The 288,358-nt window shown below is 45.8% G+C and overlaps 4 protein-coding genes across 4 annotated transcripts in view; 1 reads left to right on the forward strand and 3 right to left on the reverse strand.

The window, feature by feature from the left end:
- The first annotated feature begins 36,080 nt into the window (after positions 1-36,080).
- Positions 36,081-117,884, forward strand: LOC126547029 (nose resistant to fluoxetine protein 6-like). The gene is made up of 14 exons (XM_050194849.3): positions 36,081-37,569; positions 84,869-85,077; positions 94,702-94,825; positions 96,056-96,143; positions 98,676-98,779; positions 99,497-99,679; positions 101,227-101,422; positions 105,535-105,700; positions 108,662-108,741; positions 110,812-110,934; positions 111,091-111,211; positions 111,776-111,968; positions 112,524-112,666; positions 113,080-117,884. The coding sequence occupies exons 1-14, from the start codon at positions 36,090-36,092 to the stop codon at positions 113,359-113,361; spliced, it is 3,492 nt and encodes a 1,163-aa protein (XP_050050806.2). The 5' UTR covers positions 36,081-36,089; the 3' UTR covers positions 113,362-117,884.
- A 1,317-nt stretch (positions 117,885-119,201) lies between these two features.
- On the reverse strand, positions 119,202-200,003 carry LOC126547030 (nose resistant to fluoxetine protein 6-like). Its single transcript, XM_055062616.2, has 14 exons — positions 199,697-200,003; positions 152,813-152,997; positions 151,799-151,925; positions 150,754-150,880; positions 145,663-145,943; positions 144,345-144,438; positions 144,159-144,260; positions 142,395-142,560; positions 139,213-139,292; positions 139,002-139,124; positions 133,640-133,760; positions 128,952-129,138; positions 123,966-124,108; positions 119,202-119,420 (listed from the first exon to the last, which is right to left on the reverse strand). The coding sequence occupies exons 1-14, from the start codon at positions 200,001-200,003 to the stop codon at positions 119,214-119,216; spliced, it is 2,250 nt and encodes a 749-aa protein (XP_054918591.1). The 3' UTR covers positions 119,202-119,213.
- LOC129380858 (dnaJ homolog subfamily B member 6-like) lies at positions 126,180-127,556 on the reverse strand. Its single transcript, XM_055063014.1, has one exon. It carries the CDS (start codon positions 127,490-127,492, stop codon positions 126,437-126,439), a length of 1,056 nt encoding a protein of 351 aa, XP_054918989.1. The 5' UTR covers positions 127,493-127,556; the 3' UTR covers positions 126,180-126,436.
- Positions 200,004-279,297: 79,294 nt separating the features above from the next.
- LOC126547031 (dopamine beta-hydroxylase-like) overlaps positions 279,298-288,358 on the reverse strand; it is a 56,494-nt gene continuing 47,433 nt past the window's right edge. Inside the window, exons 11-12 of the mRNA XM_050194851.3 lie at positions 284,398-284,551; positions 279,298-280,457 (exon numbers count right to left, since the gene is read on the reverse strand). Coding sequence (XP_050050808.1) covers positions 280,353-280,457; positions 284,398-284,551 — 259 coding nt within the window. The 3' untranslated portion in view covers positions 279,298-280,352. The remainder of the gene's footprint in view (positions 280,458-284,397; positions 284,552-288,358) is intronic.

The raw sequence follows: 288,358 nt of genomic DNA on the forward strand, positions 1-288,358 counted from the left end.
TCACGCATATCCGCGCATAAACGCCACCCCCAGCCTACTTCTGTGCAGAACGCTGGTGCAGCTGCGATGAATTTTTGGTGGTAGCCTAAATTGCATGGTAAGCTCCAATCTTTGGAGTTGTCAGTGGCGATTTTCTGGAATGTTTTCCGTTAAATCATTCTCAATTGCCCTGTGCTCGATGCGAAATCTGAAGCGACATTGCGCAGTAGCAGCACAGATGCTAAACACGTTTCTACTTTTACGAACTTGACCGACTGGACGACCAACCGCTATCCGAAAAAAGAATTCTAAAACATCGAAAGGACCTACCTTCACAGAAGAAGGCCGTGCAAGCGCTTTTGCGCTTCTTGCGATCTACCGGCCTGTGTGAACGACTTTAATTGGAACGCCTTTTGTGTGTGTGTCTCCATGTGTGCGTGTTCCCCTCCCTTTTTTTTATTATTTTTTTTTTTCGTTTTCCTCTCTGTCATCTGTCTAACCCCTATCCCCCATCCCCAGTGTAGGGTAGCAAACCGGAGACTCATATCTGGTTAACCTCCCTGCCTTTCCTCTTCATTCTCTCTCTCTCTCTCTTACGTGAATATATATTTGGATCCTGTCACCTTGCACTAGTCCTTACGGCATAAAGAAGGAAAGCGACAGAAAAGAATTCTCTACGAAGCAATTTGAGTAAAATGGCAGCAACAAGAGTTATGCACACCTTACACGAAATTGGCAGCGTGGTGACGCTTCATGCGCTTACTATCGTTGCGTGGGCGAGAGATACTCGTGTGGCAACCAGGTTAAGTACGACGTGCGCCTCGTGGTTTTCTTCTCCTATAGCTGGGCTCTGAAACTCCTTCTGCCGATGACGGAGTTAGTTTGTTTTTGAGTCTGTCCGTTGCCTCTCGTCGTTGGAAGTGCGTGGATGGTATACGGGAAGGCCGGCCTAGCGCTGCACACTCAACGCATGCGTATGCTCTGCTGATATCGAGAGGTGCTGTAGTCTACTTTTCCTCCCTCTCGTTTGCTAATATGCTAGATGTGCACGCCAGAAAGCCGGCAAAGGTTGATCCCGTCTTCTACGACCCGAATAATAATTGAGTAGGCTAGGGGAAGGGGGTGGGGGGAGGTAGATACCAGAAAATAGCGGACAGGAGTGTGTCTGTGCGTGTTTATGAACTGAGCATCATTTTCGCAGAGGGCGGCGAGCGTGCATTGATAACACAGGCGAGACGTGTGCACAGTATATATATACTATACGGGGCGTCCCAGCTAACTTTAGCCAGAGCTTAAAAATATGCAAATGCCACGTAGCTGGACAGAACAAAAGTAATGTCACCCACCGTGGTTGCTCAGTGGCTATGGTGTTGGGCTGCTGAGCACGAGGTTGCGGGATCGAATCCCGGCCATGGCGACCGCATTTAGATGGTTGGGCGAAATGCGACAACACCCGTGTGCTTAGATTTAGGTGCACGTTAAAGATCCCCAGGTGGTCGAAATTTCCGGAGTCCTCCACATACGGCGTGTATCATAATCGGAAAGTGGTTTTGGCATGTAGAACCCCATAATTTATTTAAACAAAAGTAAAGTTTGCCGTCGCTTGGAGATACTCGAACTATTTTTTCTCATTCCGCCTAATTAGATAATTAGGTGAAAGGTGTCAAGGAGAAAATTGCAGAGTGACATGAAAAACTCCCGATAGAGCTTTCTGTGGCTCAATACGTGCTACATAAAAATGATTTTGCGAGCGTGAAAGAAGCCCGCAATTATGCAAGCAAAATTGCCGCGCGACTGGCCGCTCGAGGCACTTCGCGTGGATTCGCGAGGTCCTTTCACGCTCGGAAAAACACTCCTATGTAGCACTTATTGAGCGACAGAAAGCTCTATCGGGAGTTTTTCATGTCAGTCTGCAATTTTCTCCTTGAAACCTTTCACAGATCTATAATATTTTAGAAGCTGATTAATTAATTAAGAATAAATATGTAATTAGGCGGCATGAAAAAACTAATTTGAGTATCTCCAAGTGATGGCAAACAACATTACCTTTCTTCTGTGCAGCTACATGGCATTAGCATATTTTTAAAGTCTGGCTAAAATTATCTGGGACACCCTGTATGCAATAAAAAGCCCTCAAACATTACATTTATCATTTTGCTCTTCTGTGGCTGCCTTGGCCAAGAAAACAATATGTCGCACTTATTATTTAACCCTGTAACGCCCAAACACTGTTCCACATCAACACAAATTTGAACCAACTGTTGACATTTATTTTTGGCCACGGAGCGTACATTTGCAGAAAAAAAGCTAAATAGATGTTTTCAGGGAAAACTGAATTACTGTACAAATAATTAATTAGTAACAAATTTGTTAAACTATCGACAGCTGAAATCTTACTCTAGCATATATCAGTAACGCAGCTATGGGCTTTTGAATTAACTTTCCCGCTCTTCGATTAGCATTTTGCAGTATGAGACTCAGCAGGGCATATATGACGTATTGGGCATTGCAGGGTTAAGCCCATTACCACGAGAAGCGGGGCGATATTCAGCCCGTCACGTCGGCAGCAGCCAGACCGATCGAACCCGATGACGAGCGCGATATGCGTGCACGCGTGCGCCTTCTCTCGCGCTAAGTAATATCGAGGTTCCTATCACTAAGCATTATGCAGGGACCTTGAGCAGTTTCTGCGTACCGCCTCTTCCGTACAGGCACCTCGTAGAGGCGTACCATACCGAGCACACGCCGTTCCCAGACTTCAAGAGCTCTCGGAGCGCAAACGTCGGTCGTTGCCCGCGCCTTCGCAGCAGCCTGGTCGAAACAACATGTCGAGAAGCCTTTTCTTTATGCGCATTACATGCACAATGCCCGAGATGAAGCACTCGCGGAGAATAAATGTGCCTGCCCGTAAACAACAGGTGAACCACCCTTGATGCACAATGTTTCTCTGAATTATGCGTAGGAAATCTGCCATATGTACGCACATATCTGTGATAAGATTTATGGAGCTATTCTCGCGCATAACTGCTACCTTCACTGCGCTCTACTTTTTTTACCACGATAACACCGACGTGGATCTTTGCGAACTACCGTTTCGTACTTGAAGACAAGAAATGAGCGCTACGAAGACGCGGACTAAGAGAAGAACGTGTATACGACGGACAGGCGCCTGTCCGTCGCACATGTTTTTCTCTTAGTCCGCGTCTTTGTAGCGCTCATTTCTTTTGTTCAAGTATGTTAAAGCAACTCGCCCAGATCAAGCTTCTGCTACCTCTTCGCGTACGAAAGACCTATCGGATCGGTGCCCATGGAGCTTATTATGTATGCACGAATTCGCTAATGCAGGAGCAGTCTGCAACTCGCAAAATTACCTCGTATGGCGGAATATGTTTTCGCGAGATTGTTAAAAATATGCGTCATAAAATCGCTTCTCATATACAGCGCCAGGTCTCACTTCTTATTTATTAAGTATTGCCGCATAGCATAATTTATTTTGTAAGGCTTCTTGAAGCCATTGCTAAAAACAAACTAAAAACAAACTAAAAACAAACACAAGACCGGACGCCACGGGCGTCCGTCCTTGCATTTTTTGTGTTAATCATTACTTGCGCTAAAATGGCTTCATGAAGTATCAACCAAGTACCCAAGGAAAAATTGAGCTTGTGGTGTGTATGCATTCAAGGACCGTTTTGTGCTATCTGTCATTATATAAATAGTGGTCATATCTTGATGTGGCCCTGTAGTGAATGCCGGTTTGAAGACGAAGACTTGCGTGTTCTCATTGTACACGCTGGCTAAGTGTATATTGAGTCGGGAGCATCGAAACAGGTACAGTAGGAGCATATTACATCCAGTGGAACGTGCGGTCAGTTCCAGGTACTATCAGAATAAAATCAAACGCAAACGTATCTAAAAGGATCAATATGAGTTGCTTTATTTCCAAGGATCCCTTCACTTGTAACACTGGCCTGATTGACGCTCCAAGGTATATACTTAGGACTATACACCCGGCTTATAAATCGGCTACAATGCGATTACACGTAACGCACCCATGCAAACACTGTTAAAAGAGGTTGTGATGAGCATTTTATTTTCTGTTCGCGTTTAAATGTATGCTGATGCTACCAGTGGCAGCCGGTGTAAGGGCCACGCCATCCCTCGATCAGCTTCATAAAGATAGCTTCTTTCACGCTATAGTATAGGTGACGGGAAGGGGGAAACAGACACACGGCGCGTGACCCGCCGTGGTTGCTCAGTGGCTATGGCGTTGGGCTGCTGAGCACGAGGTCGCGGGATCGAATCCCAGCCACGGCGGCCGCATTTCGATGGGGGCGAAACGCAAAAACACCCGTGTGCTTAGATTTAGGTGCACGTTAAAGAACCCCAGGTGGTCGAAATTTCCGGAGTACTCCACTACGGCGTGCCTCATAATCAGAAAGTGGTTTTGGCACGTAAAACCCCATAATTTAATTTAATTTTAACACACGGTGGGTGGGACACGAGCGCGCGATTTCTGCAGGGGTAAATCGGACGGAATGTCTACGGCCACAGTGTTTGAGGGTCAAATATTGGGGCAGGGAGGGGATGGAGGGAGGGTCCTGGCAGGGTGAAGTGTACCTTCTAGTCAAGAGCAACGCTGAGCGGGTTGTGCATTGCCTCGAATCCAGGGTACCAGTATTTGCTCGCATGGGGTTTTAGTTGCGAAACGTGTCCGTCCGTATAAGCGGACATAGCAGTAACCCACTGCGACGCAGCTCTTTTATTCGCCGCATTAAATAACGCGCGCTTCGCAAGTAAAAAAAAAGTGCAGCAATTTCTAGAAACGCTCGATCACGTTTTTGTTTTGAGCACGCACCCAGGCCCCGGCAGCGCCCTTAGCTTGTGCAGGAACAAAAGCACCAGCCCCTAATCTCCAGCAGCAGCGGCCTTCTCCCCTCCCTGGAGCTGTGGGCTCGGCCCTACCGAATCGGTGTATCACAACGAACCACGCTCCACGAGGCAGCGCACTTAATGGTTCATTAGTGTCGTATGAACAGCTACAGACACATAGCATTGAATTCTCGCGCAGCGAGCGTGTCCTCCCTCTGGGCTCTTGTTTACCGTTACATATACAGGAACGGCGGCGGCGCCGCCAAATGTACGCCCGCCCGCCGGGACAAGTTTTTATCCAGCCTGGCGGCCGCAAGTGCTCAAAAGCGACGTAGCCGCGCGCGCCATGGGCGAGCCGAGAAGGGAGCGGGCGTTCGCCTTGATACGGGACCCACGCGCGCCGCGCTCGCGTCTCTCGCTTCCAGGTGAAGGACACCCTGGGAGTGGCCGCCATCGGCCTCTTCCTGTCGCTACCAGTGCACCTGCGTTACGAAGAGCCCTCCCAGAGGCAGCCTCGCACTTCTCTGGGCTGACGCTCGTGGCGCCACCTCCTCAGGGGTGCGCCGACCATTGGTCTGCGAACCCGCCGTCGTCTTGCCTCAACCGCACGGCTTTTTAGCGGCTGACGATCGCTTCATCTGGAAGCGGGAATGGCTCAACTTTTCTTGTTTCTTTTCCTTGCTTTGTCTCGTTCTAAGTAGCATCAAGAGGCTATCCAAGGCGACCGACACGCGAAAACAAATTGCGCCAGTGGGTAAAGGAACGGTTGAACTTTGACTCCACCGCATGACCTTGCTTCAGAGAATTCAGGTTTTTTTCCTTCATCGTTCTTTATTTCTTTACGTCGGTGCTGCGCGGAATAAGACCGCTGTTCTTCCCCTTGCGCAGGCAGATTGAGCAAACGGTGGTGCGTCTAGCTGAAACGCTCACGCAGACACCGTTTACTGCCCAAAACAACGCTGCATCCAAATGAAGCGCCGAGTCGTCGATCACCCAGCTTTATTTGCCCTGCCAAGGCCGTCCACTGGTGTGGTGGTCATCGCGTAGTGTGAGCAACTCTTCCAGTAACGAAGCTGGCAGCACTGGCAGGCTAAATATGCCACTCGTTGTGACGCAATTCAGGTATACTTGCTTCATATGCAGATCAGTGTAGCGAACAAATATGAAAAATCGCAGAAGCGCGCGCTACGGAGGCTAGCCGCGAGCGTCGCGCGGGTATGGCGAACAGGAGTCTTAGTCGTATACGCGGAAGAAATACAGACAGATTGAACATTATTTTTGAAAAGATCTTATCCGGGTTTTTGGTCTCCTCATTAAGGTCTGGATTTCGGATGAGCTCGACCACAAACGCATTCTTTTCAGTAAGAAATGAGGGGTATCCCCTCACGCACGGTGTGGTTTCGCGGCGCAATAGTAACTACATGGCTACAGGCAATAAGCCTCACGTTATGGGGACCCCTTTGAAACACAGCTTGACTAGTAGAGGCCATGCAGAATTATTAAATTGGAGCGCTATCCGTGTGTGTACACACCAAACTGGTTTTATGCACGCACGCAAACGCACGCGCGCACACGCGCACAATGCATGGCTCGGCGGCCGCGTGAAAGGGGTGAGGCATCGGTATTGGCGTTGGTCACCGCGAATGGCATACTGGCTATACTCGCGGACAACTTTCGGTGACTATCAAAGGAAAACTACGGGCGCGTGGCTGCTGCACATGTGTTACTGCGTCAAGTAGTGCGGCAGCGTTTGACAGTGCTTTTGGTTGCTCGGAACAGACGCTGAGTCGATGGAGCTCCCAAGTGCGACGTTTTCGCGTTTCCCCAGACGCGGAAGGGAAAAGCCACAATAATAAGTAAACCTTTACGCTCGGCGGTGTGTTCTGACTTAGATAACTGTCACTAATAGGGAGTTTATGTTTTCTCTTCCCCATCCTAAACTGCCGTGGATTAAAACGCGGGACTCTTTGCAAGGAGCGCTCTCACTCGTGCGCGCGTTGCCTCCGTAGCTTTCCCTTCATAGCCACGGAAAGTTGTTTTGCGTGTCAGCGCGAAGCCAATGCAGTGCGCAGCGGCATTGAGGAGGAGGAGAAAGGCATTGAGCAGCGTTAATTCTTTCCAGTAACGCCTGGGACCGCTGGTGTCGCGGCACGCGGACGCGGTCATGCGGCTATTTTTTTATATTTCGCGCGTTTCCTTTACAACGCGGACAAAATAATTACGCGAGACATAGTGCACTGAAAACGACTATATCGGATGTATTAAAACGCAATTATTACTCGTATATCAAAGTACGCCTCTTCAATAAAGATTAATTAAATAGTTCGTTAATTAATATAATATAATTAGGGAAAGTTCAGTTATGAAAAAAAAATCCTCCTGGTGCGGTTCGTCACTGCTGACAGAATACCATTGGCTGCGTCCTCGTGTATCCAATATTTTATTTTTAAGAGCTTGGCCAACGTTAGCTGGGACAGCCCGTACACTCGACGCTTTTCCTAGTTTCCAGGTGAGTAAAGCTTCCCTTGCACCTCCTGAACGGTAAAGGAAAGAGAGCCTCGAAAAATAACACTCGTGCAAACCGAGGAAATGGACACGGGACGACGCAAGTTTTTTTGCCGCTGAAACGAGGAACTGAATAAATGTGTCTCGGCAGCCGCAACCACTCTTTCCGGTGGAACTATTTCTGTGAAGCGTCCCCCGTACGGCAAGAGCGCGCCGGCTCGTGACGAGCATATTTTCTGCGTTACACGAATTAAGCAGACGATTTTAGGGAAACACATACAAGGCAAACAGTTAGTAGCTAAAAAAATACAGGTCCCTTTGTCTCAACTGTAGGCATCTCTCTCTCTCTCTCTACGCGCACGCATCTCTCAAACTTCGCACTGCGGCATGCGCGCACGCACGCCCCTGCAAGTTGCGTAAGGAGGGAATTATTCTGAGGGCGAACTTTTAACACTTTTCACAAAGAGCAAAGGCACCGTTCAGCGAATCGCCATAACGGAACATTATTTCACTATAGAAAAGTTGCTTGCCTCCATTACAAATATCTGCTCTCAAAGCTTTAGCCTTCTTTAAATGAAAGCGATATTTTATATGTGTATTATTTCCTAACATGCCCTTGTTTCTTCGTTATTGTGTGTTCTTATTGTGTTTGAAGTTTTAGATGCATTTAATGTGAATTTTTCAGATTGTGTTCATGTCAAGAACCGACTCAACTTCGCATGGCGATGCTTTCGGTGTCTTTGGCTGATGTTACGATTTGTTTGCGTGTGCGTGTGCGTTTGATGCGGCTGATTTCCTTGGTTCTACGAGCTTTATTGTTTTTTTGTTACTCCCTCGTGAAGCGGTGAAGGCACTTTTGTGCTTCTTAAGGACGACGGGCTTGTGCGACCAACTGTGACTATTAATGCAATTTCTGTAAGGCCACACACGTCAGCGAACTCACTGCGATTTCCTTCTTTCCTTCCCTCCTCTCTCTCCCTGTTATCTTTGTTTTCCCCTGTCCCTTTCCCCCGGTGTAGGGTAGCCAACCGGACATGATTCTGGTTAACCTCCCTGCCTTCTTCTCATCTCATTCCCTCCCCCCCTCGTGAAGTTCTGCTGTTCGTGCTATATTGACCTGATTGACTTTTGTACCTTCTCAGAAACTGCAGAACGCGCTGTTTGGCTTACGTGTTTTCCTTTTCTCGATATTCAATCGACTGTTCACCCATGTTTGCGAAAATTGCGTCGTTACCAAAGTATACTCTCATATCACCTAATGTAAACATACTTTACTCATTCAATATTTTGTTGCTTGTGGAGAAGCCGGTAACAATACAGTTGCCAACATTTCCTACTTCATCCAAATTCTCAAAGCAAAAAAAAAAAAGAAAGAAACAAAAAGCAATGGCAGTTTCATCAATGGATTTCGCTTCCCGTGCGTTATCACGTCGCATTTAAGTGGATGCTTTCGCAAACACAAGACGAGTAATCTTACAGCGACAGCAACTCAGAGCTGTAAAATGGGTTTGCTGCGTCCGTACTTTCTGTTACGCCTACGACTAAACGTCGTTGCGATCGTGTTGCCAATACGCTATTTGCACGATTCGCACAGCCTCATCCTCGACGTAAGGCGAAAGGAACAAAGCCGCCACAGGGATTCAAACTGAAGTCACTACAGCAATGTACAGTTGGGTTCTGAACGCGCTCCGCCGGCCGCTATTGTACATCTTCGGCATTGGGTCATTTGTGCGGGGATTGGCGCACCACACGGACTCTGAGGGCGGTGGCGTCTGTGCATGCATCTCGGAGGCTGCGACAGGCAATACAAAAGCGGAAGAGGACGGCAGGTTCAGCCCAAAGTGTAAATATTTAAAAACAAGAAGGTACGCATTGCGTTGAGAGATCAGCACGACTTTGCAGGTTTCTTCTGTGCCTTTCGTACGTATCAGTATGCGTCCAACTCGACGCGAAAATCCCACACGCGCCAGAGCCGACAACAATAAATATTTACCAAACTCCTTAAATTCAACAGAATCTGGGAGATAATTAAGCGGACCACTGTAAAATATTACATTGAGGCAGCTATGTATATAAAAAATGTTACAGAAAACATCGATGATTATTGTCAATGTAAGCGAATAGCACGAACGAACGAAGGATCGAAGAATCGAACGAGATAGAGAGTGCGAGAAAGAACGAACGGTTTCCTTGCCAAGTCCGTCCATGCACCGACCAATGACTAACCACAAAAATGGCCAAAGGAGCCAAAGGAAGCTATTCGCTGTAAAGGTCCTGCCCACATTTTCGGAGGGTGCGGAGGGTGCGGAATTCCGCTTTCGCTACATTTTTTTATAACAATTAAATGACCTTGACAGTATTGTCTAAGGTATAAGATGGTCATCTAAGAAAGCCGAAAACGAAGAAAAGCCTCCCAATAATGCGCGTGACCATTTATATAGGCACAATATATCACACAGCCTCAAGAAGCTTACCCAGAGATATAGTGTGAATGTACCTTTTTTTTTTTTCTGCTCCGGCATTATGCCGTTCATCAAACATATGCCGCATGATGGTTCAACGCGAAAAAAGTTGACTGATCAAATAACCACGATATAGATTACATCGAATGCAAGAGAGGCGTAGGTATGCGAACTTCCTGACAGTAGAGGAAAGGTGTAAAGTCGCTTGCAGTATAAGCTGAAACACGGTGCCCGAAGTTGAAGGGGCCTATCGACTGCACGCCAGCGCTGACATGCGAAAAATTGGCTTAATTCATAAGTACCACTCATGGGAATGGTGTTTAGTTCCCCAATTTTTCGTATGTCGGCGCTGGCGCGCGGCCTTCCAGGGGCCCCTTCAACCTCGGGCAACGCGCTGAAGCTCATACTGCAAGCGAATGTACATTGGCGAATACAGGCCGGTGTCGTAACGAAACAGTCTGTGAGCATAAATTGAATCTGATGAATTCGTCGGGTGAGAATTTAACCTATCATAACGTGAGGTGTAAATGTACTCAACGTTCAACTTCTAAGTAATTTCTAAGATAAACTGCAGAGTAAGGGTGTGCGAACATTTGAAATTTTCGAATAACCAATCGAATATTTTCCTATGAGATTCGGTTTTCAAGTCACTATTTATAAATGTAAATATATATTAATAGATTTCGAATGCCTCAAATCACCAATTGCTCGCAATTAAACATACAATTAGGGCAAACGTATGATAATTTCAATCCCAATGGCCAGATGCAGTATATAGATAGATGTAAACCGCCAAAAATTACGTCATAGACTACTCTACGCGGTTGCATAGCGGCTCTGGCGTTGCGCTGCCAAGCACGAGGTCATGGGATCAAGTCCCGGCCATGGCGGCCGCATATGGATGGCGGTGCAATGCAAAAAAAACGCCCGTTTACCGTGCATTGCGTGTTGTTAAGAACGGCCCACTGAGGTGCAAGTTTTGCCAGCCAGTTGCGACAGCGGCGTCAACTTTTCTTGGAAAGCCACCGTCATCCTCTAGCCAAACGGCGTCACTAAATCTACTGTGTACCAAGGACAATGCGCCACGTCCGCCACTCTGCGTCGCGGAATTGCCGAGATGAGTTCAACGAACCAGGCCTTATGACTGAAAACGCCACCGCCGAACTGGTCTGCCGCGAGCGGGGGAGTCGCCGAGGGAACGTATTTGGCGGCAACGTCCCACGCGCCTTTCAAGACGCAAGACAATGGAGAACCGGCGGCCGCGCTGCGGGGGTCAGCTCGGGGAATAAGATGCGCCTTTCCGGACGTAAGCCCCGAGTTCTGCGAAGACCGTCTGACGTCGGTGGGGACCGTGAACCTGTGCGGAAGTGTGTGTGTGTAAGCCCTCCCGCAGAGATGCGGCTCGTCTACGGTGCCTGGTCGAACGTTTCCCTCACCTTGGGATCGAGGGAGGACCGAGTGTTTATAAGCCGCTGTTGTGCGTCTGCTCAGTGTACTCTCTCTCGCAGTCATGCTAGACTGATGAACTGCAACGTCCTTATGTAGATACTGTAAATAAACCCATATTCCTCGTTCTCGATGAGAAGCAGTCCTTCCCTTCAACAACGTCCTCAGCGTGGATAAGTTGGACGACGGCATGGGCCAGCTACCATCTAATTCATGCCCGACTCCAATCTTGACAACGGGTTACGAGCGGTGGGATTGACCTCCCAATCCTCACAGTGTGCGTTAAAGAAACCCTGGTGGTCAAAATCAATCCGGAGTCCTCTCACCACAGCGTGCCTCAAAATCGAGATCGCGGTTTTGGCACGTAACACCCAATTTATTTTTATCTATTTTTTTTAATGTTCACTTTGAAAGCTTGTGCCATTTGAGGCTTATTTTGTCCCTAAGCAATAATCGTCATCTGCCTTGCTTGCGTTTCCTCGTTTTAACGCTCAGCGCTCACTCATATCCGGCCAAGAACGCCGCGTCAAGCTGATACGCACATGCCGTTCGTGACCTGAAGCTATACCGGATGCGCTGCGCTAAAGAAAGGTAATGCACGTTAAGATAGACGACAATTATAATCTGGGGACATGAGAAGCCCCCAATGGGTTTGAATTCTTTATTAGCATTCAATGTACCAATGACGACAACAAGTGACGGGGATATTGCGAGTGCGCATAAATCCGGACGTTGCTTTAAGTAAATAAAATATCCGCAGCGTTTGTTCGCGCCGAGGTTGAGTTACTTCGACGGCCGGAGATCACAGACGCTGATACGGTGAACGTGAGTTCAATGCTTCGATTTCGGAGCACGTGTATTGTTTTTTCACCATGACTCGGTTCGCTTCACTGATTGACACGTGGATATCTACATCATTTCTTGCATCATCGCGCGAATTTCGAATAACAAAGGTCAGGGTGCGCCGCGTCGTGGCTGAGCGGCCAACCTCCGCTCTAAGGTTCCTGATTCTTCGGTACGAGTTTGAAGCAGCGCACCATCCTGTGTGTGTGTGTGTGTGCGCGCGCGTGCGTGCGTGTGTTTTCTTTTTACTTATTTTTTTTTCTTTTTGTGAAGAGCAGTTACGAGGTAAGAAATGGGCCGATCGTGTTCGTTTGTTCTTCGCGTTTTGGTTCAGGCAGGCTGCACGACGAAACGTGAGATAAGAAAGATAGCCCTGAAACGATATCATAAAAAGACATCGGAACAAGTGTAGGTGAGACCTTGCGGTTTCAAGAGGAACGCTCTAACCAGTACGTAATGGCCACTTCGTGCACGCGAGCAGCTATTAGAATATTTTAATGTAAAATACTAGGGCTGTGCGAGTATTCAATATTTTCAAATATCGAATCGAATACTCACTATTTGAAAATATGAATACGTCTTTAATCCTTATCGAATACTTTACGTCGTCGACTGTACACGATGAAACATGTGATTCAAGCAAGAATCTGATATTTTTTTATCCCTATTCATAATGGAAAACGTACCAGAGCACGCTGCGTCGTCACTTAGTCAGCCAGACTTTACCGGCGAAACGCAACCACTCGCAAAAAAATTGTTGTTTAGACATGCCATTCGGTAGTGCGTGATCTTTACTACTATGTAAAGATGCAGCACTTACTTATGTCTTGTCATCCGATTATAACAGAATATGCTTCATTGCAGTGTATGAATAGATGGATGGATGTTTTGAGCGTCCCCTTTGGAACGGGGCGGTGGGTTGCGCCACCAAGCTCTTGATATTATACTGCCTAATGTCCTACCTAGATTTAAAAAAGAAAGAAAAAAGAAAAAAAAAAACACGATGAATTCCGACAACCAATTTTTCTGATCCCCTATTGCGATCTTTGCTTTTGTACGTCTCCGTTTTTTGTCGTTTCCCTACTTCCACCAATCTTTCAACCGCCTCTATTGCTGACATGTTACTTTACTATTGCTGAACCCAAGGGCTTCAAGGAGGCCAGCAGTGCCTAAATCGACTGCTGCGCAGACGTCTTCACATTCTAATAAAACTTGCTGCATTGTTTCCCTAGCTTTACCGCAGCAAGCACATGCTTCTTCTTCTTTGTTCTTATATCTCGCTTTATAGGTGCGTGTTTTAAGGCATCCTGATCTCGCTTCGAAAAGTAATAAGGTTTCCTTTGAGTTATCATAAATTGTTTCTTTCCTGATTTCCTTTTTCGTTCTTAAGTAGTTACTCATGGCAGGTTTATTTTCCACTGCCGCCACCCATGAAATTATTTCAGCCTCTCTGACTTTCCGCTTGACGTTCTTTGTTACTGTGTTGCCCACCCTACAGACCGCATACTTGCTGGTAAGCTTCCCTAGTTCTTTTCCTCCACTGTGAATCAATGTTTTTCCTGTACAGATACCTCATACTCTCCCATCCCACTAACTTTCTTCCATATTCCTCAGTAGTTCTTCATAATAAATTTTACTGTGAGCTTCCCTCACTTTAAAACTAGTCTAGCCCATATCACCTGCCTAAGGTATTTTATACTATAAGGGCGCCACCTTCGGCTAGAATTTGAACTATAGAAAAGGAGCTTTTCCTTTTTATCACTCTACCGTCGCAGCAGACGACACGCATGTCTGGTCGCGACGGTATACACAGATATAAATTTGTCCACAAGGTTACCATTATAAACATTATATTATAATGCATGACCGCGTGTTCTCCTTAGAGCCCTGAGTCTGTGAACAATCTGCTTAGTTGTTAATAATGCTCCAGTTGTAGACCACACATTATAAAGCATGCTTTATAACGTGTAGTGCAATTACAGAAGTTTTCTATTGTTGTGAATACAAGGATGTTAAAATTGCTTGTTATTAGTGATGAGAAAACTGTCCATTATTCGCAAACTTTACGAAAAAAATCGCTATTCGATTCGCTTATGACCCTACTGGATTCATATTTGATTCCTTTCTGTCACTATTTGATTCATATTCCAATCAGTCTCAAAAACTACTATTCACGCACTCATGTAAAGTGCCGTTACCTATGCAACGTGTCGCTGACTGCGTGCATGTGCCAGATTTACCGCACACGCGCAATCGGAGAAATGCCATGGCGCTACCATGAGACGACAATGCTACGCTAAATCGTCAAAATACTTGCGTCGCCAAATTCTCCCTCTTGCATCGAAAAATGTAAAGGAACCTGTACTAGTATGAAAAAGTTTGGTTTATTTATTACCTGCCGGAAGCGAGAAGAATGGTTCAAGAACTTCTAGACTGATTGCGGGCGAGCCTCGTAGAGCTGTCTTATAGTGTCATAGAGTTTTTCAGATGGCACAGGAGTTCTCTCGAAGTTAATCAATGGTATGTAAGTGTTTTCAAGATCACGTGGTATTCTGTAAACATATCTGAGAATGGGGCTCATAACTTGCTGTTGGCAGTAACTGAGTGAATGGAATGAAGGAGTAGAGGTGGGTGAGTCTGAATATACATCCATCTTTTAGCGTAGGCGGGATAAAATAAGAAGCAGAAACCACACTAGGTGGCCACAGTAGATTAGCGCGAAGTCCTGCCTATCCCCGCTCTCGCGTTCCCATTTTCTTTCTTTTTCTTTTCTGGCAAATTTGCTCCAAGCTGAATAAAAGAGGCAGCAAAATCTGCGGTGCCTTTCTTCTTTCTCCTTTTTTTTTTGCACGTCTCCATGCTTTCTTTGTTTCAGCTCTGAAAACATGACCTTTAAAGATAAAAAGCAGATTGAAGACGACTAACCCAAGAGAGGAGAGCAGAAAGCAATAGGCAACTTGCTTTGAAGAAAACCGTTCTCAAGCAACCAGGAACCACAGGCAAAAAAGTAAACAAAATTCACCGACGATTATGATACTATCTAATGCGAAATTGGAGCGCAGCTGTATACGTAAAAGAAGTATACGTCAATATTTTGTATTATGATTATATAGGCACAAAATTTATATTAGAGAGAGAACGCTGTGGGAGTAGCGCGGCTGGCGCGAACAGTCTGTCTCGGGCGGCACGTTGCGAACGGAGAGAAGTGTAGCGCGACTGCCTCGCTAATCGGGAGATCGCGAGAGGCAGCCGTGGGTGACGCGTGGGCGTGATTCTAGGCAGCCGCTGCAGACAGACCTCTGTTCATGCAGCACTTTTTTTTTTCATATATGGTATGGGTGGATGCACTCACCGCTGCCTCTATGGCGTCATCGGCAAACAGACGATGGCGCGCTACTCTGGCACCATTTCGTAGTGGTCGTCGCCTCAGAGCCCGTCTTGCGCGGCGCTACACTTTTCTTCTTCCGCTTTTGCATACCCTCCTCCTCCGCTTTCCGCCTCATGGTTGTGTTGCACCCTCCTCCTCCACTTTCCTCCTCGCGTTCTCTTCGCTACCGCTGTCTTTTATTCCCCACTGCTCTCCGAGTTCGCTCTTTCTTCCTTCGCTGTGCTCGTTCGCTCGGTTACGCTGAGGACGCCGATGGACGCCGACGCTCAACGCAGGAACGGGCGCCTAAGAGCTGCGCTCTAAAAAAAAAGTGGCAGTGTTACAGCGCTTTTGCGACGCCATGGTCTACTGGTACCTTGAAATTTATAGAAATGGAGCACTCTTAATGCGTGCATTGAGGCATCTGTCTTGCACGGTGTTGCAGAAACTCACGCAACGATATGATCAAACGCTCAGTCGAAGGGCGTGCCATTTGCCAGCTTGGAGGACCGCTAACGGCAGTGATCGATCACGGAGTTGATGTGGACAGCAGCCGTCAAGTGTGCCCTCCGGTATTCGCGAGGAAAAGTGGGTAGCGCCGTCAAAACAGGTTGCGACTAGGCTGAGACGGCACGCGTTCGGCGACCGGCTGACAGCAATGCCGGGGAACTCTTAAGTATATCATTGCCAGCCCGGAGCCCGTCCTCTGACAGCTGTCGTCGCTTGCTGCCAATGATGGAGATGAAAAGTGAAAGAAGCTCGCTGTCTTTAAAGCAATTTGCGGTGAATGGTGAAATCTTTAATTTCCCTTTAGTTTGTTGCTCATATGAAATTGCTAGCCACAAGCGGATGGCTCCATACGCTAGAGAAATAAAATCCGGGTAAATGCTAGAGGACACAGAGGCAACACTGAACAAAATAGTACAGGTTGGCGGTCCAAAGGAGGTGCCAACGTTGGGATAAGCAGTGTTCGTCGGTTACGCCTGTATAGCAACCCATAAGAGCGACGTCCAGAGGTACTTATATTGCATGCACTCGAATAGGCTGGTGTCAAAATTATTTGCGTTTTCAAGTGCTCACAATTAATTAATCGCGTGTGACGTCAATTGTAATAGTAGACGCACTATAATATCACGAGCGACCAAATGCAGATGACAAGTATCGGCGTTTCTAGTAAGAACAGACACCGTCTACCAGGTATATCCGGTCGCACACCGGCCATGTGCAGGAGGTATAGTGAGCGCGAATTGTCACAGTACAGATACACAGTTCAAGTTTGTCATCCACCTATCTTTCGCCTAATGCGTACATCGAACCGTTTACAGCCGCTTCTAATCTCTGCCAAGGCGAAAAGCAGCCCTCGTTTGACATGGTACAGGCGTCGCTCAAAGAGGCATGAGTAAACAGTATGAAGCGGGGCTGTTAGATTAGGTAGTCCGGATTAGCATATAAGGCACGTAACGCTTCGGAAATTGCAAGTTTATTATAATATTGTAAACGTAGGCATGACATGGCAATAAGAGCGTAAAAATAGAAGGCACATGGTGACTTCATATTTTTACGCACCAGGTCTCTCTGACGGCAGTGGTTTCTTGTGACCATGACTACCGAAGTGGTTACCACTAAATAAACAAAAACTTACTTCGTTTGCAGTCAATAAAAATTTATTATTAAATTTAATATGGCATCTTTTGTGGAGTATACCTGCATTAGAGGCCAAAAAACTACAGAAATTGTACGAGAGTGTTGATGCAAGTGATGTCATCAGGGGCGAAACTTGGGCGCGAGATTTAAAAGAAGAGTTTGGCATTCGTTTTCTCCACAAATAATATGCAACGTTTTATTTTTTTTTTTTTTGTTTTGTTTCTTTTCACCGAATACCACAGATGACCGAAACGCCAATATGCCGCCTACTGTTTCCGCACTCACGAGTGTGATGGAGGCTGCACAACATGGCGGTTGCAATCCTGTATGTCACATGTCACAACTATCTAGTAGTGTAGACAATGGTGGCCACCGATATTGCGAAAGCGCACGGTAACGTCAATTACGAGGTGACTGCATGAAACATGTAAACATTGGACTAAGAAAGGGCGAAGTGTGATGCGAAAGGCGGGGAGGTTAACCGAAAAAACAAATATCCGGCCTGCTACCCACTGCTGCCATAACTTTTTGAAGCGTGCCGCTAAAGTGAGACGAAAAAGTCGCTAAATGTCCGCTAAATTTTGCTCCATATTACCTAAATATTTTGAGCAAATTTTGGGTAACGTAGGCATTTTGTAACACGATAATATAGGCCAGCATGGCTTAAATCATTTACCGAAACCTATTTATTTATTTATTTAGTTATTTATTTATTTATTTATTTATTTAACCATACTGCAGGCCAATTATTTGGCCCTAGCAGGCGGGGCATTTTCGGAATGACAGACAATAAATAAACTCGCAAACAGCAAAAGGGGCAAAAGCAACAACGCTAACACAATGGAGAATCAATTTTCAACAAAACAAAAAGAACCAAAACAGACAGAACAGAACTAAACCAGCAGCAAATACGTACATTTATACAATTGCAAGTATCTATTGCTCACAAAAGAAACGTTCCAGTTCTGCCGAAAAGTATTCGGCCTTGATAACAGTTGGCGGCAACTCTTTCCACTCTTTCAATGTTCTAGGGAAAAAACTGTATTTGTAGAAATTAGTTTTCGCAAAAATAGGCCTCAGTGAATGTTCCGCTGTGTGCCTTGTTTTCCTGGTAGCAGCAGGTTGAGCATAAGTTGGTTCAGATAGGGCGATATTTCCGGACATGAAATTGTAAAGTAACAAAAGTCGGTTTATTTTTCTACGTATCTCCAATGTTGTAATCTTATTACGTTTCATCAGTGACGATAGTGAATCCGTCCTTCTATATTTTGCGGATAATACCGCACAGCCTTTCTTTGAGCACCCTGAAGTTTTATTATATCTTTCTTAACATATTGGTCCCACAGCGCAGACGCGTACTCTAACTTCGACCTAACACATGCGTTATAAGCTAGAAGCCGAACACTTACAGGAGCATTTCTGAGTTTCCTCTTAAGAAAACATAGCTTTTGAAAAGCTGACACACAGATATTTGAAATGTGCACACCCCATGTAAGATTACTGGTAAGAGTTACCCCTAGGTACTTATATTTATCAACCTCCTTTATAGTGCTGCCGTTAATGTGGTAAGTGAAGATACTCGGACATTTTTTCTTTGTTACACATAGAAGAACAGTTTTTTTCCTGTTCAGTTCCATGCCCCAGTTCTCGCACCAGTCGTGAATTGCCAGAACAGTTGCTTGTAAAGAGGCGTGATCATTTGCATTCGAGATTGTTTTAAAAACCACACAATCATCAGCAAATAATCTGATTGAGACATCATTTGGTATTACCTCCGTTAAATTATTTATATAAATTAAAAACAACAATGGCCCTAACACACTCCCCTGTGGAACCCCCAAGGTAACTGGCAGCACACTGGAAGAAAAATTCTGCACTTGTACAAACTGTTGCCTATGATTAAGGTACGCGGAAATCCACCTAACAACAAAGAGTGGAAGTCCAATTCTCTCCAACTTACACAATAATTTAACTTGCGGTACCTTGTCAAATGCCTTGCAAAAGTCCATAAACAATATATCTATTTGGCCAGTCATGTCAAGAACACAAAACAAATTATGCAATGTCGATACCAGCTGTGTAATTGTAGACATACCCTTTCTAAACCCGCGCTGATGAACCGATAAAAGTTTGTTTGGAGAGGAAGTCTTGTATGTGCTTAGCAATCACATGCTCTAACATCTTACAGCATTGACTGGTCATTGAAACAGCGCGGTAGTTAGAAGGCAGAAGACAACTGCCCTTTTTGTGTATGGGAACTACACGCGCCAGATGCCAATCATCAGGTATTTCGCCCATTTCCAGTGAAAAGTTAAAGAGCTCTGTTAGGTACCGAGAAATTTGCTCGGCATATCTCTTTAGCAATATGTTCGGGAGACCGTCCGGCCCAGTAGCTTTACGCGTATCAACATTTAAAATCAACGCCACAACCCCTTCACGCGTTACCCGAATGTCCTGCGGGAGGTCCGATGCGGTGGTTCGTGGCTCATTTTCTTCATACTCAGAAAATACACTTTGAAAGTACTCGTTAAAGGTCTCCGCTATGCTAAGAGGATCTGTCAGAAGGACACCATCGACATTCAATTTGGACACTTGGACTTTTGTGCTCCCCAAGTAGCGCCATAACTTAGAAGGATCGTTTTTAATGAACTCCGCAAGGCTGTTGTTAAAAAAAAATATTTATAGCTTGCCCAACTTTCCATAGCAAATCGTCTTTAAGGAGTCTGAACTGCTCGGATTTTGTTTTACGTTTCTTCCTCCATCGTTTTATTTTTCTTTTATTCTGAATTATTTCTCTGGTGATCCATGGGTTTAATTAATCTACGCTGACGGAACGTTTTAGTGGCAAAAATTTCGATACAGTGGTTAATAACATTACGAAATTGCTTCCATGCTGCCTCTATATTACTTATAGGACCGCGTAGATGAGTATCAAAATAGTGTATTATGGCCACGTCATCCGCCCGAGCAAAGTCCTTGATAACTTTTATCACAGAAGCATTTGTTTGCCTATCAGTGTCTTTAATCCATGAGTAGAAAATTAATTTGTGATCTGAAATACCCTCCTCAACTAGCAGAGTGCCTCCACCGAAAATGTCACTGATAAGCAAAAGATCTAGGACTGCATTTCTTCTTGTGTTTATTTTCTCGACTTGCTCGAGGTTAAGGGAAAGCATGTGCATACGTATGCGCACGGTCTACGTGGGCGAGGAATAAACAGTGAAGTTACCACCAACATGTATTGGCCTTTTAGTTTAATGTGGTACTTGCATTGCAGCAAACGATCGGTTGCAGCTGAAATCAGGAATTTACCTTAAAGCTGTGTGGTTCCAAATGCAACACCATTGAAATGAAAATAATAGGAAAGGAAAATTCTGCGACATGCACTTGGCCGCATGTTAACTCGGCAATGACAATGACGGGACCTTTTTGCAAGTCAAATGCTACACTTTCGCCACTTGGTGTACCTGAAGGCTTTTCGCAGTACTGATTTGTCTAAAACTCATGCGATAATAAAGCATGCAGTGTGATCAGGCTCTTGTGAGCGAGCCCAGCCACTCACATGTATACGTCTTGCTACAGCCGATCAAGGTTAACATTTGCCTGCTGCATTCTAAATCTCGCAATAAAACTTGTGAATGTCCACAAATTGAACATATTTAGTGACACTTCAGAACCGGGAGCATTAATACTCATTCAAATTGCTTTCGCAAATGCTAAGAAAATAAAAATTAAAGAAACATGTTTTTTTGTGAGCGCACTGTGAATCCTGTGAAGGCAACCATGGCTTCATCCTGGCCACAGAGCCTACGCGTCATACAGCCAATTATGGCGGCTCAGATGTAGTTTTTGGATACTGAAGTGTGTTCTTCTAGAAGGCTACTTTTGAAGAAATTTTCGTAACTTACAAGTTGCTTAAATGCCGCCAATTGTTGTGTCAAGACACTAAAAAAAAAAGTCGCCGGTCCCTAAATTGATAAATTTGTGCCTAAACAGACAATAAAGTCGCTAAATTATGTTAAAAACTGTTTTGCTAAATTACGTTTTCTTCCATATTCGTTCAATATTAAGTCATTAATTTCACAAGTCTTAAACTTAGAGAACATGCATTAGAAAGTTGTAGAGCGTTCTAGGAAACGTCCGATTAAGTGGTATTTAAAATCCTAAGTATTATGCAACAATTTTATCCGCCCTATACAGAAATCGTGCGAACTATGAAAAGAACTCACGCCGACTGCCCGCTTGCGTACCACGATCGCAGTTCCCTCAATCGAGCCGCGCATAAACGAACAGTGTTTTAAACGCTTGTTTGCTGCACCAGACTTGTACTCATTACAGAAAAAATGCAACCGACTACATATACAATTACTTCATTCGTAAATGCAATTATTTACAGTTACCAATTACTGCCCCACGACAATAACTGCGTAACTACTAAATCTAACCTTTACTAACAATGCACAAATAGAGCAAATAGAACGAGCTTCCGAGGCTATTTCAGGGCGCCCTCTGCAGCCACTCACAGGTTGCTTGTGTTCATTAACAATAGCTTTTCAAAACAATTGCTTTCCAAAATTTTCGTCAGTAATCTCGTTTTCCTGCGAAGACATCGGCAGCGACACTTAAAAAAATATCTCGATAAGCGCGCTGGAGAGCAGGTAGGCGTAACGTACGAACACCTCGCTCACAAGAGCGTGCTTACTCAATGCCGCGATGTTATCCTTTCAGTCCTCTATGAGGCACTGCACTTCACTGATGTTGGAGCTTGGAGAAGGCGCTGCTGGTAGCGCCAATGAAAAACATCGTACGCACTTGATTGCCTGGCAGCATCGTGCCAAGTGGTCATCAATATCGAGCTCAAGCAGCACTGGTTCAATTCATTGGCCAACATTTGGTGGAGCGTTAATATGCGAGTAATCACCCGCCGTGGTGGCGCAGTGGCCTTGATGTTGTGCTGCTAAGCCCGAAGGCACGGAATCAAATCACCGGCCGCGACTGTGTAAAAACATCCGTGTGCCATGCATTGGGTGAACGTTAAAAAACCCAGGTGGTCGAAATTAATCCAGAGTCCTCCACTACGGTGTGCTTCATAATCATATCAAACCCCAGAATTAAAATTTTACAATATACGAAACGAAACACTGAGCGTCTGGCTTTGCCTGTCTGAACGCGCACATCCACGAGGCTGCTGCATGGCACGATGGCGGCCGTCCTACTGTGCTTCTTGCCAAATTCAAGTGCTCTAAGCTTCGTCGCTTGTCGCAGCTTGTTTCGCCAATAAAGTAACTAGTTACAAGTAATATGTTATAGGAAATAGTAATTGAAATAGAGCTAACGGTTATCAAGTAAAAAGAAATGTCATTGATAAATTACAAAACTACCGAATCTGTGACTGATTACAAGTAATTAATTACATGTAATGACCCGTTGTGGTTAGTTAGTGGCTTTGGCATGGCGCTGCTAAGCACTAGGTCGTGCCGTGGCTGCCACATTTAGATGGGAGCGAAATGCAAAAACATCCGTGTACCGTGCATTGGGTGCACATTAAAGAACGCCAAGTGGTATGAATTAATCAGGATTCCCCACTATAGCGTGCCTCATAATCATATCATGGTTTTGGAACGTAAAACCCCAGAATTTTTTCTTCTTTAATTAGATGTAATTTCTTACACGTACGTACAAGTCTGACTGCCCCTGAGAAAGCGAGAGGATGGCGAAGATTTCGGGTTCGTAAATTCTGGTGATCGCTACCACAAACGAAGACTCCTCTTGCTTTCGACAGTGCACCTAAGACCATTTCTTGGCGTGAATTCCGAAGCTCCCCTTGGTCTCTGCCCTTTCCCTTTCCCAGCGGCAGCGTGCTAGGCGCTAGGTTAAAAGCGCCGTTTCACGTGTAGCCGCTTTGAGAGCCTAGCACATAGTTTCTACTTTACATGAAATTTTTTCCAATACTTTGAGCCTTTCTGTATGACACAGAAAAACAATGACTGCTCGACAGATAGGCAGTGAAATGCTGAAGAACAGGGCGTTTCTTTGAACCTTCGACAAGGTTTTCGCTTATTTCAAGAATCGCGAAATTACTTAAATAATCTTGACTTATTATGCAATTAAGAAGAATGCTATAGATTGGTTGAGTTTCTTTATAAGATGACCACTAACATGCTTTTAGTCGCGTCCTTCTATGGTAGGCTCGAATATTTTAAGAGCTCTGTATCTTTACCGATGACATCTGCATAGAGGCTGTTGATGCTAGGGTGGCGTTCAGGGCATGGAATCCACCAAGCTCATCGACTACGACGTCAAGTTGTAGAACATGAAGGAAAAAGAGTTTATTCAGCTTGGTTACGTGGCTCCAGTGCGGAAGCCCACTACATGCAGGAGCAAGTTAACGTCTCAGTTCACATCAGGACCCTCTGTTCGCACTCTCGAAAAGTATCTTTTAATCCCGTCATCTTCCCTAGGCGAGACGACTAGGGCAAATGAAGGCTGTCCAGCAGCAAATAACCATCGTCGACTCCGTTGCGATACCACGCCAATGCTATCCATAACCCGCAGTAACTCCGCCTCGAAGAAACTGGTTTGGAATTTGTGGAAGAAAGAAATCATCCGGCGACACCTCGTTCGTTCGTCGTGGCCCGCCCCGTTCTTCGCTCAGTCTGCAAGGTGAAGGGCGGGCTGATGGCCTTTGGTGGAATCCTGCAACAGCCGGTTTACACGCTGTCTTTCTTCTTTGCTCAGTCGGCCAGGGAAAGGACGGCTGAGGTCTTTTTCGTGAAACCCTGTTACAGCTGGTTTACAAGCTGTCTTGACGGCTGGATAAGTTCCGAGGGATGGGTGGTGATTTGACTCGTCTAGTTAACTGCGCCTATCCATTCGTTATCGTGGTTCCCTCCAATTCATCCTTTTCTCTGGTTTCCAGGTAATGGTAGGGTGAGCGCTTTTAGTCGTTGTCCACGCCGCGCTGACGACTGGTTAGGAGGTGCAGTGATTTGACATGTGGCAAACGTTCACTTAACACCCTTGGTGGTGTTGAGACGTAACAAGGCTTCCGGAGTCACGCTACCACAAACACGTGCAAGACTGCAGCGAGCTGTGTCGCAATACCTGGGTTGCCAAGGACTGCAACTGGGCGCAGATAAGTGCACTGCGATGGCGTTCCCATGGGAGCTCGTGTGTTGCTATCGAATTACCATCAATGGCAATGTCATTTCATATGTTACCCACCACATTTACCTCGGCGGTGTCATTGACCGCGGAATATCATGGTAGAAGCATGTCGCAACGTTAAAGAAAAACTTGGCTGGACTTACTAAACTTTTTCGCTTTCTAGCCCGTATGAAGCGAGGCTCGTCTGAGCATTCGCTACTCCGGCAGTATCAGGCTCTTTTCATCGGATACATTCGGTACAGACGGTCAGTTATTTCAAGTACGAGACCGTCATTCATGCGTACGTTGGAAAGTGCCCAGGGACAGCTGCTGAGAATATGCCCGGGTTTCTGCGTGGTATTTCAACTTATGGTGCAATAGAGAAAGCTCGCATTACCTCCGTGATGATGCGAAGCTCCTTCAAGTGTTCCTGCGGGTGCTGAGGCGTCACCGACGCCACCCCTTACCGAAACTTCGCAACAAGCGGCCGGACTCCCCTTTTTGGAGAGCCAAGAATCCACAATACCGTACTACTTTGCCCCCGCTGATCGTCCAGATTTTCCCCCATGGGTGATGTCCAAAATACGAGTACGACTCTCAATTCCCGGTATTTCTAAAAAGTTCTCGATACCTACCGTGGACCTTAGACAACTCACACTTGAATATATGGCGAAAGAATATGGCTTGTTGGATAATTTGTATACAGACGGAATGGTATCGTCGTCAGCGTCAGCTGTGACTTTCGTCGTGCCTGCACATGGGGCCATTCTGCGGCTTCGTCTGCGTAACAAGACAACATCAACATCCATGGAAATATAGTGCCATCTATATTTTGCGACGGCCACCTCAAGTATGGACATTATTCAGTGACGCGAAATCAGCTCTGCAGCGACTTAGAGTTGTAATCAAAGAAAGCTCCTACAGAGTGTTGCCTCTTCACACTGTCGAGCTGCGCACCCTAGCGAAATAGAACGGCCCCTACATTACGTTTCATTGAATTCCCACTCACTGTGGTGTATATGGCAATAAACTGACCGATGGTGAAGCGAAGAAGGCCCTTGAAGACTCAGAGACACTGCTTACAATTCCATTTTCAAGAGCGGACGCCAACTGCTTTCTCTCAAGTATTATCCAAAAAGCGATGGAAAAGCACAGGGACCATGCCACAGACGACTGAGGATATTGGAACCTGGCATAAAATTTAGGCTACCGCCGAAAATTCAGCGCAGCTGTGCCAGCCTAAGTGTGTGCACAGGCTTAGGCTGGGGGTGTTGTTTACGCGTGGGTACGCTTAATGTGTACGCTTAATGCATACACCATATAACTTAGTGCATACACTTAATTCGAGACACCGAGTCTCCAGACTGTGAGATGTGTCATGTGCATGGACTATGGTACACGTGTTGCGTGACTGCCCTCAGTACGTTGAAGAGCGACAGAAATCGATTGATGATCTTGCGCGCCTCGACAGCCAGTCGTTGTCAGAGGTCGTTATATTGGCCCTTTGGCGTGACCGCAAATCTTGTTTTCAGGCCTTACTTAACTTTTTAAAAAAGTACACGTCTAGACGCTAGACGTTGAGTAGACTAGCTTGTTATATGTTTTGCATCTTCATTCTGTCGTCATCGGCACCTCCATCATGTTCCTCTTTCATTCTCTCTTCCCCTCTCCCCCACGCGCAATGTAGCTGGCTAGAGGAATGTACCTCACGCCGACCTCGCAGTATTTCGCACCACCAAACTTCTGTGTCTCTTTCGGCTAAAGTTACTCGGGAGCCGCATATATAAATATTATTGGCACAGCAGCCTTGACTCTACTGAAATACAAAGTTAGCTTGCCCAATTTAGAATTAAGGTGTAAAATGTTAAGGCTCTGTCTGTATCACAAGTTTTACGGCACGTCAGTTGTTGACAGCGTTTCTTCTCCTACAAATCACGAACAAATTGTGCATTCTTCGCCTGGTCTTCGAAGATCACACTTTCGATCTTGTGTTCCAACACCCTGCCCGGAGAAGATGTGCACCACTTCAACTCCGCGGCTAACTTCAAGAATGCAATTTAAGGCATATTCCTTCATTTATTTAGACTGTACATTCGTCAAAGCGTAATCAGAGGCATGTACTAATACAACAATGCACTATAGTTATTTCATGATTAATTAATTAATTAATTACGTCTGAAATTTCTGCAGTCAATTGCACACGTGTAGGTCTAATAACTCTTAATGAGCATATTCTTAAATTTGATCGATTGTACCTACTATGGCTGAGTGCTCTCTCAAACGCCGTCTGGACAAACGTACTACAAAGCAATGCGTGCGTCTGAACGCCGAGCGAGAGGCTAAATTTAGCTCCGATTGCGTCACGCGCGGCGCGCAAATGGTGCCATCTGTACCGGCGACACATGAACGACCGAGTAAAGGGCCGTTTATAGTCCGACGTAACGCTCGCGCGCGCGCACGCTACGTCACGCCGGCGAAAACGACCTCTCCATAGTCGGGCGCACCGGCGCACCGGCGCAGCCAACGTAACCGGCGGCTTCCGACGCGCCCCGACGGGCCCGGCGCTGATATGGCTCCTGAGACATTCGCGCGTCGGAGTCGGCGGAACTCTCGCACCACAATGCATTGCGCGCGAAGAAAAAGGCGCCAACACAACTCCGCAGACGGCTTTTACGGACGGCGCGCGACTTGGCGAACGTTCTGCGCATGCTCCGAAGTTAGCAGCCGGCGGCGCGCGCGTTGAAGTATAGAGGGGATGGCATTTCGGCTGGCGCAGCGCAACCGACGTAGCGTGACTGACCGCCAACGACGCTCGCCCGCGCGCCGATAACGTCGGACTATAAACGTGCCTTTAAGGAGAATTTAAGACCCACGACCTTCGGTGGGAGTCAAACCCTCAACCTTTGATGGGAGTCGAACCCTCCACTTGTGGTGGAAATCAAAACAAGACTTGGAGATATGGGCGAACCGGCCGTATCTCCAAGTTGGATTCCAATTGGCATCGTGGAGGTCTAGAGTCGAACTCACTACCTTTGGTGTTAAGGCGAAGTGAACTAAAGCACAGTTAATTAAGTTACTCGAACCCACAACCTTTGGTGGGAGTCAAACCCACTTGGAGATATGGGCGAATTGGCGGTACCTCCAAGTAGGATTCCAATTGACATGGTGAAGGTCGAGAGTCGAACCCCCGACCTTTTGTGTTAATTAAGGCGAAGTGAATTAAGGCACAGTTAATTAAATCACTCGAATCCACGGCCTTTCGTGGCAGTCGAATCCACTTGGAGATATCGGCGAATTGGCGGTACCTCCAAGTTCGATTCCAATTGACATGGTGAAGGTCGAGAGTCGAACCCCCTACTTCTTGCGTTAATTAAGGCGAAGTGAATTAAGGCACAGTTAATTAAGTCACTCGAATCCACGGCCTTTGGTTTCAGTCGAACACACTTTAGTATTTACAGTGCTAAAAAGCGGGCACGTCCTGTGCTACCGGGGCTTAGCGGAGAGGCGAGAAGTAGGAGTCGGATTCCTGATCAATAAGAATATAGCTGGTAACGTACAGGAATTCTATAGCATTAACGAGGGGGTGGCAGGTCTTGTTGTGAACCTTAATGAGAGGTACAAATTGAAAGTCGTACAGATGTACGCCCCTACATCCAGTCATGACGACCAGGAAATCGAAAGCTTCTATGAAGACGTGGAATCAGCGATGGGTAAGGTCAAAACAAAATACACTGTACTGATGGGCGACTCCAATGCCAAGGTAGGCAAGAAGCAGGCTGGAGACAAGGCAGGGGGGGAATATGGCATAGGCACTAGGATTAGCAGGGGAGAGTTATTAGTAGACTTTGCCGAACAGAATAAGATGCGGATAATGAATACCTTCTTTCCGCAAGCGGGATAGCCGAAAGTGGACGCGGAGGAGCCCGAATGACGAGACTAGAAATGAAATAGACTTTATACTCTGCGCTAACCCTGGTACCATACAAGATGTGGACGGGCTCGTCAAGGTGCGCTGCAGTGACCGTAGGATGGTAAGAACTCGATTTAGCCTAGACTAGAGTAGGGAACGGAAGAAACTGGTACATAAGAAGCCGATCAATGAGTTAGCGGTAAGAGGGAAAATAGAGGAATTCCGGATCAAGCTACAGAACCGGTATTCGGCTTTAACACGGGAAGAGGACCTTAGTGTTGAAGCAATGAACGACAATCTTATGGGCATCATTAAGGAGTCTGCAATATAAGTCGGTGGCAACTCCGTTAGACAGGATACCAGTAAGCTATCGCAGGAGACTAAAGATCTGATCAAGAAACGCCAATGTATGAAAGCCTCTAACCCTACAGCTAGAATAGAACTGGCAGAACTTTCGAAGTTAATCAACAAGCGTAAGACAGCTGACATAAGGAAGTATAATATGGATAGAATTGAACATGCTCTCAGGAACGGAGGAAGCCTAAAAGCAGTAAAAAAGAAACTAGGAATAGGCAAGAATCAGATGTATGCGTTAAGAGACAAAGCCGGAAATATCATTACTAATATGGATGAGATCGTTCAAGTGGCTAAGGAGTTCTATAGAGATTTATACAGTACCGGTGGCACCCACGACGATAATGGAAGAGAGAATAGTCTAGAGGAATTTGAAATCCCACATGTAACGCCGGAAGAAGTAAAGAAAGCCTTGGGAGCTATGCAAAGGGGGAAGGCAGCTGGGGAAGATCAGGTAACAGCAGATTTGTTGAAGGATGGTGGGCCGATTGTTCTAGAAAAACTGGCCACCCTGTATACGCAATGCCTCATGACTTCGAGCGTACCGGAATCTTGGAAAAAAACGCTAACATAATCCTAATCCATAAGAAAGGGGACGCCAAGGACTTGAAAAATTATAGGTCGATCAGCTTACTGTCCGTTGCCTACAAAATATTTACTAAGGTAATTGCAAATAGAATCAGGAACACGTTCGTCAACCAAAGGACCAGGCAGGATTCCGTAAAGGCTACTCAACAATGGACCATATTCACACTATCAATCAGGTGATAGAAAAATGTGCGGAATATAACCAATCCTTATATATAGCTTTCATTGATTACGAGAGGGCGTTTGATTCAGTCGAAACCTCAGCAGTCATGGAGGCATTGCGGAATCAGGGTTTAGGCGAGCCGTATGTAAAAATACTGAAAGATGTCTATAGCGGCTCCGCGGCCACCGTAGTCGTCCATAAAGAAAGCAACAAAATCCCAATAAAGAAGGGCGTCAGGCAGGGAGATACGATCTCTCCAATGCTATCCAGAGCGTGTTTACAGGAGGTATTCAGAGGCCTGGATTGGGAAGAATTGGGGATAAGAGTTGATGGAGAATACCTTAGTAACTTGCGATTCGCTGATGATATTGTCTTGCTTAGTAACTCAGGGGACCAAATGCAATGCATGCTCACTGACCTGGAGAGGCAAAGCCGAAGGGTGGGTCTAAAAATTAAGCTGCAGAAAACTAAAGTTTTGTTTAAGAGTCTCGAAAGAGAACAGCAGTTTACGATAAGTAGTGAGGCACTGGAAGTGGTAAGGGAATACATCTACTTAGGACAGGTGGTGACTGTGGATCCGGATCATGAGACTGAAATAATCAGAAGAATAAGAATGGGCTGGGGTGCGTTTGGCAGGCATTCTCAGATAATGAACAGCAGGTTGCCATTATCCCTCAAGAGAAAAGTATATAACAGCTGTGTCTTACCAGTACTCACGCACGGGGCAGAAACCTGGAGGCTTACGTAAAGGGTTCTGCTTAAATTGAGGACGACACAACGAGCTATGGAAAGAAGAATGATAGGTGTAACGTTAAGGATAAGAAATGTGCAGATTGGGTGAGGGAACAAACGCGAGTTAATGATATCTTAGTTGAAATCAAGAAAAAGAAATGGGCATGGGCAGGACATGTAATGAGGAGGAAAGATAACCGATGGTCATTAAGGGTTACGGACAGGATTCCAAGGGAAGGGAAGCGTAGCAGAGGGGGGCAGAAAGTTAGGTGGGCGGATGAGATTAAGAAGTTTGCAGGGACAACGTGGCCACAATTAGTACATGACCGGGGTAGTTGGAGAAGTATGGGAGAGGCCTTTGCCCTGCAGTGGGCGTAACCAGGCTGATGATGATGATGATGATTATGATGATGATGATGAACACACTTGGAGATATCAGTGAACCGGCGGTATCTCCAAGTTGGATTCCAATTGACATCGCGAAGGTCTTGAGTCGGACCAACTACCTTTGGTGTTAATTAAAGCGAAGTGAATTAAGGCACACTTCATTAAGGCACTCGGACCCACGACCTTTGGTGGGAGTCAAACCCACTTCCAGATATGGGCGAGTGGGCGGTACCTCCAAGCTGGACTCCAACTGACGTCGTGAAGGTCTAGAGTCGAACCAACTACCTTTGGTGTTAAAGAGAAGTGAATCAAGGCACTAGAACCCACGACCTTCGGTGGGAGTGGAGCCCACTTGGAGATATGGCCGAATTGGCGGTACCTCCAAGTTGGATCCCAATTGACATCGTGAAGGCCGAGCGTCGCACCTACTACCGTTGGTGTTAATTAAGGCGAACAGAATTAAATCACAGTTAATTAAGGTACTCGAACCCACGACCTTTGGTGTTAATTAGGACAAAGTTTTTTGAGGTACAGTTAATTAAGGTAGAGTTGGTTAAGGCACTCGAACCCACGATATTTGGTGGGAGAAAACAAATAATACGAAGCAACAATGCAATGGAATGAAAATGTCAAGTAATGTAATTAATGTCTCGTGAGCGGGCAGGCTTTCGCCTTCATCCTCCTTAGCGCATGCTAAAATGACTGTCATCTTTTTTCCCTCTAAATAACGATACCTAATTAAGGAACGGGGACCATACGGTTGCAAAGATACACACGCTTTTCGTGGAGTAGTTTGCTCTAGAGGAACGAGATGGCGCTTTCGACAGAGCGCCGCACGTTGCCTCAAGCCAAAGCGCACGAATGCCAAACCATTATCGCTTCCGCCCTGTTACTGTAGGATCAGCTGTCGGGGAAACACAACTGAGTGATCGCTAACTGACTGTGCTCCATTCATGGACCTAAATGTGGACGGTAAAGGAAAAGCATGTGGAGTTGTCATCTGGCAAAAATAATGACTGGCATATCAAGGAATGGAATAATATGTTTGACCAAGTCCAAGGAATATGTGAATCTGCAAGACATATCGACTTGAAATGAATATTGAAGATGACACCGGTTTAGAGATATGCGCCGTGGAGCTTGCAGTAAAAATGCACTGTTGTTCCACTTATTTCATTGAAGCACGAAAGTAACTGGAACGCCAATGCATTTTGTTGGGATATTCGAAAATGAATGTATCGAAACTGGTGTAGTCCTGAGCATTTGTTCCGAGTGGACACGCCTTGTGAACTCACCGGCTACAACTCGTACATTGATATATATGGGCTGTAATGTGATTAATTAAAAAGTGCATTAGCGTCATTACATTAATTGTTCAGTTAAGCTGCGACAGGAAGGAGCCCGCTGTCACAGCGCGCTGGCTGCAAACTGCTGGGTGACGTAAGCAGAATGTCGCTTCGATGTGCTCGGCAGCAGCCTTCTAGTCTACTTTTCGCGCGCTCTGATTCTCCGTGCCTTAGTTCCGCGAGTAATTGCATTTTTCCAGATCCAAAAGTTGATATCGCTTGTACGGAGAGCTCGCTTTAATTTCCCAATTACGATGAGTTCGCTGAAACTTATCGTTTGAAAGTTAATTAATGGACTTGTTTTTAAATAGCGACTAATGACCCCGTATCGCCCGCCGTCACCCCGTGGTCACCACCACTGACGGCATGTCTCCGAAGGAACCAGCGTTTTATTTCAAAACAGACATTTGTAAATATTCCTTAAAATCTTCGTAGAAACACCAGGTATAGGATTATTACAGGGCATTATTGTCCAGCAATATTCCTATACCAAATCATCCTATAGTCAAATCGTAAGAAACCAACAAACAATGACACCAAGGACAGCATAGGGGAGATTATTTGTATTTAATTGAAATAAAGAAATGATAAAGTAATGGAAATGAAAGTGGATGAAAAATAACTTGCCGCAGGTGGGGAATGATCCCGTGCCATCGCATTACGCGTGCGATGCTCTACCAATTAAACAACCTCGGCTCCGTTTTTCCGTCTACATTCTTGGGTATTTATATATATATATTTTACTACTACAACTAACCCTGGGAGTGTTAGCCAGCACCACTTGACCGCTTTCTGTGCAGGTGCTGCTGGAACACCGCCCCCATCGCCCGTCGGCCCATAAAGCGGTGAAGGCGCTTTTGTGCTTCTCAAGGACGACGGGCTTGTGCGACCATCTGTGACTTTTAATGCAATTTCTGTTGGACCACACACGTCAGCGAATTCACCACAATTTCCTTCTTTCCTTCCCTCCTCTCTCTCTCCTTGTTATCTTTGTTTCCCCTTTCCCATTCCCCCGGCGTATAGGGTAGCCAACCGGACGTTATTCTGGGTAACCTCCCTGCCCTCTACTTATCTCTTTCCTTCCTTGGCGGCGGATGTGTAACATCGTTTATGCCGCAGTCGTCACGAGTACGTGATCTTTTTAGGTGAAGGCAACTGGTCAATAGACCCACATATGCTATTTGAGGGCATCAATGCTGCCAGATTCGAGACCCTCGTTATGCAATAAACGAGAATAAAGGGGGTTAATCGAGGGCCCGATGTTTATTGATCTTAAGGAGCCAGCAAGCATTACACTAAGGAAAACATAAGCGAAATTACTTGTAGTTACTAATTGCACTAGAGAAATGATAAATTAATGGAAATGAAAGTGGATGAAAAAACAACTTGCTGCAGGTGGGGAACGATCCCACGTATGCATATATATATATATATACATATAAATCCTGTTACCCTGTTACTTAGTTCAAGGATTTCAAAAGTTAGCGAACAGCACTAGCCTCGCTAAGGTAACTTCCCTTTGCTCGCTCTGTATGTAGGCTACCGCGAGAAGACTTACCTGAAGATCCGCGTGCCTATTTCCGTTTTTTCAAGGGCGCTGACTCGCGAGAGCTGCGCCGCCTTTGCCCGACACTTGCGTGCATGTGGGATTTGTGAGAGAGAAATCTGAAATCTGGGGACTGCGCCTAGGCACTAAGGAGGGCACGGCTTGCTCCTTCGTCCCTAGCCGATGGTAATGTGCACTACTCAAGAACCGGAGCTTAACTTCCACCCAAACGGGATCACAGCGGCCGACACAGAGTCCGTAATGGCGAAGCATACAACAAATCCGCAGTAACGACGTGTCATTATTCATTGGTCTGCGGCCGCTATAGCGGCATCTACCTACCTAACCGACTATGTAAATCCCGACTCCGTAAACGTCAAATTTACGTGCCTTCTTCGCAGCACTAGTAGTGGCTTTCACGCCTGTGTGACCACATGATATCACAGAATTAACATGCAGGAAACAGCGCCACAACTCGGAACGTAGCGTCGCGTGAAAGCGCGAGACAGAAACCGAAACTATGCTACCCGCCCAAAGTAGTCTTTTCCTACGGCATTCTATAGTGCTAACTGGGAATTTTATTTTTTGCAGGAGCTTCTAGGAGTTCGCAAACTATGCAGTTCCCAAAATTTTATTTTCGCGAACGGACGCTTTTCCGGCTAATTTTGCTACCTTCCTTTCTTGCGTGTTGCTCACTACGGCGTGTACATCTCACAACGGGTAGTAGAATACTCTCATTTTTTCACATTTTGCCTCTGACGGGGTCTGTTATCTTTGGTTCAAAGAAAGAAGTGGGGAGATTGGCCGCCATCTAGTCATATGTATTATGTGTGTAACGCTATCTACCGTGCCGGCTTCCCTGCCGAACAACTTGGTATGTGCGCCATAAGCGTGAATTAAAGTACAAAACAAGCATGACTGTATAACAGCGAATACGCTTACTCTCTCCTTCCAGCATTCCGATGAAAGAGATAGAGAGCGAGGAACTTTAATGAGAGAAAGGTGGAGGCCTGAGCGATTCCTGCTACCCCATGATCGGGAAGGGGTTTGGACGAATGACCGAGGCCGGGCAGGAAGGTATGACGAAGGTGATGATGATAGCTGCTGTACAGTCTACGGCCATGCTCTTCGGACATTACCGTAACTAAGTCTGCTCACGAATCGCAGGGACACGCCAGTTCTGACAGCTATTGGCGACCACTCGACTGAAGGAGCATGGACGGTGCACCCCGACACCAATTTTGCCGTTGTTGGAGCTTTAATAGTGAACGCGACGCGACCGTTCTTTCTAGATTATTAAGTGGATCTGCGCAAGTGCTTGGCGGTGTACTGGGCATGGGGCGGCCTTCATCACAAGTCCGCGGGACACTCAGCACATTCCGGAGCTGGTTCGGTTTTGACCGGTGTGTAGCCTTAGATGGAATGACGGGACCCACACTCCGATGTACCACAAGTGAAATTCGCAAACAAACCTTTTCTCCCTCTGCCGTTCTCGTATGGCGCCTCACGTACACCGGTTGTTCGCCTGAGGCGTGAGACGTAACGCGCTGTACTTATGTTTGCATGACTACCCATTCGATTCTCGCGCTTTCGAAAGTGTCCAGTCAGCACAAGGTAAAATCGAGTGACAAGGTCTTGGATAATATCTTTATTATCTGTCCTCCAAAAGGCGCGCTGCGGAATTAAGAAGTACGAATTATCTGTAAACAGAGGTATAGAAGGTGTCTTACGTCGCTACGCACCGTACGCGGGAGCCGTTATAATAGCACGGAAAACCGGGACCGTTCTAGCAGATCTGGTAATCAGACCTTCATCCGAGGCGAGCACGGCAGCTGCACGTTTCGTCTCCCGGGGCGGCGCAGATCGAGACACCCGCGTCGCGAACTGAAGGCTGTCGCCTTTTGTTCTCTTGATCCCAACAGACCGCACTCTCCCGAGGCGTCAGCATACCGGCTGTTGACACAAGTCTTGCCCACGCGCCGACGAAATGCTCGACATTTTCGAAACTGTGCCGCCTACATCTCGCAACAAGAGGAAAGGGCCGCCGTGATGCTGAGGCCAGAGAGAGCAAGCGGGAATGAAAGAAAAATGTATAACGGGTGGCACTGCGAGAAAAACAAGAGCGGGCCTGAGTTTCTTTCTGAGCAAGGGAAACATGACTTCATGTCGGCGGCTCACTGAAAGCAGCAGAAGCTCGGGTCACGAATTAACACGGGCTGCACTCGCTGTCGACGCTCTGTCACGAGAGCCCATCGCAAGCGCGTGCGCCTCGCGACCGCGAAACGGGCGCTTTCCCGCTAGAACACCGGGCGACCCGAAGCTCCCCGAGGTGCGCAGCAAAAAACCGCGGCGTGTCACTTCAGGCATTCTCGGAAGCGTGGCGGCTCGTGAGACAGCGCGTTGACCCGCGTCTCAAATCGCCCCGTCATGCCCTTGCAAGACGAACAGCAGCAGCGCTTTGACTCGTTCAACGACACACACAGCGGAGTCCCCTCCTCGCTCCTTTCCACTTAGAGAAGAAGAGAGGTGTCTCTGCGGCGACGAGAGAAAGTCGTTCCCTCTTTTTTCTTAATCGCGCCCGGGCATCTCAGTCATCCGGTGCGAAATCGAGCAGCAAGAAGGCGAAAGGAGGAGGGAGGGAGAAAGCGGCCTTACGGAATTTAGGCCGACTCTCCCCGCGGGGGTAACGGCGGCCAGCCTTGCCTAGGCTGCCTACCAGCGGCGCGCCACGAAAACCGATGCAGACCGGCGTCAATTGCAAACGCTGAGCAGGCTCCGCCGCGTAGTGCACGCTCTTCCGTCATGGGATGGCCGTCGGCCGCGATGCTGCTACTCGTCGTTGCTCTCCTCTGCGTCGCCGCTCGGGGCCCGCTGGCGGCCGAGGCTGCTGCCACCAAGCAGCCCGCCAAGTTTGAGAGCACGCGCACCACCACGGCACTGCCGGCTTCGACCGCCGCAAAGCTGCGGGCAGCCCCGACGGACGATGACGGAAAGAACGACGTCCAGGACAGGCCGGTCACCAGTGGCGTCGAGCTCGAGGATTACGACGACGCCGCCGACGAGCTGCCCAGCACCGACTTGAAAGCACCGACCGGCGGCTCTACGACACCGGCGGAGGGAAGCAATGACGATGACGAAGACGACGACTATGATTCCACGGACGACTTCGAAGACGCTGAAGCAGGCCCAACGGAACTGAGCGAGCCGACGACAGTTCCCACGCCGATCACCGCCAAGGCAGCGAGTGCCACCGCTGCGGCAGAAGAAAACGCTGTGACCAAAAGTAGTGGGGAGCCAATGCCGCAAGCTACTGCTAATTTGACAAACGTTAGCGTGGTGCCAACTACTCAGGCGTCTACCACGCACGCTTCAGCGTCTTCTGTGCCGCCCACGTTGACAACTGCTGCCGCTGCTACAAGTACCACCCCTAAAGTCACCACAACAACAGTACCTTCCGTGACGTCCACTGTGTCATTCACTTCTACAGAAGGCGGCACAACGCTGACAGCTGATGCGACTACCGACGTCGAGAGTACGACATCACTCGCGGACTCTACTACCTCCGTGAGAAGCACTACTGAAAATCCCGACGTTACGACGGCGGTCAAAGACGGTTCCGATGTCACAGTGAAGTCAGAAATCGAACCCGAATTCAGCGGAGACAACCAAATCGCAGCTTACCAGGGAGCGGCATCTTCGCTCTCCGTGACAGCTGTCGAATCGACTACTTCCTCAACCACCACAACGGAGTCTTCAACTACAGAATCCACTACAACGGAATCAACTACGACGGAGTCGACAACCACGGAGTCCACCACTACCGAATCTACGACTACAGAATTGACTACACAATCGACGACAACGCAGTCCACGACCGCGGAAGACACAACAGAAACAACAACTACAGAAACATCGACGACTGAGTCTTCGACCACTTCTGACGAGGACTCGACGAATGCCGAAAGTACCGTGGAGTCTGATTCCACGACTTCAAGCGAAATTACGACGACGTTAAGCGGAGCCGAAGGTTCGGCAGCAAGCGGTATGAGAGAAATGGAAGACTTGGATGCGGCTGGCGATACGACGACTCAGATGACACCAGAGATCACCACGGTCAGGGATTACGAGCCTGATTTGAACGCCGTTATTAACCAGTTCATGACACAGATCCTGCCCTTAACAACGCGGTTTCTTTCCGACACCAACGTTTCCGCTGACTGCGTCAACCACTTGTGGAAAGTGTACCAGGGATTTCGTCGGCAAGACGCTTGGGCGCTCAGGTGTAAGTACCGCCCTTTTTTTTCTTTTGCTGTTTGAAGCGAGGTGTGACTAATAACCCCACTTGTGCGTTTTCAACGGCTTTGAGCGCGGTTACGGTATACGGATTTGCTACAAATATGGCTGGTCCTACGCCAGTTGGTGCGCATGTTTTAGGAATTTGGGAATGTGCTATGGTCGGTATATGAGATTCTATGACCACTGCGTAAGTATGAAAAGAATTAGTTCTCTGTTTGGTTTGCTGAACCCAACGAACGGAGTGTTTGGGACTAGTCTTTCCTGAAGAGGTGCTCTTGCAGCCCTGTGTAATGAACACTGGCTGGAAAGAACTGGAGGCAGTGCCCTTGCTGAACTGACCCAGCTGAGCGGCGTACCTCTGTTCTATCGGTTGAAAATTCTCACAAGTACGCGTATATAGGCCGTTCCGTTTACGTTCTCATTGTGACCGAGAAATTCCGTCGCTACAGCATTGGTCCAAGAGGTGAAAGGCTGAATGTTAAAATTACTGACCTTGTCAGCCCTTCGCTTCTTTGTGTTTCATTGCACGCTTGTGTATACTCTCACGGGCACGGCTAGCGCACGACATTCGGTTTTCGCAACCCTGAGCCCATTTGGATCTGCTCAAAGCGAGTGCGCAATAACACTGCAGCGATATGCTGCAACGCTTTTCCGTCACGGAAGACTGCCATGCAATGGCAGCCTTTCGTGTTCACACATCCAAATCCCGCAGCTATCAAGATCATTGATTCGTACTCACATAGCAGTTCGTACACTATACTATAGTGCACAACGGATGCTGTCGGTGCTGGCCAGTCATGAAAGCGAGTGACATATAAGGGAAGGCAGCCAGCCAATGCATAGTGCTCCTGACGAAGACAACACCGTTGATTTCAACCGAATGATTTATTTCAGTAAGCATCACTTGGAAATTGAGTATGGTCTCTAGAGATGTAAACACTTGCCTTTCTGCCTTTAGCAAATTAATTAATCTACTCAGGAACTAAGTAGTCAAACCTAGAGTGTTAGTCAAGTTACTTCCAAATAGCGGCTTTAACACTGATGGCGGCTAATACTAGCATGGTGCTTGGAGATTATTCATGCCGTTGAACGTCACCCAACCGACTTGTGGGCTATAAGTGACGCCCGATTAAGGTTGACCACATGTGATTCCTTAGCATGCATCTAAACAAACGTACACTAACGTTGTCTTTTACCGCCCCCCCCCCTTTTTTTTCTCCCTCCGCTTCCCCATTTTCGCTTTTTTTTTTTACTATTTCTGCAATGAGACCTTGCCGCTATAACTGTGCGATCCCGCGAACTCGTGCTGAGCAACAGAACGCCATAAGGCTAATGACACAATGCAACAGGCCAATGACACGCCTGTCTTGAACGACTATTCAATCCAACGCAAGCTTCAGCTCTGTCCCCTTATTCCGCTTTAATAACCCTTCTGATCATAACTTTACGCTTCGCTCTAGCGGTGGCCGATTTGTCCGGACGAACGAACTCTTATGCACGCCCTTTAGCGTAACAGTAGAACCTACGTCTGAGACCACGGCCCGTTATCGTGCAAGCTCGTTATGCAGATGTATGCAGCACCGCATGCGATTATCGCATAGCATGCACACGATCAGGCTGTGTACTTGCCAACCGTGACAAACATAAGGCCGAATTGCCTCACACCGCTGATTGGGAGGCAAGAAACTCAGGATATAATCATTTTAGCAGTCTTCTACTGTGCAACTAGCTCTCGGTGCCTTGAGCGATGTTTTGGCTATTATTCGCTCGTCCCCCTTACTCCAAGACCTTTTCACAGGAGCAATTTGTGACTGAAGGGTGGTTCTATACAGCACAGGCTAGCTCTCGTAGTTTATCAGTTCGCTGACAAATCGTACTAATCGTACACTTTGTTTAGTAGGCGTATCTTTTGTTCGTCCGCGTGTTCAATCGACTATATCACTAAATTTGACATTGCAACATGCCGCAGCTATGCGGTTGTATGGCATCTGTGTGAAACTTCTTTGTTCACAAAGGACTTGTCTGTGCTGGCTCGCGAGATGTAGACAACAAAAGCGTGCACCGATAACGCTTTCCGTACAATGCCACACAAGGCGGAGAAAAAAAGAATCAACAATAGAGAGAAGGAAATGAGCAAGAATTCCGCCAGTGAGGCGCGTGTTTTATTCATGCGTCGCCGGTAACTGGCCATCAGCCAGGAGAGATGGCGTCCTTGTGCAGCTGTGCCAGCGGAAGGGCAAGCCGTGCGTCGGCACAGGGGCTCGCCGATCGCTTCCAATAACGCCTGTGCGGACCTGCTCGGCAGTGCACTGCGCCCATTGGCACGCAATGCGCCGTCGTGTCGAAACTGCGTCCGACCTCCGGAGGTCGCTCGGCGTTTCGGAGGATCGGTGAATCACGACCGACGCACGTACAAGAACTGCGCGCCGTTTTTTTTTTTTTTTCCCCCGCTATCCTGCCTTCACGACGAGGACAACGTATTCTAGTGTAACTTAGCGCGCAATTTGCGTGACCATCATTTGTCAACGCCCGGATGCGTGTTTTCCTTAGTTTTTTTTTTCCTTGTTTTTTTTTTTTAGAAGGACAAGCAGTATACTTATTGCGTCACTAACAAGCTGCGAACGTCGCCGAACGCTTAGTATTCTGGCGAATTGAATAATTAAATAAAATGTGGCTAACAATGCTGAGGCTGCTGTTCGAGGAAAGGTGATGGACGTCACTTGATTAGGACACGTGTGTCAACTGCGATATCTCAGTAATAGCGGTAACGTGGTGCTTGAATGGCAGTCCGCGGTGGTGCGGTTCATAATTCATCGTTCAGCTTTGGGCCAACACTTGCTTAGTCTCTTTCTGGCACACGAAATCGTGTCACCCCGCATCCATCAGCGTGCGTACAGAGCTACCTGGAAACGCGAGCACAAATCTCCGCGATTCCTTGCGAGCTATTCTGGGTATTTCCGGCAGCGTTACCGTTGCTGCATAAATGCTTGCGGAAACCCTCCTCCGCGCGACGAGTCTCTTTACTAACGCAACGTGGTCACACCATGCCCAGTGTTTACACTTTTTCTTGAATTTCTACTCTCGCTCTCTTTCTCCCTCTTGCTGGGTAAATGTTCTCTAAAGTGACAATGACAGATATTTCGCAATTTACCTTCCCCTTCAAATTCATCAGCAGATACGCAAGGTTAATCTAAAATACGCTCTCTCTCTCCCTCTTGCTGGGTAAATGTTCTCTAAAGTGACAATGATAGTAATTTCACAATTTACCTTCCCCTTCAAATTCATCAGCACATACACAAGGTTAATCTAAAATAGGGGCATTGTAAAGCGTTTGGCGAACGTGCGCAGGGCAGAATTTCCGAAGAGCGATGTCACTGAAGCATGAGTCTCGAGGATTAAGGAAGTGTCTGTGTGAATGATGCACACGCACTTAGGAAACATCACCGCAAACGCGTTCACATTCACCTCGATTCTCCTGGTTTATTCATATTGCGTGCATACCCCTGAAATAAACATAGCAAAATTTTGACACATATTTCAGATGACACAGGCCTTTAAGAGCAACGATCGTGCAGTCTGAGTGGCATAAACTAACTCAACGTTGTTTGCAATCAGCTTGCGCCCTTCAGGTCACATCTTGCAGTATATAGATACATGGTTAAACAATCAGGACTGCTTAACTCACTTTTTAATTGACATTTGGTCTTACGATGCTATCAACGTGCCGTTTATTTTCTCGTTCTAAAAGCAATAACAAGACATCATAAAGTCAGTCACTTTTATTTCCAAGATCAGGCAAACACGATACTCATGTTGATAGGCATATCGGCGAAAAGCCACAAAATGTTTGACCAAGGTCTACACGCCGTTCACAGGCACAAGTACAGCTCGATGTGGAAATAACAGTTATTCAAAGAAGTCTATATTCGCATCCTTATTTACAAAATGAGTTGAGTGCTGTTGTACCTTTCATTTAGTTTTATTTTGCATCTATAAGAGACAATCATTGACGCTGTAACTCCCCGTAAAGTGCGGTGTGCGTGCTTGGACAGCAGCTAAAGCTCTCGAGCAAATACAGCGAGCGGGATTCTCTCGTACAGCTACACGCCGAAGCAACAGACAAAACTTCGATTACAAAAATTAAATTATGGGGTTTTACTTGCCAAATCCACTTTCTAATTATGAGGCACGCCGTAGTGTGGGACTCCGGAAATTTCGACCACCTGGGGTTCTTTAACGTGGACCTAAATCTAAGTACACGGGTGTTTTCGCCCCATCGAAATGCGGCCGCCGTGGCCGGGATTCGATCCCGCGACCTCCAGCTCAGCAGCCCAACACCATAGCCACTGAGCAACCACGGCGGGTAAAACTTCGATTACATTAGCCAGCGGCGGTACCGATCAACAAATCGCCACACGCGGCCGTTCGTGATAGCAACTCTCCCTCGTGGGATGCTTATCGGTATCACGAACCGGTGCGTGCGATCCCGAATTGCAGCGTCACGATAGGGTAGTGGCTGACAAGAATGCGTCCTAGAATGTGGCTACCAACCAACATAATCGACATCCTGCCATTTCGATGTGGCAACCTTCTCAAGACAGAAGTTGGGTTGGTTCTATTGCAGCACGTTTGAAGGGCACTGCGGCTAGCGAAATCCAACGGGTCGTTGTGTAATTACTCGCTTTTGCACGCTGTCTTTAAGCTCCCAATGAGAAGCCGCACGAAAGGTAGCGCGACGCAAAGTGACTTTGACACACACGCGCACGCACACACAAACACACACACACACACGCATATATATAAATATATATATATATATATATATATATATATACGAGAAGAAGGGGGTCAACCGAGGGGCCCGATTTTATTAGTCATAGCATGAGAAGCCAACAAACACTGACACCAAGGACAACATAGGGGAAATTACTTGTGTAATTACTTACATTCATTACTTACTTACATTAATTACTTACAGTTACTTACAAGTAATTTCCCCCATGTTGTCCTTGGTGTCAGTGTTGGCTTCTCATGATATGACTACATATATATATATATATATATATATATATATATATATATATATATATATATATATATATAATGTGGTAGTTCTTGCTACCTTCTTCCAATAAAAGAAAATTCTGGCAGTTCCTTTGCACCCCATTGAACATTCGTGGAGAACCCGTTTAAAAAATTATGGGGTTTTGAGTGCCAAAACCAATTTCTGCTTATGGGGCCCGCCATAGTGGAGGACTCCGGAAATTTCGACCACCTGGGGTTCTTTAACGTGCACCTAAATCTAAGTACACGGGTATTTTTGCCCACATCGATATGCGGCTGCCGTGGCCGGTATCCGATCCCGCGACCTCGTCCTCAGCAGCCCGGCACCATAGCGACTGAGCAACCACGACGGGTAGGGGAGACGTTTAGCATAAATGGCCGCGTTCCGAAGCAGGAGCTTGAGGCACCAACTTTTCTCGCTTTACGTTACGACGTCTTACGATGTCTTCGTGCCAATGACTGCTCTCTATAAAACAGGGAGTTCCTGGTGAAAAGTGCCTGCCGCGTAGCCGAAATGAAGCCGAAATGAAGCAAGCCTCTGCCCACCACCGCCACTAGTGTCAAACGCGTGCTACTGAGGCAGTGTACAGATGGGAGTCGAACGTGCGCTAACCGTGCACTGTAACCGCTCATCCGTGGTGCAACATTCGCGCTTGGCAATTTGCGCTGCGTTTCTTTCGCCACACAGGCTCTCGAAGTCTGGGCGTGTATTTCGGAGCCCACATCAGGTAGTGAACTGAAGCGAATGAAAGCGAAAAAAAAAAAACACGTACAAAACAAAGGCGCGTAACACATGACGGGCGCAGTCCTGCGGCTGTCCAGTTTTACGCGTCCCTTACTTGTGTACGTGCATGTTGCGCGCTGCTCGGCCTATACTTTAGAAATGAACCGACTAGCCTGGAGCAAAGTGTTGGGGCAAAAGCAACTCATTTGTCATTCATATAGCGTCGTCTTCGTCCGCTGTAGTATTGCCTGCTATGAATTCCTAAATGCTTTCACAGTCTCAACCACTCTCGGAGCCTGCGCGGTGCGCAACACCCCGCGCAAATTACCTAGCGCCAACGCTGCGCGACGCGTGTAATCTCTTTTGCCTGTGTAATGCATGCATGCAATGTTAACTCGCTGCAATAAATACGATGCATGAAAAAAAATATATATATATATATCAGGAGGTGTGCTTTCCGAGTGACAACCATTATTAAAGGAACACCGTTTTGCCAAGGCATCACCTGTTAACTTCGTAGCAATATATATATATATATATATATATATATATATATATATATATATATATATATATATATATATATATATATATATATATATATATAGCGCAGTGGCAAACGTGTGCAGCTCCTGATCTCGCGTTGCCTCGAGGGCATGAGTTCGAGCTCCAAAGTGGACGTGGTGAGCGCGTTTTGTGTTTGTCTGCCATACAGTGAGGGTAAGGATGAGGGGGTGGCGTGATGGACGGCCCCACAAGCGAAGTTTCGAGCACTTTCAGCTGCAGTAATGTGCACTAATTACATTTGTACTACCCAATTACTTGCAAATTCACCGGAGTGGGTACCTGCCACGTAAGTGTCTGCTATACTTCAGAGGATGGCAGTGGCCGATGTAGGAGCTTGCTGTTGTCGCAAAAACTTAGTTCGCAGCCCGAGAAATTGCTAACGGGGAGCTGAAATTATTTTTTTTTCTTCAGAACTCGTCACGTGGCAAAGGTATAGACGGCATCGATGACACGGGGAATGTCGTCGCCCTGTTTCGTGTTCCCCCCTGTCGTCTCTGTCATTGCAGTGGAACTTTCAAAACATGCTTTCGGGAATCATTGCACGCATATTGAAGCAGCCCTAAAATGTAGCTTTGAGAAGAGCACCCATCTTTTCTTTCGACGTCCTTCCTTTGTTACCAAGCCCTCGCTTAGTTAGCTATATATATATATATATATATATATATATATATATATATATATATATATATATATATATATATATATATATATATATATATATATATAAGAACGTAAATATTAACTTGGTCTTCTAGAAGTATAATTATCGGACCAAGCTTAACTAAGTGTTTAATCCAAATTTAAGTGAACTACAACATGTCGCCAGGCTGCGGCGTGCTAATGACTCTAAGTAAGGAAGGCGTTGAAGGTAATGTTCTGCGTCGTGTGTAGGTCTGTGGCTGCCTTCGAGTTTCTTGTTATTTTTTCTAATATAGAATGAACGCTGAGTAGAGTATCGTAGTAGTACCAAAAAAAGAAGAAAAAAAGAGATAGGTACCACCCAACTGTTCGCTGTTCGAGGTGTGCCTCAACGACCCCCAGGCATTTTCGCTGTAATTGAGCATTAAGAAGATTTACCGGGTCACCACCCTGATGCAGGCCTGAAGCCATCGGACAGAAACCACCTTGAAGGGCGCGTAATTAGCAGGTTGTGTCTCTAAAGTGTATCATCGGTCATGATAATGCGGGGTACGGAGCATGTTTTTCAGCTGTTTCGTAGCCTGGATCGAGTGATAGCGCGTGCGCGCGATATGAGAGTCGGCAGGAAGGCCGTGTAAGAAGTTATCTGGAACAAGAAGATCTAAGCGGGCGTGAGCTTTTTTGCTGTATCACCGTTAAAATATAAGAGTACGTTTAGTACCTGGTGTGTGTCCCTGTTCATTTCTTACCAGTTCGCCCTTAACATTATGGAAAAACGCTCTGTAGCCCTCACTGATTGCAACGTCAAAGTCGCACCAAAAGCCCATTCTGGAGCCTTCTTTTTTTTCAGACATCTTATCAATTTCCAACTTTGTATAGTATTAAACTGTACAAGCGGATTTGACAGAGGCCACGTGTTTGATGCAAGTTTGAACTATAGAACATTACCAGAGATGAGTTTGACCATGCCACTGATACATTTCGTTTGTTCCGATAAGGAATATTATCCGGCGCGCCCAGCATTTCTCGTGTCCAGCATACTTCGCTCGAGCATTACCTTTCTTCTCTTCTACAGCCCTACTTAGTATATTTGCCATTTTATTCCGTTCCCGCGTCCTTAACGCCCTTTTTCACATTGCTCCAATTGGCATGCTCCTCTACATACAGTGCTTGAGCAATGTCGCTGTAAAATATGAAAAACAATAATAATAATGCCCATGTTAATCCTTCTGTAGACGAAACGATCCTTTACCTCCTGAACGTGCTGACATGCCGGTCGATCTGTCTTTTTTTTTTTTTTTCGTGAATCTTCGAGCCGTGGCACCTCAACTGTGATTAAGATCTTCCGTTTTAGCAAAAGAGATAGTGATACCATTTCTGTATCGGAGAGCACATTTATTTATTTATTTATTTATTTCCAATGCCTCAAGGGTCCCTATAAAGGGGTGTCACATTACCGGTGGGCTTCAGGCCATATCATGATGATAACAAATACTTGAAACAAGGTGAGTGAAAGAGGGCCACTGTTGCAGGGGGCAATTCATTCCCGTCCCTTGATGTCTTGGCAAAGAATGACGCCAAGTGTGCAGATGTTCGGGTGGAAAAAGGATAGACAGCACATTGATGGCTGATGCGGGCTGACGTACGAAGAGCCGGTGAAATGACAGAATAGTCTAGATGGGAATAGTGAAACTTGTGGAAAAGGCAAAGTCTAACTACTTTACGGCGAGATGACAGGGTAATGACGTTGGCGTCAGATTTTCGCTGAGTTATGCTTCAGTTATAACTGCAATAGTTAAAGATATATCTCATGACGTGGTTTTGAACAAATTTCTGTTGTCGGTAATCTAGTGTCTGTCTCTTCCATTGAAGATAGCACTGATGTCATTATTACTATTATTATTATTATTATTATTATTATTATTATTATTATTATTATTATTATTATTATTATTATTATTATTATTATTATTATTACATTGACGAGATAGCATGTTCTGAGAGGAAGAGTGTAATGATATCTGGAGACGTTAGCCAAGCGGCAGGTCTGGCATGCTACTCCGGGTGAGATGATGAGGGATGAAAGAAAGGCAGTGACATAAAAACAACCACACACACACACACTAACACACATTCTGATTATGTTGTATGTGGTCCATAAAATCCCTGTACGCACGTGGTCCCTAGGCATCAGGTATTACGCCCTTGCAGTCGGTAGCCGCCATTCGAAATCTCAAGCTTATAGCGATATGTGCTTTCGCACAGTGGCGGCGAGTGAGCGTAGGTTTCTCGTTATGATAAAAGCGTGCCTTAGTGCGTTGGGGCAGGGCCGGAATGTACGTGAACGCGAGCCGGAAAAAAAAGAAAATCAAGCAGGAAAAGAAGAAAAGGAACTGAGTGCGGTTCAAGGCTCGCGCGGTCGTGCTGGAACCGTCGTTTGTTGCGCAATGACCAATTAAACGGCCTCCGCTGGTCTAACTGCGCCCGCGGGACTTCGGCAGTCATTAGAAAGTGTGTGGCGAGGACAGTGCGCGGAGATATAAAAGAGAGAGAGAGAGAGAGATAGAGCAGAAAACTAAACAACGGTAGGCCTCGTGGGATAAACGAAATCAGCCGCTGGATCTAGGGCAGATTACCGTCTCGGCGATTGAATGGGCCAAAGGCACGGCGCGCAGCTCGGCCGCTCCGCGTTAAAGTTTACGTATACACGCGGAGTCGGAGGTGTACGGACGAGAACGGAAAAAAAAGGAAACATACAAGACGGACAAACAACGAAGAAAGCGAAAGAAATGGCTCGGCCCCGAGCCGCGGTAGATCGCATGAATCAGCAGGCAGCGCCATCGCTCGAGGGCCGCGTGGCATTTCGTGCGCCTTCGGCTCCACGCCGGCCGGCTGGCCGCCCGCGAGAGTCGTGTCCTACGTCACAACAAAAATGAGTGGCGAGAATTTTAAGCGAGACACGCGCTTCTTTCTTTCTTTTTTTTTTTCGCTCACGTTTCAAGTGGATGTGAGTAATGAACGCGTCAAGTTTTAAGCTATAGCCTCAACGCGCCAGTCCATATTGTTCGCATTTTCCGGTATGCATGCGCGCCATCGGGCTCGAGAAGGAAATAACGTTTTATGTCTTACGCGCGTCCAAGGTCAGAGATGCTAATCAACGTTTTTCTCTCTGTAACTCTTACTAACCTGCAACTTCGTGGACTACAGCTAGATGTGCGCGGCTGGAAGAGCGGTTCGAACTATTAGCGAAGCTAACGACACCGGTGCGCGCTATAGGGCACCAACGACGCGCAAGTTGTTGGACAATGAACTATAGAGACTCCGGTAGCGGGGCTCGTAATTTGCGCTTTCGCTTATCGGTGAACTGAGGGGGACAGTGTGTAAAGCTGCGCATGCGGACGGTTAGCCCCGCGCAGAAACGCACGTTGGCCTGCCGTAATTAAGGCCTCGCTTTTGCATGTTTAGATCCCGCTACGACGCCAAGGTCGCAAGGAACTTTTCCAGAATATGAGTATGTGCGTTATCCGTCGTTTATGCATGTATATCATGAAATGAAACCTTCCGCCTTCTCTTACGACCACGTAAGCCCGAAGAGCCATCCGTATCATTTAAAATCATTCATCCAGATTGATTGATTGATTGATTGATTGATTGATTGATTGATTGATTGATTGATTGATTGATTGATTGATTCGTCCGTCCCTCCGTCCGTCCGTCCATCCATCCATCCATCCACCTATCCGGGGAATTTTCCCATTCATCCACTAATCCCGCCTGCGTTTCAGAATAGCCCTAAAGGGACTCTGAACGGGAAAAACTTGATTTCAACTCGAAGTGAGGCGCACGCTTTATCCAGGATGCCCCCCACCCACTTAAGAAATAGAGAAAAAAAAAATATCTAACCAAGGCGTGTTTTACCCTTTTTCAAGTTCCTGAGGGGAACAGGGTGTTTGCTGCCGCATTCTTCTATAGGGTCGCCTACCTAAAACAGCTGCCAACAACGCAGGATGGGAGAGATGCCAGCCCACGGGGAACTGTTAAAAACACAACCGCACAACATGCAGAAACGCTTCCGGGGTCAAAGCAAACAAAGACGCAAGTGTCTGTTAGTTCTATTGCTTCCTTCGCCAGAAGACGAAAGTCGACTCCATAAACGTTTGCTGCAGACGCACACAGCGAAGCTGACGCTTGGCCTAAAAATGTTGAAACCCAATTCGTGTCACCCCACAGCCAGTCCACTGCACGCTTCTTCTTCTTTTTTTTTTTTACTTCAAGCTTCCGATTACATGCCCCACGGCAGTATTCGTTACATACAAATGTATGCGACCGCGTGCTCTGAGCGCTTTCTGTAAATAAAATTCCTCCTTCACGCTTGTTTTAGGCCCATTTAATGCTCACAAAAATTACAACACACGAGAACTCTCACATTCCACCCCAATTGGGCTACTTCGTGTTCATCAGTGGAACCCCCGTAACGATTGAGTCACCGGCCTCACTGAACAGAATAAAATAAAATCTTTGTTCACTCTGTAGCTTAGATCTAGATTGACTGACTCATGTGGTTCAACGTCCCAAAGCGACACTGGTGCTATGGGAGACACTGTAGTGGAGGGCAGATGATTAACATAGACCTGATATACCTGATGATATTCGAAAATATTCTGCTCCAACTATTCCGACGCCCTGTATCCGAGCCGGAACAAGACCTCTTTCCTGATTGGGTACAGTGCCTGAAATAATAATAATAATAATAATAATAATAATAATAATAATAATAATAATAATAATAATAATAATAATAATAATAATAATAATAATAATAATAATAATAATAATAATATAGCAGAACCTATTTACAGTGAACTGTATACGGTGGGATCATCTTGAAGTTTTACAAAATTTTCAAAAATTGAGTGTTGTAAATAACATATTTCTAGTCGTTGAGCCAGATTATTCAGAAAGGCGGACATTACTTGTGAAAGAAATCGAAATACATATTAAACTAATAAACAAGAAAATTACTGATTAGGTCTCTAATTCATTACATTACAACACATATTGCAATTTACGAATTGAAGCCAGTGAGTTTGCAAGGCGTATTCACTTGGAATGAATTTGCAGAGTGACACCAGTTTGGAGATATGCGCCCTTAAACTCGTCGTAAAAGTGCACTCTTCTTCCACTTATTTATTTTTTTTTAACAAAACGCTGTTTTATGCATCGAAGTACAAATCTGGAGTGCCTATGTATTTCGTCCCGCACTTTCGGAAATAATTTATCGAAACTGGTGTAGTAGTGGAAATTCAAATGGATGTTTCTCGCAAGATCATCGGCTACAATTCGTAAACTGCATGATGTGCCGTAAAGTACTTAATTAAGAAGTTCGTTAGTGAATTTATATTAGTTAGTTATGTGTGTGTTTTGATTCCTCGCGCTATTAATGTCCGCCTCTTCGAATAGTCCAGGTCAAGGGGAAGAATTATATCTGCCTTAAGCAGTTTTTAAAAATTTCGTAAAACTTAAAAATGATCACCCCGTATGTTGAACTAGCGGTTATAGTGATGAGAAACGCCGGTCTCGATTACACTTCCATGGGCGTCCATGTATGTTTTTCACGAATCCAGGGAAGACTGCTACAGGGAAAAAAAAACGGATTTATAAAATATAAAAAAGCATCTCTTTAGTTTATCCGGAAAGACATGAATAGTCGCGCCATTGAAGGAAACGAAATTAACAAGAAGAAGAAAAAAAAACAAAGGAAAATAATGCACGAACAATAGCTATGACTTCTTGACGACGACAGCTTTCCTATCAAGGTGCACTTGTCAAGCAAGGGCAGCGTCTGCAAGTGTAGAGATAGCAGCCACTCACTTCCCTCTGCGCGGTAACAAGTCTCGTGCAGCCTTGTGCAACACAAACCGTTTCTTTCAGGCTGTACGCTGCTTACGTACTATAAAATTAATAAATTAATTAAATCGCGGGGTTTTGCGTGCCGAAACCGCTGTCTGATTATGAGGCACGCCGTAGTGGAGGACTCTGGATTAATCTTTACCCCCATGGTTCTCGAACGTGCACATAATTTTAAGTACACTAGCGTATTTTTGTTCTTGTTTTTCTTTTTTTTTCTTGCATTTCGCCTTATCGAAATGCGGCCGCCGCGACCTGCAGAATCCGGGAGCGCAATGGCACAGCTGGCTACCGCCAGTTGGTCATACATACTATAGCATCAACGTCGGATGATGGCTTTTAGCCCAGCTGACCATCCAGTCAGTGCCAGGTCAATAGACTAATTGATTGATCGATTAATTGATTGTGCCAGCCGACTGTCCATCAAAGTGAAAGTGGAAGTTCTGTGTCTTGTCAAGGAAGGAGCAACTGGTTTGCGAAGTCCACGCTCAGGCGACTAAACGCATGGACAAAGCCAGAAATGCGTAATCTATGTTTCATTATAAAACAAGTTTGCGCTCTTTTGAACTGGAATCAAGCAAACGTCCTTTAAAATATTTTCACATAGTTACAGAAAGGCAAAACTGTGAACTACGGCTGTGCAGTCATAGAAAAGATACTGATGTTGTGAATATTTTTTCTGGTCCCGAGGACTTCACTATAACGCGTTCTACTTGGGAGGTACCCTGCACTGCATTTATCTCCGCGAACAACCTGTTCTAATCGGTTTAGTTTCGAGCGAGGAAAGAGTTTTTGACCGCCGAGGAAAGGGCAGTCAGAGAGAACGTTCTCCATTGCTTCGCTGCAACCTTAAGTGTTGCAGCCAACGTTGTCACTCAATCCGATAAGGAATTAATAAGCACTGTAGATAGCGATGCCCATGTTACAAATACCATCTGCACAGTAAAGCAGCTTCGCAGCGCGAGAGTCCGGATGGCAGTTGAAGTCGCGATAAAAGGGTCGCGTGAGTATAAGTACAAGAAAATCTCGATGAACCCCATAGTTGCAACGTTACACGCAAAGCGAGTAGCGGAAGCTCACTTTCAGCCCCACCGGCCCCATTTCAGATCCATGTCTTAGGCAGGTATAATGCAATGATCGTATTCCTATTCTTCTTTTTTTTTTTACCCCGTCTCGCGTTTCCTAAGCGGTCCAAATGATGCTGCGTTTTCCTTTCGCTATTCTAAGGCGGCCTTAAAATTGAGAAACATGGTAATTTTTGAGTTTTGATTTACTTAGAACACCACTGTTCGCCGAATAATAAAAAGAAAAGCCCAAATATGATGCCAAAGAACGGCTAGGTTAGGTCGACTACTGGCGATTGTGCGCACAAGCAGCTCGCGGTTGTATCATAGGAACACGCTGTGCGGTCTCACGCAAGTGGTCTCACGCACAGGGAGGACCTGTCTGCGAGTACTGCCTGAATAACCACCAATGGCCCCCTCAACGCCGTGCCGTGAGTCACGCGAATAGTCGGGCGCCCGGAGTCATTTATTCTTCATGCACCGCCATGTGTGGACGCGTTAAAGGCACCGCGGTGCCCCGCTGTCTTCATTCTGCTTCTGTACTGTTGCACAAAAGTATACGACCGCGGTGTAACACAACGAGTAAGGCTGTGAGGCGTCCAGGGTTGTCGCTGCCAGTGAGTGATCCAAAGTTACCGCAGCCGGCTTTCTTAGCAGGCTGCGCTGAAGGCAGGTGGCTTGTCGGCCGCGTACGTCTTTGTGCATACAGTATACAGGGTGTCCCAGCTAACTTTAAGCCAGAGCTTAAAATACGCGAATGCCACGTAGCTGGAGAGAACCGAGGTAATCTTGCTTGCCGTCGCTCGTTGATACCCAGATTAATTTTTTTAAATTCTACTTAATTGCATAATTAACCTAACTAATTAATAAACTCCTCAAATATTGTAATTAGATGAAAAGTGTCAATGAGAAAATCGTAGAGCGACATCAGGAACTCCCGATACAGCTTTCTGTTTCTCAATACCTGCTACATAAAAGTGTTTTTCCGAGCGTGAAAGAAGCCCGCGAATACAGGCAAAGTGCCTCGAGCGGCCAGTCGCGCGGCAATTTTGCGTGCATTTGCGGGCTTCTTTCACGCTCGGAAAAACACTTATGCAGCACGTATTGAGCAACAGAAAGCTGTGTCAGGAATTTTTCATGTAGCTCTACAATTTTCTCATTGACAATTTTCATCTAATTACAATATTTATGAAGTTCATTAATTAGGACTAATTATGCAATTAGGCGGAATAAAGCAAGTTATTTCAGTATGCCCAAGTGACGGCAAGCAACATTACCTTGGACCTGTCGAGCTACGAGGAATTGGCATAGCTTTAAAATCAGGCTAAAGTTAGCTGGGACACCCTGCATGTGCTATATACGGCATCTAACCCGGCCACCTACTAAGCACTTCACACACGCAACAAACCGAGAGTAGTCCAGTTTTGTATGCGCCTGACGCTTACCATGAGTTTTCGACTCACTTCCGAGATCGGAACAGACACCTCGTGGTTGTAGAGACTGGCTGCGCTCATTTTTTTTCTCTCTCTCTATGTATGCATTTAGCCATATATACTTTAGTGGTCTTCATTTTCGTCGGACATAAAGATAGTCTCGTTCTTGTCTCTGTCCGTGCTCTTGATAAACGGCCGATTTCTACGATCTCAAGGGACACGCTCGCTTGCGACGCCTGACAGCGCCAAGAAGGGGAGAGGCTTCAACACCACCCTCTCCTCCCATCCGGGATCTGGAACAGATAGGGCCGTTAGCAACTACTAGGTGGCCCAAAAAGCTCAGCGGCGGTCGCGCGTGTCTGACTCGACCGGCGCTCGAAGGGGCGGCGAAAAAAGAACAGTAATAATAATAATAAAACAATCGTTTCGACACCCACCAGCAATGCCGCAGTGCGTGTATAACGCGCGCACGAAAAGCTCGTTCGACCGTCAAACATTTCGCTCTCGGCGGCTCGGGAAGCTCGCGCTCGTTACGTAACGGCGGCGCTGGCGGGCGCGACGCCACGTCTGTCCTCGTGTAGGACACAGAAGCCCTCCCGAATGGTCTGCGCCTCCGAATGTCCGGACACGTTTTGCACCGCGCGGCCAAAAGCAGGAGCTTCCCGACAGCGCGCGGCACGATATTTCTAGGAAGCCCAGCGTGCCGGAGATGCTGTCTGCCCCTCGGCCGTGTGGGGTGAACCGCATGCGCCCGAGCCGACCTCACGTATGCATGCCGCGTGCCGTGGAGAAACGTTCGGCACGCCCAATCAGAGTTGAGGAAATAGATTTTTCGGGGTGTGCAGTTTTGTTAGAAGCAGGTCTAATTTGTCGTTCCCTGTGATACGACACAAAGCGACTTGGCGTCTACTGTTTTAAACTTGGGCCCCTGATCGATCGCGCGATTCGTGGGGCTTTATTGCCAAAGCAACACTGGGGCTATGTCAGACGCCGTACTGAGGGGCTCTTGATTAACGTTGAACGCCTGGGGTTCTTTAATGCGCACCTGAATCGAAGTACACGAGCAACATTTCTTTATTTTATTTTCGTTTCACCCCCACCCCCCACCCCCTTCCCTCCCGTCTAAATATGACCGCCGCGACTTCGCGCATTGCTCAAGCGCAGAATTGCATGGCCACTGAGTTATCGCATCAGCTAAACTTGGGCAACCGTAAGTACTGGCAAACGCATTTAAGCACACTCATGGCACATCATGCAGCGACATATCAAATAGCCATTTTGTATGACCCCGTACGGGAGCACGTCCGCATGTGATTCGCGTCATAAAACAGGCCTCGTTGCATCTAACATTATGAACTCCCTCTTCACTGGCCCAGCAGTCTACTCTCCAGCACTAATTCTTCATTCCGAGAGGAAATACAAAATTATTCGTAGAAGCAATTATGAGTTTTCCCGTTTGATTCCAGGCTTAATAATTACGACTCTCAGTTATTCTTCAATAAGAGAACTTCTGATTGAATTTCTTTATCTGCATGCTTTTTCTAAAACGTTGTGCACTGGCGTACACTTTGAACTGCTCAGGTACTCCCGCGTTCTTTCGCTCTTGCTTGTGCCTCTACATCTGAGTCAACCGGGGTGGGATTTTTGCACATCCCCACGGTGTCACGGTCCTTATGATCGCATTCCTGGCCGAACGCGTGCTCGTCCCTCCGTTTATTTAGCTGCGCGCTTAGCTAGCGCTCCTCTAAAGTTCCTCTTATTTCCTTAGCTGTCAGTGGCGTGGCACGCAACCGTTTGTCGCCACGGAAGCTAAAGGCCACCACGTCTGTGGTTCTATTCCGGGCGGATTCGTGCGCGATGCAACGCACGAATCCGAATCTTCTCAGCGATATTGCAATTCCTGCTTGCATAATAATAGATGGCGTAGACACTCAGCTTTCCGCCTTGCACTTCCGCGTATTCCTAAACACGACACGTTTTTGTATGCGTGGTGAAAGCCCAAGCTCACGCATGGCGTACTGAAATTTAATCACGTGACGTCACGCGTGGGTGTGCATAACTTACGCAGCAGATAATAAAGGGGACAAAAAGGCGATAGACGGAAATAATATCCAATACGAATTTTTTTTTTTTTGGGGGGGGGGGGGGTCGCACATCTCACATATTCATGTTTGCGGAAGTCAAAGACAGCATTCAGAAAAATATTAGCATTAAAAATAGAACAAATAATAAAAAAGACATACTATAGCGCGCAGAACGAACGAAACGCACAAGGCTCATAACCTATACCGACGTAGCCCATAGCAATAAAGAGAGAGAGAATCTATTTAATTAAATATTGAGACCTATGTCCGGTAGCTCACCTGGCCCGTTACTGCAGGAGAATTCCATGGCTTATGAAGTTAAAACACACAAAACACACCATATACTCGCACAATACAATGTGACGCCACCGGCCGCCTTTCGACGGGGGCGAAATGCGAAAAAACCCGTGTACTTAGATTTAGGTGCGCGTTAAAGGACCCCAGGTATCCAAATTTCTGGAGTTCCTCACTACGGCGTGCCTCATAATCAGATGGTGGTTTTGGCATTTAAAAACCCCACAATCTTTTTTTAAACAGTCACGTGCGTACGCTTACAAAAAAAAAAAAACCAAGCCTAATGTCCAATAATCCCATATGAACATAGGGGGGTTCCATATAAAAAAACTTATGTTCTCATTTTGGCATAAAAGTTACAAACAGAGATAAGGTGCCTGAGAAACGCTGGCTTACGTTTCGATGGGTGGGCCTATCTTTGTCAAAGGCAGATATTTCGGCATACAAGCTGTCCCAGCTAACGTTCGCCAAGCTCTTAAAAATAAAGTATAGAATATACGGAGACGCAAGCAATCGCATTTTGTCAGCAGTGCCGTACCGCGTCAGGAGGTCTTTTTTTTTCATAATTGAACTATGGATAATTAGATCAGGTTGATTAACGAACTTTTTAATTACTACTGAATTGAGGGCGCGAATTTCGATAGAACAGTAATAAGTGTGTTTTGAAACACCCGAATCAGTTGTTTTCAGGGTGCGATGTCTCGCGTGATGTTTTCTTTTTTTTTCGGCGTTATCAAAAAAACGCGCGAAATATGAAATAGCCGCATGACTCAGCCGCAGTCCGCGCGCCCCGACCCCAGCGGTCCCAGGCGTTACTCTCAAAAGAACTAACTCCGCTCAAATAACGCTTTATGCTCAAATCCTTTCTCCTCCTCCCCCTCAATGCCGCTGCGCACTGCACTGGCTTCGCGCTTCACGCGGGAAAATGGCTGCTCGCAGTTCGCGGTGAACAAGGCGGACACCGATGCCTCGCCACTTTCACGTTGCCGCCGAGCCAGGCAGGTTGTCGCCGAACGGCCAACTACTACAGATGTTTGAGGCGCGCGTGCTGTCACGTGACAGCTTTGTGGCGTCTGAAGATTTAGAGGCTGTGGCGAAGCGCTCGGGAAGGCGGGAGAGGAGGATGGCAGCCGCCTTTTGTGTATAGCCAGCTATGCTATATTTCTACAGGTGTGCTGGTTAACGGCTCTGTGCTGTACTGAATGACGCGATGAAATAACACGCACTGCCTAAACGTCTTCACTGCAGCAAGTATACGTCTTCAGGCACATACTTTCTTTAATTAAGCCAACATATATATATATATATATATATATATATATATACGCAGCCATCATCGCCCTTCTGCCTTTGCGCGCTCTTACGATATTAGACAGTTTTAGTTACACGTATGTAGAGGCTTCACGTACGCAAACGTGAAAAGCCTGCGTACCTTACGTGCACGCCATCTGAAACGCTTTTAGCTACACGTACGCCAAGAGGGACCCCGTAGCTACGTCTATCGGGAAATGTGGACACGGCGGTAGCCAATTGAATCCTGTCGCCGTGTTTCGATGCAAGCCGTCTGCGCGCGCGCGCGGCCCGCTATCGCTTGTTTGTGATCTCGCGGAACTCCCGCGCGAAGCTGTCTACGTGCGCAAGAAACGCACGCAAAGAATTGAATCTCACGTACGTCCGTGAGACGCGCGCGCGCCCGCTACGTTTTACGCATGCGCACTGCTGACACGTAGAAGCTCTACGTACGCAAAGCTTCTACGTACGTGTAACTAAAACTGTCTATTATTCCCTCGCGTCCGACGTCGAAAACGCTCACGTCTCTCAGGCGTGCCGTTATGCAGCAGCGGCTCGCGACATTCCTGCCACAGGTCATGTCACCAGAGCGAGCCGCACGGGACACAGCCGTCGCGCACCTGGATCGCCGGTCAAGAAACGCCGGTGACACACTCTGCCTGCCCACATGGCGCCCACAGAAAGCACGGCCGGCGACTGACTCCCGCTTGTCGCTGGTGCTCATCCGCTGCTCCCACGTGTGAGACGCCCCCAGAGGCGGAACCACGTCGTGTTCCTGTCTCCCGGAAGCGGGTGACGTAGGCTCAATGCAGCGAAACGTGAACCGCCCAGTGATCGGGTAGTCGAGTCTGATGGGAAGGGAACGACTCGCTGGCGAACAGAGCGCAGTGGTCGTCAAGCGCTCCTTTCTCGAGAGGTTAATCGCCATCTAAGAGCGGACTATTTATACCCTTTTTACACGTCGATTAACTAAACGCTTCCAAGCCTGGATACCTTCCTATAACCTACCGCTATCTGCGGTGTCACCGCACAAGTTCCTGACGTCATCCCTATTGCCTAGTATGAAGATTTTTGTTCTCTCCTTAATAGAAAAAAAAATCACTCTGCTTTCGCGAAAGAAAGTGCCAGAAGCGAGTACACTGCGTAAGTAACACCTGTTTTGTCAGTGGCCAGAAAATTGTGAGCCGCTCTTCTTTCTTTCTTTTTTAATTGCTTGGCGATAGCCGGCCGTCTTCGTTAATGATAACTTCGCTATTACGATTGGTCCACCATGCCTTTTCTTATTGCAAGTACTCTAGCGTTACAAACACGGCAGAAGTTTATAGCACGATGAACTATTGAAGGGGACAGCAGTGGTCGAAGAAGGGTTGTCTCACGCTGGAGTCAACGTTCCGATGAGGGTACACTTGTCTTTGTCCTGACAAAGACAAGTCCCTTTGTCGAGGCGTTGGCTCAAAGGCTGATGTTTAAGGTGTTCGGCTATTGTTGGTCACTTCTAGCCTACTAAGTGTTTGGTGGACATATACGGCCCCAGATTCAGAGATACTTTGGAGATCAAGTTCAGTGAGATATGTGTGCGACCACTTGCTCAACACGTTGCGTTTAAATACGACGACGGCCACCAGTTTCTCTCTCATGGATATCTGTAATTGATAGGCTTTTCATTTTCTAAAATATAAGAAGTGCTAACGCAACCTAAGGTAAACATGTGAACGATACCAATGGGTCACCGTAAGATGTAGACCTTACATCGATCAACAAAGGGCGAACAAAGGAAGGTGTAACCCGGAGCCAACGTTTGCACAAGAAGGGTTCTCTTCTGCGTGACGAACACAAGCAAATACAAGTGCTATTGTAGAAAGGTTGGCTGGGAAATGAGGCTTCCCTTGTTCACCCACTTTTGATTAATTAATGTGTATATAACACATATTTGAGATATAATACATTAATGCCTTGTGGAACTCCGGAGGCGTGCTGTAACCATTTGCGACCGCATGTTTTTCTGTTCGCTTGTTTTTTGTTGTTGTTGCTTTTTTTTTCTTATAGAAAGAAACAGGGGAGTGGTTGTCGCCGTTTGTTGGCGATGACTGCCTCTTTTCGCTTGACTGATAATATAGTGTAAAAACAAAGTAAATATAAATGCTTGCATTAGGTAATGCTTCAAGAAAAAAAAAGCCGGAAAAGAAAACAAACGTCTAACTCACTAACAGTGGGACTAACAAAAACGAAGCCTGCGGATGTCTTGTGTACACATGCTTTAAATGTATGAATGAGACAACTACTCACGACGCATCAAGGCTACGGTCACGCTTGGGTACACCGTGTTTACCATTTAGCTCGACTCCAGTGCAACGCACTGAGTAAAATGCTACTGGCCTCAATTATAGTGCCCGCATTTTACAGTCGCGTTAAGAAACGAGCTAATAGTCCGTAAGTTACAACAGCGTAGCTGTCTATGGCTAGGATCCCGGGATTTCATCGTGGCGTACCGTCGATAGAAAACTATCATCATCTATCGCTTATACCCCCAAATTCCATGGCTCATACCCCCGTAAGGCAGAAGCTATACAAGCACTCAACCAAGTGAAGCCAACCTTCCATACATTCTTTGGAATCACGCATGAACCATACAGAACAGCATACGTTTCAATAAAAAAACACGCTCAAAACAAGCATTGAACCACATAGTTGATGATAAGGCGCTCCTGCGCCTACATGCACTGCGAAGCACGTAGCGCGCCCCGAATACGTTTTCCGGTAAAGATTACTGTTGCGCAAGCTGCCGTGGCGACGACAGCTTGACTGCAGCATACGAAGCAGGAATTGACGTAACGACACTTTCGTACGCAAAAGAAGAACCCGCCTGGAAACTGATTTATGTTATGACAGTGCTATGGGAAGGCCACGTATGGTGGAGCACTCTTGAAGACCAGCGCGCATACGAGGCGCGGCGAATTTCTCTTCTCCCTGGTGCACTCTTTGTAGCTGCACGAAGTGGCGGTGCAAGCCAAGTCGCAGGCCGTTCAGATGTCTTAGTCTAATAATTAGGCAAAGTACATCCGAATGTCTCCACGTGAATAATTTCAACCTACGTTGCAAAGGGTACCGGTTATATTTGTCGTTTACAGCTTTGCTGTCCGACCACCTTCACAGCGTGGATTGGAGACCATTTCTTCAGCTCCAAATTAAAGTTAGCTCTCATTCTGAAGCCACAAATTGATGAGAAGAATCCAGCGTCATCTACAAAAAAAAAAAAAAAGATAACAGAGACCAAGAGAAACGCGGGACAGGGGCCTAATGCGTCTGCACACGCTAGGTGTCCAATTTTTTTTTTTTTTTTGTCATTAGTTCAACGCATCGCGTCTAGTCAAATAACAAGTTCCTCTGGAACTGAACTACAGTCAATATCAATGTTTCGGCTTAGCGAGAGGCAGCTGGAACAGGCCGAGCCAACATAGTCTGCAAAACAATTTCTTCTCCCTGGGTTCCGGCTGTTTTATGGAGCGTTGCTACGAAACTGCAAGCCGCGACGAAAGTATATCGAGCCTGAATTCACGCAGTGGCTTCGAAGCCGCACCATGTATCAAAGTCGGTCACAGCATCCGCGCGGCTGCGCTCGCTGGCTTTGATACAGAGGCTTTGATTATTACGTAGACGCGTACGCAAGTGCCCGCGTTGTCAAAAGAAGCCCATTTGTCAAAGGCCCGTTTCGGAGGGCACGACTTAGACTGCGCGTGGCGCCGCGGCACAGTTACTGTACAGCCGCCTCTGAATGTAGTCTAGGCATGATTCCCTTCCGATTTCTGCCCGTTCCATTTCGACCACCTGCTCGCTGTCGTCGTTGTCGCCGAGTCGTCACACTATTTATACACCATAGTATGCGTATATTTAAGCTGTGGCTTCCGGGCGGCCTCGCAAGGCCCATGCGATCCGCTCTCGTTTTCTGCTGCGGTCGCCGCCCCATCTCCGCCCACTCGTATAAAATCTCTTCCAGCATCTTCGACGCGTTGTCTGCCAGCCGCTCCCCCTCACCAAAACCCTCGATATACACGAGGCGGAAGGCACGGGACGCATCTCGAAGATCTTTTCTTCTAATTCTCTCTTTATCTGGCGAGTGTGCGTGAGCAAGAGGTATAAACCGGGTTCCCCGAAAAAAACAAAAAAAAACAGCTTGAAAGCGACGGCGGTGGCGGCGCTCCGTTTATCGGAGACGGCGGGACTAAAGAGATGGAGCGTCCACCTTGTTTTCCGTTCTGCCGCTGCTCTCTTTCAAACCTCGTTTCGCCGTCCTCCTCAAGCATTCGCGACGACATTTCACGCGGCTTGCGCCCGTGGAATCTCTTTGCCGACCGGCCAGAAAGCAAGCCGCGCAGTGGTTGCGCAGCGTCGCGTGAGCCCGCACCAGGAGGGGTGGGCTACGTAAGCCTGCAGTCATTCATCCCCCATCGTCGACCCGCGCACCGGTGTTGCTTTCTCGCGCCGCCTTTGTTTGATTGTTTTTTTTTTCTTTCTTTTTTTTCCCCTTCGATGGTGCGAGCCGCGCATGGCGAGAACAAATTATGGCTGCACGAATCTTTTCCACCCGGCCGCTACTCTTTTCTCCTTGTTTCCCGTCTCCACTCTCCTCGTGTATTCACGTTCACTCGCAACGAGGCCGGCCCTTGCCAGCGGCCGCACTTGGCCGAGGCGAAATCATCGTCGTCTGATTTTCGGCAGAGCGCGCGCCCTCACCCAGGGTGGGCGCGCGTCTCGTGCGCTCGCTTGCGCGAGCCCCTGTGCCTCGCGCGGAGAGCACGTCTGAAAACTCAGGCGCTTGACGTAACGGCGTCAGATGTTTGGCCCCGCGCGTGTCACTTCCGCGCGGGCTCTTTGGCGAGTCGTGCTTCTCTTATACATTGCGTGGGCCGTTACTGTTGTTTCTTTACTCTCTCTCTACGCCTTTCTTCTGTGCCTTATTCTATACTTCTTTTGATGGCTGCGGCCTCTTCTTTTCACTGAGAAAAATAAACGGATTAAACTTCCGCGCTTCACCCGTGCGCTGCCTACCCGTTGCAGTTCCAGTTGCACATAGCATAATTCTAGTCCTTGAGCTATATTGTTTGAGAGGCGGAGATTACTTTTTGAAAAATCGAAACATATATCTAATTGACAAAAATTCACTAATTAACTTCCTAATTAATTACATTACGCCACACATTGCAATTTACGAATTGTAGCCGGTGAGTTTGTCAGGCGCATCCACTTTGAATGAATTTCCAGAATGACACCAGTTTGGAGATATGCGCCATCAAATTCGCCGCAAGAATGCACTGGTGGTCCACTTACTTTTTTAGCAAAACGCACTTTGATGCATTCAAGCAGAAAAATAACTGGTACGCCCATGCACTTAGTTCTACACTGTGGGAAATAATATTTCGAAATCGGCACCGTCCTGGATATTTCAAGTGGATGCATCTCCCAAACTAACCGGCTACACTTCGTAAATGGCAATGTGTGCTGTAAAGGAATTAACTAACAAAGTGAATTCGTCAGTTTTCGTTAATTAGTTCGATGTCGGTTTCAACTTCTCGTGCTAGTAATGTCCGCCTCTTCAAGTAATCCATCTCAACGACAAAAATTATGCTATCTGCCACAGGCGATTTTTAAAAACTGCGTAAATCTAAAGAAAAAATTATGACCCTGTATGCACTTGAGACAGGTCACAAAGAAAGGAAAACGTGAATTAAGTCGCGAAGTCGTGAAGTCAAGTCACAAAAGATACGGGAAGGGAGGCACACGAAGGAACGTCAAATCAGGTCAGAGAAAGCGTATAATGCAAGCTTACAACAGATCACGCCAACTTTAGCCAATATTTACCAAAAATATTGCTCACTTTCAGAAATCTCTGAGGGCCAGTAGCATTCGCCTGCGTGATGCGCCCTGCTGGTAATGGATCCAAAATCTTGTAGGGCCTTGATAGCCTCGAACCCAGTGCCCTTAGATCCGATAAAAAACAATGTTCTTTCAGCGTGAGTTCTCGTTCGGAACTAATCTTATCGAATCGAATTTTCCATCCAAAGCAGGATCACACTTCGGCTTACAAATCTGCGAAGCCGTGTGACGGATATCAGTCACTTGTGGAGTGGCTTCCAGACTTTTGACAAAGACTGTAGTTCTTCGGTGGAAGCTAGGTTACTTCATTGCGCGTACATTGCGCCTTCATCGCCGCCATAGCAGCTCCGTGTCACGAAAGCGGCATTGCCTGCGCTCAAGAAACTCCGGCTGTGCAGCGCACCCACCTCAGCGCAATGTGTGGCGACGCGGAAGAGAATGGAGTTGTATCACCGCGCTTTCGTCTTTTTGTGAACGAGAGAAATGGAAGAAAAAAAAAATGACTGAGCGAAAGAAAACGAGAAGACGTGATGCGCGTGTGAAAAACCGAAGCTCGCGGTTTAGTGACTTTTAGTGTGTCTCGGTTTCGCCATGCCTCTCGCTTTCACAAACCGCTGGTGCTCCTGCGGCAATCCCGACTTGCGCCGTGCATTATTCCCCGACTGCCACCATTTCCGCGTCCCGCATACAGGCTGCCACGCAATTGTGCCAAGTTGGCAACGATGACTGAGAGGAAGAGGCGGCGACGTCTCGCTGGATCGCAGAGCGCTTCGGCGTGCGAACGTATAGATGGTGCGAACGGCCGGGGTGCAGCCTTATCAGCGCGCCTGCTCTGTATCACGCGCGCATTCGCTACACCGTTCGTCGGCCGTGCACATGTCTAGTTTGGTCTGGGGAGACCAAAGGCCCCTCCGTGCTTCTTCTCTGTAAACGCGGCCGGCTGATTGGATATGCGAACCACGACCTCACTGCGTTGACGAACAAAAGCGGACTAATACGCTCACGCGCACTGGCCTAGTACCGGGACTAAGGAAGAAGCTTTATCTCTCTTTTCGTTTTCCTTTTGTCGCATTGCCTTACCAACTTAATATTGCTACTCTTCATAATTTCCTGTGCATGTGTAATAAAGGCCGAAAACAGAATTTATGTCCGTGCGCTTCCTGCGCACTTTCAGATATCATCTAATTAGGAAGTTCGGCGAGCGTGCCATTAACACGCCAGGCTTAACGTGGAAGGCTTGGCACGGTTTCACACGCATTACCCCCAAGAACCTATATATTACATGGCAGCAGTGAAAGGAACAGGTTGGTAGTACTTCACAAAATAGCACATCTTTATCTTTATTTTTTATTTTCGTTCGTGCCGGGACTGCAACTCCAGCTGTATAGTAGTAGTACCCACCTCAGAACGATAACGATAACATTGGAAGATAACTGAAAAACATGAAATGGGGTGTGGGAGAGGAAGTCATAAGTAAGCGGCTCTGTTAATCAGTTCCACATATTAGTCTGCTTCGTAAACATAGGTATATACACATTATTCAACGAGCAAGTTGCGTTGGAGCAGACCTGCCGAAATAATCGCTAGAGAATTAAGTTAGCTCCTCTAGGGAGCGCGAGCAGACCTATGGAGAGGTCTATTATTCTGTCATTGAAAACATTTAAAAAAACATTCGTAGAACATTTATCTCTGTTCTCTGGCCTTGCATAGTCAAGTAACGCCGTCCGTTCGCTGCGGCGTCCATCAGTTTCTCGCGCTGGCGACTCCCTCCCCTCCAGGTGACAACGAGGCGACTCTGCGGCCACACGCCCTCTTTGTCGACCGCCGACAAGGTGTCGCTCGCGCGCCTCGTTTATGGGCGAGCTGGCCCATTGTTTTTGACGCATACATGACGATGCACGTCGGGAAGTGACCGTTCCTCGGAGCACGCGCTGACACAGGCGGGTAACCTTCGTGCGCAGGATTTACTGCGCGCGGCGACGGACGCGCGCAGTCGCCCGCCCATGGGCAGGCACGAGCAGCTCGGCTGCCGCCGGCGATCCCACGCGCCACGCCCAACAAGGAGCGCGAGCCGCGTGGCCGGGCTCGGGGGCAAAAACGAGACGCCGGCTCGAGATCGCTGGCCGAGATCAGAAGAAGCGCGCTCGCACGCGGGCGGCCGCTAACGAGCCGGCGCTCGTGAGTGAAGTTCTCGCCCTGAATGAACCCTGTCTCGCACTGTGCGCCTGCGTACCACGATCGTGAAAAAAGCTCGCAGCGCAGTTCGTGGCGGTCGTGATCGGCATCGGCGAAAAGTATCGGCGCGTATTCTGGAGTACGACTAGATGGCGGCGCTGGTGGCGTCACGGTCGTCGGACGGAGCTCGCTCGCGCGAAATTGGTGTGTGTGCTCGTGACGCTACAGTTACTGCGTGTGACTGATAACGGTTGGCCAGTGCGTATACTAGTGGCCGCCCTTTGAGTACGTTTCAGTCGCCATATCGAGAACGAGAATCGTTTTCGCGTAGCACAATGTATACACGATCGGGGTTACGCGGGTTCCCGGGTACGTTCGCGGTAAATTAGGCGAAGGCGAACCACGGGAGAGCACCGCTAGAGCAATGTAAAGAATGAATGTGTACAGAACGCGGGAACGAGCGTGAACCAAAATGAGACCACCAGGATTAATTATGTGATAACCGGTGTCGATTTGGTTGTTTTTAATGTATGTGTCTGCCTGATCGAGTGGAAGACATTTCGGTTATCGCGTATCACTCAACCAAGCCGCTCGCTAGCGTAACCGCCTCCGGTACATACATGCATACGCGCTCTGGGTGACACTGTAGTAGTCCCAAGCCGACGACGCAGTTGCAGGTGCGGTTGTACCTGGAGTGCACCAGCAAGCTCGTTATGTCTTATCAGTGCAGTGCTCTTCATTTGTCTTGCCGTTCTTTCGCAAAACATTTGGACCCGTATTCGCAAAACTTGTCTTACGTAAGAGCGTTTCCTGATTGGACGGCCTTTGTGCAACCACCACTGGAGGCTCAGATCGACATCGAAGCGACGAGGACCAATCGCGGCCCCTAATTACGTAAGAGAAGTTTGGTAAACACAAGACCTCTCCTTCAATTTTCTCTCACTCTCTCTTTTTTCCCCTCGTTTTTCTTTTTTGATGTTCGGCTAGATGTTCCGTATAAAACGGCTGTTTCAACAGTTACGGTAAACGTTAGGCTACACGATCGGAAGAGAAATTGAAAGGACAGGCTTTTGTACGCGATTACATAACGCTTGCATATCGACCGCGTACTTTAACGAACGTGCCGGCGACTGCCGATTAACGACGCTGTCTTTATAAATTAGCGATGTCATTCTCAATGCCACCTGACAGCAATCCATCCAAGGCAGCGGCCAATCACTAACCACTCGCACGTAACAAAAACAAGGTCCGTATTTTGTAACGTTCCATTTCAGTTTTCCATTCTTCTTTACGTCGCGCCAAGTTGCCTATCGCAACGATAACGGCGGTGCTGCGGCGTGTGAACCAATGACTAAGGACAAAAAGAATGCCAGATAAAATGAATCGTTATAAAATGCGTCGTCAGGGCTGCGAATCCGCCCACAATGGCTGCAAGCAACTTTTTTTCTTCTTTATTTTCTTGTTAGCAATAACATCACCAATTATATTTTTTTTACTCATCGATTAAAGGAATAAGTTTTTTTTTATGGACTTTGTACATCTAATGAAATGTTGATTCTTTTTTTCTATCGTACTTCTCTGCACCTTATCTCGATCACACTTTAATTGAAGATCAGCCTCTTTCTCTACTTTTTTTTTTCTCGTCTTCTGTTTGTGAATAAATATCGGGCACTTTAGGGTGGCCGTCGCCCTTACCATTCCTTATCATCCGGCGCACTCAGTGCTTTGCTGTACGAACAATGACGGCGGCGCGGCCGTGTCCAAGCCAATGAAGAGGGACGAAAATAATCGAAAATGAAACGATTATGCGGTGATATAGAGAGGGCGTTGTTGTTGTTGTAGCGGTTGAAAAGGTTTCTTGAAATTAACATGCAATGCGTCAGTGGCGTAGCTTCGTCGCCCAGCGGTGGTAGAGCTCCTTAGTCCGGAGTCCCTGTGGCCGCGACTGTCCGACGTACCCACCATACCAGCTCTAGCTGGTCTCGCAGGTTTGAGCTGTCCAGTGCCGCCTCTCCCTGGCCTATGGTTGGTGAAGAAAAGGCAGAGACGATAACCAGGTTGCACCTGGTTTGCCACATTCCACTGACATAATGGGGAAGTGGGAAGAGAAAAAGAGGGGAGATGGGGAGAAGAAGGGGGAGAATAGAGCTGATGCGCACAGAACAGCGTTCGTTGCGCATTCAAAGACGCTCGTACATGCGAACTGTTTATTTTATAAGCGCAACAGCTGTTCTAGGGACTCATTTTGGCGGATGACGATCGAGTCGAGAGCCATGATACTTTAGCTTCTGTGAGCTCACTATCATCCAATCGGGCCAAGGTGGCACGCAGGGAGCGTACGTCCTTGGTCATCGCTGAGGTCTCCAAGATATAGGCTGTCATTTCTCTAGTTAAGCGATGCTCCATTATACGACCAAGTGGGTACGCCGTGCTTCAAATTGTGTTGGGTTAGCTTGTAGGAAAACAGTGCTGGTGTCACTTCACCTTCCATTGACACAAGAACGGGAAATAAGGAGCCGCAAGCTGCAATTCCTAACGGGGCTTTTTGACATCTTTAGGATGTCGTATTTTCTTAGAGAGCAAATGCGACGAACTAGGTAAGTTTTTCATTCTTATTATTCTTTTCATTCTGATTTCCACGGTGTTCGAAAATTCAAGTTCAAGAAGTATAGCCTTGAGGTGTCGCCGGTGAATTGTAATTTGTCCACGCTAACAGTATAAAAAAAAGGCGCCTACTTTCGGCCAGGCAGCCTGCACTTGGATGGTCCAAGAAGCGTACCGCCACAGATTAGAGGTACATAAAGATGCGAGCTCCTTCAAGTGACTGTCCTGACAGAGTTCCTCGTTGTTCTCGAAAAAAAAATAGAAAAAGAAACGCTTTTTGGTTATAATAAAAACCGGCAGTTCTACTACGCTAAGCAGTTATGAGCTAAACATTGGGATATCTATGTAACATAACGCTGAAACAAAGCAACAAGTTTTATTTTTTTTTAGTTTCAACTAAGAACCTTATGGCTGCGGCACAGGTGACATCGCCTATCCCATAACCACATTTATTTTTCTTTATTTCTTTATGGCATGAAAATACTGCCACCAAAGTAGGGAATACGTTGTTTGCTTTATATTTGGAACATACAGACACAAAAACGCGCACTATATTGAATAGCCGAAAGAAAAAAAAAATCAAAGCACGGGCAAACAAACACCAGAGTCCAGAGGCGGAAGCCACTTAGGAACAGGATCGAAGGTGGTAACCACGCTACGCACTTGAGCAGCTTCCCGGAAGACAGACAACCGCATGGCGTTGCCAGTAAGAATAAGTTCCCTTGTAACCTAACAAAGTTACTCTCCTAGTTAACGAATGTTTCCAAGGGGTACCGATAAACGTACCATTAGAAAATATATCCCTCATCTTGTGGTTTAAAATAAATCTGAAGTTTCACCAAATTTGCAGAGCGTAGATGCAGATCCGTGTGTGGTAATGGCACATACCCACTTTGAGAAACTGGCCAAGGGTCGGATAGCCCAAACTAATATTATCAGTAAGAAATTTAAGCAAATTAAAACAAAAGTGAAAATAGGTAGGTTGAAATAAACCTAGACAGAGATTGTCGAGTATGTACTAATTCAAATGAAAGAGTACGTGAAAAACGTACGCGAATAATAAACATATAGCGCCTCATCGCCTACTTCTATAGCGCAAACAAGTCACTGCGTTATAAACTTACACTTCTATTTCACAACATAAATTTTACAGGCTGCATTAAAGGTGGTATCGAAAAGAAAATGAAATTCTTTCTTCCGTGATTTAAATTAAACATGAAAAGTACCCCAGGGCAGACTTAGCAGTTAACGCATCGCCTAATAATCGTCTCTTATTCAATCAAGGTTGTCATTATATTCAAGTTTGCGTACGTGACAGCCGTCAGCAAGGTGGCCTACATTCCACCATGTTGATCGTTTTGAGCCAATCAGAGAGGCCGTATCAGCCGTGTGAGTCAATCATTACTGACAAGGCGGCGATATTGACAACATGGCAGAATTTGACAGTTATATACCACCGGAAACGTGTTTAGACAGCTTTTTCTTCAGCGCCCGCTTCCGAATAGGTCGTTGCTCGTAAATATAGCACCTCTAGCTGTGCAACGAAAATGGCTGATGCGGTATGCGACGCGGCATGCGTGGCGATGACACACGATTTCTCTCTAAAGCCCAGTATTGCATTATAAATCAGAATGCTTATTATTTTCCACCCTTTTTTACCTCCATTGGCTGGCATGACGCCATGGAAGTATTCACTGCCGCCAGTATAGGCCACTCCCTGTGGCGTGTGATAAGAAATTAATAGAATTGAAGGAAAATAATTCTCACCTAATACGGCCCCTGCCTTCTATCAAGGCGTTCTCGATGTTAAGTAGAGAGAGAGAGAGAGAGAGAGGTGAAAGTGTATTTGAACCACTTAAACCACTCATTCACCAGGCACGCTACTTTTTGTCCACCAAAGAAGTTGACGTATCGTTGATGAGTCCATAAACGAGAACTGCAAATTCAATCCGATTTCACTGATAAGTAAATTAATACAGAAACAGTTATATAGATAAAAGGATCTCAGAGTAATAACTGCAGGCGGGGACTCCTTGGCAGCGCACGCCGGAATGGCAACGCACGCTGCGAGGCGCGATCACTGCCTTCTGCCCACGCGAAAGCGCATGCTGAGAGGCGTGCTTTTCTCAAACCGGCAGTCAACCAGTGCGGCACAAGCGTATTCCGCAGCACCCCGCTTCATGATACTAGAGGGGGCAGACGGTGTCGGCATGTAAAAACCATCATCGTCATCACCATCATCATTTATGCCTACTGCAAGACGAACGCCTCTACCAGCGGTCACCGATTACGCCTGTCCTGTGTCAGCCGACTCCATCACAATTAAGCCTACAAATTTCCCGATTTCATCACATCGCGTAATGTAAAGGTGCTGTACGTAAGGTGTGAACTTGTACCTTAAGACCGAAATCTTTTTAGGTCTTGTAAGCTATTTTTTGTTCGTTGCTATTAACAATCACTGTAAGTCTATTCTACGCAGGCGTGATAGTTGCGTCGCTGGTGTTGCAGATTTGGGCCCGATACCAGCTCGCGTTTTCTTTATATACACACGATTGTCAAAAGATGTTGGCGCATGTTTAGTGGCACCTGCCATTGACTATTATTTTTTACATAATATGAATGAATAAAAAACATGCATGACTGCATAGCTTTTTTTTTTTAGTTCACTTACTCACATGTGTACAATGTTCGGGGCGCGTGAAACAATTGAATCATAAAACAAAATAATGGCAACAGGAATAAGAAAAAAAAGGAACAGTCCTTTTAAGAGACATATTCCACGTAGACGAAGACCTCGTGCCTGGCGCTCTTTGCCATATCAGTCAGTCAGTCAGTCAGTCAGTCAGTCAGTCAGTCAGTCAGTCAGTCAGTCAGTCAGTCAGTCAGTCAGTCAGTCAGTCAGTCAGTCAGTCAGTCAGTCGATTCGATCGATCGATCGATCGATCGATCGATCGATGAATCAATCAATCAATCAATCAATCAATCAATCAATCAATCAATCAATCAATCAATCAATCAATCAATCAATCAATCAATCAATCAATCAATCAATCAATCAATCAAACTTTAGTTTCAAGAAAAGAACAAATGATACAAAAATATTTCGACCGATAGCCTAACATGGCTAGTGGCCGGTTCAATGCAATATACAATAAAACATGCGCAGGTCAGTTAAGAGAGGGAAAACACAAACAAAAATTACAGGGTCTCTCAAGATCTCTTTAAGAGGTAAACGGCGAAAGCCTACTCTTCCTCATCTTATCATTCCCCTCTTTCTCTTTGGCTCTTCTCTTTCTCTTCGTTCTTTTAGTCATTACTGCTCACTACTAAGCATTTTTAGTTATTTGTAATCAGTTGTGGTCATTACAAACCCTCGTTTGACATGTTGGTCATATTATAATCATTAGTAGTCATTACAAGTAATTTCAGTCATTATTAGTCATTACTGGTCATTACTAAGCATTTTAGTCATTTCTAATGAATTGTAGTCATTACAATTTGTTGTCTGACATGTTGGTCATGTCGTAGTCATTAGTAGTTATTACAAGTCATTTCAGTCATTATTAGTCATCACTGGTCATTACTAAGCATTTTTAGTTATTTCTAATCAATTCTAGTCGTTACAAGTTGTCGTTAGACTATTGGTCATTTTATAGTCATTACTAGCCATTACAAGTCATTTCAGTGATTATTAATCATCACTGCTCACTAGTAAGCATTTTTAGTCATTTGTAATCAATTGTGCTCTTTAGAAGCCGTCGTTAGACATATTGGTCATTTCGTAGTCATTAGTAGTCATTTTAGTCATTACTACTCATTACTAGACATTTCTAGCCATTTCTAATCAATTGCGGTCATTACAAGCCGTCGTTAGACATATTGGTCATCTTGGACTCATTCGTAGTCATTACAAGTCATTAGTAGTCATTATTAGTCGCTACTAGTCCTTATTAACCTCTACCAATCTCTATTATAACGGTATCATTCACTGACTTTCACTATCGATCATTCATTATTTTCTCTGTCTTTAATCTGTCTTCATATGGCGTGATGACGCTTCGGCGGACACTCCGGCGGTCAGGTCTGCTGACACAAACTTTACCATGAGACTAGAAACGCTTTCGCCTTAAAAGCATATATACATACAACTCTATATGCATATACGTATACACTTGTAATAAATACACACATGCATATGTTAACATAAAATGGACGTAAACTCGAACTATATCTCCCAACATACGAGTTCACAGGTATTGGATAGACAGAAAAAGCTACTTGCATGCTAGTCCGAAATTTCGTGCAGTTTTTATCTCAAAGGTGACCATGTTCCAAATTTTAGTTTCATTATATTCACTTAATGAATTTATCCCTTGCGCCAACAAACACTACGCATCAATCAAATCACGAAGCCTCATAAAAGTCGCAATCCGCAAGTGTCCATGACGCGCGTTCATCAGCGCAGGCTCGCTAACTCTAGGCCAGATAAACTGTGTCGTACACCGCTCTCCCTGTCTCCCCGTCTCGCCCGTATCGCCCGCACTCGCTCACTTCCAATAAAACGACCGCATTTTTACGCTTCGGCAAAGAGCGAAAATTACGGTGGAATTTGGCACCTCACTTTTACTAGGTGTGCCTTTGCTTTCTTTCTTTATATATGTATATATATTTTTTTGCCCCCTGAGGAATGAGACAGACTCAATGAGTAGGCCAGATCATATCTGGAAGACATGCGTAATAGACGACGTCTACCGTGGTAGAACTAGCGGCTCCTTGGGAATGTGCGTCTTTGTTGTTGCGTGCACAGGAGCGAGTATAACCCGAAGGCGTGTTATCAGTAGCGTAGCGAAAGGATTTAGCTCTCGGCTGAAAGACAGTGCGGGTGAGATTGCTGACCGCGCCAAGGTATTGGGCGAAAGTCTTGAGACAAGCCTAAACATTTTCGGAAGCTTTGATTTAGCCACGTCATTCCTTGGACATTTGATCTAGCCACGTCATTCTCACATAAAAACAACTAATGATTTCGTTATCACTCCTGATGTTAAAAGGCTTCGAAATATTATCGTAGTTGAAGCCGAAGTAGTCAAGTAGTAGGGCCGCTGCGCCTACAAATTTCGCCTCAATAACCAACCGCCTTCAAACACGTCCCCATGCAGCCTTTGTAGATAATGTAGCCAGCCCAACCGCGCATATTACTGGAGTGTATATATTTTTTTTATCCTTTGTTCTTGATGTGATCTGATGCGGTGGAGAAGGGTGGCGAAATATTTGAAGGCCTTACGAGCCACTGTTCCAAAGCTGGTAGCAATTGATAGCAAATAACATATGCGTTGATGGTACAGCACTCGAAAAGCGTAGAGTCTCTCTCTCTCATCATTCCTTGTCGGTGAAGCAGCTCACTGACCAGGATAAAGCTGCGAGGACAAAGAATACGCTATACTCGCTGTTCGTGTATTCATCTGTCTCTCCGATTTTGCCTGGTCAGTGCGCTGCTTCACCCACGCGGAGTGATGATTAGTCATCAACTCGCCCAACTTTCCACATTACTGAACTCTCTCTCTCGCTCTCTCTAGAGACTTTTTCTTCCTCCCTCAGTCACCTGACGGTGAGATATGTCTGACCTTGCACCGTCTGGCAGACACGCCCCTCTCGGCGTTGCCTTACACGGAAGGTCGACTTTGTTATCTCAGTGACCCTCGCGTGACACTTTGCCTTCGACTACATTCTGCGTTGTCTGCTGAATTTCTATCGAAGACGCAGCGACATTTCCAGCCCCTTAGATGTAACGGAATGACAGCAAGGAAAATCTTTGCAACTGTACCTGCGAATTGGTCTGCAAAGATCGCGATTCAAATTTAGTGACCGGCATTGCTCGCAAGAACCCGTTGCGCAGTCATATATTTGCATACATCTAGGAAAGCAAGAAGGGAACTTTGGACCATTCTTTATCGGAAGGCAGAATTCTCTTGTCCCGAGAACAGCACCAAATTACTAATGGTATATTTGAGTGGTATTTTCTGAATGCTTTATTATTGATAGTAAGGCGGCACAAGACAGATGTAAAGTTCTGTTACGAGAACAAGTGGGTGAAACAGCTGTAATTGGCTTTTATTACTACTTTTTGTGCCCGCTTGTTCTGGCAGTAAAGTTTATAACTGCTGCGGCATCACAAGGCTTTTTGAAATGATGGTAAGATAAATCTTGCAATATGCTCGAACGAAACGTCTGAAGTTATAGAAGTCTAACAACATATGCGGCAATTTATTTTTGATTTCGTCCATCTTTACATTCAAATACGTTGAAGGGCTTCTTCGAGCGAGCACTATTCAACACTTAGCCGGGTTTGTTTTGGCAATCTGCAAACACTACAGCTGCCATAAGCTACGGCGGTGACGCAATTCCGCAACAACTTTCGATATTTAATTGTGCATGCTGTGACGTATGCAGCAGTTACGTCGACTTAGTATACAAAACCAAAGAATAATCAGTGTCTATGGTGTGAAGTCAAAGTCGACGGAGTAATGCTTCTCTTTTCTTTTTATTAAGTTTTACGTGCCAAAACTACTTTCTGATTATGAGGCTCGCCGTAGCGGGGGACTCCGGAAATTTGGTCCACGTGGGATTCCTTAACGTGCACCTAAATCTAAGCACACGGGTGTTTTCACATTCGGAAGAAGGAATGCGGTGTAAGCATACTTTCCGCAGAAAGATCACGAGAAAAACAACATGGTCTGTTCGCGTTATCCTCCTATTTTTCTTGCTGCAGATAGACTCGTGTCTTCCCTCCGCACCTGTACGGTGGCAAACTGGACAAAGTCTAGTTAACATCCCTGCCTTTCCTTCCTCCCCCCTCTCTCTCTAAGCATCGTATCAGGCCAGTTTTGACATTAATTATAACGCTGGCAAAATCAAAACACTCAAGTGTTCCGCATGCGCTTCATTTAAATTTACACTGCGTGATTCTGCGGGCGTTTCAATTCTTCGCTGATGGAGAGAGTGTCCGCATCACTCGCTTCGTGTACGGGGAAAAAAAAACATGAAAATAATAGAAGCACTGACTAGAGTAGAGTGACAGTTGGCAACCGACTTAGGAGATTGTTTTTGTTTGTTTGTTTTTTCATCATTACATTTCCCTCTCACTGTCTGGTTCGTACCACCCGACACAAAGCAGCGAAATCTTTTTTTTTTCTCGCTCTGTGAAGTGAGCTAACAACTGCGATCGCATTCCTCGAGCACCTTTCCTCTCTCCACCTTTCGTTTCCGGGCACACTTCAATTATCGGCAAAACTATTACAGGATGGAGGCCGACGGGCGTCCCCACCCTGCCAGCATTTTTCGCGTGCGTCTTGACGCGCCATTGTGCCCCGGATCGACGAGGCAGTCGCGAGACTGCGTGCGCGTGCAGCCGGCTTACTGCAGTGAGCCGCTCGTTTCTGTTTCTCGCAAGTTGCCAGGAGCCCCACACGCGCCGTCGTCCGCCGAATCGGGCTGGATTGTGCGACGCCTCCGGAATGATCAAGTAGCAGGGAAATGGGGCTTGGTCCGCACGGGCGCGAACGCGTGCGTGTGTGTGTGTGCGTGTCTCAACGCGTTGCGTTCGAAGGGTTAGGCGGGGACTAATTGCCGCAGTCCATATATGCGCGAGTGTTTGAGTGCAACCCTGCTTCTGTCATGGACGGCCATCGAAACGACGAAGGGCTGTGGTCGAATGACCCCAGCAGCTTAATTCCCCCTAAACACACACACACCCACACACGCCGTGTAAGGTGTTACATGTAACGAATCAACGTGCGAAGCACGAATGCGGTCAGACCTCGTTACATTGAAAATCTAGAGAGTGAAACAAAAAAGGTTACGCTCAAAAGGTGCTGGTGGCAATGTTGATTACCGGTAATCAGCTATTTATGCATGCGCAATAAGGTATGTTAGCTTGTAAGAATACGCCGACAATAATGTTCCGAGTAAAGCGTCGGCAATGCCGATAAGCGCGAACGCCGTGACGACGCGCGCGCGCTGCGATTCGTGCACTTCTCGGAAGTGTACCGACAGACGAGTGCACCTTGTAGGGCACACGAAGGCATGCTCGCGGGGACCAGACTGTGCTCTACACAGCAGTCGTTTTATCACAATGTTGCGAAATGCTCTGCGGCAGGAAATTACCAAAACGCTTCGCTACGGTATCCGCGGTCGGAAGCATTCATGGCTTAACGGGAAAAATAAATCAAAGAAAGCCAGATTTGTGCTCTCGTTTTTTAAAAAAAAATTTTTTCGCCGTTGCGTTCGTCTGCTCTTCTTCCTTAACGTATATAATATATAACCTCAGCACCAGGTTAGCATAAGAAATCTCATGGTGAGAATATTAATAACTACCTCGTGACATTTATAATAGACACACCGCGAGGTTATGCAAGCAGCAGGCAGATTATGAGATAGCACTCGGCAATATGAATGAGGTAATGTCGCCAGTTGGTACTGTGCGACAGTGACAGACCAACCTAACGCTGCTCAAAGCACATCAGGGTGGTGGCCATAGTGGTAGGCAGTTAGGGCCTGGATAATGCAAGGAAATTGTCAGTGGTTCGAGCGGCGGTCAGCCTACGTTATCACCATGATCGGCTGGTCTCGAGCAGTGGGTGATAAGAGAGGAATGAGAATCGAGCGAAAGGAATCGCTATATTAGATTGGTTACTTTGGTTTTTGTTGGTTATTGGTTCAGACCCCACAAGCAATCGAAAATGTAGTTGTCGATTTTTACCATTTCCTTATTTCCTGTTTTCCTTCTCCCATGTGTGCGCTAACATTTCATCGCATTTAAAACCTGGCTGTTATCGCGACTAAATGCTCTGGAAAACGACCGCTCCTAACATCGACGGAAAATAATTGAAAGAACCTGTAAAGCTAGCGCAATGAAATTTGGACAGGATATTGGAATTTTGAGGACACGGCTTCGAGGGGGGAGGGGGCGTAATTAGATGTGTCTGAAGTAATTGGTAGCATCCCGCAAATTAGAAACTTTTTTTGTTAACGCTTGGGACCTCTATAAGCGTTTATACTCCAGGTACCCTCCTCCGGCTCTCGCTTGCCTCTCCCAGCTCGACGTTCTCCGACTCAGTCTCGCCGATTTAACGTACAGGCACATACGGGGCACTTACACTTGAGCGTTAAAAACTGAGAGGCCCTACCCAGTCCGTGTGCTAGAAGAAAAGTGTGGAGGAAGTCACGTAGTATTTTACGGGATCAGCCCACGTCTTCTGACTCTGCCGCTACTCATTGCTCTTCCCGATCGGCGGCGAGCGTCAAACCGCAACAAATAGCTCTGAAACTCATTCGCTTCGCGACAACAAAATCTTGCCTGTCGCCTGTTCTTGCGGCACGCGTTCTATCGCTTGCGGAATGCCGCGCGCGTATTTCCTGCTCGTGCAGACGCACCTTTAGTGTTCGATACACGCAGGTGTCTGGGCTCATGACCGATTTTGACGGCTCAGTTTCTGAATTCTTGCATTATCTTTAATTTACCGCAATAATTTTTAAGAAGATAGGGAGACATAAACGGTCGCTCATTTTCTGCTGCTTTGCGTTGCTTGATATAGTTACGGAAGGATGAAAGAAGGGAGAGGAAGAAGAAGATCGCGAGACGCTCGCTGCTGTGTTTTGTTGGTGGTCAGCCATCTTAACTACTCTGACTCATCTTGTATATATATTGTAAATACAGTCTTTCTATACTCTCAACACCACCGTAACATGTTGGTGGAGGTGCGGTGGAGGTGCGGTGGAGGTGCGCAACAGACGTCGCCAATTTTCTCCTCCACGACGTCATTCTCCAGCACGGCTCCCCTCGACAGTTACTTACAGACCGCGGCCGCTCGTTCTTGTCTCGAGTTGTCGACGATCTCCTCCACTCTTGTGCCACTGAGCACAAGCTGTCCACCGCCTGCCACCCACAAACGAACGGTCTCACGGAACGTCTCAACCGAACAATCACAGGGATGCTGTCGATGTACGTCTCCAATTATCACCGCGACAAGGACGCCACGCTGGCCTACGTGACGTTCGCGTATAACTCGTCCCGACATGACACCGCAGGATATTCACCCTTTTATTTTTTGTGTAGTCGCGACCCCACATTGCCGTTTGACGCCATCCTCCCTTCTGTGCCACGTGTTGCAACTGAGTAAGCTCGTGAAGTCATCGATCGCGCTCACATAGCACGTCAAGTCGCCCGATCTCGTTTATTAGCCTCGCAGCATATACAAAGAGTGTTTTGACCGGTGTCACCGCGATGTTAAGTTCGTGCCAGGTGCTTGGGTGCTCCTTTGGTCACCATGTCATCAGGTTGGCCTCTCCCAGAAGCTTCTCTCTCGCTACTCAGGGTCAAGCTTATTTTAATAATTATGGGGTTTTACGTGCCAAAACCACTTTCTGATTATGAGGTACGCCGTAATGGAGGACTCCGGAAATTTCGACCACTTGAGGTTCTTTAACGTGCACCTAAATCTAAGTACACGGGTGTTTTCGCATTTCGCCCCCATCGAAATGCGGCAGCCGGGGCAGCGATTCGATCCCGCCACCTCGTGCTCAGCAGCCCAACACGATAGGGCCAAGCTTATAAATTCCTGCGTCAAGTTAACGACGTAAATTACGAGATTTCGCCGCTACAGTTTGATGCATCCTCAAGTCCGACGCCTGTTGACGTCGTGCGCGTTTCGCGGCTGAAGCCATACTTCGCTTGCAATTCTTCGCCTACCATGAGCCGAGACGGCGATTCACCACCTGGGGGTCCTGTTACGGAAGGATGAAAGAAGAGAGAGGAAGAAGAAGATCGCGAGACGCTAGCTGCTGCGTGTTGTTGGTGGTCAGCCATCTTAACTACTCGACTCATCTTGTATATATATTGTAAATACAGTCTTTCTATACTCCCAACATCCCCGTAACAATATAATCGTCAGACTCAATGCGCTATTCGGTCTGGATCGTTCAATCGTTCGACATGTCCACCAAAGCTGGAACGTGGTGGCCTACACGTGAAGACGCCCGAGCGGATGCACTGTCAACCTTCATTTCTATCGTCGGCGCGCTCATGCATTTGTAAAATGGGGAACTACTTTTGGTTGCGCAGTCAATTTCCTCTGCCTGCATGATGTCAAGACGGGGAAAACGTCGCCTGCAACCACAGACCCAATGTTATGTTAAAATTTCTTAATTCATCTAGGCTTGTGAGAGCGTCGTCATCAGATTTACCAACCAATTGGTACAGCCCTCCACAGGAAGAGTCCGTGTGGTTGGGGAAGGGCCGACTTTTCAAAGCGCTATGGACGGCCTACGAAGATAAACAATCGAAAATGGCAGTTTCCGCTGTGAATCGCCTGCTGTCGCAGTAAAATAGTTAAAGGGGCCCTGAAACGCTTTTCTAGTTAATGATAGAATCCGCTCACTGTTAAAGTACGTCGTCCTGCGAATCTCACGCCGCACAATTTTTTTCGAATGCTTCAGCTATAAGTGGAGTTATAGCAGCGATACCCGGCTTTCTCTCTCTTTTCGTCTCCACTAGCGTGCTGGAAGTTACACAGTGGAGAAGCCAAGAGGGTAAAGCCCTGAGCATAAGTTGAGTGTCGCGGAGGCGAAATGGCTCGTCGCAGCACCCCGTGGCGGCCGCGGTAGTTTACTAACGTCTGCTGTCGGGCTTGTTGGTACATGGCTTTTAGAAATGGTTTCAGGCGCAAAAAGTAGGACGTGGACAACAGAATGACAGACACGGACAGGCCTTAACATGCACCTAACCTAAGTAAATGGGTGTTTTCGCATTTCGCCTCCATCGAAATGCGGCCGCCGTGCCCGGGATGCACCCGTGCGTTACTGTGCCGCTCAAGCTGCACAACAACGTGTGCAGAAGCGAACACACGTGCACTGCAACAATGTGTACAACGTGCATGTGTACGCTGCTCTGAGTGCTATACGCTGCTTAATTGTATTCAGTGCAATTCACTTTTTTATATATATTTCGTTACCTGACATTTATAGAGAAATATACACAACACGGCAATGTAAAGAGCACACGACTGTAATAACCAATGCGCGTGTTCTTTTAAACTCGGCTGTCACGAATGTACATCTGAGGTATGGCCTATTTGCCGTCTTCTTACAACGCGAATAGGTTCAGCATTCCGTAAATAAATCCGAGGACACCTAAGCCATTCTTATGAGTTGTTAACCCGAAAGCATTAATGTCCAATTGAACGCCGGTGAGCGGTCCTTCGAGTTATGAACTGCCCTCGGGCAAGCGAGCGTGTTGAGACGCTTGGTGCGTTTTGATTTGGCCTTGCCGAGGCGCACTTAGCTAGAACACAGGCGAAAGCGTGCGCATGCAAGGAACACGGGGATAACACAGGCTTCCGAGAGCGAGAGCGAGGGTGACGTGGCGTCGCGGCGATGCCCTCTCCCCTTACGCAACTGGCGCGCTATCGGCGCAGGCGCCCGCTCAGCTCCGTTGAGGCGCGCTCGTGCCGTGACGTCGCGGCCAATGGGGAACTAGGCGCCGTTTCCTTCCTACAGATAGCATACGCCGACATTTTCGCATCAGTGGGCCTAGTGACGATTTCGCATTTAAAAAAAAAAACGAGAAACTTTTATACATGGTTGTCTTCGTGCTCACGTTGAAATACTGCCGCCTATATGTGAAGTGGAAAGAAATTCGCCTGTTTTACTTCGTGAGCAAACAGCCTCGCAGTCAGTGAGAACTAATTCACATGACTAAGTTTGCTTCCGTCATTGCGGCTGTACTGACGCTATGTGTAGCTGTCGTATGTATTGCGTACGAGGTCATGCTAGCAAAATCCAGCATTTGCTTGAAAGAACGAAACATGACAACACTCTAGTAATGCTTGGGGGACTGCTTTCATTTTTTAAGTTTTTATTATTTTGCGCGATGGCTGGGACGGCACTTCTTTCGTTAAACTTAAGAGCACTCACGCATTAGAAGTTAAATTAGTAATCGGAGCTTTCTGTGATCTGCATGCATTTAGACATTTTTGACACAGTTACTCGACAGGGCAAAAAAACTTTTTTTGCCCTATTGAGTAACTGTGTCAGAAATGTCTAAATGCATGAAGATCACAGAAAGCTCCGATTAAAAAAGGTATTGACGCTGCGAAAATCCCCTCATGCACACAAAACCTGATTACAAAAAAGTGTACCTCTCATAGCCTGCAGCACTTGTAAATCACCGCAGTACACTAAGATGTCGCCGTATATAAGGTTTAAGTAATATAACTTTATTATGCAAGCAATGATAAAAAGTTTACAAACGTGCGAGATAAATCGGACAGAACTGTAGCTGGGAAAAGTTTAGCAATATATTGCCCTTTATAAGTGCCGTCTTTCGAATTTCGCTCAACTGCAGCCATTCCTACAAGTACGCACAGACGCAAGATTAGTTCACCGTATTTCAATGTTTGTTTTTATTTACCAGATTAATTGCGGATTGCTTGCGAACGGTTTTGTTTCAAAACTAAAGCGTGTCCTGGCCGAAGGCAAGACCCGTTTATTCTGCGCGGAGCGGAAATCATCAAGGAAAAAAGCCGATTGAATATCATTCACCGTACGCAAGTAGTCCAGCCGCTGCGGGAACGAAGAAGCTTATTCCGAGCCTCGGTCCGGAGACACTCATAAAAGTGGCTGATTAGAACAACGGGACGAAGAAACCGGAAATGACGGCTTCGGTTGCGCGCTGCCACAAATATGTCGTTTATTCGCGATCAGGATCGCTTTATCTGCGATGTCTGTTACGCGAAGAGGAAAAGTCCCCCACGGAACTACTTGACACGTTTTATCACGGAAAGAGACCAAAATGTTTCCGCACCGTCGGTCGTACAGCTTTTTTTTTTTCTTCTTGAATGAAAACGGATGCGTCTCGCTTTCTGCTTAGAACTGGCTTTATTCTAGTGAACGTAGCGAAGAGCCCGAGGCTAGCAATTATAATCTACAGACGGAGAAGGCGCTAATTCGTAAGTGAACTGACGTCGTCGACTTCGCAATTTGTAACTACCACCTCCGGTATATAGATGCCGTGACAGAAAGCCTGATGGAGCCGGGGCAGGAAGCACTCAATACGCTACACAAAGTCACTGCCCCAAAACGTTACAGCGGTCACGAAATGTTATTTCAATGGCCTCCAAGGCTCTGCGCTTTGTTTAGAAATCAAGCCAGTAAAAGAACAAAATTGCTCGTGAACATGGCGACCAGCGCATTATTCTGCCTTTGGCCACTATGTATGAAGCATCCTGCGGAAGATATATCCGTTAAGGTCGTTGCTGAAATTGTCACCTGACAGGGCGACAACGTCTGCCCTCAATACTGTGGAGCCTGGTCTGAACTTCGGTGTGCATAGAGTGCATATGTGAACTTGCCGACAACTCTGAAAACCTATTCTCATCACTTTTGATGCGAAATTTACGTTGCCTCGTACGAGGCGTTCACTCTGCGATGGGTACAGGTAAGCACGTAGGTTCCTGCCTCTCTTCCTTTCGGTCCTCTTCAATCAATCAAAGAGAAAAGAACTACATTTTCGATGGTTAGAACCAGGGTGCCCCATCACAAAACCTGATGCTATACCCATTAGGCCACAGACGAATGCTTGTTCCACGCGTGCTCACGCCGACTCGCACTTGGAGGCGAGCGACGCGTGTGGCAGGTCGCACAGCAACAATTTCCTTAAGAAAGCGAGACCACGTGCTACCTTACCATTGTCCTTCGCGTGCGTCACGTCGCATAGCAACAAGTTGCTTTTAAATGGGAGAGCGCGCCAGTTTTCCCCATATTGTACTGTCTTTGAGATCGGCCCTTGTCGTCAGAAACAGGTTGCAACGTTTCTTCGCCAGAGCGCAATAAATCAGTGGTCATCACGTCACCGTCACCGCCATACTATCGTGGTCGCCTAGCTGTTGTCGTCAGACACTCGCGTCACACACAATCGCTCGCTTTACGCAAACATCTGGAAATGGTTTGCAGAAGGTCAAACGATGCTACATAGCCAGTTACAAAATTCTTCGCCTAACACAGGTTACCGCAGTGCCTGGGATCTGCATAATGTTTTTTTTTTCATTAGTATAGTATACATGAATAATTTCGTTTTAAAAAATACGGTCTGTAGGCTCTCCATCTGACCCGAGTAACGAATCATATAAAGACAAAGCGCATGATGCATTGGAATATCACAATACTACGCACAACGAAAGCCAATCGCTGCGTGACCATAGCTGAGCGCACTGAATAGCCGTCCCTTGTGTCTTGGCGATATCAGCGCTTTTAACCTACAATCTTCCCACTGGCGTTGTCGAAGAGCATACATGCCCTCCCGCACTACTTTTCGGGCTTCTGCATTTTAAGGCTCGGCCAATCAACGTGAAGGCCCTAGCTGCGGTTCTCCATCGTCCACTCCGAGGGCGGGCGTCTTTTTTCCACAGCGCACCTTGCCGCACTGATAATAGCGAAAGCCGGCATGAAGTGTATACATATATATATATATATATATATATATATATATATATATATATATATATATATATATATATATATATATATATATATACATCATAAGAAGCCAAGAAACAATGACACTAAGGACAACTAAGGGAAAAGTAGATGTACTTACTAATTGGATTAAAGAAATGATGAATTAATGGCAATGAAAGTGGATGAAAGCACAACTTGCCGCAGGTGGGGAACGATCGCAAGAGTAATGCGAAGTGGGATCGTTCCCCACAAGCGGCAAGTTGTGCTTTCATCCACTTTCATTGCCATTAATTTATCATTTCTTTAATTCACTTAGTAAGTACATGTACTTTTCCCTTAGTTGTCCTTAGTGTGATTGTTTGTTGGGCTTCATATGATAGGAGTAATAAAAAGCGTTCCCTTCGGTTAGCCCCCTTTTTTCTTCTTCATTTTATATATATATATATATATATACCTGTCTTTGGCCTCCCGCCCAGTACCCCGCAGTGGCCAAACTCTTTTCTTTCTGTTGCGCATCGTTATGGGCAGTCCGAGAAATCTACTTAGCCGGGGACGTATACGTTCAGTCCATTCGAAACGTATAACTGTTGATCGTGGCACAGAAAGCGGGCGTAGCGTTATAGTAGTTATAGCGCGCTCGGTTTGAGGACGATAAGGACTTGAAGGACTTTGAAGGATAAGGAAGCATAAGGACCACCGTGCACTTTTTTATGTTGTATGAAAACCGTTCGCAATTCCTGCGAATGGACGGACGCGTACAGCCCATTCCGTATAGATTATATAACTGCTCGTCTCAGTAAAAGGGGCTAATCTGTTCGGTGCACTAGGACAGATGACGGAAGACGTAACAACAAACGCGGAGAAGCAGCATGCGCCTGTGTATACCTCTATATGCCCATACCTCTTTCCCACTGTCATTGTTTTTCGCACTGTTTCATCCGCCCTGATATCTGACCAAATAGTCCAAGGTTCCACCGTGGTAACACGCTGCGGCCCAGTGCTTGCGCATAAATTAAGCAAGTAATTAAGTATTCTGTTTGGCCAATGTGGCTTGCGAGAGAGTGTATATGGCTTCAAATACGTTGCAGTTCTGGGATATCGCGTGCCAAAACCACAATATGCATGATTATCAGGCCAGCCGTAGTGTGGAACTTTGCATTAACTTTGACCACCTGGAGTTCTTTAACACGCATACAACTCCAAGCAGACGAGCGTTTATGCATATCGCCCTCATCGAAATGCTGCCGCCGCGGCCGGCATCGCACCAGCTATGTACCTCGAGTTCAACAGCGCAATTCTATAGCTACTAAGCTATTGCGGTGGGTCTCTAAATAGCTGCGTCTCGCAATAGCCAGGAGGTAAACTGGTCTTTGCGCATTTGGAAAAAGTTAAATGCAAAACATAGGACCACAAAGACGAAGTGGACGGGACGAGCGTCTTGACATTGGCGCTTATTGGCTTTGACAGGGGCGTTCCCGCTTTGACATTGTCGTGTAAGATTTGTAAAATAGACAAATCAGTATTTTAGCTCGCAAGGACATTCCTTTCGCAAAGGCGCAACGTGATTCTACACTCCGTTTCGCAGTAATAAGGCACTGGCGTGGAACCTACAAGGCCTGCTCTGGATCTGGAGACTGTGCTCGAGGCTGAACAGGCGATGCTTAGACGAGGAGTTCCAGAAGCGTAGTGGAGGGACAGTGACATTTCTGATTGGATGCCCTGAGCTGTATAGTTTTTATTTGAGGGCCACAATCTTGTGATACAAAGCGTATAGTATCACTTTAACTTTGTACTTTCTTCGACGTTTTCGACGTTCAGTGGATGCCATGTTTTTTTTTCTTCTTTCACTCGTGCTCCAGTCTATATCGCTCACCCTGCCAGCGGCACGCCAAATGGCGGCCGCTGAGGCGGAGGTTTGAAACCGGGGCATTGTGCAGAACCTCCCGGAGGTGGGCTGCTCTATATAGCGCCGATTCACGTGTAAAATTATGTCTTGTGGCCGCGGTCTGTGCTACTGTAGGCCCTGGAGATTGAGCAATGTTGTTTCTTTTTGTCGTCGCAGTGATCACCTCATCGGGACTGATCCCAGCGAACCTCTTCGAGGGCTCCCTGAGTAACCTGGGCAGCTACGAGCAGTGTCTGCGCACCAAGTCGGTGGGCAGCGAGGGCGAACTGGAGATTCAGGGACGATACTGCTCGCTCTTCTTCCGGCCGCCGCCACTCTACTACAACCGCACCACCGAGCAGTTCAAGGCCATCGGGGAAATGCAGGTATGCGACCGTGGATACGTAGCGAGCATGCAGCATTCCCGTGCAGAGAACGGGAACGCTCTCGCTATGGGAAGGTTCACGCGACTCAGATAGCGGTATCCCGCACACTGCCGTAAAGAAGGCTGTTAGTTGTTATAAAAGCACGTTGGAGAAACGAGAAAAAATTAAAGGGGCAACAGGTTAATTCAAGCTTTCAAGGCAATAACACCGACCGTGGAAAAAAACATAAGGCAGCGCAGACATTCGGTTTTCTTGAGAAATAACAAAAACAAAGAGACAGAAATGACCAATGCAAGCGTTTCTTAAAGCTGCACAACGTATCGCTGTTGCACAAACAATAAAAACTCAAAGCGGAAAGTCAGACGTGCCGATTGTTCGCATTCAAGAAAAAACGAAAACAAGAACTTGGTAAACATACCTGATGTAAAATGAAATCGTAGCAATAGGAATATAATTCTTTATTCAGGCGCTAGAAGATCAGTACTATAGTTTTCAACCACTGTGTGTTTTACGTGCAGCATGGTTGCCGCTACGAGGATCGGAGTGTCGTGTGAGTGCGAGCACCTGCATGTTCACAGACGCAGATGCATTGTTCTTTTGACGCGTATTCATTGCTATAGAGTCATTTGAGACTTCCGGGAGAGGCCTTGTCATGTATATTGGAGTTGTCCGGCAGTTAATCAGAAGGGAGTGGCCTTTAGCAGTCAAATAGCGGAAACACCGTACCACTTAGTGCTGGCGGCAGATATATCAGGAATCTTCGCAGTTGCCAAGAAGAACACGCTATAGGGGCAATTTGGCATAGTGAGCACGACATTCTTGGCGTGGTACTCTGCTCTCTAAAATTGGAATGTATTTAACTGTCCCGACGCAAAGCAGTTAGGTGTGTTAGGTGTAAAAAAGTTACGTTTGTTTAATATGGGAAGGAGTCGCCACCGAACGCGTCTAGCCATTTTTATATGTGTACTGAATTCCGTGCGTTGTGCTAAGATGTATTATGCATTATTCGACATTCCACATTTGCACTGGGGAATAATCAAATGAGTACGTTTAAGTAAACAAACAGCCCTGTGTGCCCACATCGAGCATATTGGAAACGGAAACCGTGCGAGCTGCGCACCTCAGACACGTTGCATAGCTCCTTGTGTATGAGTGTGTAGAGGTTATCATGAGAAAGTCGGGTGCGCAAACCAATGCTGTTTCGGGCGGTTTCATCGCCTTGTGGACATTTCAGTTGAACTATCACGTTAGCCTACATGACAATATACTTGCATATATTGAACCTACTAGTCAGCGATGGCATTCGCGACTCCTGTATGCAGTTCTACGCTCCGTTACGTCTTGCACGACACATATACACACGGCTGCTAGCAACAATCCCAGGGCCACACCGTGAAGGGCTAGATTCGCGTCTACACGTTTGTCGGCGGCATTTCGTATTTCCTTGTTCCAACGGTAAACGTTGCCCCATGCAGGATCGATCTATTCCAGCCAAACGTTCCTCGTGAAAAAAAAAAAAAAAAAAAACACACACACACACATCAATGGGAGGGGCGTGGTTGTTGGATTGTCATCTGCATAAGTTCAGCTGCCACTAATCTGGACCCCTATTTGGGAAATTTCTTTTCAGAGCGCTTCCTCAGTGGCCGGCACTCGGGCACTCGCCACTAATGACAGCGATCGGTGCGATAGCGAGACGGTCGTCGCGGCGATGCGATTCGCAGGCGGTACTTCTCGCTCATATTTCATAGTGAAAGCCTCCGCTTTGGTAGCATTGGTGCCATGTTAGCGTACAAGATCACCCGGCAAAACAAAGAAAAAAAAATTCGTGGAGCTATTCGTAATCGTGTTGCTATGTTCTCCTGCTAGGTGGGCGTAAGTGGACATTTCACAAGTCAGTGTCGAAGCAGACGCTACCGTACAATGTCTTACGAGTTTGTTGTTGCAGTTGCTCCATCTGCTGCTGCGGCACTCTTGCGAAATCATGACGTTTGTGAATGTAACAGACAGTGAATTTCGTTTAGATTTTTATTCCTCTTTGCAAAAACGGCCACAGAAAGGTTTGCAATGCTTCAAACGATGTTTATGGAGGAAGCATTCAGACGTACGCGAGTTTTTGAGTGGTGTGAGCGCTACCAAGAGAAGAAATGAAAGATAAAAAACCAAGCACCTTCATTTCGACACACCTTCGACCAGCCATACCTACTAGATTTTTGAAGAGGTTCAGCAACAACAACAACAAAAGAAAAAAAAAAACGAGTGTCGTTGCTACACAATTCCAAAGGTTTCAGAAGGTGTTGGTGGGAGTTGGAGCTCTTGTGAGTGAATATTGAATAGGGACTTGGGCATCAGACGCTTTGACGTGAAGATTGTTTCGAGCCTGCTCTTAGAGGTTCAAAGAAAAAAGAGCGCTTGTTTCATTTTGTGCCCGCATTTGTAAAATTAAATCAAAAGTGACGCAAACTTTATTTCGGTGATTACCACGGGTGGTGAAAGCTGGTGTTATGGATATGACCCCAAAACCAAGCAAGTTTTGTGCCAACTGAATACAACGTCTCCTTCAGCAAAATCGAAAGAAAAAGAATGCAGCAGATCCAACGAGTTGGAATCTATATATAGCGATGCTTTGTGTGAGTGCACAAAGCGTGGAAACACGAGTACATGAACGCACACACGCACACGCTCTGAGAAGCGCGGGCGCACACAAATTATGCCGAGCCTTTTGTTTGTTAAGCGGAGTTGCTCACAGCAAGCGAGTACGACGGACGCCTTGAACGCCTCATGGTTTCAGAGGCAGCATATGCATACGCAGGTAGCGCAACTCGAATCTTATCCCCAAGAAGCGTTTATTTCCTTGTTACCGTGCAGCCGCCGATGCGCAAAAATGAGCTTTCTCATTTTTTTTCCCACCGCACTGCCGGCACCATCGCTGCCTTAGGGTGCCTCGATGTCAGCGCCACCTCCCGCCGTACAGGTTGGTGACACCTTTTGGCCAGGCCCATGCCGCACCACCGTCATATTGTGTCGGAGCTGTTAAAGCGGCCATACATTCGCATGCATTAGTCAGTGCGCGCTCTCATATTGCCTGCTGTTTGTAATTTCTACAGCGCTGGGGACATGTTCACTAACTTTTCGGGCTCGTGACGTAAGATGAAAACTGCGTGACACACTCTTAAACAAAATTACACCCCTTTGAGTCATATCTTGCCACATAACCATAACCGTCATCTATCTTGTCCGTATTTCCTTTCTTTAACGCTGCGAGCCCGGTACTTCCAAGTCACTAACGGCATGCGCCTTATGCATGACAGAGCATTCTCGACAGGAAAGTAACGAGCGCAGCGTTTTCAAGAATGGAAACGCAAGCAAGACAGATCACGATTATTGTTGTATGGCAAGATACGACCCAATGGCTGTAATTTTGTTTGAGTGCAGTTTTATAGTTGAAAAGACTCCGCCACGCCCGTTTGCTGCACACCTATGTGCATTAGCTAAACGGAAAAACGTCCACCTATGGCTTAATTTTCCCGCGACCGAGAACGCAGGAAAAAGTCTGCAGGAACTTTGTTCTGCTAAGTCAATATACTTATATTTGTGTGTTCGTGTCAAACAGTCTTCAGGAAATTTTCCGAAACACTAGGCGTTTACCCTTGTAGTCATTTCATAAGGGCAATGAGAAGCCTGTTCGAACCCTAATTGTAATTTTTTCAGCAGTCGCATGTACTGAGCATAGAAATGTTAGGAAAAATGTTCTTGGGAGTTTTTTCATGTTCCGGCTCAGTATTTATACTTGCATGGGCTGATTGGACCAGTCAGATATAACGAGAAGGATGGTGTATGGAAGTAAAACCGCCGCAGGTATAATACTGATCGGTTTTCACTTTTGTAAGAGGCATATAACATGAAAGATTGCCGCCCGACTGGCCACTCGAGGCACCTTGCCTGTATTCGCGAGCTTCTTTCACGCTCAGAAAAACACTTTCGTAGCACGTATTGAGCAACAGAAGGCTCTATCGGGACTTTTTCATCTTGCTCTACAATTTTGTCATTGGCCCTTTTCATCTAATTACAATACTTGACAAGTTGATTAATTAAGGCTAATTATGTAATTAGGCGGAATGGTAAAAATAATCTGAGTACCTCCAAGCGACGGCAAACAACATTACCTAGGTTTTTCCCCAGCTACATGGCTTTTGCATATTGTTAAATGTTAGTGCATGATAGTTGGGACACCTTGTATATACAGGGTGTTTCACGTAACTTGAACCAAGCATTTAAATAAAAGTAGTTAACCGCAACTGAATGAAACCAATGACATGGTTTGCCGTCATGTGTTCTTATATTGCGCTTAATTAGGTAATTAACTAAGATCAGTTATGCAAAATTTTTATATCCCCTTTAGGGTCATGTGCGTTTCGTTACTTTGTAGAGTGCACTTCAAAACGACCGATCCAATTTTTTGTGCCAACGTACATGCTGCGTGGTGATCTTTTTCGGCGTTCACAGAAAACCCGCGAAATATGAAATAAAACCACGTGACTGCGCTCGTGCGCTATCGTATTGCAGCGCACTCAACCGTGGGTCGAGCCCGTCGCTTATGAGGGACGACGGCGCTTCCTCTCCGTGTGCCACCATAGGTGCCACCGTCAAAGATGCTGACGCACCGTGAAGCCGATGCCTGGAGCCGCGGCCGCTCACTTCGCCACGGTCCGCGCGCATGGTTTTTGCGAACGTTCTTTTGCGTAAGGCGGAAGACGTAAGTTCGGCGCCTACCTGCGGTGGTTAATCTTTTCGTCCACTTTGATTTTCTTTTTCCATATTATTCCTACATTTCAATTTTAAAAAGCAGTGAAATTCCCCTATTCCTTTCCCGCTTAATTGCCTGCTTACTTCACATGGACGGCACTCACGTAAGAAAAGTTTTATGGACATATGGACCCGGGCCTTTGTGTATGATAAAGAGTAAGCTGCAACACTGGCATGATTGGACAGCTGTTGTTCAATTAGACTATAGACAAAGTGCGTTACAAGAATTGTACAGTCCGGAAAATGTCAGGATCTTTCTAGACAAACAGTGCGTATAGTCGTTCATTGGAGGATGTGCAGGGAGTATTATGGTTTCGCTTCCAAGGCTTCTGCATCTGCCGCCATAGGACAGTGGCCGAGATCGGAGACAGCGCTCGTTGTTACTGTGCGGCAAGAGTTCTGAGTCTAACAAAAAAGTTGCCGTATATGGTGTATGGAATGCGATGGCAGTACGAGAAACGACGTTGTTAGTTAAGAGTATATAAGAGAACCACAGAGCAACAGAAACAATGCGTCAGATGCTACGTTACCTTGGTTATAAGGCTCAAAGGCACAGCTTTTTGTGAAACACGTTTGTTGAGTAACTTTAATAACACCACTTAATTTTTTATGAATGCGAACTTTCTCCGTTTTGGACGTTTCAATGAGCGCCTTTTTCGTCCCTGCATATATCGTGATACTTAGCACATCTACTGATACGTTCTACATCTACTGATACGTTTTACTTGGCTTTCACTTAAATTGGAAATCAGTGATGTCGTATACGAGCTATTGTTCCTTCTTCTTCTTGTTCTTCTTTGCGCAGAATTGTCGATATTTTGAGTAATGAATTAAAGGACCGATAAGCAAGTTTTTCAGCTTAGACGATACCGCCAATTCTTAATGGCTAATAAAAAATAAATAAGTATTCAGAGTTAAAGTGCTCCAGCTTCGAAAAGACATTCCACTGAAAGTAAAAATGATCTGCTTTGGAAAACCTATCTGCTCTGAACGTAAACAGACAACGTTTAGTACTTGTTCAACGCCGTGGTACTGCGCTCGTAGAAAACTATAAATTCATATTATTAATATCTTCAGCGCTTTTAAGGAAGGGGAGCAAGTCAACAGGACATAAGGAAGGTAGATCAAAATTATCAGTGTTCCTTCTGTCCTCCTCACTCACAAAATAGAATTTCTTTTTTTCTTCTCACGAGAAAGTACCCATAATGATGCCTATGCCACAGTGCACAGCTGCCAGTGGTGTAGCCAATCCCGTCGGCTGTGGTCAGAAGAGCGGGGTTGTGGAATGATGGAGTGTTCTCTAAAAAACTAAATCTTATCTTAAAAATTGTCTTCGTTGTTTTCTTCCGTTCTTGTAGTGCTTCGAATTTTCCCGTCTTCATGAACGTGCCCCATCGCGTTTGCTCTCCAAGCTTTTTTCACTCGTGTCGATAGTTACGAGCAAATTACACTTCCATTTTTCACCTGGGGGCTATAATGCCTGTTCGCGTAGTAAATGTGTCTCTAACGATAGACGCAGAAGCAATGCGTGCCTTTCGTTTTCTAACTTGGCCCAGTTCTTTAGTGTCAGCGATTGCCCCCGGAAAATTGTGCGCAGGAAGAAAGCAAGGGCGTAGCGACGGTTGACCAAGGTCTCGGCGGTTTGCACTGCGACGACGTTGCCGCGAAACGACGCTCCGAACACGTCGCGCAAACTGATCAACTGCGTGGCTCTTATTAACTAGGCCTTCAGTGGTTTGATGCGGACGTGGAACCCGAGACAAAAGCTATTGCGTTGCTTCGCAGCGATAGAGATGATAAGGAAACCTCGCTGCACTGGGCCGCATGCCTGTAGCGGTGACCCCCGGAACTGATATTAGAGGTTGCAAACGTGGGACGATAAATTATGTAAGCTTCTCTTCTCCCGTTTTCTTTTTATACAGCCTCGGGCGGTGCAGGTGCAGGGCCGATACTGCGTTTTTTTTTATCGCTACGTTTTCTTTGTGCCCATAAAATTTATTTTACGGAGTTGGTCATTTCTTTTTGTCTCCAACGTATTTTTAATCGTCTTTGATAGTCTATGCGTGTCGTTGAGTAGTAATGCTTCCTATATTCTGTTGCACAACTTGTTCAGTTTCGTTCACTGTGTTAATTTTATCGCCCCTCCTCCTTGGGCTTCGGACTGTAATATGTCCTAAATAAATAAATAAAAATAAAGAACAAACGCACCTCATATGCATCATATCACGTTTCAGCGCTTTGTTACTTGGTATATAGTGCACCGCGCAGCTTATTTATTACATTGTGTATTTATTCTATGCTCTCCTGTATATATATATATCTGGCCATATCGGGGCCTCTCCTCGTGCTAGATTTTTCTGAACATGTAACCATTTTTTTCATCATATCTTTTACTCCATTACTGCTGCGCGGAAACTAGTTGCCATCACCATTTTAAGGTGAATAGATCTCATTTTTTTAACTCTCCCATTTCATTAAAGAAGACAAACCCATATACGTCACAGCATATGGGTAGCCGGCACCTTCAAGAGGTGTAAACATTCCTTTTCATGCGTTAATTAACCCTTGTCTGGCATGAGCAACCTTTAGTCATACTGGGAAAAAGAATGATTCATTCCGTCCTGTAAACGAAAGAATTCTTCGTGTAGGAGGAGAACAACAGAGGGACTGGACTGGAAAATTTTATTCTGATCCTGCGGGAAGTGCTTAGCGTGTAACGGGCGTCTCCCACGTAGGGACTGACAGGGAGTACCTGGCGGCCGCTTCGCGGGCCTGCTGGACGGCCCATTGCTGGTCGGCGAGTAGTGAGCTTCTGAGCGACTTATCCCACTTGTCCAAGGTAGAGTCGGGAAGAGCGTTTCTGCACTCCCAGAGCGTGTGTGCGAGTGTCGCCGTGTCTCCGCACGAGGGGCACGTGTCACTGGGGTACGCGTCGGGATAGAAAACGTGTAATTTGGCAGGGTTTGGGTACGTGTGCGTCTGTAGTAAGAGTAGTATTAGCGCCTGCGGCCTGTTAAGTTTGGGGTGTGATGGCAGAAAGATGCGGCGCCCCAGGTAAAAGAGTTTTGTAATTTCGCTGTACGTAATGAGCGCGTCCCGATTGTCCTCCAGCTCGACGAGATGGCGTTGCCTGGGGACGGCGCGCTCGCTAGCCGCGCACGATGCGTCGTGGGCGATCTCGTTGAGGTTGGGCGGGGCGCCCGGCACCCGACTGAGATGGGCGGGAAAACAGACGACAGTGTGGTGCTTGAGGGTGCTCGGATCCGCGCTACGGAGGATGCGGTCGGAGACGACGCCACTTTCGAAGGCGTTGATGGTCGGTCTGGAGTCGATGTAGATCACTTCCCGTTTGCCCTCGAGCACGGCCAGTGCTATGGCTACTTGCTCCGCGACCTCGGGGTCCCGGGTAAGGACCGCAGCGGAGTTGAGGGTCCGCTGCGTGGATGAGACCGCGACCGCGGCGAAGGCTCGGTTCTTGCGGTAGGCGGCGACGTCCACGAACGTGACGTCGTCCGCTTTCATCTCTATGCGCTGGAGAAGGGCGGTCGCCCGGGCAAGGCGGCTGCCTCTGTTGTGGTCGGGATGTACGTTTCGCGGAATAGGAGCGATCGTGATGAAGTATCGGATCTCGCGGGGAACCGGCGTCAACTTCGCAGGATCCCTTGTCGTCGAGGAGAAGAAGACGAGCTCGCGCAGAATGTCGCGGCCCGCCTTGGTGGTCGTGAGTCGGCTCACCTGCGTCGCTCCTGAGCTTCGGCGATCTCTTCTAGCATGTTGTGAACACTGAGCTCAATGAGTTTCTTCACGGAAGTGGTGATCGGAAGGCCGAGGGCCCGTTTCACTACCTTAGAATGAGGGTGTTGAGTTTATTGCGCTCAGCGCGTAGCCAATTGTGCATAGGACAGCGAAATAAATAACTAGAAATAATTTAGAGATTTACACTGCACGGAACGGGATGCTCCAAAGCTGCTAATGCTGCTCAATAAATTATCCCCCAATATCGGCGAGACTCAGCAGATATGGCTTCGCGCTCTGGACCACAAGCTCGCGTTATCGATTCCCCATCGCTTTATCCGAATTACGATGTGGACAGAATGGGACAACTGATGTGCACTGAGATTAACGTTCACATGGGTAAATCCTAATTTCTGAACAATAATTTGGAGCCGTATACAACAGCTCCCCTCGTGCTTACCTGCATGTTTAGGCCTCTATCGTCGGTTAATCGATTCATGAATCGGTCGACCAATCAGTCAGACATACGCAATACAGCAGCTAATTCTCAGATGATAAAACAAATATCTGCACTAAAGTATTTGTAAGTACTGTAGTTCTAGACCAGCTTTTCAAAAAAGCCACTAATAGCGCGACGTTGTAGTCTGCCAGCGAGTCAGGAAATCTAGGTTAAGCTTCAGACAGGCAAAAACCCCATGCTCATATTGTGCGATGAGCACAACTGTCGTTACCTTAGTGATCTCCCTGTGCAGCACTGCTCTTGATTTTAGTTATGTCGGAAGCCTGCTTTTCGCTTAGTGCGCGCTCTGCCTGTGACCTGCACTGCATGCACCAGAAGCAAATGTAGTAGTCAATATGAAACTGTATGCATTATCTTGATTTACGTAAAGCAGCCCATGTGGATTTATCCTTTTTTTTCTTGCTGATAATAAGCTGAATTTTATAAACAGCCATTTTCAACTGCTGAAAAGGAGAACTCCCTATGAACGACAACCGAGGCCCTACCTTATCACTCTTTCTGTAGACTTTTATTTTTCAGCTGCTTTTAAGGTGCCCGTTTTCTCATTATTCCTTGAATTGCAGGGACGGCGAAGCGTGTTGAAATGGGAGAAAGGCGAACGCGGCTACGTCAGCTCTGACGTGCGAGTCGGCCTCTGTATTCCATCCGGCTGCACCGCTCATGACGTCACGCATCTGGCGAACCTCAGTGAGCATTATTTCGTTTACCAACCATTTTCTTACACTGCAACTCTGCGCAGCTGTAGGGTGAGCAAGCAAGCCAGCAAGCAAGCCAGCAAGCAAGCCAGCAATTGAGTGAAAAAAGAGAAAAAAGAAAAGAAAGAGAACAGCCCTGTGATCGCTCTTATTTTACTCTGTTTTTCTTCCATGATCCATCAGTCCTTCTTCCCTGAGACGAATGTATAGCCGATAGTAAAAGTACGCCTGGCAATACTGGCGAAATTTATTTTCCTCAGGACGATAATTACGTGCATAATGATATTTATTCGCCCCTTACATATTTCGTGCACGCTGCACGAAATATATAAGGATGCGGTTAGATGCGAAAGGACGCATAATGTTTGTTCGAGTACAGCAAGTTCTCCTTCGTCCTCACAGCTTCAATCAAATGAAGCTGAGAAGACCTTGAGAAAAAGAAAAAAAAGCGGGGAAAGCGGGAATACGGCGTTTTTCCTTCTCTTTCTTTTTTTTTTAATGTAATAGAACCCTAAACCAAAATTCTTGCACTGGTATGCTTTTTTTTTTTCAGTATTAGTGTGTTTTGAGCCTTTTCAATATATTTTTTTCAATGCTGGAGCTACAGTTTTAATTAATTGCGCGATTTTGCAGGGAAATAGAACACTATAGCCTATTTACTTTTATTTTCGAATCGCCTGCGTGGCGTTATTCAATATTGCGGTGAAATTGTAATGGCCTGTACCGATCAAATACTAAAGCTTCGTGCTTTTATTCGCTGTGCTTTTCAAGACTAGCATAGTTTTCTCCAATCGGGCCATATTTCTCTGGAAACAAGCAGAAGTGTCTACCGTTTGTTGGCGAGGGCGTAATACGGTAACTCTATAACTCCAGAGAACATTGTAATTTCCTCGGATACTCTCGGCTTCGAGTTAGCGTGTTTTATGACTGCGCCGTACGCGATGTTTCATTTTTTGACAGTAAAAGAAGTCCTGTAATATCCTACGTGATATCAAATAAAATTTATGCTTTAATTTCGAAAGCAACATTTTAAATGCGAACAGAGCAGCAACCAGTCAAAAGGCAAGAAGACTGGACGAGCAGTGGTTTTCAGTCCTGCGCTTGTACCTCCTGTTTTTGGTGTGGTTGTTTCTTTGCCAATTATACACCAAGTGGCCCTGCAAGAAGTGCTGCTGAATTTCTAATGTATTCCACCATTACCTTTTTTTTTTTCGCGTTCCAGTCGTCCAAGAATACGGTGCCCGGGCTGTCGTCAAGCACTGCAGAGTCGAGGAGCCATTTACAATGTCAGACCTCCAGATCGGAATTCTGTAAGTTGTCGGTCCAAACGCCTGTTTCGTGTGCAGTGGCATATCGAGGCCAGGGAAAGATAACCTGACTAAAGGCTACACGTAGCTTTTTGTTCATTAAAAGTGAACTTTCGTGGCCGGGATAAAGTAACGGTTCTATTCCAATGATACTCCTTTTCCCACGTAGTGAGTGGTCCGGGCGGCGCTCCGCCAACGTTATCAACAGCGTAAGTTGGTCGTAAACTATGCATGATAAGAAAAGAATAGAACAGAGCGAAATGAATCCCTATATTATATTGGCGTCCCCGCAACGGTTTTTTCTATTATGCTATTTCTGGCGTCGAGCCCTACGAGCACACTCGATGCATACTTCGTACCTTATTTTATAAAAGATAATTTTGCTCCCGTCCTATTTATTTCTTATCATCTCTTCACACGAGTGGCCGGTGCTAGCAATAGCGTAGGTTTGGCTTCGAGCCAGACAAGGACGGAGGGTGAAAAGAACGCAATACGACGAGAATCCTTACAAAGAACTGCCCTGGGACTCTGCAAGGACAACTCGCTTCAGCGAGAGCAACGCTAGCAATTATTACGTAGGCGTGCTCAACTAAGCCACGCTTCTTTATTGTGTCCTTTTTCGCCTATAGGCTTTTGCACGTTATGCTTCTCCCGTGCAAGGAAGCCGGACAGTGGCACCCTTTAGTCTTCAGCAACACGACAGAAGAGACAGATTGTAAAAGACACAAGCAGATACGAGAGGAAAAAAATCGCGTTCCCTTTGACTTTAGGTCAGCGTTATTTGAACAGCAAAATTTTACAATGACACTGTAACATCAGGGCCTGTGCTTAGACAACTTTACTTAAGCATTAGCTGCCCGTGATTGACTATCGCAGCGTCCATGGTTTCGCCGGCTTACTAATGGAACGGTGGTCAATGAGGAACCACCAATAAGCAAAAGTTTTCTGGGTACGCCTCCTCCCCCTCCCCCCTTCTTTTTGTACATGTGCGCGCGCACCGTATGCAACAGCGGAGGTTATTGTATGCCTCCATCCGATCACTAACATCGCATTTGCTTGGAGCGCTCCTTACGTAGCAAGACTTTTGTGAAGTAAACGAGAACAGACGAAGGGGTGACACGTTTTTCTTTTTTTTTTTTTTTTTCAGCGAGGGGAATATGTAGGCCTGAAGTCCGAGAGCAGGAAAACATTTTCCGTAGAACGTATGACACTGACATCTTTGGCATTAAGTGCTAGAGTATTTCCGTACTAATTAGGACGAACTAGGAGAGAACACCAGCGCGTATTAATAAACGCCGACAGCTCTTTTTACTTGACGTTGTTCTTGTTACAGCTGTTCGCTCCTGGCACTGACGCGACGTGTTATCTCTCGAAGTGTGGCACCATGTAATTATATGTCCAAACGTGACCGCTTACTGAAGCAACACTTCCTCATTTACTGCTTCACAGCCTTCTCATACTGTAGTCGATGTTACGACATTGACGCCCCTAGCCTTGAAGCGTCCTTCGATGTCGGCTTCCGCAGATATAAAGATCTCACTTCTCTGCTGATGGCAGTAAGAAGTAAAAAAAAAATATATCAGGGAAACCAAGAGCCGAACTATTCCGAGTGTTGACTGACGTAGAGAATGTGTAGCTCAAACCACAACTTATAGTGTATTTGCTCTGTTCTGACTATGCATGCCACAGCGCCCGCACCTTTTCTATCAAGCATGTCGACTGTGATTTTGTGTGTGTTTCTGTATGTTTTCTTGGCATGAAAAAGAACATTCGTTGCCAAATAACGAACCTCCAAGAAAGGTATTTGGTTTGGTTTGAGTGTTTCTGCTAATTAAAATAAAACGGATGCGACGTAGCTATACATACTAAACAAACAAACAAAAACTACTAAGCAGGCGATTCATAGGCGTCAGCCTTCACACCAGTGCTGCTGTCCATTGGAAATTTTTTTAACCTCCCATACTTTTCATGCAATTCTATCTTTAATGTTATAGTAGATCTTGAATGCATTACAATATGAACTTTAATAAAATTAGCATTTCCACGATCTTAGAATGCCCGTGTACAATTGTCATGCAACAATTTAGGCTTACAATATATGCTTGTCGCTAATCTTCCTCCGAAGCCTGAATTCTGCTTCGAGAAAGACTGTAAAAAAATAAGAAGAACCGGGAATTTCTTTTCTTCACTCAAGTATGCGCCGACGCATAAGGCAACTGACAACCGAAGGAATGCTAGATAATTGTCCTGAATTCGTAGGCTACACAAGGTACTGTGAGGATCGTATAACGATATTGTTTTTCTAAATCCATCTAGCGACGTTGTCAGTGACTAGCAAGCGTACCTAGCGAAAGCTGTGTCTAGTAATTTAGTTTAAATCCAAGACAGAAACGCTACAAGATCCTTCTGATAATCCTGAGCCCTACTAACAAGAAAGAGGAAAAGCAAATACTTTAAGATTTATGCAGGATGCTTTGTTTTGTCGTGTAGTGCATTCGAACGAGGAGACTTTCTAAAGTACAATCGTTCCCGTAGGTGTGCTCTGGGTGGCTCGGTGGGGCTCGTGCTCCTCGCAACCCTGGTGGAAATCTGTCTCTTTTGCTGCTCAAACCACAAAGTATCGGACCCGAAATATGACGGTAAGCATCACGGATAGCATCTCAGCGTGTGAATTAATTTTCACGCCACTGTGTATTGATTTGATACGCACCATTAAAGGACGCAGTGCTAGCTCAAAGCGAAACTGCGTGGTCAAGTTCGCCATTAAACCACACGCGCCAGGGTTGATGGTTATTCAGGTGTGCTCCTGAGCATATGACGCAAGCAAATGACATATCTTAAAACGCTTGCATGGCAAATGGTCATTGCCCCTTGCTTAGTAAGCTTTGATAGGCTTTGATGACATTTTATTGAAAGTGACCGAGTGTTCTTGCACATGCACGGATCATTTCAGTGGAACTTTTCTCCCCTTGCTGTAAGACTTTCAACCTTTATAGCGCCGTAATGTGCAGAAAGTGTTCCTTTATCTTGTGGTGCGCTGAGTGATGTGATGCGCTGACAACCACAGAAGGACACACCAGAGAAGACCAGCGGAGTGACCTCTGCTCCGTCACTCCGTAGTTCACCGACGCGTGCTATTCCGCGCTGTGATCTTTTCTTTGCACCGCTGCCTTTGGGATTCCCGTGGCCGACATTACAAATAGCAGCTCCGCCCTAAGCGTCCCGAGCCGCGAATGCCTCGCTGTCTAACGCTCTGGTCCTCAGTATGAGACGAGTAACTTAATAAACGCGCGTGCCTTATTGATACCCGCGTTTCCCCTTTGACTTTTCTGACGCCTCTTTCAAATGACGTCCAGTGGTTCCGGTGAAGGTGGTCAAGTGCTTCTCTCTGGTGCACAACACGAGGCGCCTCATCAGCACCCACTTCGACACCAACTGCCCCCGCAAGCCGGTGCGCTTTGTCTACGGCGTCAAGGTCTTCATGATGCTCTGGATCATTCTCGGGCACAGCTACTACACCTCCAACTTCCAGACACTCCGTGAGCACACGCTATGCACACATCTTTCCGATAAGTGCTCCTCGGCTGTCGTTGTAAATGCACCTTGGACTGTTGTGAGCAGCTCGCCGTGGCGGCCGGCCGAGTGCTGCCTGTGGCGTTGCGCTGCCGAACACGAGATCGCAGGATCAAGTCCCGTGCAGTACCGTGCATTGGGTGCACGTTAAAGAACCCCAGGTGGTCAAAATTAATTCTGAGCCACCAACTACTGTGCGTCTCATAATCAGATCGTGGTTTTGGCACGTAAACCCCAGCATTCAATTTTTGTTGTGATCTCCCACTATCATCTGCCAAAGAAGAAAGAAAAAAAAACACACCAGAAGCGCCAGTAGCGAACACGCTTTCCCCCCGTACGGAAGGGATGTCATGGTGGCGCAGGCTCGAGCCCGGCCTGAGCAAAGAATTAATTTACTTCTTCTATTTTTTTACATATTGAGGATTGTAAGATCTGTTGTCAGTTCCGGCGCAACACCTGTGAAGTATCGCTCTTTCCATAAGGGACAAATTCCTCCAGTCGTGTTGAGATGAAGTTGTTACAGACGCGCGCTATTGAGCATGTATATGGCAGTGTCGATTCAGTCGGTAAAACAAAAATTATAGAATAACGGAACGGTAACCTAAGTAACGCCCATTCGTCGTCACGACTTGTAATCGCGTTGTGCCGGCAGTGTTCTCATGTCACTTGGCATTAATTACCACGCGCATCAACGAGTAAACTGATGAAAGCGAAGTTCGGCAATACACTGATTTGCGTAAAAGTAACAAGTGTAATTACCTTTGGTGGCCCTACAGCACCGTGATTTCTGGGAGCATACGATAGGTGCGCATGCATTATGCTCTACTAGCGTTCTTCGATCAGTAAATGAGCACTTCTTGCTTTTAAGAACTTTTTCAACAACAAGATTCAAACACGCGACATATCACTGCAGTGTTTCTCAGTGAAAAGTCGTTTTTTTTTATTAACTGCAATTACGTAATGCGATCAGTGAAGGAAAGGCTGACACTTTTTTTTTCCTTACCCACATATTATGGAAGCGCAATTAATTAATAAGTTACTTGCGTGCTATTCAGTGTGGTAATGCGTGGTACGCGCATCACTCTGCAGTTTCTGGCCCGTATGAAGGAAAAAAAAAAGCTTCTCTTGCGTAAAAGCATTGTATCATTAGTCTGCGCACGGGCGCCGTCAATTCATGATACCAATCGACGTTGTAATGACACGATTGCCGCGGCGATGGCTAATCACGGACGACACTCACGTACAAGAGGAATCATGTGAATGTTGCCCTCTGTATTTACGTTCGCTATTAAGCCTTCGGTTCAGTGCCATCATTGTAATGTGATGGCTCCTCCTGTAGTATGTCAGCAGAGCAAAGTGGAGAAGGCGTTCACGTAAGGACTGACGAAATTATTTTCTCACTGAGTAGCTCGTCCCGAAAGTCGAACAGTAGTTGTGCGGTTCATGAGACAGAGCTGTAGTGACCACTCTTTAGCTACGAAGTGGTCTCTCTCGTTTTCTCTTCTGCAACCAGACTCCGGCTACCGGATCATGGACCTGTACAGTATGGTGCACGCGCAGCTGCTGGGCAGCGCCTTCTACGCCGTTTCCACCTTCTTCTTCATGAGCGGCTTCGTGTTGGCCTACTTCATGCGGCAGAGCAAGGACGAAACCATCATGCGGCCCTTCCTCGCGCTCTACGTGTTCGCCGTAGTGCGACGGTATCTAAAGTGAGCACACCTCTTCTTCCTTGTACCTATCTCGCTTGCTTTTCTTTGCGTGTATTCTAAACAAAGCAGTAGAACTTGGTATACGCAGCAGCTTCTCTCGTCTGCTTGTCGTTTGCGCGAGGCGTTCTGATTTAAGTCAGTCCCTTATAATTCGGAGCCCACGCAAATAACTTCCAGACAACCACGGAGAGTTCAAGCGCATTGAATTGCAAATGCCACCTATTCAAGAAATGTCTTCTTTTTAGCCTCGCGCAGTGAAGAGACATATTCCAAGGAGTAAGAATAGGTTTGAATGTGAAAAACAAATGAACTTGTTTGGAGGCTTGTTTGGCGTATATGTCACGTGTTCTTTCTTTTTTTTATGTTCTGTGGCTGTTTTTTTGTTGGGCAAAAGGTAACTGTCGCTCCCAAGTCAACTCAATCCTCACGTAGCTTTGACGAGGTGGGTAACAAAACGACTCAATACTTTTTTTTTCAGGGTATCTACGTAGATGATATGTACACGTACATACCGGTAACAAAGGTACTTGCGACAGATTGTGCTACTTTGCAAGTGAAAAAAAAGAAGGGCTTCATCAAACCTTGTCGCAGGTGAAGTCATACTGAAAAATTGATAGCATTAAGTGCCTATTCTCCACTGGAGACAAAATTATTTGTTTCAAAGATACGTTATTATGTTCTTGCGTATTAACAAATAATTCCGCCCTGGAGCTTTCATTCTCCGCCGTAAGATGGTCAGAAGCGACGTTTCGAAATGGGTTATGCAGGTGCGGGCAGTTGAGGATGATGAAGTAAGTGCTTTCTCCTACCACCATGGTGGTAATGAAGTTGCCTTCTCTGCTCAAATATCTATAGCAGGAAGCGAATGGGAAGTAGCAGAGAAAGCGACGTTTCCGTTACTGCATTTGACATCCCAAACAATTGGCGCTTTCTTGTATTCTTGAAATGCAGTATGCGCCGCGCGAAAGGCTGCCCTGCTACGGACAAATTAAATTCAAAATAAGCGTTAAAGTTCCTCGGGGCAGTTGCGACTATGTCGTAATTTTGTAGCGAAATTATCAGTTACCTATTTCTTGGGGTTTCATTGATAAAAAAATTCAGCAGCGTTTGTTGCGTGGCTCGTAATGTGCATGTTGCAGCAATATCAACTAATGGGAAGTGGTAGCGAGTGCAACATTGCCGCGTGTGTTGTATTGTTGCATGAGATCCCTGAATGTAAGTGTCAAGCAGGAGGCACACGGTACGAGGACTCGTTCGATACCATGTGCGATGAGTTTCAATGCTCGGTACCTGTAAAAGCCTGGTTGGTTCGACAGGTCGGACATAGGATCGCACTCGTAATAGTACTATGTGTCGCCCGCTTAAGCCATGCGCGAAAATTCTGCTGTGTATGCTAAAATCACTCTCTTCATTTGATCGAGTTTTATAACAAAATTCTCTTTAAGTGCGTACAACAATTTGCATTTAATTGCGACGCAACGTCGGCTGTCAGATTCCTACTTGGGAATAATCAAACAGGCAGTTACTACGTATTTGAGCTGTATGCGTATAAAGTGTGTTCGGCTGTAGGACCTTCGGCAGTCTTTAACCGGAAGTATCAGCAGTGGCGATTGCAGCAGTGAGATTTTTAAAATCTACCTGCTGTACTTGCTTTGTATTCGCGTCCACAGAAGCCAGCGAATGCAGACACAAACCGTTGTTCTGTCTATGGGGCATCTACTTGTGTAGTTCAAGCACAGCAGAGACGGTAGAAATGTCCCGCGCATCAGGTTCACTTTGACTCATTTTGTCTTAGAAAGTGTAATCACCATAGGAGTAATACTGGTGCTTTCTACAACACTGTGTGGAAGAGGCAGTGTAGAAGAGGCGAGGAATTCGATGCATCAGAACCTCAACAGTTTGTCATACGTGAAGCAGCGCCCATGCAATGGTAGTGAGCGAATTTCTCTATGTCGAAAGTCCGGAAGCGTCCAACATTACGGCAGATGCACGCGGATCACGGAGCTAGCTTTTGTTAGTCTAGTTGCATAGTGCATCGACATCACTTCCGCGTGCACCACCAACTGCAGCGCCTGAAATGTGAGAGCCAGACGCTTACATGTTCCCTTTAACAGTGGAACTACCTGTACATTCACTGCAGTTGTACTACACAAAAGATCTATTATTTCATATTGAAGGCGTCCAGGGAGCCTTCAATGTCACTTTTCCAACTTTGACTATTACAATAATCAGTAGCTGTGCAATTAGACGCCAGAAGATAGCCGGCACAGAGTATCACGCTGTTTCAACTACTTATGTTTGTCCTATCTGCTCGATGGCAATAAAAAAATAATATGCTTTGAAATTCGAGACGTTCGCTTTCAGATCTCACTGCTTTTAGTCTTCAATGTTTTGCTTGCTCTCTGCGGTGCTGACGAAGGCGAGACAGACAGCGCTTTCGTCTGCAGCGTAGCCTTATACATGTCTTACCGCCATCCATACACTGTACCGATGCAAAGTGCCAGCCGGTATACATGCTTTAGTGTGGCAGCCATGCATGGGCAGTAACTAACGTCCGCCGTGTGCGTGTACTACCTTCCATCACGCTTTTTACGGCGATAGACCATGTGTTCTCGTCGAGACCGACGTTTTACTACCCCGCTCACATCAAAAGCGAAGAGCGGCGCACGGCAGGACCGGTTGCCGTCGGTGCACTGGTGCGCTTTGTTCGTTGACTGAAAAGCGGAAGCAGTGCAGCGCGTGACTGACGTGCTGCACTGTATTACTGTTTAGTTGCGCCGGCAAGCAGCGCCCTTATGGAGAGCAAGCCGGTTCATGCACGACCAAACGCCAATCACTCCTTTCATGCTCAATTGATTTGCACTCGGCGCTGCGTGAAAGAAAAAAAGAAATAGTATCGGTCCTGCCCAATCGCTCAAATGGTAGGAACGCTTCTGCTACGATGAATTATCACATCGCTGCGGCGAACGAATTGTTCGCTCACATAAGAATCGCGTGAGCAGCTTGATCGCTGGCAGGCACGTCGCTTGCACCCTACCATACTTGCGCACAGACGGGACGCCGGGTCGCGAAGGGGCTCACGATAGCCGCATGCCCTGGTGTGCACGACGCAGTAAACTGGGCTACGGGCCGTTTAAAATGAAAACAGGCGTGCGCAGTTGCCCGCGCGCTTGAAACAACTGTGCTTAGACAACATCTTCTTTTTTCTTTTTCTCGAACATTATAGAGGCTTGATTTCTGCGCGGACGGCGCCGTGGATGTCCTGGTTTTGGTTCGCGTCTGGTGCTAGCATTTCGCAGTTTGTATCTGTTGCACAAGATCGCTGTAGCGCTTGCGGTTTGCGCTTTCTCGACTACAGCACAGACTTACACGCACTTAACACGGAAACATTTGAACCAGTCTTTTTTTTTTCTACTAGAAATATTATAAAGAAACAGAAACGCCTGTGGTTGTTAGCGTGCACGCAATGCAACGCAGACGGGTGTATTCCACCCCCCTCGGAATGCGGCCGCCGCGGCCGCGACCGATCCCGCGACCTCGTGCTGAGCAGCGCAGCGCCATAGCTACTGTGCTACCGCGTGGGTGATGAGACAGAACAATTTGAGATTTGAGATGGAGGATATTTCTAGAGCTAGTTGGAGCAAGTAGAGATATTTATTTTCATGCGCATAAAAGCTTTGCATCTGTATGGCTCTAACGGCTGAGGGTATGATAATAATAATAAAAAAAACGGTGACGACCTTCAAGGACTGGATCCGATCGTTGCCTAATGCTAAAGAGACACTTAGCTCGCTATGGAGCTTCCCATGTGCGGCTTCGATATGCCGTGAGCCATACTTCGTTATATCTTGTTTCCCCTTACCCACTACCCCAAATAACGTATATGACAGGCACTTGCGTTTTACCGCTTGACAATGTATCCATATTTGACATGGTTCAGACTCATAAGCGGAGTTTTTAGCAAGTGCATATTAATTGTATACACCGCGAGGCCATATTGCACTCTCAACTAGTTAACCGTAAAAGGCGTACAGAGCCATTTGAAACTGTTCACATTTCAATTTATGCTGGTAGTACGCATGCAAAACTTGTTGACCTTTGGCCTTTCTCAGGCTGACGATTCCGGCGATGGTGGTGGTGCTATGCTTCTTCCTGTTCCCGCTGTTCATATCGGGACCTCAAGACCAGGACCTGATGGGCCAGGAGCAAGAGGGCTGCAACGAAAACTGGTGGACTATCATGGCCCAGATAGTCAACTTTGTACCCAGTGAAAAAAGGGTACGCCTCCACCGGCATCGTGGGAATTTTTTATGGTCCGCTGCTAGCAATTGTCTTGTCTAACAGCGAATATCCTTCATAAGAAGCGAGAACTTCTCGCATTTCTGCGTGTCTGTTCCTTCTTCTTCTGGTAACACGTGTTTCATAAGGCGTGATGTCCATAGACTTGTGGGGGGGGGGGGGGGGGGATGCTGCAAGTGTCTACCAAGTGGACATGTCCTATTCGTCTGGTGCTGAAGTGTTGATTGGCTGAGAGCGCCTGTATCCTTCTGACGCGCACCCCAGCCCAGCCACTGCAAGTGTCCGCTAGGTGGACACTTACAGAATACTCCCTACTCCCCCCGCCCCAGTACCCCAGATGATCTGCAGCATCATATAGTCGCGCATATCAGTCCGAGTTGGGGTAAAGCCCCATTAATTGCGTATCCTCGCGACGCAGCCTCATCGTGAGATATACTGGAGTTCTTTTTATGAGTGCGATATTAAGTTTTTTCAAGTACACTTTCCCCTCATTGCACCCCCCCTCCCACCCGCATTCCGTGTTTTAAAGAGCAGTAAGCTTCAGTTATCAACAAGAATTTCTCTTATTTAACTAAAGCCAACTAAAACGCGTGCACCGTAACACTCGTGCACAGTGGCACCATCTACAATAGTTTTCAAGGCACCCTGATCCTACGAATGCTCCTTTTTTTGCTAGCGCATGGTGTTCCCTGTACGAATGTAGTGACACGTCATCCTGTCGGACCAAGTTAACTTGATAGCAAGAAGAAGGACCTCCTATTAACTTCCCCGACTTTGCTGGGACCAGGAGGGTGAAGTTTTTATGCCTTTTTATTAATTTGTTTTATATTTTTCGCACTCACGGGAAAGTTGTTCCTGAATTATTCAAAACATGCTACATACGTTTCAGGCAGTCTATGCCAAAGGTTCTAATGCGACTCCGCGAATGACTGCAACCATTTATGAGCTGTGTACAGAAAGTAAGTAGTGTTTTGTTCGTATGCTGCTAGAGTGCCGTAAATGGTGCGTGAGACCTACTACACAGCCCAGAAATGGTGTCCTAGCCAATTCTCGTATCTGTGTTTTATTTTTCAGCGCGGTAGTACAGTCAATGAGTCTATATATTGAGCAAACTGGACGGTTCCTTAACAACAGGCGTAGGGAGGATTGTGCAGCTGTAAAAACGCAGATGGCAGGGGTTCATCTAGCTGATCATTGTCCAAGATGCGGGGCAACACCATATGTTGCAGCAACAGGCGTTTTTGAGAGGTATCCGCAAGAGACTCAAAGATTCATGAGGTGTACTGCTTTGTACGAGAACGAGACAACTGCGTGAGCATGCCATTTGTGTCCTTGTCACAAACAGAAATAGAATTTTCAGAGCCTTCTTACCAGGGCGCATGTGGGACGTGTCTGCGCTGTACTTATTGGTAGTTTGCATGTATATATATATATATATATATATATATATATATATATATATATATATATATATATATATATATATATACGAATGCTCCTTTTCTTGCTAGCGCATGGGTGCGAACTTCTTGCTGGCGCAAGAAGTGCCGGTAATCACGCGCTTCTAGTATCGCGTTCCATTCGCTGGGCACTGTTCGTTGGCCGCAAACCGCCAGCATAACATTTGTTTCTTTCGCGACAGAGTGGAATAAATCGTCAATAAATTCGATGGCGATCGGGCTTGACTTCCGAAAATGCCCGGTGTGACAACCTTATAGATTCGCGTATAAGATAGAATTCTCACAGGGGGAAAGGGGTCACCCCAACCCTTTTCCCTTTGTCGAGCTCTTCTTTTCCCTCTTCTTTAAAAAGGTCACGTGGGCCCTTTTTAGCGAAGTCTGACAACGACGGTACAAGGTCCGCATAAACAGCTTCGATGTAAAAGACTTCCGTGGCCGGTACACCGACGTCACCACTGCAGTGGACGCCCTGACGAGTTTCTTTACTGACAATATATTCAGTGACCAGCCGAGAAACCTTTGGCAGCAATACTGACAAAAGTGGTTTTGCTGCCTTCATTCTTTGCATTATTTTTCCAGACTGTCTATAAAAAAAACGCATGATGAAAAAAAAAAGGCTTCCGCCAAGGTTTCAACTGAGTAAAAGCGCCTGCTGCCACGGGACGACCCTGACATGAAAGCGAATTATCAGAGGAAGTGATGGCGATCTGACTTGAAGCTCACTGTCGCGGATTATAGGGGCGATTTGATGTGAAGGACGGTGTCGCAATCATCATATCTCATTGGCTATACTGTACCACTTTATCTCCTCTCTCGAAGCAACGCCATATAAACCTCCAATATTCCCTCTTATAGAGTATCTTTGCAAGGGTAAAGCGATCTCGTTTTCAGGAAAAAAAGAGAGATCAAACGCCGCGACAAAGCAATACGGCCCATATAATTCTTGTATCACACCTTTCAGTCAAGATTGGTTGATTCCCACCAGCTGCAAGGACACCGCAACACCTTTATTCTTTCCCTGCTGCAAATGTCTTCTATGCACCTGTGTGGTAGCAGATTATACAGGGTGTCCCAGCTAACTTTAGTCAGAGCGTAAAAATATGCAAATGCCACGTATATGGCTGGACAGAACCAACGTAATGTTTGCCGTTGCTTGGAGATACTCAATTTTTTTCATTCCGTCTAATTAGATAATTATTCTTAATTAATTAATCAACTTATATATCAAATATATATATATATATATATATATATATATATATATATATATATATATATATATATATATATATATATATATATATATATATATGTATATATATATGTATATATCACGTTTTCTTTTCCTGTTGTTTTGAGACGACCACTAGGATAACAACGTGCAGAAATCCGTGAGCTGTACAAACTTTTTACCGTCTTTGGTTCTTGTACATGTCTAGTTACAGAGGTTCACTAGTCTTCCGTCTCTGTCTTTGCGCAGTGTATGCAGCAGTACTGGTACATCAGCAGCGACATGCAGATATTCCTCGTCGCTGTACCAATGTCCATCATATTTGTGAGGTACGTGCATTTCAATGATATGAAAACTATGCTAACCTTTGCGATTCCACCGTCGAAACCAGAGCGCCCTTTGCCCTGTCTGTGGAAATAAGGCACAAATGATGCACGTCATGTAATTAAGTTGCAAACCAATATACCCCAAAGGAACAGCTGTTCGGGAATTTCATTCTTTCCTAGTATGTCTAGTTGCTGGTACTGTTGGTTATTTATATTAATCGTCCTTATCTTATTATCATGTGCTTGCTTGCTCACATAACAGCTATAGGCGGCCCAACAATAGACAAAAATGATGATAAAGATACGTACACAAAGGTAAGACTGACACGGACAAGAAACAAGTGTAGGCGAGTGACTCGTGCACCCAAGACAACTCGGCGTGCGCTTTTGGTATTCTGGCGTCAACAATGAAGTATTTTCAGTGACTCCAATGCAGCTCTACATTGCTTGCATTCCACCTTACGACGGGGACCCTAGGAGCGAATAGTTATAGAAACTCGATAGATCATCATCCCCTGTAATGACAACGACAACACGTCCCGTTTCAGTTGCTCAGAAGGCACCGCGGCATGATGGGCGACGAGCATGCCGATGAAGTTGCTCGACCTTCGCATGAAGAGGGCGCGCAGGAACCCATCCGGCTGTCAAGAGCTTCGCGTACTTGCTTGCGAATGGTGTCACACAGTCCTTATAGAGCACACCAAGTTTCCAGCACAGACGTCTGCAATGCTTGGACCCCTTCTTTCGTCTTCGTCCTCCATCTCGACTATCCCGACCATAGACAACAGTACTTTACTTTGCCAACTGTGGCTTGACGTCGCTTTCACCAAATTGTTTGCTTTCCGCATTGGGAGGGACGATATTGCTGCTTGTGGCTACTGCGGTAGCGAGGAGAAGCTATCGAACACGTTCTTTGCCATTGGCATTGCTGTAGCGCACAGAGGCAGCCGCTCGCGACCGTGTTGGCCCGTCTCGACGACCGGCCGCTTTTGGTGCAGACAATCTTGGATTGACGGCCTACACGGTCATCACACCAGGGGTGGCATTCTCGGATGATCACTTTCGGCGATACTATCACTTTCGGGTAAAGTGGTACATGGCGCTTGGATGATTGGAGAGGTTTTGTTCAACCAGCCAATCAGCACGCACTGAAAGTGATATCTCCGAAAGTCACCGTCCTAGAATACGTCCCCAGAAGCCAGTGTTGAGATGTTTACCTTCGAGTGGCCTATTATATAGGCTCTGACACTGCCAGGCGTTCCCTATATCCTATATTTTTATTTTGTGCGTTTGCGTTCTTTCACTGCTATTATTTCCCTCTATCTCCCCACCCCCACCCTTCTTTTTTTTGCTTTCTCCCAGTGTAGGGTAGGAAACCAGAATATTTCCTTCCGGTCAACCTCCCTACCTGTCCCATATCATTTGACTCTCAATAATACAACGCATATTTAAGCTTTGTCGTTCTAGTGCACTAACAACCACAGAACTGTGCGCGATTTATAGCGGGCGGTGAGCCGCCAGATGGATGTGTCGTGCACATGCTCATCTACAGTGTGCATTTGAGGTGCTCGAGAGCGTCAATGCAAACAGTGCAAATGCTACGTCACCTGCAACGTCACCGATTATGGAACGTGACTTCGGCAAATCTTCAAAGACAGAACCCGCAATGCCACCACTGGGAGTGCGCCGCTCAACTACAAAGAGGAAGCGAGAAAACAAAAAAAAACAAAAAGAAGAAAACAGGGCGAGGGGTTAATAAGGAGAATGTGACACGGTTCCCCGGGTCCGGTATGGGAGAAGACAGGAAAGAAATGTCGCTAGCAAGCGAAAGCCTAGGCAAAGGGAGAGCATCTATGTGGGCAGTGAAGCTAGCCTCGGGGCTGCGCGGAATAATAAAAAATATTTCAAAAATTCTTGCAGTAGAACGCCCCCATAAAGGTGCTTTACAACTTTCAACGTACAACCAAAATTTCTTATGGGGGGCCTGGTGAAGAGCACTTTGAGGACCCACCTTTCTTTTATGCATGCTACGGAAGCGTTGTGACTGCAATAACGTCTGTGCAATGATTGCAGGAGCCCGGCATGCGGCTTCTCCTTGGCGTTGCTGCTCAGCGTTCTGGCATCTGTGGCGGCTGGTCTCGTAACGTATATGAAAGACCTGAAACCATCTATCGCGTTCACAATCGATGACTTCAGGTAAAGCCGCGTTGCTTCTAGCCGTTTTTAGAACTCGTTTGTGCATGTTCGTTTCCTTGTTCCGATGCCCACTCCGCCTAGGAACGTTAGCTTGCATTCACCACGCACTTTTCTTTTGCTTTCTCCTGCCCCCGGATCTTCACCCTCGTGCCACAGCCGCAATCTGGAGACTGCCGAATTTGTCCACGAGCTTCCTTACTCGAACTTGGCCACCTACTTTATGGGAATACTCTCCGGTTACTGCGCTGCCACTTGGAGTAAAGCGTGCATAAACAAGGTAAATCTTGTGTAGGCTTCTCTAGTTAGCCTAAATAAGCTCGTTCGGAAAAACTAAAGTTTTAATTGATTCTATATCTCAGAATTTCCGAACGGATAAATAGTAACGGGTGGATTATTATCGAGTGAGTGTTAGCTCATGCTCGTTGAAGCAAAATATACTCGTAGGTATTTGCATGCGTCGCATAATAAACGCGCTGCATACGAGACTTCAAATAAGCTAAAGTGATACCGGTTCGCCGCTAAACCAATAGCCGTTTCCTTCAAATATATTTCGTCTCGTGTGACATAAACTCGTCAATGCCGGCTAATTAACCTGTGTTAGGGTCACTCGAATATGTAACTCGACCATTCACTCCATACGTGGTGCCACTAATTCGGCGTCCGTGCAGCTTCCCACGTACCCCTTTTACGTTTCATATAAAGTGTGCTCAATGCACGGTAACAGCGATGTCGCGAAAATCCGAAGCTCTGCTTCTGGGCGTCTGCGGCGACCGCCTCGCATTTCGTATACATATAACGACGTGTCTCTGAACGAGCCGCCGCCTCCGACTGGTATCCTCAGGTGCTGCAGGCCTTCCTGTGGATCTTAGCGCTGTGCCTGAATGTGTTCCTGGTGTTTGTTCCGTACGCGTGGAACCGATGCGAGACGGACGACCTGAAGCAGCTGTACGCGGCCTTCTACGGCGGCAGCTACCGCTACCTCTGGGGCCTCTCCTGGTGCTGGATCGCCTACGCATGCGCCACCGGAAGAGGAGGTAATGCCGGCCACCGGCGCTGAATCCTTTGTGCGTCCGGGACGCAGTTGACAGAAGCGGAAGCAGCTGAAAGCGATGCCGGGCTCATTTGAGCCCCCTTGTAACGATAATTTTCAAGGGCCAAGCACTAGCAAACTGCGGTCGCTTGCGCCAGCCGATCACCCTGTTTCTTACTTCCTACTGTGAAGAAGCTAAGTTTGTAAACAGATGAAAAGAAAAAAAAAAGAAGGGGGACGGGGGGACGGGGGGGAAGCTCCGCGCTCTCGGACCAAATTTTTTGTCTCCACCGTGCCTAGACTTCGTTCTATCTCCTCCTCCTCATGTGTTTCTCCTCCTGCTTTTTTCACTTTATGAACAGCAGTTAAACAGCATTTATCTGCTGTTCATAAATTCTAGACTAATTGCAGGCAAGCTTCACGCTGTGCTGTAGTGAAGCAGCGTTAGTATCAACGTGGGCGGTTGCGCACCAAAGCAGTTCATTACGATTGCGTTAAGGAAACGTACAGACATGGTACATAAATCATAGCAACACACTAAATGATTGACGACTCGCAGGGATCCTCTCCAGATTCCTATCCTGGAATCCCTTCGTGGTCCTGGGAAGGCTGACGTTCGGCGTGTATTTAGTACAATACGTCGTCTTCATCGCCAGGCAAGGAGTCAGCACAAACACCTTGCAAGTCAACGAATTTCTACAGGTAAGTTGTATCTAACAATCCAACTAGACATCTTCAGTTGAGCCTGAATGCTGTCTCAAGGAACAGTGCTGTATAACCACGCTTTGTCCTGGTAACAGCGCGGTCGGTGTTTCTCTCAATCAGTTTTCTTTTTCTACTAAGTTCTGGCAACCTTTTTGACTCGCATTCCTCAGGGGGAAAAAGAAGGAAGGGGGATTATGTTCAGAAGCTGTCCATATTCGAAGCCACTGCTGTTGCGTAATCATCCTGCGCCAAGCAAAAAAGGCTGCTTTGCGGTTCGTCGACCAGCTATTTAGTGTGTTATTGCAAGCTTCAGTAACAAAATAGACTTTTGTTTTAGACACACGCAGGCGCTGACTTACCAAAATTGCTTTTTGGCTTTCGAGCGAGTGACGTGATCCCCGTGTGCGCAGGTCAAGGACTCCTTGGGCGTGGCCGTGATCAGCTACTTCTTCGCCTACCTCCTGCACGTGGTGTACGAGGCGCCCGTGGCCGGCGTCACACGGATGATCTTCCAGTTCCACAAAATCCGCAAGCCGGGAGGAGGCTCCAAGAAGCGGCCGCAGCAGCCGCAACCCGAGTCTCCGCCTCCAGCCGCCACCACATCCGAGCCGACCTCGAACGGATCGGCGGCTGCGCCCATGGCCAACAACGACTCGAGCCACATCCCGGCCACCATTCCTGAAGAGCCTTAGTCCTGAGCTCCGAACGCGTGGCCAATCCAGGGACGTACGGCTGTGTTACAAGCATCGGCGTGGAGAAAGGAGGAGGAGAAACTACAGGGCGTAATATAAATTCATGAGCCCTTTAAACGAGGCATTTAGGTGCGAGATCAACAAAAGCAGCGACACTGCCTCGAAGGGAAATCAACTTTGTTTTTTGTTGTTGTTGTTTGTTTTCAAACTGACGTCTTCCGCCTCTAGAGAAAAAGAACTGAGGCTCCAACTCCGCTTTGGCGTCACGTTAACGGAATACTCAGCGAACACGTGAAGCAGAGAGAACAGGATCTGACTTAGTGGCAGTGCTACTACTTTGCTGATCTGAACCCCGTCGTGGCATCATCAACCGTTATTGAGAACAAGACCCTGGATGGTACCGCGACCCCTCGTGATGCCGTGGGAGTTAGCACGCATAGCTTTCGTCTGAAGAGCTCTCGCATACTGCGTTTATTTCTATGCGCCAATAGGGAGGAAATAATGTTGAGCTGCCTGCTACGATCAGTTCTACAAATCATCTCGACGTACGGCCTCTAGCGTACTGTGGGGCCTCGGGAAGGCTGTGCCAAACGGTAATGCCACTTGGAGCGCCAAAAAGTTTGCGTCGACGCGAAAGAACGTAGAGCTCCTCGACCACTGTGCTTTCTCCCATGCCGGATGCTAAGCACGAACACTCGTACGGCCCGCGACGGAAGTCGTGAAAGTCATAGTTCATTCCCAGATTGCCTCTCTCCCTCTGTCTCTCTTTCTTTGTATGTGTGTGTGTGAGATGTGTCTTTCAGGCGCGTTGGTGCCTTGTTTTCGCGAGTCAACAAACGATTATGAGGTTCAGCTGGACTTGTTTTGAACGGGTTCGAGGTCAACAGTTCCCGATGACATGTGCAGGATGTCTTGAGGGACGAATGTATTAAAGAATTGTTCGCTGCAGGTTATTGTTGCTCAAACATGCCCAATGCTTATGCTATTTCTGTTTTCTGCGCTTTTTCTGCCTGAAAATGAGCGAAGAAGGTATTTTGGATTCCAGTCAAATAGTTGGAATGTCCACGTACCAAGCACCACTAGAAGATACAGTTTTCCATGTCCCAAGGCCACTCCATAAAAATTATTTTAAAAATAGTTCGAAAATACTTTATGAGAAAAGAAGAATGCATTTACAGGACTCTGGTAAAATTGTTGGGCACAACCGCGTGGGGTTTCTTTTTTTATTTATTTATTTTTTTTTCGTGTCCGAGGCAAGAGAAAACGCAAAGGAGGATTCCTGTCCTTTGCTTTTTTTCACCTCACCGCTCCAGGCCACGAGTGTTTTGTTTCATTGCTGTGTCTACAGTCATCAGTAAAACAAGCGTGTCCTGGTCACATCATTGTGGAGAGTCCCCGCACAGTGTTTCTTGCGCAAGAAAAGTGGCGCCGTAGTGCTGTAGCCACCAACAGAATGCTGGGAAGACTAACATCTTTCTTTTACGGAGATCTAGGAGACCTTAAAGGTGCACCCGAGAACCAATATTCCGTGTTCACAAAGGCTTAGTGAGCACTAAAAAGAGTGTAAGAGCTATTTTGTTATAGAATTGTCAATTATATTGAGTGGAATGCGCAGTTACTTGGGCTAGGGTGTACATTTACATTAAAGGTTGACGTTAACGCCGGCGGGGTGGCTAAATTTGGAAGAAAGAGGACAACGGACAATGCTTACTTATTGTCACTTCCAGTCGAAAGTCTCATTTTCTTTTTAATTATTATTTTACCGTTCGATGCAAGCCCTAATGTAAAATTTATTACAGTGGAATCAATACATTCCGGGCAAGCAGAATGTGATGTTGGGCTAGTTGGTTCATGCTTGAAATGCGGTTCTGGCGCAGCAAAACTAAGCGGACAGAAGAAGGGAAAAAATGGCGCTCTTTCTGTGCCTTCTTTCCGCTTAGTTTTACTGCGCCAGAACTAGATTTCTTCCGAGGAAGCTCATTCCGAGAACACCTTATTTTTCCAGCCAAGGTACACGTACACTAGGACCCTCATCCACGCTAAGCTGTCCGCGTCATGGCACTCGAACGACGGGTATACCCAGCATGTTGATCTCGCAAAGGAGCTTGTACCACACTCTCCCTTCGTGTAATAAGGAACACTGCTGGTGTCGGGAAGGTACGCTGCTTTTCGGTATCACTCGGCCGGTGGTGGTGTGACCGTGCGTGCATGGTCACATGGCACCATACTGCATGCGCGTGACAGACTCTTTGTCGTGGTTCACTCCAGAGAGAACACCAGCGATTTAACGTTCTTGGAAACTTCAAAATTTGGCAATAGCCGCTCGTTCGTATAGGGTTTTCCTTCGCAGAGCTGTTGCAGAAAAACGATGCTTCACAAAAGCCCGACAGTGACCAGTCATAGACAAGCCTTATGATGTTGAGTGGTGCCTGTGTGATGCGATGCATTTTCTGCAAAATCCCTCCTTGCTTATAGTAAAATTAAAATAAGTTTAAGGGTACTCGCTACCATTATGGCGGCTATCGCTACTTCTATTCACTTCGCATTATTTTTAAAGAAGGCAACTAAGTCATAGGTAAAATATTAATCAAAAATTTTCAGGCCACTGCGCCGTGAGGGTACTTGTCAATCATTGTAATTGGGAGGACCACGAACTTCGATGCTGAAAGCCACAGAGCTTGACGGGGACCTTGCTTATTGATTTCCTCCGCTTCGGTGTGCCAGGTATGCTACAAGAGCTCTGCAACAGGACCCGGCTACACATATTTTACTTGCGGAGGGACTTGAAGACTTTCGACTGAGACAGTATACATGTGCTTACAGAGGACCTTGGGTCACAGAAGCGCCCGTGCGCCTGAGTTTCTTCCTGATCTGGGAGCTCAGCTATGGAGTTTGAGATGCAGTGTGCGCGTTCAATACACGACTGCCCGAGCAGGTAATCTGAGCACGCAGAGAATGCATGCTTGGATTATCAAAAGGAAGAAAAAAGTACAACAGCTTTACCGCGTTTTTTGGGCCGCCAGATTTTTGTGAGACGTTGCCCCGCTCACTATGACAGCAACGGTGACACGAAGCACAATAGCACCGTGTCGCCGTCGCATAGTAAAGCAGTTCTCTCTAGCTGTCCCTACATTTGTAGCACCACCGTGTGGATGGTTCTCAAAATTATACGGCACGGTGCCTTACGTGTAATACATGATCGTGCAGAGCGACCACCTTTGCACACGTTGACGTTTCTTGATGGTCGTTGACGGGCGATGATACCGTTTGCTATGGTTGAAGTGAGCCTGAAAGAATTCCCTCGGAGCAGACACACCGTTGTGTCACGGAGGGCTGGCTATGGTCTCTCGTCAACGATTCCTTGCTTGGGATGACCTGTCTTGTCAACACTTATGCCATTGTGCAATGCAAATCTGAAAACTGCTCTTGTCTGTCGCTTGTTGTCCCCAAATGCTTTCAGAGTGAAGTTTTGTGTTTTTGGATTACAAGGGGGGTGCGATGTGAATCATGCAAACTAAGAAATTCGATATAGTAAAACTGCTCCATATAAGAGTATTACTTCACACTTCTTACTGTTCAATACCAAGACTAGCCCTAATAATAATTCAGCCGATTAGTGATAATTTTCATTGTCACAAATTATCCCACTTGGGGACGTAATTGAACTTCTGCGTGATGTCGTGCATCGCGATTTGCCCCCAAGTAACAGGATTCAAAAGAGACGTGTTGTAAACAGATGTTCTGCCCTAGCGACACGAGTGAAAAAGAAAAAAGAAACACCATCCTGTTCAGGCGTCCAGGCTATGGACAAGATGAATGACTGCAAAGGTCAAGCTGTTTCTTCTCAAACATCTACACATTTACACCCTGTACACACACCGTTATTCACGCATGAAGGCACTGCCTTCAAGACCGTTTGTAAGCTCACGAGCCACATGTTGTCAAGCGTATACACCCACGATTAACCTGCGTGTTAATCAGTCATTATTTAATTCGAAATGTGCCTAAAAGGAACGAGAGTTTTAATGAAAGCATCATCATTGCACGGCCATTTTTACGATGTTGAATACATATTCGTAACAAAGAGCGTATAATCGTTTACATACGGCATGCGACAGTGGTTTGACTATACTTATCAATGCACCTATACAAGAGCCCATCACTCGACGCCACGAGCACTTTCACCTAGACTAGGCACGCAAATAATTGTTCACACTGACAGGTGGGGAAAGCAACATTATCTTTGCTGCTTTTTTTTTCGTTCTTCCGTTTATCGTGCTTTTTTGTTGTTGTTATTCTTCGCGACTACGGGACAAGAGTCTTTTGCTCAGGCTCTATTGCACTCTATTTATGGCCTTCACTTCTTTCCGTGTCTTTGTTGATATATTTGATGCTTACGCGGTTTCCTGTATTGTTTTATATTGTCCCACAAACCGCGAAACTGTTTAGAAAACCTTTCATGTGAAATCTTGTACGTTTGATATTTTTTAGACCATGGAAAAATAAATCGTTTCACCTTTAAACTAGGCTGTTCCGCCTTGCTAGAATTTGAGGTCTCATATTTTTTTCTCTCTTGTCTCTAACTCGAAGCTGACCAGTTTAAATGCTTGCTTTCGATTGTCACGATGTTCTTATTAGAACGTATCCGCAAGCGTTGACAACATTGTGCGTGTTTACAAATGTGCGCAAGCCCTTCCTACCATTGCAATTACGTACACCGAACCCTTTCACACGAGCTACTTAACTTTGTAGGTCTTCAGGCCCGATGCATATATCTAAATAAAACAGCGCAACGTCGTTCTATGTCGCTGCATGCGCACGTATTGGGACGATGACGTTGTGGTGGTGAGCTCGAGGTATTCCTATAATGTGAGAGCAGTAAACGAGTATGCTAAGTTGTGCCGGCAACGAAAGTTGCCAACATTTCCAATATTAAAGTCTCACTCAATCAATCCCTTTCGTGCCATCATTAAACACAGTCTCCACTAGCGCATACACATGATCAATAGCCATATAAAGTAAAACCAACATTCTCTCATCTGACATTATGTGAGCTTCATCATTTTACGCTAATACTTCAAAAGAAACATGCTTCAAAAACACCTTGCAAGTTGGGAGAAGCTCAAGGGAGGCAAATACGAACGTAGGAAGCTCAAATGGAGTTAATTCCTTAATTACCGTACATTTTTTTGCGTTTTCGGCCGTGAATTAATTATGTCCTTGATGATATATCTATGACTTGATATCCCGGCTAACGTCTTAATGTAGTCCACGAAGACCATGAAGAGAAAAGTATGTAGCATTCCGCAAATTTCTCAATTACCTGATTTATCAATATAGATGTGAGCCCAGTTTTGCATATCCCTTTCAACTTTAGCGGTAAGTTGGAAGGATCCCGATATCCTTCCAACTCTCCGCTACAGTTTAAGCCACGATGCATTGCGTGTAAATGGCCGCAAGTTTTTCGAGTACAATGTACCGCCAACATTTATCATGCACGCTACTTGGCCGCAGTGGCTCCATGGGCGGAAGGTTGTTTGCAGTAGCTGAAACAAAAAAACAATTTACTTTCACGACGGCGCCACGCGCACCGTAGATTCGCGTTAGAGCTCTCTACAACTCAGATATTTCACAAAACCATGACTATAGAGATGATCGCATGCGATTCATTTCGGGAATCTGTAGCACGACTGGCCGAAAGTCAATGCAGCACGACCTTTGTTGGGGAGAAGCGCTCGATGACCGTCGATTTCGATGCACCTTGACTCCGTGAACATACACTGACAGCGCTCGTGTGACACGAGTGAGTAAGACAGTGAAACAGTCACAGTTGCGTTTTAAAAAAAGTTGTATTAGAGCTTGCTCTGTTGCTCGCACGTGGCGGCACAGCTCGAGGTGACGCCTGCTTTCTTCTGTGCGTCACCCGCGGCGGCGCGGCCGTCGTCTGCCCGCCGGCCGAGCAGCATCTTCTCGAGGTTCGCCACGGGCGCTTCGGCTGCCAAGTAGAGCACGTAGGCCCAGAGGTAGCTGATCGCAGACACGCCCAGGAAGTCCTTGAACTGAAAGCGATACGGCCTCGTCGATACGTGTCACAGTATACACTTCCCGCGTACACACCGGCGCTAAGTGTGCAAGGCAGTAAAGGCGGCGAGGAGGTGGAATACGTTGCGCTTTGCCGCAGAGAGTCGGACCCACTTTACCTTTCGGCGTATGCTATTTCTCCCAGTTTATTTCATTCCTGCTCTCGCGTCCTGGAGGCCACGGATTAGGAATATATCGTAACTTCCCTTTCACGCGTCTCTCTCGTTCGGTAGATTTCTTCTTATAACGAAAGCAGCGCCACTTCGGCAAAGTGGATTACGTGTCCCATTTTTCCTGGCTTTGTTGTTTTCGTCTTAGCGTTCGCTCACCAAGCGTGGGTATATAAAGCAGGAGTGGCACGGATATAGCGCCCGCGTTATTCGCCCTCCACGGTCCCGCGATAGTCATCGCCACATGACAGAGTTGCGCGGCGGAAGGGTGGTGTTCTTTTAATCCTCGCTAGCTGTCGGTCCTTATCGCTATATTTTTTTCTTTAATCCTGACTGAGCTTGCGAGGAAGGACCTTGGAAGCTTTGCCGGCTGTTTTCTTGCTTGAGTGGAGAAAAGCGTGCCCGGGGACGACGCAGCACCGAGTGCGGCTGTGAACAAGGCAATTAGACATACTTCGCAATCGCGCCGATGCTATCGAGACGTATAGATGCTCGATAGTACCCGTTTGTATTTCCCTATCGGCAAATTTTTCACGCTTCTAGTTTTTTTTTTTTTCACGCTTGTAGTTCAAGAGAGCTCTCCAACACCTCCAGCGTTTGCAGTCTATCCGTTGTTCCTCTTAAACATTTTCACAAGATTACGTAAGGAAAATCTGGCGCTGGAATCAAGGGTAGTGCATTTATTTTTCTATTTAGCGTCGATGTAACATATTGCAACGTTTTTTGCTGCTATTAAAGGCTTCTAATTCATTTGGTCACATAATTTCCAGTGTATGAAGAAATAACGACACTCAAGCGCATCTTTATGACTAGATAATAGTCGTCAATTGTGCAGCCACACCCAACAGACAACTTGCTGCTGGCTGCTGTCTGGCCTATAGTAGACAACTTCAGTCACATGGTATACGCAAACGGGCATGAACAGATAACTTCGGCACTGGGTATGCGCAGTGGGCATGTGCCACTGGGTATTGCCGGTTCTTGACAAATCGCCCAGAATGAATGTGCCACGGTGACACAAGAGATATGAAGCCTGAAAGCGTATTTAGATACGTGTCCGTGCTTCTCTCTGCATATATACTATCATCAACGTTCTTTCCACGACAAGCACCAGACATCGCCTTCGTCTTCGCCCGACGCAGACATCGAACAGCCTCACAGGCGACGAGGCTATGCTCCTGCCATCCGCTGCTGCCTGGCCCACTCGAGCTTCGCGTCATTTAGATTGCAACATTGCGTTGGATATGCATGTTTATTAAATGGCTTGGCCCGTGTGTTAAGCTGGGACAACACATATCATATGTCGCCCTATATTATGTAATGTTTTTGAGAAACCGCCGAACATACCCTGAGTAAAACTGTCTTTTGAGCACGAGGTACCGTTTTATATTTGATTATATGAAATGAAGCGCTAATACGTACACCGGTCTATAGGACATGCAGTCGCGAAAGTCACAGCAATCACAGGAAATGCGTACAGCCCTGGTTACGTCTGTATAGAGTTTACTAAAAAAATTATTAGACGGTATACTGGCCCTGCGACCGCTCAATTATTATGGAAACGGTGAATAGTGCATGTTTTTGTCTAATCTTCGTTCTCGAGGCTTCAGATGTTGTCGTGGTTTTATTTTTTCCCCGCTTCATATTTCGAAAATTTCAAGCTATTGTAATTTTTCAAACAGATTAAGGCACTAAGTAACTGCGCACATGCATACCAGGGACGTCCCGAAAGTAAGTTTCGTCATCTTTTTTTAAAGAGAACATGGTACACCAGGGGAAAGAAACAATCGCCATAACAATCTATGTGCGTTGCTGGTTCAACGACGGAAGGAGCGTCAGCGGAGGAGGAATGAAGTCGAGTACAAATCACGATGGCAGACAGACATGTTCTGACAACATGGTCGCCAATGGAGGTGCATGCTGGGGTGCGATCGGAGATCGTTGTTCGCCGCGTTCGTTCGCTTACCGGCGTGCGTGATTGGCCTACTCCGCGCCGACGTCGCCAGCCGCGGGGCGCGGCCATGTTTTTGGTGACGTCAAAATGGCAACACGCTCCTGTCAATCATCTTGCCACCGAGCACGTCGTCTGCTATAGGCGCTGAACGCGATGGGAGTTGGGAAGTTTGGAGCGATCATCGCTTATTACGAGACCGGCTTCGCATGGCGCGTCTGGTGGATTGGATTGCATCCGAACGGCGGCTTCGGCAGCTGAATAGCACGTTCGGATCCAATCCATAGTTTATTTCGGGAAAAATGGCGCTTGCGTTGGGAACTTAGGTTGTTGCGCTGGCGTTGCTCGAGGAGGAAGGAGAGCGGGTGGTGGTGCAAAACGCGCTTGAAGAAATCGCCGAAAGCGAATTCCGGCGTCGCTTTCGTTTCTCGGCAGAAATAGTGCGTTGGTTGTACAGCGAAATCGGCCCCATCATTGATGCCAGCGAGCCACTGGAATGTTGTTGCTGCCTCTTGAAAAGTGCGCCACTGTGCCCGTCGTTTCTTTTCTTCTCTTTTTTTTTTTTACTTCTCGCTGTGCGGGAAACAACCTAGGAACGACGCAGAGAAACTAATAGTTATAAATTGCAGTAGTCACACGTACTACTATTTGAAAGCATGATTGAGCTTGAGAAGAAAAAGATAAATTTTTTAGATAAAGATTTCATTTGTTGGAAGACGAGAAACATTTCGTTTTGTAATATACTGTCTGAAAGCAGACGACAAACGAGGGAAGCAAACTTCCGTGGAGTTCACCGCTTGCCGATTGATTGCTCTCTCCGCCCTGTTCTCAAAAATTTTGCATACTGCCACTTTGTGACGTTGCAGCAACCGAACAGAACGCGTATCGAACAAAGATCTCCGATCGCGCCCCTGTTATCCGGTATGAATGGGCACTTGTTCCCTGTATTGAAAGCCGCACTCTCGGGACGTCACTTCCAAAACAATGCTGAGGTGGAGCAGGGTGTGCGACAATTCCTTGCATCGCAGGGCACCGAGTTTTTACCAGAGTGGTTTCTTCGAAGCGATCGCACGCTACAACAAATGTCTCAATGTCAGTGGCGACTATGGGGAAAAATAGTGCGAGGTGTATAGTTCATGATGCCATGGTGTATTTTCATTTTCAGTAAAGTTACCGTGTGAAAATAAATGACGAAACTTAGTTTCGGAACATCCCTCCTGTAATCATTGCGAATTGTTGAACCTATGACGCGACCTTCTGCCTATAATGATCAATTGGCGTAGTCGCAAAGCCGTTTGAAGCCAGAAGAACGAAAGCCAAATCCATGTACTACCCATCAGTGACATGCTGCTGGCTTAACCGCAATACTTGCGGCTCCCATAGACACCAGCGCCAGAGTCCCATCTATCAATTTTTGTAGTAACCTCTATTATGAGAGCGAGGAAGCACTGTGAAGCGACTTGCTTTATCTAGGGAGCTCACGCTGCAGTATGCGTTTGCGCCACCAGCGGATGACACAATGAGTCCAGACAGAGTAGCGTCTTCTGATTCTGAGCATGCGCTACCAAGCGCCGACTACAGTTGTTCCAACGTGTCGTTGTTCATTGATTTCGGCATCTCGAGACTTTCAGTGCCCCGCTCTATACGTCAAGAAGGCCTTCTCTGTCGCCAGGCAGCGAAATGAATTCTGTTATCGTATGACCAATCGTTTGATCACCGCTCCAGCAGTTATCGTTTAGACTAGCACATTTGGCAACATGTGCTAAGAAACAAAAGTCCCTCTTGAGCCAACAGCACCTTCGCACTGAACTACTTGCTCTGGCGCGTTCCGAACGGCGCACCAGGTTAGACGAGATGCGTATACCAACCAGAGTTTATCCTAGTTCACTCCATAACGAGATGCGAGGTGCTCCTATTGAGGCGTGCACGAATACCCTCTCTGCCGACTCCCTAAATTCAACGTTACACACAATGTAACGATGGGTTTCTCCCTTGCATGGCGTGCGCTTACTTCCGCGACAAACCCCACGTTCTGCGTGATTGCCCGGGTGGCCACGCAGCCAGGCGCGGGATCGCAGTCAAATATCTACTGCACGTAGACATGCGATCCTGGGGGAATGACTGGTGACCCGCAGACATCACGAGGGCATTGCTCGAAGACCTTAAAGTTCTAGGCTTGGCTGACGACCAGACCTCCCTTCTCTCCACGGGCACGGAAAGCGGGTTTCGCAGTAAATAAAGGTGTTCTCTCTCTCTTTTTCTGCGATAGAAGGCGCCAGTGCTTACAAAAGTGCACTGCTCCGGTAGTATATGGACAGCCATGATGGAACGATAATAATAGCAAAACAAAATAAATTATGTGGTCGTTTAGCAGCCACGGCCATGTAAGTTTGTCAACGTACCTGTAGGAATTCGTGGAGCTGCATGGGCACAGTGATCACGCCCACGCGCGCCAAGTAGACGAGGTAGTGGATGAGGTAGACGGAGTAAGTCAGTCGGCTGGGCACGACGAATCCTCGCCACGACAAGAACGTGTTCACCGGGCCTGCGCAATAGGAGGCTGTTGAGGGCTGCTTCCGTTAGCGAGCATCGTCTGCGATCTCCGGTTAATCGTTTCCCTACGTTGCAGAAAAGCTAGCACTTTTTTCGCCATGGCATTATTCGTCACCATGGCCACCCCATAGCATCGTTCTTTTTGCGTGTGATAATTCCGAACTTACTGCTATATAAACCTTTCCAGTGGCTCTTGATATGTCCGCGGTCTGAGGCGTTTCTTGCACGCCGCGCGAGGTTACGCTAATCTCATCCTTAACGCTGGATCCACGCGACAGACCAAATCACTAGTTTGTCCTCCAGGTGCAGGGCAGACGTCTCGACGCCATCCTCGCAGGTCCCACGGGAGTGCCGGCGACGATGGAATGAGATACCCTAAGCAGCAGGCGCGAACCCCGGCAGGCCAGTGGATGCCAAAGACCAATTAACGCCGATGACACACTCACGAGAACACGAACGCCGAGGTGTTTGGTATATGACCCCCGAACTGAAATTTGTCAGCCAAAAAAAGCCCAGACGCGATATACGTAAAATGTCCGTCTATTTGGGTCCCTCCTAACCGTTTTCTAATTTTCATGAAACTGGTCAAACGCGACATGAGAAACAAAAACATATGGATCGCTGGCTAAGATAAACGCGTGAAGAGGTATATTCCAGTGATGTATACGCAAGGTAACCTTTATTATGCAAGGTGCCCCACGTAACTTGTGCCAAAATTTAAAAAATATGCAAATGCCACGTAGGTAATGTTTGCTGTCGCTTGGGTCAAGTCAGGCTAGTTTTTTGTACTTCGTCTAATTACACAAGTAGTTATTAAATAACTAACTTCTAAAGTATTATATTTACGGTAAAAGTTTCAATGATAAAATTGAAGACCGTCCTGAAAAATTCCCGATCCAGACTTCTGTTGCTCAACACATACTACGTAAAAGTTTTTTTTTCTAAGCATGAAATAATCCCACGTAATCCCGCGAAAGGTGCCGCACGACTAGTCGCGCGGCACCTTTTTGTTGTTTTTCGGGCTTCTTTCAGGCTTGAAAAAAACCTATGCAGCACGTCTTGAGCGACATAAAGCTGGATCGGGAATTTTTCAATATAGTCTACAATTTCATTATTGACAGCGAAGCTGACTTGACAAGTTAATTGATACTCGACAAGGGAGTTAACAATAATTAAGTAATGAGGCGAACTAAGAAATATAGTCTAACTTGCTCCAAGCGACACTGAACAACATTACCTTAGTTCTGTCCAGCTACGTGCGTGGTACTCACACATTTTTAAATTTCGGCATAAGTTACGTAGTATACGCCCTGCTTTATTCTTGGTATTTACATTTCAAAGCATATTCAGGGCTTAGATCCAGGCTGTCGATCCAGTCGTTATTTCGGTCCGTCGTGTGAATGTGTGCCTGCAGACGCGCGATACTGCCGGCACGTGATCAGTGGGACCTCCGGTCAGTCTGTCATGTGGATCCAGCTTAAGCAACCCTGCTGCAACCGCGAATCATGTGCGCAAGACGACCGCACACCGAAAACACACGTTGATCCGTCGTATGCCTAAAATACGACAGCTGCTACGTTTATGGGTGCAAAGGTTTTGCCAGCCCTCAACGACGGGAGTGTGCCGATCCACGAAGCGATGCCAAGTGCCAAACCATCAGGATAAGCAGCCAGGCAACGTCGGCATGGAGAACTGTACGCGACGTTTTGGGTACGTAGTTCATCGAGCATGAACCCCTAGGCCATAAATGAAATCGAGTAGGCACAATATGCAAACACAAAACGAATAACCCTTTAACAGGACTGCGATTTCAGCATGCGCTGTCGCCACGCGCGCGATCAAAAATAATGCATTTTCCACGCGACAGCCACACACCACAAGATAGAATAAACATTACGACATGGACAATCCTTTTAAGTGAGCTTGCAGTATTTACCAGTTCGAAGGGCGAATAATAGGCGCAGGAAATACGGGACTAGGACGCAGTGACACAAAGAAAAGCGTTTGGTATTGTGAGAAAGTATATTCACGTTCAACACCAACCTGAGGTTGATTGCGTTTATTTGAGGTTTTATTCTATTATCGGTCGCGTACCAACATTACATACTCTGAAACAATAGCTAATTAACATATAGCTATTCGATGAGCACGTTTTCAAACGGGAGTAAATGTATCCAAAGCTTCACTGCGGCGCTACACTATACACGTCGCAACTGAACTAAAGGCGCATGATGGGAACCTTCGATCTCACACGTCCGTAAGAACGCCAGCGGCGTTATTCCTGGGTACGCCTTACAATCTCACGGGGTCAATGTGATGGCTACTTGGGCGCCTTTCCTTTCGGCGGTGCGGCAGGTGCCGACGGGCCAGCCGCACCATCGGCGGATTCCTTCTTGGCGGGCTTGGAGCTCTTGAAGGCGTCCTTGGGCCCACCTGTGGACTTGGAGCGAGCGCGGCTTTTCCCTATTTTGCTCGGGACGCGAACAGAAGCGGACTTGAGCCCCGGTTTGGCATCGCTCTGGCGCGGACTACCGGCTCTGGCGGGCGGCGCCGTCCGTGCGATCTTGGCCTGCGAGGCGCGCTTGCCGAGCACCGGAGCACCTCCGGGGCCCGGCGGCGCGGCTGCGATGTCGCTAGGCTTTCGCTGAGCGAGCGCACCACCTTGAACGACCTCGTTGTTCTCGATGACTGCCTGCACGAGACCGTTGACAGCGCGCGACACCGGCACGCCATCCTCGAAGCGCAGCACCGTCTTCACGCTTTCATCGATGGTGGTACGCGTCTCGATGCGCTTGCCGCCCTCGTACCAGGCGGAGGACATTTCCTGCGTCGGCATGCCCGCGAAGCCCGGCGCCACGCTCATGCCGCCCGGCACGTGCGTGGCGAAGAGCACGTCGTCCACGTGGTACAGAAATCCCGAGTGCTCGGTGGGTCCGAAGCTCTGCGGCCAGAAAGGCAGGCCGCCGGTCAGGACGGTGGTGCCGCGCGCCTTCTTGGCCCTACCCGGTTGGCCGGGCCGGCCGACCAGGTCCTGGAACGGACCGCTGGCCGCGCCAAAGAACTCCCTGAACACCTCTTCCGGTTCGCGGAAAGTGAACGCGTACGCGCCGCCGCTCAAGTTGCTGCCGGGCGAGTCGGTCTGCGGCTGAGCGTTGAAGGCGCTGCTGCCGAACTGGTTGTACTGGCGCCGCTTCGTTCGGTCCGAGAGCACTTCGTACGCCTCGGAGACCGCCTTGAAGCGCGCCTCGGCCGCCTCCTTTCCTTGGGGGTTCTTGTCCGGGTGCAGTTTGAGTGCCAGCCGCCGGTAGGCGCGTCGTATTTCTTCTTGCGAGGCGTCGCGACCAACCTCGAGAACGCGGTAATAGTCTTCGCCCATGGCTCGCAGCCGTTGCTGGGGGCTTGCTGTCCACAGGGAGCAAATTTAGTCGACTTTCCGGAGAATTTCGAGGCATCTTCCCCGTCTTCTTTCTCCACTTCGCGTTCTTCTGTATAAGCCACTTGGTCTACTAGGATCCCCTGGCGATTGCACGATTTTGGATTTACACGACATCAGGGACTGACAAACGCGTAAAAATCGCAGGTAGTGCTATTCTGGCTGACAACATTGAAATTCCAGTATTTTTGGATTTTTGGTGGGAGAAACGTAAAGAAAACAAACACAATGCAAAATGATAGAGCATTTTGTTTCTAACATCTAGCTTCAACGCGACCACAATAATTTTCATCGTCACATTTTTTAGTATGGCTTTATACATTGATCATTATGATTATTGTCATCGCCATTTTTACTCAGTCATGCAAGATGTCATGTGACAGCCATTTAAATTGCTGGCATGAATTAATGAGTAGCACTGCTCTGTATAGCACCGAGATCATAAGCACTATTTTGTTAATTTTGCATTATTTGTATGCTCTTCTGCATCAAAGACTATTATAGCAAACAACAAAAATTCACACAGTAAATATAAAAGAAGAAATCTCAACGAATAACCGAATTACACACGAAAACATAATATTGTTATGGGGAGAAAAGTGTGATTAATTATTACATTATTCATTAATTATGGGTTTTACGTGCCAAAACCACGATCTTATCATGAGGTACGCCGTAGTGGGGCATTCCAGATTAATTTTGACCGCCTGGGGTTCTTTAACCTGCACCTAAATCTAAGTAAACGGGTGTTCTTGCTTTTCCGCCCCGCCGAATCGGCCGCCGTGGCCAGAATTTCATCCCGTGACCTCATGCTTAGCAGCGCAACATCCAAGCCACTATAAGCAACCACGGCGGGTAGAAAAGAGTGGGAACAACAATAACTGCATCAATAATACTGCAAACTAAGACAAAGAATAGGGAGAAATTTAGAGTGGAGTTCTTTGCATCTCACACAAGAAGTCGAGTATGGCCTCACCAACGTTACTGTGGCTGAAACGCGGAGAGGAAGCACCAAAGGAGAAGACCACCGGAAGAGTACATTTTAGGCTAAGGTTTGGAAAGGACTCTTAAAAAGTCTTTTTCTATGGACCAAAAATCAGTGACAGGTTAAGAATAAATGTTCTTTAGTGAGTCACCCTCATTACAGGCATGGCCCAAAGCGTTGGAGCAGAACAATCAACAGCAATGGGCGCCAGGGTCCTGCGGAAAACTGTGCATACGCGAAAGCAGTTCTACGAGCCCTGTAATTGCCGTCGCGTCGACTAATTCGAGCATAATTCGTTCTAAAAGCGATTTGCACTAACGCTTGCAAAAGGGCCACCATAGTCTACTTCGAGAGCAAATTCTATCTGACTATACACGCACGCATCGCTTCATGAGTACGCAAATAGTATCGCCTTGCCTGCTTGTCCCGTGGCACACGCGTAGGTGATCCACCCGAGGGACAGCGCCCAGGCGTTCTTGTGCAGGGCCGCGTAGAGCGCCGCCACGCCCCTCGACGGCAGCTTCAGGTTGTTCCAGGGCCACGAGGCGAACACCACCACGGTAGTGCAGCACAGTGACAGCGCCCACAGCAGGCACCGGGAACACTGCAGAATGGCGCACAACTTGGCGGGAGGCCCACGCAAGAAGCCGCCCGCACCGAACGCAGAAAGCGCAAGCTCATCGAGCTCTCTTTCATAACCTCGCAAAGCCCAAACACCATTCCGCATAAAAGAAAACGAGAACATATTCCGTGTGATTTCGGCCATGGAAAAGTAGCTTGTACAAAAAGAAAATCAATACAATGTTTGAGTTTAAACTTCGTGTTGTAATCAATGATGTAGTAATTGCTCTGCTTTGCTATCCACAACTAAAAAACTTGCTCCTGCGTAAGAAACACGCTACTATGGGCCTTGCGTTAAGTTTAACGCGAATAAATGAGAGTTTTTAGGTATCAAAGTCGGCGTAGCAAAACTGATACGTTTCGCTTTGTGGGATTAAATGGGAACTAAACAGCAACACTGAATCATTTCACACCGGCAAAGTATTAGAGTTTCATTCATCAGGAGGAAAAGGTTTGCGAATTTTGGACAAGATAGAACAGTTTGCCTTTCTTGAACTTAGCACCGCGACGTCAGCGTGACGTAACGAATTTCGAAGTATATTATGTTTGGACCATTTTCGAGCAATTAAAGGAATCACACTTTCAAAAATTGCTAGGTATATATATATATATTTTTATTTCTGTTAAAATTCGATAGTTCATTACCGATTAACAATTTACTCGACTCAAGAAGACGCCGTCAAGATGCGCGACGTCACAGCGAGCTGGTACGAGAACATCACAGAAGCGTCGGCAACCGCCTTACGTTTTTGCATATTTTCTGGCTTATCGAGCCTCCTATCACGGTTAGCGACCGCTTTGCATTTGCAAATGTGTGGTTTACTAAAGCGGCTTAACGTTCCTCTTTAGTGTCGCTTACAGCTTACGCCAACGCTTTTATACGACTGGTGCCTGCACGGCTTGCGAATTAAATGATACGAAAGGATTCAGGAGCCTAATGGCCAACTTTAAGCTTTGCGAAAGGTTCCTCGGTGAATCTAGACCCAGGGGCCCATAATTGATGAAGCAGTTCGCATGCTTAAGCACTGCCACCGGCCGGTCCAGTCGTTCATCGGGAAGGACAACGACATCGTGGGTGACGACGTTGACGCACTGCCGTACTTAAATGCCGGATTGGAACCTATGATAACACTAAAAGCATTTACATCCTCTCTCGCGCCCACCAAATATGTTGCAGGGGAAGGGGACACGAATTTTCACGACGATGCCGCCACTGCTGGTGAATGTTTTGTGTCTGAGCGTGTTTGCTTTTTGTGTGCAATATCTTAGTATTCCCTGTCTATAGTGACAACAAAGATTCGTCGCAGCAGTGAAGCTAACGTAAAGTCGCCTTTCAGCGGGCAAGCAGGAGTAATTGGAACTGCTCGAAAAGAGCTCTCTCGAGGGTTCACATCGATATCGTCGCCACCGCCGAGGCAGCCGTGAGAGACGTGAGATTAACAAAGCAGTTCCCGTCGCTCTTGTTAGCCGACTGGAAAGTAAATTAAGACATTGTCTAGGTCCATTTGTCCATCGAAGTAAAACGGCACTCATGCCAGCATGCCTCTTTTCCCCTCCACTTTTCTTTTTATTCTAGTGGCAGGGGACTTATCCAAACTAAAAGTGACGTATGCTGCGCAAAAAGGCAACAACAAGAAACGAATTGTATTCAAGAAAGAATTTTTTTATAACTTCCTCACGCAATCACAGTGAACATGAGCTGTCCTGAACAATGTCTAAAGCCCTCAAGCACATTGCGGCATCTCATGCATGCGGTTGCATGTTCAGGTAGCAGAGGTTCTTGTTCTTACTAACGGAACCAAGTCCCTCTCATTAGAACGATAGAGTTCCTTTGACCTGAGTACACGACGATAGATATGGGTGTCTATAAGCAATTTTGTATTTACTTTATTTCTCCTCTATGGCATTGTATACGCGCACAAGGCGGCAGAAGTTAAACAAGGATTGTTAAAAGGAAGTTAATTCCGGTTACGAACAAAATGTGAATCCAAAATAAGTCCATCGCGTAGCAATCATCGCGCCTAAAACGGAGTACTCCTCGCGCCGGCGATGACCATTTCCGACGAAAGTTATACAGGGTGTCCCGACTATCATGCACCAAGATTTAAAAAATATGCAAATGCCACGTGGCTGGACAGAACCTAGCTAATGTTGTTTGCCGTCGCTTGGAGATACTCAGATTATACTTGATACTTGGAGATACTCAGACACCGCCTAATTACATAATTAGTCTTAATTAATCAAGCAACATCTCGAATATTATAATTAGATTAAAAGTATCAATGAGAAAATTGTAGAGCAACATGAAAAACTCCCGATACAGCTTTCGGTTACTCGGTACGCGCCGCATAAAAGCGTTGTTCCGAGCGTGAAAGAAGCCCGCGAATACACGCAAAACTGCCGCGCGACTGGCCGCTCGAGGCACTTTGCGTGTATATTGCAGGCTGCTTTTACGCTCGGAAAAAATACTGCTATCTAGCACGTATTGAGCAACAGAAAGCTGTATCGGGAGCTTTTCATGTTGTTCTACAATTTTCTAATTGATACCTTTCGCCTAATTATAATATTCGAGAAGTTGCTTAATTAATTACGACAAATTATGTAATTAGGTGGAGTGGAAAAAAAATAAACAATCTGAGTATCTCCAAGCGACGGCATACAACATTAGCTTGGCTCTTTCTAACCACGTGACATTTACATATTCTTAAATCTTGGTGCATGATAGACGGGACACCCTGTATATAAGGTCGTTAACCATGTGGCACTGCGTCGCATGCGATCAAGCCATGAGCGGTAACCGTACACTGCGCTAATTTCTCTGCCTGTACAGCGTCATCAGCGGGCTCTATTGGAGAAATGACGCAGTAAACGTGATCTAGCCTGCAAAAGTGGCGAGTCCCCGCCGAACAGACAACGGCTGTAGTAAAACGCGGGATGCATCTTCCGGTTCAACCAACGTTGATGTGACTCGTCCCTGTCAATCGAACAAAAACGCAAGCAACGCGACGCGAAGCTACCAGTGGGTGTTCCTGTCTTGACGAGAACCACCCTCCTTCCGCTCGTCGGCTGGCTGCTTAATGTCATTCGAGCTGAGGAAGGCAGCGACACGACGCGCGTGTTGTCGCCATGTCTCCCGCACGTCGTCCCCCGCTTTCTTTGTGTCGCTCCTTCGTGTCTGTGCCTCTCTTTCCGGCCGCATCCGTCAAGAAAGCGCGACCTGAGAGCGAGGCTGTCAGCCTTTGGAACGCAACACAGAAAGATCTGTGCGTTGATGTCGTCTGCTATACGGCCACTGTCTATCGGAGACGCCTTCTGCTTTGTTAATGCATGGGAAGCGTCTAAAGGGGCGTTCTGCAGCATTACCAGAGGGAACTCTGGCGATGCGATCGTTCGGCCAGCATGGGAATGATGGTTAGTACATGGATTGGTCTGATCTTGGTGCTCGTGGCTTCACACATTCTTGCGACATTATTTGCTACGCTTTAGCGTTCTAACTTTCCAAGCGCTCAGTTTTCTAAACCGAGTGCTTGGAAGTTTAGGCAAATCCATGTACTAAGCATCATTCAACTGCTAGCTGAACCACCGTGCTTGCTGCTCTCGTAGCCACTCGCGACAGAGTCCCAATTTTTGTAGAAAATTATTGCTCTGCAAAAGAGTGCGGCCCATAGGTGTCGCAAAAGCATGTGCTTGCTAAAATTGGAGCGAGCACCGTGGGCGAAGGTTTCTACGCACTGCGGACGAGGTCTTAAGTGGCTTCAAAGCAGCGGCTGACAAACATCTAGCCGTCCCAAATTCCTTCACTCGCTCACACGTAGTTCAAGAAGGCCCTTCGACGCATCCTTTACGTCAAAGTATGCACATAATTAAGTATTATAGGCGCCTTAGACAACACTTTCCCTTGGGATGAAAGAAGGGGAATGCCCTTAGCTTTCAAAATTTCACCAGCTTTTTGTTTGCTAATTTGCTCGTTTTTAAGATCACGTATTCACCGTTGGCTCTGAAGAAGCTACATCAGCTCTGTAATCAACGTTTAGTGCCTTCTTTTAGTTCGTTTTCTTTAAATGTCTTGCAGTGGAGAGAGAGAGAGAGATAGAAAATATTGGCTACACCATTTCTGTTACACAGAAAAAAAAAAGTATTAAAAAGGAAAGGCCTGCTGGCTTTTGCTCAGAAATGCCATAAAACACAGCTCATGCCACAAATATGTAGCAAGATAATGAAAGAAAAGCACATTTATGCCGCTGCACACCTGAACCGACTGGTAAACCTCAGAAAGATGATCTGCTGGCTAAGTTGGTATTCCAGTTTTCGGGCAAGCAGCGCGAAAGAAAATAACACGACAACAGAAGAGAAATAAAAAGGCAGAGAAGATGCAGTACAAGAAGAAACGAAAGGATTGTGGTTCTCTCTTTTTTGTGTTGTGCTATTTTATCGCATCGACTGACTCAGCCGCAGCGAACGAAAGATTGGAAAGCAGCACTTACCTTACTTGGACGCCACTGATCACTGTGCAACGTGCATAAACCACAGAAGATCCCGATGACGAAAGATCCGAAGTGAACGAAGGGCAACGAATATACCATTTCGCCCGTTTCCGTCGATTTACTGAAAAGTTGCCAAAAAAATGAAGAAGTAAAAGAAAACAGGGTCGATAAAACTCGTTAGTAGCAGAACGTTGCGTGTCAGATGTCGGAATCTTAGTTCTACGGCAAACAACATAATGTCCAACTCGATTATATAGAACCTGGTTAAACCAAATTACCTCGTACAGAAAATTTTCTGAGCACCGTAAAGCTGCGGCGAGAACACATAGGCAAAATGTACCATTACATTGAACGAAAATCGCATTGGCATCCGATACATTGAACTCCGCGCAACGTCAAACGGCTCGGTTATAGTTGACTTTCCCGGCGAACAAAGCCCTCTCAAACCCGTCATAAAAAAAGTACTTCTTTTTTTTTAATATAGTGCGTGCCATGCGCGGATTTCCAGAGCCATGGCAGCGCCCTATCACGGTACATGACAACAGCCCCTCAAAAAATTATTCAACCCTTCCACTCTGTGAAGGACAAGCAGCGAAGCTGTGGTGTTTTACCTCAGACGACGGATCTATGTATACATAGGTATTATTATTATTATTATTATTATTATTATTATTATTATTATTATTATTATTATTATTATTATTATTATTATTATTATTATTATTGAAGGACACAGACACCGAATACATCTTTTGACTGTATAGTGATTTATTCTTATTGTTTTATGAGGTAGAAAGACCGGAGTGCAAGCAACTGTTTTTATGTATCTGAGTATACGGATATCCTCGCCCAGGGAGAACGGTAGGCCATGAGTATGCGTGCTGTAAATAAAGCTCCTTACTGAGCAATGTGAATCGAATCGTTATCGCACACTTCTGTTTTTATCCCGCCGTTGATTCCGATATTTCATTAACATCACGCTCTATCTCAGACGCTAATTTAGAAGCATGCTTGCTGGCTCCGAGTGCGATGATTCGTTCGACAGATCAGCGATGTGACTCCTTTTCATAACCGAGACACATTGCTCGGACGCTGAGCAAGTAGTGCGGTCTAAAATATGTAACACTGCGCACTTTCACATGTTACGTCGGCTGCTGCGGGTCATGCTCGCACGTGATAAATTCTTGCTACGCTACCACTATTTCGCGCAAAATTAATTTTGCCGTGAAGCACACGAACTTGCATTTTTCTTGCTTGCTGTAACTAAAGCGCTACTTTTTTGGCCGCGAACTCCGGCAGTGTGCGAAGTCGCTTCAGCACTCACAGAATGGCATGCCAATTTGGAAAAAATACGCCATTAACCTTTTTTCTCACTATTCTGGATGAACAGTTTTGTGTTGATTGAGGTGTTCTGTTAATTTTTGAGAAGCGGATGTCGTATTAGCGATCATGTTAGTCGTAATCCTGAAAACATCACAGCTGTTGACAAGGTGGTTTAGAGGCACACAGTATCGTGGCTATATATACTAACAGCGTTGCTTCTTGCGTGTCGCCTGTACGTTGGATGTCTTTCAAAGTTCTGAATTGGGCGTTTCTCAAATGTTTATGAATGTTATGATTTATGTGCTTCCATTGAATTGTTTCTTTAAATTTGATGCGGTCTTGTGCGTAAATTTCGAAATTTCACCTATAGCCTCTGCATATAAAAGTCTCCACGCAAACTGACGCGATACTTATTTTTATACTCGTACTGCACCTCGAAAAAACTCCGTTCAGTGCAAAGTAAAAAATAAATAAAAAAGACAAGAAAAAATTCCCATGGCTCCACGCAAAAATTCCGCTCGCATGGAGGAAAAATTCTACTCCGGTCATACGGAGTATAATAAACTTCCAACCGGGGGGGTCGCATTATATAGGGCAAGCATTATACTCCTCTAGGGATTATTTCCGTTTACAGTGTAGTGACGTGTGCAAGTACCACCACATAGCAGACGGGAATTTCAGAATATTTACAACTTCACTGGGAACTACGTAATTGCGAAAGGTAGATGAAACTCGGCGTAATGTTAGAGTCGTCTTAGCGGCTAATTGTCATATAATTTGTTTCTTGATAGTTTCGATAAAACAATTGAGTTACCCGCCGTGGTTGCTCAGTGTCTATGCTGGTGTCTAAAATTAACGAAACTTGCCATTGCGCTTCAGAACGAGGACATGATAGCATCTTTCAGTGGCTGCCGAGACATTGTGGCATCGTTGGTAATCACCTCGCCGATGACGCTGCCCAACGTGCCCAGGCTGGCGCACCGACACGCCTTACACCTTTATCGAGAGTAGACGCTGCAAGAGAGCTTCGCAGTCTCGTTCGCACCATCCCGTTAAGTCACTTGCAAACACCACAGAACTCTCGGTGTCGTTTATGCAGCCTCGACCCATCACTGAAACTTAAATTACCAGCAAACCTTTCACGACGTGACGCAACAGTGCTGCGTCGGCTGTGTCGGTCAATTTCAGTGCGATTTTTTCAAGACATCTACATTATATTGAGAGCTACAGAACTTTCGCGATAAACTGGATACGAAATTTTTTTCGTGTCGACGCGAAGTGTAGACGGACGGGCAGCGACCACCGGCAGAGAGTAACTATATATACAACTTCGCTGTAAAAAAAAAAAAAAAAAAAAAGAAAATTAGAAAAAGACCTGCATATTCATTAATCGGCGTGGTTCGCGCAGGTCCGGATGTACCGGTCAATGAATGAACTATTACATAAAGTCAGAACCTGCATCTGACAGCTCAATCAGTGTCTTTCTTGGTAAAGTAATTAGACCGGTGCTTTTAGTGGTAAGATTTCACGAACTTTTTCAATCAAATTACGTGGTAATCGAACTATTTATAGTGGATGCGCCTTTGAGAATGTTCTACTTAAATGGATTTGACTGTACAGTCCTTGCTCGAACGTGTCTATATCGACATATATATTCAGATATTTGTTTCACGTGAAATATCAACTGTCGGTTCGTGCGGCAATGCGTCCACAGAGACTATCTAGACGCGTAACCTGTTTCCGTGACCCAGAGCCATCTGCATGTGATGTGGGCCTTGCCCTGAAACGATGTGGTGTTTGATGTGGTTTTGGTACGCCACTTATTACGTAATAAAGGACTTCGCTTACATCTGCTCAGTGACATTCTTGTGCGAGTTTACGCATAGTTTACACGTCGCAAAAGAGGAGTTGACGGCTGTACCTGCGACCAACGTCTCCGTAAGCACATGTTAGTGAAAAAATAATGTAATTCAGTACGAACCCGCCGTGATTGCCGATCACCAGGTCATGGGTTCGATTCCCGAGCGCGGTGCAAAATAAACAAACAAAATGAAATAAAAGAAAATGAACACTTGTGCATCCTATTTAGGTTGAGCGTTAAATAGCACCGGATCGTCGAAATTAATCAGCAACCATCCACTACTGCATCTATCATAGCACGTGTAATATCTAGAAATGTTAAGCCCCACAATTTAATTTTTAAGCAAATTCTCCACAAAGCAGATATCTCAGAGAACTGCACTGCACATGTCGCAGTGCTTCAAGTTGCAAGGAAAGTAAGATGAGACGTAACTTTTTACGCAAAGAATATATTTTATGCACGCGGTTCCTTACGTGGCAGATGCACAACAATTAACGTAATCAGCATTACCATGTTTTCCCATGTAGATCTCTTCGCCGCGATCATAAACAGTGAGGGTGAACAGCGGAAGCCTCGGCCCGGAAAGAACTTGTTTCGACAAGGGAACTTCTTTTCGCCCTAACGGAGACAATTAAGTTTCCTTGTCGAAACGATGGCCCCGGGCTGAGAAGGCCCTTCTTCAACCCCTGTTGAACACTTGGAAGTCTCCATCTTGCAGTGACCTGGCGTCCTTGCAACAATGTTTTTATTTAGATATATCCCGCTGTTTTGACGTATTTACTCACCTTAATCTATTTGGTAAGAATCTGAGCCTACTACTTTATATAGACCTCACCAGGTGCGTAACACATTACCCCTACACGCAGCATGTCGTTGCAATTATGCGCGCTTATTTTATTTACCAAATTTTTCGTGGACAAAATGTACAAAATGTACATTTATTATGTGCAATATGTGCAAACGGAAATGAAAGAACCCTACTTTGAATGCGCACAAAATTTCCTTTCATTAAATAAATACTAATAAATGCCGCTTAAGGACGTAACAATAGTCGACTCATATAACCAAGTAACCATTCTTTCCGTTCACTGGCAAACGTTGTAACTGTAAAATATAAAGCCACTTACCGGCCGTCAGGAGTGAACGCCGAATGTTTCTTTTACTACGTAGTATTTTAAAAATCTGGTGCAATTTGTTTTAATTATGTGCAGTCTAAAAAATACACCCACTATAATCTTTTCCTTGCATTTATTGCAGCCACTTTTATCCTCGCCTTGTTCTTGTCGTGGAGAATGGTCGGCGGGCTTTTTACTCATTTTCACTCGTGAACACGGTTAAGTTTAAGCAGCCGCAACTAACGACAACAACCTTGTCGGACATGCGCACACACAACCGGCTAGAAGGCACCACGACCTAAATAAAAACGAAATACATGTCAGAAGCTACCGAAGCACACTGCACGCGCGCGCGCGCGCGCGCGCGCACACACACACACACACACACACACACACACACACACACACACACACACACACACACACACACACACACACACACACACACACACACACACACACACACGCACACGCGCACACACACACACACACACACACGCACACACACGCGCACACGCACACGCACACGCACACGCACACACGCACACGCACACGCACACGCACACGCACACACGCACACACGCGCGCGCACACGCGCGCACGCACACACGCACACGCGCACACGCACACGCGCACACGCACACGCGCACACGCACACGCGCACACGCACACGCGCACACGCGCACACGCACACGCACACGCACACGCGCACACGCGCACACGCACACGCACACACGCACACGCGCACACACGCACACACGCACACACGCAGACACGCACACACGCACACACGCACACACGCACACACGCAGACACGCAGACACGCACACACGCAGACACGCACACACACACACACGCGCACACGCACACACACACACACACGCACACACAGAGAGAGAGAATAGCGAAATGTGGGACGCGAGAAATTTGTTCCCTGTTGAATAAATTCTATTTGTCTTGTATAAACTCAAAGCCAGCAAGCTTTGAATGTTTGGTTCTTTGTAACAGGAATCCTATACGGGCGAGTCTCGTTCGCCGAACTTCTAATAGAGTATTTACTTACTCCGTGTCAGGATTCCAAAAGAGTATTATTGGTTGATAGTTGTAGTAGAACGTCTGCACCATCACGATTCCCGATCCAGCTATGCTCAGCAACACAAGTATGATTCCCCCAACTTTGATATGCCTGCAAAGTAACAGAAGATTACGTCAAAAGCAGAAGCATTTTCGAACATTTTCTTTTTTTACGTGCCAGCGTCGGCAGCAAGAATTACCTTGTCATCAACACGCACACGGCAGACGCCACCACGAAGATCTGCATGTCCACGCTGATGTACCAGTAGTGGTCCAAGCACTGTGAAATGGCGATTTTACTAAGTGGGCTTGTTTGGTTTGATGCTAAAGCATCAAATCACCGATTGAGCGAAAAATCCGGCGTCTGTAGCAGCGAAACGGCACTTAAATTCCCATTGGCTGTGACGCCACTTCACGTGAACGTCTGAACGGAACAGAGCGGGCAAAAGGGCACACCTGCTGCTCCGCTGGCGCACCCAGAGTTATATTTATTTATTTATTTATTTATTTATTTATTTATTTATTTATTTATTTATTAGTATGAACGTGTCGTCTGGTCGCCTGCATGGTGGCTTCGCAGGCTCGGGTCTTCCTCTTGTTCTTCGACTCCGCACCTTTAATTCGCAAGTAATTAGTCAAGTCCTTTCACTCAGTCCTAGCATTCGAGTGCCTCGTTCGACTCGGCGCATTGAGACTCTTCTGCCGGGTGCACAGCCCAGAATCTTCCCTAAAACTGACGCGGCGGAGAGCATGCGAGGTTGGTTCAGAACCATGCTGTCTGTTTAGGTGTGACTCACGGAGGTGGCTTGCTTAGCGGACGTGGCTTAGCTTAGCGGAGGTGGCTTAGCTGTTGTGGCGTTGCGCTGCTAAGCACGAGGTTGCGGGTTTGATTCCCTGCCGTGCCGCCCGCAATTCGATGGCGGCAAAATGCAAATAACGCCCATGTACTTCGATTTAGGTGCATGCTAAGGAACCCCAGGTGGTCAAAATTAAGGCGGAGTCCCACACTACGGCGCGCCTCAATCATATCGTAGTTTTAGCACGTAAAATACAGAACTAAATTTGTTTTAATTTAGGTACGGCCTTCAATTACCGAGAATGCCGCTCAGGCACTGGCTACTCACCTCTGCCGGAGAGCATGGGTTTATTTGCGTGTAATAAAACTTTTTGCGTGGCCGTGTAACGTTTTAGAGCAGTTTCGGCACGTTTACGACCTCATTCTGCCAACTCTTCTTTGCTGAGGATCAGTTTTAGCGTCATTCTTAAGCTTCCGTTGCATGCCGCCGCGATTGTCGACGAGCCAACGTAAGCTAAGTAAGAGAAAGCGGACCAATCGCAGACGCCGGCACTACCCTCTTCATCCGGTTATCGATATGCAGTGCAGTGGCTCAGCCCCATCGAATCCTTCTCCACTTGAGCATGCTCCTCGCCTCTTGCGAGCCAATTAGATAAGACAAGCCGCTCAATGCAGGCAATGTTATTCGTTTTTCAAGCAAACAAAAGGGACCTCCTATGAACGAGGGGAATATTTGATTGGTTTGTTCAGACAACCCTGTGGGTGACCGCCTGATACTTGCGTCGGCGGTTACGCAAATTTGACGTCGGGAGATTGGAATAAAAACACATTGGAATAGTTTTACGTTATACGGCCCCATGTGTCCATCAGTCCCATCTCTCGCAGAAACTGAAGAAGAATGTGTGACACTCCCTTGCCTATACTATCCGCGGTCCTTCCGGAAAGACTAAATATTCGACACGTTCTGAAGAAATCCTCTTCCCATACGGTCCAGAAGTGTCCCTTCAGGACAGAAGAGGTTGCAGGACAAGAAGAAATGTTCTATGTCGCCCACTTCGTTGCATTCAGTGCAAGATGGAGAAGCAGCAACGCTGACTTTTAACATCCATGGAGGAGCGTAGGCCGATCCTGTTCTTACTCGATATAGGAGGGTGGTTTCCGTGCAGCTAAGCCCCTTTACAACACAAGGCCTATGCGGTAGTTTCCAAAGCGAACGAAAGGGCAGCTAATTGTATCTTTATATAGGAAGTTAGCGATTCACTGGAGCTCTCATTGTTGGCTCTTCAACTGATCCACCGGAGCTCTCACTGGAAGCGCCTTATTGAGAAGGGTATCTGCTCTCTCGTTGCCAGTGATGCTGGTAACACGTGCCGGACGCTTGTGACGGTATACCGAGACCCAAATGCAAAAGTCCGCATATATTGGCATCCTGAGTGGCGTGCGGCTGCACCCAACTGCATTTGGGAGAGGTACCAAAGCAAGCAGGGGAGAGAGGACGCTTGTGCGGGACACCGTGAGAACTGCCTCTCTTTTCGCTAACAGTGTTTCCGAGACGGACACGAAGAAAATGGTTGCTAAGAAAAGCATGTATGAAGCGTAAGATGTTGCCCGTGATGGCCATAGATCGTAGTTGGGTGAATACAAAGTTCTGAAGTACACATTCAAAGGTCTTATAATTGTCCTGAAAAGCAGCAAGGGTCGAAAGGCCGTCTTCTCTGTTATGTTCAGTGTGTCTTATCAGATCTTTTACAGTGTCTTGGGCGCTTCAGTGGATAACTTCGCAGGTTGGTGTCACTGGCAACGAGAGAGCAGATGCCTTCGCCAATGAAGCGCTTTCAAAGCAGCCGGCAGTTAGAGTTCCGGTGAACAACCAAGATCCTAAAAAGGCAATTCGTCGCCACATTCGTTCGATTTAGTAACCGCCGCATGAACCCTGTATGGTAAAACGACTTAGCCACAATGAAGCCACCCTCCTATACCCAGTAAGAACATGATCAGCCTACACACCTGCTAGGTTGTTTAAAGTCGGCAACACTTGGCACGTGCAAGCAAATTAGTTACCAAGTAATATACGATTAATATATAAAAATAACCATTTGAGGACATTTACTGAAACTTTCAGTTATGTAGCAATAAATCTCGTGGTTCTTGGGCAGCTTGGTAAATTGCCTAAGAACGTAAAATTCCTGGGCAAGTTCAGAAATGCTTTTATGTGCAAAAAAATAGGACACGGACAACAAAATAAAAACACGGACAGGCGCACTCTGTGTCGTTTCGCACTCCTGGGCAATTTCTAGGGATCTAAGTCCATGATGTCAATCGCGAGAGGGCACCACTCAAACATCCTCAGGCTAATAATCAATCGGAAAAATGAAACTTATATTCTCCGGGCGCACCTAGCAACCAAAATGATTACAAAGTAGTCTGTTACCGCGGCTTTCTATTTTAACTTGCGTCTTCCTAAACGAGCGCTTTCTCTACGAGAACACCAGGTATTAAAAAAGCGAGTCTTTGCCATATCCGTAAGTTGCACTATTCAGAGCACGAACAGTCTCTCAAGGCTCGCAAACAAACGAGTAAACTTACTATATCTTCGTACTTGTTGAAGTTGTTGATGTGAAGAAGCACTGTCCACCAGTTTTTTGAGCAGCCGTTGTAGTATTTAGAGAAATGCTCTTCAGCCAGTGGTCCGCGGGCTAACTTTGGTAGCAGAAAGAACGCCAAAACAACCACCATAGCAGGTACCGTCGTCCTAAAAAGGGAAGGTAAGAAGCGCCCCCAAATCACATGACGTCACAAAACATTACAGCGTGTTCAACAACAGGCACATGTTACAATGTGGAACAAACCTTGGGGATTATGGCTTCGACATATTGTAGGCTATTGCTCACAACGTTGAAGCCTCAAATGGCTGTAGCATGTAATGGCATATTATTCCACATGCTATATGTAAAGCTGTGCGAGCCAGTGCCGTCACTATATCATCCGTTCTTTCAACACGGCACGATAATTCCTTTTTTCGTTATTGTCTATCTTATGCCCCACGTTTCAATGTCAATTTTCAATTGACATCGTTGTATAAGTCGAGGCTCACCCCAGGTAATAGTAATGCCCTAGTTTTTATCACATAGTAAGTACCGAAATTTACACTTAACGAGAAGTACTACACCAACAAAAGCTTGCGAACGTCAGACAAGTATACAACATCACACGAAAAAAAGAAAAGAAAAAGAAGCCTCTCCACATTATCCGATCAAGCAGCGACAACATATCTTAAAGACAAAATGCCGCAAGATAAAGAGAACTTTATAGAATATCACTGTGCCCATGCTTTCTCGCATTGAGTCGTCATACAATAATGACGGCCGCTGTAACGCAATAAGCATTACAAATTCTTCGTATATTTATTCATTCAAAATCAAGCCTAGTCATTAATGATACATCACCGAATGTATTACCTGAACTTCCCTAGTTTCATCCTTTTCCTTTCTTTCCTTCTGAAACAACCTTGTGGCCCGAATGACCCTTATATATAGGAATAGTTATCAACACGTTAAGAAAGAGCAGACTGGCGCCACTCGTGTCTCTTTAACACAATCGACAACATACTTTGACTGTCGAAAAAAAAATATATTCTTGCTTGTGTAAACTACGCATGCATAGTATAATTGACGAAACTTTCAAAGTACTTTAGAAGCGACAATATGTATCGTCAGGATTTGTTTCGCGGCTGCTGTATGGCGTCTGATGCTCATGAGATGGAGCAGGACACTGTCATTTTTAATATCTTGAAGTCACGAGCAGGGTACATGGCTGCTAAACTTTTGACGAAGTCTGTACTTGTTGTCAAACACCTATGACACCGTATATTTTTGACAACCCGCCAAGCAGCTGACACGTAGCCAAATGTTGAGGCTACTATATAGGGATCATCAGAGTTTTATTTTTCCTTTGGGATAATATAATGCCCCCTCCTCTGCCGATGCGCTTTACAGACGTGTGCATCGCGGTCTTCATCACTTGTGTCAGCAGTGGCAGTATGTATATACCTTTTTTAGCAACTACAAAAAGCACTCTCCGTATTGCCAACGTGCGGACCTTCAACGTGTATCAAGTACACCTTTGCTTTCACAGAATTACTTGGCATCTAATTAGAATGTTGTGTTGCAGTGAATGCACAACACAGGCAAAGGATGCTGACTTAGGGCACCTAACACTCTCCAATATTTGGCTCGCGTGAGAGGCTCCGCATGTATTTGTCAGCTTTTTGCTTACTTTGTGCGATCACTCAGTGCTCCACGAAATTATGTAATCGGCGACGAAATGACACTCATTTACTTGGAATTTTACCTTAAGTAGCGACGAACAATGATTATTATGATCTGAACGAAGGCATTCTTCTTCCGCAGTGAGTCACGTCTCTGTAAAAGCGTATAACCCAGGAGAAACCCACTGCGACAGAGAAAGAACAAGAAAAAAACTGTTAAGTCTTCTCAGCCCTGCTTACGGACCTTGCACTGCGCAGGAACACGGTACCTGACGAAGATGAATGTCGACACACAGACGAATCCGTTCGCAACCACTTGAAAACGAAGCGATTCCGTCAGGTCCACTGCTCTGAACACTGAATCTAGAAGTAAATAAAGAATTAGAAGTCTCATATCCAAATACTCGAGAGAATAACACCTTCAGTCGCTAATTAGCCCATTGCCTAAGAAAAAAGATTGACCCTGTGTTGAGCAAGACGTTCTTCAGATACTACGGAGTTTTTAAAACGCCGACATCGGCTGACTACAGCTTTCACCACCAGCTTGTGCATGTGGGTATCTCCTGCACGCGGGGCCTAACGTAGGGCGTTTAGGTTACGTTGACAGAAGCGGGGCACGTAAACACCTTATAAATAACAGAAGACCTGCGCACTTTCAACTCTGACCTTACACGGAGAGGCCGAGAACACGCGTATATTCTAAATGTGGCATGAGAGTGACATTCAGTCAGTCGACATCTATAATCCTATCAATCTTTGTACATGGTCTTTAAGGAATGTCAGCCTTCCTATACCCCAGAATCAAGAGAAGTGGAGGGGTTCTGTTATATGGGACATGTTGGTGCAACGGGATCGTCAGGGTACAATTTTTCCTTTCGGGACCATGGAAATGCCAAATGGTCTGCATCAGCGAGTGTCTATAGTCGGTCTGAGTCAAACTGCCCTCACGACGTATTTCCCCCATCCCGACCATGGTAGGAAAGTTGCATGAAAACATCATGGGATCTGGTTGGCAGTTCGCTGCCGGAAACCTAGAACCCGGCACTCTAGTCTTGCTATTCTCTCGCGTCGACACTACGCGTTCCGCTGGTATCTTGGCCCGCCAGAGTGAAGTCATGCATGGAACAATGTTGGGTCTGGCTGTCTCAGCCCGTTCTCAGATTTGACCCGCTAGCATCTACGCGCGAAAAGAACCCTGCAGCACTTGGTGGCTTCAATATTCTTTTCAATACGCGCGCTTTTGGCAACACTATTGGGCGATAATGTACGCTAGTTCCAATGAAAGACCTCTTGTGGTTGTGAGTGTGCGTTGCAGCGCTTTCCTCAGGTCAAAAGTTTTTCGTGTGCTGTTATCAAGAAGATTGTGGTTACGTTTTTCAGCGCACGCAGCACCGGTTACCGCATAAATTAGACGGAAGCAGAAGACCGCGTACTTTTTGTGCGTGTGCGCTAAATACGCGTCCGAGTGTTTGTCGGTGCTGATAGGTATACTATAGCGACGTCCTGCACTGATGAAAAGATTTACGAAAGGCGAAATCTTAAAAAAAATAGCAATACAAAGAGTGATATCGACGTGTGCAGCCTTACCGATGGCGTCTGCATGAACGCAGTAATAAGCATGGGAGAGGATCACCCACAGTGCACTCAGGAACTTCATGCCGTGGAGAAACCTGAGTCTCTGACTGTCTCCACCCTTGTCGCTCACGTCGAGGAGCTTCCTCGTATTTGAAACTGCGGAGTAGGTAGCCACGAGCTTCTTCCAGGGCCCCGCCGGCCGTTTCTTGGTCTGATTTCTTTCGTGTTGCGTGAGCAACAGGTCAGCGCACGTGCTCAAGATGATCACGATAAGCACAGCACCAAAAAATGAGCTGAAAAAAAAGGCAAAATATGACGAGACTAATTGGTAGTGAGCTGCCTAATGAAGTAAATTGGCGTCAGTAGAGTCTTTAAAAAAATTAATTATGGGGTTTCACGTGCCAAAAGACGACCTGATTATGAGGCACGCCGTAGTAGGGGACTCCGGAAATTTGGACCTCCTAGGGTTCTTTAACGTGTACCTAAATCTAAGTAAACGGGTGCATTTCGCCCCCATCGAAATGCGGCCGCAGTGGCCGGGATTCGATCCCGCGACCTCGTGCCTAGCAGCCCAACACCATAACCGCTGAGCAACCACGGCGGGCAGTAGAGTCTTGAAGTGATTATTATAATAATACGCTGCAAAAATACGGAGCCAAGGAAAAAATACGGACGACACGAGCACTTTCATCTGAAGGTTTATTAGAAACATGTGCTGATTAAATCTACGAGGCCACGCAAGACAGAAAAAGAGAAAAAAAGAACAAAATGATTATGCCAAAAGTGTGGTGACTCAATAAGTGTCACACATGGGCGAGGTTCAGTTATGTGTTATCTAGAAAGACGAACCTTTGCTTGCTTAGAGTGATAGATGGCTGGCTCACAATGGAGTGCACGCGCTTTTCAATCTAGAATGCTTAAACCTGTGTAAGCCAGCCAGTTATCGTCCTAAGTAAGCAGGACTTTGTCAGTATACATAACACATAAGTGCACCTCACCCATATGACCACCGATTTTATCGCCCATCCTTTGGCATTCTCACCTTGTTCTATTTAATTTTTTATTGGCGCACGTTTCCAATAACTGTTAGCGCTCGTGTCGTCCGTACTTTTTCCTTGGCTCCGTCTTTTTGCGCTGTAAATCATAAATCTATTACAACTCGCCCAGCTCTCAATTCTCATCCATAAATATACACCTTGTCCTGACCTTCTCTGCACGACCATTATGTCAACGTAATGGCGTCATTAGCCAGTCTTTGTGCTGCGTCTGAGGCGTGATTTCGCAAATGCTCGTCCAATTTGGAACTGTTCAAAGGTTTTGAATCTGCCAACTCGTTTTTACCCAAAGAACGCATCACGTTTGGGCCATTAGAACTCAGATGATGCAGGGAAGGAAGTAATTACGTTCCCAAGTTCAGATGAAAGGTATCGACAGAGTTCAATCAATGATCCCCCCCCCTGAGTGAGGCTATACTCACGGACAACTTTCTGTAGCTATGAAGGGAACGCTACGGGGGCGGAGCTTCTGCACATGTGTCACCGCGCAAAAGCACTGCCGGCGTTTGACAGTGCTTTTGTATGCTCGGAACAGACGGCGAATCTATACAGGAAGCTTCCACGTACAACGGTGTCGCGTTTTCCCAGACGCGGAAGGGAAAAGCCGCAAAATAACGCGCAGGCAATGCAGGCAATGGGACTGGAGAACCAAACAAGAAGGGGAGCTGCTTATATATATATATATATATATATATATATATATATATATATCTATATATATCTATATATATATATATATATATATATATATATATATATATATATATATATATATATATATATATATATATACATATATTCTTTTTTTGGACGATTAGCCGGTCTCGACGCAGGAACCAGGCTAGATCTTATGTACACGCCTTCTATTCTGGACAAGCATAATAAAAAATTGACAGTCGGTAAGCATCCTTACGCGATTTGAATGCGAAAGGATAATGACTTGTCTAATTAATTGGTTACATTCATGATAGACGACGTCATACAGTGCCACGTGACCTTCACACTTCTACCTTAATCCACCTTAATTCATTTTATTACACCTTAGTCTACCTTTCTCTAATTTGTACCAATCTAAATCCACCTTAATCCCCTCTAATTCACCTTCGTGCACTTTACTACACCTTAATTCACTTTACTCCACCTTAAGTCCCCTTACATTAAGTTGTTCTAACTTTAATTCACATTATTTCACTCCAATTTACCTTACTTCACTTTATTTCACTTTAATTCACGATAATTACCCATAATTCCTTCTAATTAACGCTGTTAAGTCATTTACTATATTCTGTATTACTACTTACGTCATACAAGACGCCGATGACGTCGCGTTTAATTTTGGTACCACTCGTTGTGGGAAACGCCAGTTTTTCTGCCTCATGGGACATAGAATGCTTTTGCATTAGTAATCATTGGTGAGCTTCCAAGGGAAGCTTACCAAGGAAGAAAGCACGTAGAACGTTAGTAGTTCTCGGAAGCTATGCACACTCGTTCCACCGGCGTTCTGAAATAACCAACTGGTCAGTGCTGTCGCTGACATTCTCCAGCAGAGCGGCGTGTTGGCAGAGAGCAGTATATGTTTTTTAAGTTCACCGAAGAAGCCATCATTCCTGTTGAGTATGCAGACTTAGATGCGTCGTTACTTCTGTGGCAGTTCAAACAAGAAACGGGTCTTCAACCTTCAACAAGGACAGGGACTTCTGCAGGTAAGCTCCGAGAAGACTCTTTTTTTCGGTTTAGACATACGTTTCTTGCAATGAAGAGCCTAAAGGCAGATTAATTCTGCCTGATTAGGGTCCCTTCATTGCTCGGTAACGGTGAGTAATCAAAGGCTCTTTCTTAAACCAGTAGCAATAATCACACAAATGTAACGAAAAAGAGATCAGCGTCGCGTTATATACTTCAAATAGCAAGAAATGCAAAGAAAGAAAGAAAGAAAGGAAGAAAGAAAGAAAGAAACACATCCCACAGAGCATCAACGTTCAGCCTCACAATGAACGCAGTCGCGCGAGATGTAGCCAGGATTACAATTGACAAGAAAGAAAATAGCAAAAAATAAATTACGGAAACGGAAAATTACGCCATGTTGTGAAGTAGACAAGCATACACAGCATTCACCAGCAACAAGGGACACTTGAAAGTAGAAAAAGTAGCAAACAATTAGTAACGACCACATGCAGTATAACAAACAATAAAAACAATATTTTTAAATTGATCGACTTATTTAGGGAAGAGAACCAGATAGTAAATATATCACAATTTCTTTTCCTTAAACTGAAGTCAGAGCCACCCTGTTGAATTATTTTGCAAATACATTTATTATTGTGCTGAAGGTGGTATTCCGTGTATAGGATAGTATTTAATTGCCGTATATGTCCCTGAATAGCGTGGTTGCCAAGTGTATCGCTCTGACATTGACTCGAAAAAAAAAAAATAAACCTTCCTCACGGGTTTTAGCAGTGAAGAAGGCGTCAAGGCGCAGTGTTTTGTCTTTTCTGACGGAAGCCACGAGTTTGCTGAGGCTGGTCTCTTCGCACTTCGACAGCGCATAGTCTTGTCTAATTCACCCGCTTTATCACCTGCGCTGTTTCGCCATGTTGGACAGCTGTGAATTACTTACCGAATTCGTACGTATAACACACAAACAAAGAAGAGAGTCAGACACTGACCACAGTCAGTCAGCAGGAAAAGATAGCGATCAAGGCTCACCTGGCGCAGCTCAAGCTCTAAATTTTCTTGCAAGTTACCCCATTTTAGCTATCACCGGTATATCTCTATCTTATTAGCGCTTAGTTAGCCTACGACCAGGCGAAGTTTCGTCAAACCCTCGACTTAATTGTGGGACGTATAACGGGACCATAAACGAAATACTGAAACGGATTTACCGATGTCTGGAGAATAATATTAAAAAGCCTTGAGTGCTGCGATTACAACGCGACCTGATGCCACAGACAGCAAACAGAAAATATGGAGACTGCCAGCGCGAACACTTGAAAGACCAGTGCCTGTAATCTGAATCATTCATTCAATGCATCGCTTGCACTCAGTTGCTTCTTACAGGGGAGTCAGCAACGACTCTCTCAGCAAGTTGGGCCCACTCTTCCTGCTGCCGCCTTTGAACTGCGCTCCACCACTTAGATGCACAGCTGTGTAAGGAAGCCCCCTAACAGGATGCTTTAGCTCTGGTTTAAATACGATGCCGCCGACTCAAAGACATATAAAACGCAAAAGCGCTTTTATGAAACAGCCTACCCACCAATTTGAATGGAAATTTGTTGTATTTGATAGAGAAAGGTAAATTGTGGTGACCGTAGGAAGCGGAGCTTTTATTTAGGGCCTGTAAGTTTTTAGAAAAATTATCGAAAACTGGTATGTTTAAAAAAATGGAAGCACGAAGTTTACAAATGCATTGTACAACGCCTATGAGTGTTTTTCAAATGTCCTACTCACATATTAGCGGTATATATTATAGCGGCGTATAATACACAAATTTTGCACGCTTTGGATGTATTATTAGGGAAATTTACAGAATTGTAATATCGTTTTCCATTTCTGAGTTACGGAGCTGTAAACTTGATAGCATCTCTTTTTTAAAAAAAAGTTCGTGATTTTCAACAATCTTTAACAAAAGATTGACAACCTAAATCGAAATTCTGCTTCCAAGAGTCGCTATATTTCAAGTTTTACTTTCAAATGAAAGAAACCTGATCAAATTCGGTGCAGTGATTGCTGATAAAAACGATTTCTCTGTTTCCATCTATGAAGATAGGAACCCCCGAACTAAAGCTTGCTTTCAAATAAAATCACACCTCGTAAGTTGTACACTAGGCTTCCTTTCATTGCTTATAGCTTAACGGTCGAGCCTAAGTCGCGGAAAAAAATCTTGCGTCCGAAAACAAGGGGCGATCGCGAGCTACCAGGTTAGATTCTCACCTTCATTACCAGCATTCACTTAATCTTGTTACTCGGTCTTAAAGCTGCTAGCGTGATTGATGAATGTTTGTTAGCTTCGTACAGATGCTTAATAGCAAATATACTAATGCTTACGTACATGATGCCAACTTCTAGCGTCTTGAAGCGGACGGTTTCTTTGACTCGGCAGTACCGCAAGGATGCCTCCGCACCATACGCCGAAGCCACTGCAATGTGAAAGTAGTTTTCGGGACTATTGGTGATGCCTGAAAAGGGCACGGGAATGTTGCTGTCTTCTTACATATTGCGATTAAACTTTGCGAGGTCGAAAAAATATACCGACACCTGCATTAGTTCATGTTTTATTGCGATAGCAATTATATGGACACTCCTAGCGCATTTTCACCGTCGGTGTCGTTTCCGCCATCGCCGTGAAGTTGCGTATAAAGTCCAAGGGCGATAACACCGCCGCCGCACGCCCTACGCCGCATGTGCGAGTGAAGGCGCGCGAGGGAAGCCGACGACCGGGGCTCAATCACGCCCGCGCGAAAGAGACAAAAGCGGGGAGGAAGCGTGCCGTCTTCCGTCGTGCGCGTGGCACCCAACGTTGTGAGCCACCGGGACGAGAGGAGAGAGGGGGGGGGGGCGGCGTTCTACTTCGGCTGCAACTGCGCATGTGGTAGTTGAATGCGGTCGGGTAGCCGTAGCTTGAGAGCGATTTGCGTTAGGCAGAGTCAAGTTGCGTCCGTGCTCGTAGCTTTGTGCACGCTGTGTGTTCTCGGCGCGCACTTCGTGTTGAAGCGATAGACAGCACGAATGTCACTCCGCTCGCTGCTGCAGCCGCGTTTCCTCACACCAGCGTTTGGACAGCGAGTTTCCGCGGTCATCGGGTGAGATGTGTTCATGGTTGTTGGTGCGCGCATGACACCATGCTTGTTAATTTAGTTAGTATGCCTATGTTTACAAGTTTATACGGCCGATAAAACTACTATCCTTACTTCGCCTTTCGGGCGAAGCTGCGACTTTATTTATTTATTCTCGCCGCCTCATGTTCGTGAGATGTTACGTGAATTACAGGCACAAATGATGAACTGACAAGTAAGGCACATTGCATTCTCAAATAGAAGTTTCTCCACGAAAAGGTAAACAGATCTTCGTAGAAATATCAGAAGTGGCGTACTCACCTCCCGAAACAATGTGATTCATTTCCTTCTGCTGACACACCGAAGGGATGCAGATGCCCGATCGGCTGCCAATGTGAAAGCGCTCTCGTGTGTTGTTGAGCCACAGTCGGATGTCCAGTCTCGGGTGCTGAAACGCGGAGAAAGCATAGAAGTGAGCTTGTTTATCAATGAATACTCGCAGAATAATCACCTTTTCCTATGATGTTATAATCCAGCGACGGGCATTCGAAGAAATTAAACGCTGCTCCTCAATCCGGCTTATTATATTCAAGCTCACTACGCTACAAGGAGATGGGAGCCGTACTTAGAGTCGCATTTGTCCGACCTGTCCTCTATGTGTGCGCCCATTGCCACTCGCTGGAAACTGTGCGCAGCTTCTTGAGACCTGTACAGCGCGCACCATCTTTGAAATTCCGCTGATAATTTTGGTGTAACCAGCCGAAAAAAAGTGTCACGGACCGCGGGATCGGAAAACACGCTGAATTTCGGAGCAGCTTGTAGAAATCATGCAGTAACAACAGTACACAGTACGAAACAGTGAAGCCGTACAGCGCTATTTTCTTGGCACATACTGGGCTGTAAATCCGAATACCAGGCTGCGTTTTGAGGTGGTGAAAGTAGCCATCTTTTTGTCAGATTCCGCAACCGTAAACTTTTGCGTTTTGCTTTGCAAAGCAGCGATACCTGACACTTATGGCCAAGGCTGTTAAGCTCCGAGCACCTAGAGTGTGAATTAAAAATATCCAAGCGTTTTATTTCAAGGCCTTTCAATGCAGGAGAGGCTGTTAAGTAGAAGGGAGCATCACGATCACCGGTTCGATTCGTGGCCAAAGTGGCCATGGCGACGTTAGCGTCATTTCAAAGTCGAGCAGAAACCTGAAGCAAAACCCCATCAATTTCATTTCTGTTTCCCTACGCGACTGAGGCAAAGCAAGGTTGCCGGTGACCTGCATGCGCGCGTGCGCTTTCGTGAGCCCACTCGTCTGGGCCATCAAGCGCGCCATATTTACTCACTTGTCGTAATTCTTCTTTAGTAAATGCAGCCAGCGAAACTTCGGTCGGAGGTCTCCAAAAGAGGGTGCAGTACCTGCCCCGAATGCCCGAGTCAGACTCCACGTTGAGACACTGGTCCTGACTGCCGAAGTTGGCGAAGCCACCTTCGTAAACGCCGTTGGGCATGAATCCTGTTGCTGTGATCACTGCGAGCATTTAATACTTTCTGAGTACACGGAGTGTGCAAATACCTACGCTGGAGTGCACCTCAATTCATACACGCTAAACAACCTGTTGCTGGGCTGGTAGGTTCACCTGCAAGGAAGCGTTAACCTAGAAGCTCTATTTAAGACGAACCACAGACAGAAAGTAGTGGCGCTATTCTAAAGCTAGTCCATTCGTCGGCCTAAAGCTTAAAATATGCGCACAATGCTATATTATATGTAGATAAAAGATACACGAAGAGATCGTTTCCCTTAAAACTCGCTTCAAGAGCCTTAATACCGGTTCACTGAAATTTAGCTTCTTGGGAACCTTTACCCACGTCCCGCAACCCCTCGTGGTCGTATTACTTTGGAGAGAAAGAGAGAGAAATTGAAATGATAATCTGGAGATGTCAGCCTTGCTGATCGCTTAGCATGTTACTCCACGTGTTGGGTGATAATTATGATATATACACTTTTCTCATGAACACACAAACAGCACATGTAGCACACGCCGTGGTTGCTTAGTGGCTTTGGTGCTGAGGTCGCAGGATCGAATTCCGGCCATGGAGACCGCATTTCTATGGGGGCGAAATGCAAAAAGACCCGTTTGCTTAGATTAGGCGCATGTTAAAGAACCCCAGATGGTCAAAATTAATCCGGAGTCCCCCACTACGGCGTACCTCATAGTCAGATCGTGGTTTTGGCAGGTAAAACCCTATAATTTAATTTTTTTAATGTCGACGACGGTATGACAAAGAATGCATGATAGCGTATAGGTGATGACAACAAAATGACGATGATGGTATGAGAACGGTGGCATAATCTCAATTGAATTACGGCAGCATGATTACGATAGAATGACGAATTGGGAATGACGTTGATAGACTGATGAAAGTTGTATGATGACGACAGCACGACGACTATCGGATGACGATACTGAAGTGACGACGATGGTGAAACGAGAGCGTGACGACGATGGCATGACGAAAACGATATGATGACGACAGTATGAGGAGAGTCGGATGTCGAAGTTACAGTGATGACGACGAACCGCGACGGCATCCCGACGACTGTGTGACAACGAATGCATGATAACGATGGCACGACAATGGCATGAGGACAATGGCGTGATGTCTGTATCATGAAACCTGTATGATGGCGATGGCATGACGACGACGGCGTGATGAGAATCGGATGACGAAGCTGGAGTGACGATGCTGACACGACCACGACGGTAGGACGAAACCAGATGACGAAGCGGGAATGACGACGATGGTACGACCAAGACGGCATGACGACGACGATATGACAAAGGATGCATGACATTGCCTGTGTGATGACGACGCAATGAAGACGCCGATATGACAACGGGAGCATTATCCCGATTGAATGACGATAACATGATTACCATAGAATTACGAGCAAGAAATGACGTCGATAACTTTACGAAAGTGGCATGACGACGACGGCATGACGAGAATGGTATGACAATACTAAAGTGATGACGACGGTGAAACGACAGCTTGGTGACAGTGGCATGACGACAATAATATGGGGACTATGGTATGAAGACGACGGCATGACGAGAGTCGGATGTCGAAGTTATAATATGACGATGGAATGACCGCGACGGAATCCCGACGATGGTATGACAGCAAATGCATGACGACGACTGTTACGACGATGCAATGATGACGAAGGCAGGACGACAACTGTAACGACGATGCAATGACGACGAAGGCATGAAAACGGCATGAAGACAATGGGACGACGACGAGTTTATGATCACAATGGTGTGACGATACTGTATCACGAAACCTGTATGACGACAACGCATGACGAGAGCAGGATAACGTAGCTGGAGTGATGATGATGGCACGACCACGATGGTACACCCAAACCGTATGAAGAAGCGGTAATGACGAAATAGCACGACCAAGACAGCATGACGACGACGGTATCACACAGGATGCATGATACCGCACTTTCCTCTCCCATGTCATCACCGATATCCTTAGCCCAAGTTCTACCAAGCACAACCTGGCTACACCGTGTAAATACACCGTGTAAATAGTTTTATACCCGTGACAGTATCGTCTATGTGACGATGACGCAATGACGATGCTGGCATGGCAATGGTCGTATAATCACGATTGAATTACGACAGCGTTATTACGATAGAATGACGAACAAGTAATGACGTCGATGGATCGAAGAAGGTGGCTTGACCAAGACGGCATGACGAGAATGGAATGGCAATACTTAACTGATGACGATAGTTAAACGACAGCGTCACGGTGACGGCATGACGGCAATGGTATGACGACGAGGGCATGATAAGAGTCGGATGCCGAATTTATGATGACGATGATGGAACGACTGGGACGAGATCCCGACGACGGTATGACAACGAATACATGACGATGATGCAATGATAACGATAGCATGACAACGGAATGAGGACAAAGGGATGACGGTGAGAGCATAGTGACAATGCGTGACAATGACTGTATCATGAAACCTGTATAACGACGATCGCGTGATGACGATGGCATGACGAGAGTCGGATGATGAAGCTGCAGGGACGATGATGGCACGAACGCGATGGCATTACAACGATGGTCTGAGAACGGAGGCACGATAGCGACTGTCTGTCGATCACGACATGACAACGGTGGCATAATCACGATTGAATGACGACAGTATGATTACAGTGAAATGACGAAGAAAGATTGACGTCGATGGAACGACGAAGGTGGTATGACGACGACGGCGTGACAATCGGACGACGTTACTCAAGTGATGACAATGATAAAATCACAACGTGACGACTACGCCAATATGACGACTGTGATGGCTATGGCTCGATGACGACAGCATGATGAGAGTCGGATGACAAAGCTGGAATGACGATCGTGTAACGACCACGACGGCATTACTATGGCGGTGTGACAACGAATACACGACGACTTTATGACGATGATGGCGTGACGATGACGGCATGACGAGTGTCGGATCACAGAGCTGAAATGACGGTGATGCAACGACCTCGACACCATCACGACCACGAGCCCTTACCTTGTGGCCCTAGCTGTTAAATAGCTTGCCCCAATGGGTCTGGATCACAGGCGTGACGACGACGGCATCGCGAGAGTAAGACGTCACGAAGATGGAATTACGACAATTAACAACTACGATGGCATCACGACCAGGAGCGCAATTGCGCCACTGGGTCGGCGTAAGATAGATAGATAGATAGATAGATAGATAGATAGATAGATAGATAGATAGATAGATAGATAGATAGATAGATAGATAGATAGATAGATAGATAGATAGATAGATAGATAGGCTCAAACGGCTGAAATATGCGAAGAATGCTATTTGCATTTATATCCATGGACTCCCCATCCGCGTTTCGATTCATATGCTTTCCTGCGGCATAAATAGGGTGGTGCTTCTTAAAGCTATGGTATATAGACCGATATTTCATGGGCGCCACCATGTATGGATGGATGGATATTATGAGCGTCCCCTTTGGAACGGGGCGGTGGGTTGCGCCACCAAGCTCTTGTTACTATACTGCCTAATATCCTACCCAGGTTAAACAATGAAAAAATAAAAAAAAACACTATAAACTACCACGCCCAAATTTTCTGATCCCCTATTGCGAACTGTGCTTTTGTACGTCTCCGTCTTTTGTCGTTTCCTTACTTTTCTTCCACCAGTCCTCCAGTCGCCTCTTACTAATGTCTATTGCGGACATGTTTGCTTTACCACTGCTCCCTCTGAACCCAAGGGCTTCAAGGAGGCCAGTGGTGCCTAAATCGACCGCTGGGTAGACGTCTTCCCATTCTAATAAAACATGCTCCGTAGTTTCCCTAGCTTTACCGCAGCAAGCACATGCTTCTTCTTCCTTCTTATATCTCGCTTTATAGGTGCGTTTTCTAAGGCATCACGATCTCGCTTCGAAAAGTAATGAGCCTCCCTTTGAGTTATCAGCCTCGCTGACTTTCCGCTTGACCTTCTTTGCTGCTGTGTTGTCCACCCTACAGGCCACATACTTGCTGGTAAGCTTCCTAGTTCTTTTCCTCCACTGTGAATCAATGTTTTTCCTGTACAGATACCTGAACACTCTCCCAGCCCATATTGCTACGCAGTGGCGCCATCTATGGGCAGTTGGCAGGCTGGCTTGGGCGAGCGCTCCGTTTTGCATGGCAGATATACGCTCGGCGGTAGTTTCTGGCGTTTGTTTTAGCGCTCACGTGGTCTATTTAGTATGACGTGGCGTCTTACGGTTCTGTGAGATGTACTGAAGTAGTTTAAGTTGGTATGGCCAGACTTTCTGCTGGCGTTGAGGCGGACGGAGCACGCGGCGCGATATGTGCGCGCATGTTTGAGCCTAAAATCAGCCTCAGAGATCAACTGTGTATTTTTGAAAGTTCCAGTCACTAATGTGACCTTATTGCAGTATTGTCCCCTAGTTATAAGCTGCGGTTTACGAGCAATAAAACCTACATGATGATCGTAGCAGCGTAGGTACCGTTCTGCTACGATATAGGAGCTGGGCTGTTATACTTTGACAAGTGTTCAAACTGTTCGATGCAGATTACATTGCGTGACTACTTGGTTCGGTAGACGAGGTTTCTACACATGAATAAAATAGTTTTGGTTAGTAATAACAGCATACCTTACAGTGTGAACTATACTTGTCTAGCAAAGCAACCGTTTACAAACTGCGCCAGAATCCTAAGCAGTGGTAGGTGCTGGATTACAGATATCTTTGTTCTATATAGCGCAGGTCTAAGCATGCGGTATCAACGTTTATAGATCTGTAAACGTTGTGCGGTGTGACTATGCGAAGTCTTACTGCGGCGTTAGCCCGTTCTCTTTCTTTTTCCGAGAAAGAGTATGATAACCGATCTTTCTTTTTTCGGTTGTGTTGGTTCCGTTCTCTACGACGCACTCACGTACTATACGGAAATTTTGTCCTCAACATAGCCATCGCATTCTTTTTATGCGATCCATCTCGGACATTATGGCTTAACAGGACAAGAAGGCAATGCCGAAACACATAGCTTATTCATATGTATCATGCTGGTCCACCAACCGCAGTGCGCTGTGTTCTATAGGGCTCATGCAGGAGGCTAGCGTAGACCTATCGTGATTTCAAGCCTACTAGACTTGAAATGAGTGAGAACGACGCCGGTGTATCCCAAATATTTGATAGCGCCTGCCGCTTATATGTTTCGTGGTTGCCTTATGTTGGCCGTGCACTTGCATGTGCTCTAATGTTTTAGTCCCTACGCCAAGCGATCAGATATATAGTCAGCAGATTTACCATTTCATGCTGATAATACGGAGACGCCGGTTCTCTTCGTTGAATTAAAATCGATATATGCAAAATAGTTAATTAATTAATTGTGGGGTTTTACGTGCCAAAACCACTGTCTGATTATGAGGCACCCCGTAGTGGGGAACTCCGGAAATTCGGACCACCTGGGGTTCTTTAATTTTCTTTTGGATTGAATAACTTTAATGAAAGGTCCTGCGAGCTACGGGACGCAAGGTCCCATAGAGCGGGCTACTCCCAGCCCACGATGCGGCCAGGGTTCTTTAACGTGCACCTAAATCTAAGTACACGGGTGTTTTCGCATTTCGCCCCCATCGAAATGCGGCCGCCGTGGCCGGGATTCGGGCCCGCGACCTCGTGCTCAGCAGCCTAACACCATAGCCACTACGTAAGCGCGGCGGGTCGCAAAATAGTTCACAACACATAAACACACCGTGGCTGATAATAATGCGCGTCGCATGCTTGCGCCTCCAAGAGATATTTCTGCGTACTGTAGTTACCGATACACCGAAAGGCTTCCTTGACGACCTTATACGAACGGACATTACGTGAATTTCGTAGAGTACGATCCAAAACATCTCGAAATCGTTCCGCAGCACGCGACAGCAGTACTTTCAAGCAGCGCCGCGCCGGATCGCCCAAGCCAGAGAGGAGGAAAGGTTCGCCGCGTGCCCTTTCCTCCTCGCCCGATGAAAAGGTCTATATGCATAGCTGGTCTGTTTAATACAGTCCCGCGGTGAACAGGTGTGGTCGGTTGGGATGCAATCCCACTCTCGGCAAGTCGAGTAGTAGAACGTTGATTAGCGCAGTGCGGGGCAACAGCTGCGTTCGGTGTCGGTGACAACACCGTGGCGAGACCAGAACGAACAAATACCGCCGATGGTCCGGAGCCCATACACGCGTTGCAGACCGGACTCTAGTGACCATTTGATTCCTTTGCTGCGAATAGCAGTCATAAGGTAATTCGTTGATATGCTTAGAGACACCAGCGACGGCTCGAGAATAACTTTGATGGTACTTCAGCGTCATCGCAAGAAATCCTAGAAATTCATGGACAACGCTAAGAGCCTCCCCCGCTATCTGAAGAAGCAGGCAGCTTCCATATAGCAGCAGAAACGTGTTAAACGGACACTAAGAAGAACAACAATTCCAGAGAGGGAGAAACGTTTAATGATACAAAATACAGATACGTCGGCCGGAGGCACATTCCTATAGCCAACTACTCTGCGCTGGGAGAAGGGGAAGAGGGAAAGGAAGAGGGAAGAAAAAGGCGCATGATGAGTGACGATGACGAGAGAAGGAGGATGTAAAACATATAGCAAGCAATTTGGTCTGCTGAAAGTAGGGTTGGTAATATCGATGAATGATTAATCGATTATTGACCCGCCGTGGTTGCTCAGTGGCTATGGTGTTGGGCTGCTGAGCACGAGGTCGCGGGATCCAATCCCGGCCGCGGCGGCCGCATTTCGATAGGGGCGAAATGCGAAAACACCCGTGTACTTAGATTTAGGTTCATGTTAAAGAACCCCAGGTGGTCAAATTTCCGGAGTCCTCCACTACGGCGTGCCTCATAATCAGAAAGTGGTTTTGGCACGTAAAACCCCATAATTTAATTAATCGATTAGTCGATTAAATATATCCCGCAACTCCATTAATCTTCATCGATGCCCACCTTTCATTTATTCGACTTAATCGATTAGGCCTGTTCGATTAATCGTTTTCGAGACTTTGACAGGAGTGGCGCGAAAATTTTGAAATCGTGCTGGAATGACGATCAGCGACTGCGTGGCTGTTTTTCCCAGTGCTGCCGAGCGGAGCACTTCCCCTCTCTTCCCCGGAACGGCGCCCGAGTTGAAATTCCCTCGCTGTTCAATGCATACTGCAGCAAACCCAGGCGTTGATCGTCGCGCCACTCCCAGTCCACTAACGACGTGGTATAGCATGCGTGACGGTTTGGAGCACGTATTGACATAGCGATGGAGTTCATGTCGATTCCAGCAAATGTGTAGCGTCCGAACATCTATTCTCGCATGCTGGTTGTGTCGCCATTCAAAGAATGTGTCGGTTTCACTCAAACATCCCAGTCAATAGACATTCCTTCGATCTGTAGAAAAGAACATGTGGTTTAAAATCCTAAACCAGTAATTTTCTCTTCCCCCGTGCATATTGCAATTTCTTGCATATTACATTTGGACTTCACTTTTCACTTTTGCCGTTTTTCTTGTGTCTTGTTTAACTGTACTGTGCAGGTATTCACTAGTGTCTTGTATTTTATTTATTTCAGCACTAAGTGCCATTTTATAACATATACGGCGCCGCATCTGGGATGGGTGACTTACGTCCACTGCTGTTACAGGCTGCGGTCACCTGGGCCGTTTGCTCCTGGGTCCCCGGATCCTGCGAGCTGACCGACCCTGATCGCCTGCCTCTTCCCTGGCCTACTGCAACCCTTCTGAGGCCAAACTTGGATGAAATCGGCGCTTCAATCTGGCAACACGGAACTTCGACATCGACACGTGGCTTCAGCTGTTATGCATATAATCGCCAGCCTTCATGCGCCTGCTTTGGGTACGGTGCCGCATCTGGGATGGGTGACTTACGTCCAGTGCTGTTACAGGTTAGTTATATGAGGGGTGCCTCCTGTACCAAGTGCAGTCATTCCTGTCTTATTGCGGTGTCGTGCCCACCAGAGTTTTACGATGAATTGAGGTGGTTGTTGTGTATTCCGTACAACCTGTGTTCTGACGTCCTAAACATATTGCTTATGCTGTCGGGCGATGTTGAATCGAACCCGGGCCCCATGAGTAAAGCGGAAGCTGATGCCTTTGCTTCGGCCTTAAAAAGCATCGACAAACTAGTAGCTGATCATGCCACAATGTTAGCTCATCTGAAAAAAGTAAGTGACGAGTGTTACGTTTCGCCTACAACGCGCGGTAATGCCGGCGCGGATGCAACGGACGCCGGGGCTTTGTTCAAAGCGGCGGACATTTTGGCCCGTCCGACGCCGCCGCAACGCCTACCCGCCAAGCGTGCCCAGGCGTGTTTCAGTGCCACGTGTCTTCGTGTGTGCGTGTGTGTGTGTGTGCCCTCGCTTGTCAAAGCGCGGCAGCCGGGGAGCGGAGTTCCCCGAATGAGGAGCCTGGAGGTCTCTCGGCTCAACCGTTCGCGCCGTCGTGTGGGCGGGTTGGCGATGCGTCACTGCACTCGGTTCAGCAGGTCTCTCGGCTCGACCGTGCGCGCCGTCGTGGGCTCATGCTCCGCCGTCCCGTGACCTTCATCCCGTGACCTTCCCTTTTGGACCGCGACGCCGACAGTATAAGAGCAGCTGCCCCCGGACGCCAGGAGAGAGGCTCCGATTTGTACTGTTGAGTTACGTGCTCTCCCGTCTCTCCACTTCGGTCGACCTGACCGGCCGCTCTTTTGCTATGTTAGAATAAACAAGTTGTTCTGTTACCAGTCTTCTCTTGCTTTGCCGGGACCTTCGGATGCTTCCAGTGCCCCAGGCCGCCAGGCCAACGCTACCCTTGGGGCTTGCGACCCATTGGCAATAACGGGCGTCAGCACCGAAACCCCATCAACTCGTGCCAGCGGTGCGATTCCAACATCTGGTTGCCAGCGGTGAGATCGCGACAACGGAGGCCAGCAGCGAAGAGATGCGGTTGACTGTATGCTGAGCAGCACAACGACCATCCGGGAGCAGTGCAACGAGCCCTGTGTGATGACTGGTTGCCTGCAGCGGAACGACTGCGCTGAATTCTTGGCTGCGAGGTTTGGTGAGTGCGGGACTTTCTTCTTCTGAGTTTTGCCAGGCTTTTGTTAGTGTTAGAAACAGAGCTGGTAATTGTGGTTGTCGTTGCTACCGGGTTAGTTTGCGGCAAGACAATAGTAGGCAGTAGAGATAGCAGCATTCAGAGCAGCCATGGATTTGAAGTCGTTGCGCAAACCGAAATTGCTGGAGCTTGCAAGAGAGTTGGGTCTGGATGTCTCAGACAAACTCAGAAAACCAGAACTGCTAAGGGCTATTCTTGAGTTAGAAGCTGAGGATGACGAGCTGTCGGAATGCCTTGAGACCATTGAGGAGAGGGAGGAGCAAAAAGAGAAACAGGAGCGCGAACTTAAAGAACAGAAAGAGAAAGATGAGCGCGAACGTAAAGAACAGAAAGAGAAAGATGAGCGCGAACTTAAAGAACAAAAAGAGAAAGAAAAAGAAGAGCGCGACCGTCAACACGCTTTGGAAATGAAGCGTCTCGAGTTAGAGATGGAACGCGCTCGTAATGGAAGTCAGGCACACGGTGCAGGAGAACGAGTATTGTTCAAAATGACTGACCTGATGCGGCCGTTTAAGCTTGGAGAGGACATTGGTTTGTTCCTGGTTAACTTTGAGCGAACGTGCGAGAAGCAGGGGTTCTCTCGGGAAACGTGGCCACAGCGCTTGCTCACTTTGCTACCCGGCGAGGCGGCCGACGTAGTCGCTCGCTTGGAGAGAGAGGAGGCAGAGGATTTCGACAAAGTGAAATCGAGTCTGCTAAAAAAGTACCGGCTGTCAGCGGAGGCGTTCCGTCGGAAGTTTCGGGAAAATGAGAAAGGCAAAAGTGAGTCATATACAGAGTTTGCCTACAGGCTTATGTCAAACATGCAGGAGTGGCTCAAAGAAGAGAAAGCGTTTGGTGACCACGAGAAAGTTCTGCAGTGTTTCGGGCTAGAACAGTTTTATAGTCGGTTACCTGAGAACGTGCGGTACTGGGTCTTGGATAGGCCAGACGTTAGTACGGTGGCTAGAGCCGCTGAGTTAGCCGAGGAGTTTGTGACGCGTCGGGCTCGTGGAGCTAAGGACGGTCAAAAGGGTGAATTTGGCTCTAAGTTTGAGAGGCCGAAGTTCACGCCCATGAGAAAGCGGTTCGAGACGAGGCAAGCGTGCGTGTGTTATACGTGCCAGAAGCCGGGTCACTTTTCGGCGCAGTGTCCGACCGAACGTGAGGAGATGGCGGCAGCCGAAGCCGAACGCGGAAAGCGGTTCGAGATGAGGCAAGTGCGCGTGTGTTATACGTGCCAGAAGCCGGGACACTTTTCGGCGCAGTGCCCAGAAACAAAACCAAAAGTCGTGTTTTTTTCATTAGGCAGCACTGACGAGAACATGAAGCTTCTCGAGCCTTACATGCGAGACCTCCTCGTGAACGGGAAAGAGTGCCGAGTGCTTCGCGATTCCGCAGCTACAATGGATGTAGTTCACCCCTCTTACGTAGAACCCGATATGTTCACGGGCGAGTGCGCATGGATCAAGCAAGCAGTGGAAGCTCATAGCGTGTGTCTGCCGGTAGCAAAAGTGCTTATTGAAGGACCTTTCGGAGCACTTGAGACGGAGGCCGCAGTGCCATCTATGCTGCCCCCCCAGTACCCGTACCTATTTTCGAACAGGTCCGATCACCTCCTGCGCGAGAAGGGGCTTTTGTTTGGTGAGGCTAGCGTTCAGGCCTTAACCAGATCGAAGGTTCGGGAGCTCGCTGCAAAGGCGGTAGTTGCGGGGCCGACGTTGTTGAACGATGAAAAAGGGTCAGAGGCGCAGCAAGCTGGTATTCAGGGCACGCCCGAACGGGATAAAATTGAGCCTGTAGCATTAAAGGCACCAGATACTGGAGAGGAAATTCCCGATGCGGGAAAGTTAGAAGAGCTTCCGGTCGAGCTTCCGGGACTAGGCTCAGTGACAAACAGGAAAGACACCGATCAAGTCATTAGTGACTTAATAAGTAAAGCATCGCTGTCGCCTGAGCAGAAAACCGAACTACACCAGCTCTTACAAGAGTTTCAAGGTCTGTTCTCTGAGAGGCCTGGTAGGACTTCTGTCCTTACTCATGACATAGAACTTACCTCCCCAGAGCCAGTACGATCCAAGGCGTACCGGGTGTCACCCCGCCAGAGCGATATTATGGAGGCTGAGGTAAAGAAAATGCTACAGCTCGGTGTTATTGAAGCGGGTGAGAGTGATTATACCTCCCCTTTGATTTTAGTTGAGGTACCGGGCAAGGAACCTCGTCCTTGCGTCGACTACCGCAGGCTTAATTCCATCACTAAGGATCAAATTTATCCGATCCCTAACATCGAGGAGCGCCTTGAGAGAGTGAGTAGCGCTCAGTTTATTTCCACCCTAGATCTTGTCAGGGGTTATTGGCAGGTTCCACTTACAGAAGAGGCTAGTAGGTATGCGGCGTTCATTTCACCAATGGGGACATTCCGTCCTAAAGTTTTGAGTTTTGGTTTGAAGAACGCGCCATACTGCTTTTCAAGCCTCATGGATAAAGTGTTGCGGGGACAGCAAGAATTCGCTTTACCGTATCTAGACGACGTAGCGATATTCTCCGCATCCTGGCCGGAACATATGGCGCACTTGCGGGCAGTGCTAACCCGCCTGCGCGATGCGGGCTTGACAGTCAAGGCTCCCAAGTGCCAGTTAGCACAGGCCGAGGTTGTCTACCTCGGACACGTGATTGGTCGGGGTCGTCGCCGCCCCTCTGAAATAAAGGTGGCCGCTGTGCGAGACTTCCCGCAACCGCGCACGAAGACCGATATTCGGTCGTTCTTAGGTGTCGCCGGCTACTATCAGAGGTACATCCCCAGGTACTCTGATATCGCGGCTCCCTTGACGGATGCTCTAAGAAAAACAGAGCCGCAAACAGTCGTCTGGGATGAGACGAAGGAAAGAGCTTTTAGCGCCCTAAAGAGCGCCCTAACAAGCCAGCCTGTGCTACGATCACCCGACTACACAAAAGGGTTCGTTGTTCAGTGTGATGCTAGTGAGCGAGGCATGGGCGTTGTACTGTGCCAACGGGAAAATGGAGAAGTAGAACACCCCGTCCTGTATGCTAGTCGTAAGCTGACCAGTCGTGAGCAGGCGTATAGCGCCACCGAGAAAGAGTGTGCGTGTATCGTGTGGGCCGTTCAGAAATTGTCATGTTACCTAGCCGGCTCGAGGTTTATCATTGAAACGGATCACTGCCCTCTCCAATGGCTGCAGACCATCTCTCCCAAAAATGGCCGCCTCCTGCGCTGGAGCCTCGCTTTGCAACAATATTCCTTTGAGGTGCGTTACAAAAAGGGGAGTCTCAACGGTAACGCCGATGGCTTAAGTCGAAGCCCCTAACGTGGGAATCAGCCTCAAAATTGCTTGTTACTGATGTTTTTCTTCCTGAGGCAGGATTTTTAACCTATTGCTTTTGTGTAGTGTTTCAAAGTGATGATGTGCTTTCTAGTGCAATTTTCCGATTTGTGGACGCGTTCTGAGTGCTGCTAAACTACTGTAAGGAACTAGGCAGCAGTAAAAAAGGGGAAAGAGCCTGGCAGGGCTTAGTGAGGGTTGTGCCGTGCTTGCTGACTGAGCGGTTGACTTTTGGCGTGGTTCTAACGCTTGCCGGAAACGAGAACAAAAATGTCAACTCTCCTGAAGTCACTTTGCAGTGTCCTGTGTGCACCTGAACGTGAGAACGAGGCCTTCTCTGTGCGCTGCGCTCAAGAAACGCCCAAGGACGCCCAACTTCGGTTATGAGCATCATCGAGCGACATCCCTCCGGACAGCGGATGCAGTCCCCTGACCATCGGGATCTCCTTCCCCCGGCGGGGCGGTCTGTTACGTTTCGCCTACAACGCGCGGTAATGCCGGCGCGGATGCAACGGACGCCGGGGCTTTGTTCAAAGCGGCGGACATTTTGGCCCGTCCGACGCCGCCGCAACGCCTACCCGCCAAGCGTGCCCAGGCGTGTTTCAGTGCCACGTGTCTTCGTGTGTGCGTGTGTGTGTGTGTGCCCTCGCTTGTCAAAGCGCGGCAGCCGGGGAGCGGAGTTCCCCGAATGAGGAGCCTGGAGGTCTCTCGGCTCAACCGTTCGCGCCGTCGTGTGGGCGGGTTGGCGATGCGTCACTGCACTCGGTTCAGCAGGTCTCTCGGCTCGACCGTGCGCGCCGTCGTGGGCTCATGCTCCGCCGTCCCGTGACCTTCATCCCGTGACCTTCCCTTTTGGACCGCGACGCCGACAGTATAAGAGCAGCTGCCCCCGGACGCCAGGAGAGAGGCTCCGATTTGTACTGTTGAGTTACGTGCTCTCCCGTCTCTCCACTTCGGTCGACCTGACCGGCCGCTCTTTTGCTATGTTAGAATAAACAAGTTGTTCTGTTACCAGTCTTCTCTTGCTTTGCCGGGACCTTCGGATGCTTCCAGTGCCCCAGGCCGCCAGGCCAACGCTACCCTTGGGGCTTGCGACCCATTGGCAATAACGGGCGTCAGCACCGAAACCCCATCAACTCGTGCCAGCGGTGCGATTCCAACACGAGCAAGAAACGGCTAAAAATCAGATCAAGTTACTTAACGCTAAAGTCGCTGCTCTCGAGGCAACGATTGCATTGCAGCGAAATACCGAAGGTCCTACTGACGACGGCCTGCTCAAGGTTTCAGATCAGTTGGCAGAAATTACGTCTCGTTGCGACGATGCTGAAAACAGGCAGCGACGATCAAATCTTCTCTTTTTTGGGATTGAAGATAATGTGGATTAACAATGGGCCAAGGCCGAGGAAAAAATAATAAGCTTTTGCTCTGAACGATTAGAAATAACGACTACTAGTCCACAATTCGAGCGTGTTCACAGGCTCGGCAAGTTCACCGAAGGAAAGAGCAGACCAATTATCGCAAAACTAACCTTCTTCAAAGACAAGCAGCAGATTTTGTCTTCGGCACGAAAATTAAAAGGGACGACCTTTTCCATCAGCGAAGATTTTTCTCCAGCGACACGACAAGCAAGGCGAAAATTAGTGGGCTTTGCCAAAGCCCAAAACAAGCCTTTCAAAGTATCAGTCGTCCGTCTGCATATTAACAAAAACACCTACATATATGATATCAACACTGACTCAGTTGTTCTAGCTAGCAGATAGCAAAAGTCTAACACGTGCATGCAAGATCTGAATAAAGCTGAGTCACATCAAGCCACTTGCTCATTATCGATATCACCTTGTAATATCCGCAGCCTACTACCGAAACGCGATTTGGTCTGTTCTTTCCTTGACGACGGTGACTGCGACATACTTGCCCTTACCGAAACGTGGCTATACCCTGACATCACCGATAGCGAAATTCTGCCTGATCGTAACAATTTTCACATATACCGAAATGACCGTACAAATAGGCGAGGCGGCGGTGTTCTTTTCGCAATAAAAAATACTCTACAATCATACGTAATCAATGCACACTCTAACATAGAAATTATCTGGGTAGCCTGCAAAACCAAGTTTTCCACTCTGCTCATCGGCAATTGTTACCGACCTCCTGACTGTAGCCATTCATTTGTGAACGAACTGCGCAGTAGCATCACTGAGGCTATCAAGATATGTCGCACCGACGCCATTTACATTTTCGGCGACTTTAACTTTCCTACAATAGACTGGAACCAGTTGTCTTCCCCCTGCCGCATGTCCACCGAATTTATCTACCTAACCTTAGATTTTAACTTGTTTCAAATAGTGAAACAACCCACACGCGGTTCAAATATCCTCGACCTAATCCTTGCGACGGCTCCTGAAACAGTAGGTGCCCTAGTACATATGGATACCCGCCGTGGTTGCTCAGTGGCTATGGTGTTGGGCTGCTGCGCACGAGGTCGCGGGATCGAATCCCGGCCACGGCGGCCGCATTTCGATGGAGGCGAAATGCGAAAACACCCGTGTACTTAGATTTAGGTGCACGTTAAAGAACCCCAGGTGGTCGAAATTTCCGGAGCCCTTCACTACGGCGTGCCTCATAATCAGAAAGTGGTTTTGGCACGTAAAACCCCATAATTCAATTCAATTCAATTAGTACATATGGATGGTTTTAGTGATCACGAACTCCTTCAAGTTTCCCTTAACATTCCACCACCATTCTCCGGCACCGACAGCAAAAAAATTCGCGATTACAGTAAAGCCAACTACAGCAAAATTAACGCCGAACTCGAAACCTTCTACACTGACACATTCCTACCATCCTTCGACAGTCGTCCCATCGAAGACAACTGGGTACTTTACCGAGACAAATTGTGTGCGCTAGCAAATCAGTACGTCCCGCTAATAACAGTCAAAAATGATAAATCAAACCCCTGGTTTACAAAATCCCTCCGGCATCTTAGAAACAAAAAGAAACGTTTATACCGCACAGCTAAACGACATAGCACGCCTTCCGCGTGGAAGGCATACAAAGATTTCATGATAACTTACTGTTCCGCAGTAGAATCTGCTAAGCAAAAATATTTTTCTAGTGATTTACCTTCCCTTCTGAAATCTAACTCTAAGAAGTTTTGGAAACTTGTATCCCCCGAACACGATCCGCAACAGATATCTTTGCTAGACGACAATCATGTTCCACTTTCAGACAGTCATTGCACCTCGGCATTTAACACATTCTTTTCATCTGTTTTCACCCGGGAAGACCACTTTGATGTTCCATACGTACCCGATTTTCACTTCCCATATATGGAACCGATCGAAATAACTGCAGAGGGCATAGTACTTCTAATTAAAAACCTTAAATTATCCACTTCAGCCGGAATTGACAATAATAACTCTAAAATTCTTAAGAACACTGTCTCCGTTTCTGCTAACATTTTATACCACCTTTTCAGGCAATCTTTAGCGACAGGTCAACTTCCCTCCGATTAGAAAATCGGTAAAATAGTGCCTGTGTTTAAAGCCGGTGATAAACATACTCCCGAAAGCTACCATCCAATTTCTTTAACTTGCATCTGCTGCAAACTTCTTGAACACATAATCGCGTCTCATGTTTACCGACACTTAGAATCTAACAATTTCTTTTTTAACAACCAACACGGATTCAGGAAAGGTTTCTCTTGCGAATTTAACCCAGCTACTAGAATTAAGTACAGAACTACACTGCAACATGAACAATAACCTCCAGACTTACTGTATTTTTCTTGATTTCTCTAAAGCCTTTGACCGCGTCGCCCATTGCCGCCTGATTTCTAAATTATCTGCCCTTCGATTAGACTCGCTAACCTTATCCTGGCTCCGTAACTTCCTTTCACTCCGCCAGCAGTTCACGGTTATTAACGATTTCCAATCCTCCCTTTCTCACGTAACTTCGCGCGTACCACAGGGGTGCGTCCTCGGCCCCCTATTGTTTTTAATCTACATAAACGACTTGCCAGAAAACATTTCTTCCTGCATGCGAATCTTCGCTGACGATTGCATCATATATCGGCCAATAACCTGTGCCGACGACCACTTAACGCTGCAAAACGACCTTTACCGCATTAACAACTGGTGTAAAAAATGGCTTATGTCGCTGAATACAGAAAAATGCAAAATAATCTCCTTCACACGCAAGCAAAACATTTCCAACTACTGCTACACCATTAACAATTACCAACTGTCGCAGGCATCATCTTATAAGTACGTTGGTATTCATTTCTCACCCAACCTCTCCTGGTCTCACCATATTACCACCATATGCGCAAAAGCTTCAAAATCTTTAGGATATTTACGTCGAAATTTACATAACTGTCCCACTCACGTTCGCCATCTAGCTTATCAGACCTTCGTTCGTCCACAGCTTGAATACGCCGCATCTATCTGGTCCCCCTACCAAAATTATTTAATTAACAAGCTTGAAGTGGTTCAGAATAGGGCTGCCCGTTTCATTTCACGAAATTATGACAACCATAACAGCATAACGCAAATTAAGCTCAATCTTTCACTTGAACCCCTTAGTGCTCGTCGCGACATTGCCCTTTTATGCCTTTTTCACAAATACGCATACAGCAACAGACCATTCCCACTTCACCTTGATGCTCCTTCCATCACATCACGTCGGTTGCATAATCACTTAAGTTTCACGCGATTATATGGGTCAACTCACACCTTCAACGCATCTGCTCTTCCTCGCGCCATACGCTTGTGGAATGGTCTTCCAGACAACATTGCATCCGAACCAGACCACGATAATTTCCGTCAACTCCTGCACCTTTTCTTTTCCCAATAAAAACTTGCCACTAGTATTGATTGATTGATTGATTGAGTAACTTTTATTTTACAGTCCTGCAGAACGCGTATTAGCACGTCGCGGGCCGCTCCCACGTCGGGACCGACAGGCCTAGCCTGCCAGCCGCATCATTTCCAGTTTTATTTTACTTCCGGTGCCATGTTCTGTATACCACCCATGTATTTATTTATTTGTTATTTTGACAGCTTTAAGACCAAAGACGTCCGTCATTTTTTTGTACCCCTGCACGTGTTTTTTTTTTTTCAGTATCCCACTTTGTGCCTGACTGCATTCCTTATACTGATAAATGTTTTTACTGTGCACGCCATTAGTTCCTGAGTTTTTATCATGCCCTACCATTATGCGTATTTTAAACCCTGCCAACTGTTCATACGCCTAGATTCCGCATATTTGTCAGTCTATCTTTGGTTGTAGTTTCTTTTCTTGTTACTGTTGTCATTGTAATCGGTATACTTTATAGTTCTGGTATCCAGTTTTGCCGTATGTATAATGCCAGCCAATATTTTTTTTTCTCTCTACGTGTTATCCTTTTTCCCGCCCAACCTTGACTTGCCGCCATACCACATTATCATCGATTCCTCTCCTTTATGTTAAACTGCAAATTTGAGCCGTACGTTGTACACCGACAAGTTACTTTGTACTTTTTTTATTACCCCCCTTACTCAATGCCCTGTCAAGAGGCCTGTAAGGTATGTTCAGTCAATAAATAAATAAATAAATAAATAAATATATAGTCTTTATTTTCAAAAGCCACTATTGCCAACTGTATTTAGCTTTTAGCAAGTTAAAGCTTATCCGTTATCAAATGTTTATACACTTGTTTTTCCAACTTAGTTCCACCTCTAAAACATCAAAATAGGGTCCTACAAAAGTAGATAACTGTGCTTCAAGCGTTTTGAAAGTGCCCAGCAAAATTTTCGATTAATCAATTAATCGATGAAAAACCCATCATCAAACGCGATTAATCAATTAATGGCCAAATGACGAACGAATAATCGTTAATCGAACAAATAAGTTTATCGACCATCACTAACTCAAAGCTTACAGTCCAGGCCCGTGCTTTACACAGTTCTATTCCTTTTCCTTCTTTTTTTTTTATCTTCTCTTGTTTTCTTGCATTCTCTGCCCTTACCCCATCCCCCTGTGCAGAGCAGCCAACAGGACACTTATTCTGGTTAACCTCTCTGCCTTTAACCTCTTGTTTGTTCTCCGTCACCAGTATTTTGTGGTAATTCTCGCTTTCTTCCGGGGAACACTGTTCCCTGCCCGACGGGAATGGAAGTGGAGCCACCCGCACTCCGACCTGATGTAGCGGCGCCCGCGTCGGCAGCCTCAAGGAAGCGGAACAGCCTCTCGAGCGACAGCGAGGCTACCCTGATAGACTCGACCGAGAGCGACGACAGCTCCGACGACGACTACGTGACTGTCCTGAGTAAGAAAGCAAAGCGGCGGATGCTTGGGGCCTCTGTGGACACATCTACTATGAGGACTCCGCAGAGTTCGCCAAAGTACACCATCCTTTTCTTACCTGTGCTACCCTCCGACAACATGAGGTTCCTCAACAGGCAAGTTGCATCGGTTGAACTCGAGAGACTGTTGCCAAATGGCATTGAGGACGTACGAGTCAACCCTCGGAAGAATATTGTCGCGGTAGACGTCGCCGAAGCGTCGGCGTTAGATTCTCTGCGAGCTGTCACTGTTCTCGGTGGCATGAACGTCCGTACCATCATCCCGATGGGAAAAGAGACTACTACAGGCGTCATATATGACATTGATGCGGCCATTTCAGGCGAGGATTTACCACTTTTGATAAAGCCTGCCAATCATGGGACCCACATACTACAGGTGGCCCGTCTCGGAACTTCCAGATGCGTGAAAATTGTCTTTAAAGGTGACTGCCTTCCATCGCATGTGAAGGTAGGTCATTTTCGACATGCTGTCCGGCCCTTTGTTCCCAAGCCGCTTCAGTGCAGAAACTGTCAGAAATTCGGCCACGTGAGCGCCGTCTGTGGAAAGTCTGCTATATGTTCCCGCTGTGCAGCACAACACTCTGCAGGCAACTGCCAGGCAAAAACTTATAAGTGTCCGAACTGTCAAGGGCCCCACGATGCCTCATCAAAGGATTGTCCTAGAGTTAGGCGAGAACTCTCCATCTTGAAGAAAATGGTGAGGGACCGGTCGACCCATCGTGAAGCAGCTGCTGACGTCAGGCGACGTCGTTCTCGTCGCAGACGCTCATCAAGGAATTCTGCTCTCCGCACAAAGAATACGCGTGCCGCACAGCCTCTTGCTGTTGAATCTGCTCCAACCTCAGTGCAGAATGTTTCCAAACCGTGTATAGATAACGGAGCATCTGAAAAGACTGCCGTGAATGAGGAATGGCCACCACTGCCAAGGATAAGCCCTGTGGAAAAACCCCAACAAGGAAAGGCACCACAATGCTCCACCCCTCACCCAGATGAGCTGACAGAGCATGACCGCCGAATTGTAACAATGCTCAAGTCTTTGATAAATGCGATTCGCACGCTTGTGGGCAACTCGAATACGCCAACAGCTTGAAGCGCAGTTCAAGTGTTGGATGCCCTGAGCCCAGTGCTTGCAAATCTTGCATAAGCACAATGGCTCTTCCACTGCCTTCACTCCGTGATGAAGTGCGTAGCGCGACAATTTTCCAGTGGAATGCCAGAGGACTTAAATCACGGATTTCATGTTTCCGCCAATACGTTTTCACGAATCGATTTCCTGTAGTGGTAATATGTGAACCGAACGTGTCGAAAGCGCTAAGACTCTCTGGATACGAAGCTTTTATGGCGTCAACGTGCGGGCAATCCAGCAAAGTAATTGTTTACATCCGTACAGAACTGACTTACATCCCCACTCGGTGCAGCCTCATGATGGAAACCAATACGTGTGTCTCCGCATTACAAAGAATAAAGTGGCCTTCACCCTTATCGGCGCCTACATATCCCCATATAGTCGGTTCGACGGCGACCGATTGCGAGACATCCTGACGGCGACTACTGGACCCTGGATTATCACAGGAGATTTTAATGCTCATCACTTGGCTTGGGGAAGCTCCAGAATAGATTCCAGGGGCCGGAAACTTGTGGAATTTGCTTCCGACCATGAACTTAGCATTATGAACGATGGCAGTCCGACGTACTTGCGTGGTGCGAACTATAGCAGTTGCTTAGACTTGACTTTGGTGTCACGGCAACTTGGTCAAAATGTTCGATGGTTTTCTGACATCGAGACTCATGGTAGTGACCATATTCCCACCTACTTAATTATCACTGGATTTGGAAGCTTCTCCTCTTGTACTTCCCGACAAGCATATATAAGGTGGTCAACGTATAAGACAAAGGTGGAAGAGGCATGCAAAGAAGGATTTACCGGCACCATTGAAAACCTTATTACAAGTGTACTGGAATCGTCTAAGTACACATTTACATCTGCGAAAAACGTACGGATTTTGACATGGAACTTGAGCGACTTCGAACGATTCGCAGAAGAGCCGAGAGGCGATACAGGCGCACGAAGTCAATTCATGACCTTAGAGTCGCTCGACGTATACAGAAGAAAATCCAACGTCGTATGGACAGGTTGGAGGAACAACGGTGGAAGACGTTCTGCGAATCACTTGACCCCCGCAAGCCTCTGTCTATCATATGGAGGACGGTGCGCGGCCTTGGCTCGTCTCCATAGCAACGACACCCATTCTCAGCCCTAGCCCTCCATCAAGGCCGCTCACAGGTCGATATAGCCGAAGATTTCTGTGTGAAGATTGCGGGCAGTGTGGTCACCATCAATAGTGAAATTCTGGGTGAAGTTCCTGTGACACGCTTCCCAGAATTGAATGTGTCCTTCTCACTTGAGGAATTGGACGCTGCTCTGGCCTTATGCAGGCGCTCATCGTCGCCAGGACCAGATGGCATCACCTACGCTGCTTTATGCCACCTAGGTGAAGATGGCCGAAGCAGACTGCTGGAATGTTATAACCAGTCATGGAATGATGGCGTCGTTCCTGAGCGGTGGAAGTCCAGCCGCTTGATACCACTCCTGAAGCCTGGAAAGTCGCCACTTGACCTAGCGTCCTACCGACCCATTGCGCTGTCCAGCTGTGTTGGGAAGGTCATGGAAAGAATGATTCTCACCCGCCTAGAATGGTATCTTGAGCGCCACAACGTATACCCCGATGCCATGGCTGGTTTTAGAAGAGGCCGTTCCTCTATTGACAACGTCATCGACCTAGTCTCGTCTGTACAACAGGAAAAACACCACAAGCGTATATCGGTTGCACTATTCCTCGACGTGAAAAGCGCCTATGATAATGTAACGCATGAAGCCATCCTTGATGCCCTGGAAAATAATGGAATAGGTGGACGCATGTTTCGGTGGATTCGGAGCTATCTATTCAAAAGATCCTTCTTTGTGCACAGTGCAGATGGCCGAACTGCTGACCATTACACTTACCGTGGCGTCCCTCAGGGTGGGGTTCTTAGCCCCACTTTGTTCAACCTTGCAATCCTTGGCCTTGCCGACGTTCTACCACATACAGTAAACCTTTCCATATATGCTGACGACATATGCATATGGGCCTCGGCAGTTACACGTCTCCAGGTGCGTGCACGGCTCCAAAAAGCAGTGACCCTAACATCATCGTACCTGCGTGCGCAAGGCCTCAGCATTTCGACCGAGAAGTGCGCCTTAGTCGCCTTTACCCACAAGCCCATGACCTGGTACCCCATTTCTATTGACCACCAACCAATTTCCTACGCAAAAACTCACCGATTCCTAGGCGTAATTATAGACAGAGACCTTTCATGGTGCCCCCACATCACATATTTGAAGAAGAGGCTTACTTCTATCTCCCATATACTAAGGTTTCTCGCCGGTAAAACGAGGGGCACATCCGTGGCATCTATGCTTCAACTATACAGGACGCTCTTCCTAGGATACTTGCGATACAGCACACCAGTGCTGTCCAATGCTAACAAAACTAACATCCATGTCCTACAGAGCATTCAAGGCCAAGCCCTTCGAACATGTCTGGGGCTACCTCGAAATGCTTCAACCGTGGCAACAATTGCCTCCGCGAGAGACCACCCAATAAGGACCTATATAGATATCGACGCGCTCCGGGTGCATGTTCGCCATATATCCAGAGTCCCTGACCACCATCTAGCTCGATTGCCTGAGAAAAGACCCAGGGCAGCGTTCTCCAGATCAATTGCGGCTAACCGGCACTCTTTGTCTTTGAGGCACTCACCCGCAACAAGAACGCCATCCCCTATGTGGTGCTTGAAGAAGCCTCCTGTGTACCTTGCTGTTCCAGGAATAGTGAAGAAAGCTAGCCTGACCACCGCGGCTCTCAAGCAGATCACATTGGAACTTCTGCATTGTTCATACTTTAACCGAATTCATGTTTACACGGATGGTTCCGTCTCGGAAAATTCTACGGGCGCCGTTGTTCTACCATCTCAATCGGTCGTCATCAAGTTTAAGACATCACACCTAACGACCTCTACAGGCTCTGAACTGGCCGCTCTTCGCGCTGCTGTCGAATACATTGAAAAAGAACCGCCCAACAAATGGGCAATATTTTGTGACTCGAAAGCAGCCCTCCAGAGCTTGAGAAGTTTACGACGTGGCAATTATGAACAGCTGGTGTCACAAATCCACGAAACCTGCCATTGCGCTTCTGAAAGAGGACATAATATCATATTTCAGTGGCTGCCGGGACATTGTGGCATCGTTGGTAATCACCTCGCCGATGACGCTGCCCGACGTGCCCAGGCTGGCTCACCGACACTCCTTATACCTTTATCCAGAGTCGACGCTGCAAGAGAGCTTCGCAGTCTCGCTCGTACAATCACGTTAGGTTGCTGGCATACACCTCAGAACTCTAAGTGTCGTTTACACAGCCTCGACCCATCACTGAAACTTACATTACCAGCGAACCTTCCACGACGTGACGCAACACTGCTGTGTCGGCTGTGGGTAGGAGTAGCATTCACCAACTCCTACAGCTATCGTATTGGAATGGCGGATTCACCAATGTGCGCTAAGTGCAAGTGTGAAGAGACCATCAGTCACCTTCTGTGCCACTGTTCTCGCTTCGATAATCAACGCGAGACTCTCCAGTGTGCCTTAAATAGACTGGATGACAGGCCATTTACGGAAGCGAAGATCTTGGGGGCCTGGCCTCATAGTTCATTGGCCCAGAAAGCAGTTCGAGCGCTTTTTCGCTACCTGAGGGCAACAGACTTGAGTGCCAGACTGTAGACATCCTGCACCTAAGTTCTCTCTCTCCCTCTTTCACTCCCCATTCCCCTCCCCACGTGTAGGGTAGCACACTGGACTCAGTCTAGTTAACCTCCCTGCCTTTCTGTCTTCCCTTCTCTCTCTCTCTCTCTCTCTTTCTCTTGTTTTCTTACATTCTCTGCCCTTACCCCATCCCCCTGTGCAGAGCAGCCAACAGGACACTTATTCTGGTTAACCTCTCTGCCTTTAACCTCTTGTTTTCCGTACTTCCTCCCTTTCAGCTATTCCAGCTCTATTAGTAAGCTGTACCATTGTACAATACAAATAAAGCCGCTTTTATTGTGAGACGAAGCTGTCTTTGTAAGCCAGAAAAGGCGCGAAGACGAAATAAGCGTGGCGATGCCAGCTTGAAATTCGTGCGCCAGAGCGTCGTGGCGTCATGAATTATGATGGTTTATGCTCGGGTCTACAGTTATACGTGTTTATCGGTAAAGATGGACTACACTGTATTATTAAAAGCCGAAGACTAAACTTAGCAACTCTGAATATTTTTTAATGAGTACCAACGGCCTAAACACGAAATATATATATATTCGACTTCCTTCAAAATATACTGGTGTATCTCACTTCTACCGGATGCGTATTTATTATTATGGGTGACATAAATATTAACTTATTGTCGAACGATTCATGTGCAACGCAATTCAATGATACCGTTGCATCATTTGCCTGCTGGAATTGCATATCTTTACCCACAAGGGTAACTGTTGAAACAAGCAGTCTACTAGACGTATGTATTACAAATCTGGTGTCTAACAACATTCTCTCTGGTGTCCTGTCCCATGACATCAGCGATCATTTGCCAATATTTTGCTTCCTGCCTGTCATTCACGACACAGGTGTGAAGGTCCCACGGTTATAGAGAGTGGTTAATGCTAACACGATGAGTATGTTCAAAACATTAGTCGAAAGTTCACATTGGGATAATGTGTACGAGACAACTGACGTAAACAAAGCATATAATGCATTTATTAAGCAGTTTCTTTGGTGTTACGTCACTGCCTTTCCACTAAAGGAAACTAAAGATTGCAAAAAGTTTAAAAAGCCTTGGATGACTCAGGAACTATACAAAAGAATTAAAACGAAAAACCATTTGTATCACAAGTTTATCAAGAGCCGTGATGCCAATACCCTCATTGAATTTAAAAAATACAGAAATAAACTTAACCAGGATGTTAAAATAGCTAAATCTACTTACTATATTGATCGGCTTACCAAAGTACATTCTGACAGTAGAAAGGTTTGGCGTGAAACTGCCTTTTTAACTAATAAATGTAATCCGGACCCGCCCCTTACTATTATGACAGTCAATGGCGAACTTACAGGCTCTGATCTCGCAACCACTTTCAACGATTTTTTTCATTAATATAGCAGATTCTGTATGTACGTCATCAGTGCCAGACGCACTTTCTAATCTAATCACTCCCTTACAAAATTCTATTGCGCTTATGCCAACTACTACTCATGAAATAGCTTCATTAATACATGAGGTAAAAAATCCTGTTTCACCAGGGCATGATGGTATACTAGCGGTAGCTTTGAAGCATGTATCTTCTTTAATATGTGACGTCTTGTGTTACATCGCAAATCGTATGTTAGAAAGCGGAGTGTACCCAGATCAGCTGAAGATAGCACGTGTATGTCCAGATTACAAAAGTGGGGGAAAGAATGACATATCAAATTATAGACCCATTTCTGTTCTACCCGTCTTATCAAAAGTTTTTGAAGGTGTCATTAATACTCGTCTTGCGAATTTTTTCCATAAGTTCAATGTTATTACTTCCTCGCAGTATGGATTTCTGAAAAACAAATCAACAGAGCAGGCGCTTTTAGCAGTAAAAGAAAAAATTATTAAGAATATTGAAATGAAACAGTACACTCTTGGTCTTAGATTTCCGAAAGGCATTCGATTGCGTTCATCACAACACCCTGCTACGCAAGCTCAACAGCTATGGCATACGTGGTATTGCATCTGACTTGCTGAAGAACTATTTAAATAACAGATTACAGTATGTTCAAGTTAATGGCATACCCTCAGAGAAATTAGCTATTCAGCATGGTGTTCCTCAAGGATCTATATTAGGACCGTTATTGTTTTTAGTATACATAAATGATATCGCTAGGATATCCGAATCGCCTAATCTGGTCATGTACGCTGACGATACGAATATATTTTTTTCATCCCACTCCTTATCCCAAATGGAGGCTACGGCAAATGCGTATTTAAGAAAGCTACATAACTGGTTATTGACGAATAGGCTAAGCCTTAATTTATCAAAGACTAACTACATAATTTTTCATCCTATTAATACAGTAGAATGTATCACTCTGAAAATTTTCTACGAACATATTGAATTAAAGCGTGCTTCTAACCAGAAATTTCTTGGTGTTTGGTTCAGTGAGAATCTTTCTTGGAATTTTCATACCACCAAATTAATGTCTGATTTAAGTAAAACAGTCGGCTGTTTGTATAAGATATCTCATTTGTTGCCCTCCTGGTTGAAGTTATCCATGTATTACGCACTTCTGTACTCAAGGTTATCTTACTGTATCCTTGTATGGGGAACTACGACGTCCAGCAATTACCTTAAACTAATTTCAATTCAGAAACGCGCTATGCGTGCTATTGAGGGGTTTCATGGCAGACCTTCAAATTTACCTACGTCACCGCTATTTCAGAAATATGGCATCCTTAAAGTAAAAGAAGTATACAACTTCTGTCTACTTAAGTACATCCATCATCATAGATTGTTCTTTTCTTGTCCAGATAATTCCAGCAACCGTTATGCACTCCGCACGAAACGTAAGCTTGTTCCTATCACACGCACCAATTATGGCAAGCAAACACTAAGCTACCAAATTCCTACGGTAATAAATAACTTTCCCATTGAAACTGAATATTACCTTCCACAAAAACGTTTTAAATCTACAATTAAAAAATACCTATTGGAACAAACGGAATGATATATTTATTTAGTCGACATACTTTGTATTTATTTGTATTTATTTTACTATACCTTTCAAATGTTTTTTCTATAACGCACATGTTGTAAGCTGTGTGATATTGTTTCTATGTTTTAGGACTGATATATTTATGTTTGTAAAAAAAATTATGTATCTTTATACCGCTCATACGATAAGTTGTGTATTCAATTTATTCTTTTGTTGTACAAATACTGTGCATGTTAACTTACTGCGTCATGCTTTTACAATTCTTGAGAAATTCATTGTGAATTTGTTGTGAAGTGCTCGTGCACAATGCCAGCTGTTTTACGGGTGACCGGGACCTTGTCAGGCTCTTGCCTTTTGTCTTGGCGCCCTCCTTTCGTTGAAAAGCAAATAAACTTTCACTTTCACTTTCACACACACACACACACACACACACACACACACACACACACACACACACACACACACACACACACACATATATATATATATATATATATATATATATATATATATATATATATACTTAAATTCGGGACTTCGCATTGGCCGTTCCGGCACTGAGGTTGTGGTGGGAAATTAAAGAAACAAAAACAATATTCCCCTTTAATTTTCGCTTCTAATTATCAACCTATCACCGCAAAACTAACAAAAATAATGTTTTGAATAAATACTAAGCAAGTTAAATATACCTGGTAGCAAAGCTTCTAGCCCATACGTTCAAAACATGGTGGTTCATCAGCGGATGGATGAATGGATGTTATGAGCGTCCCATTTGGAACGGGGCGGTGGGTTACGCCACCAAGCTCTTGCTATTATACTGCCTAATGTCCTACCTAGGTTAAAAAAGGAAAAGAAAAGAAAAAACCCCGATGAATTCTAATAACCAAATTTTCTGACCCCCTATTGTGAACTTTGTTTTTGTACGTCTCCATTTTTTGTCGTTTCCGTACTTTTCTTTCACCAATCTGCCAATCGCCCCCTTACTAATCTTTATTGCGGACATGTTTACTTTCCCCCTGCTCTCGCTGAGCCAAGGTCTTCAAGGAGGCCAGTGGTGCCTAATCGACCGCTGAGCAGATATCTTCAGATTCTAATAAAGCAGCGGTTCATGGGGCTTAGTGCCATCTGTGGGATGAGGGAACACTTCCGGCGGAAAAAAAATAATGTGACACCATGTCCGTTAAAAACAGAAGTGACATCATTTTGTTCTCAAAGGCGCAAAATTTGTGTTAATGGCCGGCCATTATATTATATACATATGTATATTATGTACATATATGTATATTCAAATGCCCCGCCATTCGACTTGATGGGAGTTTCGAGCTTTCAGTGCGGAAAGCGGTGCAGAAAACGGACAGCCGCATAGGTGTTGAAACCGCACCCCTGCACAGAACATACTTTCTTTGGTGGCCGACGAAAACGTTAAGTGCAGAGTGCTGGTCCTATCGTCGGACGCCAAGCCCGTAGGCCAGCGCAATCGTACGAAAACAACTAAAGTAAACAATTACCTTGCGGTTGTAACTCGCTACTTTTGACTGAACAGGTTAAGAAACGATGAAGCTACCCGCGTCACCGAATTCAGACGAACGTCGGCAAGCAAAACAGGACAACATATGAGGGGGGCGCATTGTAACAGGTGAACTTTACGAGCGCGCCTTTCTGCACATTACAAGAGCTGTATTGCATTGCAAGTGATAGCGGCGTGGAAATGGGCCCTGAAAAGAAAGATATTTATTGATAATGATAAAATAAAACAGAGGTGTCTTTTATTCTCTTCACGCATATATAAAATTGATTTGGAATTATATTTTCTTTGAATGAATCTATGTCTCGCTTTAATTGAAAAACGCTTTCTTCTTTCACAATGTTTGTTCCCTCCAAACATAGTCGCGCTTCATTCGTTGCTCCCATAACCACCCTTGCTGATATCGGTGACAGTTTGTTACGAACCGCTTTTCGTCCGAAGCTTCACCACCAATTTGGATCGACGTTGTAGTAACTCTGGCGTCTCCTTAAGCGTGACCATTGCCGATTATCTTGGAAAACAGATTGGGCTTATTGGTAAATGTGTGAAGAAGGTTTCACAAAAGATGTTTCTCGTATTTATTTTTTTGTATGTGTGTATGTGTGTGACGTAAGCGCTATTTGAAGTTTACGCGAAGAAACGAAAGATCGTTGTAGGTAATCTTCTTTAATCAAGTGTGAAACTGGGTACAATCGCAAATCTTATTTTCAGATATTTTACTGGCGTGGTTGTTTCATGTGACCTCATAAATGAACACATTTATTAAAGCGACACTAAAGGTTAATATTAGGTCAACGTGAACTGTTGAAATACCATCCCAGAAATCTCGAAACGCTTGTTTCATGCGAAGAAGTGATTTATATTTCAAGAAAAAATGCGTTCTGAAGCGTCCGCGTACCTCTAGCGCACTCCAAATCGCCCGCTCACCGATCGAGGAGTGGTGACGTCATGGTCTCATAGTGACGTTGCGCCGTCAGTGAGTAAAACGGCGCCCACAGACGGTGCTACGGCTTTTCTGCGCAAAACGCAAACGCGCGGCCAGAAACTGAGCCAAGACAGAGCCGACAGCAGCGCGAAAGCGGAACTATCGTGTCTAGCGGAAGAGAAAGCGCGCGACGATAAGCTGGTTCTTTATTTTATGATGCCAACTTTGTTGCTCGTTGCAATGGACGATCCTGACAACGGCACATTGGCTCGCGATGCTGGGCTCGACTTCAGCGATTTAAGCACTGATGAACGTGACCTGCTGCTGAGGGCTCGCGCTGCCAGCGTCGTTGCGTACTACTACGACGGCAACTGTATGTCATGGCTGTACATATTCGCAAATTTGTAGCTTTTTCTTCGTGAAAACCAAATGCCGCACTCACCGCCCCGTCTTCAACCTGCAGTTGTTCTTGCGCTTCGGAGAATGCAGGCAAGGTCGACGGAACAGCGCTACGGGAAAGCATTACTTTGAAAGGCACTCCACACGACTTCAGCAAGTCGGCGTTGAACTCGTAATCCTCTGGACGAAAGTGCAGCGAGCACACTATGCGATTTTTCGGCTTTTTAATAATAATAATATTTGGGGTTTTACGTGCCAAAACCACTTTCTGATTATGAGGCACGCCATAGTGGAGGGCTCCGGAAATTTTGACCGCCTGGGGTTCTTTAACGTGCACCTAAATCTAAGCACACGGGTGTTTTCGCATTTCGCCCCCATCGAAATGCGGCCGCCGTGGCCGGGATTCGATCCCGCGACCTCGTGCTCAGCAGCCCAACACCATAGCCACTGAGCAACCACGGCGGGTTTTTTTGTTTTTTTTTGGCTTTTTGACAACGCACTGAGGCAGAGGTGCGGCACTTAACCACTTCGAAGGGAGAGGTTCCCTCGTTGGCACACAGTGATATTATAACGTTGGACTCGCCGCTGCAACTCCCCTTGGCCAAGTTCCGCGGACCGTTCGCGCATTCCACGACATCACATGGACGTGGCATTCTCGCTGCTTGTTCCAAACGCAAGTTTCGCGAGCCAACAGAACCAGCGCAGCATGACGCGATAACGAAACAACTGAAACTCCAAAGTGCGCGCGGCGCTGAGTCGAGCGCGCAGAGTCGAGCGAGAACGAAACCTTTCGACCACCCATATTACTGAAGGGTAACGTCAAAATGTTATTTTTTCTTAGAATCGAACAGAAGTAGACAAGTAGCATTTTCTTCCGTCTTATAACCTAATGAAATGATCTTTTTATTACGAGTAGTTGAGTACTAGTGACATAAATTATGATGAGGAGTGCCTTCGTCATCGGGCTAGTACCGGAATGTCCCTGGGGGTGGGTCTCAAATCGTGTCATGCATTTACCTCAATTTCTCGGTTACTAAAGCTCTGTTCGCGATTATATTGACGCCTTAGACGTTCTAGAGCATTGCTTTATCACTTTAATTGACTTTATAGTAACCTTTAGTGTCCCTTTAATTTTCCGCTTTTATTTGGCACAGTTTGTTAAGAATGGCGAGCTGCAATGTAGGATTGCCACCCAATTACGACTGGGAGACAAGACGCGCATCCCCCCCTCTCCGTCGCTTCAGCTAGGATGCGTTCGATGAAGCGGGCTTTGTGCTGACACCGCCGCAAATCCTCCAGCCCCATCGCCGTTGTGACGGAACGAGTTCGAAGGACGAACTATTGTGCCCGAGGTCCCCAGTGCGAACCTGATTTTGCTACGCATGAGCAGGCCACGGCGGGACAACGAGCTACCCAGGATGTCTCCGAGCTTCCCGGAACGACTCCCCTCGGTCGTCGGCTCCAGTCCTTCGCACCTGTGTGTTTGCGTGTGTGTGTGCGTCACCTTGTCGCGGAAGGCGGCTAGTTTTGCGATGACGAAACGAACATTCGCTGCCTTGTATCGCCGAAGGACCGAGCGTTTAAAAACGGCTGTTGGGCGGAGGCTCGACACACTTCTCTCGTGCAGTCAGGTTGGACTGACACACTTTCTCTTGAGCAGTCATGTTGGACTGACACTCTTTTTCTTAAGCAGTCATGTTAGACTGATTTAAATTCTGTAAATAAACCCATTTTCCTCGTTCTCGATGAGAAGCAGTTCTTCCCTTCATCAACGTCCTCAGCGTGTTTAAGTTGGACGACGGCATGGGCCAGCTACCTTCGAATTCATGCCGGACTCCAATCTTGGTAACGGATCTCGAGAGATGGGATTGAGCCCCCAATCCTGACAAGTTAAACAGCAAAAACTTGTGCGTTTTAAAATTTTTTTTTCATAAACATCCCTAAAGTTCCAGCGACAACATTTGTTTACAAATTTTTTGTGTCTGCTAAAGATAGTTTTCGACTTGATATCAAAAACCTTTTCCAGAAGATTACTTTCAAATTTGGCATAAAGTCACTTTTTGACGGTGTTCAGACCTAAATGAAGCAGTAAGACCCCCCAGATAAAAATGTGCGAGATAGCTCATTACACGCACCAACCTTTCATCTTGTTGTCTATAAATTTTAATTTGAGTAAGATTTTGTTTGAGGCGAGCAAAATATTTTTGAAGCCCACAACCAATCTCACCGGTAGGCACTCCCGAACTGTGCCTTTTCTGCAGAACACTTATGCGCCACCGGCTATTTTGCTGGCACGCGTATGTACTGCGGCTATGTGCCAAGCGAACGCGTGCTCTGTGCCGCTTGACATCAGCATAAGTGCATCTTAAACGGCGCATGTTGGTCAGTTCACCGCATTTAATTTTGGGTGGTCGGGTCGGTCAGGTTGGCGAACATCACCTATATAGGTGTGAGCTTTCTGCAGTGGCAGATAGAGGCTAACTTAGCCTCATTCGGTCCTATGCAGATGCAGAATAATCACACGGTTATTTTTTTTTTTCTCTGCTGCTTCACACCAGAATGAAAATGGCGCTTGATCAGGCCCACGGACACTCACAGCAGACTATAACCTGCCAACTGGAAATTTATTGACTCCTACGCCATGGTTGGCGCGGACTGTCGTCGATTCAGGTTTTTACACAACTCTTAATCTGCTGATCTGTAGTAGCTACAAACCAATGAATCAGTCCCATGCACAATAGCTCGTGCCGGATAGCTATCCAGTCCTGACGACGACCTTAACCAGTCATGGTTTACTTTCATCACAGTAACTGCGTTTCACGATAATATATTATCGTGAAACGCAGTTACGGAGGCGTCTACATTAAAACAGTGCAAGCGGATACCTTACCGCCATTTACTACGCATAAAAAAACATGCGCCTATGGTTTTATGCATGAAGAGTTCAAAAATTCCATTGTCGCCCGCACGTGTTTTGCAGTGAAGGCACAGTTTGGGAGTGCCTAGCGGTGAGATCGGTTGCGGATTTCAAAATGTTTTTATCGCGTCAAACAAAATTTACTGGAATTAAAATTTTTAGATCACAAGATGAAACGTTGGTACGTATAATGAGCTATTTCACGTATTTTTATCTGGGGGGTCTTACTGCTTCATTTTGGTCTGAACACCGTCGAAAAGTAACTTTGAGCCAAATTCTGTAGCAATTTTCTAGAAAAGTATTTGGTTTCATATTCGAACATAATTTTCAACATAAATTATAGCAAAGGGAAAAATAGCAAAAAAAAAGGATATTGCGGCTGAAACATTAACGATTCTCATGCAAAAAATTTCTAAAAGCTCACTACTTTTCGCTATTTTACTAGCCAATTAAACGAGGAAAGTTCATAAATGGCAGGAATTCAACCAGCTCAAATCTGGCAGCGCATTGAAGAATTCGCCCTTGCAAGCCTTGGTTTCAAAAAAAACTGAGATATACTGTATAAAAATGGAAACCAAATCAACGGCGAGATTGTAAAGCTTACTTAATGCATGTTAACTCAGGCGCATGCGTCAGCCAGACTTCTATCTCTCTGTATGATAAAGAAACCAGAGAGAGAGAGAGAGCGATGAAGAGGAAAGGCAGGCAGGTTGACCAGATATCTGTCTGCGGTTCGCTACCCTACACTGGGGTGGGGAGATAGGGGTTAGGAAGAGGGCACAGAGGAAAGGGTTAAAAACGAAAAAAAAAGGAAAGGCAGGCACACACAGAGACACACACACACGCGAAGGGCGTTCCAGTCAGAGAAGTTCACAAAGGCCGGTAGACCGCAAGAAGCGCAGCAGCGCTTGCACGGCCTTTTTCTGCGACGTTAGGTCCTGTCGATGGCGTATAATTCCTTCTTCCGATAGAGGTCGGTCGTCCTGCTCCAAGTTGTTGCATTGCAAGATAGGCTGACACCCTTTCACCACTTGTGCGCATCACATGGTTCCATTTCATGCATATTTATTCACTTATTTGAAAAAATAAACCAGTTGTCAGTCTGCGCTAAAAAAAAGAAAACACTGCACCTATGTCGTCTACTTCCTTTGTCCTTCGTCCGGGTTGCATTGCCGACCGCTAAGAATATGTTCATAAGTATGTTCACCTATGACGTCACATAATAGAACAGCGCCAGTAGAACATTCTAAAATAAGATTTCTCATTGTAACTAGTTTGACACTTCATTAAAAGAAACGTTCATCCAATCAACTTTTGCTTATTCGCTTGAACTTTAAAGAGCGCTTACGTAACCAATAACTTTTTTAGAAAATACTTTTTAGAAATACTTTTTAGAAATACTTTGAGAAACCTCATTAACACAATCGCCAATTAGACTAATTTTTTTCGAGGGAATCGGCGAAGGTCACTTTCGGGGTCTGGGATGTTTCGCGTAGAATGACGCAGCTACGTCACAGATGGACGTCTGCTAAGATGCTTGTCAATTGCGCAACCTACCCGGCAGGCTAAATTAATTAAATACCTGGGGTTTTACGTGCCAAAACCACGATCTGATTACGAGGCGTGTCCTAGTGGGGGACCCCGTAATTATTTTACCACCTGGGGCTCGTTAACGCACGCCTATAGATAGAAGCACACGAGCGTTCTTGCATTTCGCCCCTTTCGAAACGCGGTCGCCGCGGTCGCTATCAAACCGGCGACCTCAATCTCAGCAGCGCAACCTGAGTTCACTGCAGCGCAACTCCATTACCACAAAGCTACCACGGTAGGTATAGGTATAACGATCGGCTGCATTGTATTTCAATAAAGAGCCGAAGGACAAAGCTTCGCAAGTAGTTTCAAGAACTTCCTTACAACTGCGCTGCAACGTTCGAAATACGAAAATATATGTTGAAATCCGCGACGGCACATTGTCGTATTGGCGCTGGGGTAACGGCGCGCACTTGAAAAGAAAATACAAGTTTGACTTTTATTCTCTCTTTTAATAAAAAACGTATTACCAAAAAATTTGCAAAAACAGTTTCGAAAGACTATTTCATCAGTCTAAACTAATTGTTTCTCTTTAGCATCGTTTTGACAGCACATGGTTACATAAACAAAATTATATTGTCGCAAAAAAAATAAATCGAAGCAGTTTTGACGCACTCATTACAATGCTCGACTTCGAAACATGTGACTGTTGGTTCGGCACCTGCTCGGATATCTTATTTCGCGCTGTACGTGGACGAAAGCGAACAACAGGATGGGCTCGTCTCGTAGCTAAGAATTACTTTTCGCAGTGAGACGAGCATCGGACTTTTGAACATTGCATATGTTAGGACGTTTAATGCCCACATAATTTATGTATTGTACACATTTCTATAGACCATACCAATATGAAACCACAATTTCACGTTAGCTGTAAAGGACGCATCATATTTGCTTGACTTAGACGCACTGATATATGCACAATATATAACACTGTGGCATACGTTTCTGATGCAGAGTTGCGGAGCAATAGTTCTGGCACTTTTCCTCGGCGTCGGTGTAACCGAGCGAACGAGCACAACAGTGAAGGATGAAAGAGAGAACGCGGAGCGGGAGATGAAAGGCGCGAGCCGCGAACGGCGGAGACCAATGAGACGCCCGTTTGCTTCAAATCAAATCAAATCAAATCAAATCAAACTGTATTCCAACATTCGTCATTCCAATATTCCAACATTTCAGTGACGTGAACGCGGGAAAATGGCGTCATGCGGACCCGCCCGACCGCTCGATGCGCACTCAAATCTGCACTCTTGGCACGGTAACGTTTAATAAAGGGTCATATTTTTACAAATTTGTGCACCTATAAATAGAAATTACATAGTAACCTCTGCTCAAGTAACCTTCAATAAAGGAGTATATTCACACAAATTTCTGCACCTATAAATAAAAACAAACTTCTAACTTTTACCTAAGTAACATTTAATAAAGGGGCATATCTTTACAATTTTATGCACCTATCACGTAAGAAGTACATAGTAACCTTTAGTATAGGTACACGTAGCCTTTTGTATTGTAACTTTTCGTATAGGCATACAGTCTTGCAAGTATTCACCCTAGCGTTCTTCTGCGCATGCCGATGAATATAGAACATCGACTTTTCGGCCATCCGTCAAACTTCACCGCAATGCACTAGCGTAACTCACTGAGCATCTCTTTAAAAAATTATATTTAAATGGATCGGCCAAATTTAAACAACTTTCTGTTACTAACGTCTGGAGAATACACTCTTCTGAATATATAGGCATTTAAGGCACTTTGTCCTAACTTTTCTGCAGCGTTATAGCAGCGCTTTTGTCAAGCTTAAAACGCTCCTATAACTCAGCAGGGCAGTCACGTCTAAGTGCCGTGAGAGCGCACGATATCAGAAAAAGGTAACATTTCGACATAGGTAACGGAAAGTTATTGAACTTCAGCCGGTCTTCTGAAATACCATTTTCTGAAAGCGCTGCTCATTAAGTTACGCTAGGGCACTGCAATGCAGTTCAATGGATGCCCGAAAGGAGAATCTACAAAATTAATTAACATGCGTAGAAGGACGCGCGGGTGAACACGTGCAAGATTGTATGTCCATACGAAAGATTACAAAAAAAAAGTTTAAGAAAATGGCCGTAAGAGCTGCGCCCAAAATTCTTAGACATGGCTCATTCTCTAATATTAATATGCAGGGCTTAAGACAAAATGACATCTTATTGCTGTGAAAGCTTCATAGCGGCGACAGACATTACAATTTGCGCAATAGTCAGTGCAAATAATTCGAGACAATATTTTACTGATTAGATTTTTTCATTTCTTTATGGGAGATGTCATTGCATACTGAAGGCAGCCAGTACTGAAAGCATACGAATTTGCTATAAATTGTGTCTGGCACCAGTTTCCAGAAATTGGAAGTCAGTATGTTCAATGAGGTGCCTTGCTGTTCCAATTATTGTCTGTTCCAATTACTGCCCCTTGGTGTCTTATCAGCCCCACAGTCCATCTCAGTGTACCAGGAATCGGGAAAAAGTCTGTACTGTCGTCACCTGTGCTGAAACAACTGTCTCTGCTTCTTCTGCACGAGAGGTACGCGGACAGTGAACACATTTATACTGATGGTTCCACAAACATCCAGTGTTCGTCCGGTGCTGTAGTTGTCCCAGCAAAAGCTATTACCATCAGCTATAGGACTGACTACCCAACGACATCGACATCTGCTGAATTAGCTGCTCTTCGCGCTGCACTTCGTTTCGTCAATCGGGAGCAACCTCGACAATCGTCAATCTTCAGCGACTCAAATGCAGCCCTACAATCTGTGCTATCAGCTCTGCGTCGCGGGCCATTCGAACAGCTCGTATTCGATATTAGATGCCTACTCCATACATCACAGGAGAAAGGACACCACGTGACGTTTCAGTGGCTGCCAAGTCACTGCGGCGTCACTGGAAACGAAAACGCCGATAATGCCGCTCGGGCAGCTCTTGAGGACGCACAAGAAGAGGCCATACCGCTTTCACGATCCGACGCAGCTAGCAGACTTCGAGTGCTTGCACAGGAGATCACGCTCTCTCTATGGTGCACACCAAACAGCCAGACCAACCAGAGCAACCGTCAATACCACCTGTCCTCTTTGATGCATCTCTATATGCCAACTGGACTCCGCCGAAGAGAGGCGACTCTGCTTTATCGCTTATGGCTAGGGGTGGCTTTCACGAAATCTTACTCATTCCGCATTGGAATGGCCGACAACGCTCTCTGCAATGCCTGTCTTTGCGAGGAGACGCTAGAACACATTCTGTGCGACTGTCCTGAATATAATGTTCAGCGACAGTCCCTGGCATCCGTTCCAGCGCACCTTCACACTAGGCCATTGTCCCTCGACACGATTTTCACATGCCGCCGACAGAAGACATCGCAGGTGCAGGCGACGAAGGGACTGCTTCGGTTTTTGAAAGAGACGGGATTGGACAAGCGGCTGTGACAGTGATATCACGTGCCATGCCAGATTGATGGACTCTAACGGACGATCTGTGCGTGCTGTGCTATGTGCACTCTCTCTCTCTCTCCCCCCTTCCCCATCTTTCATCGCCCCCATCCCTCTCCCAGGTGTAGGGTAGAAAACCGGTTAAGCTAAACTGGTTAACCTCCCTGCCTTTCCTTCTCCTCTTTTTCCTTCCTTCCGTCTCTGCACACCCTGCAGCAAAATTTTGTAAATAAATATCTCAACTGGAACAGCAAAGGTTCTTATAGAATGTTTGCAGTATGTGCTTTTGAGACTATTCTGTGGCAGAATGCTTCCAGTAACCCGCTATGGAGTGCTGATTGACCAGCAATTGGTCAGTCAGCGCTCCAATTGGTTGTTTATATGCTAATCAGTCAAATGTTGTAATATCCGTACCAATGAGTATTTCGCAAAATCTGTTGCTACTATTATAAAACTTGTTCAGCAGAAATCAACATTTCGTCTCAAATTCTTCATTTTTATCATTCAGGGACAGTCTCGAGCACAGTGTGTAAGTCACCTTTGCCGCCTTGCTATTTTACAGCGCTGGTCACTTACACAAGGCAGCTTGCAGCAGTTACTATAGAAGGCGCGATGCATTAAAAAAAGTTGTAACTTTTGACATAAACGAGCACATACTTGGTAATTTTAGGATTAAATGTACAAAACAAAGAATAATTGATGAAAAACACAAAGTATGCTGCTCTTGTACCTGTGCCGTTCTCGCACGTGGCGGTTAATCCTCCTAAGGGTGATCGTCTCCGCGAACGGCATGTGGCAGAAGTCAGTTGCACTCTATTTACAGAAGTTAAATCTTCTAAAAATTGATTACCCCTTCCAAATCCAAAATTCTGAAAAGGTGCGAGATTCTGTGGAAAAGAATTTTGACAAAGGTTTTCTGGTCTGCTAGTTGGACATTAAGAATTTATAGTACTCCTTGCAACAACACAAACTCCTCCTTTGCGTAGAAGAGTGCATTGACAGCTTTGGCTCGGTAGCATTTCAGAATGCAGTAGGTATGTCCATAGTAGGTCTCCTTGAATTGCTAAGCTTTTATCTGAAGACTACCTACGTGTTGAATGGAATGACGAGATCTTCATTCAAAGGAGGTGATCTGTATAGGCTCATGCATAGCTCCTGTTCTTAGCGACATATTTTAGCCCATTGTGACAGACAAATCTTTCTCAGCCTCAAAGATTTTAATAATGCGAATTTATATAGATGTGCGAACGTTCTTTTTTTTATTTTAATGCAAAGAACCGAAGATAGCTTTCCAGCCACTCTAAATCAGGTCCTAGCGCTTTTTCGCGAATGTTGCAATCCTTTAAAATTAATTAATGAAATTGCAGAAGATGGTGTTTTACGGTTTCTTGATTTGAAGCTAAAACTCACTCACAATCATGCGTGCAGGGAGTACCATCCAAGAGCTTGTAAACCATTGTTACCTTATCATTCATCCCATTCGAAACTTGTTAAAAGAGCAATAGCTGGACAGTGCTTAGATAACTGCCTGAAGAAATCTAGTTTTCATCCCATGGCAAGAAGTTTCGAAAGGCTTTCGTCAGCAGGGTATCCTGACAGTGTTCTAGTATCTATAGCTGAGGGAAAGTTGAAAAAAGAAACAAAAAAATGAAAGACGCTTTCAAGAAGGAAATAGATTCCGCACTGTAGTAATTCCGTACGTGCACAATACCTCGCACCGCCTAAAAAAATATAGGAAATCGTAGCAATATCAGCTTTCCGCCCCTGAGAAGCTAGGGAAACTTTGTCAAATGACTAATCCTTTCCAGAAAAAGAAAGAGCCGTGCACTGTCAAGCATCGTTATCGTTTTGTAACGTGTGTGTCTGGCGTGGTATATGAAGCTTCCTTATCGTGTGGTTCCAGCTATATAGGTCAGACTCGAAGGTGTCTGAATGAAAGACTTCTTGAACACTGGCGGAAAGTGGGGAATCACCGCGATGGGAATCTTTCTGTGCATTGTCATGACTGTGGAATAAAGAACAAGAAGCAGTGTAAACGCTTGTTCAACATGCGTAAGATAGTAGCCAAAAATAAGTACCAGGAAGTTAGGGACATAATTGAAGCAGATTGCATTAGAAACGCGGGAGTGTCGATTGTCAGCGCACCTTCTGTTTTTCTGTCGTCCAAAGAAACTAAGTTTCTGAGCATGGCCACCTGATGTCGGCAATTCGGTATTGTGACGTCATGAAGGAAAGTGTTCATATGATGCAATTTTGTAAATACACTATCAGTTGGAAGTAAGCACTTGTGTTGTCAACTCCTCACTTTGTCCATGTTTGTGCGCGCTTCACCGTGATCTGCTATTATTCTTTAAATAAGTTTAGTTTACAATTCAATTGTAAACTATCCACATCAGTCTGACCATATCAAGACAAAACGCCAGTTCCATGCATGAGGTCTAATGCTGTGCGTCTGAACAGAAGACAACATAAACTTCACCTTTAAGAATAACAAACACAGTGACTAATAGAGATACAAAAAAACTGGTGTTTAGGAAGCGCGCAAGTAGTTCGCTTCAATAAAACTGAGTAGCGTGAGCATGAGCATGAAGTGACGGTAAAATATACGACAGAGACATCATCATCATCATCCGCCTATTTTATGTCCACTGCAGGATGAAGGCCTCTCCCGGCGATTTCCAATTACCCCTGTCCTACGCCAACTGATTACAATTTGCGTCTGTGAATTTCCTAATTTCATTACCCTACCTAGTCTTCTGCCATCTTAGACTGCACTTCCGTTCTCTTCGCACCCATTCTGTAAACGTAATGGTCCACCGGTTATCTAACCTGTGCATTACATGACCTGCCCAGCTCCATTTTTTTTTCTCTTACAATGTAAATTAGAATATCGACTATACCCGTTTGCTCTCTGATCCAAACCACTCTCTTCCTGTCTCTTAACGTTACCCCTAACATATTTCGGGTCATCGCTCTGCGCGGTCCTTAACTTGTTCTAGAGCTTTTTTGTCAACCTCCAAGTTTCTGCCCCGTATGTTAGCACCGCTAGAATGCACTGATTGTACAACTTTCTTTTTAATGATAGTCGTATAAGCTCCCAGTTAGGATCTGACAATACCTGCCGTATGTGCTCAACCCATTTTTATTCTTCTGTAAATTTCCTTCTCATGATCAGGGTCGCCCGTGAGTAATTGACCTAGATAAATGTAGACATTTAAAGACTCTGAAGGCTGACTGGCGATCCTGAACTCTTGTTCCCTTGCCAGGCTGTTGATCATTATCTTTGTCTTCTGCATATTATTCTTCCACCCCACGCTTACACTTTTTCTGTTAAGGTCCTCAATCACTTGTTGTAACTCGTCTGCAGTGTTGCTGAATAGAACAATGTCATCGGCAAACCGAAGGTTGTTGAGATATTCGCCGTCGATTCTTACTCCTAAGCCTTCCCAGTGTGAATACTTCTTCCAAGCACGCAGTGAATGACATCGGATAGATTATGTCTCCTTGCCTGACCCCTTTCTTTATAGATATCTTCCTACTTTTCTTGTGTAGAATTAGGGTAGCTGTGGAATCTCTGTAGATATTTTCCAAGATATTTACGTAAGCGGCCTGTACTCATTGATTACGTAATGCCACTATGACTGCTGGTATCTCTACTGAATCAAATGCCTTTTCGTAATCTATGAAAGCCATACAGAGAAGCTGATGGTACTCTGTGGATTTCTCGATTCCCTGAATAATGACATGGATGTGATCCATTGTAGAGCATCCCTTCCTGAAGCCACCCTGTTTCCTTGGTTGTTGCCCTTATTCTTTTGGAGATTATTTTGGTAAATATTTTGTATAATGCTGGGAGTAAGCTAATGGGCCTATAATTTTTCAATTCTTTACCGTTTCGCTTTTTGTGGATTAGTATACTGTTTGCATTCTTCCAGTTTTCTGGTACCCTTGCAGTCGATACACACTGCGCATAAAGAGCCACCAGTTTTCCAAGCATTATGTCACCTCCATCTTTGATTAAATCGACTGTTATTCCATCTTCTCCTGCCGCTGTTCCTCGTTTCATGTCTTGCAAGGTCCTTCTCACCTCATCGCTAGTTATAGGAGGAGTTTCTGTATCATGTTCATTACTGTTTCTAATTGAGGTATCCTTTCTCCTCTAGGTACTGTACAGATCAGTATAGAATTCTTCCGCTGCTTGTACTATATCTTCGAGATTGATGATGATATTACCCTGCTTATCTTTCAGTACATACATCTTGGTTTGTCCTACGCCAAGTTTCCTTCTCACTGATTTCAGGCTGCGTCCATTTTTTACGGCTTCTTCACTCTTTCTCGTGTCATAATTTTGAATATCACTTATTTTCGCCTTGTTGATTAGTTTTTACTGTTCCGCGAATTCTATCCTATCTCTTGAGTTGGACAATTTCATTCTTTGCCGCTTCTTTATTAGGTCCTTTCTTACTTGGGAGAACTTGCCTACTGGTTGCCTTGGTGCCTTACCTCCCACTTCAATTGCTGCCTCTGAAGCCAGCCTAGTTACGGTTTCATTCATTACCTCTATGTCATCTTCATCTCTCTGTTCTAAGGGTGTATATTTGTTTGCAAGTACCAGCCTAAGTTTGTCTGCTTTTACCCTTACTGCATCTAGGTTGGCCTGTTTCTTCTTGGCCAATTTTACTCTTTCTCTCTTCAAATTGAGGTGAATCCTAGCCCTCACTAACTTACGATCACTTCACTTTACCCTACCTAACACTTCTACATCCTGTACTATGCTGGGATTGGCAGAATGTATGAAATCAATCTCATTTCTTGTTTCACCATTAGGGCATTTCCGGGTCCACTTTCTGTTGCTGCTCTTCCTGAAGAAGGTGTTTATTATTCACAGCTTATTCCTTTCCGCGAATTCTACCACCATATGACACAGACACAGACCGGCAAATAAATAATTGAACAAGAAGCATTGCTTACCTAGGTCAGATTTATTGCTGTCTTCGGTATTTGTTACAGCAGTCACAACACAACCGATGCTCACCACTCTCAGGTAAGCGAAGAACTTTTACCATTGTCCATCGGCAATGCGGCTCCTTGCAGCTGCCACGCAGCACGCCAAACATGTTCCTATTGCACGGCGTCATGGCTTCATTTCAGCGGTTCGCGACCCTTTATGAGTATTTTTGGTAACTGTACCACGTGTCACGAGTGACTGAGACACACAACACGCTTGGTAAGCACACACCACCAAATCGGAGAGGGTAACAAAGTGGTTAAAGCGATAAAACAAAGCGCGACACCAACCGTTACAAAAACCCCGCACGGGCGATACTCTTCCCGGCATGCATCTCGAGAGCTGCGTAACGCAGAGAAGGACTCATGCAAAGGACTGCGCTCATATTTGGCTGAAGCTGAAGCTGTTTGATTACGCCGTGCGTCTACCGTAACTAAAAATAATAGTCAATCTACAGTCCTGTCAAATTGTCACAGAACCATATATCAACATGCTAATATTATATAATTTAAAGATTCTGCTTTCGTTTGTATATATATTTGCCTTTTCTCCCTGCTCATTTGGCCTCATTTGGTCGGCCGCCATTGTGGCCTCATACCGTGAGCGCGCGTTCATCTCTCTACGAGACCTTACTGGAGCGCCTGTCACCCGCTGTCATGTGAATGTAGCGGCGTCATTCTCGCGTGTTAGCGAGCGAGCAAAAGTGGTGCGTGTCTGGCGTTCTCTAATGAACCCAACATTTGCGGCAATTTAGGAATCGCTCACTCTTACACAGTGAACATGCAAAAAAAGCAAAAAAAGCAAAAAGAAAAAAACACGGCGGCAATGCATTCTGTTGCAGTGTACAGTAAGTGTTATTACAAAGCATCTTTCTCGTCCTATATAGAATAGTTACTCGGCTTTCTCGACGCTTTTAGTCTGTCGGTCGTAGAGCTTTTACAGCACTGCAGCGCGCACCCGCGTGCGCTCTTCCGTGTGCGCCCGCTGTCAGTGGGTGTCGCGTTTCAGAAGAAGACGAAACAAACGCGAATAAAGGGAGCATTGACACACAAGGAAATAAAAAAATTGTTGGGTAGAAATGCATATTCAATTACTATATTGCATCAGCTTTTACTTTTTGTGCAGGTATACAATCACAGCCTAAAATACCTGCAGTAGTAGCGGGGGGCTTCCTGGCCACCACATTTAGCCGCAGTGATAATTTATACCGCGACATCGTTCGCCGCAATAGTCTCCGATGTATGTTCATTGTTTCTATAGCTTGCTTTTACATTATAATGGCACGTATGCAGTATAGATCATATACTAAAGAATTGCTGCTGTCTCACTTGACCACGCGCTCATGACATTTTGTGACATTGCGAAGCCAAAGATCCCAACTGGTACCAATAAAATCTTAATTTAGTCCAACCTGTCTCAATCCCCCGGCCGCAAATCATATCGCACAGGTTAGTCCGGCTGAAAACACCATATCAGAATCGCAATTAATACGACACAATAATCAGTAAACTGCCAATCCATACAATTGGTCCGCTGAGTCATGAGTTAAAACTTTTTATAAGTTAAAATCTAAAGGGTATAAAATATTTGGCGTTGCAGTAACCTTCAACATAGATACTTCGACACATGTAACCTCTATCCATGATGGAAATTAACAAAAGCACAAAGATCTAGCTGCTTTTAGTAACCGGGTAACCTTTATGTTATAAGTTACTTGCAAATATAGGTTAACTTAAATGTTACCGTGCTTAGAGTGTGGTCTCAGCCGGACCCCTCGCTTCGTACCATCATCTGCTCGCGTCAGCTCTCGCTCGCGCTTGTTTGATTTGCTTGGTTTGGTCTCGTTCGCGCTTGTTTAGATTGTCATCGTTTGAGATTGCTTGTTACAATAATGAGACTAAACCTAGACGCCCTGATGAAAAGGTTTTTGGAGACAGTGCACCATATCCGATTCTGTACGACAAGACGGACCCTGAATACAAGGACGCGGAGGCGACGCCCAGTACCTCATTCTCCTTGATTTTGGAATGTGGCGACGCCGCAACAGAAGAGAGCACAGCAACATGATTACGATCAGTGGCAACGACGTCGTCATCTTCGTAAGACATGACTCGTGTTAAGAACGATGGACGAAGCATGTAAACACAGCGCCGACCTGCCAACAGACGAATAAAAAAGCACGCGATGTCTCTTCACCGATGACGCCGTCGATAAGGCATGCGGCGAGCGCGTCAAAACAAAGCGCTGCGTGAGCGGAGGTCTGTCTGCGGTGGCTGCTCTTAATCGTGCCCACGCGCGACCTGCACGCTGCCTCTCGCGTTCTCACGATTAGCGAGGCAGTCGCGCCGCACTTCGCTCGTTTGCACCGTGCAGGCATGAGAGAGATTGTCCGCGCCAGCCAACATATCGCGAAAAGAAACCACCTATACTGCTGCGCTCAAATTTCGCATTAGGGAGTATCGTAATCATCGGTGGATTCTTTAACCATTCGGTGTCCCCATGGTTGATTACTCCCTCCCAAGTAATGAGCAAGCACAACTCTATCTATGGCGTTTGTGAATGGTCGAGAACATAAGCATGATATGGACAGAACGATTCAGCGTTTCCCATGAGTTTACGCTGCTAAGCACGAGGTCACGGGATCTAATCCCGACCGGGGAGGTCGTATTTTTATGGGGGCGAAATACAAAAACGCCCGTGTCCCGTGCATTGGGGGCATGTTAAAGATCCCCTGGCGATCAAAATTAATCCGGAGTCCCCCACTATGGAGTTCCTCATAATCAAATCATTGTTTTGACGCATAAAACCCCAGAATAGAATTCAATTAAATTCACATGAGCTTGAATCGAGAAATCCGAGTCAGCCACGAACTAAAGCTTCCGCTTAATTCAACTTATTTTCTCCCATTCAGAGATAGCAGAACAGAATCACTGAAAATCAACCTTCAATAAGTCCAACCCGTTTATAACAAACCTGAATATTTCGAATATTGTACACAATAAACAAATGTCCCCTGGGAAATCGCACGTTCAAATGCGCTGTGACTGATGCATATGCGTTATGCGATTGCTTCAAGCTTTATCCGAACGCACGATCGACACATCAAATGACGTCCAGCGTCATGCTGACGTAAAGTGCTATTTTCTTTGTGACTTCCATCGTGCTGACACCGCCTCGAGTGTTTCCTTCTATGAGAAAATTCTTATTTTAAAGAAAACAAAGAAACTGTCGTATCTAGGCTCCGGATGTTTTCGCAGATAGGCGATGGGGCTAGGTTAGCATAGCAGCAAGAATTTTTTCAACGATAATTTCGCTAATTAATGTACTTATGCCAATTACTTCTTGATTATTCACTTTAGGGCACGCGTTCTAGGCGCGAAATTGAAGCCGAGTAGAAATGAAGTCGTGTATCCTTGACAGATAACCTAAGACTAGCATTATCGTCGAATTTTTTTCTTGCTGCTAATGTCCGCCTAGCCACATAGCCTACCAGCAGAAACGGCAGGGGCCCAGATATGACTGTTTTCTTTAATGTGTTCAGCATAAAAGAAACATCTAGCATAGTTTCAGAAGCATTCAACACTGCGCGGCCTATCTAGGCATTTAGGAGCATCGAAGTGTGTGCTGCCGTCACGTCTGTACATACGCACATACAGTGCTTTTCGTAATAATGATCCAAGTGAGTCTGAGCATTTCCTGTCCACTTGGATCACTGCACGCAAAAAAAAGAGAAAGAAAAAAAGTGAGGCAAAAGGTATAGTTTGGAAACCAATCTGCGAGTACCACGTGCTCGCAGAATTGGGGCACCAAGCTTTATTGCAAAGCTCAGGTATAGCATGTCTGGCATGGCAGAGCGCATGTGAGACTGCACACTCTCCATCTGAATTTCAGCTATCGGAGGAAACAAAAATGTACGGCCACCGTAGTGCGTGGTCACACGACAAACCTGGTCACGTGCGCAGTGGCTTCGAAACTTTTGACAAGGACTCTGTCATTGGAACTCGACGCGACCCTACTAAAAAAAAACAAAAAAAAACAAGAGATAATAATATCCCCGTCTCCAATATTCCGATAGTCATGTGGGCTTTGCGTAATATTTTATAACCTCATATCTGATTATTAAATATATGGTATGAGTTTTTTTCTTCTCTTTAGGGGATAAGAACAAGGAGAGTGCGAGTCGTTACTCGTGTTTTACAGCGAAAGAGACTTCGGTCATGTACTCACGTTTGAACGCCCACATCTCGCCTTTTCTCAGCGCGAGCGCCGTCTTTAGAAGGCCCAGCTTGCAGTCAGTCCTGACCATCGGGTGCTTGTGGATGTACTTGAGAAGGGGCCTGAGTCTTGGTTCAAGAGCATTGAATGCGCCTTCGAAGTCAGCGTTCAAGTCTCTCGTCGTTGACTTCGGCAGCGCTGTTGTAGTCGGACTCACGGTCGTCGATTGATTCCACTCCCCTGTGAATTCCAGTGGCGACGAAGCCAGCCATTGGACACAGACGGTCATGAGGCAGGCAGCCTGGAAGATGAGACCCATGGATGCCGACGCAGAGGAACGCTCTCGTGTAGTGAGGCTGCTCCTGCAACGCCAAATGTGCCACTCGTGCCAGCGGTTTCCCAGGACGTCCGCCACAGGAAGGGTTTCTCCAAATGTCCTTCTACTTATTTTCGTTTCCTCGTATTCGCCTATGGCCCCCGCCACCCGAAACGTCAGAGTCCGCAGTGCCGACGCGTCGGTGTTGTGTCACCTCGAGCTCCACGTCGTTGTATGCTCAGCAAACTTCCTCGAGGGCTCGACAGTCGCGCGAAGCGAACGCCTATAAGCTCGCATCCACATTTTTAGTCTACAGTTCATGATGCATATGCGGGGTCAGTTCGGGACAAATAGGCGCATATATATTGTGAGAGTCACGCCAAGCATACGACAGATGACAGGTTCAGCATTTGCTAGGAGGAAAAAAAGCCAGTCCTTGGAAGTGCAGATCTTGTTCGTACATCGGCGCAAACAATGGTGATGTAACTCTCACTTGACGAAAATGCAAAACGTAAGGAAAAGGAACCAGGGGGAAGAGGGGAGGGGCGCAGAGAGAGAGGAGGGGGAACTTCAAGCGCTTTTCACAGCTGTCTCGTCATTTTTCGTATATCCTGGGGCCTGTAAACAAAGTTTCCCTTTAGGTGAATTTATGACTGTGCAAATCTCAATTTTCAAGAATCTATAAAGGGATTTCTTCGAATCGGTCAAACAGCTCAGTTCGCACTGCACTGGTAGCAAAAGCACTAGACGAATTTCAATGCAATATTTAGTAGACTCTCACTAAAACTTACCTGGTTAAGCCGAATCTCCCGATGTGCCGAACAATGTCCAAGTGTTTGGTTAGTTGTCCCATAGGCCGCAAGCAAAAAAAAAATATAGATAGATAGATAGATAGATAGATAGATAGATAGATAGATAGATAGATAGATAGATAGATAGATAGATAGATAGATAGATAGATAGATAGATAGATAGATAGATAGATAGATAGATAGATAGATAGATAGATAGATAGATAGATAGAGACCGCCTAATCAGAACCGTCTATTTGTTCAAGCCAAATGTCCATCGCCATCCCTGATGCATGCTATACTCGGCTTAGCCAGATGGCCAGAGTGATCGGTCGCTCTGGCAAAAGGAAATGTTTCTGCGCACATAAAACTACACCAAGGTCGACGATGATGGGAAAGACATTCAGGACTCCCACCATACAAACATTCATTGAGGAGGGCCTCAAGGTGCCTTTGCAAAGGCCGATAACGATGGTTTTTACTATACAGGGTGATTATTTTTAAGTTTTACGGAATTTTTAAATCTCGTCTGTTGCAGATATCACAATTCTAGTCCATGAGCTGGATTAGCAGACATTACTTGAACGAGAAATCGAAACACATATTCAACTAATTAGGACAGAGTCACTAATTAACTTAATAATTTTCTATTTAAGGTAATATGGCAATTTAGGAATTGTAATCAGTGAGTTTGCAAGGCCACTTGGAATGAATTCCCAGCATGACACCAATTTGGAGATATATGCGCCATCAAACTCGCCGTAAAATTGCACTAGCTGTTGGTCCACTTACTTTTTCAATAGAACGCTGTTTATGCAATGAAGCACCTAAGTAACTAGAACCCCATTGTATTACGTCCCACACTTTGGGAAATAATATCTCGCAACTGGTCTCATCCTGGAAGTTCATTTCAAGTGGAGACGTCTTGCAAACTCGCCGGCTACAATGCCGCAAAGTGATTAATTAAGACGTTAATTCAGATTTTTTAATAATTAGTTGAATATGTGTTACGATTTCTCGTGCTAGTAATGTCCGCCTCTTTGAATAATCCAGCTCAAGGACAAAAATTATGCTATCTGTCACAGGCGATTTTTCAAAAATTTCGAACAAGTGATGCTCACACATAATGCAGCTGATAATACTTCGCATACTTTGGCACGTTGTCTAAACACGATTGCATTGAAAATGTTTTGAGCAAGTTGCGTGAAATGTCAGTTTCAATAGAGCAAATGAAAATTTTCTATTTGCTGCAAACATTACTGAGTGGCCCAAAGAAAAGTAGATAAAACAATGATTTCAATGACACAACTGCAAAAAATGTCACTTATATACACGTGCCTTTTGACTTCAATGCTTCGCAGAACCAAGAATAATAATTTTTTTCTGTGATGAGTTGCGTTAATAAGATGAACTTATCATAAGGCGAACACGTTTTCTTGGTCCCTTCCAGATCGTATTAACTGAAGTCATTACCTGTTTCATAGATACGTTGATAGCGCTCCATTCTTATGACTGCCCCTTTAGTTTCTTTCCCACGTATGTTACGCTACCTTCGTAATTTGAGGGCGATCAATGGGATTCATGCGACAGTAACGCACTAGCACTAGTTTTCCCCTGCTTTGTCCCTTTTGCGCGGAATGATGAGACGTGCTGGAGTTTTCGTCGCATGGGCATCAGCATTCTTCCTTCGACCGTATTGCGCAGGATCCCTCGTACCACTAGAAGATGCGGCATCCATTATTTCCTCTAACTATATACAGCACTGTAATCACAAACGCAGCCGCTAACGCATCTAGCGCCAACTACACGAACTGTGCGCGGGACGCATTCCAGCGCGCTGCGCCGCCGTCCCCCTCTGCTCTTTTATAGGCTCCGCACCCACCAGGTGGCACGGTGCTCCCGTTCGTCCGTTATATGTGGCCTTTTTAGACATTACAGGAGCGTACGACACCGTAGACCGCAACATGTTGTGGGATATTCTGGGAGGGAAAGGCTTAGGTGACGATTGTCTACAGCTTTTCAGAGAGATTTACCTATAGTCGGATACAAGTTTAGAAAAAAGGGGAAGCCCCGCCCAGATGACCGAAGCGCGACAGCCGATTGCCTCCGCGAATGAAATAGTCCCGCTCGAAAAATCGTGCTCCTGAAACGCGCAATTCCCGGTATAATTAAATACTTTTGTATTTTGATGACTGGTTTAGTAGAGCTCTCATGTGCTACAGCACATGCCGGATAGCAACAGAAAAATAACCCCGTGCCTTCTACAACGCTGCCCGTCGCCTGCTCTTTAGCTTCATTGCAAGTGACGAAAGTAGAAAGAGCAGCTCCGCATGGCTTTTGCGCTTGTTTACATGTACACGGCGTATCTACTACTCGTTTTCCAAGCTTAAAATGAATCAGTTGCTATTGAAAAAGTACTTATATAAAACAATGCATTTATCACAACCATTACAAACCTGGGGCGAGAATACGGTCGAGGCAGGAAGGTACAAAAATGCTTCATAAATACCCTTGGTTTTAAATAGCATAAAATTTATATTTTTGGCTTTTGTGTTTTCACAATTTCATAGCACGCATTCTACAGCTTGCGCGTGCAGTGAGCACTGGTGGACAGCAATCAATTGACTGTGCTACACAACGCTCGAACACCGTCGCTAGACGCTCGGCTATCTCACTGCTGACAATGATCGTTCACGCTAAGTTGACGCTGACAAATCTTTGCGTTGAAGGCTTCTTCTGCAAATATTTCTGTTGAGACACTCGTAGGTTTGTTTCATGCGCGCACACTTTTCTTATTTCTCCTGAGAATGGTTTTGCTCCATCGCTTCACCCCGTCCGACGAAAAACGCAGCGACACTGTACGCGAACACACCCGCCGCTAACACTAGGCACCAGTTTGGAAAACTTTTCTCGTCGTCACGTCACTCGGGAGCGAAATAAAACAACATGGAACAAACACGCAGGATGTGTGTTCGTAGCGGTCGCCGCGGGATCCTGTTTTAAGTCAACGCGTAGCGCAGCGACAGCGATGCTCGCTGCAATGTCCCTTCGCCGGATCACGGCTCAGAATAAGCGCACGCAGCACAAATGCCGCATCGTAAGCTCGTAGTAATATTTCCGGCATGATAGACCATCATAAACAGTTCTGGAATTCACTCTGACAAGGGGCTGAAGCACACAGCTGACGCGACCTCGCCCAGTTCGAAGCGCGGGCGGCCATCTTCTCCGTCGGCGGGCTCACCGGCCGTCCGGCTGATGACGTTAGTCCAGAGTGCGCGCCCATTGGTGGGTGCTCGTGTGCCTCCGCCTCGGAGGAGTAAACGCCCCCTTTTTTCTAAAGTTGTATCCGACTATAGAAAATACCGTTTGCGTTGAATGGGAAGGGATGAGGAGCGAGGGGAAAGTTGATATCAACAAGGGACTGAGGCAGGGGTGCCCTTTATCCCCACTGCTGTTTATGATGTACATGGTAAGGATGGAAAGGGCGCTAAAAGGAAGTAATATCGGGTTTAATCTCTCATGCGAACAGGTGGGTACAGTAGTAGAGTAGCAGCTTCCAGGTTTATTTTATGCGGATGGCATTGTGTTGCTGGCTAACAAGCAAAGTGATTTGCAACGTCAGGCTAATATCTGTGGACAGGAAGGCAAGAATTTAGGTTTGAAATTTAGTGTTAGGAAGGTTATGGTATTGAATGAAAACAGTGAACAGGCAGTGGCAATTTAGGGCCACGAAATACCTCGGGTAAGAGAATATAAATACCTTGGTATATGGATAAACGAAGGCAATAGATATATGGATACACAGGGAAAAAACAATAACAGTAAAGGGGAAGAGAAATGCAGCCATAATAGAGCACAGAGCGCTATGGGGATACAATAGGTACGAGGTGCTCCGGGGTATGCGGAAAGGTTTAATGGCTCCAGGACTTACTTTTGGAAATGGCGTTGTTTGCTTGAAATCAGGGGTACAATCAGGACTCGATGGGAACCAAAGGTCGGTGGGACGGCTCGCATTGGGCGCTCACGGGAAGACTACAAATGAAGCTGTGCAGGGTGATACGGACTGGACTAGTTTTGAAGTGAGGGAAGCTCACAGTAAAATTGATTATGAAGAACGACTGAGGAATATGGAAGAAAGTTAATGGGCTGGGAGAGTGCTGAGGTATCTGTACAATAGGAAAAACATTGATTCACAGTGGAGGAAAATAACTAGGAAGCTTACCAGCAAGTATGCGGCCTGTAGGGTGGGCAGCACAGCAACAAAGAACGTCAAGCGGGAAATCAAAGAGGCTGAAATAATCTCATGGGTGGCGGCTATGGAAAAGAAACCTTCCATGAGTAACTACTTAAGAGGAAAAAACGAAACAGTAAAGAAACAATTTATCATAACTCAAAGGGAAGCTCATTACCTTTCGAAGCGCGATGGGATGCCTTAGAACACGCACCTATAAAGCGAGATATACGAAGGAAGAAGAAGCATGGTGCTTGCTGCGGTAAAACTAGGGAAACGATGGAGCATGTTTATTAGACTGTGAAGACATCTGCCCAGCGGTTGATTTAGGCACCACTGGCCTCCTTGAAGCCCTTGGGTTGAGTGAGAGCAGGGGAAAAGCAAACATGTCCGGCAATAGAGATTAGTAAGAGGCGATGGGAAGATTGGTGGAAGAAAAGTAGGGAAACGACAAAAAACGGAGACGCACAGAAGCAAAATTTGCAATAGGGCGTCAGAAAATTTCGTTGTGGAAGTTCAGAGTTTTCTTTTTGTTTTTTCTTCTTTAGCCTTGGTAGGACATTAGGCAGCATAATAGCAAGAGCTTCGTGGCGCAACCCACCACCCCGTTCCAAAGGGGACGCTCAAACCATCCATCCATCCATCCATCCATCCATCCATCCATCCATCCATCCATCCATCCATCCATCCATCCATCCTAGTGTCCCTGTATATAGTATATAGGAACACTACTTCGTCCTAAGCCCACTGAATATTAAAACTAAAGGTAACGGCATCATTTTATATTGCCGCCTAAGCCGGCTAGCTAGGACAGGCTAGGAGGTCCAGGGTTTATCCGCGCCTCCCTGTTGTTGGAGCCGAGTCGCAAGGTTGCGTTCGCACCGTTTCCGCAGAAATGAGCGCACCAGCATTTGAATTGCGCCGGCGCCATGATAGTTGCGCTTGATCGCGCTTCACAGTACTTGAATGCACTAGACAACGGTATTAGAGTACACTATAGCAGCACCACGATCGCCGCGATCAAGAGAAAACAGGGTGATCGACGAGGGAAGGCGCCTGACGCGAGGGGACCAGGAGAAGGAGAAGCCAGGAGAGGAGTGATGTCGCTACCTTTAGTTTAGTTGAAAACTGTGTAATCATTCTGACAGCCTTGGGTATGCACAAATATCCGACAAGAGAATTTCACAGGGAGAGATACGAAACTCTCCTTTCGGATATTTCTGTGCGTCCAAGGCTGTCAGAATGATTACGTAGTTTACGTCTTTTGTCATCGCACGTCTAGTTAGAGCTTCGTGGTCGTCCTCTATAAATTTCTGTAAGGCCCTAACGGTAAGGGTGTTACCAGTGCGACATGAAAACACTCTTAAGGGTGTAAACATCTTTAGAGTGATAGGGAAAGGCAGATTCCGGGAAGCGAAAGTTCCCAGATGTATTGCTCGAAACTCATGCATGCGCACGACGCTCGGACAAATACTAGAAATCTCTTGAGGTAGGGTGCCTCGATATCCTCCTCCTCCGCCGCTCCTTACAAGGTGGCTACAACCGCGTCGTCTTCTACGGCGCTCGCCATGTCAGTGCCCACTCCTCGGCAGCGCACGGTTGGCGCGTGATTGTAAAAATATTTTCTAGTAATATAAAACCATTTGGGCGTGAAATAACGCGAATAAACTTTATATCTAGCGTTTGCAGTTAAAAGGGTTCCATTGACGGTGATTTTACTGTTTTATGTCATTATAAAACAACAGCGTTCGGTTTCTTATTGTACATAAGAAGCCGATCAATGAGTTAGCGGTAAGAGGGAAAATACAGGAATTTCGGATCAAGGTACAGAAAAGGTAATCGGCTTTAACTTAAAAGGTAATCGGCTTTAACAGGATACCGGTAAGCTATCGCAGGAGACAAACGATCTGATTAAGAAACGCCAGTGTATGAAAGCCTCTAACCCTACAGCTAGAATAGAACTGGCAGAACTTTCCAAGTTAATCAACAAGCGTAGGATAGCTGACATAAGGAAGTATAATATTGATAGAATTGAGCATGCTCTCAAGAACGGAGGAAGCCTAAAAGCAGTGAAGAAGAAACTACGAATAGGCAAGAATCAGATGTATGCGTTAAGAGACAAAGCCGGCAATGCCATTACTAAGATGGATAAGATAGTTCATGTGGCTGAGGAGTTCTATAGAGATTTATACAGTACCAGTAGCACCCACAACGATAATGGAAGCGGGAATAATCTACAGGAATTCGACATCCCACAAGTAACGCCGGAAGAAGTAAGGAAAGTCTTGGGAGCTATGCAAAGGGGGCAGGCAGCTGGGGAGGATCAGTAACAGCAGATTTTTTGAAGGATGGTGGGCAGATTGTTCTAGAAGAACTGGCCACCCTGTATACGCAATTCCTCATGACCACGAGCGTACCGGAATCTTGGAATAACGCCAACATAATCTTAATCCATAAGAAAGGGGACGCCAAATACTTTAAAAATTATAGACCGATCAGCTTACAGTCCGTTGCCTACAAAGTATTTACTAAGGTCATCGCAAATAAAATCAGGAACACCTTAGACTTCTGTCAACCAAAGGACCAGGCAGGATTTCGTAAAGGCTACTCAGCAATAGACCATATTCACACTATCAATCAGGTGATAGAGAAATGTGCGGAATATAACCATCCCTTGTATATAGGTTTCATTGATTACGAGAAAGCGTTTGATTCAGTCGTAACCTCAGCAGTCATGGAGGCACTACGGAATCAGGGTGTAGACAAGCTGTATGTAAAAATACTGAAAGACATCTATAGTGGCTCCACACCCACCATAGTCCTCCATAAAGAAAGCAACAAAATCCCAATAAAGAAAGGCGTCAGGCAGGGAGATACGATCTCTCCAATGCTATTCACACCGTGTTTACAGGAGGTATTCAGAGACCTGGATTGGGAAGAATCGGGGATAAAAGTTAATGGAGAATACCTTAGTAACTTGCGATTCGCTGATGATATTGCCTTGCTTAGTAACTCAGGGGACCAATTGTAATGCATGCTCACTGACCTGGAGAGGCAAAGCAGAAGAGTGGGTCTAAAAATTAATCTGCAGAAAACTAAAGTAATGTTTAACAGTCTCGGAAGAGAACAGCAATTTACAATAGGTAGCGAGGCACTGGAAGTGGTAAGGGAATACATCTACTTAGGGCAGGTAGTGACGGCGGATCCGGATCATGAGACGGAAATAATCAGAAGAATTAGAATGGGCTGGGGTGCGTTTGGCAGGCATTCTCAGATCATGAACAGCAGGTTGCCATTATCCCTCAAGAGAAAAGTGTATGTCAGCTGTGTCTTACCAGTACTCACCTACGGGGCAGAAACCTGGAGGCTTACGAAAAGGGTTCTATTTAAATTGAGAACGACGCAACGAAAATGGAAAGAAGAATGGTGGGTGTAATGTTAAGGGGATAAGAAGAGAGCAGATTGGGTGAGGGAACAAAGGCGAGTTAATGACATCTTAGTTGAAATCAGGAAAAATAAGTGGGCATGGGCAGGGCATGTAATGAGAAGGGAAGATAATCGATGGTCATTAAGGGTTACGGATTGGATTCCAAGAGAAGGGAAGCGTAGCAGGGGGCGGCAGAAAGTTAGGTGGACGGATGAGATTAAGATTGCATGAGATTGGATGAGATTGCAGGGACTACATGGCCACAATTAGCACATGAACGGGGTAATTGGAGAAGTATGGGAGAGGCCTTTGCCCTGCAGTGGACGTAGCCAGGATGACGATGATGATGATGATGATGATGATGATGAAAACAGCTGTAACGATTTGTAACCATCATAGTGTTTTCTTACATTGCATGATGCTTTTACTGTCTTTTCCCGTGGTGGGACTTTTTTTGGTTTTGTATTGCTACACACTAAGGGTTGGAATCACTTTAAGAGAACGCTTCGCTTAAATCGTATGACTTTGATGCCGCAAATGATTTCACTGCTCTACTAGTGTCACAGAAAGAAAAAGAATGATCGGGTTTACGCACTAAAAACACGAACTGATTATAACAGGTCGTATTAGGGGACTCAGAATTGATTCCCACCGCCTATGTTTCTTTACCACGCACCTTAACCTAAGTTCACGAGCGTTTTTACATTTCGCCGAATTAAGTTCCGCCGTAGCGAACGGGATCGAACCTGCGACCTGAGCAGCACGTAGGCACTGGGCTAAGGTAACGGCTTTGATCAGGAATACGGTAATGGTAATTCAATATTTTGGAGAAAAAAAATTACGGCAGACACAGCGCAACTTATTTGGTGGCGGACCTGCCACGTTGCACCATTTACGAGTATATTAAAGTAAACAGTCAGTGCATGATCACCTACAAAGACATAATTGGACATTATTTTAACAAAGACATGGTTGCTACTTCTTGACAGAGCTTATATTTGGGCTTCGTTTAGAGGTGGAGCTCCCACTCCAGCGGCACGCGCTCCGAATTTTAGTCATTGTTTGCAGACGCACTGTGCTTTCCGCGCTCATTGAACGCATGTGAATCACATTGCATTAGAAAGCTTAATTTCTGCGCTTTCCAATGACACCTAGTATTATTGCTTAGCCTGAAGTGTTACCTGACAGCAATCAAAACAGTGTGAGCAAAAAACAACGTTTTTGCTGTACTAGCCCCCTTTGTACTGCGTTTCCAGCAAAACTGTTCAACTTAACAAAGTAAGGTTCGCTGTACCTTTACATGAAATGCTATACAAGGTTTCTGTGAAAACATATTGCGTGTAAAGCAATAACAAATTTATATAGGCACTAATAAATATGGGCAAAACAACAGAAGTTTATGAATGAATATTTTTTTTTTCCTTTTCAATGCAGAACAACAATATTTAGTGTTTTTCTAGGCTAGAGTGTACTTATCTATGTGAAGTTCTTTTGTGTCCTGATGAACAATTACATAGTTATTACTTCTAATAAGCAATTTATGGACATACTTGTTTACGTATTACCGAAAACTATGCGAAACTATTCAAGCTGAAACTCTGAAATTTTTAATAAACAAGCAGCAAACCCATCTCTGGGAATCTATGAAGAAAAAATTGTCTTCTGTTGAATAAAGAATCTACAAGGGAGCAGTGAATTTAGCTAATCTTTCTGCTGGCCAAGTCCGTGCAAACTGATGTTCTTTTTCATGTACACGCTAATTCACAACGAGCGCAGCACATTAGTAGAGCCATACTACGTCTTGTATTTACTAGCACTCACTAGTTTTACTAAGCATCGTTCGAAACAAAAGATTTCCGATAAATAATAAATCTCACAGGCGCTTTTTGCTGGTGGCGCCATCTGTGCAAATAAATATCAAGCTGTTTCACGTCAGTTTAAACAATATCCATAGCAAGCCCAAGGACTCCCGCCAGAAGTTCAAGACCATCCACAAGAAAGCGACCGACTTGGTCGGCCCTCGACCCTTGGTCGCCGTCGGTGACTTCAACGCACCGTACGGCATCAAAGGTTACGTCTACGAATCTACCAAGGGGCGCAACCTGTGGCAAGACGCCAACGAGATGGACCTCACTCTGGTCACTGACAAGGATTTTCCTACCCGCATCGGAAGCTCCGTTACCCGGGACTCGACACCCGACCTCGCCTTCGTCAAGAGCGTCGAGGACGTGGGCTGGGAGAACACCGCCATGGAGTTCGGCAGCGGCCACTACATTCTCGAGACCAACTTCAAGATGTCTCGGAGTAGGGTCAGGCAATTCACGTTCATCGATTGGGACCATTTTCGCAAGATTCGCGAAGAATCCGAGAGAGCAGGGCACCCGCCACTCTCGAAGAATGGTGCGAAGGCGTGCGGAACGACGCTTCCGCGGCTACCAAGAAAGTGGAAACTGATCTCGACGTCGGGCGGATGGACAGCAGACTTTCCCACATGATCGAGGCCAAAAACGCCCTGCTCCGCCGATGGAAGGGTCAAAGGCTCAATCGCAGACTCCGAAAAAAGATCTCGGAGCTCAACAATGTCATCGATGGCCACTCCAAGGCGCTATGCCAGCAGCCGTGGGACGAGCTCTGCGAATCCATCGACGGACAGATGCGCAACGGCAAATCCTGGGGTATGCTGAAGCACCTTCTCGACGACAGCGGCTCGAAGTCAAATCAGAGGCATAGGTTGGCCCGGGCCCTTCACGAAGCCACCAGGTCTCACACGGTCGATGAGCTCGTCTCAAAACTCGTACAGAAGTACTTGCCCATACGTCGCCACGGAGATCCGGCGACCCCACTCCTGGACTACCGAGGCCCTCCACGCTCCGAGCTCGACTAAGACTTCTCCGTTGCCGAGGTCAGACAGGCCATCTTCGCGCTCAACCGCAAGTCTGCGCCTGGTCCGGATAGAGTCCCCAACAGAATGTTGAGAAACCTCGACGACACGTCGATCGTCTTTCTGACCGACAAGATCAATGCGTCCTGGAAGAACTGCGTTGTTCCTGCAGAATAGAAGACAGCCTCCACGGCGCTCATGGCCAAGCCCGGCAACGCCCCGAACATCGAGAACCTCAGGCCGATTTTTCTAACATCCTGCGTCGACAAGGTCATGGAGCGCGTAGTCCTCAAAAGGCTCAACGGGTACCTCGAAGACAACGAGGTTTACATGTACAACATGATCGGCTTTCGCGCCGGACTCTCGACGCAGGATGCCATGAAACTAATCAAGCATCAGATTGTGGATGGCCGTACCAGAGACGTCAAGGCTCTGCTCGGTCTGGACGTCGAGAAGGCTTTCGACAACGTGCTCCACACCTTCATCAAGACCATTTCAGACCTGCGTCTCGGTTTCAGATTCCATAGCTAGGTCAGCTCTTTTCTAACGGACAGGAAGGCCAAGCTTCGCATTGGAGACTTCCGCCCAGAAGATGTGCCCCTCGGGGGGTGGGGCACTCCTCAGGGCGCCGTCATCTCCCTCACACTGTTTAACATCTGTATGATTGGTCTCTCCGAGAGGTTGGCACGCGTTGAGGACGTCAAGCACACCATCTACGCAAACGACATCACCATATGGTGCTCCGGCGGCTGCGAGGGCAGAGTCGAAGAAGCTATGCAGGCAGCGATCGACGTGATCGAGGAGTATCTCCGCCCCACCGGACTTCAATGCTCCCCCGTAAAGTCGGGGCTTCTGCTTTGCAGAAAAGAGAAGGGAGGCAGACCCAAAGATTGGAAGCCAGTCTCCGAAAGCAGCATCAGTCTTCGCACTTGTGACGGGGTGGTGATACCCAGTGTCGACGTTATTTGGGCCCTGGGCATGTTCGTCGAATTCAATGGCGGGAACGAAACGGCTATCCGCAAGATCATCGCAAAGACGGACAATGCTTTCCACCTCGTTCGCAGAATCGCAAACCGGCACCGAGGCACGAAGGAAGACAATCTCCTCAGGCTGATCAATGCCTTCGTACTATGCCACTTCCCGCATACGATTTCTATGCACAATTGGCTCAGAGCGGAGCGAGATTAGCTCAACACTCACATCCGCAAATTAGTCAAGAGGGCTCTCAGGCTACCTATCAGGACCCATACCGAGGATCTCCTTAAGCTGGGGGTACATAATACCGCCGACGAGATTGCCTAAGCCCAAGAACGCGCGCAACTCGCTCGTCTGACCACCACAGCGGCGGGTAAACGCATACTTGGAGAGCTCGGTTACCACCCTGTGGGATTCCCGATTGTCAGTACCCCCGATCCCTAGGTGCATTTGAGACACGTTCGAAGTGGCCCCTGTCCCCTAAACGTCCATCCCGTCCACAACGAGGGCAGACGCAAGGCCAGAGCAGCAGCAATCCTCAAACACATCAAGCAACACGACATTAAAGCAAGCTTCGTCGACGCCGCAGAGTACAACGATGGGAAGACATATGCCGTCGTTCTGGTCGACTCTAGCGGCAAGATTTCCAAAAGCGCTTCCATTTGCACTTCAGACCCTGGACTCACCGAACAAGCCGCCATCGCCCTCGCCTTGCTAGACGGTCGGGGGTCCGAGATCTATAGCGATTTTTCAATGTTCTGGGGAAACTTTTTGTCTGCCTAATTGCTAATTTGTTGCGTTAGACGGCGTCTGTGTATGCCTGGGGATATATATGCTGAGAACCGGCGCTTTCGAGACACTTAATTTTTAGACGCAAAAATGAATTCTCAGTACTATTTTTTCAATGTTGTGGGGAAAATTTTTGTGTGCCTAATTCTTCATTTATCGCATTCGACGGCGTCTATGCATGCCTGGGGATATATATGCTGAGAACCAGTTCTTTCGAGAGACTTAATATTTCGTCGCAGAAATGAATTTTCAGTACCATTCTTTCAATACTGTGGGGAAAATTTTTGTGCGCCTAATTGTTCATTTATTGCGTTAGACGGCGTCTATTCATGCCTGGGAATATATGTGCTGAGTACAGGCGCTTTCGAGACACTTAAATTTTCATCGGGAAAATGAATTCTCAGTACCATTTTTTCAATGTTGTGGGGAAAGTTTTTGTGTGCCTAATCTTCATTTATCGCATTAGACGGCGTCTATGCATGCCTGGGGATATATATGCTGACAACCAGTGCTTTCGAAACACTTCAATTTTCGTCGCAAAAATGAATTCTCAGTACCATTTTTTCAATGTTGTGGGGAAATTTTTTGTGTGCCTAATTCTTCATTTATCGCGTTAGTAGGCGTCTATGCAGCCTGCGGATATATATGCTGAGAACCAGTGCTTTCGAGACACTTATTTTTTCGTCGCAGAAATGAATTCTCGGCGCCATTTTTTCAATGTTGTGGGGAAAATATTTGTGTGCCTAATTGTTCATTTATCGCGTTAGTAGGCGTCTATGCATGCCTGGGGATATATATGCTGAGAACCAGTGCTTTCGAGACACTTAATTTTTCGTCGCAAAAATGAATTCTCGGCACGATTTTTCAAGGTTTTGGGGAAAATTTTTGTCTGCCTAATTGTTAACTTGTTGCGTTAGACGGCGTCTGTGTATACCTGGGGATATATATGCTGAGAACCGGCGCTTTCGAGACACTTAATTTTTAGACGCAAAAATGAATTCTCAGTACTATTTTTTCAATGTTGTGGGGAAAATTCTTGTGTGCCTAATTGTTCATTTATCGCGTTAGACGGCGTCTACGCATTCCTGGGAATATATGTGCTGAGTACCGGCGCTTTCGAGAAACTTCAATTTTCGTCGCAAAACGAATTCTCAGTGCCACTTTTTCAATGTTGTGGGGAAAATTCTTGTTTGCCTAATCGTTCAGTTTTCGCGTTAGGCGGCGTCTATACATGCCTGGGAATATATGTGCTGAGTACCGGCGCTTTCGAAACACTTCAATTTTCGTCGCAAAAATGAATTATCTGTGCCACTTTTTCAATGTTGTGCGGAAAATTTTTGCGTGCCTATTCGTTCATTTTTCGCGTTAGGCGGCGTCTATACATGCCTGGGAATATATGTGCTGAGTACCGGCGCTTTCGAGACACTTCAATTTTCGTCGAAAAAATGAATTCTCCGTGCCACTTTTTCAAAGTTGTGGGGAAAATTTTTGTGTGCCTAATCGTTCATTTTTCGCGTTAGGCGGCATCTATGCATGCCTGGGAATATATGTGCTGAGTACCGGCGCTTTCGAGACACTTCAATTTTCGTCGCAAAAATGAATTCTCAGTGCCACTATTTCAATGATGTGGGGAAAATTTTTGTGTGCCTAATCATTCATTTCTCGCGTTAGGCGGCATCTATGCAGCCTGGGAATATATATGCTGAGCACCGGCGCTTTCGAGACACTTCAATTTTCATCGCAAAAGTGCATTTTCAGTGCGACTTTTTCAATGTTGTGGGGAAAATTTTTGTGTGCCTAAGCGTTCACTTTTCGCGTTAGGCGGCGTCTATACATGCCTGGGAATATATGTGCTGAGTACCGGCGCTTTCGAGACACTTCAATTTTCGTCGCAAAAATGAATTCTCAGTGCCACTTTTTCAATGTTGTGGGGAAAAGTTTTGTGTGCCTAATCGTTCATTTTTCGCGTTAGGCGGCGTCTATACATGCCTGGGAATATATGTGCTGAGTACCGGCGCATTCGAGACACTTCAATTTTCGTCGCAAAAATGAATTCTCAGTGCCACTTTTTCAATGTAGTGGGGAAAATCTTTGTTTGCCTAATTGTTCACTTTTCGCGTTAGGCGGCGTCTATACATGCCTGGGAATATATGTGCTGAGTACCGGCGCTTTCCAGACACTTCAATTTTCGTCGGAAAAATAAATTCTCAGTGCCACATTTTCAATGTTGTGGGGAAAATCTTTGTTTGCCTAATGGTTCATTTTTCGCGTTAGGCGGCATCTATGCATGCCTGGGAATATATGTGCTGAGTACCGGCGCTTTCGAGACACTTCAATTTTCGTCGCAAAAATGAATTCTCAGTGCTAGTTTTTCAATATTGTGGGGAAAATTTTTGCGTGCCTAATCGTTCATTTTTCGCGTTAGGCGGCGTCTATACATGCCTGAGAATATATGTGCTGAGTAACAGCGCTTTCGAGACACCTCAATTTTCGTCGCAAAAATGAATTCTCAGTGCCACTTTTCCAATGTTCTGGGGAAAATATTTCATTGCCTAATCTGTTTTTTTTTGTGTTAGGCGGCATCTATGCATGCCTGGGAATATATGTGCCGAGTACCGGCGCTTTCGAGACAATTATATTTTCGTCGCAAAAATGAATACTCAGTGCCACTTTTTCAATGTTTTTGGGGAAAATTTTTGTTTGCCTAATCGTTCATTTTTCGCGTTAGGCGGCATCTATGCATGCCTGGGAATATATGTGCTGAGTACCGGCGCTTTCGAGACACTTCAATTTTCTTCACAAAAATGAATTCTCAGTGCCACTTTTTCAATGTTGTGGGTAAAATCTTTGTTTGCCTAATCGTTCATTTTTCGCGTTAGGCAGCTTCTATGCATCCCTGGGAATATATGTGCTGAGTACCGGCGCTTTCGAGATACTTCAATTTTCGTCGCAAAAACGAATTCTCAGTGCCACTTTTCCAATGTTGTGGGGAAAGTCTTCGTGTGCCTAATCGTTCATTTTTCGCGTTAGGCGGCGTCAATACATGCCTGGGAATATATGTGCCGAGTACCGGCGCTTTCGAGACGATTCAATTTCCGTCGCAAAAATGAATACTCAGTGCCACTTTTTCAATGTTCTTGGGGAAAATTTTCGTTTGCCTAATCGTTCATTTTTCGCGTTAGGCGGCATCTATGCATGCCTGGGAATATATGTGCTGAGTAGCGGCGCTTTCGAGACACTTCAGTTCTCGTCGCAAAAATGAATTTTCAGTGCCACTTTTCCAATGTTGTGGGGAAAACCTTTCTTTGCCTAATCGTTCATATTTCGCGTTAGGCGGCATCTATGCATGCCTGGGAATATATGTGCTGAATACCGGCGCTTTCGAGACACTTCAATTTTCTTCACAAAAATGAATTCTCAGTGCCACTTTTTCAATGTTGTGGGTAAAATCTTTGTTTGCCTAATCGTTCATTTTTCGCGTTAGGCAGCTTCTATGCATGCCTGGGAATATATCTGCAGAGTACCGGCGATTTCGAGACACTTCAATTTTCGTCGGAAAAATGAATTTTCAAGGCAACATTTCCAATGTTGTGGGGAAAATTTTTGTTTGCCTAATCGTTCGTATTTCGCGTTAGGCGGCATCTATGCATGCCTGGGAATATATGTGCTGAGTACCGGCGCTTTCGAGACACTTCAATTTTCTTCACAAAAATGAATTCTCAGTGCCACTTTTTCAATGTTGTGGGGAAAATCTTTGTTTGCCTAATCGCTCATATTTAGTGTCAGGCGGCATCTATGCATGCCTGGGAATATATGTGCTGAGTACCGGCGCCTTCGATACGCTTCAATTTTCGTCGCAAAAATAAATTCTCAGTGCCACATTTCCAATGTTGTGGGGAAAATCTTTCATTGCCTAATCTTTTTTTTCGCGTTAGGCGGCATCTATGCATGCTTGGGAATATATGTGCTCAGTATCGGCGCTTTCGACACACTTCAATTATCGTCGCAAAAATGAATTTTCAGTGCCACATTTTCAGTGTTGTGGGGAAAATCTTTGTTTTCCTAATCGTTCATATTTCATGTTAGGCGGCATCTATACATGCCTGGGAATATATGTGCTCAGTATCGCGCTTTCGACACACTGGAATTTTCGTCGCAAAAATGTATTCTCAGTGCCACATTTCCAATGTTGTGGGGAAAATTTTTGTTTGCCTAACCGTTCATTTTTCGCGTTAGGCGGCGTCTCTACATGCCTGGGAATATATGTGCTGAGTACCGGCGCTTTCGAGACACTTCAATTTTCGTCGCAAAAATGAATTCTCAGTGCCACTTTTTCCATGTTATGGGGAAAATTTTTGTGTGCCTAATCGTTCATATTTCGCGTTAGGCGGCGTCCATACATGCCTGGGAATATATGTGCTGAGTACCGGCGCTTTCGACACACTTCAATTTTCGTCGCAAAAATGAATTTTCAATGCCACTTTTTCAATGTTGTGGGGAAAATCTTTGTTTGCCTAATCGTTCATATTTCGCGTTAGGCGGCATCTATGGATGCCTGGGAATATATGTGCTGAGTACCGGCGCTTTCGAGACACTTCAATTTTCATCGCAAAAATTAATTCTCAGTGCCACTTTTCCAATGTTGTGGGGAAAATCTTTCATTGCCTAATCTTTTTTTTTTTTTCGCGTTAGGCGGCATCTATGCATGCCGGGAATATGTGTGCTCAGTATCGGCGCTTTCGACACACTTCAATTATCATCGCAAAAATGAATTTTCAGTGCCACATTTTCAGTGTTGTGGGGAAAATCTTTGTTTTCCTAATCGTTCATATTTCGCGTTAGGCGGCATCTATGCATGCCTGGGAATATATGTGCTGAGTACCGGTGCTTTCGAGACACTTCAATTTTCGTCGCAAAAATGAATTCTCAGTGCCACTTTTTCAATGTTGTGGGGAAAATTTTTGTTTGCCTAATCGTTCATATTTCGCGTTAGGCGGCCTCTATACATGCCTGGGAATATATGTGCTGAGTACCGGCGTTTTCGAGACACTTCAATTTTCGTCGCAAAAATGAATTCTCAGTGCCACTTTTTCAATGTGGTGGGGAAAATGTTTGTTTGCCTAATCGTTCATTTTTCGCGTTAGGCGGCATCTATGCATGCCTGGGAATATATGTGCTGAGTACCGGCGCTTTCGAGACACTTCAATTTTCGTCGCAAAAATGAATTCTCAGTGCCACTTTTCCAATGTTTTGGGGAAAATCTTTCATTGCCTAATCTTTTTTTTTTTCGCGTTAGGCGGTATCTGTGCATGCCCGGGACTATATGTGCTGAGTACCGGCGCTTTCGAGACACTTCAATTTTCGTCGCAAAAATGAATTCTCAGTGCCACTTTTCCAATGTTGTGGGGAAAATCTTTGTTTGCCTAATCGTTCATATTTCGCGTTAGGCGGCATCTATGCATGCCTGGGAATATATGTGCTGAGTACCGGCGCTTTCGAGACACTTCAATTTTCGTCGCAAAAATGAATTCTCAGTGCCACTTTTCCAATGTTCTCGGGAAAATATTTCATTGCCTAATCTGTTTTTTTTTGTGTTAGGCGGCATCTATGCATGCCTGGGAATATATGTGCTCAGTATCGGCGCTTTCGACAAACTTCAATTTTCGTCGCAAAAATGAATTTTCAATGCCACTTTTTCAATGTTGTGGGGAAAATCTTTGTTTGGCTAATCGTTCATATTTCGCGTTAGGCGGCATCTATGCATGCCTGGGAATATATGTGCTGAGTACCGGCGCTTTTGAGACACTTCAATTTTTGTCGCAAAAATGAATTCTCAGTGCCACTTTTCCAACGTTGTGGGGAAAATCTTTCATTGCCTAATCTTTCTTTTTCGCTTTAGGCGGCATCCATGCATGCCTGGGAATAAATGTGCTGAGTACCGGCGCTTTCGAGACACTTCAATTTTCGTCGCAAAAATGAATTTTCAGGGCCACTTTTTCAATGTTGTGGGGAAAATGTTTGTTTGCCTAATCGTTCATATTTCGCGTTAGGCGGCATCTATGCATGCCTGGGAATATATGTGCTGAGTACCGGCGCTTTCGAGACACTTCAATTTTCGTCTTAAAAATGAATTCTCAGTGCCACTTTTCCAATGTTGTGGGGAAAATCTTTGTCATCGCCTAATCTTTTTTTTTTTTTTCGCGTTAGGCGGCATCTATGCATGCCTGGGAATATATGTGCTCAGTATCGGCGATTTCGAGACACTTCAATTTTCGTCGCAAAAATGAATTCTCAGTGCCACTTTTTCAATGTTGTGGGGAAAATCTTTGTTTGCCTAATCGTTCATTTTTCGCGTTAGGCGGCATCTATGCATGCCTGGGAATATATGTGCTGAGTACCAGCGCTTTCGAGACACTTGAATTTTCGTCGCAAAAATGAATTCTCAGTGCCACTTTTCCAATGGTGTGGGGAAAATCTTTCATTGCCTAATCTTTTTTTTTTCGCGTTAGGCGGCATCTGTGCATGCCCGGGAATATATGTGCCGAGTACCGGCGCTTTCGAGACACTTCAATTTTCGTCGCAAAAATGAATTCTCAGTGCCACTTTTCCAATGTTGTGGGGAAAATCTTTGTTTGCCTAATCGTTCATATTTCGCGTTAGGCGGCATCTATGCATGCCTGGGAATATGTGTGCTGAGTACCGGTGCTTTCGAGACACTTCAATTTTCGTCGCAAAAATGAATTCTCAGTGCCACTTTTTCAATGTTGTGGGGAAAATTTTTGTTTGCCTAATCGTTCATATTTCGCGTTAGGCGGCGTCTATACATGCCTGGGAATATATGTGCTGAGTACCGGCGTTTTCGAGACACTTCAATTTTCGTCGCAAAAATGAATTCTCAGTGCCACTTTTTCATTGTGGTGGGGAAAATGTTTGTTTGCCTAATCGTTCATTTTTCGCGTTAGGCGGCATCTATGCATGCCTGGGAATATATGTGCTGAGTACCGGCGCTTTCGAGACACTTCAATTTTCGTCGCAAAAATGAATTCTCAGTGCCACTTTTCCAATGTTGTGGGGAAAATCTTTCATTGCCTAATCTTTTTTTTTTTCGCGTTAGGCGGTATCTGTGCATGCCCGGGAATATATGTGCTGAGTACCGGCGCTTTCGAGACACTTCAATTTTCGTCGCAAAAATGAATTCTCAGTGCCACTTTTCCAATGTTGTGGGGAAAATCTTTGTTTGCCTAATCGTTCATATTTCGCGTTAGGCGGCATCTATGCATGCCTGGGAATATATGTGCTGAGTACCGGCGCTTTCGAGACACTTCAATTTTCGTCGCAAAAATGAATTCTCAGTGCCACTTTTCCAATGTTCTGGGGAAAATATTTCATTGCCTAATCTGTTTTTTTTTGTGTTAGGCGGCATCTATGCATGCCTGGGAATATATGTGCTCAGTATCGGCGCTTTCGACAAACTTCAATTTTCGTCGCAAAAATGAATTTTCAATGCCACTTTTTCAATGTTGTGGGGAAAATCTTTGTTTGCCTAATCGTTCATATTTCGCGTTAGGCGGCATCTATGCATGCCTGGGAATATATGTGCTGAGTACCGGCGCTTTTGAGACACTTCAATTTTTGTCGCAAAAATGAATTCTCAGTGCCACTTTTCCAATGTTGTGGGGAAAATCTTTCATTGCCTAATCTTTTTTTTTCGCTTTAGGCGGCATCCATGCATGCCTGGGAATAAATGTGCTGAGTACCGGCGCTTTCGAGACACTTCAATTTTCGTCGCAAAAATGAATTTTCAGGGCCACTTTTTCAATGTTGTGGGGAAAATGTTTGTTTGCCTAATCGTTCATATTTCGCGTTAGGCGGCATCTATGCATGCCTTGGAATATATGTGCTGAGTACCGGCGCTTTCGAGACACTTCAATTTTCGTCTTAAAAATGAATTCTCAGTGCCACTTTTCCAATGTTGTGGGGAAAATCTTTCTCATCGCCTAATCTTTTTTTTTTTCGCGTTAGGCGGCATCTATGCATGCCTGGGAATATATGTGCTCAGTATCGGCGATTTCGAGACACTTCAATTTTCGTCGCAAAAATGAATTCTCAGTGCCACTTTTCCAATGTTGTGGGGAAAATCTTTGTTTGCCTAATCGTTCATTTTTCGCGTTAGGCGGCATCTATGCATGCCTGGGAATATATGTGTTGAGTACCAGCGCTTTCGAGACACTTGAATTTTCGTCGCAAAAATGAATTCTCAGTGCCACTTTTCCAATGGTGTGGGGAAAATCTTTCATTGCCTAATCTTTTTTTTTTCGCGTTAGGCGGCATCTGTGCATGCCCGGGAATATATGTGCTGAGTACCGGCGCTTTCGAGACACTTCAATTTTCGTCGCAAAAATGAATTCTCAGTGCCACTTTTCCAATGTTGTGGGGAAAATCTTTGTTTGCCTAATCGTTCATATTTCGCGTTAGGCGGCATCTATGCATGCCTGGGAATATGTGTGCTGAGTACCGGTGCTTTCGAGACACTTCAATTTTCGTCGCAAAAATGAATTCTCAGTGCCACTTTTTCAATGTTGTGGGGAAAATTTTTGTTTGCCTAATCGTTCATATTTCGCGTTAGGCGGCGTCTATACATGCCTGGGAATATATGTGCTGAGTACCGGCGTTTTCGAGACACTTCAATTTTCGTCGCAAAAATGAATTCTCAGTGCCACTTTTTCAATGTGGTGGGGAAAATGTTTGTTTGCCTAATCGTTAATTTTTCGCGTTAGGCGGCATCTATGCATGCCTGGGAATATATGTGCTGAGTACCGGCGCTTTCGAGACACTTCAATTTTCGTCGCAAAAATGAATTCTCAGTGCCACTTTTCCAATGTTGTGGGGAAAATCTTTCATTGCCTAATCTTTTTTTTTTTTCGCGTTAGGCGGTATCTGTGCATGCCCGGGACTATATGTGCTGAGTACCGGCGCTTTCGAGACACTTCAATTTTCGTCGCAAAAATGAATTCTCAGTGCCACTTTTCCAATGTTGTGGGGAAAATCTTTGTTTGCCTAATCGTTCATATTTCGCGTTAGGCGGCATCTATGCATGCCTGGGAATATATGTGCTGAGTACCGGCGCTTTCGAGACACTTCAATTTTCGTCGCAAAAATGAATTCTCAGTGCCACTTTTCCAATGTTCTCGGGAAAATATTTCATTGCCTAATCTGTTTTTTTTTTGTGTTAGGCGGCATCTATGCATGCCTGGGAATATATGTGCTCAGTATCGGCGCTTTCGACAAACTTCAATTTTCGTCGGAAGTGTCTTTTGATACAGCGCTGTTCTTTCTAGCTCCGCCTTATTTCTGTGAAAACCTAAGTTCATCCGCTGGTCTTCGCTCCCTGCTCGGTCGTAATGGAAGTGGACGACCCCGCACGTCTGCCGGCGATGGCGGCGTCAGCGGCGGCCGCCTCCAGGAAGCGGAACGGTCAGCAGAGCGACACCGACAGCGAGGACACCCATGTCTACTCTCTCAGCAGTGAGGACACTTCCGATGACGACTTCCAGCTTGTGCAGAGCCGCAGAGCGAAGAGAAGGAACACCAGGACGTCCTCATCGTCAAGCACGCAAACAGTGAGACAGCCGCAGAGGCCGGACGCCAATACCATCATATTTGTGCCCCTGCTTCCCAACGTCAACATGAGGCTACTTAACAGGCAATCTGTGTCGATGTCACTGGAAGCCCTGGTGCCAAACGAAATATCGGACATTCGAATGAACACCCGAAAAAATCTTCTGGCGGTTGATGTCCAGCATGCGGCTGCTTTGACCACTCTACGCAGCGTAACGGACCTCGATGGCATTCAGGTGCGCTCTTACATCCCTCTGGGATCTGACGTAGTCACCGGTGTTATCTACGACGTAGACGTTGCTATCCTTAATAACGACTTGCCGATTCTTATCAAGCCAGCCAATGATGAGGTCATCGTTGATGTTCAGCGGCTAGGCAGTTCACGCTGCGTGAAAATAGCATTCAAGGGTAAATATATACCTTCGCATGTTAAGGTGGGACACTTCAGACATGCAGTGCGGCCTTTCATTGCGAAACCTCTTCAGTGCCGCAAATGCATGAAACTGGGACACGTGAGCAGCGTCTGCGAAAATCAGGCAGCATGCCCCCGCTGCGGAGAGCCCCACGCTGCAGATAAATGTGGCGCGACTGTAGTGAAGTGTTCCAACTGCGGAGGATCACATGAAGCTTCATCGAAGAAATGCCCACATATTAAGAAGGAAATGGCCATCTTAAAAGAGATGGCGAGAGATCATTCATCTCATCGCGAAGCCGCCGAAAAAATCAGGAAGCGACGTTCACGTCGCCGGCGCTCCTCAAGGAAGGCTCCTCAAGGAAGGCGCATACCACTTCCTACAACACCACCTGCTCCTCCACCGCCCAGGCCAGACAATGTGGACAGTACCGCGAAGAGCAAGTCCACTGAGAGGACCACGTCTGCCGAATCTTGGCCGGCTCTACCGAAACGACAACATTCACCAACAGACACACAGCAAGCTTTCGCTGGACAACCCCCGACGTCTACTGTCGGCGATTTGTGCTACCACGACAGGCAGGTGGCTGATATGCTGCAATCGCTAATTAATACAATGCGCATTATACTGAACAAGCTGCAAACACCAGCAGCTCGAAGCGCTCTGCAAATACTGGATGCACTAAATCCAGTGCTTGCTAGCATCGTTTAAGCATCATGGCTCGATCAATAGTCCCCTTCCGCACTGAACTTAAAAGTGCGTCGATCTTTCAATGGAATGCCAGGGGTCTAAGGACCCGTATATCAGACTTTCGCCAATTCATTTTCACACATCGCTTCCCCATACTGGTCATTTGCGAACCAAATACATCAACTCCACTCAGACTGTCCGGTTATGAATCTTTCGTCTCGTCCACATGCGGCGCGAGCACGAAAGTGGTAATCTACATCCGCACGGACTTAACATATGTCGCTAATGCGATAGAGCCTCATGACGACAACCAATATGTCTGCGTAAATGTCCAAAAGAAGAATGTGTCATTTACACTAATTGGAGCCTACATATCCCCAGCGGGTCACTTTGACGGTGAACGACTAAAGAAAATATTACAAATGAACAATGGCCCCTGGGTTATCACAGGTGATTTCAACGCGCATCACCAGCTATGGGGAAGCACTAAAATTGACTCCAAAGGCAGGAGCCTTGCCTCCTTTGCTGCCGACCATGATTTGTGCTGCGTGAATGACAGCAGCCCCACATTTCTGCGAGGCACTACCTACAGTAGCTGCTTGGATTTAACTTTGGTGTCAAGGCGCTTTGCCTCGAGCGTCCAATGGTTTACAGACATAGAAACACATGGAAGCGACCATATTCCAACATACATAAAGATTAGAGGAGTTGAGCAACGCTCCTCTACTGCCTTGCGTACAGTTGATTGGTCAAAATTTCAGAAGGATATGGATGACACATGTCAGGAAGGCCTCTCACACACTATCGAAGAAGCAATCGCAGAAGCATTGAAAACATCCATCTGCTCGCTTCCAAGGTCAACAAGGCGAACAGACTTGGACATGGAACTGGAGAGGCTGCGTGCAGCACGCCGACAAGCGGAGAGGAGGTATCGGCGCACGAAGTCCGTCTTGGATCTGAGGGCTTCACGACGCATACAAAAGAAAGTCCAGCGTCGCATGGATAAATTGGAAGATAACAGATGGAAAGCATTCTGTCAGTCGCTTGATCCCCGCAAGTCGCTCTCGCACATATGGAGAACGGTTAGGGGTCTTCGCTCATCTCCGCATCAAAGGAAGCCCTTCGCTGCTCTGGCCCTCTACCAACTCCGCTCGGAACTTCAAGTGGCTGAAGAGTTCTGTGCACGGGTTGCTGGGTCCGTGGCCATCATTACTGACGTAGCATTGAATGACATCCCTGAGGCACGTGTACCAGAAATGAACGTGCTATTTTCACTCGAAGAACTCGATGCTGCGTTGGCGACCTGCCGGCGTTCTTCGTCACCAGGACCTGATGGCATCACGTATGCTGCCCTATGCCACCTTGGACATCACGCACGTGATGAGCTGCTCAACTACTACAATGAGTCTTGGCAGAACGGCGCCGTTCCTAAACAATGGAAATTGAGCCGCTTGATCCCCATTCTGAAACCTGGAAAGTCTCCGCTTGAGATCTCATCATATCGTCCGATTGCGCTTTCGAGCTGCGTCGGCAAAGTGATGGAAAGAATGATTCTTGCTCGATTGGAATGGTACCTAGAACGATTCAACATCTATCCGGACGCCATGACAGGTTTTCGTCGAGGTCGCACGTCCATCGACAACGTCATTGACATCGTAACATGGGTCCAAAATCAAAAAAGCCTCAAGCGCCTATCTGCGGCACTTTTTCTGGATATAAAAGGAGCATACGACAACGTCGCCCACGAGGCCATACTAAACTCACTTGAGGCTGTTGGAGTTGGTGGCCGGATGTATCAATGGATTCGGGACTATTTGACTGAGAGGCGGTTTTTCTTACAGACCGAAGACGGCCCAACTTCAGACCATTCCATCTGCCGTGGTGTGCCGCAGGGTGGAGTGTTGAGCCCTATTTTGTTCAACCTCGTCCTGGTAGGACTAGCGGATTACCTACCGCAGACAGTACATGTCTCAATATACGCCGACGACATTTGCATCTGGGCCTCTGCGGTGACTCGCCCTCAGCTAAGAGCCAGGCTTCAGCGGGCGGCAACCATGACGGCTTCTTATCTCCGAGAGCAAGGCCTCAGTGTATCTACTGAAAAGTGCGCATTACTTGGTTTTACGCGGAAACAAATGTCATCGTATCCTGTTACGATCAATGGTCAAGCTGTACTCTATGTTAAGACGCATCGCTTTCTGGGCGTCATCATTGACCGCAACCTCTCATGGAGCCCTCACTGCGTCTATCTGAAGAAGAAGCTAGTCGCCATTGCTCAGGTCTTCCGATTTCTATGCGGGAAAAACTGGGGTACACCAGTCCATTCTATGTTGCAGCTGTACAGGGTTTTGTTTCTCGGACTCCTTCGTTACAGCCTACCAGTATTGTCAAATGCATGCAAGACGAACTTTCGCGCGTTGGAGAGCATACAAGGTCAAGCCCTACGCACGTGTTTAGGGCTGCCTAGGTGCACCTCAACAGCAGCGACAATCGCCATCGCAGGAGGCCATACAATCCAGACACATGTAGCTGTCGACTCTCTCAGAGCGCACATTCGCCATCTGTCAAGGATCCCCGACCATCATTTGGCCTCCCTACCAGCCGAGAGACCTCAAGCGACCTTTTCACGAGTTATTAGCGCTCATCAGGAGTACATACCGGCATCATTTACACCGGCGGCGAAGCCTTCCTCTCCCCTGTGGTGCCTGCGACAGCCTGAAGTGAATTTTGCTATTCCTGGAATTACAAAAAAGTCCAATCATCCATCGCCGGCTCTGAAGCAACTTACACTCATATTACTGCACCAGACGTATCATGACCGCATACATATATATACCGATGGTTCCACCTCACCTACCAGCTCAACTGCCGCATTCGTCGTTCCAGCCAAGAACGTTACAGTTAAATTCAAATTGTCGCACACGACTACATCTACATCGGCAGAACTTGCAGCTCTCCATGCCGCTATGATGTACATCACCGAAGAGCCCACAGAGAAATGGGTCGTATTTTGTGACTCAAAGGCAGCCCTTCACAGCATCAAGTCCGCATTACGTCCCAGAACTTACGAGCAAATGACATCTGAAATCAGGGAACTGCACCACCATGCTCTGGAAAGTGGACACCACATTATATTTCAGTGGATTCCTGCTCACTGTGGCATCGTCGGCAACAACCTAGCTGACAAGGCTGCCCGGTGTGCCCACGAAGATACCAAGACGCGTCCAACACCTTTGGCGAGGTCGGACGCTGCCAGAGAACTTCGCCAACTTGCGCGTAAGAAGTCCCAAGATCTCTGGATTTCAAGTGGCCTAAATTGCAGATTACGTAAACTGGACCCCACGCTACGGCTACAACTGCCATCTAGCCTTCCCCGCGGCGAAGCAACCTTGTTGTGTCGCTTGTGGCTGGGAGTGGCGTTCACGAACGCATACTCCTACCGTATGGGAATGGCCGAGAGCCCGATGTGCGACTCCTGTGGGTGCGAGGAGACCATCGAGCACCTATTGTGTACCTGCCCTCGCTACGATGTCCAACGCCTCTCTCTGCGGGCAACTTTACGCAGACTGGACTCGAGATGTTTCACCGAGTCAAAGATACTCGGACCGTGGCCACACCCGTCACTAGCTCGAAAAGCGATTCGTGCACTAGTGCGGTACTTGAAGTGCACGGGCTTAACAGACCGTTTATAGTGTCCTTGTGTATGGTGTCGCTCCCACACGTACTCAGTGCTTCCTCTCTCCCTTTCTTCCTCTTTCTATTCCCCTTTCCCCCACCCCCAGTGTAGGGTAGCAAACCGGATGCTGTTCTGGTTGACCTCCCTGCCTTTCCTACCCTTGTTTTCTCTCTCTCTCAATTTTCGTCGCAAAAATGAATTTTCAATGCCACTTTTTCAATGTTGTGGGGAAAATCTTTGTTTGGCTAATCGTTCATATTTCGCGTTAGGCGGCATCTATGCATGCCTGGGAATATATGTGCTGAGTACCGGCGCTTTTGAGACACTTCAATTTTTGTCGCAAAAATGAATTCTCAGTGCCACTTTTCCAACGTTGTGGGGAAAATCTTTCATTGCCTAATCTTTCTTTTTCGCTTTAGGCGGCATGCATGCATGCCTGGGAATAAATGTGCTGAGTACCGGCGCTTTCGAGACACTTCAATTTTCGTCGCAAAAATGAATTTTCAGGGCCACTTTTTCAATGTTGTGGGGAAAATGTTTGTTTGCCTAATCGTTCATATTTCGCGTTAGGCGGCATCTATGCATGCCTGGGAATATATGTGCTGAGTACGGGCGCTTTCGAGACACTTCAATTTTCGTCGCAAAAATGAATTCTCAGTGCCACTTTTTCAATGTTGTGGGGAAAATTTTTGTTTGCCTAATCGTTCATATTTCGCTTTAGGTGGCATCCATGCATGCCTGGGAATAAATGTGCTGAGTACCGGCGCTTTCGAGACACTTCAATTTTCGTCGCAAAAATGAATTTTCAGGGCCACTTTTTCAATGTTGTGGGGAAAATGTTTGTTTGCCTAATCGTTCATATTTCGCGTTAGGCGGCATCTATGCATGCCTGGGAATATATGTGCTGAGTACCGGCGCTTTCGAGACACTTCAATTTTCGTCTTAAAAATGAATTCTCAGTGCCACTTTTCCAATGTTGTGGGGAAAATCTTTGTCATCGCCTAATCTTTTTTTTTTTTTCGCGTTAGGCGGCATCTATGCATGCCTGGGAATATATGTGCTCAGTATCGGCGATTTCGAGACACTTCAATTTTCGTCGCAAAAATGAATTCTCAGTGCCACTTTTTCAATGTTGTGGGGAAAATCTTTGTTTGCCTAATCGTTCATTTTTCGCGTTAGGCGGCATCTATGCATGCCTGGGAATATATGTGCTGAGTACCAGCGCTTTCGAGACACTTGAATTTTCGTCGCAAAAATGAATTCTCAGTGCCACTTTTCCAATGGTGTGGCGAAAATCTTTCATTGCCTAATCTTTTTTTTTTTCGCGTTAGGCGGCATCTGTGCATGCCCGGGAATATATGTGCTGAGTACCGGCGCTTTCGAGACACTTCAATTTTCGTCGCAAAAATGAATTCTCAGTGCCACTTTTCCAATGTTGTGGGGAAAATCTTTGTTTGCCTAATCGTTCATATTTCGCGTTAGGCGGCATCTATGCATGCCTGGGAATATGTGTGCTGAGTACCGGTGCTTTCGAGACACTTCAATTTTCGTCGCAAAAATGAATTCTCAGTGCCACTTTTTCAATGTTGTGGGGAAAATTTTTGTTTGCCTAATCGTTCATATTTCGCGTTAGGCGGCGTCTATACATGCCTGGGAATATATGTGCTGAGTACCGGCGTTTTCGAGACACTTCAATTTTCGTCGCAAAAATGAATTCTCAGTGCCACTTTTTCATTGTGGTGGGGAAAATGTTTGTTTGCCTAATCGTTCATTTTTCGCGTTAGGCGGCATCTATGCATGCCTGGGAATATATGTGCTGAGTACCGGCGCTTTCGAGACACTTCAATTTTCGTCGCAAAAATGAATTCTCAGTGCCACTTTTCCAATGTTGTGGGGAAAATCTTTCATTGCCTAATCTTTTTTTTTTTTCGCGTTAGGCGGTATCTGTGCATGCCCGGGAATATATGTGCTGAGTACCGGCGCTTTCGAGACACTTCAATTTTCGTCGCAAAAATGAATTCTCAGTGCCACTTTTCCAATGTTGTGGGGAAAATCTTTGTTTGCCTAATCGTTCATATTTCGCGTTAGGCGGCATCTATGCATGCCTGGGAATATATGTGCTGAGTACCGGCGCTTTCGAGACACTTCAATTTTCGTCGCAAAAATGAATTCTCAGTGCCACTTTTCCAATGTTCTGGGGAAAATATTTCATAGCCTAATCTGTTTTTTTTTTGTGTTAGGCGGCATCTATGCATGCCTGGGAATATATGTGCTCAGTATCGGCGCTTTCGACAAACTTCAATTTTCGTCGCAAAAATGAATTTTCAATGCCACTTTTTCAATGTTGTGGGGAAAATCTTTGTTTGCCTAATCGTTCATATTTCGCGTTAGGCGGCATCTATGCATGCCTGGGAATATATGTGCTGAGTACCGGCGCTTTTGAGACACTTCAATTTTTGTCGCAAAAATGAATTCTCAGTGCCACTTTTCCAATGTTGTGGGGAAAATCTTTCATTGCCTAATCTTTCTTTTTCGCTTTAGGCGGCATCCATGCATGCCTGGGAATAAATGTGCTGAGTACCGGCGCTTTCGAGACACTTCAATTTTCGTCGCAAAAATGAATTTTCAGGGCCACTTTTTCAATGTTGTGGGGAAAATGTTTGTTTGCCTAATCGTTCATATTTCGCGTTAGGCGGCATCTATGCATGCCTTGGAATATATGTGCTGAGTACCGGCGCTTTCGAGACACTTCAATTTTCGTCTTAAAAATGAATTCTCAGTGCCACTTTTCCAATGTTGTGGGGAAAATCTTTCTCATCGCCTAATCTTTTTTTTTTTTCGCGTTAGGCGGCATCTATGCATGCCTGGGAATATATGTGCTCAGTATCGGCGATTTCGAGACACTTCAATTTTCGTCGCAAAAATGAATTCTCAGTGCCACTTTTCCAATGTTGTGGGGAAAATCTTTGTTTGCCTAATCGTTCATTTTTCGCGTTAGGCGGCATCTATGCATGCCTGGGAATATATGTGCTGAGTACCAGCGCTTTCGAGACACTTGAATTTTCGTCGCAAAAATGAATTCTCAGTGCCACTTTTCCAATGGTGTGGGGAAAATCTTTCATTGCCTAATCTTTTTTTTTTCGCGTTAGGCGGCATCTGTGCATGCCCGGGAATATATGTGCTGAGTACCGGCGCTTTCGAGACACTTCAATTTTCGTCGCAAAAATGAATTCTCAGTGCCACTTTTCCAATGTTGTGGGGAAAATCTTTGTTTGCCTAATCGTTCATATTTCGCGTTAGGCGGCATCTATGCATGCCTGGGAATATGTGTGCTGAGTACCGGTGCTTTCGAGACACTTCAATTTTCGTCGCAAAAATGAATTCTCAGTGCCACTTTTTCAATGTTGTGGGGAAAATTTTTGTTTGCCTAATCGTTCATATTTCGCGTTAGGCGGCGTCTATACTTGCCTGGGAATATATGTGCTGAGTACCGGCGTTTTCGAGACACTTCAATTTTCGTCGCAAAAATGAATTCTCAGTGCCACTTTTCCAATGTTGTGGGGAAAATCTTTCATTGCCTAATCTTTTTTTTTTTTTCGCGTTAGGCGGTATCTGTGCATGCCCGGGAATATATGTGCTGAGTACCGGCGCTTTCGAGACACTTCAATTTTCGTCGCAAAAATGAATTCTCAGTGCCACTTTTCCAATGTTGTGGGGAAAATCTTTGTTTGCCTAATCGTTCATATTTCGCGTTAGGCGGCATCTATGCATGCCTGGGAATATATGTGCTGAGTACCGGCGCTTTCGAGACACTTCAATTTTCGTCGCAAAAATGAATTCTCAGTGCCACTTTTCCAATGTTCTGGGGAAAATATTTCATTGCCTAATCTGTTTTTTTTTTGTGTTAGGCGGCATCTATGCATGCCTGGGAATATATGTGCTCAGTATCGGCGCTTTCGACAAACTTCAATTTTCGTCGCAAAAATGAATTTTCAATGCCACTTTTTCAATGTTGTGGGGAAAATCTTTGTTTGCCTAATCGTTCATATTTCGCATTAGGCGGCATCTATGCATGCCTGGGAATATATGTGCTGAGTACCGGCGCTTTTGAGACACTTCAATTTTTGTCGCAAAAATGAATTCTCAGTGCCACTTTTCCAATGTTGTGGGGAAAATCTTTCATTGCCTAATCTTTCTTTTTCGCTTTAGGCGGCATCCATGCATGCCTGGGAATAAATGTGCTGAGTACCGGCGCTTTCGAGACACTTCAATTTTCGTCGCAAAAATGAATTTTCAGGGCCACTTTTTCAATGTTGTGGGGAAAATGTTTGTTTGCCTAATCGTTCATATTTCGCGTTAGGCGGCATCTATGCATGCCTGGGAATATATGTGCTGAGTACCGGCGCTTTCGAGACACTTCAATTTTCGTCTTAAAAATGAATTCTCAGTGCCACTTTTCCAATGTTGTGGGGAAAATCTTTCTCATCGCCTAATCTTTTTTTTTTTCGCGTTAGGCGGCATCTATGCATGCCTGGGAATATATGTGCTCAGTATCGGCGATTTCGAGACACTTCAATTTTCGTCGCAAAAATGAATTCTCAGTGCCACTTTTCCAATGTTGTGGGGAAAATCTTTGTTTGCCTAATCGTTCATTTTTCGCGTTAGCCGGCATCTATGCATGCCTGGGAATATATGTGCTGAGTACCAGCGCTTTCGAGACACTTTAATTTTCGTCGCAAAAATGAATTTTCAGGGCCACATTTCCAATGTTGTGGGGAAAATGTTTGTTTGCCTAATCGTTCATATTTCGCGTTAGGCGGCATCTATGCATGCCTGGGAGTATATGTGCTGAGTACCGGCGCTTTCGAGACACTTCAATTTTCGTCGCAAAAATGAATTCTCAGTGCCACATTTCCAATGTGGTGGGGAAAATTTTTGTGTGCCTAACCGTTCATTTTTCGCGTTAGGCGGCGTCTATACATGCCTGGGAATATGTGTGCTGACTACCGGCGCTTTCGAGACACTTCAATTTTCGTCGCAAAAATGAATTCTCAGTGCCACTTTTTCCATGTTATGGGGAAAATTTTTGTGTGCCTAATCGTTCATTTTTCGTGTTAGGCGGCGTCCATACGTGCCTGGGAATATATGTGCTGAGTACCGGCGCTTCCGAGACACTTCAATTTTCGTCGCAAAAACGAATTCTCAGTGCCACTTTTCGAATATTGTGGGGAAAATCTTTGTTTGCCTAATCGTTCATATTTCACGTTAGGCGGCATCTATGCATGCCTGGGAATATATGTGCTGAGTACCGGCGCTTTCGAGACACTTCAATTTTCGTCGCAAAAATGAATTTTCAGGGCCACTTTTTCAATGTTGTGGGGAAAATGTTTGTTTCCCTAATCGTTCATATTTCGCGTTAGGCGGCATCTATGCATGCCTGGGAATATATGTGCTGAGTACCGGCGCTTTCGAGACACTTCAATTTTCGTCGCAAAAATGAATTCTCAGTGCCACTTTTCGAATGTTGTGGGGAAAATCTTTCATTGCCTAATCTGTTTTTTTTTTTTTCGCGTTAGGCGGCATCTATGCATGCCTGGGAATATATGTGCTCAGTATCGGCGATTTCGAGACACTTCAATTTTCGTCGCAAAAATGAATTCTCAGTGCCACTTTTCCAATGTTGTGGGGAAAATCTTTCATTGCCTAATCTTTTTTTTTTTTCGCGTTAGGCGGTATCTGTGCATGCCCGGGAATATATGTGCTGAGTACCGGCGCTTTCGAGACACTTCAATTTTCGTCGCAAAAATGAATTCTCAGTGCCACTTTTCCAATGTTGTGGGGAAAATCTTTGTTTGCCTAATCGTTCATATTTCGCGTTAGGCGGCATCTATGCATGCCTGGGAATATATGTGCTGAGTACCGGCGCTTTCGAGACACTTCAATTTTCGTCGCAAAAATGAATTCTCAGTGCCACTTTTCCAATGTTCTGGGGAAAATATTTCATTGCCTAATCTGTTTTTTTTTGTGTTAGGCGGCATCTATGCATGCCTGGGAATATATGTGCTCAGTATCGGCGCTTTCGACAAACTTCAATTTTCGTCGCAAAAATGAATTTTCAATGCCACTTTTTCAATGTTGTGGGGAAAATCTTTGTTTGCCTAATCGTTCATATTTCGCGTTAGGCGGCATCTATGCATGCCTGGGAATATATGTGCTGAGTACCGGCGCTTTTGAGACACTTCAATTTTTGTCGCAAAAATGAATTCTCAGTGCCACTTTTCCAATGTTGTGGGGAAAATCTTTCATTGCCTAATCTTTCTTTTTCGCTTTAGGCGGCATCCATGCATGCCTGAGAATAAATGTGCTGAGTACCGGCGCTTTCGAGACACTTCAATTTTCGTCACAAAAATGAATTTTCAGGGCCACTTTTTCAATGTTGTGGGGAAAATGTTTGTTTGCCTAATCGTTCATATTTCGCGTTAGGCGGCATCTATGCATGCCTTGGAATATATGTGCTGAGTACCGGCGCTTTCGAGACACTTCAATTTTCGTCGCAAAAATGAATTCTCAGTGCCACTTTTCCAATGTTGTGGGGAAAATCTTTGTTTGCCTAATCGTTCATATTTCGCGTTAGGCGGCATCTATGCATGCCTGGGAATATGTGTGCTGAGTACCGGTGCTTTCGAGACACTTCAATTTTCGTCGCAAAAATGAATTCTCAGTGCCACTTTTTCAATGTTGTGGGGAAAATTTTTGTTTGCCTAATCGTTCATATTTCGCGTTAGGCGGCGTCTATACATGCCTGGGAATATATGTGCTGAGTACCGGCGTTTTCGAGACACTTCAATTTTCGTCGCAAAAATGAATTCTCAGTGCCACTTTTTCATTGTGGTGGGGAAAATGTTTGTTTGCCTAATCGTTCATTTTTCGCGTTAGGCGGCATCTATGCATGCCTGGGAATATATGTGCTGAGTACCGGCGCTTTCGAGACACTTCAATTTTCGTCGCAAAAATGAATTCTCAGTGCCACTTTTCCAATGTTGTGGGGAAAATCTTTCATTGCCTAATCTTTTTTTTTTTTCGCGTTAGGCGGTATCTGTGCATGCCCGGGAATATATGTGCTGAGTACCGGCGCTTTCGAGACACTTCAATTTTCGTCGCAAAAATGAATTCTCAGTGCCACTTTTCCAATGTTGTGGGGAAAATCTTTGTTTGCCTAATCGTTCATATTTCGCGTTAGGCGGCATCTATGCATGCCTGGGAATATATGTGCTGAGTACCGGCGCTTTCGAGACACTTCAATTTTCGTCGCAAAAATGAATTCTCAGTGCCACTTTTCCAATGTTCTGGGGAAAATATTTCATAGCCTAATCTGTTTTTTTTTTGTGTTAGGCGGCATCTATGCATGCCTGGGAATATATGTGCTCAGTATCGGCGCTTTCGACAAACTTCAATTTTCGTCGCAAAAATGAATTTTCAATGCCACTTTTTCAATGTTGTGGGGAAAATCTTTGTTTGCCTAATCGTTCATATTTCGCGTTAGGCGGCATCTATGCATGCCTGGGAATATATGTGCTGAGTACCGGCGCTTTTGAGACACTTCAATTTTTGTCGCAAAAATGAATTCTCAGTGCCACTTTTCCAATGTTGTGGGGAAAATCTTTCATTGCCTAATCTTTCTTTTTCGCTTTAGGCGGCATCCATGCATGCCTGGGAATAAATGTGCTGAGTACCGGCGCTTTCGAGACACTTCAATTTTCGTCGCAAAAATGAATTTTCAGGGCCACTTTTTCAATGTTGTGGGGAAAATGTTTGTTTGCCTAATCGTTCATATTTCGCGTTAGGCGGCATCTATGCATGCCTTGGAATATATGTGCTGAGTACCGGCGCTTTCGAGACACTTCAATTTTCGTCTTAAAAATGAATTCTCAGTGCCACTTTTCCAATGTTGTGGGGAAAATCTTTCTCATCGCCTAATCTTTTTTTTTTTTCGCGTTAGGCGGCATCTATGCATGCCTGGGAATATATGTGCTCAGTATCGGCGATTTCGAGACACTTCAATTTTCGTCGCAAAAATGAATTCTCAGTGCCACTTTTCCAATGTTGTGGGGAAAATCTTTGTTTGCCTAATCGTTCATTTTTCGCGTTAGGCGGCATCTATGCATGCCTGGGAATATATGTGCTGAGTACCAGCGCTTTCGAGACACTTGAATTTTCGTCGCAAAAATGAATTCTCAGTGCCACTTTTCCAATGGTGTGGGGAAAATCTTTCATTGCCTAATCTTTTTTTTTTCGCGTTAGGCGGCATCTGTGCATGCCCGGGAATATATGTGCTGAGTACCGGCGCTTTCGAGACACTTCAATTTTCGTCGCAAAAATGAATTCTCAGTGCCACTTTTCCAATGTTGTGGGGAAAATCTTTGTTTGCCTAATCGTTCATATTTCGCGTTAGGCGGCATCTATGCATGCCTGGGAATATGTGTGCTGAGTACCGGTGCTTTCGAGACACTTCAATTTTCGTCGCAAAAATGAATTCTCAGTGCCACTTTTTCAATGTTGTGGGGAAAATTTTTGTTTGCCTAATCGTTCATATTTCGCGTTAGGCGGCGTCTATACTTGCCTGGGAATATATGTGCTGAGTACCGGCGTTTTCGAGACACTTCAATTTTCGTCGCAAAAATGAATTCTCAGTGCCACTTTTCCAATGTTGTGGGGAAAATCTTTCATTGCCTAATCTTTTTTTTTTTTTCGCGTTAGGCGGTATCTGTGCATGCCCGGGAATATATGTGCTGAGTACCGGCGCTTTCGAGACACTTCAATTTTCGTCGCAAAAATGAATTCTCAGTGCCACTTTTCCAATGTTGTGGGGAAAATCTTTGTTTGCCTAATCGTTCATATTTCGCGTTAGGCGGCATCTATGCATGCCTGGGAATATATGTGCTGAGTACCGGCGCTTTCGAGACACTTCAATTTTCGTCGCAAAAATGAATTCTCAGTGCCACTTTTCCAATGTTCTGGGGAAAATATTTCATTGCCTAATCTGTTTTTTTTTTGTGTTAGGCGGCATCTATGCATGCCTGGGAATATATGTGCTCAGTATCGGCGCTTTCGACAAACTTCAATTTTCGTCGCAAAAATGAATTTTCAATGCCACTTTTTCAATGTTGTGGGGAAAATCTTTGTTTGCCTAATCGTTCATATTTCGCATTAGGCGGCATCTATGCATGCCTGGGAATATATGTGCTGAGTACCGGCGCTTTTGAGACACTTCAATTTTTGTCGCAAAAATGAATTCTCAGTGCCACTTTTCCAATGTTGTGGGGAAAATCTTTCATTGCCTAATCTTTCTTTTTCGCTTTAGGCGGCATCCATGCATGCCTGGGAATAAATGTGCTGAGTACCGGCGCTTTCGAGACACTTCAATTTTCGTCGCAAAAATGAATTTTCAGGGCCACTTTTTCAATGTTGTGGGGAAAATGTTTGTTTGCCTAATCGTTCATATTTCGCGTTAGGCGGCATCTATGCATGCCTGGGAATATATGTGCTGAGTACCGGCGCTTTCGAGACACTTCAATTTTCGTCTTAAAAATGAATTCTCAGTGCCACTTTTCCAATGTTGTGGGGAAAATCTTTCTCATCGCCTAATCTTTTTTTTTTTCGCGTTAGGCGGCATCTATGCATGCCTGGGAATATATGTGCTCAGTATCGGCGATTTCGAGACACTTCAATTTTCGTCGCAAAAATGAATTCTCAGTGCCACTTTTCCAATGTTGTGGGGAAAATCTTTGTTTGCCTAATCGTTCATTTTTCGCGTTAGCCGGCATCTATGCATGCCTGGGAATATATGTGCTGAGTACCAGCGCTTTCGAGACACTTTAATTTTCGTCGCAAAAATGAATTTTCAGGGCCACATTTCCAATGTTGTGGGGAAAATGTTTGTTTGCCTAATCGTTCATATTTCGCGTTAGGCGGCATCTATGCATGCCTGGGAGTATATGTGCTGAGTACCGGCGCTTTCGAGACACTTCAATTTTCGTCGCAAAAATGAATTCTCAGTGCCACATTTCCAATGTGGTGGGGAAAATTTTTGTGTGCCTAACCGTTCATTTTTCGCGTTAGGCGGCGTCTATACATGCCTGGGAATATGTGTGCTGACTACCGGCGCTTTCGAGACACTTCAATTTTCGTCGCAAAAATGAATTCTCAGTGCCACTTTTTCCATGTTATGGGGAAAATTTTTGTGTGCCTAATCGTTCATTTTTCGTGTTAGGCGGCGTCCATACGTGCCTGGGAATATATGTGCTGAGTACCGGCGCTTCCGAGACACTTCAATTTTCGTCGCAAAAACGAATTCTCAGTGCCACTTTTCGAATATTGTGGGGAAAATCTTTGTTTGCCTAATCGTTCATATTTCACGTTAGGCGGCATCTATGCATGCCTGGGAATATATGTGCTGAGTACCGGCGCTTTCGAGACACTTCAATTTTCGTCGCAAAAATGAATTTTCAGGGCCACTTTTTCAATGTTGTGGGGAAAATGTTTGTTTCCCTAATCGTTCATATTTCGCGTTAGGCGGCATCTATGCATGCCTGGGAATATATGTGCTGAGTACCGGCGCTTTCGAGACACTTCAATTTTCGTCGCAAAAATGAATTCTCAGTGCCACTTTTCGAATGTTGTGGGGAAAATCTTTCATTGCCTAATCTGTTTTTCTTTTTTTTTCGCGTTAGGCGGCATCTATGCATGCCTGGGAATATATGTGCTCAGTATCGGCGATTTCGAGACACTTCAATTTTCGTCGCAAAAATGAATTCTCAGTGCCACTTTTCCAATGTTGTGGGGAAAATCTTTCATTGCCTAATCTTTTTTTTTTTTCGCGTTAGGCGGTATCTGTGCATGCCCGGGAATATATGTGCTGAGTACCGGCGCTTTCGAGACACTTCAATTTTCGTCGCAAAAATGAATTCTCAGTGCCACTTTTCCAATGTTGTGGGGAAAATCTTTGTTTGCCTAATCGTTCATATTTCGCGTTAGGCGGCATCTATGCATGCCTGGGAATATATGTGCTGAGTACCGGCGCTTTCGAGACACTTCAATTTTCGTCGCAAAAATGAATTCTCAGTGCCACTTTTCCAATGTTCTGGGGAAAATATTTCATTGCCTAATCTGTTTTTTTTTGTGTTAGGCGGCATCTATGCATGCCTGGGAATATATGTGCTCAGTATCGGCGCTTTCGACAAACTTCAATTTTCGTCGCAAAAATGAATTTTCAATGCCACTTTTTCAATGTTGTGGGGAAAATCTTTGTTTGCCTAATCGTTCATATTTCGCGTTAGGCGGCATCTATGCATGCCTGGGAATATATGTGCTGAGTACCGGCGCTTTTGAGACACTTCAATTTTTGTCGCAAAAATGAATTCTCAGTGCCACTTTTCCAATGTTGTGGGGAAAATCTTTCATTGCCTAATCTTTCTTTTTCGCTTTAGGCGGCATCCATGCATGCCTGAGAATAAATGTGCTGAGTACCGGCGCTTTCGAGACACTTCAATTTTCGTCACAAAAATGAATTTTCAGGGCCACTTTTTCAATGTTGTGGGGAAAATGTTTGTTTGCCTAATCGTTCATATTTCGCGTTAGGCGGCATCTATGCATGCCTTGGAATATATGTGCTGAGTACCGGCGCTTTCGAGACACTTCAATTTTCGTCTTAAAAATGAATTCTCAGTGCCACTTTTCCAATGTTGTGGGGAAAATCTTTCTCATCGCCTAATCTTTTTTTTTTTTTTCGCGTTAGGCGGCATCTGTGCATGCCAGGGAATATATGTGCTCAGTATCGGCGATTTCGAGACACTTCAATTTTCGTCGCAAAAATGAATTCTCAGTGCCACTTTTCCAATGTTGTGGGGAAAATCTTTGTTTGCCTAATCGTTCATTTTTCGCGTTAGGCGGCATCTATGCATGCCTGGGAATATATGTGCTGAGTACCAGCGCTTTCGAGACACTTGAATTTTCGTCGCAAAAATGAATTCTCAGTGCCACTTTTCCAATGGTGTGGGGAAAATCTTTGTTTGCCTAATCGTTCATATTTCGCGTTAGGCGGCATCTATGCATGCCTGGGAATATGTGTGCTGAGTACCGGTGCTTTCGAGACACTTCAATTTTCGTCGCAAAAATGAATTCTCAGTGCCACTTTTTCAATGTTGTGGGGAAAATTTTTGTTTGCCTAATCGTTCATATTTCGCGTTAGGCGGCGTCTATACATGCCTGGGAATATATGTGCTGAGTACCGGCGTTTTCGAGACACTTCAATTTTCGTCGCAAAAATGAATTCTCAGTGCCACTTTTTCATTGTGGTGGGGAAAATGTTTGTTTGCCTAATCGTTCATTTTTCGCGTTAGGCGGCATCTATGCATGCCTGGGAATATATGTGCTGAGTACCGGCGCTTTCGAGACACTTCAATTTTCGTCGCAAAAATGAATTCTCAGTGCCACTTTTCCAATGTTGTGGGGAAAATCTTTGTTTGCCTAATCGTTCATATTTCGCGTTAGGCGGCATCTATGCATGCCTGGGAATATATGTGCTGAGTACCGGCGCTTTCGAGACACTTCAATTTTCGTCGCAAAAATGAATTCTCAGTGCCACTTTTCCAATGTTCTGGGGAAAATATTTCATTGCCTAATCTGTTTTTTTTTGTGTTAGGCGGCATCTATGCATGCCTGGGAATATATGTGCTCAGTATCGGCGCTTTCGACAAACTTCAATTTTCATCGCAAAAATGAATTTTCAATGCCACTTTTTCAATGTTGTGGGGAAAATCTTTGTTTGCCTAATCGTTCATATTTCGCGTTAGGCGGCATCTATGCATGCCTGGGAATATATGTGCTGAGTACCGGCGCTTTTGAGACACTTCAATTTTTGTCGCAAAAATGATTTCTCAGTGCCACTTTTCCAATGTTGTGGGGAAAATCTTTCATTGCCTAATCTTTCTTTTTCGCTTTAGGCGGCATCCATGCATGCCTGGGAATAAATGTGCTGAGTACCGGCGCTTTCGAGACACTTCAATTTTCGTCGCAAAAATGAATTCTCAGTGCCACTTTTCCAATGTTGTGGGGAAAATCTTTCATTGCCTAATCTTTTTTTTTTTTTTCGCGTTAGGCGGTATCTGTGCATGCCCGGGAATATATGTTCTGAGTACCGGCGCTTTCGAGACACTTCAATTTTCGTCGCAAAAATGAATTCTCAGTGCCACTTTTCCAATGTTCTGGGGAAAATATTTCATTGCCTAATCTGTTTTTTTTTGTGTTAGGCGGCATCTATGCATGCCTGGGAATATATGTGCTCAGTATCGGCGCTTTCGACAAACTTCAATTTTCGTCGCAAAAATGAATTTTCAATGCCACTTTTTCAATGTTGTGGGGAAAATCTTTGTTTGCCTAATCGTTCATATTTCGCGTTAGGCGGCATCTATGCATGCCTGGGAATATATGTGCTGAGTACCGGCGCTTTTGAGACACTTCAATTTTTGTCGCAAAAATGAATTCTCAGTGCCACTTTTCCAATGTTGTGGGGAAAATCTTTCATTGCCTAATCTTTCTTTTTCGCTTTAGGCGGCATCTATGCATGCCTTGGAATATATGTGCTGAGTACCGGCGCTTTCGAGACACTTCAATTTTCGTCTTAAAAATGAATTCTCAGTGCCACTTTTCCAATGTTGTGGGGAAAATCTTTCTCATCGCCTAATCTTTTTTTTTTTTTTTCGCGTTAGGCGGCATCTATGCATGCCTGGGAATATATGTGCTCAGTATCGGCGATTTCGAGACACTTCAATTTTCGTCGCAAAAATGAATTCTCAGTGCCACTTTTCCAATGTTGTGGGGAAAATCTTTGTTTGCCTAATCGTTCATTTTTCGCGTTAGGCGGCATCTATGCATGCCTGGGAATATATGTGCTGAGTACCAGCGCTTTCGAGACACTTGAATTTTCGTCGCAAAAATGAATTCTCAGTGCCACTTTTCCAATGGTGTGGGGAAAATCTTTCATTGCCTAATCTTTTTTTTTTCGCGTTAGGCGGCATCTGTGCATGCCCGGGAATATATGTGCTGAGTCCCGGCGCTTTCGAGACACTTCAATTTTCGTCGCAAAAATGAATTCTCAGTGCCACTTTTCCAATGTTGTGGGGAAAATCTTTGTTTGCCTAATCGTTCATATTTCGCGTTAGGCGGCATCTATGCATGCCTGGGAATATATGTGCTGAGTACCGGCGCTTTCGAGACACTTCAATTTTCGTCGCAAAAATGAATTCTCAGTGCCACTTTTCCAATGTTGTGGGGAAAATCTTTGTTTGCCTAATCGTTCATATTTCACGTTAGGCGGCGTCTATACATGCCTGGGAATATATGGGCTGAGTACCGGCGTTTTCGAGACACTTCAATTTTCGTCGCAAAAATGAATTCTCAGTGCCACTTTTTCATTGTGGTGGGGAAAATGTTTGTTTGCCTAATCGTTCATTTTTCGCGTTAGGCGGCATCTATGCATGCCTGGGAATATATGTGCTGAGTACCGGCGCTTTCGAGACACTTCAATTTTCGTCGCAAAAATGAATTCTCAGTGCCACTTTTCCAATGTTGTGGGGAAAATCTTTCATTGCCTAATTCTTTTTTTTTTTCGCGTTAGGCGGTATCTGTGCATGCCCGGGAATATATGTGCTGAGTACCGGCGCTTTCGAGACACTTCAATTTTCGTCGCAAAAATGAATTCTCAGTGCCACTTTTCCAATGTTGTGGGGAAAATCTTTGTTTGCCTAATCGTTCATATTTCGCGTTAGGCGGCATCTATGCATGCCTGGGAATATATGTGCTGAGTACCGGCGCTTTCGAGACACTTCAATTTTCGTCGCAAATATGAATTCTCAGTGCCACTTTTCCAATGTTCTGGGGAAAATATTTCATTGCCTAATCTGTTTTTTTTTTGTGTTAGGCGGCATCTATGCATGCCTGGGAATATATGTGCTCAGTATCGGCGCTTTCGACAAACTTCAATTTTCGTCGCAAAAATGAATTTTCAATGCCACTTTTTCAATGTTGTGGGGAAAATCTTTGTTTGCCTAATCGTTCATATTTCGCGTTAGGCGGCATCTATGCATGCCTGGGAATATATGTGCTGAGTACCGGCGCTTTTGAGACACTTCAATTTTTGTCGCAAAAATGAATTCTCAGTGCCACTTTTCCAATGTTGTGGGGAAAATCTTTCATTGCCTAATCTTTCTTTTTCGCTTTAGGCGGCATCCATGCATGCCTGGGAATAAATGTGCTGAGTACCGGCGCTTTCGAGACACTTCAATTTTCGTCGCAAAAATGAATTTTCAGGGCCACTTTTTCAATGTTGTGGGGAAAATGTTTGTTTGCCTAATCGTTCATATTTCGCGTTAGGCGGCATCTATGCATGCCTTGGAATATATGTGCTGAGTACCGGCGCTTTCGAGACACTTCAATTTTCGTCTTAAAAATGAATTCTCAGTGCCACTTTTCCAATGTTGTGGGGAAAATCTTTCTCATCGCCTAATCTTTTTTTTTTTTCGCGTTAGGCGGCATCTATGCATGCCTGGGAATATATGTGCTCAGTATCGGCGATTTCGAGACACTTCAATTTTCGTCGCAAAAATGAATTCTCAGTGCCACTTTTCCAATGTTGTGGGGAAAATCTTTGTTTGCCTAATCCTTCATTTTTCGCGTTAGGCGGCATCTATGCATGCCTGGGAATATATGTGCTGAGTACCAGCGCTTTCGAGACACTTGAATTTTCGTCGCAAAAATGAATTCTCAGTGCCACTTTTCCAATGGTGTGGGGAAAATCTTTCATTGCCTAATCTTTTTTTTTTCGCGTTAGGCGGCATCTGTGCATGCCCGGGAATATATGTGCTGAGTCCCGGCGCTTTCGAGACACTTCAATTTTCGTCGCAAAAATGAATTCTCAGTGCCACTTTTCCAATGTTGTGGGGAAAATCTTTGTTTGCCTAATCGTTCATATTTCGCGTTAGGCGGCATCTATGCATGCCTGGGAATATGTGTGCTGAGTACCGGTGCTTTCGAGACACTTCAATTTTCGTCGCAAAAATGAATTCTCAGTGCCACTTTTTCAATGTTGTGGGGAAAATTTTTGTTTGCCTAATCGTTCATATTTCGCGTTAGGCGGCGTCTATACATGCCTGGGAATATATGTGCTGAGTACCGGCGTTTTCGAGACACTTCAATTTTCGTCGCAAAAATGAATTCTCAGTGCCACTTTTTCATTGTGGTGGGGAAAATGTTTGTTTGCCTAATCGTTCATTTTTCGCGTTAGGCGGCATCTATGCATGCCTGGGAATATATGTGCTGAGTACCGGCGCTTCCGAGACACTTCAATTTTCGTCGCAAAAATGAATTCTCAGTGCCACTTTTCCAATGTTGTGGGGAAAATCTTTCATTGCCTAATCTTTTTTTTTTTTCGCGTTAGGCGGTATCTGTGCATGCCCGGGAATATATGTGCTGAGTACCGGCGCTTTCGAGACACTTCAATTTTCGTCGCAAAAATGAATTCTCAGTGCCACTTTTCCAATGTTGTGGGGAAAATCTTTGTTTGCCTAATCGTTCATATTTCGCGTTAGGCGGCATCTATGCATGCCTGGGAATATATGTGCTGAGTACCGGCGCTTTCGAGACACTTCAATTTTCGTCGCAAAAATGAATTCTCAGTGCCACTTTTCCAATGTTCTGGGGAAAATATTTCATTGCCTAATCTGTTTTTTTTTGTGTTAGGCGGCATCTATGCATGCCTGGGAATATATGTGCTCAGTATCGGCGCTTTCGACAAACTTCAATTTTCGTCGCAAAAATGAATTTTCAATGCCACTTTTTCAATGTTGTGGGGAAAATCTTTGTTTGCCTAATCGTTCATATTTCGCGTTAGGCGGCATCTATGCATGCCTGGGAATATATGTGCTGAGTACCGGCGCTTTTGAGACACTTCAATTTTTGTCGCAAAAATGAATTCTCAGTGCCACTTTTCCAATGTTGTGGGGAAAATCTTTCATTGCCTAATCTTTCTTTTTCGCTTTAGGCGGCATCCATGCATGCCTGGGAATATATGTGCTGAGTACCGGCGCTTTCGAGACACTTCAATTTTTGTCGCAAAAATGAATTTTCAGGGCCACTTTTTCAATGTTGTGGGGAAAATGTTTGTTTGCCTAATCGTTCATATTTCGCGTTAGGCGGCATCTATGCATGCCTGGGAATATATGTGCTGAGTACCGGCGCTTTCGAGACACTTCAATTTTCGTCTTAAAAATGAATTCTCAGTGCCACTTTTCCAATGTTGTGGGGAAAATCTTTCTCATCGCCTAATCTTTTTTTTTTTCGCGTTAGGCGGCATCTATGCATGCCTGGGAATATATGTGCTCAGTATCGGCGATTTCGAGACACTTCAATTTTCGTCGCAAAAATGAATTCTCAGTGCCACTTATCCAATGTTGTGGGGAAAATCTTTGTTTGCCTAATCGTTCATTTTTCGCGTTAGCCGGCATCTATGCATGCCTGGGAATATATGTGCTGAGTACCAGCGCTTTCGAGACACTTTAATTTTCGTCGCAAAAATGAATTTTCAGGGCCACATTTCCAATGTTGTGGGGAAAATGTTTGTTTGCCTAATCGTTCATATTTCGCGTTAGGCGGCATCTATGCATGCCTGGGAGTATATGTGCTGAGTACCGGCGCTTTCGAGACACTTCAATTTTCGTCGCAAAAATGAATTCTCAGTGCCACATTTCCAATGTGGTGGGGAAAATTTTTGTGTGCCTAACCGTTCATTTTCTGCGTTAGGCGGCGTCTATACATGCCTGGGAATATGTGTGCTGACTACCGGCGCTTTCGAGACACTTCAATTTTCGTCGCAAAAATGAATTCTCAGTGCCACTTTTTCCATGTTATGGGGAAAATTTTTGTGTGCCTAATCGTTCATTTTTCGTGTTAGGCGGCGTCCATACGTGCCTGGGAATATATGTGCTGAGTACCGGCGCTTCCGAGACACTTCAATTTTCGTCGCAAAAACGAATTCTCAGTGCCACTTTTCGAATATTGTGGGGAAAATCTTTGTTTGCCTAATCGTTCATATTTCACGTTAGGCGGCATCTATGCATGCCTGGGAATATATGTGCTGAGTACCGGCGCTTTCGAGACACTTCAATTTTCGTCGCAAAAATGAATTTTCAGGGCCACTTTTTCAATGTTGTGGGGAAAATGTTTGTTTGCCTAATCGTTCATATTTCGCGTTAGGCGGCATCTATGCATGCCTGGGAATATATGTGCTGAGTACCGGCGCTTTCGAGACACTTCAATTTTCGTCGCAAAAATGAATTCTCAGTGCCACTTTTCGAATGTTGTGGGGAAAATCTTTCATTGCCTAATCTGTTTTTTTTTTTTTTTCGCGTTAGGCGGCATCTATGCATGCCTGGGAATATATGTGCTCAGTATCGGCGATTTCGAGACACTTCAATTTTCGTCGCAAAAATGAATTCTCAGTGCCACTTTTCCAATGTTGTGGGGAAAATCTTTCATTGCCTAATCTTTTTTTTTTCGCGTTAGGCGGCATCTATGCATGCCTGGGAATATATGTGCTGAGTACCGGCGCTTTCGAGACACTTCAATTTTCGTCGCAAAAATGAATTCTCAGTGCCACTTTTCCAATGTTGTGGGGAAAATCTTTCATTGCCTAATCTTTTTTTTTCGCGTTAGGCGGCATCTATGCATGCCTGGGAATATATGTGCTGAGTACCGGCGCTTTTGAGACACTTCAATTTTTGTCGCAAAAATGAATTCTCAGTGCCACTTTTCCAATGTTGTGGGGAAAATCTTTCATTGCCTAATCTTTCTTTTTCGCTTTAGGCGGCATCCATGCATGCCTGGGAATAAATGTGCTGAGTACCGGCGCTTTCGAGACACTTCAATTTTCGTCGCAAAAATGAATTTTCAGGGCCACTTTTTCAATGTTGTGGGGAAAATGTTTGTTTGCCTAATCGTTCATATTTCGCGTTAGGCGGCATCTATGCATGCCTGGGAATATATGTGCTGAGTACCGGCGCTTTCGAGACACTTCAATTTTCGTCTTAAAAATGAATTCTCAGTGCCACTTTTCCAATGTTGTGGGGAAAATCTTTCTCATCGCCTAATCTTTTTTTTTTTCGCGTTAGGCGGCATCTATGCATGCCTGGGAATATATGTGCTCAGTATCGGCGATTTCGAGACACTTCAATTTTCGTCGCAAAAATGAATTCTCAGTGCCACTTTTCCAATGTTGTGGGGAAAATCTTTGTTTGCCTAATCGTTCATTTTTCGCGTTAGCCGGCATCTATGCATGCCTGGGAATATATGTGCTGAGTACCAGTGCTTTCGAGACACTTTAATTTTCGTCGCAAAAATGAATTTTCAGGGCCACATTTCCAATGTTGTGGGGAAAATGTTTGTTTGCCTAATCGTTCATATTTCGCGTTAGGCGGCATCTATGCATGCCTGGGAGTATATGTGCTGAGTACCGGCGCTTTAGAGACACTTCAATTTTCGTCGCAAAAATGAATTCTCAGTGCCACATTTCCAATGTGGTGGGGAAAATTTTTGTGTGCCTAACCGTTCATTTTTCGCGTTAGGCGGCGTCTATGCATGCCTGGGAATATGTGTGCTGACTACCGGCGCTTTCGAGACACTTCAATTTTCGTCGCAAAAATGAATTCTCAGTGCCACTTTTTCCATGTTATGGGGAAAATTTTTGTGTGCCTAATCGTTCATTTTTCGCGTTAGGCGGCGTCCATACGTGCCTGGGAATATATGTGCTGAGTACCGGCGCTTCCGAGACACTTCAATTTTCGTCGCAAAAACGAATTCTCAGTGCCACTTTTCGAATATTGTGGGGAAAATCTTTGTTTGCCTAATCGTTCATATTTCACGTTAGGCGGCATCTATGCATGCCTGGGAATATATGTGCTGAGTACCGGCGCTTTCGAGACACTTCAATTTTCGTCGCAAAAATGAATTTTCAGGGCCACTTTTTCAATGTTGTGGGGAAAATGTTTGTTTGCCTAATCGTTCATATTTCGCGTTAGGCGGCATCTATGCATGCCTGGGAATATATGTGCTGAGTACCGGCGCTTTCGAGACACTTCAATTTTCGTCGCAAAAATGAATTCTCAGTGCCACTTTTCGAATGTTGTGGGGAAAATCTTTCATTGCCTAATCTGTTTTTTTTTTTTTTTTTTTTCGCGTTAGGCGGCATCTATGCATGCCTGGGAATATATGTGCTCAGTATCGGCGATTTCGAGACACTTCAATTTTCGTCGCAAAAATGAATTCTCAGTGCCACTTTTCCAATGTTGTGGGGAAAATCTTTCATTGCCTAATCTTTTTTTTTTTTCGCGTTAGGCGGCATCTATGCATGCCTGGGAATATATGTGCTGAGTACCGGCGCTTTCGAGACACTTCAATTTTCGTCGCAAAAATGAATCCTCAGTGCCACTTTTCCAATGTTGTGGGGAAAATCTTTCATTGCCTAATCTTTTTTTTTCGCGTTAGGCGGCATCTATGCATGCCTGGGAATATATTTGCTCAGTATCGGCGATTTCGAGGCACTTCAATTTTCGTCGCAAAAATGAATTCTCGGTGCCACTTTTCCAATGTTGTGGGGAAAATCTTTGTTTGCCTAATCGTTCATATTTCGCGTTAGGCGGCATCTATGCATGCCTGGGAATATATGTGCTGAGTACCGGCGCTTTTGAGACACTTCAATTTTTGTCGCAAAAATGAATTCTCAGTGCCACTTTTCCAATGTTGTGGGGAAAATCTTTCATTGCCTAATCTTTCTTGTTCGCTTTAGGCGGCATCCATGCATGCCTGGGAATAAATGTGCTGAGTACCGGCGCTTTCGAGACACTTCAATGTTCGTCGCAAAAATGAATTTCCAGGGCCACTTTTTCAATGTTGTGGGGAAAATGTTTGTTTGCCTAATCGTTCATATTTCGCGTTAGGCGGCATCTATGCATGCCTGGGAATATATGTGCTGAGTACCGGCGCTTTCGAGACACTTCAATTTTCGTCTTAAAAATGAATTCTCAGTGCCACTTTTCCAATGTTGTGGGGAAAATCTTTCTCATCGCCTAATCTTTTTTTTTTCGCGTTAGGCGGCATCTATGCATGCCTGGGAATATATGTGCTCAGTATCGGCGATTTCGAGACACTTCAATTTTCGTCGCAAAAATGAATTCTCAGTGCCACTTTTCCAATGTTGTGGGGAAAATCTTTGTTTGCCTAATCGTTCATTTTTCGCGTTAGCCGGCATCTATGCATGCCTGGGAATATATGTGCTGAGTACCAGCGCTTTCGAGACACTTTAATTTTCGTCGCAAAAATGAATTTTCAGGGCCACATTTCCAATGTTGTGGGGAAAATGTTTGTTTGCCTAATCGTTCATATTTCGCGTTAGGCGGCATCTATGCATGCCTGGGAGTATATGTGCTGAGTACCGGCGCTTTCGAGACACTTCAATTTTCGTCGCAAAAATGAATTCTCAGTGCCACATTTCCAATGTGGTGGGGAAAATTTTTGTGTGCCTAACCGTTCATTTTTCGCGTTAGGCGGCGTCTATACATGCCTGGGAATATGTGTGCTGACTACCGGCGCTTTCGAGACACTTCAATTTTCGTCGCAAAAATGAATTCTCAGTGCCACTTTTTCCATGTTATGGGGAAAATTTTTGTGTGCCTAATCGTTCATTTTTCGCGTTAGGCGGCGTCCATACGTGCCTGGGAATATATGTGCTGAGTACCGGCGCTTCCGAGACACTTCAATTTTCGTCGCAAAAACGAATTCTCAGTGCCACTTTTCGAATATTGTGGGGAAAATCTTTGTTTGCCTAATCGTTCATATTTCACGTTAGGCGGCATCTATGCATGCCTGGGAATATATGTGCTGAGTACCGGCGCTTTCGAGACACTTCAATTTTCGTCGCAAAAATGAATTTTCAGGGCCACTTTTCCAATGTTGTGGGGAAAATGTTTGTTTGCCTAATCGTTCATATTTCGCGTTAGGCGGCATCTATGCATGCCTGGGAATATATGTGCTGAGTACCGGCGCTTTCGAGACACTTCAATTTTCGTCGCAAAAATGAATTCTCAGTGCCACTTTTCCAATGTTGTGGGGAAAATCTTTCATTGCCTAATCTGTTTATTTTTTTTTTTTCGCGTTAGGCGGCATCTATGCATGCCTGGGAATATATGTGCCCAGTATCGGCGATTTCGAGACACTTCAATTTTCGTCGCAAAAATGAATTCTCAGTGCCACTTTTCCAATGTTGTGGGGAAAATCTTTCATTGCCTAATCTTTTTTTTTTCGCGTTAGGCGGCATCTATGCATGCCTGGGAATATATGTGCTGAGTACCGGCGCTTTCGAGACACTTCAATTTTCGTCGCAAAAATGAATTCTCAGTGCCACTTTTCCAATGTTGTGGGGAAAATCTTTCATTGCCTAATCTTTTTTTTTCGCGTTAGGCGGCATCTATGCATGCCTGGGAATATATTTGCTCAGTATCGGCGATTTCGAGACACTTCAATTTTCGTCGCAAAAATGAATTCTCGGTGCCACTTTTCCAATGTTGTGGGGAAAATCTTTGTTTGCCTAATCGTTCATATTTCGCGTTAGGCGGCATCTATGCATGCCTGGGAATATATGTGCTGAGTACCGGCGCTTTCGAGACACTTCAATTTTCGTCGCAAAAATGAATTTTCAGGGCCACTTTTTTCAATGTTGTGGGGAAAATGTTTGTTTGCCTAATCGTTCATATTTCGCGTTAGGCGACATCTATGCATGCCTGGGAATATATGTGCTGAGTACCGGCGCTTTCGAGACACTTCAATTTTCCTCGCAAAAATGAATTCTCAGTGCCCCTTTGCCAATGTTGTGGGGAAAATCTTTCATTGCCTAATCTTTTTTTTTTCGCGTTAGGCGGCATCTATGCATGCCTGGGAATATATGTGCTAATCGTTCATATTTCGCGTTAGGCGGCATCTATGCATGCTTGCGACTCATCGTTTCGCCAGCTCAAGTTCCTTTTGACGTCCCAACCAATTCTTCGCCACTTTATCCTTCATTACCAAGTGAGATTCGCACCGATGCCAGTGGCGTAGGCATCAGTGCTGTGCAGTTCAGCGTATCGGCGGCAGTGAGCACGTGATCTCGTACGCTAGCCGGTCCTTGAGCCGCTTCGAGTGCAACTATACAGTCACCGAACACGAGTGTCTGGCGGTCATCTTCGCAATGCAACGGTTCCGTTCGTATCTATACGGGCACCCCTTCACTGTGATAACAGATCATCATTCGCTATGCTGGCTTGTGAATCTGCGGGATCCCTCAGGACGTCTAGCGCGCTGGGCCCTCCGTCTACAGGAATACGATTTCGTTATTTGCTACAAAAGTGGCCGGCGACATGATAACGCTGATTGTTTTTCTCGGATGCCACTTCAAACAACTGAATGTGATGCAGACAACTTTGATGAACGTATCGCTTTTGTGTCCCCGGAATTTCCGGATATGGGGTACCGTCATATCCAAGCAGCACAAGGACGAGAGCTTACAACCACTCTTCGCGGCAGCACAGGAGTCACCTGCAGGCAGTCACTTTCGCCTACGTGATGGTGGCGCGCTGTATAAGAAGAGCTACTCGACCACCGGTGCACGCTACCCTTTAGTTGTCCCCAAGAACCTTCGCCACCAAGTATTATACGCCATGCACGATGACCCAACTTCCGGTCATCTTGGTTCCACTCGTACGCTCTACCGGGTTCAAGAACGTTTTTGCTGGCCTATGATGCGGAAGGATATCGAACGGTACGTCGCCAGCTGCTCTCAATGCCAGCGCTACAAGCGTCCGCCACAAGCGCCACATGGCCTGCTTCAACCAGTTCCCCCTTCGAGCGTCCCCTTTGAGCAAGTTGGTATAGATCTTCTGGGCCCTTTCCCGCGATCCTCCAAGGGTAATCGTAGGTTATCGTTTGCGTAGATCACCTTACCCGCTATTGTGAGACCGCCGCATTGCCATCGGCCACAGCTACAGAAGTTTCTATCTTCTTGCTGACTAACGTTATACTCCGACATGGACCTCCTCGCATAGTAATCAGCGATCGTGGGCGACAGTTTACAGCGGACGTGGTTGAAGAAACCCTTCGTCTGTGTTCATGTAGCTCCCGCCATTCTACGCCCTACCATCCGCAAACTAATGGTCTGGTCGAGCGCACAAACAGAACGCTTGCCAACATGCTGTCCATGTACGTCGATTGAGCACACAAGAATTGGGACAGTGTCGTCCCTTTCATTACCTATGCCTTCAATACCGCGAGACACGAGACCACTGGTTACTCACCATTTTTCCTTCTTTATGCTCGTCCGCCGCGCTACACCCTCGACACCATATTTCCCTATTTCGCTCATGACAATGAATCAATTGATATGATGCTCTGTCGAGCAGAAGAAGCGCGACGCCTCGCTAGGCTACGCACCCTGGCATCGCAGGACCGGTCAAAGATACGCTATGACGGGCGTCACCGCCACGTTTACTTCGATCCTGGTGACCTTGTGTGGCTCTGGACGCCGTTGCGGAAGCTTGGCTTGTGTTAGAAGTTTCTCGCCCACTACGTCAGCCCCTACGTTATTCTGGAGCGCCTCAGTGAAGTGAACTATCGTATTGCGCGTCTCACGAGCAATGGACGACGCTCGGCCAAGGCTGAAGTAACACACGTTGCGCGTCTGAAGCGTTACAACCCACGAGATGCCAGACTCGCCCGGCGGGCTGCGTCTGCCAGCGGGGAAATGTCACGAGCTTTGTCCTGAACCACGGCTGCCGCGCAGACACCCAGAGGGAAAAAGTGTTAGCCAAGCTGCCGCGGGACCGCTCTTCAAACCGCGCCTATCAACCAGATTCATCTGGTCGTGTGTAACAATATATATATATATATATATATATATATATATATATATATATATATATGTGTGTGTGTGTGTCTGATGACCCACGTGTTCGGTCGTGCATGCGACTTGTGACGCCGAACGAACACACCATGGATTTTATAACTGTATCATACACCGTGTTTTTTCTGCCTCTTGTTTTATATTAACAGCTATTGCATTAGCTTGTATACACGGTATATATGTCGCGCGCATTATTATTGTTCGTGAATTTGAGTTTGTGTAATTGTTTCTTAAGGGAGTTATTGTAGGGCTCGCACGACCGAATAGTTCAAGGGCATATCGCTATAATCAGTATACATTGACCGCATCGCAAGATGTAGATCTTGATGGAACAGAATAGGAGGTCATTGGGAAGGACTCGTTGTTGGGCTAGTTGGTGCGAAGGCACATAGGCACATGTCAAAGGCGCAGTAGCGCCTGTAAGGTGTGTCTGTGGGTATTTCTTGTGATTGTGCCATCGCGCTAGAATATGTCGCAAGTCATTAGGGAACCGTAGTCGCGGCTGGTGAAGGCCTCCTTTTTTATTTCTGGATATTCCTATTTATTTATTTCTGTTTATTCGTACTTGTCATTTACATATGAGCGTGCAATAATTGACGCTCTTCTCCATTCACACACTACAGGGCAAGTAGCTCCGCACCACGCACAATTGCGGCCAATTGAAATGATTGCATCGCAATTAAATTACGACAAAAACCCCACCACAGTAAACCAGTAGAGCCGCCAAATATGGCCGCATCGCTTGTCCCTTTGTAGGAGCAGGCATCACCAATGAAGCCTCGGCTGATGGCTCTTGAACTTCACTTGACTCTTGTAGTGCTGTTGAATTCGTTTCCTCTGTGGGCCACGAGGTTGAAAGGGCGAGGTGGGATCCAAGAGGACCCATTGCCTTCTCTGTGCTGCCGCTTGGTGATGAGTGAAAGATGCCCATCACCAGAACTTTTTGCAGAGGTGAAAGCGCTGCACGGCGTCTGTCAGTTCGTTCGACCCATTTAGTTGCCGAATGGTAGAAAAAAGTGTCTCGACAGGGTCGCTGGAGCATTTTGTAGTCAACACATAAAGGAAACCCGAACGGAGGAGGAATTGTGTGCACCGGCCTGTGGACATTCTGGTGACCTGCAAAGCTTTGTGTGTTTCAAGAGATATGAATGCCCTCTTGTGGGGTGCTGCAGCCTTCCACGACGCGAAGAAGGGCAAAAATTATTTTTCCAGCCACAGCAACAATGACATAGTACTGTAAAAAAAAGCAATAGCATTTAGTTAGAAAGACTGTGGAGGTATATAATGACACCTGTCATCATCTGGAGAGCTGAACGGCATCCTGTTTGGGTCCCGGCTTAAAATGTGAAATGTGGTACTTCTGATGTTGTGTGTAGTGAACAGTGGCGTAGCCAGAAATTTCGTTCGGGGGAGGGGGGTGGGGGCTCACAATGTAGCTCGGCCTCCTCCTAAGAGGAAACATCAGGTCAGATGCTCCTATCTAAATACATGTAGAAGGAGAATTCGTTTTTCTCGGCAACCACTTCACCAAATTTGATGAGGTTTGTTGCATTTAAAAGAAAAATTTAAATTCTAGTGATTGTTTGTTTCGAATTTTCGATTCAGGTCATCACTATTTTATTGAAGAGTGGCAAAAATCTAAAATTTTCAGAAAACGAAACAATGAAGTTTACAGTTCTGTAAATCAGCAATGAAAATTGATATCACAATTCTGTGAATTGCACATAATAGTACATCTACAGCGGACAAAATTTATCTTACACATGAGTCTCAAAAAATTAAGTATTACGAAAATACGGCTTTTGCAGAACCCTTGTACATAACACAACCAATTCACATAAGATACAACTAGACATGTCGAATTTGTCCGCTTTGAATGGTTTAATAGATGCCGTTTACAGAACCGCGATATGTGGTCTTGATGCAGAGCTATTAATTTGTAAAGTTCCTGCTTCTATTTTTTTCGAAGTTTCGAATTTTTCAAAATATTTTAAACAATGTTCGGGCCCTAAATCGAAATTCTGCTTCCAACAGACACTAGAATTTAACTTACTCTCTCAAATGCAACAAATTTCATTAGAAGCGACTCAGGAGTTATCTAAAAAAAGCGTTTCCGCGTTTTACATGTATCTGAATAGGCTGCATCGGAGTTGGGCCAGAGCTAAAGCTTCCTCTTAAACGATTTGCCTAGGGATCAAATACATGAATAATAACTGCATTGCCATTGCCAAAGATGCTGCAAACGAATTCTTGAACGCTACGCACTGTCAATACAAGTATAATATGTATTTCTTTCATAAAATATTATACTCGTATGTGCCAAAAATTGTGCCCAACATAACTGATGTCAATGCTTCCATGTTTTTTGTCTATTTAGTAAGTAAAGAAAATATCACACGAACTTTAGAACTACATCAGTTCGAAACCAGCAAAGCAATGCATGCCGCTGATATGAAAAATGTAAAGGCCATGAAATGAACAAGCTGAGGACAAATATGTTAATGAAACTTTGTCATTCAAGAACCGTGTTTACATCCATGTACGTGTGCAAAGGCCAGTAAAAAATCTCAATGACGCTGTCATTCGTTCCAATGTATTGCGCAGGAGCAGCTGTCATCGGTCGTGTATCGTGAGTAATTGCACCGAAATTATAGTCGCAACAGAGAGCACGTATAAAAAGCAGGAGTTCTGCAGAATACACAAGGGCAAGTGAAATGAAAGTGAGCCATTGCGAATATATGACAAACGGGGTAAAAGTAGCCTCCATGAGCATTTAGACATTTGTCCCATTGGCTAACGAGTCGCGTAATTCCCGTCTCATAAAGCTCCTTGGGTTGTTGCTTCAAAACGTCTGCAACTGACTTGCACGTCATCGTCCGAGACGAATATGGTTCCCATGAGCTGTTTTTTCGGTTGCCCCAAAATGTGGAAGTCACAAGGCGACAGGTCTGAGCTGTATGGTGGATGTTGCAGCTTTCCCGCTTGAACTTTGCCAGGTTTGTATTAACCACATCAGCGACGTGGGGACGGACATTGTCGTTGAACAAAATGACCCCATTCGTCAATTTTTCACGTTGTTTGTTCTTGATTTCAACGCGCAGCCGATCCGGCGTTTCACAATATCGGAAACAATTGATAGTCTCTCAAGGTTTAGCAAATTCTATCAGTAATGGCCCCTGACGATCGAATAATAAAAGTCAATAGCACATTTCCGACGGAAATGACGGCCTTTGCTTTCTTTGGGGGTGGTGAATTTGAATGTTTCCATTGTAAGCTTTGTCGTCGTGTTTCAGGCTCGTAGTAGTGGCATGATGGTTCGTCTCCGATCACAATTACAGACAAGAAATCGTCACCCTTATTGTGATACCGGATCAGATGAGTAAAGGCCAAACTTCTCCGTATTCTGGCGGTGGTTCAAAATCTTCGGCATCCATTGCGCACACAAGAGCCGATAACCGAGATGTTCATGAATTATGGCATGAACGGTGACGGTGAACCGAACCGTGACTGATGTTCACACGCTCTGCAAGTTCATCGATGCTTATCCTCCGTTCTTGTGTCATCAGCTCATCAACCTTTGCAATTTTGTTAGGGGTGATTGCACGATGGCTTTGGTCCGGTCTGGGATCGTCTTTGCAACTTTCACTTCCGTCTTTGAACCGTTTTTTCTAACGCTTCACAGTGGCCAATGAAATGCAATGTTCAATGTACGCGGCAGCCATACGGTGACTAATTTCTTTTTGGGAAACACCTTCAGCTGTCAAAAAGCTCACGGCACCACGCTGCTCAACTTCTGGAGCGTCCATTACGTCACGCAACCATGTTCGACCCAATGTATGAGCGCATTAAAAAACATTTATCCTCACACCTGCGTGTCACTTTTGTAAATGAGAGATGCCTGTGTGCTACGCGCAGGCCTTGCAGATAATGAACACAACCATAATTGCGCAGGGTGGGTAGGCTCACTTTCATTTGACTCGCCCTCGTACATTAGAAATGCGAAGATACAATGGAATATACATATGCGAAGATACAGCTTGATAAAGGGCAAAAAAGTGCCACTGGCAACAAAGTTCACTGCACGTATGCACAAAACCTCACAACAAGGTATCTAAACATACGTATAAGTCTCCAATAAATCTACGTATCTAAGAAAAAGTCACGGTGTATAATGGGTCAAACAAGGCAAATAAACAAGTTGCGCAATCACAGATTCACAGAATCCTAGATTCCTCCCCCATTCCATCCACTCCCCCCGATGTATCGCGCGCGACGGAAGGCGGCGCGCTTGCTCCTCACTTTTCTCCCTTGCGCACACAAGACTGAGCCACCATCGTCGGCTCACCCATTCCCCCACACGCTTTCACTCGCACATAAGCATGTGGCGCGCGGTCACGATGTTATCGCCCTTGGACTTTGTGCGGTACATGAGGGCGATGGTGACGGCAGGAATGCGCCTAGAGTGTCCATATAATTGCGCAATAATATAAGAGTATCCGGCAGCTGAAGCGTCCCATGGCCCATTAATTTCCGCAAAAGAAGTAACAAAAAATAGAACTTTCACCATGCGACATTTCGCTGCGCCGCAACAACGTTTTTCTTTCCTTTTGTGGGGCGGGGGCACCGTAATGAAATAAAAAAAAAAAACGCGAAGGAAAGTATGTTGCTCACAATCAAATGCCCACTTTGGGCAACTAATGTGGCTATTGAAGGAATATCGAAGAAAACACGAGACGCTTGGGCCACCAAGAACCATGCGCATACTGCTCGGGATCCTACATCGGCGAGACAAGACTTTCTGCAGAGGTTGCGCTCAAGCGAACACGGTGCAATCCGTCGAGTCCCCACAGTGATGGCGGCGAGCGACCATTGTTTCTTCTTCTCGTCTGCTAGACAGAAGGCGTCCAAAACTCTGCCAGGCGAAAATGTACTCGGCCAGAGAAAATTGAACGCGCACCGAAGTGCGCCGCGCGGTGGTCGGGGCGACACGAGAAAAACGCATGGGGCTCTGGCTGGCTCTGGCAGCCCGCGGGTAGGGGAGCGAGAACAAAAAAATTGAAGTGGATCAATGTGTCTTCGCGATTAAAAGTCAAAGTAGAAAACATAAATAAGAATGTAGTTACCTTGGCTGGCTTTAGTGTCTTCATTGAATGCTTTGGCGCGGGTGAAAAAAAACGTTGATATTTTTTATGTGACATGACTGCACGAATGAACCACCACAACGATTCGTCTCATCGGGCCTCACTGCTGGCTTTGGCAACTTGTCTGACAGTGTGTTGATTTGGCTTGTCTCTTTGTATGGCCTGATGTACGACTTTGGAAATGTTAACGAACCTTTGACGTCAAATATTTACGGGAACATTAAACTTACAAAGTTCCGCAATTGAAAATCTAAAGCACACGTTTGGAAATGTCAATGCACCTTTCACATGAAAAGTTTATGAGAACTTTATACCCATAAAGTTTCGGAATTGACATCCACGCGCTCCGTAGATCCCACGATAAAGTGTAGATTCCGCGGCCTCCGCGAGATGCCGCGGCGAGCCCGTTCGCCATCAAAACGTCCTTGAAACTTTGTGCTCGGATGGGGCTGCTTGCGTTAAGTGACTCCCGGTGCATGGGCGTGGCCACGAAATCCAGCCCGAGTTCGCAATTTTTGCCGCGAAATGGCTTTTCGAGCGTGAAAAAGACGTTCTAGACACAATCTAGAATGATTTCTGGCGCCGGGGGTTCCTTTGGTCGGCGGTGCATGGACAGCACGAAAAACATTCAGGCGGGGGGGAGGGGGGGGGCTGAAGCCCCATAAGGCCCCTCCCCCCCTGGCTACGTCCCTGATAGTGAAACATTTGAATACCGTCTCCATGTACTGGATTGTTGGCAGACTGTCTTCGAATCCTGTTATCGCAAATCTTCTGCCATATTACTGAAGGCACCACAGCGCAGCTGTAACCTAGAAAGAATAAAGGGAGTGAAAAAGTTATGACGTAATAGTTCTGCGGGAACCCGCAAGGTGGAGAGAATTAATTAAGGAAAACTCAGACATCCACGCATTCGTAGCAATTGCTACAAAGGAAACCTATACGGGTTCTACGAAAGAAAAATTAAAATAGATTCCAGAAGAAAAACAGATTCCAAGGTATGCAGACACGCCGCATACCTTGGAATCTATTTGAAGCGGTTAATCAAATGCTGTCAATTTTTCCGTTTCGTTCCTCCTTACTCTGGCACTTCAACCTTCAGTCGATTTACCTTCAACCTTCAACCTTCACTCGATTTACCTTCAACAAGGTAAATCGACTGAGTCAGCATTATTAAACATCAGAGAAAAAATTGTAACTAATATAGAAAATCAACTGTATACAATAGGCATTTTCCTAGATTTTAACAAAGCCTTCGATTCTATTCAACATCTCATACTGTTTGCAAAGTTACCTTATTATGGAATAAGAGGACTTCCACTTAAGTTACTGCGTAGTTACCTGACTAACCGTACTCAGTTCGTTGTAATTAAGAATGTACAGTCGGATACGGAATTCATAAGTTATGGAGTTCCGCAAGGATCTATATTAGAACCAACAATATTCTTGCTGTATATAAACGATATTGTCAATATCCCCCTGACCACAGACATTGTCCTTTACGCAGATGATACAAATGTTTTTTTTTTCACATCTAACAACCTTTCGTCTCTCACTCGTACTGTTAATTTATGGCTTCAAAATTTGTCCTGCTGGTTAGATGCAAACAAACTCTTATTGAATGTTAGGAAAACCAAATACATTGTCTTCTCATCCGTTAATAAACCAGTTCACCTTGATAGCTCTCTAACGTTTAAATCATGTCCATTAGAGCAGGCTTCAGAATACAAGTTTTTAGGGGTAAAATTTCATGAAAATCTTTGATCGACAAGCCACGTGAATTTTATAAAGGGTATCATTGCTAAATCAATTGGAATGCTAAATAGATTTTGGACGTTGTTGCCAATAAGATTAAAACGGCAACTTTATTTTAGTACTGTACATTCCCGTATACAATATTGTCTACTAGTTTGGGGGGGTTACATCAAAGTATAATTTGGAACGACTATACATAATGCAGAAGAAAAGTATACGATTCATTCAAAACCTATCTAGTCGTGATCATACATCCCCATGCTTTGTCGAGAACCGGACACTTCACATAGAAATGTTATATAAACAGCGTTTGTTGGAATTGATATTTCTCGAATTAAAAGCAAATCGTGAGCTGTTTTTTCATACACGTACAAATACGGACACACCATATTATTTCAAAAATAAAAACTTTGTAAAGATTAAAACGAGAACTAGATACGGTGTGCAATCATTAAAATGGCAAATTCCGAACCTACTAAGTTGTTATCCATCGTTTTTAGATACAATGGAGAGTTCTCCCTCCTTGCTTGCCTGTATTTCCTGTATGTATTTCCTCCAACAGTTGTAATTTGGTTGTACATTTGTTTTGTTCTCTTCAAATCCAATTATAGTCCATTGGCCTTAATAGTTCTGTGTCTTGTTGATGATGAATGTGTTGATGACTAATTCTGTCATTCTTCCTTATCTTGCTTTATCGTGTTTGATACTCTGTACATGCATTCTTATTTGCAGGTGTTTGATATTTTGCAGTTCGTTTTGAAGCATGTTGCGCTCATGTTGTATGCTGCGCGTGCTGTCTGGTGTCAAAGGCCTAGTCAGGTGGCTTTTAGTGCCGCCTTTTGCCTTGGCACCAAGACAAACCACTCTTGAGCGTTGTTTTGTCAATAAGCAAACAAACAAACAAACGAACAAAGAAACAAACAAACAAACTTGCATAAAGGAAACTGGCACGAGTGCATGTGCTCTCGCGGACACGTGCTGCACAACGCGACGCACACAGCAGTCATATCGAAGAGTAGTACGCGTATACGTACGGAAGTATACGTGCGATTGTAGCCTAATGGTTCGTGCATCGCGGGCTGCTTTTCTGCGAGACATAATTCATTTTCTTTAAGTATAATCTATTCGGGGAGAAAGCAGCACCACCCACTAGCCACATACAGGAACGTCCGGGAGAACCCTGATATGAAGCTTGGCTTTAAAATCATGTTTTTGCTAAAATCGAAGAGTATGTATATGGAGGTTTTCTTCTTCGTTCAAAAATTTGGAGGCAGTGAGAGGAAGAGTAAACATCAAAGTTCGGAAATCCATGAATATCGCGCGGCCGACTATAGGCCAGGATATTTTCCCTAGTCCCCTCAACCATGCGCTTTCCCCACCTTTGCACTTAGTTCTTCTGGAAGTTTCGCTGTCGAGGAGCATCGTGCGAATTATGGATGGTACTCTTCGCTTTCCCGATATTCTGATCGAAGTCGCAAAACGCCTACATAAACGCTACAATAAGTTGACAGCCCCTCAAGCAATGGAATATAGATGTACAGGGCGGCAAACTAACAGGCGCAAATATTAGTATTCCTTTTCTTTTTCATCTCCTCTGCAATCGTTAATCCCTTTCCCATTCTTATACAGGGTAGCATGTCAGCAGATTCGTACACACACCGGCGAAAATACCTGTCGTTATAATAAATGCACCCCCCCAATCTCTCTCTCTGTTTGTTAAAAAAATCGCAACTGTCTTTGACGCTAAAACCAACGTACGTTTTAATGAACAACCTGAAGGAGCTTCAATCATGTGTTATGCCCTCCTGATCAACTAAACTTACATCAATTATGAAATAATTTTAATGACAAAATTTACGGCAAAATCTGTGTTTAGAACACATGAGTAAAATGAATTTAAGTTATCTGGGGCAAGATATCGTCAATCAAATATATTGTTTGTGCTCGGAAAAGACGGCCAAGGAAAAAAAAACCCGCTGATGTGGCCTCACAATTGCTCTCCACAGTAAAGCCGCTCAGAAATACTGACAAAGAACTAAACGTCATCCGGTTGTTATCAATTTGACGAGGCGTTTTGTCACGGTATGGCCACTTGAAATGAGCCAGCTCGACCAGCCAGCGCACAGCTAGGACATTTTTGTGATAGAAGCAATATGAAGAAGTCAAGTTACTCCAAGTTAAAAATGGCGCATCGCATGCAGTTGACAGTTATCTTCGAAAGTGTGCTCAGGTGTACTGTTATACCGACATATTTGTCTTAGATGTGATCTATGTAAAGTTAGTTTTCTGATTAACACGAATTACTAAAGCGCACAAATGTACTCGATGCTTATTTGAGATCCCGATCAACCTATTCATAGGGAATGTACATGAAGTTTCATATTTCTTCTCTTTAAATATGGTTAATTGCTACATTATAGCTACGGTACCTGCGGATATACAGAGCGTGAGTATTTAGCCTGCTCAACAAGTACTATAAATGTTCCGTGGAAATATTCTGCCCTGGAATTTCAGCAGCTTTATGTATATCAATATCGAAAGAAATATAAGCTGGCACGTGCCGCACCTTCTCTCTTTGGAAACTAGCGCTATGAATTTTGACAGCAAATGACAGGCTTGTTTCAGGCGCAGTCGAAATATGTATTTGCACACACACACACACACACACACACACACACACACACACACACACACACACACACACACACACACACACACACACACACACACACACACACACACACACACACGCACACGCACACGCACACGCACACACACACACACACACACACACACACACACACACACACACACACACACACACACACACGCACGCACGCACGCACGCACGCACGCACGCACAACGAATCTGAAAGCCTTGCCGATGATGCGTGTACTTCAGTTAGCAATATCTAAGGAGAAACTTTTTTCATCACGTGATGGTTCTGCTCCTAGAGTCTAGCTGTTAAATTTTTCAGTTCACTAATTTGTACACGCAGCCTGAAAGTCAGGCGTGTAGATCTTGGTTTATTTCCAAAGTCGGGCGATCAGCGCTGCACGTATTCCGAAAGGCAGTATTGACAAAAGCATTAATTTTCTAATTATATACTTGCGCTCGTACAATATACGATACATGTGGGCCCTATATAAATGAACTAAGGCTAGTCTGAATAAGTTTTCTATAATACAAGCTAAGCATCAGTGTGCGCTGAATTATATTTACAAATCTCCCAGACATACGTTGTACTGAAACGTGAACTCCAAGCAAGTACACCGGACTACTTACGGCACGACAGGAATTATTTGACCACTTCCGAATATGGCAAACATATTGCAGTTAGATGCGTGGTTGTCGGCTACAGGTCGGAGAACTTGAAAACCTGCTTCTTCAATGGACCTCATGACTTGGAGTGCTAGTCGGTGCAATTGATCCCCTTTTATAGACTGCGTGAAGTAATACCCGACCGGGAGGCTGAAAAATATAAATGCGCAGGATATTTCGTTAAATCACTATTGCACGCTAAATGTTCAGGTAGTTCCTTCCGAAACTTATATTGTTGAAAGAAGTTGAAATGTTGTCTTATATCATGGAGACCTTTCCATAGCAATAGAAGCCTTTGGAATTGTGCAAGTAAACGTAATGGTCATCTTACGTGTAGTGCGTCGACAGCCCGACAAACACAAAAGCGAGAAGGTGTGTGGCCAGTTCATTTTCAATTCCGAGTTCCTTCTCCAGACCTCCCATTTCAATTAGTCCATGAATCCTGTCTGCCTTTTTTTCTTATGTCGCAACCTGCTTTAGCGACATTTCATCCACGACTAAGGAACCCATCTTTTCCTAAAAAAGGAAATCGCATCTTATTGCATCAGATAATTCGTCCAATAGGAACGTGATTGTGCACAGCGCAAATACCAAAAGAAAGAAAGAAAGAAAGAAAGAAAGAAGTCCGGGCGGGCTATATAATATATCAAATGGACAGCCGTTACGCCCCCACTATCTTTACCGTACGGTCGATGACCGTATAAACATTGGCTTACGAGGTCGACAAAACAACGGTTCAAAGCGTCACAGCCACGTGCGAAATAGCTCTGAAGGCCTGCCAGTACACTTCTTAGGCGCCTCGGTGCGCGTAATGTAACAGGAGACAGTGGGTGCGCGCGTACATGATTAAGGAACACATATTACATATGTCCCGTGACAGTGGCCACTATTCACTTTTAAAGGAACACTAAAGTGAAAAATGATTTCTTCTGCATCAATAAATTACCGTTCTACAACACCAAAAACATCACTCTTACAACGATAAGACGTTTGGTAAGCCAGAAAAAGCGCAAGAACGAAATACGGGTGGCGACGCCTACTGAAGTTACCGCACCTGGGGGCTGTGACGTCTTGGATGTTGATGGCATCTTCTAGGGCCTACTAATTATATATAGCGGTACAAACTGACTACATTGTGTTCTAAATGAACCAAATATTAAACATGGCAAGTATCGGTAACCTTTACTCAGCCAACGCGGCCCAAATGCGAAAACATACTTTGGAATCCCTGATGTCACGCTGACGTACAGGCGCTGGGGTTTTGGCGCGAAATTCAAATACTGATACTTGGACCTTCATTTTCTCATCTAATAATCAAACAATTTTTTTGAAATGACTGCCTGCAGGGTTCTCAAACAATGCTTCAGTAGTCTAAACTGATTTATTGTTTCGCTTTAGTGTCCCTATAACATGATTTACTGCAGTTCTGTTGAGTAAACTTCACCGCGTAACAAATATTTACTGAGGTGAAGCTGACTTCAGGACGACGATTTATTCTATCTATCTTGCTAGGTAGGTCCGCTTATCACGCTTAGCAACGTTTGACCCCACTTACTGCATTAATTTCTTTTTGTTATTTTTAATTTTCTTGTCCTAGTTACCCTGCATCACGCAGTAGCAGGGTTGATGCTGTGTCTTAATTTTTTTGACTGCGTCAGGGAAGCGTACAGATAAGTGCGTATGTAGCACGCACGGCGGCACTGGCTGTTGTTGAGAAACTTCAAGAGACACTCTTCCGCGCAGTGATGCCACTTGTCTTATTAAAAAGAATGCAGGTGATGGTTAAATGAGGCGCAGCAAAGCTGTAAAAAAGCAGTAGCAAAGCTGTGCTGAGACCATCTCGCTCGAGTGAGATGGTCTTAGAAAAAGAAGCGCGATATAATACGATCTGACGGAACAGCTCGCCATGATTGTGTTTTCTTAGGTCCTCTTTCTTTCGCGCATCCTTTCTTTAACCAGACTACTGAATGGTTCTGTGCACGCACTGACGAACCTGACGGAGACAATACCACTCACATGAGCAGGCCGGCTGCAATTTGACGCGGCCAGGATGCAAAATATGCGCGCAAGGTACTTAACGGTAACGCATCCAACAGCTGACAGCCACAACCTTTTGCTACACGCATATAGAGTGTAAAGATGAATTACTCACGCTGTAAGTGGGCGCGGAATACGGACCGCTTCGCAGCGCAACTGGTTCCGAAAGACAGACGCCATGCAACTGGATGGATGTGACATCATGGGTTATAGCGGACGTGACGTCATGGGTGAACGTAGACGTTTTGAGCAGCTTTTGTCTGCTGGGACCTGGTCGCACCATCACGGCCTTTAATATTTGATTTTTTAAATGTAATAAATGCTTGCTTTTTTTTTGCTAATTGCATTCTTAACACCAGCAAACTCTAAAATGTGTAGACTCTGAAAAGAGTAAATTCTGCGATATCGGACTTTTGTTGGATCCTGAGCACTCAGCGTGGAGTCAAGAGATCCACTGTGTATTTATGTGTTCTGCTTGCATTGTGTGCCTCCAAATTCCGGGGTTAATGTTAATGCACTACAGGAATTAAGCCTTTTCGTGGAATCGTATTCAAAACATAATTTGTGCATGCACGCAAATTCACAGAATTGAGATGACTCTTAGCCAGAAGTCGTTTACTGCAAATATTGTCGAAATAGCATTTCCGTGTCACTCTTTACCGTCACATTTAACGCCTAACACACACTCACAGAAAACACACAGGCGCAAGAGTTTCACGGCTGTAAAAATATTTAAACCGTGTGCGATTTCTGTATTTATTATTTTATTCTGAGTTGGGGCTTGATCCGGATGAACCTGCTCAATGAGAGGATGGAAGGTGAACGTAGAGTGTACCTTGTTTGAAGAGCTAATAATTGCAGGAGATGAACTGGTAGCATTTCTTGTAAACCACTGCGGTCCCACGACAAGTAATAATCATACGTGCCCATCACGAGCACTTGTGCGATCTCCTCAGTTATTTGGCTATTCGGAAAGCGTGCCTGGGTGCATTGAACCTTGACAATGCCGGAGTGCTTGGCGAGAGACCGTTGAAAAAATCCGCCCAATATTATTGACATTTGGATTTCATTTTATTTGATCATAGCCAAAAGACAGTAACTATAACACGGTCAGGCCAATAGATAAAAATAGCGGAGGTCCACGGTCACAGACAATTGGCCGTACACTGAATGTAGTATAACATCACAAAGAAGGTTTAAAGGGACTGACAACGGACTTTTAAGGACGTAGGTTTTTACGGCACAGCTCAAAGCACACCCTCGGTAGTGTTTACATCTGCAGCGGTTACTTCTAAGAGCACGTGGATATTTAGTAAAAAGAAATTTTCTATCTGAGCAGCCTCTAAAAAAGTAAGAGTCCCTCCTCCAGCAACGCTGAGAAGAGACAGCGATGTCGATAGTCCGCCTCGCAAATTGTGAGAGCCGCCCATCGTTCTGCTTTCACAGGAGAGAATGTGACTCTGGTTAATCACCTACATTTTGACCTTTTCAACCACTTTTGAAAATAAAAAGCTAGTACAATAAGTTCGCGTTCTTGTAAAGACATTTCTTATGTTCGTAGCGCGTTTTCCCCAAGTAGACGCCAACGTCACTGCTGGCTGGTCCCCGCAGTCGTTGTTCAGTCGATAGACGAGCCAAGCCAACTCAGTGCCAATTTTCTGCTCACTACAAACGAAGGCTTATCTGCACATTGTAAGACAGAAAAAAACTTATAACAAAAACTACACTGCGTTTCAATAGTCACAAAAAGACCAGGAACCGCCTTCACTAATAGAAGGTCACGTGGTGGACCTCTTATGCAGCTTCATGTTTTTGCGGCGCGGGGTGCCAAAGGTCATTTTTTGGGACCTTTTAGTGATGAATTAAAAATATGAATCCACGTTTAATGAGAAAGACATGGCTCATTTTAGCCGCTACCATGGGCAATCTTTTCATTAGCCAGGTTATCTCGATTCATGTTCTGAGCGGTTGTCTGTCTCTTTAATGCACAGAAGGACAATTTTAAAGTGAAAGCTTATTTTAGCTGTATTACTATCAATTACCTCTAAACAACGAATGTTGGCGGTAATGCGTTTAGCATTGAGTCAATATGACAACATAATGTATTGCCTCTGTCGAAACGAGCTATGTATGAGGCATGGACTGCAGCGAAGCTCCGCTTCCCTAAGAACACTCGGCGCCATCTAGCGCCGCCGCCACCAATCCTGCGCGTGGACGCCGAAATGGGCGCTGCACCGGTGCGCGCGAACTCTGAGAAACTTCTCATGCGGCAGCCAGGCTCCTTTAGCGTTTATTTCTGGACAGGCTGCGCCATCTAGTGGCGCTGCCGAGAAGTCTTCGCGTGTCCTCAGAAACAAGAAGCGTGGCGCGCCGGTGCGTTCGATCGCTGAGAAGTGTTCTTTCGCTTGCCACACATCCCCTGCCCCACACAGTGACCCAAGTTGGCGAGAGGCTCACTGAAGAGCAACACACGCCCAGTAACTTCATGGCGCAGCTCGCTAAATGGACGGACGGATGGATGGATGCAAAATTTTATTGAATTTCCTGAGGTACGCGACTTAGAGCGCTGCGGGCCGCTATCACGTTGGGACAGTCGGGCCATGCCCGACCGCCGCATCGTGGGTCCTCTGGACAGCCCATAGTAGCGTCCCGGCATCGGGGCTCTTGATAGCGGAGAGCCACTTGTCCCCATTGATGTGTTCCGTGCCTCGCAACGAGGGGCAACGCCAGAGCATATGGTCTAGGCTAGCGAAGTCATTGCAGTGCCTGCAAGAACTACTGGCATAAGTGTCGGGATAAATCTTGTGGAATAAAGCCGGGCTGGGATACGAGCCTGTTTGCAATAATCTGAGGGTCAATGCCTGTGCTCTATTTAACTTCTTGTGAGGAAGGGCAAAGTCTCTCCTGCTGAGATAAAAGCGCTGCGTAATTTCATTGTATGTGGTCGGTTGATCTCTCGCTAAAGCGTTTGCACAAAAGATGTTCATTAAAAAGCGACGCGTGCCCAGTGCATTTATGGCGCAGCCTGCTAAAGCGTCGGGTTGCTGTCCTTCAGGAACCCTTGTGACGGGCCTTCGATTGCGCTAAGCACCGGAGAAATTTACGGGGTATATTTTGGGATTGTAGAGCGGCACACACCTATACTGGCACCTACGCCGGGCGTCTCTAACGGGAGATGGTGGCATCGCCGATGGTGCCTGAAGGCCACACGGTTGGTACGATGTCGATCATGATAATTTATTGGCATCTCAGTTGAAACAGGGCGGTGACAAATATTTACCTAGCTGTAGCATACGCCTGTGATGGATCCGTTCATATCAATCTCTTCCCTGCTTCTCCTCCACCAATATTCTCAACGTCTGTTGCTTGACTGCTGACCGGTTAAAGCTTCCATCCACTTTGAATCCCATCACTTCTAGAAGGTGTACGTTTTCTACGCGTCTCGCTTGGTGAATAACTTCGCATTCCATTACGATATGCTGACCTGTCTCCGGATTTTTGTTGCAGCAAGCACATGCCTCATCCTATTGCGAATATTTGCAGCTTGATGTTTTTCTCTTTAGGAGACCAGCTCAGGCTGCAAATAGCAAGACACTGCTCTTTGTTTTAGCAAACATGTTTCTTTTTAACTTCTGTCTTTTCATTCTCGTAAATCTCCATGGTCTTTTATGTTTCCAGCTTACATTAGCTTTGTCCGCTGTACTTTGTACAGTCGTGAGCAAAAGTAACTGACCACTGCGAGCGAGTGTCGAAATAAAGTCCCTCAGGGAACAAAAGTAATGCCATCTTTTCAAATTTTCCGCTCCCATTGTCGGCTTTTCGCCTTTCTCCCTTCCCCGCGCCTCCACTGCGCACCCCTCCCTTTCTATTGGATGAGCGCTGTCACATGACGCCGTGCGCTTTTGAGTTCTTTGTTTATTGAAATTGATTATGGGGTTCTACGTGCCAAAACCACTATCTGGTTATTAGGCATGCCGTAGCGGGGGTCTCCGGATTCATTTTGACCGCCAGAAGATGTTTTCCGTGGCCCCATTGCACGGGATATGGCAGTTTTTTGCATTTTGCCCCCATCGAAATGCGGCCGCCGCGGGCGGGATTTGATCCCGCGACCTCGAGCTTAGCAGCGCAACACTATAGACGCGTCTGGTCTTTGTTTATAGCTCGGCAGAAAAGCGCGCGCTGTACCCACGTTGTTAACAGCATCCTTCCCTCATGAATAAAACGCCTTGCCGGCCCCATTTTTCATTGCAACTGCGTGCATAATGCGTCGGCGCGCTTCGTATGCGTTGCCTATGTCGTGAACGATTCGCCCGGAACGGTACGCTTCCTGAGGGCACCTCCTGCTGTCCTCTTTGGATGCATGCGCTTGTAGGAGATGATGTAGAAAAAGATCAAATTTTTTATGAACTGTGGACAGAGGCATGATGTAGCGAAAATATTTCGTGTTTGTCGTCGAAGTTTAACGAACGGCCGTACTTGTGTTCTTGTGAGGTTAATATAGAAAGCTCCAAAATCACAGTTGGTGCTACGAGCTCTTCCACCGCATGCTCGTACCGCCGATGTCGCGTCACTTGTCCATTTGTTTGTACGGTTGTCGTGTCTTGTGTGTCTTTGAGAAACGTTACGTGCTGCAGTTTGGCAGAGCTTAATTCCATTATATCGATAACTTCAAAGTTGATTTATACAAGGCTTTGGCAATGTCTTGAGTTGTAACGAATCATTTTCATTTGAGTTGCATGAACCTTATTTATTTATTTTTTTGCTTATTTATCTATCAATTATTTAAACTATAGCAAGAGCGGTGAAAGTAGCAAATGAGCATAAACTAGGAACACACAAGCAAAAATACACAGGTACAACGAGCTATATATATTCTAAAAGTACTAGCGACTATAAAAGCTCATTCCCCTTGATTGGTTGAAGAAGCCTGTAGCTTCCACAATGCTGCATGGTACTGATGAAACAGTATAGTTCACTCATGGCATTAACGTTTATTATTTCATTTTATTCTTTAATGTTCTTTTATTAATCTTTAGTTTATTTTTTAAAGTATTTTTTAAGACGCCTAAACTACTCACTGAATTCACTAAGGTTTGATCAGCTTTCTCAACTAATACAATTAAGCCAGATATAACTTTGCCTGCCGATCAAACACCGTGTCCTACAACGAGTGTCTATTCGTCGCAAGATCAAACTACAGTTGGCAGCAACGTCCCCACGTGCGGATAGATGGTCGACGGCACGCACATAAATTTACACGGCGGCGTGCCGCTCTGGACGATATGTCCCTATATTCTGGTAATTAAATGCGCTGACTGCAGTGAAATTACCGTATGTTGCCCTCTAATGCCACATTTTTTTGCATGAAATGAGCAGAATTAACGCTTACATTTACTTGAAAGAAGCACAGATTGTCATTCAACGGGGCAGTATCGCTCAGCCACACAGTCGCTGTTTCGGTACTTTCTTGGAGCTTTTAACGCGTTCGCATTCTTCGGCGAGTATCCCAGCAAAATCTGTCTGTCACGCGAAAAGGGCAATGCCTTGTATCTGCACAAAAATGCGTCATTTGGGAAGTTAAGACGTTTAATTGTTATACTAATGTCAATGTAGGTGATCTGTAGCTTTATAAGCGATAAGAAACAATTAACACCCCGCTAAAAAATTAATAAAGAAATAACAAGTCAGAGAGAAAACCAGAAAACCGTTCTCGTGAGTCCGCCTTAAAAGCTTACTTCTCCTCATTAGGGGTGTATGTGCAGAAAAGCCTACTGACGAAATAGTTCTGCAGAAACCCGCAAGGTGGAGAGAGGTAATCAATAAAGGGGAAATTAGACATCCAACCGTTCCTATAGCAATTGCTACTGAAAAAACCCACACGGGTTCCTCGTAAGAAGGGCCTACTGTAGGGCTGCTGAGTATAAAAAAAGAGTAACTGATTTGTACATAATAATAATAATAATAATAATAATAATAATAATCATAATAATAATAATAATAATAATAATAATAATAATAATAATAATAATAATAATAACAATAATAATAAATTGGTGGCGTTAAAAATCTGGTGACGTCGCCGTCGCTGCGTCAAGGTCGCAACAAAAAAGGAAAACAAGAAAATAAAATAAAATAAAAAGAAATACAGCTGCGATGAAACAGGTTGTGAAGGCGTTCTGGCTCAGTTGATAGGATGGCTTTTAATGGGCTATGCAGCTTCCTTGCAACTCATCTCCACACCATTCAGTACACGGATTTCATTTCTTTGTCAGCGGAAAATGCTCGGTAGACAGGCATAAACTAGGAAACGCAAGTAAGCAAAATCGAAGTAACAGCCGAGCCAAAGAATGCGCACGCATTAGTAGGTATCGCTTGCGTAATACCTACTCTGTTAATATGGTTGAGCAAGTTAACAATTAGCGCATTATCTGCGAATCTTGCACACGTTTAACAAAGGTATGCGTCCCTGTACAACGAAGGTAAAGCAGCAAGCTAACTAACCTTCTACATCGCCAATTGTACGCATTCATCCTTTTTTTTAATTCGCTGTGAAATGCAAACAGTTAATGAGTTCATTCGAGCAACCTAGCTCACCGTGAGTGACATTACGTTAGGTGGGTCGTCAGGTTGCTTCATACGAGAATATTTTTATCGCCCTTGCGCTGTCACACGCATGACTGCGATACAACAAAACTGTAATTATTTGACAAGATAAAATTATTAGGTTGTTTTATTTCAGCTAATAATTTAATTACCACTGTCTTACGTCGAGCTAACAAAGTCACAATGAAGAGCAAGAGGAAACAGTAATAGACGCCTTTCTATTCTATGCTATGATATCCTACGTGTAGAGACTGCCTTGTCACACATCATCCTCGTGTAATAGCCTATTTTAGCTTTCATTTTGTGTCAGTTAATCAAAGTACAAATTTAAAGCACACGTTCTGATCGCAAGGCAAAATGAATTAACCGTAGTTGCATCAGAACCACATATTAAAGGAACGAACACCTCTGCCGCATACCGACTAAGCGAGAGTTATACAATTGTCGCAATTATCACAATGCAGTTATCGTAGTAGGTTGTGTATGAGTGCATGCTCACGATCCTTTTTTCTATGACTGAGTGACTTCACGCTACACCGTTTCGTGGTATCACAGAGATTGCAGAGTGATCGACACATAGTGAAAAGTCACTAAAGCGTGCTATTCACGTCTCAGTGCTACCACTTCTTTTATTTAAAAACAAGGTGAAATGCTTTTTTGTGATGTTTTCGAAGCACGAAGCGATAATAAAATTGACGGGATTGGGGCGAGTGGAGGGTGCGCCAATCCCACATCACGTGCTCGACAGGGGCAATCAGTGATCTTATCACAGAGCAAAGACGACAGCGCAATGCTAAATGACTCTGTACACTGTCAAAAAAGAAAAAAAGAAAAAAAGAGAAATGCAAACCAGCGTTTACGAGTGAGCCACAGCCACGGCAAAAACAGTTCTTATATATATTCATGCCGTACACGTTCGTGCAAACACGTAGTGCCTAGCGGACTATGCGAGGTGCAATGCACACTTTCCATGGATCAGCCAGTGCCCGCCAGGCGGCAGCTGTGCTCGACCCCGCTGCCAATAGCCCCAATAGTTCTAAAAGCGGGTGACCAAACGTGCGAGAAGATACGTAGATACCGGTTCAAGGATACGGTGGTGCCTTAAACAAGTGCAGGCGTTCCATAGGAAAAGTTGTCAACCACCAAGCTGATAGCAATGTAAAATCCTATCCGACCACCTATTTTACCTACACTAGGGCTGCTATAATGCAATGGTTTTATAGCAATTACTTTGTTTCATTCTTCGTCAGCGGTGCGAGCGGCGTTTCGCCCATGTTATCACCGGGATCGGCCAACCATGAACGGTGCATTGTGAGAATAGAATGGAGGCGAAAGAAATCCTTACATTATACCGGCCTAGAATTGAATCCACCTGTTTAGGTGTAAATGCCTCCATTCAGTTCAGGCGAACATGCTCAGCAATTTCCGAAAAAAAATCATTTTCTATGTTCACAATGCCGAAACCATGTTTCGTCCACGCTGCTTAGACGCTCATCCATGCCGTGAATACAACAGCCCCAGATGTCACTTTCGGATGTTCAACCCCATCAGTCACAAGTCTTCCGCTTGCAGTGGAGTTCTTCCACTGTTGCCGAAGGGCTCCTCGGGTGCCAGGTGGGATTCTATAAACGTATTCAACTGTCGATGGCTCGTAACTGTTGTTCGCGGTAATTTACTTTAGGACATTAAAGACTCACTGGAGCCGCATGATTTTTTATGCTCTTGTCTTCGTCACGCACAGTCAAATGCAAATGAAGCACCGCAACGACAGATTTGGTGGTAACATGTGAACGTTTATTACAATGTCATACGAACAGCGTGAAGTGAAGTCAATCTGGCACTCGTCCCTTGAGTTTCAGTCGTTACAATTATAACCTATAGGAATACCACGAGCTGTATAAAAGCAAAACGACGAAAGCAATTCCATGATGTGGCTTATATATATATATATATATATAGATATATATATATGGGGCACACTTACGAAAATTGCATTTTTAATGTTTTATCGTTTCGGCCGTGGCACGGCCTTCGTGTATTCTGACGAATTAACAAAATGCCCTCTAATGTCATTATCTAAATGTTAATTACTATAAATTCTTAATTAAATATTCATTGACTATCATCACATAAATGTTAATGTCCGCCACTGCTATAAAGTTTAGTCATGAAATATTTTCGTCTTATCTCGCATCCCCTATTTTTAGGATTCTGAAACAGTTGCCCCAAAAACACGCCGTGTAGAGCATGACAACCTATTATGTAGACAGTGGGTTCAGTGACTGCAAAAAGAATGTGGCACCACGAACACCATATGCCGCGAACATATTTGGCTCAGGTCGTGAATTTACATAGTGCTGCGGTTCCACGCCATGCAGTAGACGCCACAGGACACAGCGGATGCCATACACTGATTCAGAGGCCCTTGCCTGCGCTGGAAACTGCTGAATAAGGCGTGCCATGTTTTCACGATTTGACGTATGGGCATCCTGTAAACCTAAAAATTTTACCTGTTCACGAAACACCACTGCTTTCAACGCTTAATAGTTGTTTCCTCCGATAATGTCTGTGCTATATATATATATATATATATATATATATATAGAAGCATAGGTAGTTGCATTATTGGGCCCAACCGGACCATCGTTATAGGTGCGAGCCGCAACCGGACCCTAACTGGACTTTCCGCCTCCCATCAAGCGGAGCCGAGCAAACTTGCTTCAACTAATTGGCCATGATGTTGCCTTGACACTACGCACTTCTCATCGGCTGTGCGAGCAGCCCCAACTGTATAGTGCCACGTGCCGGAGGAGCTGCAGAAATATTTTTCGACTACTCTGCCTACTTGCGACAGGTGCTGACATCTGCGCTGGCAAGCATAGGAAGGCGAATGTAATCAGATGTTGCCATTCTGGACCCTTGCTCACTGCACAGTGGCTGGCCCTCGATCAATCGGATCTCTGGGGTGAACGCACGGCAGCAAAAGCAGCTACGAGGCCTGTTATAAGATACTTGCGGAAACGCTGCTCTAGACTGAGCTTTAGGGAGACCAGTATGCTAGGCGATCAGTGCATTGACACATCCCTTCTATTGTTTTCCTCATTATCATAGTTCATCACGCTTTTTGTCCCATTTCCCCCTTCCCCTTTGTAGAGTAGCAGGCCAGACCATACAAGCTCAGGCATACCTCTCGGTATTCTCTGTATTAACTTATCTCTCTTGATCTCTTAAGTCATTAATCAAGAAGTAGATGGTAAGTCTTATTAATAATCGTATTGGTGATTATCGCCGGGAAATTCTGATGTCCATCCGCAAAAAAACTGACATTTTATTTGGTATCCCCTATATTATTTTTTATGCGAGCAGGTCGTCGCAAAAACATGCGCAATATTTATCGTCAAACTACCGTTCTGGCGATGACACGAGTGCGCTGATTTGTACAAGCATATAAAGAACCAACAGAAAGTAAGTATGCTAATATACTCACAATAACATTAGAGAGTATTAGAATAGGGGCCCCAATAGTTTGGGACCCCAAAGAGCTTTGCGGGTGTTAGCGTTAGGGCACGCAGGAGTGAAGAGTTTTAGAATAGAGCTTTGCGTTTGCAGATAGCGTCTCGCGCTGACAGCGCCACTACGGCGTCAAAGAAAAGCTATTAGAAATACCGAAATAGAATATACCATTTTATGATAGGAATAGTAATTTTGACTTGCGTGTATCCGCATTTAATTACAATTTAGAGGTTATTCTGTAAACAGCAAACAATTAGTTGCGCTTAGTTTTGAGCAAACCAACCTTACGTGCCTTCACCAGCCAAGCTTAGCCGTGTTAGGCCTACGAGCCATGAAATCTACAATCAAATTCGGAATCAGCGGCGTCTAATGAATCAATTTTCATAACACACGCTAGTTGAGAGAAAGCGATAACCGCAGCCACTTCTCCTAGCTTGCGAACGTCACGTGTTGCCACGAATCGAACCCACTTTGGTGCTAGGTTAGAGCCATCGCTTCGATGGGTGCCGCCATTTTGCTGATGGAAAGCTTTTGGGGCCGCTATTTGGGCTCGCTAAATCGGTGAAATAGCGTTCCCAACGCAAAACCGAAACGCAGTTAGCGTCTCGCGCATGCGCAGTGGCTTCGACGCTATTTCTTTGGGGCCCCAAAACGTTTGGGGCCCCTATTCTAAAACTCTCTATTGTATATTTAACACACAGACAACTTTTCAAATCCGAAGTCTACAGTAAATTGCGCACATGTTAGCAATGTGGTAGCATTATCGACATGGGGCTTTCATGATGCCGCTTTAGTCGCGCTTTAGTTCTGCTTCCTTCACGGAGAAATGTGTACTTTCATGCCTGCTGTGTTTTAAATATGTGACACCAATTCACACGCTGATTTTTCAAGAATGCGCGCAACGTCGGCGGACTTGGCTTCACACGTAAATTAAGTCGAATACATAGGTTAGCGCTACAGGGTGTCCAGATAAACATTCTTAGTTTTTTTTAGAAAAAGAGCTTTCCTAAGCTTGAAAACAGCGATTTCCGTGACAACGCATCCAGTTCATAATTGAATACATTTAAAGTCAAGCTATAAAAAGCTATGTTGCATTTCAAATCGAAGGAAAACGAAGGTGTAGCCAATTTTATTGTTTGTATTTTTTTCACAAAACAACGCACTGATGCTAACTCTTCGCTTCATCCACCAGCGCGTAGATCTGCGGTGCCCTCTATATACGACCTTGCGACTACAAAAGCACGCACTTACGCCAGGCAAAGCATGGCCTCCGTGGTCGTTGGCGGTCCCATTCCTCGTGGGCTATTCAAATTTCGTAAGAACACTGTGAGGCCACTCCAGTAGATTTCGCTGCTGCTAAGTCGTGCCTTCGCATAAAGCGAACGTGAAGTCTTTTTTTAAAGCGTAACATTCTGTATCAATTCAATTTTTGCCTGCATTGTTCCTTTAATTCATTGAAGAGACGCGTACGCACTTAGCAGATTCTCGCCACTCCATTTTCACTAGCACGTGCTACCAAGAAACCACTAGCAAACTTCAACTACCATGGACTCCACTTAAACTCTTACATCACACTGTTCGCAAATCAGGACTAGGGGTAAGGACAAACGCACAGAGACGGCCGGGCACACATTTGTTTGGTCCACCGTTTTCCAGCTTTGACGCAGGCTGTACCCGCACTTCAGGAAAGGTCTCAAGTTTTACGCTAGGGCTTTTTACTTAACCCTTCCCTTCACTTGCGAATTGTCCGCCGTAAAGGCGAGAGACACAAATAACACAACCGCGAACCTACACTACACGTAGTGTGGACAAAAAGTGAAGCGCGATCGAAGCTTCAGGCGACCAGCGGCACTTGGTTTCTAAACAACTGATCAATCGAATAGCGCGGTTCATGCACGTGATACAACTGCTGGCTCGTTGTTGTTTCCTCTGAGAGTCACGTGACGCGGTAATGCTTAAGGTGCGAGCGACCACATGTAGCAGTGACTGCGTTTCATTTTTGACCAACTACTTGGGGACCTAACAACAGCGGCCTACGAACAAATACTTGGCTTACGACAGTAAGAGGGTACGTGATCCTCGCTTGACGTCGCACTGCGCTAATCCACATGGTGCGCTGGCCTGCGAGGACCTTTTGGCAGCAATCACTCACACATACACACACGCACGAGGAAAGGAAGCTACCACGTCAAGTTTCTGCAACTGTAAGTGAGGAGCAAGACCACTCGGCGTCTTTTTCTTGAGCGTTGCAAAAGCAAAGAACAAAACAAAACAAAGATCCTGTAATAAGCAGAAAAATATTGATTTAGTGGCTGGTTGAAAACCTGTTTAAAGCGGTAAGCAGATACAACATTTAAACTTAGTTTCAGACCGTATAGATTTTTTTGTTGCTGATATGTATGCTTCTAAGCTATTAACCTTGCGACACAAAGAATAATCTTAGATACGTAATGTTACCTCTTAGCAGTGAACATCAGTCGCGTAGTTTCGGCGTTCTTTGGTTGTTCCGCTATCGTGTATTGCTGCAGGGCCTCTTAAAGACCCTCCCCCCCCCCCCCTCTTTTACAGGTTTCGCGGAGAACAGCCAGTATGAGCAAGGATATAGACAGAGGGTGTCAGTTCGTTGGCTTGCTTGCAACAGTCGCCTTCTGTGCGGCTGCGCCCTGGTTCGTGGCGTCAGAGGCACGCCGTTCGGACCCAGGTGAGCTCTCCAGTCTACGCAGAATGAGTTGCAGTAGCAGAAAGGAGGCAAGGGCTCCGGCATGGTGGGTGTGAGGTAGTGAGCAGTAGAAATTGACAGTAGCTCGTAGGCGGATGCGTGCTGTGCTAAAACGACAGTAAAAAGGTACCACAGGAAAGTGACGGCGCAGAAAAGACGCGCCCAAAGAGCACATATGACTGAATGGGCGCCAATCCTGTAGTGTGTGCACTTTCAGGGCGTCTTTCTGGCGCCATTTTTTCTGAAGTATGACGGACCAACTAGTTCAAACCAAGATTCGGCGTGAAGAAGAAAAAAGATACATAATTCGCAGAAGCTCGAAAAGGGGGCACCGGTTACAAGAAAATGGGCTGAACGTGATTGCCCCCCCCCCCCCCCTTCCCTCCGCTCGTATAGGTTCCGTTATTGCTCCGCTCACTGCTCTTCTCAAGTATTTCTAAATATCTTAGGCCTTCGTTGCATGTCGAGGAAATCGAAATGCTCAGCCTCTAAATCCCATTTCATTTTTGAAACAAGCACACGTGTTGTGTACAGAATGCCGCCAATATATCAGCCAGGTACGCGACGCGAAGGCGCAGAAAAGTAGAGGAAATAATAAATAAATAAAGAACAGAAAAGATAAGCGCTCTCCCGGAGTCCTTTCGAATTCTTGTTTCCATCCACGGTGACGCCAGCAGGGGCAGCCGTGACGACAGCAGGGCGGGAGATGCCAACTGGTTGGTCTACAACTGAAGTCGCTTCTTTTACGTCTGCCGCGGCGGGTTCGTCACTGTTGCGCGCACACTGTTTGATTGGCGTCGCGGTGCGCCGTCATGGTGAGTCACTGTACGGTTCCATTAGCGGGGAGGGGCTCTCAAGACGGAAACGCAAGGCAGGGTCTATCACGGCGCAGCCTCAACTTCAGAGGATCCCGTAGCGCAGGGGGCAATAGCGGGCAGACGAAGAGCGGAAGTAGACGGTATTTCTAGCACTATATGAAAAGAAAAGAAAGAAAAAGTTTTCCGACATCATGTACAGTTCTGACGTAGCCTCCAGTTATCTTCGTCAGGCGAACCAACAGCGGCGGAGGAAACAGGTTGCAAAAAGAAGCCAGGGCGAGCGAGAAACCGCAGAGGCTGTATACAAGCTTGTCTGCAGCTTCACTACCTAGGCAACCATTAAAAGAAATGTTGTGGCAGCCTGTTAATCGCATATTAGTTTTACAACTTGCGTAATAAATTTCCCCGCTCAGTGTTGTTTGAAACCCTTTGTGGATTGCAGACGTTTTTGCAATCTTGAGAAGGATCTCTGCCAAATTTCTGTAGAAGTATTACTCTCTGATTTTCGGCATGCCCCAATCAGCCCAACAATGAATTTAGCACCAAAAACACTATCACAGAGAGGGCAGGTCGTAAAGACAAGACGGGTGCTCTCCTTTCTTTATATTCACCCCTCTTTGTGATCGTGTTTTTTTCGCGCTAAATTCGTTAATGTTCGTTTCTGCAGAAGGATTGCAGAGTTGTAGGGCTTCCAAGAACGGGCAGGTGATGATGTTCATGTAGCCTGCATATTTATTGCCAATGCAAGACCATTGTTCTCCATTGGTGAGTTAAGGTAACCAAATAACCACGGGATTCCTGAGTTATTTTTTCCCTAATTTGTAGAACACAAGCAAACATAAGTAAGAGAGGCCGCGAAGACGTGTACGCAACGATATTTACTTTATTATTGTAATTAATCAAACGTATCTTCAGTAGTGTGCACTACGTTCATTTGTTCCTTGCGTTTACGAAAGCGGCACCCTTTAGGCCTAGTTTAGGTTTCTAAATATCGATGTTCGGTTTTGAAGTCCGATAAAAAAAAACAAAGAAACGAGATACCACTTAAATAGTCTTTTCCTAATACTTTGCGCTAACCTCATTGTTTTAAAAATAAAATTAACGTACACAATATTACTTCTGCGCCTTTCTTCGTAAATCTTCGCTACCTATGTGTGCCCGAGCTGGATATTTATGATTACTCTGTTAAACGACTACAAAGCTCTTGCTCATGAAAATTTTGCGCACTGGTCGATCTTGGTCTCAATTTCTCTCTCTTTCCCCCATTTTTTGTTGTTGTTTTGTTTGCAAAGTAAGTTGGAGTGATAGCCACTTCGACTTTTTTAAGTGCGACAAAATAAGGAATATTTTGATATGGTTAATGTAACCTTCGCGCATTATTCTGTCATCCTTTCATATGTGGGAGAGCATAAAGCGCTCCGTCATCAATACTTCCGTGCCGACAGACAACTCCTCTTTAGCATCGTGCCAATGAACGGCGGACAAAGAACTACAACATCATCAGAGGCTGCCTGTCTGCCTGCGACACTTATACAGGTGTAGTGCGGCACACTCACTTCCTGGAATGCAAACCTTCGTGCCTGAGAATGTGTGTTCTGCGCTCAGGCACGGCTGGCGCCGCACGAAGTGCGCCGATATTAGCGCAGGCTTCAGAACATTAGACGGATGCGGGTCGTGCTGTTTACGCGAATTGAGTAGCGAGAATTTACGAACTTCTTGAGTTGCGCAATGGTGCGGATCGACAGCGAAGCTCTCTGTCGTTCCGAGCCATTGGCGAAATAATGTCACTGCGGGACACCGCCTCCGACTCGGGACAGCGGCAGTCTAGGCCGCAGTGGCACAAGCGGTCTCGCCGCTGCCCATGGCTGGCTTGACGTAGCTGCGGCCACTGGTCCTGGCGACACGGCGGCTGCAGTCCCCCTACTCGTGGCCGGGCTGCGGGAGCCCTTCCCCCTCCGGGCAGTTCCTGGCTGGTGGAGGCAGCGGGTACAGGATCTCGGTCACCGGCATCCCTTCCCAGCTGCCCTGCGAGCGCGGTTGGGTTATAGGACACACTCTACATATTGACTGCTCACAGCGCTGCGCATTTTTTTATTTTTTTTTGACGTACCCGCCATCGGCGGCTCAGCTTTGCTGCACAGAATAACGTCGTGCATTCGATGCCCGACTGGCGCGTCCGAATTCCGATGGCGTAGATTGAAAAAAAGCGTCCGTGCGCTGATATTTCGATGCACGTTAAAGAACCCCAATCTGGAGGCTGCCACTACTGAGCCCCTAATTGTTTAAGCGTAGATCTGGAACGTAGCTCCATTAGCGCTATCTCATGTGGTACAACCGAAGCCGACGTCAGGCGCTAGCCATCACTCTTTTCTTCCACAGGCTGTGCTAGCTATGCATTCGCGTGGAATGCAAAGAATATGTGTGGTTATAAGGCACACTGGTGCAGCACGCGCTGGAATAGGCAATGATGCACTGGACAGACGTCACGAGGGTATTCGTTAATGCTTCGGTATAATCACGCATTGTGATCTGGGCCCTCGTGGTCAACGAGCCAGGCCATTCTAATGCGGTACTCCAGGCTACGTTGGTCAATTTGGAGCTCGCATGTGTGCTCAAAAACATCGGCTAACGGCACGTGTTTTGACATTTTGCACTTCCACTCATCCGCCTAAACACGGCGTCCCCAACGGGAAATTGAAACTGACTCCTCGCGCTAAGCGGCAGACCATACTGTCACCGCCTGGCAAATAACGAGCTTATCCTGGTGGCGACTGCCTTGCACAGAGTCGGCGTCCGGTAGAGGGGGGCCCACGAAATTCTGCAAGTGTGCTTTTTCACGCATCTTGTTCGACCCATCAGAAGTAGTATTCCGGACCATTCTGCGTAAAGTTGAATTCCGCCATTTTGTCGAATTCGACCATTATTTTAGCCAATCAAGGGGAGAGCTGACGTTCATTATAGCCAGTCAGGGCTGGCGAAGTGTTGGTATTTGACAGTGTTCGTAATATCATCCCGATGGTGGAATGAAAGAGGAAAGGAGGCGAGAGCGCGCAGGCTTATGCTGTGACCCCGTGGTACCCTGCCATCCTCGCTATTTCATGGCCATCAGCATGATCGGGGCCTGTATTCACAAAAAAAGTACTTACACTAGAAATCTTCGTGCGAGTTTAATGCCAGGTTATCAGAGATATACCATTACTATTTTCCCGCCTTCCACTTCTATTTGTTTTTTATTGTTTCTGCATACCCGGACTCAAGTTCGCGTGATTATCAACTATGCAAAGAAGTAGACAACGCAGAGACGTTACGGAATACCTAAAAGGAAGCTTTAAGTCAAACCAGTTGCGCCTATTCAAGTACGTGTAAAACGAATAAATGCTTTTATGAAGTAAGCTCTTGACAGATTTGAAGGATATTTGTGGCACTTAAGAGATGAGGCAAATTCTCGTGACGGTAGGAAGCAGAATGTTTATTTAGGCCACGGATAATTTTACAAAAATTCCGTAAGATTGGTGGCTTAAAAAATAAATAAAAACGAACAAACCAATTGGAGCACAATGTTTAGAAATGCGCAACTTTACATAAAAATGGAAATCGCAGTTATGTAAACTACACCGGTGAGGCGATCTGAAGCAGATAAGTTCGTTTTATAAATTTACAGCTTACGTGAATTTGTTGTAAAGTAATCCCCTACTCACAAATTAGTAGAATAATTTAAAGCGGTGTGGCGATACATCATGGTTGTCCGTTTGAGATGCACCATGAGATGCAGTTTACAGAAATCCAATATAATTTTTCATTGCGCAGTTACAAAACTGTAAATTGATAGTTTATTTTCCGAAAATTTGTGATTTTCAACAATGCTTATAAAAAATCGCTGGTGTAAATAAGAAATTTCTTTGCAACATTCACTAGATTTTAAGTTTTTCTTTTATATGCAGCAAACGTCATCACATGTGGTGCAGTTGTTGCCGAATAAAGCGATTTCTCCGTTCCCACGTATCTATATAGGAACCCCCAAGCTAATGCTTTCTCGTAAGTCGAATTCGAGAAAGAATTTGACTGGTATATAAGCTATCTATGTGTGTTTATGCTATCAGATTGGATGTAATATGAAGACCTTCGGAAAAATTACTGGCTTGTCGATACAGCGTGTCTATCTGCGACACGTCGACGAACGTCAAACGTTCCGGATAACGAAGGCTCAAAGTGGAAAGCGAAAGTCTAGCGCAAGAAGCAGGCTTGACTCGCCAAGTGTCATTCATTGGTGAATGAGGCTATTAGGTTAATAATGTTGTTGGCGTAGGAGAGACCACAAAAATAAGATGTAGAGAAACTAGGCGTTCATATGCATAATAATATTGCGTTGTTATCCGTACGTATAATTTATTCATGATTCGTCAAAGTTTCACCGACAGCAAAGACAATGCCGCGCCATATGGACGCATTATTATTGCGGATCATAGATCGAAGTGAACCGGCCTTGTGCCATCTTGGAGGCGTTGAGTGCGCCCACAATGCTCCGCCTACTGAACGTCACCGCGGGGCGCAGTTCAAATTTAATTTTGGATAATCACGTAGACGCCACTACTTCAGACTTTGGCGCCTACGACGCGCCAAACGTGGTTGTCCTCAGCGAAACGCAGGGCGCCACCTCGCGGCGGACGCAGTATGTACGCTACATAGCAGACCGCAGCTACACGCAACTGTAGTGTGTATGCGCAGCGTTTCCTTTGAGCACGATAGGGCTTGAGTACGCGCTCGCGCTCAAATGCTCCAGTCTGACCGTGCTCCGTGGTGTGGACCGGCTATGTTTTGTACCAGCTTGGCCGCCGGACAGCAGCCACATCCAACTTGCGCATTTTGAAGCGCTATCAATCGCTCAATACGAAGGGAAGTCTACCAAGGCGACTAACCAGGAGCGGCCAGGAATGAGTGCAGACTGGCAAGCGTGCGTATGGTCTGACCTTAAGTTTTGCGTTGATCGAGGTTAGTTGAGTGTTGAATGGAGAACAGAAATGCATAGAACCCTAGCCATATAGAGCTCCGCTGTAAAAAGGCGATTGGTTCGAGTTGCAAGCACAATACAGAATGGTGTCCTCTTCTTCTTTTGTTCTCTCATCTCGCCGTAGGACGGCGCAACATGCGGCCGACGACGGCGTTTGCGGCGCGCTCGCGCGTTCCCTGTCATAAATATGTCAATTGTGCGGCTACCTAGTCTCCTTTAGCGTCGACACTTGGTTGACCATTTCGATCCCCCCCCCCGTTTTTTTTTCTTTTGAAAACAAAATTCTAAACAGATTTGGTTTTCTATATATGTCCGATCAGACATCGCAATTTCTCAAAACAATGCTGGCAAAATATGTTTCTTGCAATGAACCGCATTTTGTAAAACTTGATTGGGCGGAACAAGTGTGACAGTTAGGAGAATCGACAACACAAGCCCAGGTAGTATACCTCCTTCAATGACATCTGCCCGGCTATAATGACTTGTAAATGGTGGTGCCAATACAGTCGCCTAAAGGTATCAGGGGTTGAGGGAAGAGGGGCGAAGACATGAAATTTCGTGCATAAGGAGCTTCGGCTAGTCCAATTATTTTGGCTCTTGCAGATTTATGCTTTGTCACAGCATAGACACCGCGTCATACTAGCGCCACAGTCAGGGGTGGTCTGAAAATGCTCTTATATCCGAGCGAGTTCTATTTGGCGCCCCCCTAAACTCCGGTATTAGGACATTTTATAAACAGCGTCCCCATGCAGCTTGGTGCACACCAAAATCCAAACTTCTTTGTACGTATATTGCGCTATACTGTATGCTTGACCGGCCCTAACAATGGGTCCCCCCGTGTATGTCTAACACCCCCTACTGCCAGTGGTAGTCGCTCCTACTAAGGCATATACAATGCAGGCAGAAACGACGTTCAGACACTCGCTGACTATACGAGCCAGTGGCATGTTGGCTTACGGGAAACCTGTCCCCTGATGACTTGTTGCATTGCATCGAGAGCGGCATCGTCTGGTAAAGCCGGTCGAGCAGAAGCACGTTGTGGCGGTTCCACGGGATCGATTTGTAGTTGTCGCTGATGCCTTTCTGGTCGCTCGTGGGTGCGTCGTGGTAGCTGCGCGGAACAACGTCATGCAAGGTTGTAGGCATACAACGATCCAAAAAACAGATGCATATCTTTTGTTCGCGTGGTTGCCTCTGATGGTGCATTCGCGCAGAGCCATTTCTTTATTTTCTAATGAGGGAACCACTGAGAGAAAAGAGAAGCTCACAAAAAAATTCACTCATCGGCCGCAGTAGCCGCGAAAGAATGCACGAATTTCGCAGCTGAAAAGGAAAGCATCCCATTACCACCTGCATAACTGCGTACGATTGTCTTCACTCTGTTCCACTCCGTCAAATTAAAAAAAATTAAATTATGGGGTTTTACGTGCCAAAACCACTTTCTGATTATGAGGCACGCCGTAGTGGAGGACTCCGGAAATTTTGACCACCTGGGGTTCCTTAACGTGCACCTAAATCTAAGTACACGGGTGTTTTCGCATTTCGCCCCCATCGAAATGAGGCCGCCGTGGCCGGGATTCGATCCCGCGACCTCGTGCTCAGCAGCCCAACACCATAGCCACTGAGAAACCGCGGCGGGTACTCCGCCAAATCATGAGACAAGCCGGCTGAGCGATTCTGGGTATAACGCAGGGGGAGCAACACTCAGGACAAAGGGCATAAAATGTTTTGGAAAGGAAGTGAGATGCATTGGTTGGCTCTGAAATGGGACAGTATTATAGCCTAACCGTTGCACATGATGCGACCCCTGGAGCACCTTCCCTGCAGGTAGCGTACGTCAACCGCGATAAAATTAGATTTCTTTTTCAGGTCTTTGTAGAAATACTTAAAAATTACTTTCTTTCATATTCTTCAGTCCTTCTTTGAAAGCAATTTTACTCTGAGTTTTCGTCACTTCAAAACTTGTACAGCCCATATCACCTTGCACAGCTTCATTTGCAGTCTTCCCGTGAACGCCCAATGCGAGGGGCTCCGCTGACCTTTGATTCCCATCGAGTCCTGTTTGTACTTCTGACTTCAAGCAAACAACCGCATTTCCAAATCTGAGTTATAGAACCATTGTATCTTTCTACATCCTCCGGAGCATCTCGTACTTATTGCATCCTCATAGTGGTCTGGGTTTCATTATGGCCGCATTTCTCTTCCCTTTTGCTACTAATTGTTCTTCCTGTGTTTCCACATATCTATTGCCCTCGTTTATCCTTACACCGATGTATTTGCATTCTTTTACCCGAGGTATTTCCTGGTCCTGCAGTGACACTGAGTGTTCGCTGTTTTCATTGAATACCATGAGAGGACTTATTTTAACGCTAAACTTAAATCCTAAATTCTCACCTTCCTGTCCACAGATGTTAGCCAGACGTTGCATATCACTTTGCCGTTTGGCAAGCAACACAATGTCATCTGCATAGAACAAACCTGGAAGCTGCTGCTCTGCTATCATGGCCGCCTGTTTGTATTAGTGTTAGACAGCGCCACTCAGAACCATGGCGGCGGACGATCCTTTTCGCCACAGGCGTCACATGTAGTACGTTAGCGCAGGAGCAAGAAACTGACCCGGTGGCTTAGCGACTATGGTGTTGCGCTGCTAAGCACGAGGTCGCGGGATCAAATCCCGGCCGCGGCGGCCGCATTTCGATAGGGGCGAAATGAAAAAAAAAAACGCTCGTGTCCCGTGCACTGAAGGCAGATTAAGGATCCCTTGGTGGTCAACATTAATCCGGAGTGCCCCACTACGGCGTGTCTCGAAATCAAATCGTGGTTTTGGCACGTAAAGCCCCAGAATTCAGTTCAAGAAACTGGCCAATAAACCCTTGTATGATAGTGCATGTAAAAATTGTTAATAAATAAATAAATAAATAAAATTGCGCCAACAAATTGTGCAAGTGCCGCGCGGCGAACAGCTATTCGTACAATGCCAAGCGCGGCTTCACCTGGCGGCACACTCCAGGACGGCGGCCGAATCTGGCCCGACGCTATGTGGCGCCACTTTCCCATGATGGCGGTGCACCCTCGTGAAAAAAAAAGGCCTATAAGTCCGGAAGGAAACACTCGGGAGCCCCCTGATTGTGAAAGGCTCCCGTTAGACCCACCGCCGAAAAGCGAGCTAGAAGAGGACGCCTTTACCTGGCCGATCGGCAGTTGCTACGTCCACCGAGGAACAACGCGCCGACTCAGAGAGAGAGGGAGGGAGAAAACATCTTTAATGAGCGTAAGGATGGCTTGATTTGCAGGAGTGGTTCCCTGTTCACGGGAATCCATGTGCCCTCTTGGTTGCGACCACCCTCTCGACCAACATGATCTGATCCGAGAGGCAGGAGCTGGACAGCAGCGCCTCCCACTGCTCTTGGGAAGGAGGCGTAGGGCGTAGAGGAGGCAAGTCCGGAATTTGCTTGCAACCTATCACAATGTGCCGGAGGGTTCCTAGCTGTTCGCACTATTTACATTGTTCGTCATATTGAGTGGGGAACATGAGATGAAACCTCCTTGGGTGTGGGAACGTGTTGGTTTGCAACAATCTGAGTCTTGGCTCTTCAGCCTTCGTGACCTGTAAATTCGGTGGTGGGAGTGCTCTGCGGTTGAGTCTGTAGTGTTGAGTGATTTCTTGGTATGTTGTCAGTCTAGTGAGCTCTTCTGTGTCCTCCGGGGCCTGGCAGATAATTTCTCGGGCTTTGTAGTGGGCGAGTTCGTTGCCCTACAGGGAGGCATGAGCGGGCGTCCGCACTATTTTAACATTTCTTTCTGGCAGCTTGGCTGTTAGTAGGCGTTGAGTCGTTGGTGCCACCCAGCCCGACGTAAAGCTCCTGCACACTTCTTGTGAATCAGTTATAATAATTGTTGTCATAGTCTGTGTGAGGGTTAATGTAACGGCTAGTTCCTCTGCTTCCTGTGTTGTTGCATCTGGTATGGTGGCGCTGACGAGGAAATCTGTCTTTGTCGTCACCACGACGGCTTTGGCTCATCTGCCACGGTATGCGGCTGCATCTGTGTAGACCACCTCCTGGAGGGACCCGTAAGTCTTGCCCAGGGCCTTGGGTCTTGCTTCGCGTCGACTCTGAGCTTTCATGGTTTCACTGAATACTTGGAAGGAAATGCGTCTTCACCACATGGAGCATTTCGGCATGTAGCGTCTTCATTTCGCCTCATAAACAACATGCTTCTATTAGATTTAGAACTGAACCCGGCCACTTATTCCTCACAAAAGCCATTATAGAAATTATGTTGTCTTTATCTGGAATTCTATTCAATATAGCTTCTGTTTAGATGCGACTTAATTGGAGAGATGTTTTCTTATTGTGTCCTCGGAATCAGAGGACGAGGTCTTGTGAGCTCTCCATGACGTGTTAAATGCACGACGCCTTGGATTCGCACATTTGCCTGTACGTTTCGAAGAATTCAACACAGACATTACTGGCTGTGCCCTTCTGCTTACGGTGCGCACTACGTTAAAACTTGCCCATACTTTTGAATACAGATGATCCCGACAATGCGAGCGCCTAGATTTCTAAGCCCAGTCGAAATAACCGTTCTAAGAAATGTGATGAACTAAACATCCTTGTCACAAAAGTGCGCGCAATCAAAGCGCGCGCCGCGTATCGCCCAAACCCAAGCCAGCAAAGGAGTACGTCGGCCCCGCGACAGCTTCGACAGAGGGAGAGAGCGCATACTCCACAGGCAACCGACGCGCTCAAGGGCGACTAGAAACTTCAACAAGATACGCGAAGGAGAGGAGAGACAGAGGGTGCGTCCTGAAACACCCTTTCAGACCTCGACATCGAGAGGCGACGGCGACAGCCCGAGCGTACGCAAACGGATGAATCAGCACCCTCCTCGAAGGTGTCTGTGGCCGCGACCGAAA

The sequence above is a fragment of the Dermacentor andersoni genome, chromosome 1 (assembly GCF_023375885.2).
Source record: "Dermacentor andersoni chromosome 1, qqDerAnde1_hic_scaffold, whole genome shotgun sequence".
Taxonomy (NCBI): domain Eukaryota; kingdom Metazoa; phylum Arthropoda; class Arachnida; order Ixodida; family Ixodidae; genus Dermacentor; species Dermacentor andersoni.

Coding starts and splice junctions, on each gene's coding strand:
- LOC129380858 (XM_055063014.1), bottom strand. CDS start 127,492: ATGGGCGAAGACTATTACCGCGTTCTCGAGGTTGGTCGCGACGCCTCG.
- LOC126547030 (XM_055062616.2), bottom strand. CDS start 200,003: ATGGGTCTCATCTTCCAGGCTGCCTGCCTCATGACCGTCTGTGTCCAA. Junction 151,926..152,812: donor CTAAAGAAGAATTACGACAA/GTGAGTAAATAT, acceptor TCCGCGTTTCAG/CACCCGAGACTGGACATCCG. Junction 150,881..151,798: donor GAATCACATTGTTTCGGGAG/GTGAGTACGCCA, acceptor TGCCCTTTTCAG/GCATCACCAATAGTCCCGAA.
- LOC126547029 (XM_050194849.3), top strand. CDS start 36,090: ATGGGATGGCCGTCGGCCGCGATGCTGCTACTCGTCGTTGCTCTCCTC. Junction 94,826..96,055: donor CACGCATCTGGCGAACCTCA/GTGAGCATTATT, acceptor TTCGCGTTCCAG/TCGTCCAAGAATACGGTGCC. Junction 96,144..98,675: donor GACCTCCAGATCGGAATTCT/GTAAGTTGTCGG, acceptor TCGTTCCCGTAG/GTGTGCTCTGGGTGGCTCGG.